At 36.4% G+C, this 281,266-nt stretch overlaps 11 protein-coding genes across 11 annotated transcripts; 7 read left to right on the plus strand and 4 right to left on the minus strand.

Moving 5' to 3' along the window:
* Window positions 1-18,907: 18,907 nt before the first annotated feature.
* On the minus strand, window positions 18,908-35,698 carry LOC137248813 (uncharacterized). The gene is made up of 13 exons (XM_067779711.1): window positions 35,567-35,698; window positions 35,407-35,492; window positions 35,263-35,336; window positions 34,473-35,197; window positions 31,854-32,053; window positions 30,242-30,545; window positions 29,798-29,879; window positions 26,650-27,337; window positions 26,208-26,589; window positions 25,754-26,032; window positions 21,657-22,153; window positions 19,337-19,495; window positions 18,908-19,244 (listed from the first exon to the last, which is right to left on the minus strand). The coding sequence occupies exons 1-13, from the start codon at window positions 35,585-35,587 to the stop codon at window positions 19,064-19,066; spliced, it is 3,678 nt and encodes a 1,225-aa protein (XP_067635812.1). The 5' UTR covers window positions 35,588-35,698; the 3' UTR covers window positions 18,908-19,063.
* Window positions 35,699-42,508: 6,810 nt separating this feature from the next.
* LOC137251151 (neuferricin homolog) lies at window positions 42,509-43,672 on the plus strand. The gene has a single exon (XM_067785276.1). It carries the CDS (start codon window positions 42,551-42,553, stop codon window positions 43,367-43,369), a length of 819 nt encoding a protein of 272 aa, XP_067641377.1. The 5' UTR covers window positions 42,509-42,550; the 3' UTR covers window positions 43,370-43,672.
* Window positions 43,673-44,290: 618 nt separating this feature from the next.
* On the minus strand, window positions 44,291-45,413 carry RpL30 (ribosomal protein L30). Its single transcript, XM_067785277.1, has 3 exons — window positions 45,261-45,413; window positions 45,011-45,156; window positions 44,291-44,515 (listed from the first exon to the last, which is right to left on the minus strand). The coding sequence occupies exons 1-3, from the start codon at window positions 45,279-45,281 to the stop codon at window positions 44,347-44,349; spliced, it is 336 nt and encodes a 111-aa protein (XP_067641378.1). The 5' UTR covers window positions 45,282-45,413; the 3' UTR covers window positions 44,291-44,346.
* A 4,068-nt stretch (window positions 45,414-49,481) lies between these two features.
* Window positions 49,482-50,317, plus strand: LOC137251159 (UPF0488 protein CG14286). Its single transcript, XM_067785288.1, has 4 exons — window positions 49,482-49,509; window positions 49,586-49,748; window positions 49,811-49,945; window positions 50,005-50,317. The coding sequence occupies exons 2-4, from the start codon at window positions 49,586-49,588 to the stop codon at window positions 50,304-50,306; spliced, it is 600 nt and encodes a 199-aa protein (XP_067641389.1). The 5' UTR covers window positions 49,482-49,509; the 3' UTR covers window positions 50,307-50,317.
* A 64-nt stretch (window positions 50,318-50,381) lies between these two features.
* LOC137251156 (transcription factor grauzone-like) lies at window positions 50,382-52,961 on the minus strand. Its single transcript, XM_067785281.1, has 5 exons — window positions 52,943-52,961; window positions 52,753-52,889; window positions 51,643-52,676; window positions 51,193-51,571; window positions 50,382-50,810 (listed from the first exon to the last, which is right to left on the minus strand). Exons 2-5 carry the CDS (start codon window positions 52,864-52,866, stop codon window positions 50,592-50,594), a joined length of 1,746 nt encoding a protein of 581 aa, XP_067641382.1. The 5' UTR covers window positions 52,867-52,889; window positions 52,943-52,961; the 3' UTR covers window positions 50,382-50,591.
* A 5,524-nt stretch (window positions 52,962-58,485) lies between these two features.
* On the plus strand, window positions 58,486-61,364 carry lic (dual specificity mitogen-activated protein kinase kinase lic). The gene is made up of 5 exons (XM_067785278.1): window positions 58,486-59,098; window positions 59,187-59,577; window positions 59,648-59,780; window positions 59,979-60,181; window positions 60,249-61,364. Exons 1-5 carry the CDS (start codon window positions 59,037-59,039, stop codon window positions 60,450-60,452), a joined length of 993 nt encoding a protein of 330 aa, XP_067641379.1. The 5' UTR covers window positions 58,486-59,036; the 3' UTR covers window positions 60,453-61,364.
* A 149-nt stretch (window positions 61,365-61,513) lies between these two features.
* On the plus strand, window positions 61,514-63,130 carry Fer3HCH (Ferritin 3 heavy chain homologue). The gene is made up of 3 exons (XM_067785279.1): window positions 61,514-62,277; window positions 62,348-62,569; window positions 62,635-63,130. Exons 1-3 carry the CDS (start codon window positions 62,140-62,142, stop codon window positions 62,830-62,832), a joined length of 558 nt encoding a protein of 185 aa, XP_067641380.1. The 5' UTR covers window positions 61,514-62,139; the 3' UTR covers window positions 62,833-63,130.
* A 5,074-nt stretch (window positions 63,131-68,204) lies between these two features.
* Window positions 68,205-72,490, plus strand: LOC137251158 (probable alpha-aspartyl dipeptidase). Its single transcript, XM_067785287.1, has 3 exons — window positions 68,205-68,561; window positions 68,621-69,181; window positions 72,311-72,490. Exons 1-3 carry the CDS (start codon window positions 68,464-68,466, stop codon window positions 72,372-72,374), a joined length of 723 nt encoding a protein of 240 aa, XP_067641388.1. The 5' UTR covers window positions 68,205-68,463; the 3' UTR covers window positions 72,375-72,490.
* A 4,248-nt stretch (window positions 72,491-76,738) lies between these two features.
* Window positions 76,739-163,952, minus strand: Chpf (Chondroitin polymerizing factor). The gene is made up of 7 exons (XM_067785280.1): window positions 162,620-163,952; window positions 109,149-109,817; window positions 94,121-94,276; window positions 93,393-93,992; window positions 91,121-91,432; window positions 90,853-91,033; window positions 76,739-82,980 (listed from the first exon to the last, which is right to left on the minus strand). Exons 1-7 carry the CDS (start codon window positions 162,833-162,835, stop codon window positions 82,547-82,549), a joined length of 2,568 nt encoding a protein of 855 aa, XP_067641381.1. The 5' UTR covers window positions 162,836-163,952; the 3' UTR covers window positions 76,739-82,546.
* Window positions 163,953-170,059: 6,107 nt separating this feature from the next.
* LOC137251169 (serine/threonine-protein phosphatase 2B catalytic subunit 3-like) lies at window positions 170,060-224,922 on the plus strand. Its single transcript, XM_067785301.1, is given in 3 exon segments — window positions 170,060-171,047; window positions 211,854-212,673; window positions 212,676-224,922. Coding segments are annotated over 2 exon segments (1,734 nt in total). The 5' UTR covers window positions 170,060-171,047; window positions 211,854-211,979; the 3' UTR covers window positions 213,716-224,922.
* Window positions 224,923-255,210: 30,288 nt separating this feature from the next.
* LOC137251161 (serine/threonine-protein phosphatase 2B catalytic subunit 2-like) lies at window positions 255,211-265,714 on the plus strand. The gene has a single exon (XM_067785289.1). The coding sequence runs from the start codon at window positions 255,777-255,779 to the stop codon at window positions 257,490-257,492; it is 1,716 nt and encodes a 571-aa protein (XP_067641390.1). The 5' UTR covers window positions 255,211-255,776; the 3' UTR covers window positions 257,493-265,714.
* Window positions 265,715-281,266: the final 15,552 nt, after the last annotated feature.

Here is a 281,266-nt window from a genome sequence, read left to right on the forward strand (position 1 = left end):
TAGCCTATTACAGTATTCAGATCGAAGTCGCGCATCGCCCTGGGGAGTTTGCGTTCCTTTACTGCGAGTTCCGGGTATTTGAATTTAAGAACGGAGTTCACCGAGCAATACCTCGCATAGAGTTCAGACGCCTGTTTTTGATAACATTGAGGACCTTATAATTCTTTTCTTCTATATACCGCTGAATTCTCAGGTGCTTTACTTCCTCATAACGCTTGCGGAGATGACTTCTTAGGTGCCTGAGAGGCAAGCCCTCTTCAATCAGATGTCTGTTGGGATGTCCAGATTTCTGAGTATTCAACAGAAATTGTTGTTGAAGGGCTTAATACTTGCGATTTGTTAAACTTAAATTAATTTTGATAGAAAATTGCATACTGAAAAAAAATTCCGAGAACTCCAAATAAAAAGTGCGAAATTTTCGAAAAAAATTTTCGAATTTTTCGAAAATGTTTTTGAGATTGGTTTGTAAAGTTTCAGTCAAAAAATTCGTAAAGTTTTTTCTTCAAAAAAATTTTTTTTTCAAAATTTGCTACTGCTATTTTTGTGTTCGCTGCTGTACATATAACTATACATAAAAATGCTATCAAAACAAAAGTGCTCCTCACTCAATAATATTACAACGCTAACACACGAATTCGCTGCACTTCATTGAACAAATACAAAAAAAGTAAACATAAAAAGTACGAGTAACTGTAAGTGCTATTCGAACAAAGTTGAATTGATGTCAAATCAGTTTGTGCCACATAATCGAAACAAATAACGAACCAACAACGAATAGTAATAGCCAACAATAAAAAATTGTTGAGAATAACAAAAAAAAAAAAAAAAAAAATACTGTAAAGCAAATAAAATAAAAAGTCAATGAAATTTGGAACGAATGAAAGCATCGAGTGGTACAAAAACAGAACAATCATAAAAAAGGATACAAAAAAATATCAACCTCAAGCAGTGCTTCCAAGAAAAAGAAGTTAGCAAGGGAATATTCAGTAAAGCACAATTGATAAACAAAAAACAGCTTGAAAAATTATATTCAAACTGAAGGGGAAACAGATTTCAGCACAAAGTGCTTTTTTTCTATTTTTCCATGGATTGCATATTTTGCTGATATTTCCACTTTTTATGATGTTAACAGCAAAGGGGCACAGAAGGAGTTGCCATTGAAAGAAAATGGCTGTTTATGAATTTTCATAGGAATTTTGTGTTGGCTTTAAGCAAATCGAAAAACCATATGTAAGTAATACCCACCCTAAACATTATTATCAACACGAGCATGGATTCAATCACTAGTTTGTTGACATTGTGTGTATGTGTGTGTGTGGTTGGTTGGTGTGCACACCACAGCACAAGCAAAAAAAAAGCTGACTGACACGAATATGAATTGGAAATGAATGCGTAAAAGCACTTCATCTCTTTTTTATGTCAGCTTTGCTATTTTACAACAAAATTATCACTTTTTCTTTGTTTTTTCTTTATTTATATGTAGATTTATGTATCACACATATGTATGTATGTATGTGTGTATGTCTGTTGTATGGATATATGAAACCAATTTAATTCTTCTTCATCTTCTCCTTCTTTTTGTCACATTCCGCTGCTGAACAGGATTTCCGCAAAAGCAGCAAATCATCAAAGATCATTCCAATTCAAAAATGACACATTGTGCCTAACAAATTCCAATTTATTCACACAAATATTGCATAAATTTTCTTAGATTTATGGCAGTATAAACAGGAAGTACTGGGCGTATGAGTGATACTTAATGAGAAAAGCAGACAATTGCGATAAAGTTGAAAGCGAACACTCATACGCACTGATCATTCATTGTATGCAAAAGAAAAAAGGAATCAAAAAGTATTTCAAGAAATCGGTAATTTAAGATTATATAAGCTAAGTTATTGAATTGTTGTTGTAGTGATAGTCCTTTGCCGGATATAGATCTGGTACTTTCCAGTAACAAGAACCATTAAGTTACAAGACCGATCATCTGGATAACGATTTAATATGACCACATTGAACATTCCCGGCCATTCCGCCTCCACCCCCTACTTTTATGAGGAGCTTGGGTTCGCCGTAGCCTCGGCTGCTAAGGAAAAAGGATTCGATTCCCCACGGGTAGGTTAACAATTGGGTTGGAGAAGCTCTAAATAGCGCTGTCAACCCTTGAATCATTTGGGTATTTTAGTTAGCTCTTACGTCAAACACACTTGCCCCGGGTATATTCTAAGACCCCTTACCCGCAGAGGTGAGTTATTAAATTCCATTTTAATTGTGTGATTTAGAATATTTGGAGTGCTGAATGGAATTTCATTTTATTTCTGCTGCCGATTGGAAAGCGTAACATTACTCCAGACATCTGGAAATCAGTGTTAAAGGGTCTTTGAAATGTCTACGAAGATATACTGGAAACCTATCCGTCTCCGATACGCATCATCCGCAATGCCGGTTGGCATCAAATGCGGGTAAAGCTAGAATGTTGTACCGATGAGCGTGCAGTTGCGTTGTATAGGGAAATCATCACATCGCGTGGGTAAGCTATAGTCTGCGGTAAGGATCACAGGGTAGTTCAGGTGGGAGAAGTCAGGTCTCTCCCTGACGACAAAGTCTGTGATGGAGGTTTAAGCGATTTCTACATTACTCCGAGACGGGAAAGCTGCAAACGATTTAAATGGTTTCTAGGCTGTGGTGATCCCGCAGGTGGCACATTCATTAGACTTGGGGAGAGGGTAACACTTTCCCGATGTCAGCTATGGTTAAATCAGCGATTGGCAAACAATTAGGCGTATTTAAGGGCTAAGTACTGGACCATGAAGTGGAGGACGCAGCGCGTGACATTACAAAGCTGCTGCCAAACTTGTAGGGACAGTAGACTAAGGAAGGGGAGGGACTTAGGCTTGGCTGCCATTCTTCTTCGACTCAGCGAAAAAGCTGTTGAGTGTATTTGAGATTTTATTTTACCACATAATCTAAGTGAAAGACATTCCTGAAGCAAATAAGCTAAACTACTCAGATAATAAAGGCTTCAGGACAATAAGCCTCTCCTCTTTTATCCTAAAAAGACTGGAATGGCCTCTTGATCTACACGAGCGCACACTCCTTTATTTTTGTCGCCTGCCTATCTCTGCCTCTTCTTTCTGCTTGAGGTCTATTCTTCCTCAAATCGATTTTAGCTACAGAAAATTTATTGCGTTCTTTTCCCCTTTCTGTTTTATACCCATCCGCCCTACATTTTGCGTTGGGCGTTGAAGTATAAAAGAAATCAATTGAAGGTTGAGGAGGACTGTTCAAAAGCTAGTGATTCTAGGAACATCTGGTAAAGTGAACAGCGTAAATCATGAAGAGATAATGTTGTTCCTAACTGGGTGCAAGATATACTATCTTACTGCAGGTATCGAACATGTTTCCTAGTAAATTTCCAGCGACTAATGTAACAATAATTAATTATAATCGGAAATTTTACGGAAATATCGAACTACGCTGTCATCTCAACTTCTAACTGTACTGGAGCCCGGAGTACATTAATATGAAAGGTGGCGAAATTGTTGATAAAATGACTAGGAAGGGGTGTGAAACAATCATAAATGACGAGGACGACGCTTTAGGGCAAACATTTCTCCGAGTGTAAGAATGAGAAGCTTCCAATCGCGAACAGCAAAGTCTACAATCCATACTAGGATGCATAGCAATATCCCGTCCGAAGAACATTAGAGGACTAAGAAGTTCCAAAATATGCAACGGACTGGTAAGCATGTTGATGAAGAATTGGTGAAATGGATGCGCACATTCTAAAGCAGATTATGGACTACTTTGAACTGATTTCGTAACATCGTAGCAAATAGAACCAAAGTATTGTAACGAATTTAGGGAAATTCCGCTTATTCCAAATCTTCTGCTAACATTCGTATCGCTAAACTGTTGAATAAATAATTCCAATATTCAATAATGCAAAATGGTCTTTATTAGAGTACTTCACAGTAACACTAATACTTATACTGATTGCTCATGCCGCAGCTGGTGCTGCTTTTATACTCTTCGGTTTCCTCGTTGGCATATTTCTAGGCGTTTCTTCTTCTAGAATTTACTACTTGTTTACCAGCTATAAACTCACCAGATTTAAACTACAGATGCACGTTTATAGCTTCTCATATGCGCGTATATATGTGAGTGATACTTCGACCGATGATTGCATACTTTTGTGAGCATCTCAGATATATGCATGTGTTTTTGCATATCTCTCCGCTTCTTGTATGTACATATGTGTAGACATAATGATTGATTTGTTTATTTAGATACAAGTGACTGCTTAGTATCGGCTTAGAGATGATAGTATGCCTTAGTAATAATAATAATACCCAACGGATTAAACCCTCCAAAGCCCGCCCGACCGGCGCGAGGGGCGCATCCGCATGACGCACGGATTTGTTATTGCCGAGTTGTTGATAGGCGGAGGTTTGTTAAGCGTCGAGATCTAAAACTGCTCAGCTACAGAATAAAAATCATCAGCTGAGTACTATACATAACAGTTAGAAATTACATAACAGTTAGAAATTATACATATACATACTACATTGTTAAATAAGTGAACATTTTTAATTTATTTGATTTGTTTTTTTTTTTTTTTCGTTAAGAGTTAAGATAGGATAAGACAGTTTTCTTTATGGTAAAAAGTGAATCCGTTATATCAAATGAATTAGAATTAGTGTTAAAATCATGACACAAACATCGAAAAGATTCATTTAATTCGAAATTAGTTCTACACTGCCTCAAAAGAAGAGGTTTGTAATGTCTTGACACCCGTGATGGGACGTTGAAATTTACTTCGTTCAAAAGAATTGGACTAGAAATCAGTCCATTCAGGAGTTTAGCCATAAATATAACGCCTAGCATTTCTCTACGACTTGCAAGAGTTGGAAGATTGATAAGCTTTAACCGACTAGTATAAGGTGGAAGATTATACGCAGAGTCCCACTGAAAATTCCTTAAAGAGAAAAGTAGAAATTGCTTTTGTATTGATTCAAGTCTATCTGCATGAACTCGATATTGTGGATTCCAGACTATTGATCCGTATTCTAGTATCGGTCTAACTAAGGTGATGAAAAGGGCTTTAGTTACATAAGGGTCACTAAATTCTTTGGACCACCGTTTCACGTATGACAGAACACCTCTAGCCTTATTGACAGTAGCATTAATATGAAGGTTGAAACTAAGTTTAGCATCTATCGTGACTCCCAAGTCCTCAAAATAGTTTACTGATAGAAGACAAAAATTATTAATTACATAAGAGGCTGCTGGCAAAGATCTTCGAGATAGGCACATGAATTTGCATTAATTGAGGTTCAGCGGCATTGAATTTACGTTGCACCAAGTAACTAGGCAGTTTAAATCCGCTTGAAGCAAGGGACGTTCTTCGATAGACGCATAAGACCTAAAAAGTTTTACATCATCAGCATACATTAAGATTTTGGAATATTTTATAGTGGTACAGATATCATTAATAAATAGCAAGAACAGAATTGGACCAAGGTGGCTGCCTTGTGGGACGCCAGAGGGAACATCGATGACATTTGAAAAAGTATTTTTAAAAATAACTTTTTGCGTTCGTCCGCAGAGATACGACGAGATCCACTGGGTGAGACCAGGTTGGAAGCCAAGCCGATCCAGCTTGTAGATAAGTAAGGAGTGGGATACTTTGTCAAATGCTTTACTGAAATCAGTATAAATAACATCTGTGTGAAGATTTTCTCTAAATCCCTTAGAAACATGCGTTGTGAATTCAAGTAGGTTAGTAATGGTAGATTTGCCTTTACAGAATCCGTGTTGCGGTTCTGCAATCAAAGTAGAAATGGAAATTGTTAGCTGATTGGTAATGATAGCTTCAAACAACTTTGGGATGGCCGACAACTTTGCTGTTCCTCGATAGTTCTCTACACACGACCTACTACCACTTTTGTGAAGGGGTATGAGAAAAGATTCCTTCCAAGCAGAAGGAAAGACTCCACTTTTTAGGGACATATTGAATAAATCAGTTAGAGGCTGATAAATGTGTTCAGTGCATTTTTTAAGAAAACAAGTGGGAATTAAATCAGGACCGTACTTGTAAGATTCTTTCAAAGACGTTAAATATGAAAAAACTTCATCCGGATATATTTCTGGAATATTAATGGTGTTAAGTGAGTTAAGCTGAAATGGATATTCATTTGAAAAAGTATTAAATTCATTGGAATAGTTGGACTTGAAAAATTGTGCAAAGAAGTTAGCAATATCTTGATCGTCGCTAGACAAATCACCCTGGTATTTTAAAGCAGAGGGAAACCCTTTAACCCTACGTTTGGAGTTCACGAAATTATAGAAAGCTTTCGGATTGCAAGTTATTTTCCTTTCCATCTTACAGATGTACGTATTATAGCACTTTTTGTTTAATTCAAAATATTATTAATATTCTGCCGATTAACAATTAAGCTCTATAAGTTTCTTATTATGGTCGCGCTCAATAGATGAAACGGCTCTTTGAAAGGATAATTCATAGGAATATTTATGAACCTTTGCTCGATGTTTAAGATGATTACCTAAAACAAGTTAAGTTACTCTAACTCTGGCTGCGCCATGTTATGCGAATGAATGAAAATTGTACGGGCTAGAAACTCTTTCTATTTCCTTAAGACCAACTGCTTTAGGAAAATCAAGTTAATTGGGAAAGGGCGCGCTTCTAATTTTTAGCTGGAATCAAACGCAACTGGCGCGTATTTTTAAACTGTGCCAAAACCTTAAGTAGTTAAACGCCAATTATGAAAATAAAAAATGAAGATCACCACGCACCATTTCCCTCCCGTTCTCTACCTTTTTATTCTTTCGCTCTCCCTTTCTTCCACCTCTCTCTCTCTCTCACGCAGTCCTTCTTACTCATACTCTACCTGTACCATTTTCTATCGTTTTACCTCTATCTCCTCTTTAAATCACTTTTCTTCATCTATCTCCCTCTACCTTTCACTTTGCTTTTGGTGCGTTAAATCTCTTTCTATAAACTCACTAAATGCCCTTGCAATTTTGCTACGTACAAAAGTGTCCACCTATACAGCTTCCATATGTATTAACATACACGCACTGCACACCTACATATGTATGTATAAATATGTATTTGCAAATATTTGCTCAGCACGAATATGACGACAATGAAAATTGCAATGACAGGGCTATTGCTAAAGGCCTTGCCGCTGACGTCGCTGCTGCCGTCATCATCACCCTCACATGACTGCATATTTGCGCATGACCTTCAACATTGATTGTGCATTTACGCGCAGAATTTTTAAGCGAAGATTTTAGCGAACAACAGACCAATCCTAAAATTCATGCTGCACATGCACCTTAATAAATAAAAGCTCAAACATATCTACATACATTATGACAATATACTGCATAGTTTTAATGAATACAAAATTGAAATTTAAATTAATTTAGTTTTAATATTTTTTGCTCTAACCTGCGGATGAGCTATTTATGTCGCTGAATAATGCTTGCAAATGCCTTTTGGTCACTCAACTGCATTTGTACGATGACACACGAACGCTAGCGAATATGCCTCAGGATGCGCTGGCTTCATCGAGTATGTTGTAATACATAACAACAACAACTATAAAATCTGCATTACACAACAAAATCTCAGCTGGTTACCCAACAGACATTTATATGAACTATGACATTTAAAAGTTGGGAGCTTTTCCCGGGACCGGCCACCACGCAAAACGGTGATGCTGCTATAACGGCACGTGCAGTATCTCAACCACGTTACCCCAAGCAATTTTTGTAGAATGAAATTGTTGTAAGATGGTTGTATAGATTTTGGTTTGTATTTTTCATTTTGGCTGTGAAATGTTTGCTTTCGGTTAGGGCTGGCATGTAGCAAGATGTCACGCTTGTATGTGGCAGGTCGAAGACGAATATACAGTAAGTGAATTGAATTCATATGCACATGAGTGGTGTATGTGTGTGTGTGCTCAATATGCCGACGGAAATTGGATAACCCATGCCATCAGAGGCTGGCTTGCAAACGCCAAAACGCCTACGCTCACAGCTAAATATGTGTGTATGCATTGTATAAAAGCTTTAAATTATGCAATACACGTGAAACACGTCATAAGGGAAAACAAGAAACACACAGAAGATAAAAACACAAAAAAAAAAAAGAAAATAGTATCAAAAATAAAAAGAGAAGAAAAATAAAAATAAAACGAATAAAAAAAAGAAAAAAAAAACAGAAGCGAAAAAGGAATTAAATATAAAAGAAAAATTAAAATAAAAATAAAACGGAATAGAAAAAAAAATTAAAAAGGAAAAAAGAAGAAAAAAAGGGAAGAAAGATAAAAAAGGAATCGAAGAAGAAGAAGAAGACAAGCAAAAAACAAAAAACAAAACCAAAATAAAAATAAAAATAAACAATAAGAAAAAAAAAACAAAAAGGAAGAGCAATTTTTATGGATATAAAGAAAAAAACAAGAAGAAAAGCCGTGAAAAATAGAATAAAAACAAAGAAATGATAAGAGAGACAAAGAGAAAAGCAAAAAGAAAAACAAAAAATGGAAAACAAACACAAAAAAATACAAAAAGGAGAAAATAAACAGAATTAAAAAAACAAGTAAGGAAGGCTAAGTTCGGGTGTAACCGAACATTACATACTCAGCTGAGAGCTTTGACAAAATAAGGGAAAATCACCATGTAGGAAAATGAACCTAGGGTAACCCTGGAATGTGTTTGTATGACTTGGGTATCAAATGGAAGGTACTAAAGAGTATTTTAAAAGGGAGTGTCCCTTAGTTCTATAGGTGGACGCCGTAAAGGTGGACCAGTGGTGACTCTATAATGTGTTTGTATGGATATGGGTATCAAATTAAAGGTATTAATGAGGGTTTTGCGTCCAAAAAAACAATCCAATCACAATGTTTCATCCCTTTCTTCGTATTTGGTAAAAACTATGGCATTTTTTTCATTTTTCGTAATTTTCGATATCGGAAAAGTGGGCGTGGTCATAGTCGGATTTCGGCCATATTTTTTACCAAGATAAAGTGACTTCAGATAAGTACGTGAACTAAGTTTAGTTAAGATATATCGTTTTTTGCTCAAGTTATCGGGTTAACAGCCGAGCGGAAGGACAGACGGTCGACTGTGTATAAAAACTGGGCGTGGCTTCAAACCAATTTCGCCCATTTTCACAGAAAACAGTTATCGTCATAGAATCTATGTCCCTACCAAATTCCACAAGGATTCCTAAATTTTTGTTCGACTTATGGCATTAAAAGTATTCTAGACGAATTAAATGAAAAAGGGCGGAGTTACGCCCATTTTGAAATTTTCTTTTATCTTTGTATTTTGTTGCACCATATAATTACTGGAGTCGAATGTTGACATAATTTACTTTTATAATGTAAAGATATTAAATTTTTTGTAAAAATTTGACTTAAATAAATTTTTTTTTAAAAGCACGCCCACTTTCATCCGATTTCGCTAATTTTTATTTAGCACACATAGAGTAATAGGAGTAACGTGCCTACCAAATTGCATCATGATATCTTCAACGACTGCCAAATTACAGCTTGCAAAAATTTTAAATTACCTTCTTTTAAAAGAGGGCGGTGCCACGCCCATTGTCCAAAAGTTTTCTAATTTTCTATTTTGCGTCATAAGGTCAATGCACCTACCAAGTTCCATCGCATTATCCGTCTTTAGTAATGAATTATCGCACTTTTTCTGTTTTTCTAAATTTTCGATATCGAAAAAGTGGGCGTGGTTGTAGTCCGATTTCGTTCATTTTAAATAGCGATCTGAGATGAGTGACCAGGAATCTACATGCCAAATGTCATCAAGATACCTCAAAATTTACTCAAGTTATCGTGTTTACAGACGGACGGACAGACGGACGTGGCTAAATGAATTTCTTTTTTCACCCAGATCATTTTGATATATAGAAGTCTATATCTATCTCGATTAGTTTATGCCGTTACGGATTACCGTTATGCAAACAAAGTTAATATACTCTGTGAGCTCTGCTCAGCTGAGTATAAAAACAAAAATGAAAGAATGTTTGAGCTCTAGGCCAATATATACATATGTTTATTAAAATACAGCAAATGTGTTTAAACAATGTATATTTATTTGTCGAATGGTTTGTCTTGCCAATATTTCGACTTCAATCTGAAGTCATCTTCAGGACTGATGACTTCAGATTGAAGTCGAAATATTGGCAAGACAAACCATTCGACAAATAAATATACATTGTTTAAACACATTTGCTGTATTTTAATAAACATATGTATATATTGGCCTAGAGCTCAAACATACTTTGAATATATTAACTAAAAGGCCGGAATACAAGAAATTAATTAAAAATGAAAGAAAATACAAAAATAAAACTGAAAATTACAAGAGAATGAAAAACAATAAAATAATTTTAAAAAAATTTTTGAGTTAAACGGTTTTATTGAAAACAATAATTACATTAAGTAATAATAATACTAAAAGCTATAAAATAATTGGGTAGGTCCTAGGTACTAGTCATCACAATCCTCATCAATCCATGGCGTTGATCACACAATTAAATAAAAGCGTTGGGCACGTGAAATTTCTAAAAGTGTGAAGCGTATCATAACCTTATTAAGGTTCAGTTGGTCTTATATATGACTACCAATTGACGCGTCCAACGCTTTTATTTAATTGTGTGATCAACGCCATAGATTGTTAAGGAGTGTGGTGACTAGTACCTAGGACCTACCTAATTATTTTCTAGCTTTTAGTATTATTATTACTTCATGTAAGTATTGTTTTCAATAAAGCCGTTTAACTTAAACATTTTTTTTTATTATTTTTTTTTTTCAAGTTTTTAGCCTTTATTTAATTGCCTATTATTTCTCATTCTGTTTAGTTTATTTAGTGACTCATTATTACAAGGACTCTTTCCTGATAATCTGTTGCAATCTAAGTCGTGAATACATAATCCTTCCAAAGACTTTACTCGACTCTGCGCCACGTATGCTTGTCCCTCGTCAAACTCCAAAATATTTTGATGTCACTTCTACCGGACTGTATGTAATATTTGTTCCAAATATGAGCCAAATACGATTTTTTTAATATCTCGATCCTTGCGCCACCTAGCGGCAATTTTTTTCGTAGGTCGCTTTCTATTCTTGCATGTATTATGTGTTCCAAACATGAGCCAAATCGGACCACAAATACGATTTTTATGAATATCTCGATCCTTGCACCAGCTAGCGGCGATTATTTTTCTTATCATTGTATTGTCATCGGGTCCTGAACTATATTCCAAGTTTCAAACTTGTAGCTTATCGGGAAGTTACTTAAATTTCAATTACAAAATTCGTCCACACTGTCAAGTCAAGCTAAATAAAACCGGTTAATTAAAAGGAGCATGACGCAAATTGAAAGAGAAGCTCGGCTCTTCTGATTTATATCGCGCCTTGTATTTTTTTATTTTAGAAATGGCAGAAATTGAAATTTAAATTCGAGTCAAGTTTAACTGTAGTTTAAACTTGCACTTAAATACCGGGCCTAAGATAATAATTATTTTAAATTTCAAAATGAAAAATTTCCAAGAAAAACTTAAAGGGTAAGTTAATAACACGCAATATAAGAGGAAGAAAATATAGAAAATCCCAAAATAAAATGGGAAGTGGGATACAGTGAAAAATTTACAAACCACTATTTTCAACCATAAGGTTGTTGGCGAAATGGGAGAAACTTTTTTCCAAAATATCTTATTTCAGAATTTAATTTAAAAATCCACTCTCTCTTAGCTAATTTATGGACAAATTCCCTCTCTAATAAACATTGCACATCACTGTGAGTTACCACTCATAATAAAATAAAATAAAATAAAATAAAATAAGGCCAAACAAAAGTTGGAACAGGGGGGATTGGAAACGCGTCCTTTCCAACCTCCCTAAAATGAGTGATTCCCAGACTCGTCCTTTTGTCATGCTAGTATATATGCTGATCAGAATCACATGACATTCCGACAGCATATTCAATAGAACTAAGTGATTTTAATAATGAATTGTATTTAGTAGTTTATGTTTTAGGCCTAAACAGCCGTAATAATAAATAAATTAGATTTATTTGCCGTTTATTTGACATACTGCTTAAAATAATTCTATCTCAGCTGTTTTAAATGAGTCATGAAATAGCAAAAAATTGTGCATCATTTTTGGGTTGAATATTAAAGTCTCCAAAACGACCATCATCCGTTTCACCAGAACACTAGGCTCAGGTAGCACAGCAATATGCTCATCATCGCACAACATGGATTACTTAATTGAGAGAATATTCAAAATTCTCAACTTCCGAGTGGTAAAATCCTCAAGCAGTTGATGGGAAGAGATAAAAAGTAGATTCGGCAGCCGATATAACCCGGAACACCGCCGAAATAGAGAGCCGACACCGCTCACACAGAACCGTATGGTACACAGATGGCTAGAAAACTTTACAGGAGATTGGAACTGATTCTTTCGAACCCTAACCGGGAGTACCAATAACTCTGGGAATATACCCAAGCATTTTTCAAGCGGAAGTATATGTTATAAGCCATTGTGCTGACAAGAATCAGCAAAACGGATGCTCTTATGAGACCACCACCATATTTAGCGACAATCAAGCCACACTCCAGGCAATCTCGCCATGCAAAATAAAATCAGCTCTAGTCCTAAAAGTCTAAACCAAAAAGGAACATGTAATATTGTATTGTACTTTTTCTGTATAGTTAATAAATAAATTTTTAAATTTTTTTTAAATGCGTTTTTTGTTTATGTGTGGGCTCTTTCATGTGCTGAAAATCTAAAGGGATTTAGGGTTATTCCGGTCAATTTTAATAAATTTTAATATTTTGTTTTTAGGCTATTTGACCTATTGTGGGTTCCAGTAAGAAATAAAAAGATGGTAATTATTCCACTGTTGCGGCCCTACGTTTCGCTAGCCGTCCTAGCTTCTTCAGGGGCGAAGTCTATTTATTTTCAACAATAAAACATAAGAAATAATTACATTAGTTTTTTGGTCACAATTTTTGAAATTATTTACATCAACAACAATAAAGTGTCACAAAACAACAATTTTAGCTAAGCTAATACTAATTAAGGTACAAATTCAATATTCATAATACTAACAAAGGCAAAAATTCTTATCTTAGTATCGAGGACTTATAATGATGAGCTGTAAGATATAAGTAAGAGCTTTACACATATTTTAAGATAGTGCAGCGAATAAAATCCCAAAAGCTGCACTGGCCAAGCCATGTTATGCGAGTGGGCGACGACGCTCCAGCCAAGAAAGCATTTTAATCGACAGCGCAGTTTGGTAGCAGAGGAAGTGAGAGACTTCCACTGGGTTGGGGGAGGCAGGTAGAGGAAGATTTAACCTCAATTGGAGCTCTCAAATGGCGTCAGTTATAGCGGGACTCTTAGTTGAAGTGGTCCTCACCAGAGTGGCACTATAATATAGGAAATGGAGCGCCGTGCCCCAAAATTTTGACGTTATGACCATTTCACCCCTCCATACAAATGAGTTATATACTTTTTTCTTAAGGCAGCCGTTTCAGACCTGGTAAATCTACCATCGACCAGATTTTCACAATGCGCCAAATCTTGGAAAAAACCCGTGAAAAGAGAATCGACACACATCCCCTCTTCGTCGACTTTAAAGCCGCCTTCGACAGCACGAAAAGGAGCTGCCTATATGCCGCTATGTCTGAATTTGGTTTCCCCGCAAAATTTATACGGCTGTGCAAAATGACGTTGAGCAACACCATCAGCTCAGTCAGAATTGGGAAGGACCTCTCCGAGCCGTTCGAAACTAAACGAGGTTGCAGACAGCGTAACCTCCTATCGTGCGATTTCTTTAATTTGATGCTGGAGAAAATTATACTAGCTGCAGAACTTAACCGCACTGGAACAATATTCTATAAAAGCGTGCAATTAGTGGCATATGCTGATGACATTGATATCATCGGCCTAAATACCCGCGCTGTTAGTTCTGCTGACTCCAAACTGGAAAAAGAAGCGCTAAATATGGGTTTGATGGTGTATGAGGACAAAACGAAGTATCTGCTGTCATTGAGCAAAGAGTCAGCGCATATGCGCCTTGGCAACCACGCTACTATTGGCAGCCATAATTTTGAAATAGTAAAAGACTTCGTTTATTTGGGAACCAGCATCAACACTAGCAACAACATCAGCACTGAAATCTAGCGAAGAATCAATCTTGCCAATAAATGCTACTTTGGACTAGGTTGGCAATTGAAAAGTAAAGTCCTCTCTGGGCGAACGAAAATCATACTCTACAAGTCACTTATCGTACCCGTCCTAATATATGGGGCAGAAGCATGGACCATGACAACAGCAGATGAAGCGGCTTTGGGAGTGTTCGAGATAAAAGTTCTTCGAAAGATTTATGGACCTCTACGCGTTGGCGATGGCGAGTACCGAAGAAGATTTATGATGAGCTGTACGAGCTATACGCAGACATCTACATAGTCCAGCGAATTAAAATGCTGCAGCTGCACTGGCTAGGCCATGTTATGCGAATGAAAGATGATGCTCCGGCCAAAAAAGTGTTTCTACCGGAACCCGCCTATGGAAGCAAAGGTAGAGGGTGGCCCCCACTCCGTTGGAAGGACCAGGTGGAAAATAATTTAAACTCCCTTGGTGTGAACAATTGGCGCCGGTTGGCGGAGCGAAGGAGCGACTGGCGCGCCTTGTTGAACCGCCATAACCGTTAAGACGGTTAAGCGCCAATTAAGTAAGTAAGTCGTTTCAGGAATAGCCAGCGATACCTTTCTGAAAAAACCTCCACTATAAAAACCGACTTATCGCAGAATTTGTTTTTAAATTCCTCACCTTGCCAAGGCAAAGGCGATTTCACTATTGGTCAGTTGATTTTAGGGAGCTTGAATACTTGGAAGGATAGTATTCATAAACTTAAATTGGTATCAAACTGCAGTTGGCGAAGATAATGATAATATTCGAAACTAATTCATCCCGCCAGATTAAGAATACTGTTATGCTTTTTTTTTGATTTTTTGAGTAAGTTCAACACAGTTTTAATTGCAGTTCCGGGTTCTTCAGTCGGTTACTGGGATAGACATTTTCGAATCCGCAGCCGAAATACGGCGATTTTCCACTATTCCATCGATATACACTTGACTTCATGTCTTATTTGCTATACAAAGAGGTTAAGCGTATCGCAATACACAACACGGTTGACAATAAAGTGGACCACTTTCTAAACCCCGGCTCAGCGAAAAGATAAAGCAAACTTTAATACACATCCCTTCGGGTAGGCGAGGCGGGAGGTTCACAATAACTTGTAACTGCTCTGAACTGTTTCATCGGAAACTCAGTGAATATTATTCTCAATTTGGATTACTTCAATGATATTTTATGTTCAAATCTTTCGCTTTGTTCCTTTTCCTTCTTCTTGTAGCAGTGATATTTGATATTGTTAATGTCATTCTCTGGTTGTATGCATATTTGCCATTCTGTATGAAACCGTCGAGTATCATATACAAATGTACAATAGATAAATTTTAATTATATTGTAATGAATTTTGTGAAATACCGCTTATTTGAAACCTTCTACTAACGTTCGAATCGCTAAACTGTTGAATAAATCACTCCAATATTCTCTATTGTAAAATGGTCTTTGTTGGACTACTTTAGGTGTAGTACAATTATACTTTACAATTATACTTCGCAACTGATAGGGTGTTTAAATCAAACTGTTTGATGGTTGTTCAGCTTGCGCTGCTTTTATACTCTCCGTTGCTTCGTTCGTATATTTCTCCAAAGGTCTAGATGTTTCACCTTCTAGAACTCTTGTATCTCCTGCTTGGTAATTAGTTGTATGAGTACATGCATATTTGTAGCATATAGCCATATGCGTGTGTATGTGTGAGTAACTACTTCGGCTGATGACCACATCTGTGTATGTGGGATAGCTCTTCGTCGCCTTCTACATAAGTGTTGCTAGCTTTAATGTGTACATGTAAATAAGAGTGGCTGCTTCATGTTTTTGTTGTTGTGTGATTATTTACTAACAGCTTAGTGATGCTATATAGTATTTGTCACAATATGTTCGTAGTAGCAGTCTTGAAAGACTATTTGTGGTTGCAACGAACAATCATTTGGTTTAAGAAATCATTCGAACATTAAGTACAAAACCTTTTAAAAGTTTCATTTAAAATGCATCGATTTTTCATTCCCCCAGCATTGCATGGCATAAACATACGTGCAAAGCGTTATATTTGTTGTTATACTTTTTTGATATATTTTGCTGTTAATTTCAAGTGACCTTGAGCATTTCTATGGCACGGCAAGCAAAATGGATTCACCAAATTTACATTGAAATAGCTCCATTTACAAAATTAGTATTTCACGAGAAACATAATTTCCGAAAGTTTTCGGCGATTTTAATTCGTTCGAGATTCTCCATCGAAGCCGCTGCTCTTGCCAATCTGTGTGACATTGGGACTTCTGTCATGATCGCAAGCAGTCTAAAATAGTATACATCCAATGGAGATGTAATCCCTCTTGGAAAGTGCAAGCTCAAGCGATTTGCCATAGGGGATCGGCCCTTGCTGTAGTTGTTGTAGAGATAAGGACACTCCCCGAAATCCTTGGGGAGTGTTATCGATGTTGATGGTCCTTTACCGGATGCAGATCCGGTACGTTCCTTTAACAAGCACCATTGAGGCACCAAGGCCATCGTGCCCTCCCCTAGATCCATGGGAGAATTGGGGTGGCCAGAGCCCCGGCTGTTAAAGTAACAGGATTCGCCACGGGTAGGTGAGTTCGACAATTGGGTTGGAGAAGCTATATTTTGTGCTGGCAACCCCTAGAAAGTGTTGCGGTACATACCTCTTTAATCTATTTGTTATTTTAGTCGCCTCTTACGACAGGCATACCTGCCGCGCGGGTATATTCTAAGCCCCCTACCCCGCTGGGGGTATCGGCCCTTGTTGTTCTGCTTCGATGGATCCGATCAGTTGAGCGACCGTGGGCAAAGCCAAATATCAATAGTCCAACTAGATATCCAAGGCGAGCGTAAATGGCGGGCCACTTACATCACCTTGACGCGATGGTAAGACTGTTATTAAGAAGACTAAATTCGCAAAAGCAGTAAGATTTGACTTTATCGTAATATTAATCCAGGGTGAGTTCTACCCAAGTAGAGTACTTTAGAAAATGTCCCAATATATGGTACCCACTCACCACGCCCGAGATGAGAAGCTGGCTCAGTGTGATTTCTATGGTTGCACTGGGAATGGCATTAGGCTAAGTAGTATCATTTTCTTCGATATTACTATTATTTTGTATAAAAAATACAACTGAAACTTATCTGGTAATGTATACGACACCTCGTCTGCACGGGTTTTTTGTAGGAGCAGTATTGTAAATTTTGGATCTACGTCGACGACCATTACCACCTTCCCAAATAAGCTTTTGTACATGCCTACAATCGTAGTCCTTAAAGAATTTGCCATGATCGGGATCAATAAAACATGGTATCAAACGGCCGCTTCCAGTCATACCTTTTGTTGCATAGACAAATTAAGCTCTTTAATTGAGTAAGCCGGAGTGTGTACAGTATACTGTATAGTTACGCATTACTGCATCTTGCACCCATGTTTCTTATGTTGCCGGAAGTGTATAAATGTGGACGCAATAGTTTCAGTTTAGCATGTCGCAGAGCGATATCAGATTAGATCATACAAGCATTCTCAGGGTCATTACCACGTTTTTCAGACAATTTACCCTGAAAATCCTGTAGCGCTCACCTTTCGTGGCAGGAATGCTTCATCAAAGGTCGCAATAGATGGTATACAGCCGCTAAACTCAACTGATGGCTGTGTACCTTGGAACTGTGTTGCCGATGAAGTAGTAAGTAAGGCTATAGAATAAACTATGTATAACAAGCTAAGTGGCGTTACTGCTCGTCTGGCTGCGGGCAAATATTAATTCGTGTCTGATTTTGCCAAAGAGGCTACCTGACATCCTCTTGCTTTAACCCACAATTCAGATATTCAGACATAATTGGCAACGCATAAATGAAAACTGGGCTAATTTCCTAATTAATCTTCCTAGTTTCTAATTAATCTTGATCGTCTATCGTCTTTCCATGAGTCCATTGATTGGAGAATTGACGGAACGCTTCTTGATAGGGGTACAAGGCGAACGCGTCTATGATTTCTGTCGAAGCTGAAGGCAGGAGGAGGTATAAAGTGTTGAGCACTTTTTTTGCAGTTGCCCTGCTCTGATCTGGACACGTATGGAATGTCTGAATGGGCACTTCATCGACTGTTTTTCTGGGCTGTACCAGGAGTAAGCTCTCCTTTTTAACGAAGTGACAGTCATTTGTCGGATATGGGTATGATCTATCCAATCACCATCGCTTTGCGGCCTGTACTAAACTCCAGTCAGCATGTTGTTATTGTAGCGATAAGGACACTCCCCGAAGGCCTTGGGAAGTGTTATCGATGGTGATGGTCCTTTACTGGATGTAGATCCGGTACGTTCCGGTAACAGGCACTTTAGAGGCACCAGCCCGACCATCTCGGGAACGGTTTGGTATGACCACATGCAACCTTCGAAGCCATACCGCCCTCCCACCATCTAGATCCATCAGGAGTTCGGGATCACCAGAACCTCGGCTGTTTATGAAACAGGATTCGCCATGGGTAAGTGAGGCTGACCCCTTGAACGGGTTGGCTACACTACCCCTTGAATCGCGTTGGTATTTTAGTCGCCTCTTACGACAGGCATACCTACCGCGGGTATATTCTAAGCCCCCCAACCCGCTGGAAGACTCCTGTCATCATCTTGTGACTGAGCTCATAGGTACTTCATCAAAATTTCTTTAATCAAAACTAAAACGTTCTCAATATATTTATATAAACATTTGATAATACAAATATAAATAATAATATTATGAAAAAGGTAAACTAAAAGTGCTTCTTCAATTGCCTCAGCCATTGAACACTTTTCTTCAGCTTCACGCACCCCAAACAGCGCACGTATCAATCTAAGCCAATCACGGCGCTTCCAGACAAAGGCCAAGGCAATTCAGGCATATCTCGAAAACTGCGTCGTGTTTTCATGCAAAATGATTCCACTTTGGTTAAGGTACATTTCTTTATTGTGGAAACACCACCAATAATTACGATGCGATCATTTAGAGTAGCAATATCGTGACCATGCCTAAGGTACATCGATCATGGGGAGAGACAGCAGCATAATGAAACTTGATTAGTAAAAAAAGCAAATAATTCTTTTTTTTAACAGTTACTTACCTGGCCCATTTAATATCACCGTAATGATGCCAAATGCCGTCACTAAAATTATAGTGATCCACTGATGACAATGAAGTCAAAACATTTTCGGAATTGAATCCAATGCCTCCTACAAGATACAATTCATTCTCAGATGGCCTGCAAAATTTGCCAAATAAACTGAAAGAGAGCAATTCAAAGGATGATTAGGATCGGTACAGATTGTGAGTGAATTAATCCGAAAACTAAAACGGGTCCGGGGATTCTGTGCCCAGGCTATTGCTATGTCCCATTACCCAGATCATATTAATTTTAAAATAGTTCCAAGTAAATGCAAGGTCAGGCACACCAAGACCACCCTCAAACACTCCACTGTTGAGTCCGCTTAGCTGGATTCTGTAATCGTTATAGCAGCAGAAAGTTTCCACCGCATCCTTAATCGCAGCAACTTTCGCTTGGACAACGCTACAGTGATCAGACAAATCAAACTAGCGGCTTACATCCGGCTCCTGTATCAGGAACCCCCCTTCTAATTTCAAACGTTAACCAGTTAACCAGTTACTATTCCAGTTGGGTTCTTGATAAAATTCCAATTCAGTGATGGTCTCCGCCTTTCTTTTGCTTTCAAACTGTGGTATCCATTGAAATACTTTCTTTGCCAAAGCGACTTCAAACATTCGTAAAAAGTGACCATGCATTTTTATTCGCTGCTCCAACTTCATATCTGCTTAAGGATCATCTAGCTCATCAGTATAGCTTCTTCAATACTCGCCGTCAAAATCACGTACAGGAACATACATAAATCTTCCGGAGATCTTTTATCTTGACCGCCCCCCCCCCCCCCCCCCCCCCAAGAGCTATCTCATCTTTTCTCGACACTGTCCCTGATTTCCATGAAGAACGTGATTTTTGTTCGTCGAGAGAGAAGTTTACATTTCAATTGCCTACTCAGTCAAAAGTAGCTTACTTATTGAGTTATTGTCCATTTGGCAATAGAGTCTTGTCCGCTTGATTTATAAGCTGACATTGTCTTCCCATATAGACGAAGTCCTTCCCAGTCTCTAATTTTATCCGTCAACAATGACGTGGCTGGCAAGGAAACCAACAGGTTGTTCTGGCCATTACAAAATCGAAGTTGGTAAGCATGCTGCGAACTATATGCCTGGCCCGCCATAACCGCAATAACCGCCGGATGTATGTTCAGCATTGCTTACAGGGCTAATATGGGTGGTGTTCCTATACCTCTCACCTGCTTCTTATTAATTTTCAATCCCTAGCAATTAGAAGGACGACGCTTTCTTTGTCTCTGATTTATGGAATTATTAATGGTGGCATTGACTGCCCATCCTTGCTGAGCTCTATTAACTTTCTTATATCAGCTAGGTCTCCACGTTTTTATTATCCATTTTATATTAAACTTATGTCTACCAACTATGCGCGAAATGCTCCTATATCGCGTGCTCTGCGCGAGTTCAATGAGATCTCTAATTCAATTATGCTTGATTTTTCTTTTTCGATATCTATTTTCCTTAACTTACTTAACTCTGTTTTGTAGTAATGTTGTTGAATTTGTTTTAGTCAGTAAGAATCACTGTTGTTTTTGACTTTTCGAAATAAATAAATAAATAATGAAGCCACTAATTCCAATCACTTTTCACTATATAGACATCAACATTTTGTTAATGCTCTCCGTGCCCAATACATTGCACTAGGCCAGTACCCCACAAAGAGAGGGTAGTACATAAGCTTTATAAGATTATAGTCCAGCTGATTCTGTCAATGGGATTCTGAAGGCGGAGATCTTGTATGTCTTCATTAAACAAACCAGCTCCGTTTTGCTAGGGTTTATAACTCTGCATAAAGTCGCGCATTGTAACCATTAATTTACCCCTCACCACGATTGGCAAGTTATCTGCGTAAGCATCCGTTTAACATTCAATGGCTTCTAGCTTCACCCTACTTTAGTTTGCTGTGGCTGCACCCAACTTATTTCCGACTGTGGTCTGTTATAACTACGCTTTGACAAAAAAACTATAATGCAAATGTTTGTTAAGGAAGTCAACAACGTGCTAAACGCCCCTTCGATGTTCAGAAATGGAACCCAGCGCAAATTCTTTGTGCTCTAGAAAGCCCTTTGACAATAGGTATGCTGCCTTGCCGACAGTAACCCCAAGCGAAACTCACCCATACGTAAAGGTTGGTGTCCAAGTTTGAAATAAAATAAATAAAAAAAACTTCCAAAAATATTAAAATTCAACAGCGCTTTTGATAAAATTTGAATTAAACTAAAATTTTGTGAATGACTGAATTTTCGTATACGAACCTTTAAAAAGCAACTTACCGTGGGATACGCAAATGCTGTTTTGATTTAATCCATCGTCCACTTCCACCATTCCCACCATAACGCCCAATAGTAGGCATAGGGCAACCAACAACACCAACGCCATCACCATTACTATTTGTAACAATGGAAGTTGCAGCAGCAGTGGCATCGACATCACAATTCACATCGTTGACTCTTGTCATTGGCATATCGGAAACGTATTCGTCACTCGTATGAGCAATACACCTCAAGCTATAATACTCCAACGAATCGGTAATTACATCCACGATTGCACTTTTTGTTGCCTCGGCAGCACCATCCCTACCACCATCAACAGCATCACAACTTAACCCACTGTTAGCTATAGCTGTTGATTTCATTGTTGTTATTGGACCGTCATTGACATCGGCATCGTGTGTTCTCGTTTTAGTTTCGATTATTCCACCAGCAATCCAAATCTCATTATTTACCATCGCAGCCATCATGCCATAGCGACCCACATGCAATGATGCTTTCTATAATTGCGATTAATATTAGAAAAATGTGTAGTCAATAGAATGAATGAGAGAGAGAGATTGGTTGTAGTTAGAGTAGTATCAATAATGTATGTATGTACAGTTATTCAACAGTATTGTGACGAATATTACCATCTCTAAGGTTATTAAATAAAGGTACAACAACAGAAACATTAAGCAAGCTACATAAACACATTAATCATCATTTACCCACATACATACAAGACAACGAAGAGATAACTCACATCCAGTTGTAGTCATCGGTGGAAGTAGTATTCACATATACGCGCGCATATGGCTATGCGAGAGGCTATAAACGTGTATCTGTAGTTTATAGCTGGTAGCGTATAGCTGGTAACCAAGTAGAAAATTCTAGCAGAACAAACGTCTAGACATTTGGGCACAGAGTATAAAAGCAGCGAAAGCTGAGTAATCTGTAATCAGTTTGATTTAAATACGCTATTGGTTGTGAAGTATAACTGTTATTGTGAAGTACTTTCAAAGTAGTCTAATGAAGACCATTTTGTAATACAGAATATTGGAGTTATTTATTCAACAGTTTAGCGATACCAACGTTAGTAGAAGGTGTAAAATAAGCGGAGTTTCACTAAATTCGTTACAGTATTTTTTAATGCATTGTTGCATTGTTGGCCCTGTTGTTAAATTCCAATTTATTTGCATGCAAATTGAAATTTTCCAATTTCGCTGCAAAGTTTTCTTAGATGATTTTTCAATGTATACCGCGTGCACACATTGACACAACCGATCTAAAATGAAAAACTTTAGACCAAGCAGCCTGTCCACGTTGCTTCTAAGTTGAGTGACTCATATTTACGTAAGTAGCATGATATCTCGAGCACGGTTTTCGGCGTTTCTTCACGCCTATTATAACGGCAGACAAGTATCGAAAGCCTCTTAGTCTGTGTGGGACTTTAACGGCACTAAACCTCCAACACAATAGAGCTGGATAGTGGGCGATAGGGTATCCAAATGGCGGACAAGGCGATACACGCGTACACCGATGGTTCCAAACTAGTGGAAGGAGTGGGGTCTACGGTATACTGTGCTCATCCTGAAATAAGATTCCACAAGCTGGAAGATCACTGTAGTGTTTATCAGGCAGAAGTAGTAGCACCAAAGCAATAGAAACACTGAAATAATATAGCTTAAACTGCAGTCGCATCAACTTTTATGTTCATAGCCAAGCAGCAATTAAGGAAATAATCTCACATAGCATAGCATAGTGTGTTAGAGTAGAAGCATACCCTGGAAAGAATCGGGACAGGGAGACGCATACATCTGTATTGGGTTCCAAGGCATATGGGAATAGATGGGAATGAAAAAGCGAATAGACTACCTAAAAAGGGGCATCCTTCGAAGCTTGTTTCATAGACGTCCCAATTATATTGGACGAGATTAAGAGAAGACTAGAGGTGCACATGATCGACGAAGCGGGAAAGGCGTGGACCCAAACATGGGGCTGCAAAGTATCGAAGATTATATATAGGTCTTTCAACCTTAGACTAACAAAGTTACTCCAATCATTAAAAAGAGAGGACTGTAGACGTATTACGGGTATTCTGACTGGGCACAGCCTTCCGGCATGACATACCTTTAAATTATGCTAAGTCAGTGATAGCAAATGTAGGAAGTGCGGGTTGGAGGGGGAAACGATCGAGCACGTTTTGCGCTCATGCTCCGCGATTGCCAGGCTAAGACTCTAGCTATTACAACTATCGGTTCTAGAAGCGTCTGATATTTGTCTAGAGAACGCATTAATAAACATAGGTCCTGGTTTTTGGTAGCGTTTTTCAGTTTGGACGTTAAAAAGATTTCTGGTAACATTACGAACGCATTCAGTCTATGTGAGGCTCTCATGGACCGGCCAGTTCAACCTAACTAAACCTCCTACCAGTAATTTTTTTTTTTATTTTATTTTATTCTACTACATTTTTGCCCCAATTTGTTATTAGTATATTAGTACTTTTTACAAAGCGAATCACTCAGCAGTTAGAATGGTTGAAGAGACTGTCTTCAATCCCTGTCAAAGCATGGACTAGCTATAGAAGTAAAAATCGCTGTTATTTTGACGGTTGGAGAGACTTTGTCTCCTATCTGAGCCTAAGATTTAACGGTTTGTTTATTTTTTTTACTTCTTTCGCGGCGGAAAGACCTGGGTTTCCCTCCACATTTCTTTTGGTTATTCTTAATCTTCCCCAAATATGTTGTACAGTCTTCATCTAAAGCTATAGGACCTATTCGAAAAAGACGTGGTACTTATCCTCCATTGCATATGTCATTTTCTTTATGTTTGAACTGTTGAAGTTATTCTTAAAGCTTCCGTGCCCCTTAAGAAATAAGTTAGGCAGAAATCTACTTCGAGTGTGGTAGAATTCATCAGCAGATTTCATGGCAGAGTGGGGAAATGCGAAGACTCAGAAAAAGATGAAAAAGGACACGCCCTAGTGGAGTTAGGCCTGCCAAGTAGTTGCGTATACTTATGCCCTAATACTACCTGTCGGATATAACTATTTGAACACACTAAGTGACGTTTTACATGGCTACCCGTGTATCGTGACCAAGTGGTCTGAATTATGAGGATTAACTGCTAACCATATCAAAAATAAAACTAGCGCGATTTACGTGGATATATAAAACTCCTGATCACCCTTAATTTACGGAGTAGAGCTGGTGTCATCTAGCAGGCTAAGTATCTTGGAATTACTCTTGAAAGCAAGCTGTGATGGAAGATAAATGTGAAGGACACAATTAGGAAAGCTTCCGTTGCCTTGTACTGCTGACGGCGGCAATTGGCAAAGTATGTGGGCTGTCACCATTGGCTCTATATTAAGGATGTCAATTCGGTTATCTTCTACGAAATTCTGGTCTCTTGGACAACAATTCACAGTTCTTACAGAAGCTTCATGACAGGGGGGAAATTGGTCTGCCCGATAGCTGCAACGTATTCCAACCAAAGCTCGCATATATTCAGGATGCATTGGATGGGATGCTATCACCTGATTTAACTTTTAGTGAATTTAATATGGACTCAGTTAATCAGGCTGCTATGAAAGCGCTGCGACCTGCCACCGAGAGCCCTAAATGATTGTTTGACCTCACTCGCAGTAGCATCGATTTATTCATTGATCTCTTCGAAAGGCAGGCACTTGGGATCTGAACGCAGCTGTTAAGACCTTGTGTTTTCGCTGGCTTCTCTCTGCTTCCGGACAGGTGACCCTCGAGTCAACAAAGAAAGTGCTGAGCTGATACCACCGTTTTTTGTTTACTAAATATTGTCTGTCCATCGTAATTGGAACGTTAATAGGGCATTTCTTATTACAAGTTCATGCGGTGCATGTAAATATCTTCGGCAGCCACAACTGTGTTAGCTGTATCAATCGCTTTATGCACAGCTTTCATAGCCGCCTGCTTTATGCACAACTTTCCTATTGAACTCGCCGAAGGCGTCAAATTCCGTCTTATTTGTAACTTTATCGTTGTCACGACCATTAGAGAATGTGGTAACACCACAAACTAAAAAATGTCCAGTTACTAACTGCCACCCAACCCACCCTAGCCGAACCTAACAAACTTACTTACCTTTTTCCAAGTTTTACGCGCAACATTATAATACCACACAGTACGCAATGCCGTTCCATTAATCCCTTCACCCCCAATAATATAAAATCCATTCGCATAGTTGACCTTGTGTTGCTTAGGCTGCTCTCTTATTCCTTTACAACGTTTACATGAAATTCCACCGCCACAATACTCGTCGCATACAATCGCTGCAAAATCTCGTCGTAATTCGGGTAAATTACTCTCAAAAGTCCATTTAAGAGCCTGAGGGTCAAAACTCCAGACTGATTTTTCAAAAACCTATGAAATGAAGAGGAGTTGTTTTTACAAAAACAAAGTTTTGTGATATCTCTTCAAATTGTGTTTAAGCTCTATTTTCAGAAAGATATCTGATTAAATGCGCATTACATGCTTCCAATGGACGAGTATGATGATGTTTTATAAATATAATTAAATTTAATCTTGCTAAACTCACCGACTTCTTGGTGCAGCCCAACGCTGTCTTCGTACCGCCAATAATATATATGAGACCATTGCATACGACAGCTGCATGATGATGACGGGATCCAAAAGGCAAATAACACAAATGTTTCCACTGTCTTGCGCCAGCATCGTAAAAGAGCACACGATCACCATAATTGTCCAGCTCATTGAATGGCGAATTAAAGCCACCGCAAGTATCACAGCCACCAATATTGTTGTGATAATGCATGGGCATCGCATTATCGGCATCACTACCACCACTAAACATTTGGGTTCGTTTACGTTGATGTTGCAATGACATTAATTTATCATACTGACAATGCTGACAGTATGGATCAATTCCACCAAATATCAAGATCTTACGACCTTTTAGGCTGCTCAGACAGAAAGAAGAGAACAGTAAAATGATGTTGTCTTCTTTATCTGATACTTACGCTTTGAAATCCATTTCTTCTGCTGTTAGCCCAGCATATTTGGGTAATGCTGACGTCATATGATATGTCACATGTTTATTCACTCCTTCTTGTGCATCATCTTTCATCTCGGTCAGCACACCTAACTTCTCTACACACTGCGCAATTGTTTCCGTTGATTCGTTCCCTATATTAAATGGCGTTTGCGAACCTTTAGAACATAATAAGGGCATTGATTGTACCATTGTGTTAGGCCCGTCATCACCATTGCCACCGCCAACAGTGGTGCTACACAAAACACCTCCGTCATGTAAACAACCGCTCGTGAGACAATGATGAGATTCATTGCTTTGAATGTGTTCATCACTCAATATTCTATGAGCTTCACATTTCATTGCAGGCAGTTCGAATGGAATTGTTATATCTTCAGGGAAATTATTGTGGTTGATGTTGTTCATATTGGTGGTATATTGGTAATTATAAATTGATTGTTGATCAGTTTGTTCCTGGAATTGGGCATATCGTTTTTGGTGACGATTGTCCTTGTGATGATGATGATGATGATGATATTCATGTTGGGTTTTGTATTGCAACTCATGACAGCTGGACGTAGTGGACGGCAGTCGTTGACTAGTTGAGATTCTGCTCATATTTTTTGGGCTTGTAGAATTTGCTGGCACCGTGCCTGGTTCCTCACAAAAGCATTGGTCTGAGGAAAGAACTAAAATGGAATAACTATAAAATGCGAGTGCCTATTTTAACGGCTAAATTTTTCGATAATCGAGCGACAAAATCACCCCTAATCCATTTGTTCTATGAGCTCACGGATTTAAAAAAAATGCCTTTTCAAAAGTTAGGTGCGAGAAAATGTCAACAAGCCACGCCCACGTGAGGGAAAGCTTTCAGGTTGCCCACTCTACAATCGGATCTCAGAATCGCCACGGGTTGTTGCTTTATGTCCCCAGAACACCTACTACAGAATGAGGCGAGAGTAGTCCGCATTAGGGAGAGAAATGAAATGCTGAACAAACATTGCATTGCAAAGCATTGAATACCCAGAAACCTGAGCATCTCAGCAAACATCGGATTGAAGAGGCCCCACCTCCCAGGGGTCGTCTTCGCAAGCAATATGAGGAAATACGGCATCCGAGAACACAGCCGTATGTAGAAAAAAAGCACAAAGAGGTCCTCATTGATATCCACAAAAAGGCGTCGGACCTGTATGCCAGGAATTGCTGACGGACCCGTTCTTAAAGATAAATACCCTGAACTCGCAGAAGAGGGAAGCATTCTCCCTAAAGAAACGCGCATCACTCAGTGAGCTGGCATGTAAGACGAGTGGAGGTTTCGTAACCAACTTAATCACATCAAACTTTCCTTACGTAACTTCGCGCACTTCCTTCGCTGGGCGAAGCCGTGTTCTTGATTTGGCTACCTTAAGGGAACGATCTGATTAGAGTTTTAGAGCACGTTGATTACGCACATCCAAGACCCTGATGCTAAGCCTGCAGTCGACAAAAACGTAAACGATTCAATTTCATGTTCTTCGATCAGAAGTCTTACAAGTGGCATCCCGTATCTATCTAAGCTGAAGTCTTATGCACGGTCGATCAACCTCAACCCGGAGTGAGATAATACAATGAGGATATTACACTTTCCGTCTGTATGACCAAGGACCTCTTACTTTTCCGTCAAACATAAGTTTGATGTCATGGCGGTGGCAGCCATCGTAGGCGAGGCGCTCCTTTAAGGCCGCGAACGCCGAAATCTAGGTGAGACCACTCACAAACTGTCATCAATATCCCCTAACTGGAGTCCAAGGAAGCTTGCAATTCCAACAGGGGTGGAACAGAGTGTGAGGTGTATCAGATGCGTTGGTGGTTGGTATCAGGTGAGTTACAAGCAGGACATACATTACGTATTTCGAGATTGCTGGATAGATAAGAATTTAACCTGTTACAGTATGCAGATCGAAGTTGAGCGACAGTGCCGCGCGTCTCCCTGGGGATGTCGCTTTCCGCTAAAGAGCAGACTGCGGGAAGCCCTTGATCGTGAACGGCAATGTGCTACAAAAGATTTGTAAAACTGACGGGTTCAATGAATGTTAAGATCTATCCCAGAACACACCGTGCAATGCAACCATCGTTTGCACATACCACACTGGTATGAGTGGCAGATCGAAGTTGAACTACAGTGCCGTGCGTCTCCCTGGGGAGGTGGCTTTCCGCTATAGGGCAAACTGCGGGAAGCCCTTCGGCGTGAACAGCAATGTGCCACAAAAGATTTGTAAAAGTGACGGGGTCGACGAATGTTAGGATCTAGCAGAACACCCTGTGCGATGCAAGCGTCCTTTACACATGACACACTGGCATGAGTGTGACCTCTTAAAAAGATGGGTTTCCGGCACACGCAATAAAACCATTTGTATGAACCTGGATACCTGGCCCTTGATCGGGTTCAATACCTTCCCGAAATATGGAGCAGTCAAGTTGTAAGGATGTGCTGAGAGGAAGACAATTTGTGAGAAGGACGACACATATTAAATGAGGTTACACTGATTTGACGGCGCTCGGTCGGGGAAAAACTCGAGCTGCTTCAGTACATAAAAGCGGCTGTCGTCGGAAGCGAGGGGCTTTTTATAACGTATTTTTATTGGAAAAGGTTTTTACGTGATGGGTCTTAAGTGAACCAGAAACAGATCTTTTTCAAATATCTTATTCATTGAGGGATTTGCTTGGAATTTTTTAAATAAATCGCTTTTTGACTTTTCAAGTATTTAAAAAACAAAAATTGGTTTCCGGGAAGTGGGCCAGGTACGGACTATTTTGGAACACCTTGCAAATCGACCGATTTGCTTCAAATTTAATACATTTCTATGTAGTCGTTTGCCTTAATAATGTTTTCAGACATTTTTTCCGAAGTCGACCAGGGACCTACATATTTCAAAAGTTCAAAATTATTAAGGATTTTTCTTGAACTTTGGTATATATAAGTCGTTTTTTTCCAGGGCTCATATTTATAAAAAAAATGTGTTTCCAGGAAGTGGACTAGAGGCCAACTTGTTCCAAAAATATAATAATGTGGACTACCCCGCAGGGATGGTATGCAAATACTAAACTAACACAAATAAACAAACAATTCTTCACTTTGTGCTACTAATCATATTTACCTTTACTAAGCGGCTTACGCTGCCTCAAACTGGACTCTACTTGAACACCCTGATTGCGACATTGCATCGTAAAAACGGAGGCCTGTAATGCAGACAAAAGAAAAATAAATAAAATCTCCACACAATTGCAAATTTTTTATTAATCTTTATTTATTTTTTTTATATATATGAACATATATATGTATTTAATTTTATGTTTATAAAAAAGAGGAATCACAATAATTTATGCAAAATGCCAAATCACAAATTACAACAAAAATTTTTATTAATTAAGTCATCAGACAATTTGTAGAGGGCACTTATCCTACATACTAAGTACATAAATAAATGTATGTATGCACATATATTTTGTTAGTAGAATCACTAATTTAAAGTGGTTTGGTGTGGTGAGTAGAAACTAGATTTGCCAAAATCAAAAAAAAAAAAGAAAATACGTTAACGTACTAAATTTTGGTCGTTAAATTTGCGACAATCGGCACGCACGCAACACTGCATCGACTTCTCCACACCCTTTGCCATTTCCAGTGTACGCCAATAATCCTTTCCAATGGTATGTATCATCTCTAGATACTCCAAAAATGATTTATACGTTACATATTGCATATTCGGGCATTCGAGCCGATGATGATAACTGCATTCTTTGTCGAATACCCATTGACGTTGCACCGGTGCGACGAGTTGGTAACGTTCAAGGAAATGCAAAAATTCTTCACGATTCTCACCATAGTAGAGTTGGGTTGTGGTGTAACTGAAAAAAAAATATGAAGGAGAAGTAATTTGAATTAGGGAAAAAATTAAATGCCGAGAGAAAAGAGGATAAATTAAAATAAGAGCCACCAGTTTGCTACGAGTGGCGAGTAACTCGCTGGAAATAAAAAAATGTATGCCGAATGTTTTCTGAGGGAGCTTTTTGAATTACCTTCCATTTATTCAAGCGGTGTAGTCACCTTGTGCAACACAAATATGCTACGAAAATGTATAAAAGAATTTTATGCACATCTCGAAGTGAACAATTTAGAAAAAAATATTCAGGGATGTCGTGGAATCCGATTGTTGTCCGAATTGGATTTGAAACCATTGAATATTGCTGCAATGAACTCAAAACACTTTGGTTTGGTGGTTTCTTTTTGACCTATAATGCCAATTTCACACAGAGGCTTAATGAAACAATTAGTCAAGTTTTCTACATTAAAGCCCTAATTGAACTCAATCTTCCAAACAAAATACAAATTCTTAATTATCTCATTATTGCTTTATTGAATGCCTAATCGAGTGAAAAATCCAGTCGGTTTTGCTTGGTACTTCGAATTTCATTGTCAATGTAACAAAGACAATCATAAATAAATTATTTTCAATAATTTACGAAAAATGGAAAAACACGAAAAAGTTCAAAATAGGCCAGTATTTGATTAGGTGCAACATTTATGGGTAGTTGCGCATGCATTTTATTTTGATTGTATTTATAGTTAAGAAGGAAATAGCTGATTTCCATTTTAACTATTTTTTGTAAAAACGAAATATTTTTTTAATGAAGCAAAAATTCCTGTATGAAAAGGGAAACTTAATTATTTCATTAATTAGAATTGTGATTCGATTAAGTTTCTATGTGAAAATGGTATAAATCTAATTTGAACATCAAATCAAAAATTGTATAATTCAAAGCAGAAATATTTATGGGTTTCAAATCCGATTCCGACAACAATCGGTTTACATGACTTCCCTGATTATGTTTAAAAACGCCCAAATGAAGCATTTAGATTTTATTATACGTTATTTACTTCTATTTTAGTTTTTATTGACAAAAAAGGGCGCCCTTCACTGTCGCTTCCAAAAATAGATTTAAGTTTAATATGGCTACAACGGCATTCGAGATTGGTTGTCGTGCTGCTCTGTCGCGCCGAAAATATCGACGCTCAAAGGAAAGTATGTAAAAATAATTTGACGGATGGCGGTTTGTAGCCGCTGTCGTGAATGTAATCAGGCCTATTGGCTACGAGTAGCAGACTGACGTCTCTTGTTTTAATTTATACTCTCTGCCGAGAGTGCTACTACTTACGATATGCCATCGTTGATCATGCGCTTCACTTCCGGATTACTGGCAATACGATCGATCTCAACGCAATCAACATTCTTGTTTAAAGTCACAAGAAACCATGGTGGCATCAAGCTGAAACGTACGCATTTCACCACTTGCAACATATCTGCTTCACGTTCCTCCCAGTTATAGTTCAGCCAGCGCACAACTGACATGAAAATCTGAAAGGAATAAAAGCGAATTAGAGATGCTATTGAAGGTTGTGAAATTTATAAAACAAAAAAAATCTAATACAATACCCCTGATTGAATGGCAACTATACTGATAGCCTAGCATATACATAATTCGTAAAAGGCGACTAAAATCCGTAACCGGGTTATGCACTGAGATTGCGACCCGCCACGTAAAAAAAACCTAACAAGCCTCGGATCAGATCTGCTTCTTTTGATGACGACTACGACGACCGTTATGATTTGAGGGCGTTCACCTTGAATGTCCGACATCACTGCCAGACAACGTGGAGTAGATGCAAGGTAGGACGACAGAAGGATCTTAAACGTCTACTATATTGGCCATAATAAGGGAAACGCAAGTTGGAGCCACGGTATTAATTTTATAGTGGGAAAAAGCATTTTCCACCAAACATGATATTGATACCATAGGCCTTAACAATAGCGCCGTCTCTGGACTGTGGGTGGACAGTAGAAGTACTGGCTGTCATCAGAGAAAGTATCACAGCATTTGCGTTTTGGCAGCCAGACATATATTTGAAGTTGTGGATTACTTCGCTGTGGATTAATTCTGGGAGCCACTATTTACAGGCAAAGCAATATGAGCACAGAATTCGAATAGCGAACCACATTTGCCTCAAGCTCTATTTGGACTGAGTAGGCAATTGAAAATTGTGAGCTTCTTTTGACCAACACAAATAATGGTCCGTAGGTCTCTCCTTGATTTATGACTTCAGATCATCGAAATTACTTGGGATGGCCTCGTGGTACTTGAAAGAAAAGTTCTTCGGAATATTTTTATGTTAAGATTTTAATATTAAGATGTCAACCGAATGCATTGAATGAGATTTGAGAAGGAAGGATTCGCTAACTCTAGAATATTTCAATGCTGTCGTGCCTTCGTTAAAGCTTCTACACCTTTTCCAGTTTAAGTTCAGAAATTTACAATTCAAGTTGAGAAAATTACGATTCAAGTTCAAAAAATTACAATTCAAGTTAAGAATTTCTAATTTAAATTCATAAATTTACAATTCAAGTTCAGATTTTCCAATTCAAGTTCAGAAAATTACAATTTAAATTCAGAAAATTACAATTCAAGTTCAGAATTTTCATTTCAAGTTCAGAAAATTACAATTCAAGTTCAGAAAATTGCATTTCAAGTTCCAAAAATTATAAGTCAAATTCAGAAAATTATAAGTATATATTATTTGCGGAAGTGTTGATGCTTCGTTGACAATGGTGGTTTGGATATACTGTACCCCAAGTTTTCTCCAAGGGGTGTACATCCGGAGCTAACAAATCAAGCGGAGAATAACGCTTTGCAACAACTGCAAGAGGACGCTCCGGCCATGAAAGTACTTCAGTCGACACCGCAGTTTGGAAGCAGTGGAAGGGGGAGACCTCCACAGAGTTACGAGAGGCAGGTGGAGGAAGACTTGAACTGTGCACACAGTACTTATACGTTACTTACGGGATTGTGCACGCTCCGTTGATTTCGTCACCACTGCTGTCATACTCACTGCAGATCAATATGCTTGTGGCCTTTATGTAGAATATAGCTCGATGTCCTTGTAACTGACCTCTTATGAGAGAAGGAGAGAGAAGTGAGGAAACGGTTTTCTTCACTATCTCCTTCATGTGAGCAAAATTGATTTAAGTGAGTTAAGAAGTCCAATGCTTTCCTAACAGATAGTAGGCATTCATATCCTTGAATCATATTACTAGCGCTAACATTTACCATGTTACACACTTTAAATGCAATTGCATGAAAGAAAAAAATCCTGACAAAGTTTCTGAACTTGAATTGAAATTTTCTGAACTTAAATTGTAATTTTCTGAACTTGAAATGTATTTTTCTGAACTTGAATAGTAATTTTCTGAACTTATATTGGAATTTCTGAACTTGAATTGAAACTTTCTGAATATGAATTGTAAATTTCTGAATTTAAAATGGAATTTCTGAACTTGAATTGTAATTTTCTGAACTTGAATTGGAAACTCTGGCCTTGAATTGTAATTTTCTGAACTTAAACTGGAAAAGGTGTAGATCAAAATAGCTCTGACCAGACTAGAGCTGGTCAGGTGGTTATTTTTTCCCTCGTTTGGTACAAAATGAAAAAATCCATTTATCATCCCTGCCTTGTATAGTTCAGCCTTGACCACTTCTCGAATTTTCGATTTTTTTCGAAATTTTTTTTAAATTTTTTTTCGGAAAATCTGATTAACATTGCTAAGAATTTATCTGCTATTTTCGTTTAACCCCGCCTCAAAGGCAAACTATAAAACTTGCCTCCCGGGCGTTTCAACAGTTGTAGATTTTCTCGCTCGACAGCTATTCCAGTAACATAGCTTACAAAGTCTAATATGGCGCTCATGGAGTTGTAGCTTCAAATTCTCTCATCACACTTACCTCAATTTCAGAATTCACTCCAATCGTATTCGAACTCAATAGCGTACAAATTTCTTTTGTAGTTAATTCCAAGTACTCCTTTGAAGCGACTAGAGTGAGGAAAAATTTGCAAATACGTGTCAACATTAATTGCTCCAAACTCTCAAGTCCATAATTGCGTGCCTCCATATAAAGTAAAAATGCGGTATCTTCACGGAAGCGTACATCATCGTCCAAACAAAGCCAACACTGGTTAATCAAATTTTTTATGCGTAGAAAATTTGCTGCATTAAATAATTCCAAGATGCCTTCACGTTGAACCAACGGTTCATCGGCCAACATCCAGTCGTAGACCATCATAAAAGCGCCCGGCGTTATCTTTTCTTCGGGTAATTGTATCAACACTTCATTGTTGCATTCCATAAAGAAGTCGGAATAGCATTGTAATACCATCATGTGACAATTGAAGGTAACGCCACCGATACGTATCTGTACATTAGGTTTGATGTGATTGTCAATCATGTTACGCAGGAGTTTATAGAGATTCTCTTTAGGCGGTTGCACGATATCTTCCCAACCCTGTATCTCGTTGGTCTTGAAACCCATCTCTTGTAGTGATTTTTCTTTCAGTGTACAAACAATTTTTGGTTTCTGTGGATCATTTTTGCCTGGCAGTGGAATGCTGGAAGGCAAAATTTTACTTGGCGGTGGTTTTGTGGCCTTAGTAGCCCCAGTTTCAAAGGATTCTGCAAAATTTTTCGAGTTATTTTATGTACATATAAACTGTGAGAAATGTATGAAGCATGCTTACGCGGTAGCTTTTGGAATTCTATGCCTGCTTCTTTGGCTTGGCTTGATGACTCTGAATTGTCTACGAAATTTAAGCTGAATGGGGAAAAAAGGCAATGTTAGGCACAAATCACTTTCTTGCGAATTATTTTTGCAAAAAACTCACTTCATATATTTCACATTGTTTTCCAGATTGTCAGAAAATTGTGGAGAGCCCGTGGTGCCAGTTGTAGAAATGCTCGACTCATTACTCTGAAATTCGAAATATTTTTATTTTTTTCAAAATTTGTCATTCGTCGAAAAATATGGGACTTTTCTTGGATTACCTTATTTAGCGGTTTATCCATTTGAAAGCGTTTCTCTTGATGTAAATTGTTTAAAAAATAGCTCTAACTGATAAAAATGTTGTTAAATTTGGACAGCAAAATCAAATAAAATATATTTTATTTGAATTAACGGGAAATGAAAAATCTACGAAATTTCTTGGCAGCAAAGTTTTCTAATAAAAAAATTTTCCCAATATGACGAAGTTAGTGTCACAATTGAGTCAAATTTTAATTGGGGATGGTTGAAGGACGGAAAATTTTTTGCTTTTTGAATACATAATTAGAAAACGATTTTTTTTAACTTTTTACGATTATAACCTAAATTCATTTATCGAGTAACTAAATGTAAAATAGTCGCTATGAAGTGCTGTTTAATCCTGAATTTTACGTCATATTTAAGATGTTATTAGCCTTAACCGCCTATGCCCGTTGCGCGATAACTGACGAAAATTGAGAGCAGCCAAGGGAGATCAAGTCTTCATGCACCTGTATTTCCCAACGGAATGGAAGTCTCCCTTTTCTTCTGCTTCCAAATATGGGAATCGAAATAAATACTCTGAGCCGGAGCGTCTTCATCCATAACCTAACTCGCTCACTAAAATATTCATTAAACCTCTTTCTATAAACGCTGTTTTCAACTTATCCCCATAAACCTTCGGAAGAACTTTTCTCTCTCACATTTCATGTGTAATTCCATATTTTCTCGGCACCGCAACATGATGACTGCCTTATGGAGCGAAATTTTTGTTCGTCAAGAGAGGGTCCTACTCTTAAATTGGTTACCCGGTCCAAAGTAACACTTGTTGTCAAGAGCTATTCTGCATTTCCAGACAGACGAAGTCCTTCACAATTTCGGATTTATGTTGTTGTTGTTATTGTTGTTGTTGTTGTTGTAGCGATAAAGACACTCCCCGAAGGCCTTGGGGAGTGTTATCGAATTGATGGTCCTTTGCCGGATACAGATCCGGTACCAAGCCCTACCATAGAGGCAGAGTCAAGTGTGAAAGACCAGACTGCGCAGTTGCGGCTTTTGATTGAAAGTGTCGCCCAGAAAGTAGTTGAGGTGGAGGAAAAGCTAACGAAGAGGATTGAGGACGAGGTTGCGTCGCTCAAAGTTGCGTTAACTGACTCAGTTGTGCATGTTTCGTTACTAGAAGAGAATTTTAAGACATCTGAGTCTGAGGTGGAGCGAGTGATGATGGATTTAGTACAAGGGCTGCAATAGAGGTCGTCTCCTGACATTGCTGCTGACGCTATCGTCTTCGGTGTCCCATATAAGGAAGGAGAAAATCCGAAAGCTATTTTTAATCTCCTCTGTATGTCCATTGGCTTTCAGTGGCCTCAAATTAGAGATAGTTTTCGCACGAAGCCATCTCGTGCAGGTGTCAACGGTGCGATTGTGGTCAGATTCCATTCTCCCTTGGATCGGAATAGAACTCTCCGAGCGTTTGCCAATTCTCGCAGGCGTACGAAATCCGTCGTATCCCTGGTATCACTGGGTATACATGGAAAATTTAGTATTTTTGAGAGCCTGTCTAAGCAAATCCGGATGGTTCTCCAAGTTGCAGTCGGTCTTTACTCTTCGAGGCTGCGTCCATGTAAGGAAGGATAGTGATAAAGCCAAGCAGCCAGCAAAGATCCTACGACATGAAGATTTGTAGAAGTTTCGCTAGCCTTAAGCCTGTATGTCTGTTTGTTGTTTTGTTTACTTAGTTATTGTCCCTATTGATCTTGTTAAGATGGTCTGCCTGATGTATTTTTGCTATATCTCCTGGTATGTGTACTTTTGTTTGTTTGCCCTTGTAAACGTATTCTTTTTAAGTCTATTAAAGATAATGGTTTGAATGTTGGCGAGAACAGCTTAGCGTTGCTAAATGTAATATGTAAACGGCGGAAAGGTTTCAATATTGTTCATTTTAATGCACGGAGTTTAAATCTGTTGAAAATTGATGATGTCCGATAGACATTTGAGTCTGCACTTGTTGATGTTATTTGTGTCTCTGAAACATGGTTTCTAAGTGATGTAAGTGATTTTCACTACAAAATTCCTAATTATAACCTCATTCGAAATGATAGGGTCGGGAAAAAAGGAGGAGGGGTAGCCATCTATTATAGGAGTAATCTTAGTGCGAAACTAATATTTCAGTCAGATGGTCAAGGAACTGAATACCTTATGGTTGAAATGCGTAGTGGCTCCTCCAAAACCCTTATCTCGTGCGTGTATAACCCCCACAAGCATATGTGTCTGAAACCTTTTTTTGACGTACTGACTTTGTATGTTGTGGAGTATACCAATATTGTAGTGTGTGGGGATTTCAATGTGAATCTGCTTTCTCGTGAATCGTTAAATTTCCTGGATTACGTTGCTTGTGCTGGCATTTCTGTTGTCAACAAGTATGTACCGACTAGATATGATAATAACTCTGTTCCCAGCTTACTTGACTATTTTTTATTATCTGACCTGTCTTTAGTTTTAAAGTTTGACCAGTTTTCTTTTATTTCTGACCATGACATAATTTTTTGCGCATTTGATATTTTTGTTGACTCTACCCGCTTGGGTACAAGTACGTTTAGAGTTAATAGAGCCCTTAACGTTGACTCGCTATTTGTACATCTTTCATGCATAAATTGGTCCCTATGTTGGTGTTTCTCGTCCTTTGATGACAAGCTGAACTTTCTCAGCACCAATTTACTAAATGTGTTTAATTTTCATGTTCCTATTCGTGTATGTAAACCCAAGTCTCCGTCCTGCCCGTGGTTCAACAGAAGAGTTCTGGTAGCACTTAAAACAAGTAATAAGTTGCGATCTCAATGGAAGAGGAATCCAACGCCGCAAACCTGGGAACTATTTCGATGCGCTAGAAATAATGCTACAGCAGTCATCAAAAGTGAGAAGCGCTCGTTCTATTCGGCTAGGCTGGATCCCTCTCTCCCCTCAAATATTCTTTGGTGAAACCTGAAGAGCTTGCGGGTATATTGCCGTGATGCCTCCGACTGTAAGCTGAGCGCAGATTTGCTAAGCAATGCCTTTATTAAAGGTTGTTCTCCTTCTGCCAGCCAAGCCCCGCCCATTTCATGTAATTCGTCTGTTTATGTTGGTTCACCGTTCCAATTTGTCTCTGTATCCGAGTAAGATGTGATTAGATCAATTCTTAAAATTAAATCTAACGCTACTTATTGTTGGTACCTTCCACATTATCAATCACGCCATCTCTTGCTTTCCATCCCAGTGATTTCCGTCCAACTAGCATCTTGTCTGCCCTGTCAAAAGTTTTTGAGCGTCTTCTATATGATCAAATTAACCTACATACCCATAGTAATGGTTTGGTTTCCGCTTACCAATCTGGTTTCAGGGCAGGGCGAAGTTGCTCCACTGCCATGTTAAAAATCTTGGATGATATTCGCGTGCCATTTGATAAAAATCAGCTGACCCTGCTTTGTCTACTTGATTTTTTGAAAGCCTTTGATTCTGTTGATCCTTTATTACTCTGTTCAAAGCTAGGTAGGTACTTTGGGTTTAGTGAAAATTCAGTCAAGCTTATGCGAAGTTATCTTACTGGTAGGTGCCAAAGAGTAATGAGTAATACTGATATCTGTGGACTAGAAGTACTTACTTCTGGTGTTCCACGAGGCTCACTACTTGGCCCTCTTCTCTTTAGCCTGTTTATTAACGAGATATTATCGCCTTGCAACTATGTAAGTCTTCATGTCAATGCTGATGATATTAAGCTGTATTTATCAGATTCCTTTGATAATATTGATACCCTTGCCCAAAAGTTTAACACTGATCTGGTGTCGATTGTGAACTGGGCTGGAAACAATAATCTGCGCCTGAATCCCAATAAATCTTTTGTCCTGCCTATTGCGAAAAAGCGGTTGCATGGTATTACCTTGCCCCTGCTGTACTTGAACATGCTGCCTTTGCAGGTTGTTAGTAAAATTACTAACCTTCGCTTCGTGATTAATTCTAAATTATCCTGTGCTGATCACACAAATTCAGTTGTATGTAAAGTGTATGCCTCCTTAAGAAGTCTGAGGCTGACTGGTGCTTTTACACCTTTAGTCATTAGGCGGAGACTCGCTATTCAACTACTGCTACCTATAATTTCATACTCCGAATTAGTCTATAATAAGTTGGATTCACAATCTGCCCACAAAATTGATGTGTTATTCAATCATATTACTCGGTATGTTTATGGTCTTAAGAGATATGATCACATCTCCAGTTGGAGAAATAAACTTTTGGGATGTGTTATTTTCCAGTACGGTAAAGCCAGAAGCTGTATTTTTCTGTTTCGTCTTATGTCTTGTAAGTCTCCCTCTTACCTGTTTGACACACTTGTTTTCACGAAGTCTGAGCGTACCAGTGATTTAATTGCCCCTACCTTTAATTTCATAGCATCTGCGAGGTTGTTCTTTGTCAACACTATAAGAACCTGGAATTCCATACCTGCCTCCATTAGGGGTAAGCTAAACAAAAGTAATTTCAAGCAAATCTTTTTTCTTATTTCGCAAATTCGGACTTAAATTCTGACCGACCACTTGATGTAGTTCATTACAATTTTGTTTTTTGTTGTACTATAAAAGATGTTAAGTCTCATTGTACTAATTTGTTATTTAAATAAATTAATGAATGAATGAATGAATCTCGGGAATGATTTGTTATGACCACGTGCGACCTTCTAGGCCATCCCGCCCTCCCACCTCCTAGATCCATGAGGAGTTCGGGGTCGCCAGAGCCTCGGTTGTTAATGAAACAGGATTCGCCACGGATCGGGGAGGTTGACAATTGGGTTTGGAGAAGCTATATATTGCGCTGGCAACCTGAAGGGTTGCGCTACACAGCCCCTTGAATCTGGTATTTTAGTCGGCTCTTGCGACAAGCATACCTACCGCGGGTATATTCTAACTCCCTAACCCGCTGGGGTATTTCGGATTTATAACTTTAAGCAGCAACGTGGATTACATAAGGTCCAGTTTTTCGGTTCCACATCTAAGCCAAAGAAGGCAGAACATACGGTACGTTTAGCAAGACCAATAACATCAACTTCTTAAAAACGCTATTGGCATACGCTTAATTTGGACTTTGTTGGTAATTGAAAAAAAAGTCCTCTTTCGGTTACCGGGAATCATAATCTACAAGTCACGTATCGTGCCATTCAGCTATTTGGTGCAGTAGCATGGACCCTAAAAACATCTGATGAAGATGAGTTCAAGAGAAGAGTTTTTCGAAAGCTTAACGCAGACATTAACGTAGTCCGGTGAGTTAAAATATAGGCATTATTTATTTCTATCAGCAAATAACTGATCCTCAACGGACTGACGCTATTCGGTTATATCCGCTAAATCGTCAGATCGAAAATTGCCTTTGAGGAGTGTCTTTATTACTAAAAGAAGGAGATAGGGCATGACAACTGGCCTTGGCCCTAGGCGCGACATCGTGTTTTCTGAATAGTGGCGATATTATTTTTATTTTTTCGAAAAGCCACCGTGGTGTGATGGTAGCGTGCTCCGCCTATCACACCGTATGCCCTGGGTTCAACTCCCGGGCAAAGCAACATCAAAATTTTAGAAATAAGATTTTTCAATTAGAAGAAAATTTTTCTAAGCGGGGTCGCCCCTCGGCAGTGTCTGGCAAGCGCTCCGATTGTATTTCTGCCATGAAAAGCTCTCAGTGAGTCGGCATAAAACATGTAGGTCCCGTCCGGCCAATTTGTAGGGAAAAATCAAGAGGAGCACGACGCAAATTGGAAGAGAAGCTCGGCCTTAGATCTCTTCGGAGGTTATCGCGCCTTACATTTATTTTTTTTTTTTTTTCGAAAAGTCAAAAACAACAATGGTTCGTACTGACTAAAACGAATCTCTAAGCCTGACTACAAAACAGAGTTAAGTAAATTAAGAAAAATAGACTTTGGAAAAGAAAACTCAAGCATAATAGAATTAAAGATCTCACTAAGTTCACGTTGTTGTTGTTGTTGTTGTTGTAGTAGCAGTTCACGTAGAGAGCGCCTTTGCCTTCATGAGAACGTCCACCAACAGAAAAACTGTACCTTCTCAATAAAGCCATATTATAAATACCGCAACAAATTAAATTGGGTTACAAGCCTCCAGCCTCATCCACAAAAAGCTGGCAAGTCGTATGCCCTATAAATGCCCGATGAGCCCCGTTCTCAGAGTCCAATATCAGAAACTCGCAGTAGAGGAAAGCCGACATGTCTGTCAAAGTCGAAGGATTGATATTAACGGCTGAATTCTGTAATTTAGTCTCATCTCAAGTCTCTAAATTTGAGATTTTCGTTTAGAGACAACTGTGTGACTTGAGATGATTTCGGTATTCAGTAAACGAGTCACAAAAACAGTTCACCATATCAACGAAATTCACCAAAATTACAATTTACTCATACATCATACATTGAACAAATAATACAAGTACTGCATTTTGTTAACACAAAGTCATGTGGTATTGCGACTGAGCTTGCTGAGAAAGTGTTCATAATTTTTATAGAAAATCCCAAAGTGTGTAGGTTCGAATATCAGCGGCGCCCACGCAGAGTTAGCTGTTTTTTTTTTAAGTATTTTCTGTTTTTTAATTTTTTCTATGCTTATTTTAATTTGAGGATTAAAAAATATATTTAAAGCGTTTTTCGCAAATAATTTTCATATTTTTTCTGAAATTTTTACGTTTATGATCTGCCCCGGCCCAGCTTACAAATTAGTGATTGCTTTTGTGAGGCTGGAGACGCGAGACAGCTTACAGAATGGCAAATTGTCTCAAAAGTGATTTTCACCCCAAATACTCTCTAATAGTGACTAGAGACGGCTTACTGAATTCAGCTGTAAATCCGCTTTAAATCTCTACGCTGTTTAGCTCTCATTTCACCACAGTTCACAGTTGAGCAATTCACCATAAAGTTCTTTATAAATACGAACACTGACCGCAACGTAAACAAATAAACAAATCAAGTGCCTCTTTCCCGGCTGGAAATGTTCGAGTTTGTTAAACATTTATTTAAATTGCAATTTCTGCTTATATTAGTCGCCGTTTTAGCTGGTGTTTACTACAATCAAATAGTTAATTGGATCATCAAAGAAACTGGAAACACCACAGATGCCAGCATATCTGCGAAATATGATAGTTCAGCGCTGAGAGAAAAGCTCTTCACACGCCATGAATTGGCTCAATTCAATGGTGAAAATGGGGCACCTCTATATTTGGCCATTCTGGGACGTGTATTTGATGTTACAAAAGGTAGCAAACATTATGGAACAGGTTGTGCGTATAATTTCTTTGTTGGGCGCGATGCATCCGTTTCATTTATAAATGGCGAATTCGAGGTATATGATAAAGAAACGGCCGATGACGTGGTCACGCTGAACCCGAATGACTTAATTAGTTTAGAAAATTGGGTGCAATTTTACCATAAAGAATACACACACAAAGGTATATTAATAGGACGTTTCTATAATGAAAAAGGTCAAAAGACCGCATATCATCATAAATACTTGGCGATTTTGGAGCAAGCCAAACTGGGCAAAGCAAAGTCAGAACAATTACTTGAAATTTATCCAGATTGTAATATTGAATGGTCAGGGGAACGGGGGACGCATGTTTGGTGCACGAAAGCAAGTGGAGGTAAACATCGTCAATGGGTGGGCTATCCACGGAAACTTTATGAAATTGGGGCAGAAAAGTTTCGTTGTGCTTGTGTAAATGAAAAGGATTTGAAAACCGAGGAAGTTATGCTAAAAATCTATGATAATTGTGCACCACTTGCGCATGACTGCTACTATAAAGTAGATTAGATTAGAGGGAAGAAGTGTTTATTGTTGTTACATTCCGGAAAAGTATTGTGGAACATAACATTCATCGTTTGGAACATTTATGTCCCTGACAAATATTTTAGCTCTAATTGTCGGTGTTCATTTAGCGGATTTCAGTACAACTTAACAATACTATGCAAATAACAGTCATTAATTAACAAAAATGTATACAATTATATACTCAAGTATTTTAGGAAACAACATATATCATATACAATAATGTAGATGCCTTAGTGGTAAAATTTGAGCAATTTACAAAATACATACCAATTTTTAAAATAACTGTTAACTTGTTATTGTTTTAGTATCGTCTCACGTATTTCTGCCTAGATAGGCAGCAGTCGTTTTGTTGTTCCATCGGCGTCAGCATATTCCGCCAGCTATAGATTCCCGCCAATACACAACCTTCTCCGTCAACAAAAATACCCTGCACAATTTTGTTGTACGTCTAGCAATGCTGCGATTGGATTACAGGCTATTTTATACATCCGTCGTGCTCATGGTTTGTTCGAGCCTCCAAATAATAACAGCAATATTGCTAACGTGCAACTTGACTGATAAAAAGTTGCTGATACTCAAGCTGATGTGCTACAATAGTGCAGTGAAAATTATTGTTGCTTTGATTTGCTAGTGATGATTGTCAACATTTCATTCAATGAAGGCGTGACATTGCCACGGCTGCTCAAACTTTGCTGAGAATCATGATACTGGCAGCAAAACTGCCGCAACCACTGCAGCTCGATCACAGATTGGTACGACACAGTATCATATCCGGCCAAGTACCGCCATTTGTTTAAGCAATGTTTCCTGTGACGTTACCAACCTAAAGTTCCTGTATATTAGACTCCAAAAATATAACATTCTCCGGAGGTTTACGACTCCAGCAACAAATAACTAGAAATGTTTTTTTGTTTTATTTCATTTTATTTTACATATAAAATTACACTACAGCACTCCATTTAGTTAGTTTCCAATGAGCGAATAATATCCGAATCACCGGGATCTGTAATGGACATTGTGCACACACGGAAGTATTTACCGCAAGCTGTACCCAATTCAATATTGGTGCCACTGTAATGCTGCACTTCGGTTTTTGCCAACATGGCGTAATACTCAATCTCAGATTTCCTGCAAAGATAAAATATAAAGATTTAGCATACTACTGCTTCTAAAAATAAGAAAACATATTGCTATAATCAAAGAGGATAAATATAATCCTCTTTGATATACCAATCAGAAAGAGTCTCTAGTAGTAAATAAATATCATCATGATATAAATATGTCATGTACATTCATCACTTGATATGTGTTGTATTAACTATGTACATTTATATGTGCATACCTCTTTTTTTAAATTATTGCTGGAACCATTTGGATGTCTTTTTTATTTGCAATATCGCTACAATTGCGTGTATACAAAACACTGTGCATTCTGAGGCGTTTACTATTCCATAGCTTCCATTGGCAAAATTAAACATTTACTTGTAAACACAATGTAGGAAACTTGTATGGAAGCATACTTCTCAGTCTGGCAAGACTCCATATAGCTCCATCATGCAAAAATTAATTCAATGGAAAACTACTTCTCGGTAGTTGCACACAAATGCAGGCATGCTTGCTCACCTCAAAGCTGGTGTGTTGCTAGCAATCAAAACCAATTTCGCTTTACCTTGACGTAAGGTTTTCAAAGCTTGTTTGTAACCCAAACAATATTTGCCGGATTTCATTACCAAAGCCAAACGGGCATTGGTGCTTTCCAAAGCCTTTTTCTGTATGGAGAATAAAAATAAAAAAAAAAAACAAGATTCGTTAGGTTATGTCCGAACACTACGGTGTAATCCACGTGAGATGCCACATTTTATGTGATATTTACCTGTTTTTTTACGACAACCATTATTGCAATTATCTAGATGTGAATACAAAGTACGATGGAATTCTGAAAGTTTATAAATAGATGTATTTTAAAGGATTAAAAGTAAATTCATGGAATAAGGAAAAGTACATCTACCTCCAAATACGATTTGCAAGAAAAGAAACTCCTTTCGTAGTTGTCAAAAGTTCATTTCATTTGTAGGGTTGCATGTGAATGAATATCGTAGTTCGACACGTCTCATGTAAGCTGCATTCACAAAAAAAGTTTTGTCTCGTTAATAAGCCAATTACACGGCTCAAGTATCCTTGTGCAATTACCAACTTCTACAAGGAATTGCGCGGTGTGTGCATTGGTTGCGCTATTTACGCAGAGAACTGCGCTAAAATCAAAACGCAATAACAGTATTAATAATAACCTATGGTGTATTGTGATTAAAACCATAAAAAACACGATTAAATGGAAAATAGGTGTAGTATACCACTCACCAAACACAAGCGATGCTGAATTTATAAACCATATGGGCGAGGTGTTAGAAGAATATTTTTGTGAAACTGAAAACAATATTATTATAGGCGATTTTAACATAAATGTGAATGTACAGTCAACGTACACAAACCAGATAAATCATATATTCGCGATAGCATCAATGCACCAACTAATTAAGTTTAATACAAGGGTAACAGAAGTGTCACAGACAAAAATAGACCTTCTTTATAGTAACAATGATAAAATTGAAATAAAAAATCTAGAAAACCATAGAATATCAGACCATGAAACGATCTGCTTCAAAATGCCTGTTCAAGAAAGACACAAAATGAGAATATATGAAAACCGCGTATGCTGGGGTAATTATACAAAGGAAAGTCTGGTCGCTCTCCTTAGGAATTACAATATATCGGAACTGAATAAATGTGATATAGGACTTAAAGTTGAAACTATTAACAATATATTAGGGGATATAATGGCAACGCTTACCTACGAGAAACGAGTGCAAATTAAATTAGTAAATAAATGGTATGACCGGGAGCTTACGGAGTTAAACAAATTAAAATAAGAGCTTTACAAAATAGCACAGAGTACAAATGAGTGGGATAGTTATAATTATACAAAACGTATATATAAAAGACTTGTAAAAATAAAAAAGAAGCAATACATGGAAAATAAAATAGCGCTTAATTGCAACAATCAGAAACTAATGTGGAAATGTCTTAAAGATGCCATAAACATGAGTCATGACACAGCCCAAGTAAAACGTATAGTAATAAATAGTACAGTTATTGAAGGAGACCCCGATATCGCGACCCATTTGAATCAGTTCTTTGTCGAGAGCATCACAACAATATGTAATACCATTGAACCAGCTACATCAGATGAGGCCACAGAGGATATTAGGGGGAGTGTTTTTGAACTGAAGCAAATAAATGTGGAACAGCTGTTGAGAACAGCAACTAATTTAAAAAATAAGTATGGAGGAAAAAAACTGGTAACAGAAGGTGTATATAAAGACAGTATGGAATATTTGGGATACGCTTATACATGTATTGTTAATGAGAGCTTTAGAGAAGGTGTAGTCCCAGCATGCTGGAAAACATCGACAGTGATACCAGTTGAAAAAGTTAAAGGGACTGAAAAACCAGAGGAAATACGGCCTATTAATACGTTGCCTAGTGATGAAAAGATTTTAGAGAAAATCGTAAAAGACCAGCTTCTCGATTACCTGAATAAAAATCAAATTATTATATGTGAACAATCAGGGTTCAGAACTAAACACTCTTGTGAAAGTGCTCTAAACCTGGTTATAGCGGAATGGAAACAAAGCCTATCAAACAAGTTAGTAACAGTGTCGGTCTTTCTGGACCTAAAAAGGGCATTTGAAACCATCGACAGGGTCATCCTACTAAGGAAACTGCATAATATTGGGGTACGTAATACAGCACTGCGGTGGTTTAAAAGCTACCTTACTAGCAGAAAACAGAAAACCATAATTAGAAGCACATCGTCGCCGGAAGTTGATGTTGACATAGGTCTTCCACAAGGATCTATTCTTGCTGCAATATTATTCATTGTATATATAAACGATATAAAGAGCTGTCTTAGCCACTGCAAGATACGACTCTTCGCAGATGATGCATTATTGACAATAAGTTGTTCGTCGGAGATTGAAGCTATAACTAAAATGCAAGCGGACTTGAATGCTGTTTATAATTGGTTGTGTCAAAATAAGCTTAAAATAAATATTGAAAAAACGAAATGGATGACCATGAGAAGAAAGAATGCAGAAGAAAATAATTTAGCCTTGAAAATAGCAAATAGTACCATACAAAAAGTTAAAGAAATTAAATACCTAGGAATTATAATTGATGAGAAACTTAAGTTCAATGAGCATCTTAAGTATACAGAGGCAAAGATATCAAAAAAAATTGGATTTATGTTCCGGACATGCAAGCACGTCAGCAAATATTATAAAATTATGGTTTATAGGTCCATTATAGAACCTCATTTCATATACTGCCCTACGATATTATTCATGTTAGCCGACTCGAACATCGCAAAACTACAGGTGAAACAAAATAAAGCAATGCGGTTTATTCTTAGAAAACGATATGATACCCCAATACATGAAATGTTAGAAAGTTTAAATTGGCTGAGTGTAAAGCAACTCATTGTATACTACACTCTAAAATTCATACACAACATGAAACTAGGCAACCTGCCGAAATATTTAAATGACCGAGTAACATACAACAACGAGGTTCATGACTACCACACAAGAAACAGGAATAACTTCCGTCTGCCAGCTGTTCGATCAGAATTCGACAAGAACAATATATACTACGAGGGATTGAGAGAGTACAATGATCTACCATTTGAAATAAAACAATGTCCAAATATCAATAAATTTAAGAAATTATTATATAACTATTGCAAAGCACTACCATTTAGATAATGATCTCATACATACATGTACCTAATTTAGGTCTACAAGACTGTAAATAAATAAATAAAAAAATGTCTGCAAATATTGCACATGCTTTTTTCTTCGTGTGTGGTGAATGTTACACAGTTTACCTGTGGTTTCTGATAATATAACATCAGTAAATATTGCTTAAAAATGTTAATATTGAAGGCGTAAGGACCATCTCTAGCTTGTAACAGGAATTAAAACAAATTCAATAATACATAATAATTTTTGATACAATTATAACAGATGTTTTATTTATTGCGCTAGTTGGAAAATGAATATTGCACAGTGCTGCAATGAGTTGAGCTGGTCTTGCAATTAAAAAATATATATTATAAATAAAATGGAAAATAAACGCTTCTGGTGCGAGTTTTTCCACTTATACCGTGAATTACCAGCACTGTGGAAAATAAAGTGTGGTTTTTTATACATTTAGTGCCTTTTTTATACAATTAAAACACATGTTTGTAGCGCTACTGTAAAAATGAATATTACGCAGTGTTTTTGAGCCGTGTATGTAAAAATTTTCATTTGCATACATTTCGTCGTTTTATATTTGCGCATGGTTTTTTTTTAGTGCTAGCCCGACGATATCGGGAACGATTTATAATTACCAAATTGAACTTTCTATCACGTATACACAATGTTACATCAGTTTTGTCATGTCTCTTCTAACAACCTGATAGAAACTTTGCTTTACGCTGTGATGTAAATTTCCATCAGCCATATCTGCCAATTGATGCCTCAAATGACTGACAGCTGTCTAGAAGGGTTGTTAAAATACAGATTTTTATTGTGAAAAATGTTAGAAAAATAATTAAAATAAAATAATTCCAATTGCACAGTCTGAAACCACATGTTCATTTTTCTAATACTTTGCTAGCAACAATATGGTTTTTTAATTTTTGATGTCAAATGGCGATGGTGATGCACTCTCTGTAGCTCTTTAAGCTGGAGACATTGGTGCTTTATCGGTAACCTTATAACAGCTGATTCGACCAACCTTATGAGAATCAATGCAATCGATTATTTTTGCCGCTAAGGTCGTAACCGTATCGTAGCCAACCAATTGGGTTTTGGTTTACCGTCGTAACGATAAACAGCTGATTACGTTAGGGTTACGGATACAGCGATACGACATACGGTACCAATGACTCCGGCTTTATGCAATCTACTTCTCTGTCAGCGCACAATGTTGCATCAAATGTCGTATGTGACGGGGCCTTCAGTTGTCGTTTAAAAATCGATAAATAGGTTTGCAGATGTCACTATCGAAAACTGCCATTGGTATAATTAAAAAAAATATTGTTTTTATTCTATCTTTAGAAAATTAACTACATTTTAATTTCCTGAACATCTAAAGATGAGTAAAATAAGAAGAATACAACCGCCACAAAAACCACCACCGTTGGTTGCGCCACGCCAAGAAACACCGGAAAATGTGGCACAAATCGAATTGGAACTTTGTTGGTGTGTACAACAATTGGAGACTGCGCTAGCTAGCGGAAAACTTTCAAAGAAAGTGGGTATGTATGTTCTCAGAGCCAACAACAGTTTGTACTATTAACACTTTTTAATGTATCAACAGCTGATGATACCGTCAAGAATTTGAGAACCCTTAAGAGCTCTACGGCTCCACTTGTTAAGAAACGCCAGATCATGAAGACGGCTTTGGGAGATTACCGTGCCAAGATGAAGGAGGAAGAAAAAAAGTTGGCATTAGGTATTACGATATGAGAAATTTACCATACTTGCATTTCATTTACTATTAATTGTATTTAGCCGCTGCACAGATCAAATTCACAAAAACCATTGAAGACAATAAAAAATCAAGTTTCTTGAAAAAATCTGCTATTATGCAAACAGGAAAGGATTTTCGATTTAACTTCGAAGCTCCCACAAGTAATGATGCAGATGGCACGACCCCCATGGATGTAAAGCAGACTCAGCCCTCAAGAAATGAAAATGGTGTCTTTATTAGCAAAGACTTGAATCTAACTTCAGGTGGGGATTTTAAATTTAATTTTGTAGTTGAGGAAAATAATGAAGAGTTAAATTTAAATAGTTTGGCAATAAATAGCTGAAGTTAAGATAATCCATTCATTTAAGGTTGAAAGCTATAAGCTTCGTTAAGCAACGAGAAACTTTACACGATATCGTTTCTAATCTCATAAGAAGTTTAATATTTATTGAAGAAATTTTCCAATCAGGGTTCTTTGACTTGCTTTCTTCTTTTCATACATGTTTTAAAGTATATACCCTAACAGCATAAATTATAGTTTTAGCAGCAAATCTTTTGGTTTGGCTTTCACTATTTTCTAACTAAGGTGATTTTTTAACGGTATTAAGCAATATATGTATCATGCTTCTTATAACACCACCTGTACTTGTTCCTGCGGCGAAATTTCATTAGGCATAGCATTAAGATCTACACGTCTAAAAGACATTTGCCGTTTTCTACGATTTTCCTCCCATTCTTTTGGATGTTTCCGTTTGCGATGATGATGCATATTGGCATTAACTTTAAATGTACGTGGACAATGTGGACATTGATACAAATCCTCACCAGTATGCGTTGTCATATGTTCCTAAAAAAGATATGTTAATGATTAAAATTTGGTTTTGCTTGCCACCATATCTATACATATGTATATTAGACTTGGTCGATCTACTAACCGATATCGCACCATCGATTTTTCGATGATTTGGGCTCCGGAAAAAGAGTTCCACTACGCATAAAACGGTGGCGATAACAGTTTTTTGAAAAAAAAAAAACATTTTTTGGGTTTTGGTGAGTGTTTTGGTCGAAAAATTTACCCTTTCGCCATTTTTTTTCGCAGGCTCGAAAATTATTTTTTTGGTTATGCGTAGTGGAAGTTTTTTTCCTGAGCCCAAATGCTATCGAAACATCGATGGCGCGATATCGGTTAACTTTCGTCCATACAAATCGACCCCGGTTAATGTATATACCTTAAGCACTTTCGCTGCCTTGAAAGCTTTTTCACAGATTGTACACTTGTGTGTGCGCTCTCTTCGGTGTACATAACGTTTATGTGATTTGAGGGCGTCTTCAGTTAAAGCAACTTTTCCACATTCGGAACATATATACACCTTAGAACCATCATGATGTGCTATACGCTTATGACGTTTCAAACTAAACTTGGAATGTAACTCTGCATCGCATTGGTCACAAGGATAGCGTTGTTTTCCTGCACCATCGTGTTCTAACATATGATACTTCAATGCATAGCGACCACGGAAAGACTTTCCACATTGGTCGCAAACGCTTAAATAACTGGTACTATGGACGTTGCGAATATGTATGTTGAGCCGACTTTCTAGTATGAAGCTATTAAGGAGTTGGATAAAATATATATATTCATTTGGTAATTAATATTATTATAGTTGTTTTGACTTTACCCTTTTCCGCACTCTTTACAAATATGTTCGGGATTACCCTCAAGATGTGTCTCCATATGAGATTTAAGAATAGGCTTCTTAGCAAATTTTTTATGACAAATTTCACATTCGAATAGTCGTTCTAGCGGTGTGGGCCCGTGCATCGATTTCATATGTGCTACTAAACTTCTACCATTCGCACTACACTTACCACACACGGTACATTGAAACTTCTGTGGATTCAAATGCACTTCCAAATGTTCAACGAAATGGAAACGCTGAGTATATTTGTGTTTACAACACAATACGTAGCCTTTATCGTTATTGTGCACATTACGGTAGTGAATACGAAGCTCAGTGAAGTCGGCAGATTCATGATCGCACAATGCACAAGGCAAAGTTGCTTTGAAATGCTGCCGTATAAAAGCATCGAATCGCTTTGTTTTCAAGCTTTTTTCCATATTTTTATCAGAGTTGTTCAAGTCATCTTTGTCTTCATCTAAATTGGACTCAACATTAGAATCTGGTTCTTCGCTTTTCAACCTTTTTTTGGTTTTCTTTTTGCGACCTCGGGTTGCTTTTTTTGTGCGGACACTTGGTGCCTTGGTTTTTGCTAATTTTTTTCTATCTGTCAATGGCATATCCTCGTAGGAACTATCATTAATGTCATTTTCTTCATATTTTTCATCTTCGTTTGCTGACAAATCTGGCGTAGTCTCAACTTTTTTCTCACTTATAGCTACGGGATCTTCGATTGTCTCATTGAAAAATTCATGATTATCATATACAGCATCGACAAAAGTATTTGCAAACATTTCAGAGCTGTTGAAGTCCATTTCAACTTCTAATTTAACATTCTCAACAAATTGTCGTTGATATGGTTGTCTTAACTTCTTTATGCGTTGTTCCTGTAATGAAATTACCTCATCTTGCCATTGAGAGAAATCATTTATGTGGCACCAGCAAGTGTCACAAATCACCTGCTTGTTCATATTTGGATATTCTATAGAATGTTCCAAGTCATTCTCAGTTTTAATTTCTGCTAAGTTGTTAATCTAAAAATATTAACAAATATCCATATTTATTTATTGTACCCTGAATCAAGTCCATATTTATTTTGCATTTGTTTACCTCTTTTTCGAAATACTTTGCCACGACTTTATGAGCTGATGTGATTTGACCGCTGGAGTCTATTAGTTCAACAAACGAATGGCCACAATCACTAATGCATAAACGGCATAACATTTTTAACACAGCTAGTCGTTAGACTGTAATAATTATAGAAAATTTAAAGCAAAATAAATTTTGTTAAATAAAGCACCTTAAAATTTTACAGCTGATACTATTTCGATAAACGTGGTTTTCAATAACAAATGCTCGATAAATATTTATTACCGATATCACTAACAAGATATTTGACAGGAGTAGATAAGATAACACCCTACAACCCAGCAAACCCATCCTACTCGAAGCACCAAAAGATTGGAACACTACAAGAGCAATTGCTATTAACGTGTGCTGATTTTCTTCGGTTTTATTGTTCCTCACCCGTTTACTAAATTTATTAGCGAATTGTATGTGTGCATATTCAGCCACAGGTGACTATGAATATAGCCGCGTTTTTTTTACACGTATATACGTCTACGTTTGCTGGTAAAAAAAAAACGATTATCCTCATCTAGATAACATTTAAGATACCCATCTAGTGGCAGCGGTTAAATAACTAGCTACAGAACATGTACCGAAAAGCGGAGACACAAATCTAGAGGTAGCGTAGAGGTGAAACATAGACATATTTCAGTTGCATTTGAGTATTGAAATTTAGGAGTACTAATTTTCTGCACAGCAATTTCAGAAGGGTAGAAAAAATTTAACGCTTAAGGCTTGGTTTCCTCGAAAGCGGTGCCGCTATTTAGCGGCCGTTACGTAGCGGTAGAGTATGTTGTCAAAATTGTTGCAGTGTAAAAGTAATTATGTGTAAACTAAGAAGACGGCGAAGTTCACCGTAACTTAATATAGCGGCAGGGCATAAAATATTACGGCCGCTATGACGGTAGAAACCCGTTCATCACCATTTTTTGCCGCCACGATTGCCAAAGCGGTGAACATTTTGTTAAATATTTATAAAAATAAACAATATTTTTGAATTTTAATTTTTTTGAACATGTTTTATTTTTGTATGTGCAGTTAAAAAAATAAGAGGAAAAACTAAAAAAAATGAAAAATTTTAAATAAAAATTTTTGGATCGTCTGCCGTGAATGTTCGTAGTTTCCAACAATGCGGTGCCGCTGAAAACGGTGAGTATACCGGGCGTTCTTTAGCGGTCGTAATAAAGCGGCACCGCTTTCCGAGGAAACCAAGCCTGTACCAGTCCATATATGTAATAAAACTAAGACCACGTGTACACATGTCTTTAGCTACAATAATTCGCTAATAGCTAGTCTAATGATCTACATATGTTTCATCCCTGGGAACTAGAGTATTTTCTGTCAAATTTTCACGTTTCTCTGTTATTTTGTGCTTCCAATTCCTAGCGGCCGCCGTGGTGTGATGGTAGCGTGCTCCGCCTACCACACCGAAGTTCCTGGGTTCACGCCCCAGACAAAGCAACATCAAGATTTTAGAAACAAGTTTTTACAATTAGAATAACATTTTTCTAAGCGGGGTCGCCCCTCGGCAGTGTTTGGCAAGCACTCCGAGTGTATTTTTGCCATGAAAAGCTCTAAGTGAAAACTCTTCTGTCTTGCAGATGCCTTTCGGAGTCGGCATTAGTGATCCTTACGTTACAAAAACCCTTTTTACACCATTGGTGAGGCCGATATTAGAATATGGATTGATAATTTGGAATCCGCGTTATCAAGTTCATGTGGATAGACTAGAATCAATTCAAAAACAGTTTTTACTTTTCGCCTTGAGAAATCTTCAATCGGACTCTTCGTATAATCTTCCTCCTTACATTAATCGGTTAAACAGTTATCGGTTAAAACTAATAAATCTTCCTACCCTTGCAAGTCGTAGAGAAATGCTAGGTGTACTCTTTTTGGCTAGACTTTTAAATGGATCGATTTCAAGCCCATTTCTTTTGAACGAAATAAACTTGAATGTTCCATGTCGAGTTTCAAGGCATTATAAACAAATAATTCTTAAACAATGCAGAAGCAATTTCCAACTTAACGAACTTTCTCTATGTTTGTGTGAAGATTATTACTCTCACTCGAGAAAAATTGATGTTTCGGACTCGTTCTTTGCCATAAAAAAAAAATAATTATTAAAAAATTATATTTATACTTTTTATCTATTTTATTTTGTGAATCTATATTTTTCAGCTGATGAGCTTAAGAAGCCACTACCTCTCAAAGACTGGGTAACAATAAAAATTATAAATAAAACATAAATACGAATTAGGATACAAAAAAAAAAAAAAAAAATACTATGTATGAATTAGAAAAAAAACAAAAAAATAACAGGATTAGCCTGGTTTCATCGGGCACTTGAGGGCAGTGCGCTGCCACAATGTCCGAGAAAAAAAAAAAGTAGGTCCCGCCCCGCCAATTTGTAGGAAAAATTAAAGGCAGCACGAAGCAAATTGGAAGAGAAGCTCGGCCTTAAATCTCTTCGGAGGTTATCGCGCCTTTCTTTTTTTATTTATTTAATTACAGATTACCCACGTACTAATCTAAAATAAATCTTCAAGATAATCTACTTCTTTACATACGTTCCATCCCCAGGAAACAGATTATTACACCTATCCCCCGATATACTCGGTACTTGTTTTACACGATTTCGCTTTTAAACGGTTCATAAATCAGCAAAATTTGAAAAACTCCGAAGATTCACAAATCATTAAAAACCTTTTTGAGTCTCCTTGGCAACACTGATTGCAATATTGAGGGATTCCCCTTATTGTGGATATGTATGTACATAACCAAACGCAGAGTATGTAGTTCATATGGAAGGAAAATCGTTTGATGAAAATTTGAACAAAAAGCCACAATTTTTACTATTATTGCGAGTTTTTTGGTTTGAACTGATAGTTATCGATTGAATTTTCTTTTCGTGAACCTTCATGAAGTACATATGTGATTTGTGTTAATTTTTCAAGTTTCTAAAATGCCTCAAACTTCGAAGAAAACTACGGAAGTTAGTTATTTTTTGGTCAAAGAATACTTAGTTTTAAGTTTTTTAAGACGTTTTAGTTTTGTTTTATTTAAATAAATGACTGAATTGGGTAGTTTTTTCGCTTTACACGGTTTTTGTATAGGAAAACGAAGATTTTACTTTACACGGTTTTGTCTGGAACCGATCTTCCGTGTAAATCGGGGGATAGGTGTATTTTTAAAAGTATCACCTTTCTCTTCTATTTCTTGCTTGCACTCACAAACCACACACACAAGATTTTTCATTGCGCATGGAAACAAAAGATCAGCTGTTTCTTATGGGCAATTTTTACGTAATTTTCCTTTAGCTCTTTTTTTTTCTTTCTTTCATTCGCTCAAGCAGTCAAGTGTGACGTAGATGCGCAGAACGAAGCAATTTTGAACTCGTGAATGCGCAATCTTCTGTGTGTGATTTTTTTATGAAAAAAATCGGAAGCTGTACAATTTCTTCCAACTACCGATTATCGAAGGGAAAAATTTATATGGTAAATCTAGTTGGTTGGCATAAATCCCCAACTGAACCCTCCACGAGGGTGCCGACTGGAAATGGACGCTACAGTATTGAGTCTGTGCGATGTCAGGACGGTGTCCAGCTAAGAAGAGACTGGAGGATCCTTAAGGGCCACTCATTCTCTGACCATCGTTACATCCAATTCGACTTAGACTTGGTGAAAAAGCAGAGCGCTGCCACCAGAAATATTAAAAATACAAACTGGCAAGTATACAATAGGGAATTAGTTAAGATATTGCCAGTTGAGAGCGTACCCGAAACGCCAGGTAGCTTACCAGAACTGGAAAGACTGGTAAATAACTTCACGGAGGCATGCCGCAAGGCACCAGATAAAGTCTATCCCAGGAGAATTCAAAGGGGTAAAAAGAAGCCACCATGGTGGAATTCACAAATCGAAAACCTTCGCAGGTTAAGTAGGACCACTTTCAATGCAGCTAAAGCCTCTATATATCAAAATCATCAGTGTCGAAAAAAATTTGATTGAGCCATGTCCGTCCGTCTGTCCGTTAACACGATAACTTGAGAAAATATTGAGATATCTTCACCAAATTTGGTATACGAGCTTATCTGCAATCAGAATAGATTGGTATTGAAAATGAGCGAAATCGGATGATAACCACGCCCACTTTTTATATATATAACATTTTGGAAAACACGAAAAACCTTATTATTTACTAAATAATACACCTAGAATGTTGGAATTTGACGTGTGGACTGATATGGAGACTCTTGATAAAAATTTGAAAAAAAATTTTAAAATGGTCGTGGCACCGCCCACGTGTGATAAAATCGATTTTAAAACTATTATTAATCATAAATCAAAAATCGTAAACCTATCGTAACAAAATTCGGCAGATAGGTTGCCTTTACTATATGGAATGCTTTGAAGAAAGATTTACGAAATCGATTAAGGATCACGCCCACTTTTATATAAATGATTTTTAAAAGGTTCGTGGACGAATAAGATAAGCTATATCTTTGCAAAAAAGAGCTTTATATCAATGGTATTACATTTCCCAAGTGGATGTATAACAGTAAATATGAAAAACTTCAAATTTTAAAAAATGGGCGTGGTACCGCCCCTTTTATCACTAAGCAATTTTCAATGTTTCGGGATCCATACCTCGAAAATTAACGGATCGTAATAAAATTAGGTTCACAGGGTTTCCCTATAGCAGGAAATATTTACAGAAAAAATGGACGAGATCGGGTAAGGACCACGCCCACTTTTATATAAAAGATTTTTAAAAGGGTCGTGGACGAATAAGATAAGATATATCTTTGCAAAAAAGGGCTTTATGTCAATGGTATTTCATTTCCCAAGTGGATGTATAACAATAAATATGAAAAACTTCAAATTAAAAAAAATGGGCGTGGTACCGCTCCTTTTATCACTAAGAAATTTTCAATGTTTGGGGATCCATAGCTCGAAGAAAAGTTAACGGATCGTAATTAAATTGGGTTCACAGGTTTTCCCTATAGCAGGAAATATTTATAGAAAAAATGGACGATATCGGGTAAAGACCACGCCCACTTTTATATAATAGATTTTTAAAAGGGTCGTAGACGAAAATAATAAGCTATATCTTAGCGAAAAAGAAATTTGTATCAATAGAATTTTACTTTCTAAATTGAATTATAACATTAAATTGGAAACACTAAAATTTTTGCGTGTGGCACAGTCTCTTTTATGACTTAACAATTTTCTATGTTTCGGGAGCCATAACTTGAAGAAAAATTAACGGATCGTAATAAAATTGGGTACACAAATTTCCCCTATAGTTGAAAATATTTCTGGTAAAAATGGACGAGATCGGTTAAAGACCACGGCAACTTAGATATAAAACGAGTTTAAAGGGTCGGAGACTAGAATAATAAGCTATAACTTAGCAAAAATAGTTTTGTATCAATGATATTTCACTTATCAAGTTTTATTGTAGGAGGAAATGGGGACATTTTTTTTAAACGGGCGGTGCCAAGTGTTATGTAGAAAAGTAATTTATATGAAATGAAATGTGCAATTGAAGCTTACGCTGAGTATATAATGTTCGGTTACACCCGAACTTAGACACCTTTAATTGTTTAACTTAAATTACCTGCAGAAATCGATTGAAGTCGAACTTGTATACTGCACGCAGAAACGCAGAACTACTACACATCCCTTTGACGTTATGTATGATATGGCAGCACTGTGATGCTTCAGTCAAAAATATATCGAACGAGACAACGAAACGAAAATTCGCAAGATTTTTATTTGATAGAGATCGAAGTCGGCAAAAAATAGGGAACATAATAAATTTACGAAAATCGACTAACTTAATAAAATTGCCGTAATATTTAAATAAAAACATTATGTGAAAGTGTATTACCTTTTAATCAACACACAATGTTTTAGAAACTATATCCAAATAAGGAAAAAAGTGACAATTTGGAGTTTTGAGCAGTCAGCAAGAGCCCACACGAAACGAGGTAGAAAGGCAAACCAACGAAAAAAATAAGAAAACGTGAACGAAAGCCGCGCAAATTCCAAATTTGGGTAAATCTCAAAAAAAGTTTACGGCAACAACAATTCAAAAATATAGGCAAGAGCACAAAAGTAAAGCTACAAGATTTATTTAATATTCAAGCGATAAAGAATTGCATAGAAACGAAAAAGACCGTAAGCAAATTGGCCTAGGTCAAAAGACCTCTAAACATTTTATACCTTCACCCCCATATAAACGGTATATAACAAATACACTTTATAATGGCCGGAAGGCCTAGACCAAACTTAAGATTTGACATACAAAAGGATCCAGAGCCGGAAATGTAAGTAACCACCCCCAACTTATTAAATAAATATTTTAGATTATTTACATATATATATATATATATATATATATATATTATTTCTTAGTGTCCCACCGCGCAATCTAGATTCTAGTACAACAATAAAAATAGGCGATCACACTTTCGAAATCAATGCAGATAGTTTAGAAAAGATTGCCGATTTGGGCCGTGGTGCATATGGTGTAGTAGAGAAAATGCGACATGAACAAACTGGCACCGTAATGGCTGTGAAGCGTATAACAGCAACAGTAAATCGTAAAGAACAAAAACGTTTACTTATGGATTTGGATATATCAATGCGTTCCAGCGATTGTCCATATACAGTGCATTTTTATGGTGCGCTCTTCCGGGAAGGTGATGTTTGGATATGTATGGAAGTAATGGATACGAGTTTAGATAAATTTTATCTGAAGGTGTTCAAAAATAACCTAACAATGGAAGAAACTGTATTGGGAAAGGTGTGGCTAGTATTTAATTGAACTAAGATATAAGTAGACAAAGGACTTAACTTAAATTTGCTCATTATAGATTGCCATGTCAGTGGTAAATGCATTGCACTATCTGCACGCTCAATTAAAAGTAATTCATCGTGATGTTAAACCGTCAAATATTTTGATTAATCGCAGTGGTGAAGTAAAGATGTGCGATTTTGGTATATCAGGTAAGTTGAATATGAGGCATATTGGCATAGTTGACATCTGCTGATAGATAGATAGATAGATAGATAGATAGCATTGATACTGTTAACACAACAACATATACAATGTTAAGATATTTATTATTTCTAGTGAATTATAACAAAATGGAAGGATTATAGTTTATATGGACGTGAATAAAATAATCAAAATGTATATTTTAGGTTACTTGGTTGATTCTGTTGCGAAAACGATTGATGCTGGATGTAAACCCTATATGGCACCTGAACGCATTGACCCATCAGGTAATCCTGCTCAATATGATATACGTTCTGATGTATGGTCGCTGGGCATTAGCATGATTGAAATGGCCACAGGAAGATTTCCATATAACTCATGGAAAACGCCATTTGAGCAGTTGAAACAGGTAAAAAAATTTCACAAAAAGGATTACATACATAAAAATTATCATCTCCCTTCCGCCATATTTAAAGGTTGTCAATGAAAGTCCACCACGTCTTGAACCTGGCAAATTTTCACCCGAATTCGAAGACTTTATAACAATGTGTTTGCAAAAGAATTACACAGCGCGTCCTAATTATGAACAATTACTAAAGCATGAATTCATTGTTGAGCACATTGGCCGCGATACTGATATTTCAGAATTTGTGTCGAGAGTATTGGATTTGCCAGAGTAATGTTATCGTATGCATTCTTACAATGAGATGTCTGAATTGTAAAAAATAATATAATCAAATGAGAAAATAAAATTAGTTATTAAGTAAACGATGTAAAAAACAAAAACAGCTGGTTCTCCTAAGAAAGATTAATAACTTTTTTTTGGTGCGATAAAGTTAAAAACATGAACTGTTGAAAAAGTTTTCAATTTCGAAATTGAAACTTATTCTCTTATTATGCCTTAACCCAAGTGTAACAAATGTTTACTACACATAAGTATAAATTTGCATCATATTTGAAAACTGTAGTCCCATTTTTAAGGAACCAAATTTATGTATGTTAAAAAAAAACAAAAAACCGCCAACTCTCAGTGATAGAAATACAAAAACTTTTTTAGCTCCAAAATAGCAACAAAAAATATATATATTTATCAATTATAAATAGTTATGAATGATATGCAATTTAGTGTGCCTATAGAAGATTTTAAAAATTAATGAATATACATCTTACAAAATTAAAAAAAAATTATGCTGAAAAGACAAAAACAAAAAAATTAAAATTGGAAGTACAGTTTGATATGCATCATACTCATTTACTTCAATAGTGTCATAACTCAAAAAACATAATTTCCTGGAGAACCATTCAAAGATTTTAACTGCCATAGGTTGCGCATATAAAGGCACATTTTCATTTTTATAGCACGTGGTAAATTTTTAACTGGTCACAAAGATTTTTGTATACAACATAGATCATGATATTGGGTACGTTTATATGTTATTAACTCAAAAGTCATATTTTTTTAGTTATGACACTATTGAAGTAAATGAGCGATATATACATGTACGATTTACGTAGCGCAGTTAATACTAGAAGCAGAGCTAAAGAGAAAATAAAATTCTAAAATATTAAGTGCTAATTGCTTTGCAACTATAGATTTTGTTGTTCTTACTTACTTTTTTAAATGGCTCTTAACTCCCTAAACGCTTTTGTGCCATCCAACAGACTTGCTTCTTTGATGTGCTTTCTGGTCTAATCTAATTGGAAACGCGAAGTAAAGTCAAATCGCTTTCTCCAGGTCTTTCCAACTGGGTGGATGTTTCGCAATGCGCAATGTAGAAAAACAAAAATACTTTCCGAGCTTAACGCCGAGGATATTTAGGTAAGCTTTCCTTCCCTCAAGTTTTTCAAACAAATGTTGATATATGGCGTTTATCAAAAGTTTGCTGAGGTGGGGCGTTTTCTAAACGGCAATGTGATAGTTCACTTAGCAGAAGATACATAGATTTGTTAGAAACTTGTAGCTTCAAATATGTCAGTTTTTGAAATTTTTTTAAATCGAAAAAGTTTAATGCCAAATCGTTTTTTTTTTTTTTTTTTTTTTTTGAAAAATGCGACTACATACAAATTTGTTTTTTAGAATCATCCTTATGTGACATACCTATTTACATATTTATAAAAAAAAGTTTGCATCGGCGCACTGCACTTTTCCATGTCCTTTATATTATTGTCCTGCCAACACAGCTGACAATTGCCAGGTTAAATAAGAACTGCATTACATTTTTACAAGCACGAAGAAACACTCTTCTAAAAACTTAGATTTCAAAAATATCTTAAGCATTTTACAACGTACAAAAAATCAACCGTAAACTTCAAAACAATTGTTTTCGAAATAAACTTCACTCCTTCAACTGAAATCCAATTAGAATTATGAATTTCGCTGGACGTTTGCAGATCCAGCGTTTGATGTGTTTAATCGTGCGTCAAAATTTTAATAGCGAATGTGAAAAGGCAATAAACAAGCAAATACATTTGGAGCTCAAATCCAGCTATGATTACTTGGCCATGGTAATTGCAATAATATTAAATTTTTAGCAAACTTATTATCTACATATATCTGAAATCCATTCAATTGTAGGCTCACCATTTCGATCGCTCTGATGTGGCGCTACCTGGTTTGTATGGATTTTTCAAAAGAGCGTGCGCTGAGGAGCACGAACATGCTGCGAAATTAATGGAATATATGAACAAAAGAGGTGGAGAGATTTGTTTCGAAGCGCTACCAGCACCCAACTTTAAATTCAGTACACCGAAAGCAGCGCTCATAGAAGCGTTGGATATGGAGAAATACATTAATGAGGTGAATACCAAAATGGCATTAGTAGTTTTTCATTCTGCGTTACTAATCATTCTTCTTATTTTTAGTCCTTGCTCGAACTACACGCTTTAGCAAATGATCATAACGATCCCCAACTATGTGATTTTTTGGAAGCAAACTTTCTGGCCGAACAAGTGGATGCACAAAAGCAATTAGCCGATTATATAAGGCAAATCGAACGCTGTGAACAAGAATTGGGCGTACATATATTTGATAATGATATTAAGGGGAAGGATTTGCATTAGAATGTGCGACAAATGGATTGAGAGAGAATGAAGTAAAAACAGGCATCCTATTATATGCATTTCAAATTTGCAAAATCCTAAAAGTATACATGTGCTTTTCTACATTCTTGTGATAATCATGTCTATGCGCGTAATTTTCAAATTCAATGTCAATGCTTTGCCTGTCCAAAAATCGGGAAACGAGTTGTATTTAAAAGAATTAGATTAAAATTGTATTGTTGTTAGAACGTATTATATTATGTTAACTATGAAGTTTCTAAAGAAATACAAATAATACAAAATAAGTAAATAAATAAAATATATCCTCTCCCAGTGGGTTAAGGTGGTTGGGTTGAGCGCTGGGGTTGGGACCCGCTCATTAAAACTCCTTCCAATAAAAGAACTAGGAAATAAGCCTCGGATATGATTTCTTTTCTTATGACGATTACGGTGAACGCTTTAAGGACCACGATTTGAGGGCATTTACCTAGAATATCCGGTTGTTGTTGTATCTATGTCTTTATCGGTTTTGGGGAGTGTTATCGATGTTGATGGTCTTTGGACCTTCTAGGCCATACCGCCCCCACCCCCTAGTTCCATAGAAGTTGGGGTCGCCAGAGCCTCTGCTGCTAAGGAAACAGGATTCGCCACGAGTGGGAGAGGATGACAATTGGGTTGGAGAAGCTACATATACATTGTGCTGGCCACACTTTGAAAGGGTTGCGCTACTGAATCATTTGTGTATTTTAGTCGCCTCTTACGACAGGCATACCTGCCGCGGGTATATTGTAAGCCCCCCTAAGCCGCTGCGGTAAGAATGTCTCTTGCAGATGCCCGACTGATGTCTTCGAGAAAGGATGCAAGGCAGAGCGACAATTGATCGCAGTGGCCATGAGGTGCGAAGCTCCACTCGGAGCACGGTGTTGGTTTTGTGAGTGTAAAGTCTTTAACGCCAAGTACTTTGCATCGCGAACGTGAATTGGCGTCTGTTGTTGTTGTTGTTGTTGTTGTTGTTGTAGCGATAAGGTTGCTCCCCGAAGGCTTTGGGGAGTGTTATCGATGTGATGGTCCTTTGCCGGATACAGATCCGGTACGCTCCGGTGCCACAGCACCATTAAGGTGCTAGCCCGACCATCTCGGGAATGATTTATGTGGTCACATTAAACCCTCAGGCCATCCCCTCCCTCCCCAACCCTAAGTTCCATGAGGAGCTTAGGGTCGCCAGAACCTCGTCTGTTAGTGAAACAGGATTCGCCGCGGGTAGGGGAGGTTGACAATTGGGTTTGGAGAAGCTATATATTGCGCTGGCAACCTGAAGGGTTGCGCTACACAACCCCTTGAATCTGGTATTTTAGTCGCCTCTTACGACAGGCATACCTACCGCGGGTATATTCTGACCTCCTAACCCGCTGGGCGTCGCGCCCCCATGCATGAAAGCTGGTATTAATAGATGAATAATGTCGCCGGCGTGGACAAGGACTACTTTTATGAGAAACTATAAAATACATGCTATTACTGCCACCGCCGTCGAAGAAAACAAAACCAAATCGATGACGTTATGCTGGACGTCAGTCGTAGCATTGTCACTGCCAAAATACGCCACTGCCTCTGTGCTGGAGGCGGAGGCCATATTCATTGGTGGTGGAAATACGTTTGCTCTATTGAAATTGCTTTACGATGAAAATCTCATACCAGTTATATGTGAACGTGTTTTGAGGAAAGGTGTACCTTATATTTATTTATTTATTTATTATCTACCGGACATAGTCCTCACAGATATGTAACAACTTAAACAAAAATTATCGAAATAGAAAAATATATGGTAACAATTTATAAATACAATGACATTATAACAAAAATTTTTGTAAAAAATTCGCTACGGCTTAAATAAATACACATGTACAAACATTTATATATTAATAAGAATACTGGAACATATTAATTGAAAAGAAAGTAATCAATAACATCAGCTTTAAAATGTTCTTTACATGGGTTTAAATCGGCATGATTGCAAACAGAGTTACATAAGGAGATCCTTCTGTGAATAGGTTCATTATTTCCAAAATTCGTTCTACGCCTTTGAACGTAGAAAATCTATTTGTCCCTTATACACCTTTCAGGTGCATAGAAGGGGAGAAGAATAAGTAGTTCCGGAGAATCGATTTTGTTGTCGTAAATGTCTTTGATAAAGAAAATACCACAAATTTTCCTTCGAATATTAAGGCACTGAATATTTAAAATTCTACATCTTAGTTCATAAGATGACATCGATTCAAAAGTGAACATTCGTCGAAGGGCGAATTTAGTGAATCTCCTTTGAACTCTTTCTAACCGGCTGGAATGTGTGACAAAGTCTGAGTCACAAATGATGCAGGCATATTCCAAAATGGATCTTACAAGGCTAATGTAAAGACTTTTCAGCGTTAGCGGATCAAAAAGGTCTTTGGAATTACGTTTGAGAAAGCCGAGTTTTGAATTGGCAGCACTGATTATGTACTCCCTATGAAAGTCGAATCTAAGCTTGGAGTCTAAGTATACTCCTAAATCCTTAACAGTAGTTGTACGATTGAATGAGTTGCTATCGTTAAAGTAATAGCTGTTCATTATGCATGCGTTTCTCCGAGTGAATGTGATAATATTACACTTGGAGAAGTTCAAGAAAAGACCGTTACTATTACACCATTTTATCAATTCCAAGATGTCTTGCTGTAGCTCTATGCAGTAGCTAATGTGTTTAACTCTGTAATAAAGTTTTAGATCATCAACGTACATCAAGCAATTACAAAATTTAAAACATTGGCAGATGTCATTTATAAATAAAGAGAAAAGTAAAGGGCCCAGATGACTACCTTGTGGTACTCCTGATGTAACGATTATAGGCTTGGAGAGATTGCTGCCAATCTTTACTATTAATTTCCTGTTTTGGAGATACGACTTAAGCCAACTTAGAGCGTTGGAGTGGATTCCGAGTTTCTCGAGTTTATTAAGTAAAAGATTATGATTGAGACCGTCGAATTTCCTGTTTTGGAGATACGACTTAAGCCAACTTAGAGCGTTGGAGTGGATTCCGAGTTTCTCGAGTTTATTAAGTAAAAGATTATGATTGAGACCGTCGAAAGCTTTTACGAAATTAGTGTACAGAGTGTCCACTTGATCGCCGTCCTCAATCGCATTAAGCACAAAATTAACAAATATTGTGAGATTTGTGCTGATGGATCTCCCTGGATAAAAACCATGCTGTTGAGGGACAATATAGTTTTTAAAAACTGCAAATAGCTGGTCATTTACAATTTTGGTCCTAGTGCTGGTACAAATGTGGCAACACTTTCTATACATACAACAAACGATATTCCAATCACATATCCACCATCATATGAAGCATTACGTTTAGTGCCATTCAATATTAATCCTCATTACTTGGATCCAGATGCATTGACACAGCACAAGGGTGAAATGCGTGACCAGCGTATAAACGAATTTTAGATTGTTGCGTTAAGAATGTTTCTTGCAGATGCCCGATGCGACAATCGATCGCAGTGGCAATGAGGTGCGAAGCTCAACTCGGAGCACGGTGTTGGCTTTGTGAGTGTAAAGAGCCTTTAACGCCAAGTACTTTGCATCGCGAATGTGAATTGGCGTCTCGCCACCATCCATGAAAGCTCGTGTTAAGAGATGAATAATGTCGCCGGCGTGGACAAGGACTACTTTTATGAGAAACTATAAAATACATGCTATGACTGCCACCGCCGTCAAAGAAAACAAAACCAAATCGATCACGTTATGCTGGACGACAGGCAAAGCATTGTAACTGCCAAAATACGCCACTGCCTCTGTGGAGCGACACCAGGAAACCGGGCCATCTAGAAGCGACGAAACAGACAGATAAATCTTCGACGTAGCAATTAGCCTAGCAGTGGGAGCACATTTCTCTGCCACTACATAACGCCGGCAGGAATACTATGCTAGCGAGCACGCCAAAACAACTATAACGTACGACCGTGGTTATGTTATAGATGAAGTAGCTCTTCTCATTGGTGTATGCCGCAGGAGATAATTTATATGACAAAATGAGAGTGGCAAAATAACATGTTCAAACATGAACGCGAAGAGTTGATAAATATAATGCACCAACTCCTATACAAAACATTGTCGGACATGCATATCTTAAAATTGGAATCCATGTGTGCTTGGCCCAATCGGGATCCGGGGATATCTATCGATGCACCATTAAAGTATTAGCCCTACCATCTCTCACCAACATTCTAGGTGATCCAGGTTTGGAACCTCGTGGCAATTACGCAACCCATTTGTCATCAATTATAGCGGCGCGACATCTTATCCAACGAGAAAAATCACCTAGGCGGCTGAGCGGCATTTGATGACAAACGACCTATGATGATTGTAAAATCGCCCGCTCGCGTAGAATTTTACCCTTTTCAAAATATCCAGAGTTTACTTCAGTAGTTTGCGAAAGACAGCGTAATTGTTTCCGACAGAGGTCGCTGCGGAAACTAGTCGTAAAATGTTGGGAGTGGTAGCAGTTGTTGTAGCAATAAGGACACTCCTCGAAGGCCTTGGGGAGTGTTAACGATGTTGATGGTCCTTTGCCGATTGTAGATCCGGTACGTTCGGGTTCCAAGCCGGACCATCTTGGGAACGATTTCTTATGACCACATGCGACCTTCTTGGCCATCGTTCCCGAGATGGTCGGGCCAGCACCTTAATGGTGCTGTGTTACCGGAGCGTATCGGATCTGTATCCGACAAAGGACCATCACATCGATAACACTCCCCAAAGCCTTCGGGGAGTAACTAATCGCTACAACAACAACAACAACAACCTTCTTGGCCATGCCGCCCACCCACCCCCTAGATCCATGAGGAGTTCGGGGTCGCCAGAGCCTCGGCTGTTAATGAAACAGGATTCGCCACGGATAGGTGAGGCTGACAATTGGGTTTGGAGAAGCTATATATGGCGCTGGCAACTTGAAAGAGTTGAGCTACACAACCCCTTGAATCTGGTATTTTAGTCGCCTCTTACGACAGGCATACACTCCGCGGGTATATTCTGACCCCCTAACCCGCTGGGGGTGAGCGGTAGCAGTCGAAGCGTTTGGTAAATTAATACAGAGGACCTTAAGAACGGACTCGTTTTATAATTAATTTATTAATACTTCTCATTTAAGCACCATCGTTGATAACGGAGCATGGCCATATACCGGCAAGCCTGCCAAGTTAGCAACACTTGGCGCTTCCAGCAAACACAACTGTTGAGCGGTCGTTGCAAGGTAACCTGATCGTAGCTTTGAGTGTTTCTTACTTTCGGCATACTGACATCTCTTATATACATATACGTATGTTATTCTCTATGGTTGGCCCAACACGTTTGCAATGTATCAAGTTGTGTTCGTTGAGAGTGCCCCTTGCGCTTTTTTCTTATCAGTACACACCCAGCAGATTCAGCATTTGTTTTTAGTTGGGTCGGTGATAAATTTAATCTTTATGCTAACGCCATGATAACGTCACGATAACGTCAAGATAATCTTTAATTTTGTGATTCCGTTAAACGAAAACCCCACACTTGCTAACAAAAGTTACAACTGGAGCTAACATCACCAACCTCATTGAACGCTTGCAAAATTCGTCAGGAATTATGTCGAAGCGCTCAATTTTTTTACTTTCCTCGTCTCGTTTCCATGGCTTTGACTTTTTGGAACACGCCAAAGAATATTTAAAAGATTTCCTATCAAGGTAAGTTACTATCGCTAATTAAAGTAAAGCAATCTTATAAATAACTTACTTTTATTTAGACATAATATAAAAACTGTGCTCTTCATACCCTACGCTCAAAAGGATCACAATGAATATACTGAGCTTATATCCAAAACACTATCACCTTGGGGTTATAAAGTTGAAGGTATACACGCTAAGCCCAATGCCATTCAAGCTGTGCTGGAGGCGGAGGCCATATTCATTGGTGGTGGAAATACGTTTGCTCTATTGAAATTGCTTTACGATGAAAATCTCATACCAGTTATACGTGAACGTGTTTTGAGGAAAGGTGTACCTTATATTGGTTCTAGTGCTGGTACAAATGTGGCAACACTTTCTATACATACAACAAACGATATGCCAATCACATATCCACCATCATTTGAAGCATTACGTTTAGTGCCATTCAATATTAATCCTCATTACTTGGATCCTAATGCATTGACACAGCACAAGGGTGAAACGCGTGACCAACGTATAAACGAATTTATAGATTATCACAAGTTACCGGTGTTGGGTTTACGCGAAGGTACAGCATTGTTGGTGGAAGGCAGTAAGGCCACTTTGGTGGGAGATCGTAATGCGAAATTGTTTACATCGTAAGTTTAATTTTGTTACTATCACATAAGTAGTGTAATAGCTTATGATGAAAAACGTTGAGGCATTGTGAATTTCGACTCAAATTGAAAAGTAAAATGTTGATTTCGAGATGTTGTTGGTGCTGTTGTTGTAGCGATAAGGTTACTCCCCGAAGAATTTGGGGAGTGTTATCGATGTCATGGTCCTTTGCCGGATACAGATTCGGCACGCTCCGGTAACACAGCACCATTAAGGTGCTAGCCCGACCATCTCGGGAAAGATTTATATGGCCACATTAAACCTTCAGGCCATACCTCCCTCCCCACCCACAAGTTCCATGAGGAGCTTGGGGTCGCCAGACCCTCGTCTGTTAGTAAAACGGGATTCGCCGCTCGAAGGTGAGGTTGACAATTGGATTGCAGAAGCTATATACTGCGCTAAAAAACCCCTGGAATCCGTCTATTTCGAGATATTTACTTACCCTGGTGCAAGGGGGATCTGGTACTTAACCAGATTATAATTGGGAAATTCTAAGATTTGTGTATTATGGCCGTTCGCAGCATACTTCCATGGACCTGGGGGGTGGGGGAGGGATGACCTAGAAGGTTTAATGTGTCCATATGAGTCGTTCCCGAGATGGTCGGGCTAGTACCTTAATGGTGCTTGTTACAGGGTCGTACCGGATCTATATCCGGCAAAGGAGCAACATCGATTACACTCCCCAAAACCTTCGGGGAGTGTCTTTGTCGTTAATACATCAACAACCTCGATACTTTCACGAGCATCCGGGTGACTTATTCATAGTCGAGAGCAGCTTTCTTCATGTAGCAGGGAGAAGCACTCCCTGAAGGAATTGGGGAGGATTACCTATGTCTTTACAAATATTGATCCAGTCCATTTCGGGAATTCACACCATTAAAGTACTAATCCGACCCGCTCAGGAACAATTTGTGCTGATCACTTTTAAGCCGCTTAATCAGCCTTTCCGGAACTAAAGCACAGCGTCATTACTTACGTAACTGGGAATAATGATGACAAGATAATGTAGTGTTGTGAATTATGCATCTTAAGCTCCAATTTCGGACCGCTATGAGGCTGTGGTGTGATGAGTACTACGCTTTGTGCTTGTAGCATACCGTTGGTCTAGGTCCAAGCTAGGCGCAGGTAACATCAGAACAAATTTTTCGAATAGGGCAGCAGAAATGTATCTGCCTTAGCAGGTGCTGGTTGGATTATATCGTCGGACCCTATGGTGTTATTATTATGTAGTACATATTATGCCCTTTCTAACTCGACTTGGTGTGAAAGGTTCAAGGCTCGGGAGAAGCAAGAAGTGTTTTCAATTAGAAAATAGTTATCTAAGCGGGGTCGCGTCTCGGCAATAGTTTGGCAAATACTCCGAGTGTATTTCAGCGATGAAAAGCTTTTTAGAGAAAATTCATCTGCTTGCAGATGCCGTTCGGATTTGGCATATAACATGGCTGTTTCGATGGTGAAGTTTTGGGTCCTTTGTTCGGACATTACAAAATCCCTTTAGGATCACTTTTGCATCATTTCCATTTGGACTACTTCAGGAACCTCTTTGGAATCTTTTCGGGACGGTTTCTTTGGGTTTATTTCGGGATTAATTTACGATCGTTCCGGGTTGATTTTTGAGACTATTACGAGATTATTTTGGTGTCAACCCCTGGTAGTTTTAGGGACTTTTTGGGTCTCCTTCATATGATTTTATGGACTAATTTGGCATCATTTCGGAGTGGATTTCGATACTATTCGCGTTTATTTCATGGCCGTTTTGGCTTTACTAAGATATTATTTCCGGATCATTTTAAAAATATTTGGGAATGGTTTTAAGGACTGTTTCGAGATCAGTTCGGACTACTTCCGGGTTTTTCGAAATCTGCTTATATATTACAAAGCTCTTTACAAATATCGTTCGTAAAATTTTTTCCGTAGCCGAACTAAATATGTGGAGGTCCACATAAAAAACGCAACATTTACATATTTTGAAAAAATTTACGTTTTAATGCAGAGCTCTTTCAATTGCAGATTTCGAATGGCGAATTGAAAATAATGCAACCTAGCCTAGATTACCTTGCCTTGAAACCAACATATAGGATTATTTTCTACTAATTTCCACTTTAAGAATAGATTTAAACTAATTTTTGCTAACGTATTGTAACGAATTTAGTAAAATTCCGCTTATTCCAAACCTTCTGCTAACGTTCGAATCGCTAAACTGTTAAATAAATAACTCCAATATTCAATAATGCAAAATGGCATTTATTAGACTACTTTGAGAGTACTTCACAATAACTCTTACTTCACAACTATTTGCGTGTTTAAACCAAACTGCTTAGTCATGCCTCAGCTTTGCTGCTTTTATATTCTCGGTTTCCTCGTTCACCCATTTCTCCTAAGGTCTAGTAATTTCGTGAACTTCGTGCTTGTTTACCAGCTATATACATGTATATTTGTAGTTTGTATCCATATGCATGTGAATATGTGAGTACTACTTCGGCTGATGATGACATGCGTTTGTATCTCTCTGCTGCCTTGTATGGATGTGTGTACACGATGATTGATTTGTTTACGTACATACTGCTTAGTATCGGCTTAGTGATGGTAGTATGGCTTAGTGATCATAATATTCGTCACAGTGTTTATGACCCAACTACCAAAGACGCTAATCTGGAAACTTTGGAACAATTTTATTTGTTCCTATTTGTATGGAAAATCATATCAAAACGACACATTTACGCACTGGTCGCAGTTACGTTTTTTAATTGCGTATATTGGGTAAAAGGACATCGTATTCATTTAAAATACAAGTAACACATATAAAGAAAACCAACTTTCGTTTAGTATCAATGGTAAAATCAATTTAGCCAATTTTCTAAACTACTTATGATGTAAATATATAATTTTGGTTTGGACCTCCCATATGTACATATTTCGTTCAATGTAGCAAAAAGTTTGCGTTGATATTGTAAAAGGATTTAGGTTTTCAATATGCTAGTTATGTCTACATTTTTCAGGACGAGTTGTATTCATTCTCTCTTCGGACGATGGACACTCAAATAGTAGCAGATTAATTATATAATATAAATTTCTTTCAAATGTGTAATGTTTCTTCTTTATTTTTCTAGTGATAAACAGCAGGTGGAATTTACGCCCAACTCTGATCTGAGTTTTCTACTCAATAAAGATTAATGCATTTTCAATTTTATGTTTACTACAAATAACAAATTTTATTTCTTTGATTTACAAAAAAGTATGTTATTTCAAAATTAAAATAAATTAAGAACTTAAAGTTGTATGCTTAGGAATTTGTTTATTCACTATATAATAAATTTTTTATTTTGTGAGTTGCAATATATCGATGATCAAACCGTAAAATTTTACAGCAGATGGAAATTTTGAGTTTACGTATTATGTTGAAAACTACATGATTCAATTACTACAGGTTTGTTCTCCAATGATGACAGAGCTTTGACACTCCCAAGTTTAAACATCTGGGCGGGTTGCTTTTACGAAGTAAGGAAAAAGGGGAATAATTCAATCCCCCCAATTAGTAGTGATAAAAAATTTGTAAATGCCAACAGGTTTTTGAGGAAATAATTAATTTTCCACTAAATATTTCGTTAGTTGATTTAGAGATATGTTGGTTTGGTCATTCTTTCAGAATTTGTTTGAAGAATTGCGTACATTAGAATTTTATTCAAAAATACTCTGTTGTTGTTGTTGTAGCAGTGAAATGGGGTTACACTCTCCAAATTTGTTTCAAAAACTCCCTATCTGAGCATAAGTTCAATGCATTTTGACATAAGAGGGAGTTAAGGAAAGTCATTCAGAGATCGGCGTACTTCAATCTAATTCTGATATAGGGCTTTTTGTTTTTTTGAGAAAATTTTGAAAAGTATTTTGAGATAGGACGATTTGAAACTGGCAGCGGGGGACTCTATTCAGCAGTCGCAATGAACTGACAAATAAAATAAAATGGCTTATTGTCTTAGAACTTTATATTCCGGCCTAGATTTTGACAGGAGAGTTAAGCTTTTGTGCGGTCCTGCTACACAGGGAGTAGTTCCCGTTTTATTCTGAAATTTCGAAAAGCTCTTTTCCGTTTAAGTATTCATTGAAGTGTTCCGGATAAACCGTTAATTTAGAGTATTCGGAACGCGTTAGTTTGATACTACCTAATGAGGTCCGAATATTTCAAATAAGTATATACATAATATTCCAAATATAAAACGATTCCACAAATTCTTTAATGGAGATGAATGTTCCGAAAATACGGAATTAATAAGAAAACATGCTTAATGAGTGCATTTCGTTATGGCATCTCCATTATTTACTAATTATATTTTTACGTTAATCGATTTGCTAGTCGAGTTTTCGACGTTGAACGATGAATTTTAAATTGGTTTAGGTTTCGTATGTTCATAGGTTTACGAAAGTGCATGATTTCTTGGTATCCTCACTACTCATAAAATTACCTGTGTTCAGTCACACTAATAGATATGGCATGGTTAATAAATTCATCATGAAATTCAAAAAAAAATCTAAGGAATTATGCAGTTCAGTACTTATCGGGTATTTGTAAACTAATAGCTTCATATTCCTACTACTAATATTTTTCGAAAAATCGCAAAGAATCAACACAGTTAACAGACGTCAATTCGATTTGGGAGCAAAATGGCTGCAATTGTCAAAAAATTTGTCAGCCGAGCAAACCTCTTGTGATTGCATCATGGCAAAACTAAAAATTAATATTTGGGGTATTAACGTCAACTCGGTATCTGGTTAAAAATATACCTGTGTGTCTTTTTGCTTTTTTTGATTAGAAAGAACTTTCGAGCTCTAGGCCACACAGATATATGAGTAATAAAAATGTCAATCAATTATACCAATACATATTGTAGTATTTATTTATTTGGTCGATATTTCGATTTCAATTAGAAATCATCTTCAGGGACTTGTGAATGCACCTTGTTGTCGACAGTTGAAATTTTTATTACTCATATAAATGGCTCAATTATATGGTTGGCTCATCTCATCAGCTGATTTTATTTATTTCATTGTCAAAAGGAGATGGAAAACTCAAAATGAAACTAAAACATTGGCAACATTTTCTTACACATACAAAAACTGCTAAGCTTTATGTTTCCATTCCATACCATTCGCACCAACACCAATACACAGATTTTGACAATTTGAACAGATATATTTTGTTATTGTACAGATGAGCCAAAGATATAGTTGAACCATGCTCATATCTGTGTGGCCTAGAGCTCGAAAATTACTTTTAATATATCTTTTGAAAGGTCGAAAATAAAAACAACATTTTTTTTTTGTAAGTGAGTAACAAATTTAACCACATGACTAGTTATTATTGAAAAATTGATTTTGTTGTTTCCATGTTTGAACATAACCAATTTCCAAAAACTGAGTGCCTTTTCTCGACCAAATCTGATAGGTTCAATAAGGCCAAATGGATTCCGTTTTTTCATTTGCTTTAAAATTTCTATTTCTTGTAAGTTATTGTAGTAATATGAGTAACGTGGTTGATTAATATATTTTCATATTTATTTAAAATTGTTTCTATCGAATCCAAATTTTATATCATGAAAATTTTACATAATTGAAAAATCAATATTGAAAATTAAAATATTGATAAAACATATTAAAATTACAAAGTTCAAAGTAACTTAAACACAAAGTTAAATAAAAATAATAAGAACCCTACAGTTATCAATGTTTGATCATCGCTATGATAGTAAAATTTTATAAATAATAATAATGGTAGTGCAAAATTACTTTAAAAGTACAGCTATATCGCTTTAATTAAAAAATATAAATAATATGTTTAGTAGCTAATTAAAATTAATATATAGTATACATGATAATAATAATAATAAAATTAATATATATCAACCTAAAATTGTGACACATGCATATATAAATTTATTTTTCGTAATATAAACTTCAAGCTGCGCTAATTTTTTATATAACAATTGCCTTTCAGCTAAGCATAATACTTTGATTACATCGTTGCTCTTTTTTGCTCTAATTTTACTTTTTTTTAAGCTTTGGCACTTTTATTAGTCAAGCTACATATTTACTTATGTACAAACATACACACGCGGGTAAAAAAATTCTGCAGCAAAAATTTGTTGCAAATATTTTCATTATTTTTATTTTTGTTTATTAAGAAAACAAAAAAGTTAATTAATTGTATAACGAAATGGAAACCATTTTTAAATGGGTTTTCGAAAAAGTTCACAAATTCCAGAAGTTTTGAAAAATGTTTATACAGGAAAAAGAGGCGTTACTTGAAATGTACAAAGTGACAGGCGGGCTACCCCTACTTCCTATGTTCACTTATGGCTTTTTTCTTTTCTGGAAAAAATGTTATAGTCATGCTGCCCTCTTTTGAAGAAAATCATCTGGAGCTATAAAAAATGGATCTTTTTGTAGGTAATTTTTTTTAACTTTTATTGAAACTTCAACCTTTTTCCCCTTTTTTTAAAACTCACGCGAAGACATCTCATATATTTTGCATTTTGCTGCTTTGGCATCCTCGGAACTAGAAAAGAAATTTCATGCCCAGCTACGTTTTAGGAAACTCATTTTGCAACAAAAAAAATAAAATTTTTGAAATTTTTTTATTTAATTTTTTAATAATCGAATATTGATTGAACAATTGAAGGGCTCAGAACCAAAAGGATCTAAGTGACATTTTTTTTTTTTTAAATTGAGTTATACCCATATTTGTATATTTAATATAGTGTCTATTTGTTGACAATACGATCCAAGCCATTTTGGAAATTTTAGTGCCATATATTTGCCAAAAACGTACTAAATTTTATTGCATTAATGATTGGAGCCAAAAGGATCTAAGTGCGGTCCTCCAAGCAATAAAATTTAATTGCTCGGCCAAAAGAACATGCAGAATTTTTTCAAGTATGCAGTTTTGTAGCCAGTAAGTGAGTTAATCTTAGTTTTGTAAAAAATTTCCCTAATTTTTGGCAATTTTTTTCTTGAGTTAAACCCCACAAGAATTTTTTAACGTAATTTTTTTTATATGGAAAAAAGTACTTATCCTAGTAAAAAAAAAAAAATTGCGATACATTCTACGAACTTGAGTTTAGCACTTTATTATAATAAAATTAAACGGGCTACAAAACTGCATACTCGAAAAATTTTTAAATGTTATTTTGGCCGAGCAATCAACGTTCGAAATTTTATTGCAACAATTTTTGGAGCCAAAAGGGTCTAAGTGCGCTTGGATCCAGAAAATCCAGAAAAATTGCCAAAAATCAGTGAGACTTCCTACGAACTTAAGTTTAGCACTTTATTATACTAAAATTAAACGGGCTACAAGACTGCATACTCGAAAAAATTCTACATGTTCTTTTGGCCGAGCAATCAACGTTCGAAATTTTATTGCAATAATTTTTGGAAATTTACAGTTATTTTCCATTTGCAGTAAACATCCTTTGAATTAGTTGACTAACCTGCATTCACTTAGACAGGAATCATTTCAAACGCATTTACCCAGAATTTACAATAAGTAATTTACATTAACCTTAATTATCTCAATTCAACGTCGATGTTACTTAGATCCTTTTGGTTCTAAGCCCTTCAATTATAGTCGATACATGCTATATTGAAGTCGAATACCAGCTAACCAAATAATCGATTGTAAACAAGAACCCTAGTAATCGAAGCAAGTTTGAGAAGCTCCGAACTTTACTTTATTGTGTTATGAACTATCTATGGTACAAAACTGTATACTCAAAAGTTTTCATAAAATTGTATATGAAAATATGAGAATTTTCAAGAATTTTTTTAAAAACTTGTAATTTTAAACCATTTCTCGCAAACGTTTTCGAAATAAGCAAGGCAAATTCAGTACCAGGTGTTGTTATGCCAACAGATTACTAAACTTAATGGGCCAATTAATGGTGACTTATAACCGTATAACCATAACCAGATAAAACAGCTGATCGAACCTACCTTATGGCAATCAATGTAATCGATTAATACCATAACGCTAACGCCATAACCATACCAATTGGTTTTGGGTTTCTCGCCATATCCATATCCTAAAAATATTTGAGTTGGTGAATTTAATAATTTTTTGTAGATTTTTTTCATTGTTTTGGATATGATATGGCTAAGAGACTTATTTTTTGTGGATTATGTTTGTAATTTTTTGCGTTTTCTTCATTTTTATGAAATTTTTACGACTTTTAGGTGAAGGCACCATTAATCGATCACATTGGAAATGGTTATGGATATGGGTATGGTTGCGACTATGGTGTTAGGGTCAAGAAAGTTTAATTTACGCTTAAGCAACTGCATCAAAAAGACTTATTGCGACCCTGTTTTCACAAAAGGAATGAAGAAATTGTTTACCGTAAGCTTATATAATTTTAATATATGTACATTAGGGCGGGGTGAATATATATTTTTTTCTCTTAGCTTAGAAGTGGAATTTTTACAGTCAGTTTCACGAAGCATTTTAAGAGAAAAAAATATTAATTTTATTTGCTGGCAAGTTTTATATAAAATCGAAGTAAAAAAGTCATATATCATTTAATTTACCTAATGAGTAAATCAAATTTTTAAAGGAACAAGGTTTTGTAGGCTTAACATCTTGTGGCTTCGACAATTAGTAAAACACAATTTATATGATTGCCAAATTTGCCAAAAGCTGTGAATTACACCACCACGCTTATGGCCGAGCCAAAATGAAGTTTTTCATATAGATGCGTTCAACGCAGTCTCATGTACATGGCCACAACCAACCAAGATGTTGCGTTTGTAAATATAAAGGAACTTCGGACTTGTCAATTGATGTTTATTTCGCCTTGCCTATTAACATACAAAATTTCGCGTAGCACTGTTATAAACATTCTCACTACACAAGAAAAATACTTGTTAACATATTTTGTGTTATATTCATTTGTTAAAATGCAGTTTTTAACTGAAATTTTTTTAGAAAATTACCAACTAGTGGGAAAAAGAACTTCCCTTGAAAAGTGTGAAAGCACCCTTAGCCAAATCAAATGTCAAATTCTTCTTCTTATGCTTTGCTAGCAACAAAAGTTGGAAGATGGCTGTTTTCATGTCAGATGGCGCTAGTGTCGCTCGATCTGTCGTTCTCCATAAAAATACGAGTAATCTACTCATAATGCATAATACTGTTTACACACAGACGGCTTATTGAATAATAAAGGCAGTTTTCTACATTAAGACGCTTATTGAGCTCAATCTTATCTACAAAATTCGAATCTATTATTATTTCATTAGTAGCTAATCGAATGCCTAATGAAGGCAAAAGCACAATGCAACTCTGTTGGCAGCGTTCCGCTTCCGTTTCCGCTTCTTAGTTTTCAAAGCAAATGTCATTGTCTGCATGGCGGAACGATACAAGGTGGCCGCATTGAACAGCTGATTATAACCTTTTTTATTTGATTTGATACATCAACTGCCGGCGCAGTACGATTTTGACATTTGTCCATCGAATTTACAAGTACATGGAATTTTTTTTGTTTGTAGGTATGTCACCATGCTCCCACCTTGTATCGTTCCGCCATGATTGTCTGTCTCATCCTTCACACTAATCGAGCAGTTACTTCTGTGTGAAAGCAAAAAATTTACGATTTCATTAGCAGGTGAAATGAGATCATTAAGTTTCTGTGTGAAAACAGTATAAGACTGTATTAAACGTATCATATGAAAAACTGCATATGTGAGGGGGCTTTTAGCAGCTAATTCGTCCCACCCTTAAACATATATATTCACACGTTTAAATAATCGTATTATTATTTTTAATTATACGCTTTCTTACAAACTTGGCATTCATGGAGAGGTTAATTTTTATTCACATAACATACAAACATACAATACCTAGTAAATTACTAATGATAGTATATTCTGCATTGTGATAAACTGTGTGTCAAATGTATGTACAGCTGCGAGTAAAAAATTAGCAGCAAAATTGATTTGAAAATTTTGTAAGTAATTTTTGGGAAGTGGCTAATCGTCCGGAAAAAGTTTTGTTTTTACTGTCCAGAATGAAATACAATGAAGTAAAACAGCAAAAAAATTAAAATAAAAAAACACAAATTTTTGTACTGAATTTTTTGGACAAACATTTAATTTTTTTTTTTGTTAATTAAGAAAAACCTTAACTAGTTTTTATAACAAAAGCTATGTAAACGAGAAAAATTTCAAACTTAGCTAAATTTTTAAGTCTGAAAATTTTGTTTTATTAGAATTTCGGTAAATATTTTCAATATGGAATTTTGCAGTCTGATTAATTTAAGTCTAATTAATAGAGAACAAGTTTGAAGTGTTTTAAAATTCACATTACGGCAAGACTATTAATTGCAAATGAGGTGGAAAAGCTATGAAATGACAATGCACCAGATCGTGAGCGACCTTAGTAAATCACCATAGCAACCATCAAACAAAAACAACCCTACAAGAGACCAATTAAATGAAGACCCCTTAAAGCACAGCAACAACCAACTTTTTTACATAGCTGCGTTCAACACAATCTTATGCATGCCAGTAACATCGTCACATTCTCACTATACAAGAAAAATACTTGGTAACATATTTTGTGTCCTATTCATTTGTTAAATTGCAGTTTTTAATTGTGAAAAATGAGAGAAGAGTACCAAAGAGTCGGAAAATAATTTCACTTGCAAAGCACCCTTAGCCAAAAAAAAATGTCGAATTCTTCTTCTTATGCTTTGTACTTGCAATAAAAGTTGGAAGTTGGCTACTTTTACATGATGGCGCTAGCGTCGCTCTATCTGCCGTTCTCCATAAAAACACGTACAATATACTCATCATGCATAAGATTGCGGTAAACGCATCTATATGAAAAACTGCTTCCATTGAGATCGTTGTTAATCTAACCGCTGTTCGAAATGGTACTTTGTGGAATGCATTTTAAAAGCAATGGGTGGCAATGGGTATTTATTAAAGATGTTTTAGATTTTCTTACCTATAAATATAAAATTTTGCACACTGTGTGGAAGACTCAGATGAGTTATATTAAGAGCTGTAGACTTAAAAATTTCCTAAAAAAAATATTTAAATTGTGTTCAAAACTTTAAAGCATTTTTGCTGCTATTTCTCCCTCGTAGCTGTATATTTGTATGGGAATATAAAAGATATGCACCTAAATATGTTAATAGTAACTAAACACCAAATTTCTTAAAAGCTGCCTACCTTTATTTACCTACAATATGTGCTGGGTCATTCCATGTCAAATTGTGTTACGATTTAAAGAATTTTTTTTTGATTACAATGCAGACTGGTTGAAGTTTTTGATCTAATAAAACAGATGACACTGTGAAAACATACTATTTAAATTTATTTATCTCATATAAAAATTTAAGTTTTCACATTTTGTATGGAAGATAATGTAAAACAACGTTGGGAAAAATTTGTCAAAAGACAATGCAAACACTAAGTATGACTAGAATAAATTGGACTACAAAACTGCAAACATAAAAGGTTTTTCAAAATTCTAAATAAAGTAATGAATGGAAATTTTCACAGGTTCTTTCGAAAACTAAAATTTTTTCATAGTCTTCGTATTAAAATTCTTTAAATTAACGAAAATGATGTAATTTGAAAATAATTTTGGTTGGTATTTTTTTTTCTCGCAGGTGTATATTAAATACCAATTATTTACAGAACTTTATTGAAGCAATAAGTTATTTAACGAAATAATTAATTTTCCCTTTCACATACATAATCAAAAAAAATAAAATAAAATAATAAATATTTGCCGTGGTTTACTTCCGAGGAGAATTAGGCCAAGCATTCCAATTTGCGTAGCGGCCCTTTTGAATTTGTTCTACAAATTGGCATCTACATGTTTTTTACCGACTACAGCTGCAAGGCAGATGAATTTTCACTGCGAAGCTTTTCATGGCAAAAATACATTGAGAGCGCTTACCAAACCAATGCCGAATTCCTTGGACTTGAACCCAGGAGCTTCGGTGGGGTAGGCGATCACGCAACCACCACACCATGCTGGCCGCCAATAACTTGCGCAATTTAGGAATGCCTGTAAGCTGTCTTAAAAAAATATTTTGTTTTTATAAAAAAAAAAGTTACTGAAATAATTTAAATATATTTAATTTATAACAATAAAATCAAAAACACCAAGCAAAATTGACTAGACTTTTGATTCAAATGGGCCTACAGTTAGAACATGGCTCAATTATATGGTTGGCTCATCTCATCAGCTGATTTTATTTATTTCATTGCATGGTCGATGGGATTGTCAAAAAGAGATGGCTAACTCAAAATGAAACCAACACATTGGCAAAATTTTCTTACAACATACAAAAACTGCTAAGTTTTATGTTTCCATTCCATAATACCATTCGCACCAACACCAACACGCAGATTTTCACAATCTGAACTAACATATTTTGTTTTTGTACAGATGAGCCAACCATATAATTGAACCATGAGTTAGAACTAATTCGTTGTATCTTGTTCGTTCTACTTGTAAGAATTTATTGAGTTCGAGCATTTTTTATAGATAAAAAAAATTAACAAATAAAAAAAAAAAAAAGATTTCGACAACAAAAGCAAAAATTCAGAATCTTATTTTCCTAATTTAAAAATTGAAAATGAAACCTAAAATATATGCAAAAAAATTAACTGAAAATGCTGGATATTAAACCAAAAAAATAACTGTTTTCTTAAAGAATTACCTAATCCAAAGGTTTTTTTCCAACCGCTAATCATTATGCCGTGGAATGACCGTATTAATGGTGTAATCATAAATTTTTAAAACTACTTATTACTTATTCATATGATATGTACATACCAAACAGACATACGTTTTTGGAAAGGACAAGTTTGGGCATATCTAAAGCTTTGACACAGATAAAATATTTAACAGCCATTTTACGTAAAAATATTACAACTTTCAAATTATCATCTCAACCTACGTCATTTATAACTACATAAAAAAATATGCTAGGACTATTGTTCATATACATAGAAAAGTCATTTCGTTACATTCAGCTGATAGGAATCAACTGCAGCTCAGCCGTCTTAATAATAAAACAAAATGAATAATAATAAATTAATGCAGTTGAAAACACACAACTAACACGCACACATTCACAACCGGATACATACATTTTGTTAAAATAAAAAACTAATTTTTAGGCATACTAGATATACTAAAGCTATCGTAATTAAACTAATATTTACAATATCGTGCAAAATTTGAGCATTTTTTTTTAAATATGTAAAGGCACTTAAAATGTGGCCTTGATTTCCTTCTTATGAAAAACTTTTCTATTGTGTGCCTTTTTACACATCATTCATCATTTATGTAAAATACTTCGATCTTCGTAACGTATTATTGCATCACCAATTTGTTTTCTCGACGCTAAATGTATGCATTTTCGTTTGCTCCAGTTTCTGCTATTTTTATTGTTGCTCAGCGTCGTTCGTTCGTTTTCAGGCCGTAACGCATCATAACGTTGTGGTATCTCATTGTATATCGCATGATAGCTTTTGTTGTCATCAGCGCGTGCTGCTGGACATTTTAACAAATTTCCGCCATTATTAATGTAATTTCTTATTGCATTACCATAACGCAAATTTGGTTCTGTACCGCGTAAAATATGTATCGGCAGCTGTGATGCAACAAACATATCTAATATGGTGGTGAAGGTGTGATCTGAGCGTGTGATCAACTGCTCGATATCGTTGTCAGTACGTGTTATTGGTAAAGCTGTTTCAATCATTTTACGCGCTGAAATGATAGATGGAAACGTTATGGCTGGATGATATATGATGGAAGATGAAATAAGTTTTAAAATAAGTTTTAAATTAAGACACATCACTTGATACAGCAACATATTAGATTTTCACATCAGGTGATACAAAGCAGAAGCTAATTATATGAAATGGTGTCCAACTACGATACTTGATGTCAAGCAAAGTTAAATTATCACGGTTGTAGTTTTTGTAGTAAATCCAAATCATATCAAATGATGTTGAACTTACGTCGTGATATATATAGATATCAAATGATATTTAAGCATATCATGTCAACGTGGGTTTACAAGTCCTATGATGTGAAATGGTTGCTAATTAAGTGAACTGCTGTCCAACTTATGTGATAATATGATAATATGTAATAAAAATATGTCAAATAATTTTTAACTAAGTCACCAGGTGGTAAATTAAGTTTGATTATCGAATCATATGATTGATTCAAGCACATTATGTCTAAACGTTCTGAATTTGTGCTCAGATACCGTAAGAGCGAAACATTTCATCAAATAAAACGAACACTAATAGCTGACATCATATCATGTAATGTTATCATTTCATACATACATAATTTTGCGAAATAATTGCTAGGTACGTTATGATATCACATCGTCATCATATGAAATATGTGCATGTGATATTAGGTTAGGTTAGGTTGAACTGGCCGGTCCATGAGGACCTCACATAGACTGATTGAGTCCGTAGTGTTATCAGAAGTTTGTTTTAACGACCAAACTGAAAAACCCTATCAAAAACCAGGACCTATGTTATAAAATAACTCCGTCCTCTTGGCAAATACTAGAAGCTTCCTAGGACTTAAGCCACTTGCTGCTTCTAGATCTGACAGCTGTATCACTCCTAATAGCTGGAGTCTACATCTGCTATCACTGACCAAGCCTAGTTTAAAGGCATGTGACGCCAGAAGGCAGTGTCCAGTCAGAATACCCGTCATGAGTCTACAGTCCTCTCTTTTTAATGATAGGAGCAACTGTGTTAGTCTAAGGTTGTAAGACCTACACATAATCTTCGACACTTTACAGCCCCGCGCTTGAACCCACGCCTTTCCCGCTTGGTCGATCATGTGCACCTCTCGCCTTCGCTCAATCTCGCCCAATCTAATTGGGACATCTACGGAGCAAGCTTCAAGGGATGTGCCCTTTTTAGCTAAATCGTCCGCTTTTTCATTCCCATCTATTCGCATATGCCCTGGGACCCAATATAGATGTATGCTTCTCCCTGTCCCGATTCTCTCCAGAGACTGCTTACACTCTAACACGCATTTAGATGCTGTGCTATGCGAGATTATTGCCTTAATTGCTGCTTGACTGTCAATATAAAAGTTAGCACGGTTGCAGCTTAAGCTATTCTCTTCCAGGGTTTCTACTGCTTTGGTTACGGCTAATATTTCCGCTTGGAAAACGCTACAGTAATCCAGCAGCCTGTAGGATCTGCTTATTTCCGGATCAGCGCAGTATACCGCAGACCCTACTCCTTCCACTACTTTGGAACCATCGGTGTACACATGTATCGCCTCGTCCGCCATTTGCGCACCCTTGCGCCAACCGTCCACCTCTATTGTGGCCTTAAGATCTCCCTCGAAGTGCAGATAGGGAATAATGTAGTCTGTTCGTCTTGTGATTGATGACGCTATACTACTATGGCCATATGGTCGGCGCTCAAGCTGCCCCGAAGCACCGAGCCTGGTTGCGGTCGTTAACGCTTTTTTCTTTGCTACCAGGTCTACAGGTGGGATGTGTAAAATGGCATACAGTGCAGCCGTCGGGGTTGTTTTCAGGGCTCCCGTAATGCTAAGCATCGAGTCTGCATACCCCCTCTAATTTTTTGAGGTATGTTGTTTTTTGTGTGGCTTTCCACCAAACAAGAACTCCATAGTATAGAATAGGGCTTACAATCGCTGTAAAAACCCAATGAGAAAGAGAGGGCGATAGGCCCCACGTACACCCCAGCATTCTTTTACATGCGTAGAGTGCCGTTGAGGCCTTCTTGACCCTCTCCACCACGTTGAGCTTCCATGACAGCTTACTGTCTAGGATGATTCCTAAATATTTTGTGCAAGGTTTCTCCTGTAAGGTCACCCCTCCTAACTTAGGCCTGGTCCAATTTGGGACCTTGTACCTCTTTGTAAACAAGACCATATCCGTCTTCTCCGCATTGGCTTTCAACCCGACATTAGATGCCCAGGTATGAATATCGCGAAGCGCCCGATCCATCAAAGAACTAATCGTTGGAAGGCACTTTCCACTTATGACAATTGCAACGTCATCTGCGTAAGCCGTAAGTTTTACGGGTCCCTCATCGAATTGCCTGAGCAGTTGGTTGATGACCAGCGTCCACAGCAAAGGTGATAGCACCCCTCCCTGCGGCGTGCCCCTGTCCACTGATTTCGTGGCCTCGTACAATCCCCATTGTGATGTAATCTTTCTGCAATTTAACATGCAGCCGATCCATCTGATTAAGGCAGGATGTACTTTAATGTAATTAAGACCATCCATAATCGCCCATTTTGCAACATTATTGAAAGCCCCGGCAATGTCCAAGAAGACTCCTAGAGCATAGTCCTTATATTCCAGGGATTTCTCTATGCTTATTACCACCCTATGCAATGCGGTGTCTACCGACTTGCCTTTGGTGTACGCATGCTGTGTTGTGGAGAGCAGCTTTTCATCCACGTTGGACTTTATGTACACATCTATCAGCCTCTCAAAGGTTTTGAGCAGAAATGATGTTAAGCTAATGGGTCTATAGTCTTTGGAATACATGTGACCGATCTTCCCCGCCTTTGGCAGAAAAGCTACACGAGCAGTTCTGTTGTTGTTGTTGTTGTAGCGATTAGGTTACTCCCCGAAGGCTTTGGGGAGTGTTATCGATGTGATGGTCCTTTGTCGGATACAGATCCGATACGCTCCGGTAACACAGCACCATTAAGGTGTTGGCCCGACCATCTCGGGAACGATTTATATGGCCACATTAAACCTTCAGGCCATCCCTCCCTCCCCACCCCCAAGTTCCATGAGGAGCTTGGGGTCGCCAGAGCCTCGTCTGTTAGTGAAACGGGATTCGCCGCTCGAAGGTGAGGTTGACAATTGGGTTGGAGAAGCTATATATTGCGCTACACAACCCCTTGAATCTCCACGAGCAGTTCTCCAAGAGTGCGGTACATGATTTAGTCGTATGCACCCATCGAATATTATTTTAAGCCATTCCACGACCGCCCTACTTGAGACTTGTAGCATGGCCGGGAATATACCATCTGGGCCCGGCGATTTAAACTTAGAAAACGTCTTCACTGCCCACTCAATCTTGGTATCGGTCACCAAGCCCGGCACTACTAGCTCCGTGATCGAAGTGGGAGTGATGTCTGCTGGCTCCTCTAAACCGTCTCCCGATGGGAAATGTGTATCGAGAAGCACCTCAAGGGATTCCTCACTATTACGTGACCATTCCCCGTTCTCTTTCTTTATTAGTCCCTGGACTATGTTTCCCTTTGCTAGGACTTTTTTCAACCGTGCTGTTTCGCTGGAGCACTCTATGTCCGTACAGAAACTTTTCCATGAGTTTCTCTTCGCCCTGGTAATTTCACGCTTGTAGATCCTCAGTAGATCCCTGTACTCGTCCCGACACGCTTCGCTTTCCGCGGTCTTTGCGAGCTTAAACATTTCTTTAACCTGTCTTCTTCGAAGACTCAGCTCATTGCTCCACCATGGCGGCTTTGCTTTTCCAATGAAACTTCTTAGAGGGCAAGCTTTGTTATACGCAGTCATAAACGTCCTTGTTAGGAATTCATTCGACTCCTCCAGTTCCTCTACATTAGCAACCTCTTTGGGTTGTCCCAGTTTTGTTTCTACATGTTTCCGGAATTTAGTCCAGTTCGTTGACCTAGGGTTTCTAAAGGTTCCTCCCTTCTCTACCCTCTTTAGGGGGATGTTGAAGCTGATATACGCATGGTCGGAGAAGGATGGTCTATCAAGAACCATCCAATCATACCTTGATATATCACGCTCGGAGCTCAATGTAATATCCAGAACATTGCTGGATGTTGGACCAATGTATGTAGGGACATTTCCCCTGTTGGCTATCTGCAAATTGGTTTGCAGGATGTAACAAAACAGAGATTCGCCTCTCTCGTTCGTATCTGCTCTTCCCCACGCATTGTGGTGCGCATTTGCATCTGCGCCTATGACCAACCGCCCTTTGCGCCCTTCCTCCTGTACTAGCCTTTTGCACTCCATCGGTGGGACCTCCGCAGCATGGGCCGTGTAGCAGGACGCCAGGATAAATGCCTGCTTATTCTTTTGCTCAACGGCCACCGCTACGAGATCCTCAGTGGTGTAATTAGGCAGCATATATGAATGCAGCTGTTTCCTTACCATTACTACAGCTCGCACCCGTTCTTCCGTTTGGAGTAGTAAACGCCAAACCCGCGCGCGCTAATTCCAGAAACCTTTCCTCCCGATGAGAGCCACGGCTCCTGGATCAGCGCCACGTCAAACGAACCCTCCTCAAGGGTTAGGAGAAGTTCGCACGACGCCACTTTACTGTGTTGGAGGTTTATCTGTAGGACTCGCAGCACCATTGGGCTGTTTGTCCCCCTCCAGCACCTTCGTCTTGACGTCGTCGTCCTCACCTTGCCCTTTTGGTTTAGAGTATTCGAGGCCCCCTTCAGCCTCTCGTGACTGTTGTGCAGGGTGTTCCTCTGTGCGAGTCACAGCACCATTTAGCGGTTGGTCCTCTTCTAGCACGTTCGTGGTGACGTCGGGGACCTCCACCTGTCTTTTTTCCCTTAGGCTTTTGAGGTCCTTTTCGACTTCGCCCACCTCTAGCGTGTTAGGGTTTTTATCCTCGGGACTTCTTTTCCTGAGTCGCATGTAAATTTTGCCAGTGCCAAAGGACATTTTACCAAGCTGCGTGTACAAAATATCCTCCGCCTGCTTGTTTATTTGGAAGATGTAGAACTGACCATCCTCGGTAGGCCGAGATACAGTAAGTACCTTCCAATCCTGTGTCGGTATGTTCGGATTCTGATTCTGCAGAAGCCGCAGTGTATCCTCCGACTTCATCACGCATGGTATCCATACCTTAACTTTTGGTACCGTGGGGATTTGCGCTTTATCCACCACCTCAAACCGCGCGTTCGTGCCTTGCCTTTGGAGGTTTGGAACCACTTCCTCCAGCCACTGCAAGCTCGCGATGTTGTCGCACGCTATCATCTTCACACCGTTATACCATCCCCCCGAATCAAAGGTTGGAAGGGACTTACTTGGTTGTTCCCGCATCATCTTAAGCATTAAGCTAATAAGTTCCCTTTCCACAGATCTCCACCTTTCAGTAGTCATTTGTCCGAAAGGACTGCTACGATCAACCAGCGCCACAGTCAGTGACTGCTTTGCCACATCACTCATCTTCTCGGGAAAAGCAGGAGTCTTAATGTTATCTCCCTTTGACACCTCCGAGAAAGCCAGAGTCTTAGCGTTAACTCCCTTTAGCGCCTCCGAGAAAGTCGGAGTCTTAGCGTTATCTCCCTTTGGCTTATCTCCTACTTCCTTAATTGGAACTTCCCTCTGACTCGCAGCTTTCGAGGTAGTTGCTACCTCGCTATTGGAGCCCATCTGTCTTACAGCTTTGGGCCTACTTGTCTTGTCTATGCGACTGCCCTGCCTCGCGGCTCTAGGACTGGGTCCTTTCTGCCTCTTGAAAGCAGGCTTGTCGCCTTCCGCCGAACGTTGCCTCTTCATTCTGCCATTCGACGCTTCTTCCTCCTCGTACCGGTTGCAGAACCGAGGGTTTCTCGCAGCAAACCTTTTGAACTGCCTTCGACCTACTTCTACCGCTTCATGGGCCCATTCCAAGCGCTCGATCTCCACTTCTGTTGGGTCGACTACTGCTCCCAAGCGTTGAACAATTCTTAGTGCTGCACGGTACTGCGAGAGAGCTCTTTTACTTCCTCTGCTCCGTACCCTTCTCCACTCTTCTACTCCGTTTTCATTTGTGTGCTTCTCCAACACGGAGTTCATTGAATCAGCACTACTCTCGCTCCCCGAGTCCGACGCATCGCTTAATTCGTATTTGTCGTCCTTGGATTGCGACTCAGTCCTCCTCTTTACATCGTCCTTATTACAGTCAGTTAATGAGTCGTTCATCTTGGTCGTACGACCACCTGCCCGACAAGGCGGGCTCAGCCGTCCGGGGAAAGAACCGTCCGCCACACCAGCGCCCCTTGCTGTGGTAAGGCCATTAATACTTCCCGAGGTGGCCCGGTATCGGGAAGGCTCCGTTCGAATACAGCCGAATTTATCCCCTGGCTGCAAATCGTCCCATAGGCACGGTCCGCATAACACCCTGGATTAGGGGGTTGGCAGTTCTTGGTCACCGACATCCCGCCGCCCTCGTATGAGGCGAAACGGCGTAGATGTCAGTCCTAACCAGCTCCGCCTCATAGTCGGGCGCTATGGAGTTCGGCTAAGCCCTCACACCAACGACAAGGTGCCTACCCTAGTGAGGGGCATGTGATATTAAAAAACAAATAAAATAAAGTATTGTATCAAATGATATGTATGCTTGCTGATTTCAGATCACGTAAGATTGTGTCATCATATGAATTGAAAGGGAAATCACACCAACAAACCCAAAATTTAACTAAGTTAAGGGATGGCAAATTAGCCATCAAATGATATAAAGCGTAAGCTATTTATATCAAATGATGTAAAACAATGACACTTGATATAAGATGTCATCACTAAGTCATATGCCTTAAACTAAGTCACTCGACGGCAAATTAAGTTGGATTATGGAATCACATGATGAGAGCAAACAATTCGAGGAATTCTAATATGTCATGATATTACATCGCGAATATCATATCATATACATTGCGTGCAAACTATTATACTCATGTGGATAAACTATTACACCCATGTTGAAATAGTCACATCACATTTACTACATTTAAATCGAATCCAAATCAATTACCGTATTAATCATATGTCACTTGTCCCTGATCTCAGACCACGTAAATTGTTCCGTGATATTAATTGAAAGTAAACCATATAAAAATACATCAAACCAACAAAATCAAGTAAAATCGTATTAAACTTTGTCACTAGATGGCAAGTCAAGCTGGAGTATCAAATCATTTGATGCTTAATGAAGCTCAATTCTGACTAATGATGTTCAATTTGTTTTGCTAAGCTGTTAATAGTGAAATAGTTCCAACCACAATTACTAATTTTATATCATAAACAATTATCACGTCACATGATGTGTTAAAAAAAAAGCTTACAATACGATACAAGGAAAACGTAACAAATCGTGAATATAAAGCATTCGCAAATATCCTTAAATACACACACAAATTCATCAAAATCGGCTTAGTATACTAATTTATATTATAATTTAGGAGTTAAGTCGTAAACACATGTACAGAGGAAATAGTTATATTAAGATAACATCGTGTATTCACATTATATTAACTGTGTGAAATTTATAGCAAATTCATGCTGACAGAATTCTACAGTTGAACGTTTTATAATAGATCTTATGATAAACTATCACATCATATGTTGCGATAGTCACATCACTTCTAGTTCATTTGAAATGAGTAAGAATACGTTGTAATACGAATTTAAAGCAAATCATATAAAGAAATCATACGAAAAAAATCGACTACTATCGCATACGTCGTCCTTAATTAGTAATCTTACACTAGATACGTGATATAAAAAGCATAGCACGAATATCAAAACGCACAACCGAAATGAAGTCACTCCGTCCGTGATCATAGTAACCATTATGATCAACATATACATACATATAAACACGCATCTATACATACCTTGCACATAATCACGACTATAAAATGATGTTAAATCATAATTCCATTTATCAAAGTAGCCACTGCTCTGGCTCACATCACATGTTTCACAATCTTTGCAAAAGTATGCCAATCTACATGGATACATCATAAAACCGATTGGTGAATAAATTTGAAAACCCTGAATGGTATTCATGCGCACCTAAATATGTTTTAATGAAAGAAGAGGAAATATATTTTCCAATAATACCACATGAAACTTATGACAACTGTTTAAATGTTAACTTACCCTATTTAAAAAATCTGTTTTAAAACTGATATCAGTGGACGCCATAAGCACAAGACTATCCAATCCAATTTTTGGCAACGCTAAATCTGCTACAGCTATGCTTAAAATTTCTTTATGACCATATAAGGAATTGAGCATAATATCTTCTGTGGCAGGGATATCACTCAGTATTGTTGGTAGACGTATGGATACCCAGGCTATACGAGAGCCATCGTTTTTGTACTTGGTTGATAAATCTAAAGCGAGGGTTTTGAGACTTTTAAATGGATCATTTTCACCTTTGCTCATCGAATCGTAACGATATAGGAAGATCTAAAATTTAGAAAATTTTAAAATTCATGTTTTAGAATCGAAACTAGCTCGATAGGCAATGATAATTTGTTACTCCTTTCAGTTACCTACATACGATGGGCATATAAATCGCGGTCTACCTTCCGGCATCAGCCAGGGAACAGGTTTTTAAATCGGTATTAGTCACGTATATTTAGTAACCTTGGAAGCGTACCCACATCTCCCACTGCAAGAAGTGGCAGTCGCGACTACTTCAGGATAGTTTTGGTAAAGTTTCGAGACTTTTTCAAAACCATATCGGATCGTTTTCGGGAGTGCTTGGGACAATTTCGGGACTATTTTTCGATCTGATCATTTTAGGATTATACTCGGAACTATTTAGGATAATTTCGGAATTACTTCAGGACTATTTAGTAACCATTTAGAGATCATTGAGAAATGTTTTTGGGATCATTTCTGGACTGCTTCGGGACACTTTCGGGATTATTTGGGACCGCCTCAGAAATGTGTTCTCACTTAAGGAACGGGAATATTTTCGAAACTAGCGTCAGAATATTTTATGAACATTTGCGGAACATTTTGAGTTTGCTTTTGTTATCAATTTGTGTCTGTTCTGGGCTAATTTCGATATTATTTCGAAATAGTTTTCGGGACCGTTTCGTGAATGTTTGTAGAACTATTTAGTAGTGAATGGCAAGCAATTTCGGATTTTTAGTTTGAAAATTTCTATGGGCTGAAACTATACAAAACAATCTCTAGAAACTTTCGAACTATTTATTTGTAGTTCTCCGATTTTTTTTGGTAAGCAGTTTTTTAGTCCAATCAATTTTAGTGTAACTAAGTATAAATTATGGGTTTCACAAAAATCTCGTTGACAATATTTTTTGAAGGGTGTTTCAGATTTTCTTCCATATAAAAAAATTGTTCACACTTTGTATGAAGGAAAATCTTAAACACCCTTCGGAAAAGTATTTTCAAAACCCAATAGGAATTTTGTGAGATCTGAAATTTGCACTTTGTTAGACTGAAATTTATTGGGCTACAAAACTAAATACTCGACAAAATTCAGAGAGCTCCAAGTAAAAAAGGTCGAAACTTTCATAAAATTTCTAGATTTTTCGAAAACGTTTTCGGAATTCGTTTGCTCCGGCTACGAAATTCATAGACGTTTGTTTCCAAAATATAAAAAATAAAACAGATACAGTTAATTAACAAATTTGATCAAAATTTTGCACTGCTATTTTTCTGTTCGCTGCTGTACGTTATACTATGTACAAACACTCACCAAATTGGCAATTTATACCATTTGGGCAATTTATTACGCAATTTATCATATAATACATTATAATAATAAAAATGCCAATTAAAAAAAAAAATGCGTAATAAATTGTTTCAAACTGCAAATGCAACCTTGTAAAGTGTGTTTATTGAGTAGATTTAAACGTCAATTACGCATGGCTCAACTATATGGTTGGCTCAACTCATTAGCTTATTTGATTTTTTTCATTTCACTGGAGTAGAGATTGTCAAAAGAAGAAGGCCAACTCAAATGAAACCAAAACACAATTTCTCACAACACATAAAAATTTCAAAGTTTACTGTTTTCATTCCATTCCATTCGCCTAATACCAACACGCACATTTTGACAATCTGAACAAATGTATGTTGTTGCTGTAGAGATGAGCCAATCAGCTATCAAACTACTATTGTGTAAGCTAAATCGAGTTGTATGAACACCACTCAATTTAAATCGAAATTACCTCAATTTATTTTTGTTTGAACATAGTATTGGGGTGGGTAAATTTTTTTGCGACATCTGTCTTCGGAACTTAGAATTTTTGCAACAAACATATTCCTCAATGTAATGGACTTCTTTTCTCAAAATTTAATATGGAATCTGAATCTGCCAAGAGCAGCGTCAATGGAATATCTCCCTACACATTGACCTATCCTAGCATACCGGGTAATTAATTTAACATACCATTAACAAAAATGTATTATCCTGATTTTGCATACAAACACGCTCATAATCTGTTATAAAGCTTATGCCATTATCGAGTTGATGTTCAAAAGTTGGCACCATAATAGCAATCCGTGTACTCTCTGTGACATATGGTGATGGTATGACTTCAACACGTCCCAATGGCTTAACAACTTGAAAACTCTTCATCACCAAATCACCATTCAATGAACGTTGTATATTACGCATATTCATATGAAATTGATAGTCCATACCACGCGTCGCATCAAATTTCCTATAAGCTGTATGTAAATGCATAAATTGCAAATGTGGATGCTTCCGTTTGGCATAGGCTATAGCGATGCCAAATACTTTATCAAAATCCATTTTATCGATGTGACTCAGTGGTTCGATGATATTTTCAGCATTTGGTAGAAAAATGTGTGTATTATTAATGAGATGCCATGTTATGATGTCGTGGCGCGTTTCGGGTGCTGAACCAAGTGGCACACCCAGTGGCCAACGTATTTCGAGTATGTTATTCGATATTGTACCGTTAGCTATACGATATGATTTACGTTCCAAATCGAAGCTACGTTTTTGTACCAGTTCTAAATGGTACTTAATAGAATAATAGAAAATGAAATTAGTTTGAGTGAAAGATATATTTGTTTATTGAATTTTAGAAAGAAATATGTAAAACGCATATATATATCTATTTAATATTTATTACGGATATACATAATTACCTTTGAGAAATATGCATGTAAACGATAAAAGTCATCCATTGATGTTACCGGATATACTAAAGTCGCATTCCGAAAGGCCTCTTCTCTGGCAAGCATATTTAAATCCTTGAATAATTTTATATGTGGTTGTAGTGTGTAAATGTCTTCGTGTACGCCCTGGAAAGTGAAGATGGAATTCGCTAATTGAACACATCTTTATTTTAAGATATAGAGAGAAAATATTGATACTAAGAAGGGTTTATCAAAAAAGAGAACTTTGTGAACTAAAAATTGTTCGTGATTTTTTCGGATAAGTTCCGGTAAAGTACTTTACTGGATATTGAACTCCAGCGGGCTAGGGGGTTAGAATATACCCGCGGTAGGTATGCCTGTCGTAAGAGGCGACTAAAATACCAAATGGATTCAAGGGGTTGTGTAGCGCAACCCTCTGAAGAGTTGCCAGCGCAATATATAGCTTCTCCAACTCAATTGTCAACCTCACCTATCCGTGGCGAATCCATTAACTACCGAGGCTCTGGCGAACCCGAGCTCCTCATGGATCTAGGAGGTGGGACGGCGGGATGATCTAGAAGGTCGCATGTGGTCATAAAGTACCCGAAATGGTCGTGCTTGGTACCGGAACATACCGGACCTGCATCCGGCGAAGGACCATCAACATCGATAACATTCCCCAAGACATTCGGGGAGGGTGCTTATCGCTACAACAACAACTGGATATGGAGAAACCGGTTGTTAGCTGGTTTAAAACTTTACTACGACTTGCATCGTTTTTTAAAAGATATTTTTAATCCTTTACACTACCAAGTGTTTCTCAAGATCTATTTCAATTTTTGATAGCATACAATAGAATGTTAAATCAAAAGAAAATTTTACTGACATGCTACGTTATTAGATTTTTCCAGCATTATCGTAAAAACAAACAATCAGTCCGCGAATAGTTTTGAAATTATTTTGAAATAGTCCTAATATGAATTCAAAAACTATTCGAATAATGTCCATAGGTGATTCATAAAACAGTTTCGGACTTGTCCCGAAATAGTTTCGAAACAGTCCATGAAACAATCCCGAAATATATCTAATATGAACGCGAGCACAATCCTTAAATAGTTCTGAAATAATCATGATAACAATCTCGAAATAATACGAAAACTATTTTGAAAATAGTCCCTAAGCTGCTCCTAAAAATACAGCAAATAGTCTCGAAATGATCCTCAAACTTACGGGATAGTTATATAGCAGCTTTGAAACAAAAAATAAAAATAAATGTAAGGCGCTATGACTTTGGAAGAGATTTTAGGCCGAGTTTCTTTTCGAATTTGCGTCGTGCTCTTCTTATTTTTTTCGAAACGGCATTTGCAAGGCAGATGAGTTTTCACTGAGAAATACACTCGGAGTTCTTGCCAAATCACTACCGAGACGCGACGCCGCCTAGAAAAATTTTCTCGTAATTGAAAAAATCTTTTTTCTAATGTTTTGATGTTGCTTAGCCCGTGGCATGAATCCAGGATCTTTGGTGTGGGAGGCTTTGAAATAGGCCCAAAATTATCGCTAAAGCAATACGAAAATCACCTTGTACTAAATTAGCCCTGGCATGTTCCTGTGACTTTCGGAGAATGCCAGTAAAATTATTTCAACGTTAATTTTCTACTGATTTGGCATTCTGAGGCACAGCAAATTGGTGTTAAGTGCGTTTTGCTATCACCTCGTATATATTCGCCTTGATTTGCTCCAAAGTTTCCGATATCCTTCTCTGATGTATATGAGGCTGCTGATTGATATGTCTATCTTCCAACGTTCATGTTAGAGCTGCTAGCTAGAAATAAAACTTCAAAAATTCTAAGAGCAATACACACATGGTGTTCATGTTGAAGCTATGATGCTACTCCTCAGGTGTGGTGAGAAACACCTATCTAGCCTCTCACCAAAGGTCGCTTACTGGCGTTATGAGACGAAAGTTAAGCCGATAGGGCGCAGGCCCTAAATTGAAGAAAAAAACCAAGATGTTCTCGGTGACCATGCCGTAAGCAAGAGTTTGAATCCTCGCCAAGGGTCGCTTACTGGCTTTATGAGACGGTAGTTAAGACGCTAAGGCGAATGCGTTAATGAGATTTCGTTGTACGGATCACATAAGGCCAGTTGTGATATCACCAGCGGTCTAAAGAATTTATTAACAAATTTTCTTACTATGCACATGATTACTCAGAATTCCTGGTAAATCATTATTCTAATTTATATTCACTTCTTGACAACCTCAACGACGGACGATATTTAATAACTCAAGTCTTGTGGCTGAAAAAAAAATTTTAGTTTTTATTATTATTGCCGCGACATAAAAGTAAAACGTTTTCTTTTCGAAAACTAAAAACTTGAACTTTTCTTGCAAAAAAAATTCAATTTTTTTTTTTGATGAACAAGTTTTACCAACAAAAGTCGCACACGTGTTTGCATAAAATATGCCCGTATACTCACTTCGTCATCTTTTGCAGAATAAACAATTGTAAACAAATATGATCGTGTGTTGAATTTGATCTTTTGCGGATTTACTTACTTTATGGCAAACATAAAATATTAAATGCACAATGGAGGTGTTATGTTGGTATGAAAGGCGAAGTTGAAGGCAAAATGGATTTAATTACTTGTCCAATGTGCGTGAAGATTTTTTAATTTACAGTACATTACAAAATTTGCTAATAAAAGTGTTACTAAATAAAGTTACCGTTGTGGTGCTGAATAGATTGGGATTCTCCGCACCTTGCCAGGTCAGACGCAGAGAATTACAATTCCATTTCAGAATTTTCAACCAAATTCAAAAAACAAAAATTCAAGTTCAGAACTTTTATTTCAAGTTCAGAAAATTATAAACCAAATGCAAAATATTAAAACTCAAATTTAGAATTTTTATTCCAAATTAAGAAAATTATAAACATAATTCAAAATATCAAAACTCAAGTTCAGAATTTTTATTCCCAATTAAGTAAATTATAAAACAAATTTAAAAAACTAAAATTAAAGTTCAGAACTTTTATACCAAATTCAGGAAATTATATACCAAATTCAAAAAACAAAAATTCAAGTTCGGAACTTTTATTTCAAGTTCAGAAAATTGTAAGCCAAATTTAAGAAAACTAAAATTGAAGTTCAGAATTTTTATTTCAAATTCAGAAAATAATAAACCTAGTTCAAAAAACTAAAATTCAAATTCAGAACTTTTATTTCAAATTCAGAAAATTTTAAAACAAATTCAAAAAACTATAATTCAAGTTCAGAACTTTTATTTCAAATTCAGAAAATTATAAACAAAATTCAAGAAATTAAAATTCAAGTTCTGAACTTTTATTTCACATTCAAAAAATCATAAATCAAATTAAAAAAAAACAAAATTCAAGTTGAGAATTTGTTTGAAATTCAGAAAATTGTAAACCAAATTCAAAAGCAAAAATTCAAGCTCAGAACTTTTATTTCAAATTCAGAAAATTATAAACAAAATTCAAAATATTAAAACTCAAGTTTAGAATTTTTATTCCAAATTAAGAAAATTATAAACATAATTCAAAATATCAAAACTCAAGTTCAGAATTTTTATTCCAAATTAAGTAAATTTTAAACCAAATTTAAAAAAACTAAAATTAAAGTTCTGAACATTTATTTCAAATTCAGGAAATTATATACCAAATTCAAAAAACAAAAATTTAAGTTCGGAACTTTTATTTCAAGTTCAGAAAATTATAAACCACATTTAAAAAAAACTAAAATTGAAGTTCAGAATTTTTATTTCAAATTCAGAAAATTTTAAAACAAATTCAAAAAACTAAAATTCAAATTCAGAAAATTGTAAACGAAATTCAAATTCTGGACTTTTATTTGAAATTCAGAAAATTATAAACCAAATTCAAAAAACTAAAATTAAATTTTCCAAATTCAGAAATTCTAGTGAATGATCAACTCAAGTTCAGAAAATTACATGTCATGTTCGGAAAGTTACAACTCGAGTTCAGAAAATTGCTACTGAAGTACAGAATTTCTATTTTCAGTTTAGTTAATCACAATTCAAAATTTCAAAACTAAAATTCAAATTCAGAACTTTTATTTCAAATTCAGAAAATTACAAACAAAATTCAAGAAATTAAAATTCAAGTTCTGAACTTTTATTTCAAATTCAAAAAATCATAAATCAAATTAAAAAAAAAACAAAATTCAAGTTGAGAATTTTTTTGAAATTCAGAAAATTGTAAACCAAATTCAAAAGCAAAAATTCAAGCTCAGAACTTTTATTTAAAATTCAGAAAATTATAAACAAAATTCAAAATATTAAAACTCAAGTTTAGAATTTTTATTCCAAATTAAGAAAATTATAAACATAATTCAAAATATCAAAACTCAAGTTCAGAATTTTTATTCCCAATTTTTAAACCAAATTTAAAAAAACTAAAATTAAAGTTCTGAACATTTATTTCAAATTCAGGAAATTATATACCAAATTCAAAAAACAAAAATTTAAGTTCGGAACTTTTATTTCAAGTTCAGATAATTATAAACCACATTTAAAAAAACTAATTTTGAAGTTCAGAATTTTTATTTCAAATTCAGAAAATTTTAAAACAAATTCAAAAAACTATAATTCAAGTTCAGAACTTTTACTTCAAATTCAGAAAATTATAAACAAAATTCAAGAAATTAAAATTCAAGTTCTGAACTTTTATTTCAAATTCAAAAAATTATAAACCAAATTAAAAAAAACAAAATTCAAGTTCAGAATTTTTTCAAATTCAGAAAATTGTAAACCAAATTTAAAAAACTAAAATTAAAGTTCTGAACTTTTATTTCAAATTCATGAAATTATATACCAAATTCAAAAAACAAAAATTTAAGTTCGGAACTTTTATTTCAAGTTCAGAAAATTATAAACCACATTTAAAAAAAACTAAAATTGAAGTTCAGAATTTTTATTTCAAATTCAGAAAATTTTAAAACAAATTCAAAAAACTAAAATTCAAATTCAGAAAATTGTAAACGAAATTCAAATTCTGGACTTTTATTTGAAATTCAGAAAATTATAAACGAAATTCATAAAACTAAAATTAAATTTTCCAAATTCAGAAATTCTAGTGAATGATCAACTCAAGTTCAGAAAATTACATGTCATGTTCGGAAAGTTACAACTCGAGTTCAGAAAATTGCTACTGAAGTACAGAATTTCTATTTTCAGTTTAGTTAATTACAATTCAAAATTTCTAGTTTAAATTCATGTTCAGAAGATTTATTTTCAAATTTAGAAAATACCATCTCAAGTTCAGAAAATTAAAATTCATTCAGAAATTCAATTTGGAGTTCAGAAAGCTACAACCAAAATTCAGAACTTTCATTTCTTATTCAGAAAATTTCAGTATTTCTATTTTCAATTCAAAAAATTTCAACTGAAGTTGAGAAAATCACAATTAAATGACAGAAATTTATTTTAAGCTTTCTTTTTTAATAAAAAATCACAATTCAATTCCAGAATTTCCATTTCATATACAGAAAGTTGCAATTAATTTTCAGAAATATACAACGCAAATTCAGAACTGTCATTTCAGGTTCAGAAATTCAATTTTAAATTCAGAAAATTCGAATTAATGTACCACAGTTTTAGCAAGCAACAGAGAAAATATACTAAGCACTTAATTTTGAAAGGCACTGTACCTACCCGAGTGTACAAAATGTGCATGTAGGAATATTGTTGTCAAGAGCTAAATACTAAAGTAAAAAGGGAAGAAAAAACGTGTATTAGAAAAGGAGGATTCTTGGAATTCGTTTGAGGCATGAGGTTTAATCAAAAAGCTTTTACCACAACATTTAATTGAAGATTAAACAAAAAGGAAAAAAAAAAGAACAGTCATAAAACAAATATAATAATATAATTTGCAATTCGTAATTTACATACATATAAGAAAGAATTTGGTGGAGAACATGCGAACAAGAAAAAAGTAGTACTATGTACTCTACAGCAGAAGGTACTAGCACTTAACTACTAAGTTCACCAGGTTTTTAGGATGGGCACTGGTACGCATTTATTTTCTGAGCAAGATAAAAAAACTCCAAATAATAATAACAAAAAACCGGGGTTTATTACATTTACTCTTACTTTCACTATTCCCTTTCTTTTTCGTATTTTTTTTTTCTTCATTGTTGATTTATCTATCTCTTTAAGAGAGCCCTTAATTTTGTACTTCTCTTCTGCACCTTATTCCTTCTACTTTTCAATACTCCTTTCCGTTTTGCTCACTGTTGTGCCCCATTTAAATTAATTTTTCGCTTTTTCCGTCTCTTATCAAATTTCCTCTTTTTATCCTTCTAATCTTTCATTCCTTTTCTTCTCACCCTTCTTTTCCACTCCTTTTCCACTTAATTTTCCTTTCCCTTCCTCTTTAAAGGAAGAAGAGGTTTGTTAGCGGCGTGTTGCCGACGAGATATAGATGAGTTGTCGAAAAAATGTCGATTTTTCTTCGAAAAAGTATCAATTCGTTTCGATAGCATTAAGGACAACACGTCTATTATTCGCTGATAACACATCGATAACTTTTTGATAACAATTGTTATCGATAACAAGCCGATTACACGTCCGTGGAAACAAGGTGATAATAACAGACAGACAATTTTTCGTTTTCGTAAATTTATTTTTCCCGAAATTATCTCGAAATGGCTCCGGATGATGACAAGATGATTTCAAAATAGTCTTGAAACTATCCCGAAATAGTCATGCAAGTAATTCCGATATGTGTCCAACATATTCACAAAATGATCTCGAAATAGTATGACCATTTTGTTTTGTTAATTTTCCGACAGGGTGGATAATTTTCTTTCGCAAATTGACACTGATGGTGGCAAGGGATGATGGAAAATTGTTCCAATATACATCTCGAAATAGTACATAAAAAAAACAACAGAAAAAAATTCAAAACAGTCCCGGAATAATCTCAAAATAGTCCCGGAAGGATGATCGCCAATGGTCCCGGAAATAAATCTCTGCATGACCTCAAAAATATACAATCGGAAAGCACTCTGATTTTTTTTTGGGTCAAATTATGAGGAATAACAATTATTTGCAGGCCCTGATATTCACATAATGTTAAGTTTACATTATGTTAATTCTAACAGAGCAGACGAGGGATTTGCCATTCCTGAAACTTATTTCAGTGGCAATAAATCACCCTAAACTTTCAGTGGTATTTATAAAACATTTGAAATTAATAATTAGTCACTATGAAAGACCGAAAAAACTCAAAAATAGCCATATCGCACTGAGAAATCTCTTTTTTGTTCTTGGAAATCGGTTGTTAGGCATGATAAACGGCATTGCTTTTTCTGATTAACACCTAAATGCAATCTATGCTACCAACCCTTCAACGCTCTTCTCTTTCTTTCTCTCTGCCTTTTGATTTTCCTCTCCATTTCTAATTCTGGCCTCAATTTCATCAACTTCTCTCCCTTAACTCATTTTCCTTTCTTTTCTCCAATTCCCTGTTTCCTTCCTCACTTCTCTCACGGAATCCTAATACTAAGTATTAGATATCTACTTTCAATATTTTCGTAGGTATATAAGTTCCCAATTCTGCCCAAATACTCGCTCTATATTTTGAAATGTTTTCTCTTTCCGTAAAAAAAAACATATTTAAAGGTTTAGTTGGAGGGCGTCACAACTTAAAATTGGTTTCAAACACTCTCTATATCAGCTTAAATTTAAAACAATTTCAACTGAGTTACGGCGTTCTTCAACCGAATTTTTAGAAAGGACTTCTTCGAAGCAAATTCTCAGATGGAGGGTTTTCTTCAAACAAATCCTGGGATAGAGCGATTTCGAAACCGCAGTCGATATGAAATTTGTTTAATTCAAGGGGTTGCCAGCGCAATATATAGCTTCTACAACCCAATTGTCAACCTTACCTAAACGTGGCTCTGGCGACTGCCAAGTTCTTCATGCATCTCGGGAGTTGGAGGGCCGGATGGCCTATAAGGCTTGAAGTGGTCAAACCAAATCGTTCTCGTGATGGTCGGGCTAGTACCCTAATGGTGCTTGTTACCGGAACGTACCGAATCTGCATAAGGCAAGGACCATCAACATCGTTAACACTACCCAATACCATCGGGGAGTCTCCTTATCGCTACAACAACAACAACAACAATTGAGAACGCTACAAAAACAAAACGACCTTAACGATAAATATCACTGATGACTAAAACAAGGGCTGAGTTCGTGATGAATTTTTACTTGTTTCAAAAACATACAAAAAATGTTAAATTGCAAAAGATTTGTATGAACTGTGAACTCTTTTTATGTTCACAACCACATTAATTATTAAAACACTAAAAGTCTATTTAATATAAAATTTAACGACTTAAGAATAATCAAGTTAAACAAATTAAAATTGATTATTCCACTTTCCGCTAACTCTATGATCTTAAATTGTTTGCAATAAAATACCAATTAAATTAATTTGAAGTTTAAATAAATTGTTCTGCAATAAATATTTACATTCGCAACGAGTGAATTGCATTTCATTGACCTTTGCCAATAATCAGAGTGCGCAAATTGGCACATTGGCGCAGTGATGAGGCGCAGCTCAGAAGATCATTGTCGTTTTTTTAATAATGAATTTCGCCAGCTTTTTAATTAATGATGAACCGGGAGAGAGCCATAAAGTGCAATTGGCAACTGCAAGTTGAATGCAAACTCAAATGTTTATAGCGGTTTCCTAGTATAATTTTTTAAGTGCATATAGAAATGTATGTTCATATGCAAACATATAGACGTTAAACTATAATTGCATTAGGCATATCAGATGCCAAAGTAAACACCATTAGCTATTATGAAAATGTAATGAATGAAATAGTACAGATGGACACGGATTACGTCACGTAGTGTTTCACATTTCGTACCGTTTTTGAGTTAGTCACGTATCTAAAGGCACGAGCACAAAATTTCCTCGATCGTTTCCTCCTTTAACACGCACACTTCCTACCACTGCTATCACTGACAAGGCCTAATATAAAAGCATGTGACGCCAGAAGGCAGTGTCCAGCCAGGTTACACATCATACGCCTACAGTCCTCTCTTTTCAAAATACGAACAATTTTCTTAGTTTAAGGTTGCATGACCTGCACATGATCTTAGACACTTGCCGCCCGAGCGTGGTTCCACGCCTTTATTGCTTGATTGATCATGTGCAACTATCGTCTTCTTTTATTCTCGCCCAATCTGATTGGGACATCTACGGTACAAGCTTCGAGTGATGCATCATGTTTAGCTAGCTCGTCCACTTTTTTCATTTCCGTCTATTGTCATATGCCCAGGAACCCAGTATAGATTTATTTTTTCCCAATCCCGATTCTTTCCAGAGATTATTGCCTCAATTGCTGTTTGTAAAAGTTTACGCGGCTGCAGTTTATGCTATTGTCCTCCAGGGTTTCTACTGCTTTAGTCACGGCCACTACTTTCGCCTGAAAAACACTACAGTGATCCGGCAGCTTGTGGCATGTGTTTTTTTTCGATCAGCTCAGTATACCGCAGACACTACTCCTTCCATTGCTTTGGAACCATTAGTGTACACGCATATCTCCTTGTCTGCCATACGAGCGCCCTTGCGCCAACCTTCCACCTCTATTGTCGCTCTAAGAGGCCCATCGAAGGTAGGGAACGAGGTAGTCTGTTCATCCAATATATGATGAGGCTACACCATTATGGCCGTGCAACCTGCATTCAAAATGATGCGCGGCATTGAGTCTTGTTGCAGTTGTTAACGATATACCACCAGGTCTACATGTGCAGAATGGCATGGAGTTATTTTTAGGGGTCCCATTATGCTAAGCATTAATAGCCTGCACACCCCTTTTCATGTTTTGAGGAAGTTACTTTTTTGTATGCCCGTCCACCAAACAACGACTCCATTGCATAGCATAGCTTTTACAATCGCTGCAAATATACAATGAGAGAGGGCGATATATCCCACGTACACCCCAGCATGCTCTTACATGGATAAGGTGCCGTCGAGGCCCTCTTCACTCTCTCCTCGACGTTAAGATTTTACGAAAAACTTACTGTCTAGCATGATTCCTAGATATTTTGTACAAGGTTTCTTTTACTGGGTCACCCCTCCTAGTTTAGGCCTAGTCCGATTCGGGAGATCATATCCCCTAGTAAACAAGATATCTGTTTTCACCGCGTTTGCGCTCAACCCAACATTAGATGTGTAGGTATGTACATATCTCCCGAAGCAACCGATACATCAAAGAGCTAATTGCTGGAAGACACTTTCAACCTATGACAACTGCAACGTCATCTGCGCATGCTGTATATTTTACGGTTCCCTCATCGAAACGCCTGAGCAGATGGTTGATGGCCAGCGTTCAAAGCAAATATGATAATACCCCGCCCTGCGGCGTGCCCCTGTCCTCCGATTTTGTGACCTCATACTGCCTCACTGCGAAGTAATCTTCCTGCAATTAAGCATTCATCCGATCCATTTCGTTACGGTTGGATGTACTTCAATGTACTTAAGACTCGTCTGCTGAGAGACATTATTGAAAGCCTCGTAAGGTGTACTCCTTATATTCGAAGGCGAACCATCCTATGCAGTGTCGTGTCTTGTCCTCTAATTGCTTGCTTTAACAATAGTTGAATGAAAAATCACTTAAGTAGACTTCGTTTCCCGAAAGTACTATTCATTTGAAGTCAGAGTTGTCATCAAATACCTCTTCATGAAAAAAAAAAAAAAAATTAAATACAGCAAATACATACATAGCGACTTAAGGAACACATTAGGTGAAAAGAGGCCACCTCGTATTCTTGTTTTTCAAGCTGCGCTAGAGAGTTTGAAATGTGAGCAACATTCCTCACTGAAGATAACGTAATAACGGCACAGGGATCTCACTAGGAAGTATTCAAAAAACGTTGGTGAACGAAATGCATATGAGTAAGGTCTCCGCGCGTTTGGCGCGTAGATCCCGTAAAGTTCCATGAAGACCAGGATTTTGATGGAGGATTTGATGACCGCTGTTGGGAGCTTTTTGAGGGTCAAAATCAAGATTTATTTATAGGGGAAGCCTTAGTTTAGAAAATAAATTATTTCTTCATATCCATTTTGTTTATTATTGATAATTAATTTGTGGATTACCCTCGTAGGAACATATACTTATGTTTTCAAAAATACCACCATATATAGGTGTGTCTTTTCAACGTCCTGCATTCGACCTATTGAAATGTGTGTGGGAGGGTTTAATACGAAAATAATGCCACTCTAGAAGTCACTCGTGGGAAATTTGTATTTAGTGTAACTGAGTTGTAAAGTTCTCGAATCCTAGTTGATGTCAAACGAAGATGTATGGTTCTGGGGCTGTATTCAGTAAGTGTTAGTTTACTGATACAAACTGTAAGAAGAAAAGAAGAAAAAGTGTACAACTCAGTTTCTGAATCTACCCCCTGGTAGGCTTATCAAAAATGTTACTTGAAGAGTGCTGCAAAGAATTAGTTACGGAATGATAACGGAAGATACCTTTCGGATTTGCTGACATATTCGTGAATTCTTCTATTATCTACCGACCTTTCGAGGTCCTCAGGATGAATGGCGTGGTTAAATATTTTAAAGTTTTTCGACAATTAAAGTAGCCCAGGGAAAGCGAATATTTGAAAAACATAAAGTCGATTATTCACTCTCGCAGCAAATATTTATTAAGCGCTAACCGAATTGCTTATCAAAGGCACACTTGTTTCATCAACAGCACCAAACACTCAGTCATCAACAACACCTCCTCAGCCCGCAACCAACTCGAGTAATCAAAATTAATTGACAGTGCAAAACAAATAAAAGAAATGTAGTAACAACAAAAATCGCATGCAAATTATTTAGTTAAGTACTCCAACATTTAATTGAGCCCCAGAAAGATCAGTGTATCCGACTTCGGCTTAGCTGAGCTGCCAACAATCGCCACATTGCAGTTAATGCTTCACTTGTTTGTGGCATTCGTCTGCCTTTGCGTCTGGTCGACAATTGACTCGTAATCTGAGACATCATTTTTATAGAGTCGAGCTAGAGCTGGAAAATTGTCGATATTTGAACTATCGGATTTTTCGATACTCTAGATGAAGCTATCGACAGTTTTATTTTTCTACGCATTTTATTTCTGCTAAGCCAAGCAAAGTTTAGGATAATTATTTATTATCAAAAAGCAAATCTAATTATTTACACTGTGTGACAAAACATCTTGTCAAGGAGAAAAATCTACATTCTTTCGATAGTGCTTATTATTTGAAACTATCGATAAAATCGAGATTCAATCGCTATTTTTTCCAGCTCTAAGTTAAGCATGGTTTGGGATACGTTGCAGCGTGAGAGTCTTAGAATTGGTTGGAAGAGCTCTCAGTAGGGGTACAATTACAGCAAAATACTTGACTATTGCTGTTATTTAAATGAATATTTATTTTTGTAACATAAACCATCTAAAAAATGTCTTCGTTATATATATGTACATGCTACATATATGTACATTCAGGGCCAGGAATAAATCATTGAACTCATATGCAAAGTATTCAAGAAAATAAATTTAGATAGAATTCGTATCGAATTGTACCAGTGGCGTATTCTTTTGGAGGCGAATATGCCGGTAGCCACACGAGCTAAGCAAATTGCTAGGCTTCGAACTTGCTTCAAATACCACACCCCTTCAAATAACGTGCGTAAAGCTGGCAGACCCATTTAGGGTGCTATTTAGGGCCACAAAAGATAATTTAGGTTCTCATTTGGTTTTCGAGATATTCGCGAAAAAGTGTGGGTCTGCTAGCTTAACGTCAAGCTAGCAGACCCACAACTTAAATTTCATTTTTTTTAATAAAAAAATATATCAAATTTAGGAGCTATTTAGGTGCTTTTTAGGGCCACAAAAGATAATTTAGTTTTCGAGATATTCCCAAAGAAGTATGGGTCTGCTAGCTTAACGTCAAGCTAGCAGACCCACAACTTAAATTTCATTTTTTTTAATAAAAAATACATCCAAATTAGGAGCTATTTAGGTGCTTTTTAGGGCCACAAAAGATAATTTAGGCTTTCATTAAGTTTTCGAGATATTCGCAAAAAAGTGTGGGTCTGCTAGCTTAACGTCAAGCTATCGAATATCTCGAAAACGAAATGAAAACCTAAATTATCTTTTCTGGCCCTAAAAAGCACCTAAATAGCTCCTAATTTTGATATCTTTTTTATTTAAAATAAAATGAAATTTAATTTGTGGATCTGCTAGCTTGGCGTTAAGCTAGCTAGCTTGGCGTTAAGCTAGCAGACCCACACTTTTTTGCGAATATCTCGAAAACCAAATGAGCACCTAAATTATCTTTTGTGGCCCTAAATAGCACCTAAAATACACTTAATTCTCAAGCAACTTAAAACTTATTTTTGAGCACTTGGGCCTGCCAGCTTTACGCACGTCTTAAAATAACGCGATAATAAATTAGAGTATTCGAGTACAACTACCTGCCCGATAAATACCAATTTTGAATACACAGTTAGCGTCGTAAGTTCTGCTTACTCCAAACTGGAAAAAGAAGCATTAAAGATGGATTTGATGGGGAATGAGGACAAAAAGAAGTACCTGCTGTCATCGAGCAAAGAGTTAGCGCATAGGCGCCTTGGCAACCACGCTACTGTTGGCAGCCCTAATTTCGAAATAGTAAAAGACTTCGTTTATTTGGGAACCAGCATCAACATAGGCAACAACATCAGCTCTGAAATCCAGCGAAGAATCACTCTTGCCAATATATGCTACTTTGGACTAGGTTGGCAATTGAAAAGTAAAGTCCTGTCTCGGCGAACGAAAATCATACTCTACAAGTCACTTATCGTACCCGTCCTGCTATATGGTGCAGAAGCATGGATCATGACATAAGCAGATGAAGCGGCTCTGGCAGTGTTCGAGAGAAAAGTTCTTCGAAAGATTTATAGACCTCTACGCGTTGGCGATGGCGAGTACCGAAGAAGATTTAACGATGGGCTGTACGAGCTTTACGCAGACATCAACATAGTCCAGCGAATTAAAACGCAGCGGCTGCGCTGGCTAGGCCATGTTATGCGAATGAAAGATGACGCTCCGGTCCGGAAAGTATTTCTATCGGGACCCGCCTATGGAAGCATAAGTAGGACCGTTGGAAGGACCAAGTGGAAAATGATTTAAGCTCCCTTGGTGTGACCAATTGGTGCCGGTTGGCAAAGAGAAGGAGCGACTGGCGCGCCTTGTTGGAAGGCCATAACCGTTTAAACGGTTAAGCGCCAATTAAGTAAGTAATGTCATAGTTGGGGGAAGTGCAATAAATTTTGATTGCATTACACTATATTGGAAAATTTTTGAGTGCGCAGCGAAGTGATAGTGTGGCCTTTCTCCACAACGGCAAAAAAAATTAATTGCACTAATTTTATATTTTTACTGAGTGGAAAATTATTAGAAGTTTTCCAATGAAGAAAAATTGTTTTGCAATAAGTTGAAGCTAAAAATATTTTCACTACCAGTTTCAAAGTTTTAGTGAAACATTTTTCACCTTCACTACCACTATAGCTGAGTTTAGGCTTATATATTTTGCATTACCATTAAACTGTGAATGATTTGGTGCATGAATGCATTACCCCCAACTCTGGTATGTACATAAAATAAAGAACATGCGCCCAAAATTTTGATGTCATCATTATCACAGGTTATTCATATGGTAAATTCGCTTGAATTTCGGTCGTTTTTATAGATTAGCGCTTTTCTCTGAATTATATGGATTATCACGAACAAAACACAAATGGGTATGTACCTATGTACATTTGCAAATAATAATAATATTTTGATGTGATATATTTCCGCGGAGACTAAGGCGTCTCTTTCTATTTCCGACTCCAAAAGACACTTGCTAAGACACTACCCTAATGCAACAATATTTATATTTATTACATTAATCGGCTTATAATATTGCATAAATATTCATTTGAATTCTTAACAAAAAACGTAAATATTTATATTCGCACGCACTCACCTGAAAACTCGCCTGACACCCCGACAAATTACTGGAATATTTTACACATCGCCCAATATTCACGCTATGCACATTTGTTACGCCATTACGTACACACCAATCCAAATTATTACGCATTTTACGTATTACGCTGCTGCTCATCAAAATGCCACCATTTAAATCACAATAATTACGATCACTTTGACTGCCAAGATCATCCATCATACTATTCGAATTTGCGGCACGTCCAGACGCTGCATAAGCATCATTACTACTTCCAAATTTATCGAGATTTTGTTCTAAACACGCACCCATATATAAATCGAATGTAATGCTAATATGATAGAGCATCATTTTTAATTTACGTGCGTCGACATAAACCGTATCGGCCATGATTAAAAAATAATCATAATCATCAATATAATTATCTGCAATATATTTGATTATATGGAATGGACGTAAACTTTCACGTGTATCTGTGAAACCGACAATATTTTTTAATTTATAGTTCGTTTTCACATTATCTGCATTAATGAAAAACTTAATTTTATTAACTAAATGCGCTGTTGTGCGATTTATCGCTGTTGCTAATGTATTTATGTTGTCTTGTGATGTCATGACGCCAATAAAGATCTTCTCGCGTATACCCAATTCAGACGAGTAATAACGTGGACGATTGACATTTTTTGCCTAAAGAGAAAAAGTGAAAAATCGATATAAAATATTGTATTATATAAATCATTTCAATTTATTGAAATATTACTAGTTCTTCATTGATCCCTAAATTCTAAATCTGAAACTAGTTTCCACTATACATATGACTAACCTAGAACTTGGTTCCAATTTAAAACCAGAGAAGTATACACTTGTATATAAAAAAAGCTATATCATACGTTCTCGTCGGCAGGTTTCGGGTCGAAGTGCTCTGGATCAGAGTCGTGTGCTCTACCCACTGAGCTCATCAGTTTGACAAAACATATAGCACCAGAGCTGGGATAAATGCATTCGTTTTCCAAAAATTATGTCATTAGTTAGTAAGTATGCCGTATTTCATAATATATTTAGTTATATAAAAGTTATTGCAAAACAAGTAAGGAAGTCTAAGTTCAGGTGAAACCGAACATTACATACCCAGCTGCACACTTGAAATGCTGTTTTTGTTTGTTTTGTGTGCTTAATAGTGTTATACTTATTATTATACGGCTTATTGAATAATAAAGGCAGTTTTCTACATTAAGACGCTTATTGAGCTCAATCTTCCCTACAAAATTCGAATCTATAATTATTTCATTAGTGACTAATCGAATGCCTGATGAAGTCAAAAGCACAATGCAACTCTGTTGGGAGCGTTCAGTTTCTTAGTTTTTGGTGTGCTCAGTGCTTAAAAAAGTCATTTGTCAAAGTAAGCGTTGTAATTTTATTCGCTTGACATTTCATCCTTCATACTAATCGAGCAGTTACTTCTGTGTGAAAGCAAAAAATTTACGATTTCATTAGAAGGTGAAATGAGATCATTAAGTTTCTGTGTGAAAACAGTATTACAAGGCTGCGCAATAATACATATACATGCATATGGTTCTATTCTGAACTAATTGTTCTTCGAGTTATGGCTCCCGAAACATAGAAAATTGCTTAGTCATAAAAGGGCGGTGCCACGCCCATTGTTTTATATTTGAAGTTTTTCCTATTTATTGTTATAAATCCACTTGGGAAATGAAATACCATTGATATAAAGCTCTTTTTTGCGAAGATATAGCTTATTTAACACGATAACTTGAGTAAATATTGAGATATCTTCACCAAATTTGGTGCACGAGCTTATCTGGACCCAGAATATATTGGTATTGAAAATGAGCGAAATGGGATAATAACCACGCCCACTTTTCATATATATATAACATTTTGGAAAACACAAAAAACCTGATTATTTATGTTGAAATTTGACGTGTGGACTGATATTGAGACTCTTCATAAAAATAAAAAAAAAAATTTTAAATAGGCGTGGCAGCGCCCACTTGTGATAAAATCAATTTTACAAATATTTTTAACCAAAAATCTTTAACCCAACGTAACAAAATTCGGCAGAGAGGTTGCCTTTACTATAAGGAATTATTTGAAGAAAAATTTACGAAATCGGTTAAGGGCCACGCCCACTTTTATATAAAAGATTTTTAAAAGGGTCGTGGACGAATAAAATAAGTTATATCTTTGCAGGAAAGAGTATGTATCAATGGTATTTCATTTCCCAAGTGGATTTATAACAAAAAAAGGAAAAACTTCAAATTTAAAAAAATGGGCGTGGCACCGCCCCTTTTATGACTAAGCAATTTTCTATGTTTCGGGAGCCATAACTCGAAGAACAATCAGTTCAGAATAGACCCATATGTATATATATTATTGCGCAGCCTTGTAACACTATTAAGCACACAAAACAAACAAAAACAGCATTTCAAGTGTGCAGCTGGGTATGTAATGTTCGGTTTCACCCGAACTTAGACTTCCTTACTTGTTTTTCTCTTTCATCTTTATTGCATTAACTTTTCTTTTCCCTTCATCTTCGCCTTTATTTTTATTTACTGTCCTTCTTTTTCATCTTTACGCGATACGGATTAACCCCAAAAGTTTTGGGAATTTTATCGACATTTGTAATCCTTTGCCAGATATTGATACAGCACGTTCCGGAAAATAGCACAATTAAAGTACTAGCCCAACCATTCAGCAACAGTTGATCCTTCTAGGTCATTCAAACCCTCCCTCTATGAGGAACTTGGGTCGCCAGAGCTTCACCTGCTTAATAAACAGGTTTCGCCATAGGTAGATGAGATTAAAAATTGGATTGGAAAAGCTATAAATTGCGCTGGCAACCCCTGTGCAAGGGTTGTGATATACAATTTGAATTCGTTTACAAGAGGGTTTAAAGTTATGACAAAGGGGTTTAAATAAAACAAAATGGAATTTCTTTATTCTCCTTTTTCTTTCCTTTTTTTTCTTCATTTATATTATCTAATTTAAGTCTGAAATCGGGATACGGTTGAGTCTCCTATCTCGGGATACGGTTGAGGGACGCCTTATCCTATATATAATACATTTTGGGATAAGGTAGGGCGTTCTTCAACCTAATTCTGGGATAGGGCATTTTAAAACAAAACCTGAGATAGAAAAATATTCCGAGATAGGGGTCTCCTCGAACTAATTCTGAGATATAGCGTTTTCGAAATGCCTGCCGAAATAGGGTGAGTTCCACTCACGCGTTTTGTTGCAAGAGTAAATAAAGCTTGTTAGAAGTAATAGAGTCTCTAATTTAAGGAAATTTATGATAGATTTACCCTTTAATTAATATATGTAAGTGTTAATTTAATATTACGAATTTTTCTACATCGCTTTGGGTATTTATGCCTAGTACGCATAAATTTTGGTTTTGTTGGAAAATTACCTTTCACCTTCTTAATGCACAGAAATAATTTAACTTCCAGCAACATAGATCAAACTTAACAAATGGTGACAATCCGTTAAGAATTGATAATTTATGGTTCTTGATAGGTAGGTAGGTTGAACTGGCCGGTCCATGAGGACGTCACATATACTGATTGAGTCCGTAGTGTTACCAGAAGTTTGTTTTAACGACCAAACTGAAAAACCCTATCAAAACCCAGGACCTATGTTATAAAATAACTCCGTCCTCTTGGCAAATACTAGAAGCTTCCTAGGACTTAAGCCACTTGCTGCTTCTAGATCTAACAGCTGTATCACTCCTAATAGCTGGAGCCTTAGCCTGGCAAGTGCAGGGCACGAGCACAGAACGTGCTCGATCGTTTCCTCCTCCAACCCGCACTTCCTACATCTGCTATCACTGACCCAGCCTAATTTAAAGGCATGTGACGCCAGAAGGCAGTGTCCAGTCAGAATACCCGTCATGAGTCTACAGTCATCTCTTTTTAATGATAGAAGCAACTGTGTTAGTCTAAGATTGTAAGACCTACACATAATCTTCGACACTTTACAGCCCCGCGCTTGAACCCACGCCTTTCCCGCTTGGTCGATCATGTGCACCTCTCGCCTTCGCTTAATCTCGCCCAATCTAATTGGGACATCTACGGAGCAAGCTTCAAGGGATGCGCCCTTTCCAAATGCCCTGGGACCCAATATAGATGTATGCTTCTCCCTATCGCTTCTCGGGCTATGGTTCTTGATAAGTTTATAAACTTTCGCAAAAGTTTTAGGGCGGTCATTTAAAAATAAACTGTTATCTGTAAACATTACATTTCTTGCTTCTTGAAACATTCTACTGAAAAATTTATTTATTACCTTTCCTCGCGTTCCAATGAACAGTGATCCTGATCCCGAAAGAAATTTAATATGGATCAGATTGCTGTTGCATATGCATGTTTAATTTCTATCGGGATCTGGATCACTGTACATTGGAACTCTGTATTATCATCGACTGGTTGCATCAGGGTTGCCACATCTAATTTTTTTTCGAACCGAAATTCTCTTTAAAATGGGTCAAAACTGTAAAAAGAGACTAAAACATATTTCCTCTTCTTTATTTATAAAAAAAAAGTCGTTGCACTGTCTGTCTATATATATTTTGGAATCGATAACACGAAAGAACGAGAATAAGTTTGCCACGTATTTGTTCCCACTGAAGGTTATAAAGCATTCCTTTATTACGCGATTTCGGGAAGTGGACTAGGGACCAGTCGAATCAAAAAAATCTCATTTCTTCAGTCATTTCACCTAAATTTGGTACATCGGTTGATTTTGTTTAAATTAGTATTTGGGAATCTTTTTTTTTTCCGAAAGTGGACGATGGAATATCCCATTACAAAAGTCGTATTAAAGATGCGCAAATACCCTCCCCAACGCGGAATATATGGTTCCACATTTCTTCGGCATAGCATCTGCCGACTTTGCCAGTATTGACTAATCTCTGCATCCATATTCATAAGTTCGGCTAATGTTCCAGTTTACCTTTCAATTACAAATGCAAGCTCTTGAAAAAATTTCACAAAATCAGTGTGAGTAATTTTATTTACATATAAACAAAGATACGATAAAGAAATTTGCACAACACTAACTAAATCAAAAAAAGTAAAATATGTGCTTCTGATCACAAACTTCTTCAAGGCTGAACCAGTTTCCACAAGAATTTTATGTGAATAAGAAATTGTGTGCGTGTGTATTGGGGAGGTGCTTATTAATCAAATAAACGATTTTCCAGTCTTACTTCTTCAAATGCTAATACAAAAGTCAAAATAATCACACTTAAACTTTGGATCCGATTAGATCCGGTTTGAGCGTGCTGCATAGGAGTTCAAGTAATCCGAGCTATGAAGACTCAAAATATTAAAATATGAAATTCCAATCAGGTTCCAATTAGGACCAAAATTTATATAAGATATCGCCTAATAGGTGTAATATTTTTGATTTTATTCCGAGAACAAAAAAAAAATATTTTTAATTGTTTGTATCCATAGAGAAATCTTAACTTTGGCCCATGTGCGACACCCCTAAAAATCTCAATTTGGGATCAAAATTTATGTGTGATATATTTGTTCTTAGCATTACCATTTAAAGGGCTAAGACTGGAAAAACCCGTAATTCGATTTATAAGGATCACCCTAGTGTATATGCATGTATGCATAACCAGTATTTAGTTATAAAAGATGTATTCAAGATTTTGGTTATACCTATAGACTTACATACAAATATTGAATATGTTTGCATATCACAATTCAAGGTCGAGTTAGGTAGGTGTAGTAAATAAGACATAAACTGCTAATGGGTTAATAACAGCAGCACCAGCTAAATAATAGTTTTATCGCGTTTTCTTTTCTGGAAAAAGTGTTACGCTTTTTGTACGCCGTGCAAGGGTTGTAAATATAGTTTGTTCTATTCTAAAAAGCAGGTAACGCCTTTTCGGTGTATTTCGTTCTTTTGTGAAAATTGTTGCCTGCTCGCAACGCAAAAGCGTTACACTTTTACCCTGCATAAAATGGCGGTGTGGCAGTGCAAATCTGCTAAACCAGCTAATCGTGACAATTTATTTTCGTAACTTCACAAATTTTTAGCGAAGAAAATTGAAATGAAGGAAATAATTGCTAATGAATTTTTATTATCATTGACAGCGCGTTTGTGAAAATTAGCTGATAGCCAGAGGTAGCCATTTATGTTCTTTGCATGCACTATAAATGTTGACAATTTTCTTGGGTAGGAGTAACTCTATTAAGGCTTTATTTTAGTAGGTCAAGAAAAAAACCTTAAAAATCAAAGTCGAAAAAAAAGTAAAAAAAAAATTGAATTTCGCAGGCTCGACATTTATTATTTTGGGTATGCATAGTGAAACTTTTTTTCCTGAGCCCATATCCTATCTAAAAATTGATGGCGCGATATCGTTTAATAAGTCGACCCAGTCTAATGTACATACATATATTAATGTCTATATGAAGAGGCCAATAACGTTTGAGGTACAACTCACCCAAACTATTTTAGTTTGAATTATTTATATTGGATTTCAGAAGTGTATAATCAAGTATTGAAATGATTTCAGACATGTATATAATAAGTACATAAAAACATAGATAAGTATGCACTTCCAATATTTTTTTTTCACAAAAACTACTTGTTGAGTTTTAGCAAATTTCCTCTGAGTTCAAACAATTTCAAGTGTTGTCTTTCAATCCTGATTTAAGTGAGTTTTAATAGCTTGGGGGCTTCTGCTGAAATACTTCACTTCAGTAACCAATTATGAATATTGAAGAAAACATATGCGGTCAACGAAAATGTTCCCATCTAGCATACACGTATGTATGTATGCGAGAATGTGTGTATGGCAGTATCGATAAAAGCGGCTTATGTCACTTATCAATCAATATTGAAATCTATGACACTAAAAGGTGCGCCATTTGTTTTACATATGTAAGTACCAAACTTAAATTCTAATCCATCCAAGTGAGTACAAGGGAAGTAACTATTAACATAAGATAATATATAAACAAAAGTACCTAAAAGGGCACTTAAGTACTTAAACATCCAGTTGTTAAGTACCAAACCAAATGACACCATATTTGTTTTCTTAAAATACCTCAGTTTGACACACATGAGACGTAAAGGGTCAGTTAAACTTCCTTAACCCTAACGCCATAGTCGTAACCATACCCATATCCATAATCATCTTCATTGTGATCGATTAATGGTGCCATAACCTTAAACAGCTGACATTTTCATAAATATGAGGAAAACGCAAAAACTTACAAACATATTCCACAAACAATAAGTCTCTTAGTCAAAACGTATAAAAACAATAAATAAAATATACAAAAAGTTAATAAATTCACCAACTCAAATATTTTTAGGTTATGGAAAAGGCGAAAAACCAAAAATCAATTGGTTGGCTATGGTATGGTTATGGCTTTAGCGTTATGGTATGGTACTATTGATTTCCTTAAGGTTGGTTCGATCAGCTGTTTTGGATAAGTCACCATTAAATGGCCCTTAACAAAAGCGTCGTGACATAAGAGTTACTAATACCACGCTGGGGGTCTACTACTTTTAAAAGATTACCAAACGCTATCTTGAAAAGCATTTATAAATAAAAATTTCATCAAATCATCGAGATAACCGACTTTTATGTACAAAAAATAGGGAATCTTCATTGATATTTTGTAGACATGTATATGAGAGGGTTATAATAATTTCACACAGAGGGTTAATGAAATAATTAATCGAGTTTTCTACATTAAAGCTCTTATTGAACTCAATCTTTTATACAAAATACAAATTCTTAATTATGTCATTATTGCTTTATTGAATGCCTAATGGAGTGAAAAATCAAGTACGTTCTACTTGATGGGTTGGAAATTATTATCAATGTAACAAATGGCAATCAAAAATAAATTGATTGAAACAATAACGAAAAATTAAAAAACGCCAAAAAATGCAAAATGTTATTTTCGCTGCATTTGCAGCAAAAGATAACATGGCTTGTTTTTAAACCTTTGAGTAGTTGCGCATGAATTTAATTTTGACTGTCTTTATAGTTAAGGGGAAAACGGATGATATCCGTTTTAACTATTTTTTGTAAAATGCATTATATTTTTTTGGTGCTGCTGACAGATGTTCGCTTAATGAAGCAAGTGGCCTTGTGTGAAAAGGAAAACTTAATTATTTTATTCAGACAGCTGCTCAACCCCTATACACTTGTAGCATTTTTGTTTTACCCTGAATCATAGGCACAGATTCAAATTCACACTTTGAATATAAAAAAAAATTTCATAGCACTCCCATATGCCCTCACATATAATTTCGAATCATATGAAAATACTTGAATTTCTTATGAAAGTGCCAAGAAAAAGCACTCCCGTATGAAGCTCAGGCACTTGTGTACATTGTGGATAAAACAAGTGTGATAACTTCTGCATAGACGTCAAAATTACAAATAGAATAGATCACCTGACTATCGCTTTCTCATTCTGTATCTCTTTCTATCAACCGCTGAAGATAGCTGACCCTATGCGCCGCCATATTGAACACCCTGCCAGGCAGTTGACGGATAGATATCACACTTGTTTTATCCACAATATGATACAAAATTTACACTAACAATTTGACAACTAAAAATTATTCAAAAACATTATAGCACTGAAAAAAAGTGTGATCAAAATTGATTCATAAATAAAATTAAAATAGATAATTGACCGCGGAGCTGAAATATATGGGGCATATGACCAAAGAATGTAAGCAAAACTGTACCAAAACAAGAGGAGCCTATTCTAACATCATACGATTATAAGTTTAAGCTAGCCCAACCCTCGATATTAAAAAAAAAAAAACAAGTGTAATAAATTTAATTAACCCGTATTAAATTAACATTAAATATGCTGCAATTAAATACGTTTTCAGTTTTTGATTGGTCATATGGGTTGGGCTAACTTAGCTTAAACCCTCGATATTTGTAAAAAAAACAAGTGTAATAAATTTAATTAACCCGTATTAAATTAGCATTAAATATTGTGCAATTTAGTACGGTCTCGTTTTTTGATTGGGTTGGAAAGGTTGGGCTAGCTTAAGGGACCTTAGGAATTCGCCATTTGAAAACATGTAAAAGAGATACATGGCGAACCATTTGTGGTTCAGAATGCAGTAGAAATGCACTCATTTTTGAACTAGAGATTCTCCTTACGGGGTAGTTTCTGTGACTTTATATTTCAATTCGTTATATTATTTTTCTTGGTTATGAGACATTTCTTGACTGGAAGTGGGAGGAACCGTAAAGTAACCATGCCTATCTTTTACTTGTTTAACATTTTATTAAATTCAAATGGTATTTCAGCACCTCAGTAATCTCTGTTGCTAATATATGTATGTAAATTTGAACACAAATTTAAAACAAACCACGTGGAGCCCTCTAATTAAGCATTTCAAAAGTTTTAAAATTCAATTTCCTATGCAATATTCGAGGAAATCTCTACATTCACTTTTAGTATGATGATTGAAACCCAAATTCCGACGATATATGTATATAGAATATGTTCCCACAAAACTTGAGGCTAGAGGTTGATGTAATTTTTCGCTTTTCAGAATTAAATTTATTGGCTATTTTAAGCAAATATTTTGTAACTTGAAACCAAATATTCAAATTTTTCCGACCTCAAACAATACAAATTTTTTAAATACAAAAAAAGTTTCAGTGCACATACAATTTTGTACATATATTGTGATTCGCACTTCCATATAAAAAATTTTGAGCAGCACTGTTTTAAAAATTTTATTAAACAAAATTGTGATTCATTTAGTTTCTATGTGAAATTGGTACATATTAGAAAAGATTATAAAAATTGGTTTTCAATATTTTTATTTACTATTTTTTTCTTTTTATTATTATTTTTTTTAGGTTTTATATTTCCCTAGGAAAATAATAATAATTTTTTGAATTTGTAATTTCGTTCGGAATAAATTTTTTCTTTATAACTTTTTAAATATAAACGAGCTCTAGGCCAAATATTTGTATATTCTTAATAAAACACAATACGTGAATTTTTGATATACAATTATATTATTTAATTTGTCGATATTTCGACTTCAGTCTGAAGTCATCATCAGGACTAGGTACGAAAAGAACAAACATACATATTAAAATCATAAAAATACACATTTGCACAAGTACAGAACTTACATTGTTGATTGCAATATGTCGACTAGTGTAACAAAAATATAAGTTTACGAATAGTGCAAAGCAAATAACAATAAAATGTAAATAACACAAAGCCGTTATCATAAACAAAAAATGAACATAAGCAGAAAATTATCTAATGAGTAGTGAGCGCCGCTCAAGTGATATCAGCTGCAGCCTGCAGGTGAACTCTTTGGTAAACAGTGGGAGATGCTCTTATCTATTATTGTTGTTGTTGTTGATCAGCTGCCTAAAGGCAGAGGCAATACCAATTGTATCAGATTTGAAGTTCATGCCATAGCGGAATGATACAAGGTGGCAGCATGGTGACATACCTACAAACATAAATAATAATTGCATGAACTTTGTTTTTGTAAATTCGATGGACAAATGTCAAAATCGTACTGCGCCGGAAGTTGATATATCAAATCAAATAAAAAAAGTTTATAATCAGCTGTCCCATGCTGCCACCTTGTATCATTGCGCCATGGTTCATGCGTTTGTCGCTGGGTGTATTTATGATGTGCAGCATCTCTAATATGTAGCGTTTGTTGTAATTCCTCTCTTGCTGTAGAATTTCTACATTTTCTAAATTGGGAGAGTGTCCAGTTTCTCTGCAATGCTGTGTTAGAGCCGTTTTGCCATCATTAGGGTTGTTGCGATTTTTAATATTCTTTTTATGCCCGGAAATCCTCGTTTTTAGTTTCGATTTAGTAGTCCCCACATATACTTTGTCGCATACGTGGGACCCGTCACCATTACATAGAATTTTATATATCAAGTCCGATTTCTCATATTTATCTATGCTACTCTTATTAAACTATTAAAACTACCGTTTCTCGATACTCTTGTTATAAAAAAGAATAACATACAAGGATATTTGAGTACAAAAATAAAAGCCAGCCAAAATAAAAAAAAATGCAAATAAAACACTAAAAAAATAACTTTTATTCTCTGATCGAAATCTCAAATAAAATAAAAATAAAATTAAAAAAAAGTTAAGCACTTACTTTATATAAACGGACAACAATCAGCGAAAAATGTATCCTTATATGAAGACATATGTGACCCGGCCTATGAAAAGATGGCTTATGACTCAAAAAAAAAGGAAAAACTACTAAGAAACTGAAGAAATGCATTGTTTATCTTTAACAGCTGTGTCTCGCAATTTCTTTTTTGATTCATAAGCCACCTTTTCACAGGCCGGGTCACATATTCTAGCTAAACTTTGATTTTTAAATTTTGACATAGAAATTGAAAAAATATTTATGAGAAGTAAAAATTTTAAAGTGGAGCGCACATTAGTTGTATTGGAAAGTTGGTAGGAAAGGGGATATATTAGCCAATCAATTGCGCTCCACCTTTATATTTTTACTTCTCATAAATATTTTTGCAATTTCTATGTCAAAATTTAAAAATCGAAGTTTAGCAAGAATATGTCCTTATATAAGGAGACATTTTTCGCTGATTTTTGTCCATTTATATAAAGGAAGTGCTTAAAATGTTTTTATTTTATTTTTATTTTCTCCTTTTCTTACATTTTCTCGGCGTCTTATCCTATCTATGAAGTTTTACAGTTGTAGCTCAATGAGAACTTACATAAAAATCAATCCCAAAATTCCCTCCGTTCCGTTTGATTTTTCCAAATATCTCAGTCCGTGCGCCTCCTAGCGAAATTTTTTGTATTGTGTCTTCGGCTGTCATCGACCTCTGAATTAAGCTCTACATTTTTAGCCTCTAGCTCATCGTGAAGTTACTTAAAACCAGGTTACAAATTTCCAAATTATTATCTAATTATTTCGATCCGTGCGCCACCTAACAGAATTTTTTTCTCCTTTTGTTTCTTTGTCACGGTATCTTAACCTGTCTCTGAGGTTTCATGTTTGTAGCTCAATGAGAAGTTACTTTAAAATCGATCTCAAAGCACCAAATTTCCAAATTCTTATCTAAATATTTCGATCCGTGCGACACCTAACGGAATTTTTTTTATTTTTTTTTCAATTCTCTCGGCGTCTTATCCTATCTGTGAAGTTTTACAGTTGTAGCTCAATGAGAACTTACATAAAAATCAATCCCAAAATTCCCTCCGCTTCGTGCGATTTTTCTAAATATCTCATCCCGTGCGCCCCCTAGTGAAAATTTTTGTATAGTGTCATCGGCTGTCTTCGACCTCTCAATTAAGTTTGAAATTTCAACTCTCTCGAGAAGTTACTTAAAAGCTGGTTTGAAAATTTTCAAGTTCTTATCTAATTATTTCGACCCGTGCGGCACCTAACGCATTTTTTTCCTTTTGTTGCATCGTCACGGTGTTGTAAACTATGTGTAAAGTTCTAGGTTTGTAGCTCAATGAGAAGTTACTTAAAAATCGATTGCAATATTTGTATGAAAAGCGGACAAACATTCAACCGACCTAATATAAAGGAAGTAAAAATAGTTTATCAAAAAGATGCTATGTTACCAAAAAATTTAAAAAAAGTTATCGATGTTATCGAAAAATGTTCGATAAAATTTCAAAGTGTGTTAGCAGTTTGTTATAGGCGGATTATTGACTTGTTATCGAAAACTTTGCGAAAAATTATCGATTTGTTATCAAAAATTTATAGATTTTTTATCGGATTATTGTCAATTTGTTCTCGGCGCGTGATCGATTTCTTATCGATCGGCTTTCTATAAAACCGATGCCTATAAACTTCATTATAAAATCGATGACACATCCTAACCCTTACAGCCGGGTTAAGCCCATTAGCCGTTAAAAAACTGTTAATTTGACGATAATAATTGGCTATCGATAATTAGCCGATAAAAGCTTGTCGGTATCAGTTTTTACAGATAAGTAGCCGACGAAAATCTTCTCAAAAAGCTCGAAACTGATTGTTTCTGGTAAAGTTCTTCTGTTGTAGTTTAACTTCAACTTCTGTGCGAGCTCTATTGAACTTAAAAATATAATAGTTTTCTAGACGTAAACCTGTACACACAATACAATTTTGATGCCAAAACCGCACTTTGTGGAATTCTATATAAAAACTAAAATTGTGTGAATTTCATCCACAAAAAGTGCTGAAAAAACTAAATGTTGGTGTTTAATTGATTAATTAATTAAAAAAATAAAATTTTTAATTTTAATTATTAATTGTAGTTTTTATTATAATTAAGTATTAATTTTCTATAATTTAAAATTAAATAATTTTATTTTATTAAAAAAATAATTTTTATATTTTTTAATTATTGATCATTTTCATTGAATATTTTATAATAAAATTGATTTTTATTAAAATTTTAGAATTATTGATCATTAATAGATTATTTTTATATTAGTTTGTTTTTATTAAGTATTTATTAATAATTAATTAGGGGTTAATTATTAAATTTTTACTAAATTAAAAACAAATTAATATAAAAATAATCAATTATTGATTTTTAATTATTAATTTTTTACTAAATTAAAAACAAATTAATATAAAAATAATCAATTATTGATCATTTTCGTAAAATTTTATGTTTTATTGAAAATTAATTAAACCCAGCACGTTCGGTGTGAATGCCGAATAACGCTACCACCACACCACTCCTTTGATATTACTCCGAAAAGTGTTAACCCGTACTTATATTTTTTGTGTGTATGCTTACATATCGAAAGTCGGAGCGGAATAAAAAACTCAAAAAATAATTATTAAAAGCGGGTTTAATAAGAAAACGTGTAACTGTGTCGAGTCTTGAACCCCAATCAATTTTATCGATAATCTTCGTAATAAGGAAAGTATTGGTGAACTTCTTATATACATAGGTGGTATTATCCCTTGAAAAGTGTTTTTGTTTTTAATTTTGATCAATAAGAGTTATTAGCAATACCTGCTATGGAGTAAGGCAGTCTATTATACACACATGCATATATACAGACTTGCAGCGGTGGCCACCTAAATAGCACACTTTTATTTTTTAGAGAGTATCCATAACTTCTTTTATCTTTAACTGTTTTGTTGATTTTCAATTAATTTCTCTTTCCGCTTTCCTATGAATTTAAAACCTTGATTTAGTAAGTGCGAGTTTTGAAATGTACAATTTTTCTTTATATACCTTGTACTAAGAAAAAGTGTACATTTCAAAACTTAGTTTTTGAACCTAACCTCAATACTTTAAATAGGCCTGCATAACGTAAACAACAAAAGTTTTTGAATATTATTGATATCAAACAAATTTTGAAATGAAAACGAAATTTTTTTACATTGTTTTTTAATATCAGCCAAGGCGAATCAATACAAGACGATGGCAAAGCGAGTTCAATCCAATTCGTCGAGCAAAAGAATGTCAACTCCAAAGAACAAAGAAGTCGAATAACTGTAACTGGTTATACACTTACCTATACAAAATGTATGCCCTGCTTACAATGTGTCCTCACATGACACCAACCATCTCTTTAATTGCAATGTGAAACCAACGCCTCTAACACCCCTCTCATTATGGTCCACTCCTGTTGAAACAGCAAGTTTCCTTGGACTCCCGTTATAGGATATTGATGGCAATTAGTGATCGGTCGCACCTATTGGATGGGGCGAAGCACTGCTACAACAACAACATAACTGCCATATTGTTGTAAGGTGCAAGGCGTTGTTAGGAAAATATCAAGAATAAGCAATCAGCTAATGGGATGAAAACACCTGCAGCGCGATTCACTAACTTTTTTAACAATATTCGACAGCAGTAGCTTAGCTTAACAATAATTTTCACAATTCTGTTATTCACTTACGTTGACTAACAGTAAAGCTCGATAAAAAAAAGACAAATGCTATCGTTGTCGATTTTGACAGTTGGCAATTGGTCTTTGTTGATGTGGTTAAGCTCTCGAGAAAGTTGGTAAAATTCTAACACAAATTGTTATTATTATAAAGTTTAATTTGTTAAATTTTTATAAGAAAATGTCATTTGAGTTTGTCACGGAACGCAAATACAAACAATGAAAGAGTGGTGGGCCTGCGTGCTGCATATAATAAATATTTATAATCGGGCAGTAATTGTTCTAACAACATAAACAACATCAAAAACACTTCACTTTCCTGAATGCTGTACAAAATTTGTGGCGCGAGCAATAGACTACTTGTTTTCCTTTCAACTCCTCTATGACCTTTTCGTAAATTTTAGCATTTTACTACCAGAGATACCACCTTCTCTCAAATTGAATAAATACTTAACAAGTGTTGTTAAAACCAAGTGAGTGAACCACTCAATAGACAATGCAACCAATAATGAACTACGGTAAAAATCTCGATTTCAAAAAGTGAATCCCGCTACTGGTACTGAATTCGCCTTGATATCAGCGAAACGAAATTTTTTCGTTTGAAAAAATTAAGTTAAAATTATTGAAAAACAATTAAAAGTTAAAATATTTGTATGTGTTTTGATGAAAATAATGTTATTATAACCTAGGATGCATAATTAAAACAACAGGTAGAAAATAGCGTTTTGAACAAGGCTGTTCAAAAGTGTTTATATTGAAGTGCAATTTACAATACATATACAAAATTTTATGTACACTGCAACCTAATGAATAAATTTTGAATAAAATTTAACTCACCTAATGAATAAATTTTGAATAAAATTTAACTCAGTGCTAGAATATTTTTGAAAAATTGTTTGCTGTCAATTTGTTAGTGTAAATTTGAATATCTTACCGAAGTGCCTTGGCTTCATATGGAAGTGCCTTTTCCTTGCACTTTCATATGAATCGAATTTATATGTGAGAGCATATGGGAGTGGTATTATTTTTTTTTTTATATTCAACAAAAAAAAAAAAGAAATGTTCTATAAAAGTACATCGTTGAAGTCAAGTTGAATGAGCCACTAAATCTCGAAAATTTTATATCCAGTTTTGAAATTCGTTTAACTGTCGTGTTTTAATTATGAACTTGAAATCTTAGGAAGTCGCAAAGAGAAAGCTTTTTCTTTTTTAATTGAAAATTAAGAAGTTATGGATACTGTCTAAAATTAAAAGTGTGCTAGTTAGTTGACCACCACTGTACACACTAATTTGTCTATACCCGCCAATTATTACTTATGCGGTAAAATTTTAATTAACTAATTATATACCGACTACTTTATTAGTCCAAAGTGTAAATATTTAGCAAGCGATATCAGCTTTTGTTGTTGATAAAACGATTTAGGCCAATTTTATGATTTGCACATTACCTCATCTGGTTGGACTGATTAGCGGATGTATGTGAAGCTTATCGAACTTTAATGTCAACGTGCGATATAAAAAAAAAAAAAATGTTTCCATGATCTTATGCACTTTAAACAAGCAAGCATTTGTATATGAATAAAGTAATAGTAGGTAAATTGTCCCACAATCGGCATCCATGGCGCGCTTACGCGCTTATACGTTTACAGAGGCAGCGGAATAAATCAGGCAGCGAAAATTGTAGCGATATGTGAAATATGAGAAATATTTATGGCATGTAAATTTGGATAGAACATGGTATTCTTATCACCACGGATTCAGTTCTTGTTGTTGTGGCTTTGGTGGATTCCGTTGAAGTAACAATTAAGTGTAAACAGAACGATCATTGCAGGAGTGCGGTTCGAACCCCACTTCCAAGAGAAAAGGTTTTGAAAATAATTTTTGCTGCTAATGTTTTACTCGTAGGTGTATACATATATATAACTTAAATATATATAAGTTTAGTCCAGGTAAAACTTTGATTCCGATCCGCATACATACGCATATTTGCAAGCAAAACAAATTCGAGTACTTACATATATGAAAAAGGAAAAAGTAAGCACAATTTACAGCAACGCCTTCGGTTGTGTTTCAAACACGCGCCACAAGTGATCTGTAATCTACAATACAAATCTTATGCAAATATCAATTATCCGCCACATAGCAATTGCACGTTGCTACCTCGAACCAGAACAAACAAAAGGAAACTAAATAAGGAGAGATCTGTCTTCGGCTATGTCGTATGCTTTGCAGCATTCATGAATCTGACTGGGCTATTCTAAACTTATTTGAACTGCTGATAATTTAAAACTTACATATATAACGCACATCTTTATACCACAAAAATCATTTGGAGTAATCACGTGAAGCTGGTTATCAGCTTATCTGGTTATATAAGTTCAAAACGAGCTGGCGTGAATACCATAAACTGACTTTAAAAGCTACTAGTTTTCAACTGGGCATTTTAACACCTTTAACCGAAATAGGGCATAAGATAAGGTTAGGTTGAGAGGGCATGTATGGGAGCTTCTCATCAAAACACCGCGAAACAATTTTGTCCATGGCATTCAGCACAGGTGAAGACACATTCGTACAAACAGATACTTTTTAATAAGTTTTCACCATATAAACTTTAATAGCAATAGGATCGCAAGGTTCACCTTCCCTACCTCTGACAGACTGTCGAAAAACCGTGCGCTTAGACGTCTGAGCGCCTTGTCAGCAGTTCTGGACAGCAAAGAAAGTTATGAATCGGCGCCTCTTCTTACTCATCCTGTCAGCTTTTGCAGATGGAGCTTGTGGGTATGCACCATCGTCGAGGAATCTGTGCTATAGCACAGCGACCTGTGATGGTGCCCGTAAGTACTGTTACTGAAGTTTTTTTTAGTTCGAGAAGGTATCTCGTTTCTTTCTATCCCCACATGGTCATAAGGACTCTTGTACCTCCCAATCATCGCGTTCGGTTCATAGAAAGTTCATTGCTTATATAGGATATTTCGCGTATTTCCCAATAGATAACCCGGTGGTGGGCCTACGAAGCTATTTGTCACGTATTTTAATTTCAGAACCTTTCCTCTATATCTGATTTCTCTACGACGCAGGCGTGGAGGACACTGCAAGAGTCAGGAAGTTGGTTGAACTTGTTGTCCTGCAGGTGATCCACAATAGTTCATCCCTGCTTCCCTTAATTGGCATTGGAAAAGAAAACAACACATATCTCCGAATCGGTTAATGTAGATGAGTTAAACGCAACCTTTGCTAATTCCCCACCTTCTCTGCATAATATTAACTATAATCGTTATAGTTCTGGTCCAAGTGTTACCTTACCCGTTTTTGCCTTTCAATGCGTCGATGAATGCGATGTGGTCGAGTCCATTCTCTCAATCAAGTCAAGCGCCGTTGGCCTTGATGGTGTTCATCCTGCCAAAAATTTTTTCATATATCGTTTACGCTTTCAACTCCATTTTAACTACATCAGTTTATCCTAAATGCTGAAAAAAAGCTAAAATTATTCCTGTTCAGAAACCAAATGGTGACTTTCGACCCATTGCTATTCTGCCTTTTCTTTCTAAGGTTTTCGAACGCATGATGCATCGACAGATAAATAGTTTTGTCCATAACAACTCCCTGATAAGCCCGCATCAGTCGGAATTCAGAACAAGCAGGAGCTGTATCACAGCGCTATTAAGCGTTTCAGATGATATTAGAAGAAATATGGATAAGGACCATGTAACGTTCCTCACACTCTTGGACCACTCGAATGCATTTGACTCAGTTGACCATAATTTACTATGCTTAAAACTTAAAACGCTTTTCAAATTCTCAGCTCCAGCCTTGGAGCTAGTAAATACGTATCTTCTTGAGAGATATCAAGCAGTAAGCGTCGGTAGCTCCATGTCAAACTTTCTAAGTGTAGCCAAGGGAGTCCCCCAAGGATCTATACTTGGACCCTTATTATTCGTTCTATATATAAATGCTCTGCCTGAAATTGTTAAATATAGTAAACTGCACGTTTATGCAGATGACGTTCAAGTATATTTAGGCGGGCCCTCAGCCTCCATTAATAACTGCGTACGAAATTTAAATTCCGATCTATGTCTCATAAATAAATGGGCTAGTGATAACGGGCTAGTCTTATACTCAAGTAAGTCTAAATACATCGATATTTATAAAAAAACCATTAACATAGATCAGTGCACCAAAATAGCACTGAACAATGCTCCGATAAACTTTGTCGACACGGCAAAAAATCTTGGTGTCATTTTTAACAGAACATTAGCTTGGAATAATCATATCCTTCCTACAATAGGCAAAGTATATAGCAGGTTACGAACACTATGGACCACACAACACTTGACACCAGTAAAATTGTAGATTGCTTCTGGCAAAGTCTTACTTGTTACCATCATTGCTGTATGGCTGCGAAGTTTTTGCCTATTGTGACAGTGAGTGTAGTAAAAAAACTTAATGTAATTTACAATAACATAGCCCGCTATATTTATGTATACGTCCTTATGAACATATTTCCGAATATGCTCACAAGATATACAATATAACATTCGAAAATCTGCTTAAATTTAGATGCATTTCACTCCTTCATAGAATAGTGTTGTTTAAGGAGCCTGCCTATCTATACGAAAGACTTCAGCTAGCACGGTCCGTGCGATCATCTCAACTACTGCATACAAGATATGGCTCACGAATTTCTGAGCGTAAATTTTTTGTTATAACAGTACGTCTCTGGAATGTTTTGCCTTTGGAGATTAGAAGCATTTCTAACATAATGCACTTCAAAAGGAAACTATTGAGTCATCTAGCTTAATATGTTGAAATACTTTTGAAAATCCTTCACTCTTTTTTCTTTTCTCTTCTCCCTTCAAATCTTATATCTTCCTCCTACAATTAACACATTTAATATTATGTTATTTTAACACCAAACACTGTAAATAAAACTTATGGTCGTTGTGTTTGGAATTTATAAATAAATGGCTTATAAATAAATAAATAATAGTCTGTAATGGGGTCTAAGCCCTTCTTTAGGATTCCTATCGAACGTTAGGTCAGTTTTTGACCTGTCATGTAATACTATTGCACGCGCGTAGTCACCTGATTTCCACATATTGGATTATCTCAGCAAGAGGGCCCATTTTGCTGTCATCGTATTGCTCAGGCTTTGTGCTTCTTCGTCAAGGCAGCAAAATAGTGTTGAAGCGTTAGATTTTCAGATGATCGCATAACACCGGTATCTGTTATACGCCCCACCATTATCATGGAGATCATCCAAGGGGCATTAAGGAAGCTAGCTGATTAGATAGGAGATGTCGGAATTATGTGCAAATATCTCAAGGATAAAGCTAGATATATGCTTTCATTACTGGAAAAAAAACATAGAGTAAAGAATCGCTTTGGAGAATTGTATGCTTGTAAAACAATGCTGGCCATCCATTGGAGCCAGAACTCCCGGCGTGTATATATAAACCGACAGCTGATCTACCGGGCAGACTTTCCTAATTCAAGTCTTGACAAATGTCCTCCCTAGGTTTTCATAGGGGTATGTTTTTATACTCAGCGTGCTTTGCACACAGAGTATATTAACTTTGATTGGATAACAGTTGGTTGTACAGGTATAAAGGAATCGAGATAGATATAGACTTCCTTATATCAAAATCATCAGTATCGAACAAAAATTTTATTGAGTCATGTCCGTCCGTCCGTCTGTCCGTTAACACGATAACTTGAGTAAATATTGAGATAACTTCACCAAATTTGGTACACGAGCTTATCTGGACCCAGAATAGATTGGTATTGAAAATGAGCGGAATCGGATGATTCAGTAAATAACCTGATAGTAAATAATACACCTAGAATGTTGAAATTTGGCGTGTGGACTGATATTGAGACTCTTGATAAAAATTTGAAAAATTTGTTTAAATGGGCGTGGCACAGCTCACTTGTGATAAGATCAATTTTACAAATATTATTAATCATGAATCAAAATTCGTTAAACATATTATAACAAAATTCGGCAGAGAGATTGCCTTTATTATAAGGAATGCTTTGAAGAAAAATTAACGAAATCGGTTAAGGACCACTCCCACTTTTATATAAAAATTTTTAAAAGGGTCGTGGACGAATAAAACAAAAATATCTTTATATCAATGGTATTTCATTTCCCAAGTGGATTTATAACAGTAAATAGGAAAAACTTCGAATTTAAAAAGTTGGGCATGGCACCGCCCCTTTTATGACTAAGCAATTTTCTATGTTTTGGCAGCCATATCTCGAAGAAAAATTAACGGATAGTAATAAAATTGGGTACACAGATTTTCCCTATAGCAGGAAATATTTCTAGAAAAAATGGACGAGATCAGTTAAAGAATAATAATAAGCTTAGCGAAAAAGAGCTTTGTATCAATGATATTTCACTTATCAAGTTTTATTGTAAGAGGAAATGGGGAGACATTTTTTTTAAACGCGCGGTGCCACGTGTTATGTAGAAAAGTAATTTATCTGAAATGAAATGTGCAATTGAAGCTCACGCTGAGTATATAATGTGCGGTTACACCCGAACTTAGACACCTTTACTTGTTAATAGTAATTTTAGATTGAAAGAGGCGGGAAGGCGAAAGGAACGCTGAGAAGGAAAAGAGGTGGCAGAACCAGATGGGGGTGATAAAGAAGAGTTAGAGGGAAGAGACGAGGGAGTGGGAGAAAGCCATGCAGAGGAAAAGAAGCAGTTAAAGGAGAAGAGAGAAATATAAAAATAGATTTAGAAGAATGGGAGGAAGTGACAGAAAAAATTGCGAGAAAGGAAGTGGGAAAAAGGAGAGGAAAAAATGAGAGTAGGAGTGAGAAATGTAAGTATTGACCATAGATAAACTCTAAGCAAAAAAGCCTTTCTGAAAAACACCAGTTTCTGGAATAAGGTTGGCTTTTAATATTTTTCTTCTATTTCCCTTCCTCTCGCCACTCATTTTAACTATCCGTTTCTTTTTTCACTTTTCAGTCTCTCTCGTGCTCCCTCCTGTCTTTCCTCTCTCATTTCCAGCCTGAGCAACTACGCGCTCTCTCCAAAATATACGGAGATATGCATAGAGATAAGCAGACATACAAAATATTCAACATGGCGGAACGATACAAGGTGGCAGCATGGTGACATACCTACAAACATAAATAAAAATCCCACGTGCTTTGTTTTTGTAAATTTGATGGACAAATGTCAAAATCGTACGCGCCGGAAGTTGATGTATCAAATCAAATAAAACAAGGTTATAATCAGCTGTCCCATGCTGCCACCTTGTATCGTTCCGTCATGATATTCAATTAGCATGGGCGACGGCACGCCCCCTTGAACATGGAAATAGAGACTAGTTTGTTTTCAACCAGACAAAGGGCCAGAGAGACGGACAAAATTACATCGACTCAGCTCGTTAATATCCCATTTCATGCTCATGAAAGGTATAATAAAAACAAAGACGTACGAAATCAAAAAATCCGTGCAACCTGCAATCAAATCCAATCTGCGAGAATTGTTTCCAATTGAAAAATTCGAATACTTATTCACAGAAGCAGTGCCGTCGTTGACGAATAATTCGCAAAGGTTACAAACATACGTTCATACATCTAAAAATGTGCATTTATGTATATATTTATTAGTGTACTTCCTTCTTTGTGGAATCATGGCAAAAGCTACGAGATGAGTTTCAGCAACTGTATGTGTGGGTTTGTATGAGCAACGGAATGCTGCAGTTTTTGTTTGAATTGACACAAACTTAGTAAAACCAATAAAGCTTAACAAACACTTAGAAAGCAGCTCAAAGATATCAAAATTGCATGTTTGATATTAGCAGACTGGGGTTAATAATAGCGGTATACATATGTATATGCACAAACTGATCTTATGCAACCCGGAAGAGATTAGAAGAAGCAAACGATAGGAAGGAATTTGTTAAAGATCAAAAACATGAAGACTTTGCGCTAGTTTGTGGCAGGGATACATTTTTAGGTATCTCGCAGTCTATCTTTTAAGCAGGAAACCCGCTGCAATTGCTGTTTTCGTTCGTCTTCTTCTTCTTGTAGCAGTGCTTTATCCCATCCAGTTAATGCGATCACTCACAAATCTCGCGAAAGTACAAGGAAACTTGCAGTTTCAACAGGGTCGGACCAAAGAGACATAGGCGTTAGAGGTTTTGGTTATACATTGCACTTAGGAAAGACGGTATCATGTGGAGACACAGTACATGCAAGTAGTACATTGCGTATGTATCGCTTGATTATGGATAAGTAAGAGTTTAACTTATTACAGTATCCAGATCGAAATTGTGCCAGAGTGACGCGCGTCTCCCTGGGAAGTTTGCTCTTATCACGATTATTCACGATGGCCCTGAGGAACATTTTATGCTCTTTCCGTTCGAACGGCTGATATTTTGTGTACCAGATTGCTTCGTTGTGCCTGTGGAGATGACACCTTATGTTCCTGGGAGATGGGTTTTCAATCAGATGTCTGATAGGATTCCTATGTTTCTGAGTATTCAAGAGAATCTTTTTGTTCAGCATTTCTTCAATTTCCTTTATGTGGAGTATTCCCTCCCCACTGCCGACAAGAACACATTCTGTGACAGTTGTGGGTGTTGGGTTTAACAGGCTTTCAGTTTCCTCCAGTGTATTTTTTTAAGCTCAGCGACCATATCAGAGACGCATAGCACACAAGCGGCTGACCAATGCTAAGTGCGAGCACTTATTTGTCCTTGCCCCGAGTTCTGCCAGCGAGGGACTTGGGAATTTTGTTACGACTCTGGATTTAAGGTACCTTTGCGGCTACATTCTCGCCAAATGCAGGTCAGTAGCGAAATGCCATCGACGTGGATGTTCAATATTGGCGACATAACGTGGCAAATGTCTTCTTCTTCTTAAATTAGGCCACGGAAAACGTGGTCGGTGAAAGTGCGAAATTTTGCGATGCGAATAAATTGGAAAGGGTAGTCAAATAGTAGTTAATTATAGAGCAAGGAAGGGCCAAGACTTGTTGCCATTATTGTGCCGTCATCGGCCTAGGAAGCAATGGTAATTCCTTCTGGTGGGTTTCTTAGTTTAGATGTTATGTTCCCGAACTTGACCAATATCAGCCGAGCACTCTCATAGTTTGCGGGCCACCTTTTGAGACTAGGCGGAAGCTAGACCTTCTAAGTCTTGCAGTATCGTGTTGGGATTGATTATGTCAAAGGCTTTTAATACGTCTAGCGCTGCGAGTATTGTTCTAAGGTGTGGGTTCGTGCTTCAGTCCGAAATTTATTTGTGTTGATGGCATTTAGCGTGGTAACCTGTATTTTTTTAAAGCCAGGTTGGCAAGTCGCAGGTTTTCAATACTGGCGATAGGACAGATAACGGACGATATCAGTCTACTAGAAGCGATACCACCCTCGCCATTTTCCATTTTCCAGAGATGACGAAAGTGGATAGAAACAGGTTGAAGACTCGTGCAAAGGTTGCTTAAGCATGGCAATCCCGTCCAGGTTTACTGATTTTACGGCTTCTTCAATCTCTTCTTACCACACCGAAGATCCGGGGTCACGCCCCGACCAAAGCAACATCAAAAATTGGCGTGGTAAATTTGTTTGTAACACCTCAACCATCGTAGGATTGCGGGTTCAAATCCCACTCCCGGGAGAAAAGGCTTTGAAGAGATTTACAAGGTATAATCTAAACAGCTGTCGCCTACTTCGTCCTGATGTCACGTTGTTTAAATTTTTCGCAAATTATTAAGTTTACAAACATGCTTTTCCAATTAGAAAGAAGTTTTTCTAAACGGAGGCGCCCCTCGCCAGTAATTTCGCAAGCACTCCGAGTGTATTTCTGGCACGAAAAACTTGTCAGATGCCGTTCGGAGTCGGCGTTAAACATATAGGTCACGTCCCACCAATTTGTAAGAAAAATTAAAAGGAGCACGACGCAAATTAGAAGAGAAGCTCGGCATAAAATCTCTTCTTATTTTACTTTCTTAACGCCTATGAGCGCGTTTTTGACTTGCCGTCCGGATTTCTCAACCGAGGAATGCATAAATATGTTGTCGGCAGAAAGCTCTTGCGATTTTTCTTGCATCCGATAGCACTTTGTCGCCAAAGGCGATGAATATTTAGTCATTGTGCTTAGTCGGATTTGATATATAACCTTCTTTAAAATCACTGTGGCAGATGACTTCCCCTGAAAGGGTGCAGAAAATCCAGGTGTATGCCCTAAAATCGTAGTCCGGTTCCGATGATAGCAAGTCGCCTTCCCTTAGGTGAGGCATGCGAAAACAGAGAAATGGACGGTGTTTAGGCCAGTGGCCTAATTAATTTCGTATACCACGATCTGTTAAGTTCTCTCCATCCTACAAAATGGAACTCCATCTACGCGGCAGCCATTTATATGCGCGTAGAAGAAGGCGAGGAGGTCCACATAAATCTGCTAACAGCCAAGACTCGAGTAGCTGCAGTGAAAACGATATCTCTGCCGCGCTTGGAATTGTGTGGAGCAGTACTTTTGGCCGAAATGATGGAATCAGTTGTCACTAACCTCGATCATCGATCCCTGCAGGTTTATCCCTGGACATTGCCCTCTACCAGCAACAACATTTTTCAGCGGAGGTTTCGAATTTAAAATCTGGAATTGCGATAAGCGCTAAAAGCGAAATTCTAACCTTAAACCCATTTATCGACTCAAGCGGAGTTTTAAGAATCGGAGGTCGTCTCGGAGCATCGCAAGACCTCAGTTACAAAGAACGGCACCCAATCCTTCTGCCGTATAACTGCCATTACTCACGCTTGTTAGTGAAGTCTATCCACGAAATATCACTTCATGGAGAACATCAGTTAAGTTGCGACTTATTCGAGCACAATATTGGACCCCTCGGATCAAAGTTATGATCAAGTCAGTCATCCACAATTGCAAGGTATGCACTATATACTAAAAGCAAACGCAATCTCAAATCATGGCTTCCCTATCTTCAGAACGCACGACTTTCTCTAGGGCCTTCACAAACACCGGCGTTGATTTCGCAGGACCTTTCGGGATAAAAAACTATAGAGGTAGAGCTTGTGTTGTTACAAAGGGGTACGTATGTCTTTTCGTCTGTTTCGCTACGAAGGCCATTCATTAGAACATTTAGAACAAATGACCTTAGCACTGCCACCTTTCTAGCAGCCTTTTCCAGATTTATTTCACATAGGGGACGTCCTAAATATATATATTCAGACAACGGAACTAATTTCGTTGGAGCCTCAAGATCTTTTAAGGCTTTTCTATCTGATTATCGTACTGCACTTCTTTCGAAGTACTTCTATCAAGAGCTTTCTTGGCATTTCATACCCGCATCAGCTCCTCACATGGGGGGCTTATGGGAGGCTGGCGTGAAGAGCTTTAAAACCCATTTTCGAAAAGTAGCATCTGGACTCAAATACACGTTTGAGGAGTTTTCGACACTTTTATGTAGAATTGAGGCTTGTCTTAACTCAAGACCCCTTAGTCTCGCTTCAAATGACCCATCGACCTTAGAACCATTGACTCCAGGACACTTTCTTATATGCGCTCCTCTGTTATCTTCCCCGGATCAGTGATCAACCGATGGCAAAAGATGAAAGCATTGCATCATTCATTCTGTCAACGATGGAAGAACGAATACCTTACGGAGCTACAGAAGAGGACTAAGTGGAAGCGACAGCAGCCTGACATGAAAGCGGATGATCTCGTCGTGATCCGTGAAGATAACGTGCCTCCAGACGAATGGCGACTTGGCCGAGTCGTCGATATACATCGCGGTTAGGACAATCGCGTCCGAGTAGTGAAAGTTCGGACCGAGAAAGGACTAGTCATCAGGCCAATAGTGAAACTGGTCCAACTACCATCGAACGAAACCGGAAATAAGTTTACAAAATACTTCGCCTCCATGCTCATCACACACCCGTCGCCTTTACTTTCAAATTCATTTTGTACTCGACTAAAACGACTTCTTTTCATTACAGAATGTCTCGCTTTGTCGCAGCACGCAAGAGGTCCGAAATTGGTTCGGACGCTTTTCCAATACCATGCCACATCTGCAGCAACAATCACGGCATCCGGCTTTGCCCCCGATACCTAGCCAAGGGACCAGAAGAAAGATTGCGTGTGGTACTGATCCATAAGTACTGCCCGAATTGTCTGTCGCCCTTCCACCGTATGGAGATCTGTCCGAGCTCCGCTCGCTGCCGTTATTGTGAGAAACACCACACCACGCTACTACATATAGAGGGTGAAACGGGTACTATATCGGCACCAACGGAGCAGTCAAACCGCCACGACGACAACGACGACGAGTCCGATGACGCACTGTCGATACATTTCATTGAGGAGACTAAATCGTGGGCTCAACAGGTTGAGGAAGAGGAATTGGTGCAAAATGATGGAGTTAACGTTCTTCCAATTGAAGACAGGGGCGCGGCATTAAATACTTTACGTCCGCTGCTCCAACACGAAAGGAGGTCGCGCGACTTGACATTAAATACTTGCCAATCACCGATTCCACGACGAAGCCTTACAGGTAGAGACTTTCGCACACCAGTCCATCAACATTTGGAAAGCTCAGTATCTCGTACTGCTCCGCAGAAAAATTGGCGACAGGGCGGCTCGGCATAAACAATTTTCCGACCGTCCAAACGTCGCAATCATCACATAGCCCCTAACACCAGCACACCGTATACGCGGAAAGAGCCTAATCAAGCTGAGGAGAGCAACCTGCTTCTGCAACCGACCATATTCGGTTTGGTCATTTCCGGGTCCACGACCGGCTGGCAGCAACAATATTCCTTTTTTACGAATTGTCATTTTAAATTTCAAAAACTTAAAGATGTACAAATTTTCATTCAATTAGTTTCGTAAGTCAAGTTTGTTGTGTTCAAATTTGCAAATTGTTAAATTTTAATTTATGCAAATGTTCATTTCATAAATTCTTATGGTAGATTTTTCCTTTTTTTCAATTTAATGTTTATTGCATCATTTCAAGTCAAACGTTGAACAAACTGGTATTGGCATTTCTAATATTGCACATGGAAAGGGGGCCGGCATGTTTAGGCCAGTGGCCTAATTAATTTCCTACCGTGTAGCCACCCTCGACTTAACTATTTTTTCGCTTGTCAGCAAGCAACGGCTAACTTCCAATCGTTCTCTTGATCCAGCATTTTCTTTCGTTAAGAGAGAAAATTCGGGGTTCGGTGGCGATTTGGAAGTTGCCGTCGGCACTGATTTAGTTTGCCTGCCAACGAAACACCATCTGATCCAGCGTTCGATTTTGGAGTATTTCACACAAACAAAAACGTAAGTTCCTAAATTCCTTTTATTGTGATATTAAATTAATACGTATTGACGAAATAAAGACATTTTATAATTTTTATACATATTTCTATGTACAAGTACTATTTATTGTGTTATTTCTTTCCGCAAAACACAATTGGCTTCATTCCCGCCAATTGTGTCCAGACGGTATGTCGTCTGAGTGCAGTTTTCTGCGCGTTTTGTTTATGTAGTGTAGTTTCGACAAAAAAATAAAAAATATATATGTATATGTATCTACCATAAACGCAATTTATTTATTCTACTTAAATTATAATAAAATTTCACTTTTATTAAAAGCAGCAGTAGTTAGCAGCAGAGATGATGTACGATCGTCGGTTTTAGGATTATTATATTTTTAGCGCTACAGCCATTAAGCCATAGAGTTCATACTTTTTGATATATGTATGGAAGTACTTATGTACTTAGATCTGTATAAATTACGCTGAGTATTAAATAACTTTATGTCGCTTTATTTAAATTTACTCGCTAATAACGTAGTTAGTAGATACGGACACTACTTCGAATAAATTACAATGGACTTTGACAGCCAACTTGAAGACCGTGAAATAAAGAGATCAGTGGGCACAGCTGACAGCAGCTGATTGCTTGTACGAACATGTGAGCATGTATGTATGTATGTAAGTATCTATGTTTGTATGTTTCCAAGCTCCTATGTACATTTTATGTAGTTCGTTAAATGAAGCAATCAGACACAAAATACTTAATACGATGAAAAATTAATGATTTACTCGGCGTGAGTGCGTTTCGGTTGAGAAGGAAAACAAAATTAAGGTGGTATTTAAGTAACACATGTTGGGTTAGAGCACTTGAACTGGTATGAGGAAAATGTCATAGTAATTTCATATAGTTTTGTGCAGCCAACTTACATGCTCATGTTACAAGTATTTGTATAAATCAATGTTTTTTTGTATGCCAAAAGGTATTTACAATTTAGCTTCACTTAAATTGGAGATAGGAAAGAAACAGGTCAAGTGATCATATTTTCAATTGTGCTGCATCAATTTTAGCAGAAACGCTAGAGTTTTGAGTCAGCATGTGCAAGATTGATGCACAGAACCAGAGAGGCGAACCAGATGGCAAGCGCTTTTTTTATAATAAGAAAGGGTTTTTTTTTTAGAGATTTGGCAGCTTCTGTGTGGATTATCGGGTCTTGCGTTTACTGTGTCTACCCAGAAATAAGAAGATCCCTACATGCTGCCAGATCACTGTAGTGTTTTTCAGACGAAAATTGTGGCCGTGAAGAAAGCAGCAGAAATTCTGAAGGAAGCGTGCTTAAACTGCAGTCGCATCAATATGTATACTGATAGTCCAGTGGCCATTAAGGCAATAATATCGTAAAGTACTACATGAAGAGGTTTCCTGGAGTGCAAAAAAGCGTTGGAGAGACTTGGTTCAGGCCAGACCACACACCTAGACTGGGCTTCATAAAAGCATAGAACGTAACGAAAAGAAAAATGAGTTAGCAAAGGAGTGTGCTGCACTCGATTAAACGACGGTAAATGATCCATTAAGCAGCAGAGGCGTGGATGGAAGCGCGAGACTACAATCCCAGCGGGTTACGGGGCCAGAATATACCCGCGGTAGGTATGCCTGTCGTAAGAGGAGACTAAAATACCAGATTCAAGGGGCTGGGTAGCGCAACCCTATAGCTTCTCCAAACCCAATTGTGAACCTCACCTATCCGTGGCGAATCCTGTTTCATTAACAGCCGAGGCTCTGGCGACCCCGAACTCCCATGGATCTAGGGGGGTGGGAGGCCCGACGGCCAAGAAGGTCGCATGTGGTCATAACAAATCGTTCCCGAGATGGTCGGGCTTGGTACCGGAATGTACCGGATCTGCATCCGGCAAAGGACCATCAACAAGGCCTTCGGGTAGTGTCCTTATCGCTACAACAACAACAACTGCAAAATTTCTAAGATCATGTGCAAATCCGACGAAGTTAGACTTATAAAGTGGGACATATCTCTGAAGGGAAAAGATTTAAGGCTTATGATGGATATACTAACTGGACATTACCTTCTAGCGTCACATATGTATATATAAATTAGTCCTTGTCAGTAACAGCAGATGTAGAATGTGCGAGCTGCAGGAAGGAATGATTGAGCACATTCTGCGTTCTATGTGCGCGCGAGGTCAAGGCTCCAGCTACTAGGGGCGACAGAGTTGCCATATCTTGAGGCAGAAATTAAGTTTGATCTTAGAAATTTCTAGTATTTGTCAAGAGGACGAAGTTATGTTTATAACATAAGTCCTGGTACCTATTTGGCGGTTTTCCGTTCAGTCCGCAAACAAATTCTGGTAACACTATGAACACAATCAGTCTAATCTGAGGTTTTTATTTGCCGGGAGTCAATATGTGGACCTCGCGCAAATCAAGGATATTGATGCTATTACTGCCATCGATAACAACGTGACCAATTTGGTTTCCTGTTCTTCGACCAGAACACATCAAAAGGGCTTGGTGTATTCTTTAATGCTCGAACCCTGTTCTGCAGATGATCGTATTCCGAATCAACCTCCATCTCGGTTACAAAGCACTACAGCTGTAATGTTGCAGGTAATGAATAAAACTTACCCTGCAGCAAAACTGGGAGATAGTCACGAAAATCACCTACAGGTTTAATGATGAAGCGCGGGACAGCTGGTACCCACACTTTTCCCTAAACCGATTAGTTTTGAGCTTTATGAGTTTTAATCAATTGCTCAAAGACAGTGACTATTGCAGAACCACCTACGATTGAACCAGTTAAGAACGCGTTCAAAAGGTCTGTAAAGGTGGGCAATTGTCATTTTGTAGGACATCACCGTCTCTTTATGACAGTGACTATTTCAGAACCACCTACGATTGAACCAGTTAAGAACGCGTTCAAAAGGTCTGTAAAGGGAGGCAATTGTCATTTTGTAGGACATCACCGTCTCTTTATGAGATAGCCTTGTGCTAGTTCGAAACTAGTGTAATTCTGCAGGGTAGATCCAGGGACATTTTCTCAATGTTCGGTTAACGTCAAACGACAGTTCACCAATAAATATCTGTCAATTAAACTACCGATCATCGTTAACCGAAGATGTTGAAAACCGTCTCCAAAGGAGATTTATTCCCTTAAAATAATTACAGTTGACGGGGCAGTGGGTCAAGTACTATTAACCGCACGTGTTTTACACATCAACGAAAAACTACTTAGTGATAGTCTTTGTTAAATAATCTATATTATGTAAATATGAATGTTAGTACACAATTAAAGGTTTTTTTATTTATGTCATATTTCCTGATTATGTCATATTAAATAATGCATTAGCTGGTATTATTATTGATTAGATTATTTTGTACGTCAGAAATCAGCTAAAAAGAGTAATATATAATACTAGTAGACCCGGCAGACGTTGTCCTGCCCTAAATTTGGCCTATCTGCATACATTTTAATAAGCTTTTTCCGTCTGACTCTGCCCTCCCCCCCTCTTCACTTTTTCCTAATCCTTTTATTCACTCCTCCCTCCGTCTTTTTCGCTTCATCTATCTCCATCTTCGTCTCTTTCTCTTTCTCAATCTCCTTCTCTCTTTTCTATTCTCTCAATTCCTTCTCATTCTTCTGCATCCCTTACTGCCTGTCCCAGAGGGTGGTATGTATTTTATTCCAGTCCCAGTCCCACTCCGAGTCTCAGTCCCAGTCCTAGTCCTAATCCCAGTCCCAGTCCGTCTCTGGAAAATATATTACTCTGTACCAAAGCACTCATCAACAGCTTTCATTTGATATCCATATTGTATAGACTGTCTAGGCATTCACTGGCCCACGTTTTGGTCTATATCTCGGGACCCTTTACCTGTAGTAACCACCGCGTGAGGTTTACGCAACTTGTGTGAAAGTTTGAACAAAATCGACCGACGCATCTCTTCAAACATCGGCGACCAACTAACACACATTTTAGTCTTTCTTTAATATTAAAACGAAATGCAGATTTTCGTTGCTTTTGAAATTCGGCTTAAAAATTGCACATGGAACAACTAGACTCTCCTGAATTAAAAAAAAATGTCATAGTACCACTAAATCGCGGGCCCACTCAGAAACACCAAGCAATTACACGGAAGTATATCCGCACCACCTGAAAATATTAGTGCCACTGCGTATACGTAACATTTTAATATTACGTATAAACAAATAAAAAAATTGCAATAAAATAATATTGCGACTATAAACTGAGATATAACCTATCCTATATTTCAAGTTAGATCAAACTACATACGGAGTGCAAAACAAATTCAAAATCGGTTCAGTAGTTTAGGAGTCCATTGGCCTCAAACCTGTGACACGTGTTTTTTATATATTAAGATATTTAATATATTAAACTTATATAAATATTTATATTAGCAATTTGTTAATAATAACGAGTAATCATAAATTTAGCTAAAGAGGTAAATGAAATAAGAACGAAAGATGGATATTCAACAATGTTGTTAAAGATAATTGCTAGTACCGTTATTTCGGTATGTTGAAAATTTGTGTATGGTACTGCCCAGCAGAACGGCAGCACAACTAACTCAAAGGGTTTGGTTCATCAAACCAGTAGGCAGTCAACACGCTCTTCCAGCGTTGGCACGTTAAAAGTATCCGAAATGGCTACACGCGGCGATCCTCATTGACCTCAGCTAACACAAATTATAACTGAAATATTAGCAGTTTCGATATGTCACAATGCCGCTAGTAATGAATTCTGGACAACAACAATAACAAGGCAAGCAGATGAAAGATAAACAGCCACACATACATGTACACAGCAATAAACAGCGCAATTATATAATATACGTTGAGCATATTATACATATACTGAGTATACTCAGCCATATACACATTTATGCATAGAAGTGAATATGAGATGCAGAGATGTACACACCAATTAATAGTTCATAAGCGCTCACACCTTATTACACATATGTACATGTAAACACCAGCTAAAAACGCAGAAGTTATTACTCACACATATACACGCATATAAATAGAAGATAGAACGTTAAATATATAAGCAACTATTCGAGACGGCTGTTAGCGAAAGGTCTACACCATGGGCAAAATAGGTGGACAAGGTGAACTGAGAGTATAAGAGCAGTGCAGCTCAAGTAATGATCAATAAGTTGAATTTTAGCACGCAATAAGTGAAGTACGCGAGTAATTTAATTGTGAAGTACGATTACCATAGTGGTGTTGTAAATAAAGAACATTTTGCAATACTGAATATTTGAGTCACTTATTCAACATTTCAGCGATTCGAATTATATGGCTGGCGGCAGATTGCTCGCTATAAGCTATGCTAGGCGAGGAGCAATTTTTCTTTTCATATATTTTACAAGCTAGAAACGTTTCTGGCACTGACAACTTTTTTTCCATAAGAAATCATTTTCATAGTTTTCTAACGCTTCTCGCTTCCACTCTTTCGTCAGCCTAACAGACCGTGCAGAATAATCAAGAATTTCCTAAAATTCGCTACAATCAAGGCAAAAGTCAAAAGAAAATTTTCATTGATTTCGATTAACTGATATATTGTTGTACAAAGCGTTATATGGAATATAATCAAGAAGAAGCAACCAGCTATTGGGGTAACAACACTTGGTGTTGAATTTGCCTTGGCTACAATATACTTGAAATTACACGGCATGAAGGCTTGCGGACGACTTCAAAATTCCTCTTTTTCAAGACGAGCTTATGACCCACTCATTTGACTTAACACGGAACAATTCAGGACCCTAACACAAAATTATTCCATTTTCTTTGACAGCATACCCAAGGAAATCTATACAAGGTGGTGGCAAAGCGAATTCAAATAACTCGCAGAGTAGTAGAATGTCAAGTCCAAGGCGAATTCAGTACCAGTTGTTGTTATCCCAACAGCTGATTGCTTCTTCTTGATTATTTTCCATACAACGCCTGGTACTACAATATGCCAGTTAATCGAAATCAATGAAACTTTTCTTTTGACTTGACATTCTTCTGCACGGCGAATTGGTCAAGTCAAAATAAAGTTTGCATGGATTTTCATTTACTGGCATATTGATACAAGGCGAATCCATACCAGGTGGTGGCAAAGCGAATTCAACCAATTCGCCGTGCAGAATAATGTCAAGTCAAAAGAAAACTTTAATTTATTTCGATTAATTGACATAATAAAATAAAGTACAATGCGCTGTATGGAAAATAACCAAGAAGAAGCTATCAGCTGTTGGGATAACTACACCTGGTACTGAATTCGCCTTGATATCTATTCACATATTTCTGGTCGATCGCTTTTAAAGCCAATGACAAAGTAAAAGAACAAAAGGAAGGTGGGCCACCCTTGCAATAAACAAATAAATATTGAGATATCTAAATTCAATTCCTACACAGAAAAAGACAAGCAAACATATTTATTGATGGCGCACGTAAAGCATAACAAAAAGGCATGCACGTTTGATATATGTAAATACAAAAAAATTATTAAAACAAAAACAAAAGAAACTCATAAAAAACAAAAATACAAACGCTAGCAAAAAAATTTAATAAAAGTGTTAACGTGTTCAACAGGCGTATTGATCTGTTAAAGAAAATTGGCTGAATACGTACATAAATATATATAAAATAAATAAATTGATGTATACGTTTACATATATGTTATACAATCCTATCAGGCACATGCCTGATTCCACAGCAAATCAATACCGAATACAATTTTTAATTTTAGGGTATTATGGTATGTGGAAACTATACACCCACCCTAGTAAAGAAGGAATAAAACAATAAAAGATACTCCAAAAGGCCAGATACTTCGGCTGGTTCTGTGGTCCTAACCCCATCTAAAGTTAAGTTAGGTAGAGCAGTATATACGTCCGCAAGAGCTCTCCTAGCAAAATGATGATCTGTTCAGATAATCCTAATATCAAAATAATTCAAGGTCAAGCCCACTCGCAATCGCACCACACTCAAGCTCAGAGCGTTCCCTGCCGCTTAGATATCCGATCAGATATCAAGTTATCCAACCGTAGTAACACTGAATACCCATAGAGGAAATTTACTAGAAAATAAATACAAGGCGTGATATATCAAAGGGGAGATTTGGCCGAGCTTCTATTCCAATTTGTATCTTACTTACTTAATTGGCGCTTAACCGTCTAAACGGTCTTTTTTAATTTTGCCTACAAATTGTCGGAATGTGACATACATGTGTTATGCCGACTCCGAACAGCATTTGCACAGAAGAGATTTGTTTGCGCTGGCCAGAAACTTATGATGCGTTTCTACGCGGACACTATTTTACTCAGATATATAATCAATTCACAAGATAGCCATAGTTTCCAATATAAAATTTGATTGACGACGAATAGGTGACCTTGCGTATTGCCTAATAAAGTTTAACTTACTACATCCTTCATAAAGTGCCGTCACATCAGTCAAAACCTAATTTTAAGCATGTAAGCTATAATAACAAATTAACGTAGGTACACTGTTAAAATTGTGAGTCTTAATTATAAGCTTTTTTGGGCTACAGATATGACCAAACTAAAGAGTATAGCGTGATTCATATGGTAAGTCTGCCTCTAGAGACATTGATCGGAGCTTATGTTCCACACTACTCGACGTACAAACTCTATGCATGTACTTTTCGGAACCGGCTTGGCCTTTAGCCTAAAGATATTGGCAAAAGAAAGCAATTAAAAAAAAAAACACAAATAAGGAAGGATAAGTTCGGGTGTAACCGAACATTACACACTCAGCTGAGAGCTTTGGAGACAAAATAAGGGAAAATCACCAGGTAGGAAAATGAACCTAGGGTAACCCTGGAATGTGTTTGTATGACATGGGTATCAAATGGAAGGTATTAAAGATTATTTTAAAAGGGAGTGGGCCATAGTTCTATAGGTGGACGCCTTTCGAGAAATCGCCATAAAGGTGGACCAGGGGTGACTCTGGAATGTGTTTGTACGATAAGGGTATCAAATTAAAGGTATTAATCAGGGTTTTAAAAGGGAGTGGCCTTAGTTGTATATGTGAAGGCGTTTTCGAGATATCGACCAAAATGTGGACCAGGGTGACCCAGCACATCATCTGTCGGGTGCCGCTAATTTATTTATATATGTAATACCATACATATATACCAGTATTCCTGCCATGATTCCAAGGGCTTTTGATTTCGCCCTGCAAACCTTTTTAATTTTTTTCTACTTAATATGGTAGGTGTCACATCCATGTTACAAAGTTTTTTCCAGTTATATTTTGCGTCAAAAAACTAATCCAATCACCATGTTTCATCCCTTTTTTCGTATTTGGTATAGAAATATGGAATTTTTTCATTTTTCGATATCGAAAAAGTGGGCGTGGTCATAGTCCGATTTCGCCCATTTTTAATATCAAGATAAAGTGAATTTAGATAAGAACGTGAACTAAGTTTAGTAAAGATATATCGATTTTTGTTCAAGTTATCGTATTAACGGCCAAGAGGAAGGACAAACGGTCGACTGCGTATAAAAACTGGGCGTGGCTTCAACCGATTTCGGTCATTTTCTTAGGAAACAGTTACCGGCATAGAAGCTATGCCCTTGCCAAATTTCACAAGGATTGGTAAATTTTTGTTCGACTTATGGCATTAAAAGTATTCTAGACGAATTAAATGAAAAAGGGCGTAGCCACGCCCATTTTGAAATTTTCTTTTATTTTTGTATTCTGTTGCACCATATCATTACTGGAGTTGAATGTTGACATAATTTACTTATGTATATACTGTAAAGATATTTAATATTTTTTTAAAATTTCACTTAATTTTTTTTTTTTAAGTGGGCGCATTCGTCACCCGATTTTGCTAATTATACCTTTCATGAAAATGAAATGGTATATTAATTTCGTCACGAACCCGAAAATTGTAAGTCCTTAAAGGAAAATAGATAGACCCACCATTAAGTATACCGAAATAATCAGGTTGAAGAGCTGAGTTGATTTAGCCATGTCCGTCTGTCCGTCTGTCTGTTTGTATGCAAACTAGTCCCTCAATTTTTGAGATATCTTGATAAAATTTGGTGAGCGGGTGTATTTGGGTGTCCGATTAGACATTTGTCGGAACCGACCGGATCGGACCACTATAGCATATATCCTCCATACAACCGATTTTTCAGAAAAAGAGGATTTTTGTAATATCTTACCCAATTTAACAGATTGAAGCTTCAAACTTCACCATATGCTTTCGTATATTGCACATATTGTTGCCTGAAAAAATTTATGAGATCGGTCGTATATATAGTATATATCCCCCACAACCGATTGTTCAGATAAGGAACTTTTCGTAATTACTGCCCCATTTTAAGAGCTAGAGGCTTCAAATTTCAACGAATGCTTAGGTATATAGCATATATTGTTGTCTGAAAAAATCATAAAGATCGGTGGTATATATAGTATATATATGGTGGTATATATAGTATAAATATATAGTATATATATATATATATTTTTGGCAAATTTTAGCCCCATTTTAACAGCTAGAAGCTTCAAATTTCACCGAATACTTACGTATATAGCATATAATGTTGTTTGAAAAAATCATAGATATCGGTTGTATATATAGTATATATCTCATACAACCGATTGTTCAGATAAGAAACTTTTCGCAATTTCTACCCCATTTTAACAGCTATAAGCTTCAAATTTCACCGATTGCTTACGTATATAGCATATATTGTTTTCTGAAAAAATCATAGAGATCGGTTGTATATATAGTATATATCTCATACAACCGATTGTTCAGATAAGAAACTTTTCGCAATTTCTACCCCATTTTAACAGCTATAAGCTTCAAATTTCACCGATTGCTTACGTATATAGCATATATTGTTGTCTGAAAAAATCATAGAGATCGGTTGTATATATAGTATATATCTCATACAACCGATTGTTCAGATAAGAAACTTTTCGCAATTTCTACCCCATTTTAACAGCTAGAAGCTTCAAATTTCACCAGATGCTTACGTATATAGCATATATTGTTGTCTAAAAAAATCATAGAGATCGGTGGTATATATAGTATATATCTCATACAACCGATTGTTCAGATAAGAAACTTTGCGCAGTTTCTGCCCCGTTTTAACAGCTAGAAGCTTCAAATTTCACAAAATGCTTACGTATATAGCATATATTGTTGTCTGAAAAAATCATAGAGATCGGTGGTATATATATTATATACTTCATATAAACTATCATTTTTGCCCCTTTTTACGGCTAGAAGCTTCAAAATTCATCAAAATTCATCAAATAGTTACGTTTACGTCATATATTTTTGAAATACGTGATTCGTAGTCATAGTTTTTACATGCAGACCACAAAAAACGTGAAGCTTTGCATCCTCACACAGATTACCTACCTATTTTTTATTTTATATTTATCTTAAAAATCGTTTAGATATGTTCAAATTTCACTAAATGCTTGCGTGTATAGCATATATTGTTGTCTGAGAAAATCATAGATACCGGTGGTATATATATTATATACCCCATATAAACTCTAATTTTTGCCCCCTTTTTACGGCTAGAAGCTTCAAAATTCATCAAATTTCATCAAATAGTTACGTTTACGTCATATATTGTTGAAATACGTGATTCGTAGTCATAGTTTTTACACGCAGACCACAAAAAACCAGAAACTTTGCATCCTCACACAAAGTACCGACCTGTTTTTTATTTTATATTTATCTTAAAAATCGTTAAGGTATGCAGATCTGTTCACTATATATTTCTTATCTTATACATCCGATTATTCGGAGATTACGAACGGGATAAGATTATTGTGCAGCCCCATTCATGAAAGGTATGAAGTCTTCGGCACAGCCGAAGATAGACCCGTTCTTACTTGTTTTTATTTAGCACACATATAGTAATAGGAGTAACGTTCCTGCCAAATTTCATCAGATATCTTCAGCGACTGCGAAATTACAGCTTGCAAACCTTTTAAATTACCTTATTTTACTAATTTTATATTCTGCGTCATAAGGTAAACCCACCTACCAAGTTTCATCGCTTTATCCGTCTTTGGTAATGAATTATCGCACTTTTTCGGTTTTTCGAAATTTTCGATATCGAAAAAGTGGGCGTGGTTATAGTCCGATTTCGTTCATTTTAAATAGCGATCTGAGATGAGTGCCCAGGAACTTACATACCATATTTCATTAAGATACGTCAAAATTTACTCAAGTTATCGTGTTTACGGACGGACGGACGGACATGGCTAAATGAATTTCTTTTTTCGCCCAGATCATTTTGATATATATAGGTCTATATCTATCTCGATTAGTTTATACCGTTACGGATTACCGTTATGCGAACAAAATTAATATAGCTCTGCTCAGCTGAGTGGAGTGGCCCATATGTAACCGCTTGTACCCATACGAAATTGCAATAAAACGAAAAAAAGGAAGACATGGTGTGACGTGTTCAATAAGACAGATAAGCGTAAGGTTAAAAAAACTGTGATACCAATACTGACGATAATTGTAAATTTAGCCGACGCTATTTGGCACTTCAGTTTGTTAGATGACCGTTTGGCGGAATAGCTGGGTATCAATGAACTTACCACGTGCTTTTTTTCGATTAAATCGGAATGTTAAAAACATTTAACGTCCATAATACGTAAATCGGATATTCGTATATTAACATGTTTATAAAAGCCAAAATATTGAAAATTGACCACCAACCAACCAACCAAATCGTGCATGCATTAAGATCTTATAATGAAAACAAATTTATGTTAGTAGTAGGTAACGAGGTGAAGAACAAGTCGTACTGCGCTACAATATGTATATTAGGGTGGGTCAAATTTATTGGTGAAATGGCACATCCAGCTTCTGAATCTATGGGTCATACTGAGTAATATTGTCCATGGGACCATAGGTCTGAAATGAATTTCGAGCCTCTCTAATTTTGTTAGAGAATTTTATATCCAAATTCGAATAGCGGCTCTCACAAATAAAATATAAGAAAAAAATGTCAAATTCTGATTCGGATTTGGATATCAAATTTTCTAACAAAATTAGGGAGGCTCGAAATTCATTTCAGACCTATGGTCCCATGCACAATATTACTCAGTATGACCCATAGATTCAGAAGCTGGATGTGCACCTGAAGTTTTTTCCCATTTTTCCCCTTACAATTTCACCCACCCTAATGTATATAAATTTTCTACTTACTTGTATAGATCCGACTTTTGTTTGACCTAAAGCACATGGCGACGGTGAATCGAATCATAATCGAAACAATTAGAAAAGTGCATAAATGGGGAATTCAATAGTGTGCTTGTGAATATTGTGTTGAATCTTTATATTCTTACTAATTACTCTTTTTTCATATATATATAAACTAATAAAGATTTGTTTACATAAATACTGCAATTTTAATTGTCAACCTCACCAAGTCGTGTCGAATCATGTTTATTTAGCAGCCGATGATCTGGCAACCGCAACTTCCTCATCAATGGGGGATGGCCTAGAAGGTTCCATTGGGTCATATTAAATTGGTTCCGAGATGGTCGGGCTTATACTTTAATGATGTAAAGGACCATCAACCTCGATAACAATCCCTAAAACATTCGGAGAGTGTCTTTATCGCTACAAGAACACCAATAGCCTAAGTCTTGCAAATGATCTTAGAGATTTTACAGCCCCACACAAGAATTCACGCTTTCCTTTTCTTTACTTAAATTGACCCATCCGCAGCTTTAGCACCATTTCCTGCAGTATTTCTGAGACGAGCTTGAGAATTGCAGTAATTAGGACCTGCTTGCATTTCATGGAGTTTCAATTACACTTTACTTAATTTAGTTTATTTATTTAAACAATTATTTATTTTTCCGGCTTTAGGTCAATGTTAAATAAAACACATATGGTTTTGTTTATCTCCAATATTATTATTTATTATTACGGCTGTTTAGGCCTAAAACTTAAACTACTAAATACAATTCATTATTACAATTAATTACTTAATTCCATTGATGATGTTGTCATAACGCCAAGTGATTTCAATCAGCATATTTACTAGCATGACAAATGCGCGACTCTGGGAGCCACTCTTTTAAGGGAGGTTGGAAAGGACGTGTTTTCAATCCACCAGTGCTCCCAGCACAAGGTAACGAAATTTGAAACATATATTCACCTATATTCACCCGCCACTTTGTTTAGTAATGACGCTGTCGGAATACATGAAGATTCCGATCAGCACATCTCATGAAAATAACATGTTTCCTATCCCCCCTATTCAAACTTTTGTTTGGCCTTATTTTCGATATACATCATATTATTTTATTGTTATATTAAATGTCGGAATGCACGTGATTCCGAGCAGTCACAGCAAATATCGGCTGAAAGTACCGAATTCCAGTATTTTCTTAATGCCTATAATATTCTCAGGTATTTTGTGCCTCTCTTGCTCGGTTCTCCCAGCATAGGCTTAGATACCTAATTGTTGGCTGGTAATTAGAGTTCGATGTAACACAAAGTACGAACAAGTTCACTCCTCATTTAAGAGGTCGGAGAACAACCACGCCGACTTTTAAAAAAAAAATTTTTTAAATTAAATTATAACAAAAAATTTAATATCTTTACAGTATATGAGTAAATTATGTCAACATTCGACTCCAGTAATGATATGGTACAACAAAATACAAAAATAAAAGAAAATTTCAAAATGGGCGTGGCTCCGCCCTTTTTCATTTAATTTGTCTAGGATACCTTTAATGCCATAAGTCGAACAAACATTTACCAATCTTTGTGAAATTTGGTAGGGGCTTAGATTCTAGGACAATAATTTTTTGTGAAAAAGGGCGAAATCGGTTGAAGCCATGCACAGTTTTTATACACAGTCGACCGTCTGTCCTTCCGCTCGGCCGTTAACACGATAACTTGAGCAAAAATCGATATATCTTTACTAAACTCAGTTCACGTATTTATCTGAACTCACTTTGTATTGGTGTAAAAAATGGCCGAAATCCGACTATGACCACGCCCACTTTTTCGATATCGAGTTACGAAAAATAAAAAAAATGCCATAATTCTATACCAAATAAGAAAAAAGGGATGAAACATGGTAATTGGATTAGTTTATGACGCAAAATATAACTTTAGAAAAAACTTTGCAAAATGGGTGACACCTACGTAAGTAGAAGAAAATGAAAAAGTTCTGCAGGGCGAAATCAAAAGCCCTTGGAATCTTGGCAGGAATACTGTTCGTGGTATTACATATATAAATAAATTAGCGGTACCCGACAGATGATGTTCTGGGTCACCCTAGTCCACATTTTGGTCAATATCTCGAAAACGCCTTCACATATCCAACTACCACCACTCCCTTTTAAAATACTCATTAACACCTTTCATTTGATACCCATATTGATACCCAAATCTAGAGTCGCCCCTGGTCCACCTTTATGGCGATATCTCGAAAAGGCGTCCACCTATAGAACTAAGGCCCACGCCCTTTTAAAATACTCATTGACACCTTTTACTTGATACACATGTCATACAAACACATTTCAGGGTTACCCTAGGTTCATTTTCCAATGGTGATTTTCCCTTATTTTGTCTCCATAGCTCTCAGCTGAGTATGTAATGTTCGGTTACACCCGAACTTAGCTTTCCTTACCTGTTACTACCTATTTCTGCTCAGTTCAGTGTTAAAAACATTCATACACACTTTTTCTGCAGTCATCTCCTCTAAAGTGTATTCTGAATCAATCAGATATGTCATACCATCAACACTAAACGAGCTCGAGTAAAATTTTCTGTATCGTAACACTCCACGGGATCTGATTTTCCCATTCTTATAAAAGGTTTATTCTTAGACAGCTATGTTCTGCAGACATTTTTTCTGCGGAAGACTTGCGCTATCATTTTTTAGATGCTTGATCTTAAGTTGAAATTGCGAAACCATTTCTATCTAAATTTATGTTTTCGAAAATATTACTCTCCTAGTGATCATTTGGATGGCTCTGTTACAATAGGCAACAAGATTTTTTTTCAACCACGGTGTTGTATCCCAGCCTCCTTTTCATTTTCTGTCCTTTCATACATTTCAGCAACCTTTATTTCAAGTATGTCCCACTATTTAGGTTAAATATGCTGGAGAGTTAAATTTAAATAATATTACTTTTAATTCAATCTTTCTACTGTTTAAAACATTTCTTCCCTAAATGGTTAATTCCTTCCTAGAAGTAAACCAACCATCTGGGGTTAATTTCTTCCTGGAAGTAAACCAAACATCTGGACCATCTTCTCTAACTTCGTCTATGGTTTCGAGCAACACATCATGACAACGAGACTTTATTCATCGAGATAGGCCTTTACTTTTCAATTGCGCACTTGGTTCAAAGTAGCTCTTGTTGACAAAAACTCATTCTCTTTTCCATATCTCAAGTTTACACTTTTTTCGCTGTTTATGTTGGTTCCCAAATAGTCTTGACTCTGATGATATAACCACATTCCCGAACATCAGGATAAAGAAATTAATCGATAAGCAGTCGCCTTGAAACCTTAAATTGAGATTAAAGCTGCATAAAGGCAGAACATTTTCGTCCTGCCAATATTTATCAAAATCTTCCGGACCATCGATATTGAAATTCTCTTCATCAGTGAATATCACCAATTTCGAATCAGGCTTTCAAAACCTATGGCAAGTTTATGCTTATTAGACAGTGAGACTTTTTTCCATACACAGGTTAGGATAGGTTGAGCTGACCGGTTCATGAGCGGACCTCACATAGACTGAATGAGCTCGTAGTGTTACTAGAAATTTGTTTAACGACTATAAAACGGCTATAAAATAACTCCGTCCTCTTGGCAAATGCTACAAACTTTCTGGAACCTATGCCACTAGCTGCTTCTAGATCTGACAGCTGTATCACTCCTTATAGCTGGAGTCTTAGCTTGGCAAGCGCAGATCACGAATACAAAACGTTTTCGATGTTTTCGTCTTCCTAGCCGCACTTCCTACATCTGCTACACTGACCACGCCTAATTTAAAGTCATGTGACACAAGAAGACTTAAAGCTAGTTTAGCTCATAATTAAATCTCCTTCGGTACTCGCCGTAGGCAACGCGTAGAAATCCGCAAGTCTTTCGAAGAACTTATCTCTCGAACACTTGCAGAGCCGCTTCAACTGATATTGTCATGATCCATGCTTCTGCGCCTTAGCAGTATAGGTACGATAAGTTACTTGTAGAGCATGATTTTCGTTTGTCGAGAGGGGACTTTACTTTTAAATTGCCTACCTAGTACAAAGTAGATTTTATTGGCAAGACTGATTCTTTGCCGTATCTCAGAGCTGATGTTGTATTAATGCTGATGGCTTAATTAAGCGAAGTCGTTTACTATTTCGCAGGACGCAAATGTGATCACTCTTTGCTCGATGACAGCAGATACATCGTTTTGTTCTCATTCACCATCGAACCCATTTTTCCGCTTCTTTTTTCAGTTTGGAGTAAACAGAACATACGGCACGGGTGCTCAGGCCGATGATATCTATGTCATCATGCACGCTTTTATTGAATATTTTTCCGGGGCGGTTAAGTTCTACAACTAGTATAATTTTCTCGAGCATCAAATTAAAGAACTCGCACGATGAGGGGTCACACTGTCTGAAACCTCGTTTCGTTTCGAACGGCGCGGAGAGGTCCTTTCCAATGCTCACTGAGCTGATGTTGTTGCTCAGCGTCATTTTGCACAGCCGTATAAGTTTTGTGGGGAAACCAAATCCAGACATAGCGGCAGCTCCTTTTCGTGCTGTCGAAGACGACTTTAAAATCGACGAAGAGGTGATGTGTGTCAATTCTTTTTCGCGGATTTTTTCCAAGATTTGGCGCATTGTGAAAATCTGGTCCATGATAGGTCTGAAGCCGCACTGATAGGGTCCAATCAGCCGAATTACGGCAGGCTTCAATATTTCGCACAATACACTTGACAGGACCTTATATGCAATATTAAGAATTGGTTCCGCGATAATTGGCGCAGTTTGCAAGATCCCATTTCTTCTGGAGTGGGCAAGGAACACTTAAATACCAATCGTCGGGCATGCACTCGTCCGACCATATCTTGCAAAAAAGCTGATACATGCCCCTTACGAACTTCTCGCCGCCGTATTTGAAAAGCTTCGTAGGCAGTCCTTCCGCGCCCACAGCCTTGTTTTTTTGTAAATCTGGTTATAGCTGTTCTTACTTCGCCGCAATCGAGTATGGGGAGACTTTAATTCCATCATCATCGATTTGGAATCGGCTTCATCATCCCTGTGCGGCACATCGCTTTCTCCATTTAGGAGACCAGAGAAGTTTTCCCTCCATAATGTTGTTGTTGTTGTTGTTGTAGCGATTAGGTTACTCCCCGAAGGCTTTGGGGAGTGTTATCGATGTGATGGTCCTTTGTCGGATACAGATCCGATACGCTCCGGTAACACAGCGACCATCTCGGGAACGATTTATATGGCCAAATTGAACCTTCAGGCCATCCCTCCCTCCCCACCCCCAAGTTCCATGACGAGCTTGGGGTCGCCAGAGCCTCGTCTGTTAGTGAAACGGGATTCGCCGCTCGAAGGTGAGGTTGACAATTGGGTTGGAGAAGCTATATATTGCGCTACACAACCCCTTGAATTTCCCTCCATAATCTAAATAATCTGTGGACATCGGGTACAAGGTCGCCGTTTTCGTTTTTACGGAAGTTTGCCCCGGACTTTGAACCTTTCAACTGTCGCTGAATTTTTTGAAAAGGCGGTCGCGTGTTTTGGCTGCGCCGATATAATGGTCCAGTCGATGTTAGGTCCTCGGATCATGCGTACATTTAAAATACTGGAGGAATGCCATTCGTCTATCACAGCGTGGTCGATCTGATTGCGTATATTTCAATCGGGGGACTTGATGTATATTTTTATGCATGAACCTCGTGCCGGATATGACCATGTTTCGAGCACCGGTGAAGTCGTTATGCTCAGTTCATTAGGAAGGTTTCATTGTGTAGGCTGAACTATCCGACAGTGGGGCCAAAAACACCTTTGCCCACCCTGGCGTTAAATTCACCAAGCACGACTTTTATATGATGGCGGGGGGTAGCGCTCGTATGTGCGTCCTAAATGTTCATATAAAGCGTCTTTGACCTCATCGTCTTTCCCCTCTGCCGGTGCATAGGCGCAGATGAAAAATATATTACAAAGTTTGCTTTTATTCGGATATCGGCGAGACATTCTTTCACAGGTGCGGACGTTGGTACTTGTTGACGAAGACTCTCCCCCACACCGAAACTGCGCTTATTTGCAGGGCCACTCCAATAGATATCACAATTTTTAATCTTCTTACTTCTTTGCTTTAATTAATTTAAATATTTATTTAACCAAGCCATTATTATTAAGAAATTTTCTATTTTTGATTGATTCAAAAATTTTTATTTTAAAAAGGTAACAAAATTATTTCTAAATATTGAAATATTACAAGTAGAAAACGAGTTAAAGTATAGACATAAATAAAGTAAATACTAAATATAGACCCTACATGTACTCCCCCTCCAGTGAAACAATCAATAAAATTAAATGTTAATTAATGTTAAATGAATTTTTTTGTTGAGTCTAGTGTATTTTTGTTTTGTGTATTAGTCATTATTGTATATGTGGGTTTAAGTAAATCTATTGAAACAGTTTTTGTAGTATTACCATGTTGAATTTTGAATGCTTTATTTTGTCTGGAAATAACTTTAAATGGTCCCTTTAGTAAAAGTTTATTTTGTGTTATCAATTTCATTATTATTATTAGGAACAACTAATTCACCGGGTAGTATAATTTTTGTCCATATACAAGTTCAGCGGAAGACCATTTCAAATCTTCTTTAATAGAAGTTCGTAAACCTAAATGTGTAGAGTCGTCCGAAGCTGTAATTGCCGTTTTTAAAGTTCTATGAAATCTTTCGATCATTCCATTTGTCTGTGGATAATATGGAGAAGTGTGAATTTTATTAGCCCCTAAAAAAACAGTTAATTCAATGAATAATTTAGATGTAAATTGTGAACCTTGACCTACTATAATCTTGAGTGGAATACCGAAACGAGGAGCATAATTTGGAACAAATGTAGTTGATACTGTTTTTGCTGAAATATCTTTTAGTGGATATGCTTCTGGCCAACGTGTATGTCTATCGATAATAGTCAATATATACCGATTTTCTTTGTATATAGTCAGTGGACCAACTAGATCCATATGTATATGTCCAAATCGTCCTGCCGGTATATCAATTATTTGAAGAGGACTTTTCGTATATTAAAAAATGTTCATTTTAAAAAGGTAACAAAATTATTTTTAAATATTGAATTATTACAAGTAGAAAACAAGTTAAAGTATTAACATAAATAAAGTAAACAACTAAATATAGACCATACATTTTTTGCTTTGACGAGGACGTCAATCAGCCGAGCATCTGCGCCAATCCCATTTAGAGAACGGACATTCCAGGTGCATGTCCTCAAATCACTGTCCTTTAAACATTTGGGGGGGCCGTAATCAATTGAGGGTTATTTTCTTATCCGAGGCTCTTTTGTTTTCATTGGAGTGTGGTTTGAGGTGGTGGATCGCAAGCCCAGCTCAGCGGGGATGAAAACATTACTTGCACGTTCATATAGCGAGCCGCTAGCTCCAAAACAGATGTTCGCTTGCAGTCATTTCCCTTGCGGTATTGTAAAACCAAGTCAACAATTTGTTTAAAAATTACTCAAAATTATCAGTAAAATTCTTACTACGAAAAGTGTCCTACGAAATTGCACCATGGAAATGCTTTTTGACTTTGTTTTTCTATTTTTTCACCAAATTGCTAAGAAAAGGTTTTTTCACTGGCGCGCTGAAGATAATAGAGGAAAAACCACGAAAAATGACTTCATGCGAAACAAGTAAGGAAGGCTAAGTTCGGGTGTAACCGAACATTACATACTCAGTTGAGAGCTATGGAGACAAAATAAGGGAAAATCACCATGTAGGAAAATGAACCTAGGGTAACTCTGGAATGTGTTTGTATGACATTGGTATCAAATGGAAGGTATTAAAGAGTATTTTAAGAAGGAGTGGGCCATAGTTCTATAGATGGACGCCATTTAGGGATATCGCCATAATGGTGGACCAGGGCTGACTCTAGAATTTGTTTGTACGACATGGGTATCAAATGAAAGTGTTAATGAGTATTTTAAAAGGGAGTGGGCCTAAGTTCTATAGGTGGACGCCTTTTCGAGATATCGCCATAAAGGTGGACCAGGGGTGACTCTGGAATTTGTTTGTACGATATGGGTATCAAATGAAAGGTGTTAATGAGTGTTTTAAAAGGGAGTGGGCCTTAGTTCTATGGGTGGACGCCTTTTCGAGATATCGCCATAAACGTGGACCAGGGGTGACTCTAGAATGCGTTTGTACAATATGGGAATCAAACGAAAGGTGTTAATGAGTATTTTAAAAGGGAGTGGGCCTTAGTTCTATAGGTGGACGCCTTTTCGAGATATCGCCATAAAGGTGGACCAGGGGTGACTATAATGTGTTTGCACGATATGGGTATCAAATTAAAGGTATTAATGAGGGTTTTAAAAGGGAGTGGTGGTAGTTGTATATGTGAAGGCGTTTTCGAGATATCGACCAAAATGTGGACCAGGGTGACTCAGAACCGCTAATTTATTTATATATGTAATACCACGAACATTTATCCTTCCAAGATTCCAAGGGCTTTTGATTTCGCCCTGCAAAACTTTTTCATTTTCTTCTACTTAATATGGTAGGTGTCACACCCATTTTACAAAGTTTTTTTCTAAAGTTATATTTTGCGTCAATAGACCAATCCAATTACCATGTTTCATCCCTTTTTTCGTATTTGGTATATTATTATGGCTTTTTTTTCATTTTTAGTAATTTTCGATATCGAAAAAGTGGGCGTGGTCATAGTCGGATTTCGGCCATTTTTTACACCAATATAAAGTGAGTTCAGATAAGTACGTGAACTGACTTTGGTAAAGATATATCGATTTTTGCTCAAGTTATCGTGTTAACGCCGAGCAGAAGGACAGACGGTCGACTGTGTATAAAAACTGGGCGTGGCTTCAACCGATTTCGCCCTTTTTCACAGAAAACAGTTATCGTCCTAGAATCTAAGCCTCTACAAAATTTCACGGTCAACCATGGCTCGTTACTGGAAGACCTGGAAGGGTCTACCCTTCCCCCATGTCTTAAAAGGTGGACCGCAAATTATCTGGGTGGTCGGCAGGCATCGGTGCAATTCAGAAACGAAACATCAAAACAAAGGAGAATTAAACAAGGGGTGCCACAGGGTGGTGTCCTATCCCCGCTTTTGTTTAATTTCTACATATCTAAGCTACCTTCACCACCGGAAGGAGTCACAATCGTTTCCTACGCCGATGACTGCACAATAATGGCCACAGGCCCAGGCCCAAAGATCGATGAGCTATGCAATAAAATAAACGGCTATCTCCCTGATCTCTCCAGTTTTTTCGCCTCGCGAAACCTGTCATTGTCACCGACTAAATCTTCCGCGACCTTATTTACAACATGGACGCCCCAAATGTCGTGCAAAAACGCAAATTCTGATCACGAAATCGCTGATTTATTTGCTGAATTCTTTAAATCAACCTATTCATCCCAATGTGTCCAGTCTAATCTTTACCCATATTGCTTGGAAAGTTCTAATAATATTTTAAACCCATTTATTGATAAAGATACTGTTCTTAATAAACTTCTTGCATTGAAACCGATATCTTCGCCGGGTCCGGATGGTGTTCCTAGTTGTGTACTTAAGTACTGTGCTGTCAGCTTATCAGAGCCTATCTTTAAATTATTTAAACTGTCTCTGGAATCCGCATCATTCCCATTTATTTGGAAACAATCGTTTATTATACCTTTGCATAAAAAAGGTAGTAGGTCTAATATTGAGAACTACAGAGGCATAGCTAAGCTCTCAGCTATCCCTAAAACTTTTGAGCAGATAATTACATACCAGCTTCAATACTTGTGTAGCTCTTTAATATCACCTTGTCAACATGGTTTTGTTCATCGGAGATCAACTACTACCAACTTGCTTGAATTTACGTCTTTTGTTATGAATGGTTTTTTAGTTTGCAAACAAACAGATGTAATTTACACCGACTTTAGTAAAGCATTTGACTCTGTTAATCACGAGCTCTTAGTTACCAAACTTGATCTTCTGGGTTTTCCAGCGCCTTTATTAAGTTGGATTTCAAGTTATCTTGAAAATAGGACTCAGCGAGTTTTCTTTAACAACAATCTTTCAAAGTCGTTTGATGTAACTTCTGGCGTGCCCCAGGGTAGCCATTTGGGTCCATTACTCTTTAACCTGTTCATTAACGACTTACCAAAGGTTATATTACATTCTAGAGTTTTTATGTATGCAGATGATGTAAAACTTTGTTACACATATCTGCCTTCGAACTTGTTCTGTTTTAATCAGCTTCAGGCCGATCTGGACTCATTTCAAAGCTGGTGTACTGCAAATTTACTTTTTTTGAATTACTCTAAATGTAAGCAAATGACTTTTCACCGTGTGAAGCCGGTCCTATCATCTTATACACTTAACGGCGACCCCTTGGAGCGGATATCTATTGTTACTGATCTAGGAGTTATTTTTGATCCGAAATTAAGTTTTACCACACATATTTCAACCGCTATAAACAAAGCAGCTGGTGTATTAGGTTTTATCAAACGTTGGGCTAAAGAGTTTGATGACCCTTATTTCACAAAGATCCTTTATACCTCGCTGGTACGTCCTATTCTCGAGTACTGTTCATGTGTCTGGTCTCCGATCTATCAAATCCATGTTGATCGGATTGAGTCGGTCCAGAGACGGTTTTTAATTTTTGCATTACGAGGTCTCAACTGGGAATCAAGTACTCATCTTCCACCATACAGGAATAGACTTCTTCTAATTAATTTGCCATCTCTAGAGAATCGTAAAGTATTACTTGGCGTTATGTTCATTCACAAGCTCATCATTGGTGTGATTGACTCCCCTGACCTAATCAGTCAACTAAATTTTGCGGCTCCTACTAGGGCGTCCAGGCATTTTGTGCCTTTTCATTTACCTCTATGCCGGCAAAATTTTGCTAGAAACAGTCCCCTGCGCCATTGGTGCTCGCGGTACAATGATTTGTATAACTGCATTGGCTTTGAATGTTCGTTTGCTGCTTTACATACTGCTATACTCTTATGTTTAGCCTGATATTTTAATTTTATTTTTTCTTATACAATGCGATGTCAAATGTTTATAACATACAAATTTTCTATGTACCTTTTTTGAATTTTTTAATTTTAAGAATGGCTCTGTATTTTACATATATATCTGTCTATTACAATAATTAGTCGACCGCTTTGTGTTTGCGTCGACTTTAAATAAATAAATAAATAAAATAAAATAAAAATAAAAATATTGAACATCCACGTCGATGGCACTACGCTACCGACTGTCCTCCACCCCAAAATCTTGGGTGTGACGTTTGATCAGGATCTACATTTTGGTGCGCACGCAACCGCAATTGTTCCAAGAATTCAGAGCCGTAATAAAATCCTCAAATCCCTTGCTGGCAGTACCTGGGGAAAAGATAAAGAAACGCTCTTGACCACATACAAAGCAATTAGCCAGCCGATTACGTGCTACGCGTCACCCATATGGTCGCCAAGCCTAAAAACTACCCACTGGAAGAAACTACAGGCCTGCCAAAATACTGCTCTCAGAATCGCCACGGGCTGTCTTCTTATGTCCCCAGAACAACATCTGCATAATGAGGCGAGAATACTCCCCATCAGGGAGAGAAAGAGATGCTGACCAAACAGTTTCTGTTGAATACCCAGAAACCTGGGCATCCCAACAGACATCTGATTGACGAACCAGCACCGCCTAGGGGCCTAAGGAGTCATCTCCGTAAGCATTTTGAGGAAATACGGCACCTGAGAACCCAGCCGTATGAAGCGAAAAAACACAAGCAGGTCCTTGGTGAACTCCATAGACAGGCGTCGGACCTTTATGTCGGGAATTGCCCGGTGAATCCAGTACTTGAAGAAAAATATCCAGAACTCGCAGAAGAGGAACGCATACTCCCCAGGGAAACGCGTGTCACTCTTGCTCAACTTCGTTCTGGATACTGTAACAGGTTAAACTCTTACCTATCCAGAATCAACCCCGACATACAAAATGTATGCCCTGCTTGCAATGTGTCCCCACATGACACCAACCATCTCTTTAATTGTAATGTGGAACCAACGCCTCTAACACCCCTTTCCTTATGGTCCACCCCTGTTGAAACGGCAAGTTTCCTTGGACTCCCGTTAGAGGATATTGATGACAATTTGTGATCGGTCGCGGCTATTAGGTGGGGCGAGCATTGCTACAACAACAACAACAACAACAACAAAATTTCACAAGGATTGGTAATGTTTTGTTCGACATATGGCATTAAAAGTATCCTAGACAAATTAAATGAAAAAGGGCGGAGCCATATCACCATATCATTACTGGAGTTGAATGTTGAAATAATTTACTTATATACTCTAAAGATATTAACTTTTCTTTTAAATTTTGACTTTAAAAAAATTTTTTTTGCTAATTTTTATTAAGCATATAGTAATAAGAGTAACGTTCCTGCCAAATTTCATCATGATATCTTCAACGACTGCCAAATTACAGCTTGCAAAACTTCTAAATTACCTTCTTTTAAAAGTGGGCGGTGCCACGCCCATTGGCCAACATTTTACTAGTTTTCTATTCTGCATCATAAGTTCAACTCACCTACCAAGTTTCATCGTTTATCCGTATTTGGTAATGAATTATCGCACTTTTTCGATTTTTCGAAATTTTCGATATCGAAAGTGGGCGTGGTTATAGTCCGATATCGTTCATTTTAAATAGCGATCTTCGATGAGTGCCCAGGAACCTACATACCGAATTTCATCAAGATATCTCAAAATTTACTCAAGTTTTCGTGTTAACGGACGGACGGACATGGCTCAATCGAATTTTTTTTCGATACTGATGATTTTGATATGTGGAAGTCTATATCTATCTCGATTCCTTTATACCTGTACAACCAACCGTGATCCAATCAAAGTTAATATACTCTGTGAGCTCTGCTCAACTGAGTATAAAAATATTGGTACAATGTACCGATATAAAGTGAAAATATTGCTTAAAGGAGAGGAATGAATAATCGTTTTTGAATTTATTTCGACTTACCGGTTTCTTAGCGGCCAAAGGTTTGCTAATCAAGTTTAAATGTGGCTCAAAATCTTGTCCAAATTTTTCAATCAAACTATTTTCGGCAGCCTCTTGTGGGCATTCCTCCTGTTGTACGAGATCCCAAACATCTTCTGGCAAATATAAACTCAATGCCAGACCCACGAGGATCCCAAACACAAAATAATGATTTCTACTTAGCGCAGACCTTCGCATGATCAATTTTGTAGTACTTCGAAAATTCAATTAGAAGTAGACAATGCTATCTAAGTTGATGTTATCCCATAAGAAAAGAACACGAACTGGTTAATAAACGCCAAAACTGTGATAACTAACCCAAGAACACCATTTGAAGCAGCCAATAAGTAATAGCTAGTTGGTAATTGCAAATATCAATAGCAATGTGGTGTCTGGCACGTCTGACGTTTTCAGCTGACATTAAACTTGCAGAAAGACCATCTCAGCAGACAGGTAAAAATTATAGGCAAGCATTTGTGAAGTAGTTAAATAAATATATATTAGTTTTGTTGATTGTCGTATGATGCTGTGTTGTTGCCGTAGCCAGCAATACATTTGCTTCTGCTGCAGATGTGTCTTCGTCACCTCTGGCTATGGAGCTTGCCACTTGCTCTGCAAGCCGACACAGCACACATACACATATGGAAATATGCAAACAGCACAACACAAACACATGTGCGAAGCAAAAAACGCGCGTGCATCAACGCAACAGGCGCATGGATGGATGGCAGATCTTGAACCGGCAGACGATAAGCAAATGGTTCTTTGGCAAAAATGCAGATATTCTATTTAAAAAAAGGGACGATTGGACGAGGCACTCAAATCATATTTTTTTCTTAATATGTATTTTTTTTTTGTTATTTTTTATTCGAATACTTAATTCCTTTGCTTCTTCTTAGACACTTCCACTCTTTTTGATTTGAATTTCTTGCATTATTTTCTTTTTATTTGTATTGCCACTTGCGGGAAGAGCAGCCCATTTATTTCTTATGTTATTTAATTTGCTTTCTTCTTTGTATTTGGCATTATCACATTTTTTTATTTAGCACATTGTGCTTGGCAAATCACGTTTTATTAGTGGTTAAGCGCACTCATTTCTTTCATTTTTGATATCACTTCATTTAATTTCCATGGCAAGCACAAAGCCTTTGATTAACTTTAATTTAGGAATGAAAAAACAAAAATTAGCATTAATTAAAAAGCCGCATATACGACTAACAAACGCAATGATAGGGTCAGCAGCAGAAGCACAATCAAAAAATTGTTTTTTTTAGCGACAACACCGACAAACCGACGCTTGCAAAACACAACAGCATTCGACAACGGAATCAACAAATCTACTCACCAGTGAGTTGAATAACATTCAACTCTGTTGGTTTTGCTAATGGCGGAACCATGGCGCAACGATACAAGGTGGCAGCATGGGACAACTGATTATAAACTTTTTTTATTTGAATTGATACATCAACTTCCGACGCAGTACGATTTTGACATTTGTCCATCGAATTTACAAAAACAAAGTACATCAAACTTTTATTTATGTTTGTAGGTATGTCACCATGCTGCCACCTTGTATCGTTCCGCCCATGGCAGGTGGCAGCATGGTGACATACCTACAAACATAGATAAAAGTTGCATGTACTTTGTTTTTGTAAATTCGATGGATATATGTCAAAATCGTACTGCGACGGAAATTGATGTATCAAATCGATTAAAAAAAGTACAAATCAGCTGTCCTATGCTGCCACCTTCTGTAGTTCCGCCATTGCTGGTTTTTTCTCAGCGTATTTCAATCAGCTGGTAGAGAAGCGTGCCATCTGACGGTGGGACGTTTGAATTATAATTGTTAAATTGATCGGATTATATTATTTTCTTTTCAAATAAAGGAAATTGGTGTTATGTTGGAATTGGTATTTCTTAATGTGTAAAATATTGAATTGATTACTTGTGGAATTAAAAACCAGAGATTTTTTTATTTACATTTACTTGGCGATTAAGGGTTTTTGACTGTCGAACAAATCGCCCTAGTCGCAATTGAAAACATTAAGGCAACTCTATAACTGTCCGCTTGATTTTGGCGTTGTATAACAAATAACGCCAGCTTTCCCTGCTCCAAAATAACTGACACCAATAGAGATCAAATCTTCTTGGTGAGAAGTTCTCCATTCGTTTAATTCCAAATACGGGTGCCGAAAAGACTCATGGACTTTTTCTCTTACACTGGACCATCTAATTGTCTCTCGACAGGGTTCATGATTTTAACACATAGATCAGAGCAGGTATGATGAGAGATATATAGAGCGTTATTGACAAGAGTTATTATCTGTTTGGTTTCTAAGGTAACTTTACAGAGAAGGCACAATTTACTGAAGAAATTTGAAATACCTTAAATAAATATTATTAATGCTCCTTGGTACGCGAGGTCGATTTCTCTAATACTGCTATAAATAAATTTGAAGAAAAAACACAAAAATTATGATATTTCAGTATTGAAGGCACTAATAATCCCACTTTGATGCGACGATCAAGTGAAAACCCTTGTGATAAACTTTGATTTTCGAATTAGCGCCAGTTAACGAAACGACGAAAAAACAAGCGTGATTTTTTAAACGCTCAAAATCGATTTAATCGATAAAATGGGTTTCTTTAGATGCGAATCGAAAAAAAAACGAGTCGAATCCAGCTCTACACAACACAGTCGTTGTTTGAATTCGCTGGACTATGCTGATGCCTGCAAAAAACTCATACAGCTTGTCATCAATTCTGCGGGATGTATGTCGCCAATCGTAAAGGTGTACAATTCTTCGGAAGAGCTTATCTCACGAACACTTCTTTAGCCGTTTAATCTAATGTTGTCAGCTTCTAAGTCTTTGCGTTATATAGCAGCACGAGTACGATAAGCTCCTTATAGAGAGCTTCATTTTGGTTTGCCTACTTAGTCCAAGAGTAACATTCCATTGGACTCCGAGCAGTTCGGTTCCGCAAATGGCATAATTTGCACCAGCATCAATTTGAAGAGTTCGCAAGATAGGGATCACACTGTCTGAAACCTCCTTTAGTTTTCAACCTTTCGAAGAGGGCCTTCACAATTCTGACTGGAATGGTTGCACAGCCGTCTAAGTGTTGTGAGAAACTCATTTAGCGGCATTAAAGCAGCGGCCGTGGGTTTTGGTTTTAGTCTGGATATTGATATTCCTAGCTCGTCGATCTTGGAGAATGGGACTAATTCCACACCCTTCATCTTTCCTTGGTGCCTTATTGTTGCCAGCATCGACCAGCAGGGCAGCAGCATCTTCATCAAATCGTAGGCTTTTACACGTGCAGTGTTCGTCATCAAAAAAGGATTGTCCCATTACCCGAACATAATTGTTTATTTATTTTTAGTAACCACGCTACTGTTGGAAGCCATAATTTCGAATTAGTAAAAGACTTCGTTTATTTGGGAACTAGCATCAACACTAGCAACAACATCAGCACTGAAAACCAGCGAAGAATCAATCTTGCCAATAAATGCTACTTTGGACTAGGTAGGCAATTGAAAAGTAAAGTCCTCTCTCGGCGAACGAAAATCATACTCTACAAGTCACTTATCGTACCCGTTCTGCTATATAGGGCAGAAGTATGGACCATGACAACAGCAGATGAAGCGGCATTGGGATTTATGGACCTCTATGCGTTGGCGATGGCGAGTACCGAAGAAGATTTAATGATGAGCTGTACGAGCTATACGCAGACATCAACATAGTCTAGCGAATTAAAACGCAGCGGCTGCGCTGGCTAGGCCATGTTATGCGAATGAAAGATGATGCTCCGGCCAAGAAAGTGTTTCTATCGGAACCCGCCTATGGAAGCAGAGGTAGAGGGCGGCCCCCACTCCGTTGGAAGGACAAGGTGGAATACGATTATACTCCCTTGGTGTGACCAATTGGCGCCGGTTGGCGGAGCGAAGGAGCGACTGGCGCGCCTTGTTGGACGGCCATAACCGTTTAGACGGTTAAGCGCCAATTAAGTAAGTAAGTAAGTAAGAACTAATACCATTGGAGGTTAGTTTTAAAACTCGTATTAATGTCTTATATGAAAGGAGAGTCAGAAATCATGGAGATACACTGAAGGATATTTCCACTACTAAAGCATGGTAAACAAGCTTACGAAGGTGAGTCTCGCAAGTGGCGAAGCCACTGGAAACCCCAAATCTTCGCTTAGCCACTCATCAGCATACCTACTTGACTTGGCAAAAGCTTTTGACACAGTCATCTACGGCACGCGACTTTAGAAGGTGCACCTCTTTCCCCTTGTCTAAAAAGATGGATCACAAATTATCTAAAAATCGTTGGCAAGCGTTAGTTAAATTTAGAGAGAGTAAAGCGGGAGTCATTGGTGCCGTATGTCGTATCGCTGTAGTCGTATCCCTAACGTAATCAGCTGTTTATCGTTACGATGGTAAACCAAAAACCAATTGGTTGGCTACGATACGATTACGACCTTAGCGGCACCAATAATCGATTGCATTGATTACCATAAGGTTGGTCGAATCAGCTGTTAAAAGGTTACCGATACGGTTACTGATAAAGCAACAATGTCTTCAGCTTTAAACAGGGATTACACAGGGTTTATGGAACATATAACGCAAATATTGGAGGTTCACGTCAATGGCATTACGCTACCCACTGTCAGTCATCCAAAGATCTTAGGGGTAACGTTCGATAACACTCTTAACTTCAAGGCACATGCCTTCTAATCCTTAAGTCGCTTCAGGCAGCTCTTAGGAAAAAGATAAAGGAACGCTGCTAACCACTTACAAAACAATTGGCCGACCGCTCATGTGCTACGCGTCACCAATATGGTCGCCTGGTCTATAAACCACACACTGGAAAAGTCTGCAGGCCTGCCAAAATGCTGCATTCAGAACTGCCACAGGATGTCATGTTATGAACCTTCAACATTATGTACAAAGTGAGGCCAAAGAGCTCAACATTAAAGAGCATAAAGAAATGCTGAACAGACAGTTTTTGTCAAAAACCGGGACACCCTAGCAAACATCTACTTAATCTAGCCCCGCCTCCCAGAGCGATAAGAAAACATCTCCGTAAGCACTTGGATGAGATGCGGCACCTGCCTACGCAGGCGTTTGATCCAGACAATTAAACAATCAGCCCAATCCACACAGAATCGGTTAACAACTTTGCTAAGTCGCGCCGGGTGAACCTCGTTATCAATAAACTCTAGACTACTGAAACTAGAACAGGTTGAGGTTTCACTTGTCCAGAATTAACCCCGACATTCGTAATGCATGTTCTGCATGCGATGGGTTCCCACACGACACCAACCATCTTTTCTATTTTAATGTGGAACCTACGCCTCTAACAGCAACTTCACTATGGTCCACCCCTGTTGAAACTGAAAGTTTTCTTGGAGAATCGTCACACACATTGAATGGGGCGAAGCACTGTTCACACAATAACAGTCAGAGATCCTTTTACCATTTAAAACTATTTTTAGAAAAAATTGCTGATGGAGGGTATTGAGTATAAGCCGACGATATACATACATACACATTAGAGCGGGTCAAATTGTATGGATGGATTTTTCCCCAACAGAGGCCCTATTCAGTAACTATAAGTTTTGAAATGTACATTTTTCTTTCATAAAAATTATATGAAGAAAAAGTGTACATTTTAAAACTCACAGTCACTGAATAGGGTCCCAGGAGTGTAGCAAAAACGTAATATACAGATGATTCTAAGAAAAATTGCTGAAGACACCATAGCTCTAAGTCCGATTTCGAGGTCCCCACTTTTGCAAAATAAATATTTTTTCATAAAAAATAAAATAAATGTAAGGCGCGATAACCTCCGAAGAGATCTAAGGCCGAGCTTCTCTTCCAATTTGCGTCGTGCTCCTCTTGATTTTTCCCTACAAATTGGCCGGACGGGACCTACATGTTTTATGCCGACTCCGAACGGCATCTGCAAGGCAGATGAGTTTTCACTGAGAGCTTATCATGGCAGATATACAATCGGAGCGCTTGCCAGACACTGCCGAGGGGCGACCCCGCTTAGAAAAATTTTCTTCTAATTGAAAAATCTTATTTCTAAAATTTTGATGTTGCTTTGCTTATTTTTTCATAGCTTCTGATAGAATTATAGGAAAAATGTCATATTGCACTTTCTTTAAATGTATTTTACGAACAATTCAGAATCTGTATTAATATCTATAGTGTTTTTGAATTTTAGTAGAGATATCAGACTTAAATTATGAGAAATTAGCCTAAAATGAACTTTTAACTACTATATTATCATTTTTAACAAATTTCTTTTGGACAATTTTTTTTCTTTACATTATCTTCTGATTATTTTCGGCCTTAGATTTATAAATTTTAAATATTTTAATTTATTATAATGGCCTCGAGCTCGTTAAATATTTAAATTCTTTACACCTAAACTCAGTTCAGAACATTAACAACATCTTCAATTCAGACAGTTTTTCTTCTTTCGAATTCGTTTTAGTAGAAAAAAAATTTTCAAAAAAAAACCCTATATTTTCCAGTAATAAACAAAATTTTTTTTCTACTAAAACGAATTCGAAAAATGAAAAACTGTCTGAATGAAAGTTGTTGGAAGTGTTCTGAACTTATTTTAGCTGTAAAAAACAAATATTCCATAAGAAATTTGTTAAAAATGATAATATAGTAGTTAAAAGTTCATTTTAGGCTAATTTCTCATAATTTAAGCCTGATATCTCTACTAAACTTCAAAAACACTATGATATTAATACAGATTCTGAATTGTTCGTAAAATACATTTAAAGAAAGCGCAATATGACATTTTTCCTATAATTCTATCAGAAGCTATGGAAATTTTTTGCTACATTCATATGGCAAAATATCTATTTTGCAAAAGTGGGGACCTCGAAATCGGACTTAGAGCTACTGCGCCTTCAGCAATTTTTGTAGATTACGTTTTGCTATACTCCTGATGAGCAAAAAATTTGACCCGCTCTAATACACATACTTTTGAAATGTAATGGGTATTTCAAAAATTTCAATTTATGCAAAAAAACTATATTTTGGCCAATATGCCCTCTGCGAAACGCTTCTAAAATCATCACTAAACAGTTGGACATCAGTTGGGTTCTTACAACGCTCTCATTATTTGCCTGCCTTTATTGGTCTCTGCTTCTCTTTACTTACACGTTTCAAATAATTTCACTTGTTTCTCGTTACACTTTAACATTTGCTCGTTATTTCTCAATGAGATTTTAGTTTTTCTTTCACATCATTTTGTAGCGGACGGAAATTTTTTCGTGCGCTGTGTTTAATAGATGATTATTTTGTTTTGTAAAATTCTAATTGGAATCTAATAAGAACTAAATAAAACTTCTAAAACAGTGTGAATGTGAGTACAAAAGTTTATTAGAGTGCATTAAATAATGAATGCATACAGTTTTTGAAGAAAATGCAATAAAAGGAAAATTTTTGACCAGGCTCCAGTAAAAATTGGCTGAGAGCTGAAGTTCGAAAAAAAGCAACGGTGAACGAGAAATATACATTTATGGGGTAGCAGAAAAGTTTTTTCCTTTGCTTTTGACACAGTGGTGCAAAGTAATAACTTCGAAAATTACATACAGCGCCCCCTAAGGACGGTTGGTGGGCGTGCGGAGGAGGGTGGTTAACATACTGACTGACTGGACTCACACGATTGACTGGCTGACTGGCGGCTGTTGGACTGGACGACTTATGGCTCGCTGGTTCAATGCTAGCCAATGGTATTTATTGATGTATGCATAACTTTGCTCCTCTTCTCCTCCATCGTTAAAGTATGTACAAAAAAAAAACATTTGCGAAAAAAAGTCACCCGATAAATTGCGTTGGGTTGGTCGCGTGTTAAAAGCGCAGAGTTTATTATTCAGTCAGGAATATTTTTCAATGCTTTCCCAATTTTGTGTGCGCATACCCAGTGAGCGCAAGGATTAAAATTGCACTCGCGCAATGCAGTGACCTGGATGTGGATGTTGTGTGTGCAAATAAGAAGTAAAATAGGAAAAGAGTATGAGAGTCCATTATGGTTTGCGGGTGGTGTGATGTGAGGGTGGAGGATGAGTTCGTTGATGATGTGTGCATAAAAATTACCGTTGCTTTTGCTATTAATTTTACTTGTTACTTAAATATCAACATACATACATACATACCAATTTGCAGTGCCTTGTTATTGTTTACGAGTACAAGCACGCACGACATTTTTGCACAAAAAAAGAGAAAAAAAACAAAATAAAAAGTATTAAACGGAAATTCGAAAAAAAAAACAAAAACCCTTGGCTGTCCAGATACATACGTGCATGCATATATACAGTATGAAAACTTTTATATTGAAAAGAAAAACGAAGTGAAGCAACACCAACCAGCAGGTAACAGGTAATACCGTTTAAGCTCTGTGTTGAATCAGTCGAGTGGGGCAAAAAGGACACGAGTTACATTTTTTTATTCCACGTGAGCGTGTTTTTTGTTTTTTTTTTATGTGTCGGTTGATGGCTAGCAACGAGTTTTTTTTTTTTTTGTGTTTTAACCATAGCACCTGCACATTACACACATTTACCTAATACAAGAGTTTTAATTACGAATTTTTTCTGTTGCGAAAAAGTGTTTGTGCCTAGACGAAAATTTTATAATTTGTTGGTAAAGTATGTAATACTTTTATGGTCCTTTACACTTGCGTTCATGTGTGAGTGCGTGAGAGTGAATGAAGACCCAGCAAAAAATCTTGTACGATATCAAAAGAAGCAAGGAAGTAAAAGCGGAGTCATTGGTGCCGTTTGTCGTATCGCTGTAGTCGTATCCCTAACGTACGATACATTGTGATCGATTAATGGTGCCTTAACCTAAAAATCGTGAAAATTTCATAAATATGAAGAAAACGCAAACAATTACAAACATATTCCACAAAAAAATAAGTCTCTTAGTCATAACGTATACAAAATAATGAATAAAATCTACAAAAAGTTATTAAATTCACCAACTCAAATATTTTAAGGTTATGGCTATGGCGAAAAACCAAAAACCAATTGGTTGGCTACGATACGGTTACGACCTTAGCGTTACGATATGGCACCAATAATCGATTACATTGATTCCCATAAGCCATAACCATATCATAGCCAACCAATTGGTTTTTGGGTTTTGGCCATATCCATAACCAGTGGCGGATCCAGGCGTTTTTGAGGAGGGGGGGGGGGGGGGGACGACTTCAGTCAGTAATTGTTTCTCCCAATAGCTGATGTGTTTTGAAAAAAGTTCACATCAAGATACTTTATACGTGAAAATGCAAGACAAAACAACAAGGGAAACGTATAGCAGAACGTTATTTTTTATGGGTAAATTTATTAGTATTTTTATACTCAGTTGAGCAGAGCTCACAGAGTATATTAAGTTTGATTGGATAACGGTTGGTTGTACATATATAAAGGAATCGAGATAGATATAGACTTCCATATATCAAAATAATCAGGATCGAAAAAAAATTTGATTGAGCCATGTCCGTCCGTCCGTCCGTCCGTCCGTCCGTCCGTCCGTCCGTCCGTCCGTCCGTCCGTCCGTCCGTCCGTCCGTCCGTTAACACGATAACTTGAGTAAATTTTGAGGTATCTTGATGAAATTTGGTATGTAGGTTCCTGAGCACTCATCTCAGATCGCTATTTAAAATGAACGATATCGGACTATAACCACGCCCACTTTTTCGATATCGAAAATTTCGAAAAACCGAAAAAGTGCGATAACTCATTACAAAAGGCAGATAAAGCGACGAAACTTGGTAGATGTGTTGAACTTATGACGCAGAATAGAAAATTAGTAAGATTTTGGGCAATGGGCGTGGCACCGCCCACTTGTACAAGAAGGTAATTTAAAAGTTTTGCAAGCTGTAATTTGGCAGTCGTTGAAGATATCATGATGAAATTTGGCAGGAACGTTACTACTATTACTCTATATGTGCTAAATAAAAATTAGCAAAATTGGGTGAAGAACACGCCCACTTTTTAAAAAAAATTTTTTTTAAATTCAAATTTTAACAAAAAATTTAATATCTTTACTGTATATAAGTAAATTAAGTCAAAATTCAACTCCAGTAATGATATGATGCAACAAAATACAAAAATAAAAGAAAATTTCAAAATGGGCGTGGCTCCGCCCATTTTCATTTAGTTTGTCTAGAATACTTTTATTGCCATAAGTCGAACAAAAATTTACCAATCCTTCTCAAATTTGGTAGGAGCATAGATTCTATGACGGTAACTGTTCTCTGTGAAAATGGGCGAAATCGGTGGAAGCCACGCCCAGTTTTTGTACACAGTCCACCGTCTGTCCTTCCGCTCGGCCATTAACACAATAACTTGAGCAAAATCCGATATATCTTTACTAAACTTAGCCCACGTACTTACCTGAGCTCACTTTTTCTTGGCATAAAAAATGGGCGAAATCTGACCATAACCACGCCCACTTTATCGATATCGAAAATTACGAAAAATGAAAAAAATGCCATAATTCTATACCAAACATGAAAAAAGGGATGAAACATGGTAACTGGATTGGTTTATTGACGCAAAATATAACTTTGGAAAAACCTTTGTAAAATGGGTGTGACACCTACCATATTAAGTAGAGGAAAATGAAAAAGTTCTACAAGGCGAAATCAACAGCCCTTGGAATCTTGGCAGGAATACTGTTAGTGGTATTGCATATATAAATAAATTAGCAGTACCCGACAGATGATTTTCTGGATCACCTGGTCCACATTTTGGTCGATATCGCGAGAACGCCTTCACATATACATCTAAGGGCCACTCGCTTTTAAAACCCTCATTAATACCTTTAATTTGATATCCATATCGTACAAAAACATACCAGAGTCACCCCTGTCCCACCCTAATGGCGATATCTCGAAAAGGCGTCCACCTATAGACCTATTGCCCCCTCCCTCTTAAAATGCTCAGTAACACCTTTCGTTTGATACCCATATCGTACAAACATTCTAGAGTCACCCCTGGCCCACCCTAATGGCGATATCTCGAAAAGGCGTCCACCTATAGACCTAATGCCCACTCCCTCTTAAAATGCTCAGTAACAGCTTTCGTTTGATACCCATATCGTACAAACATTGTAGAGTCACACCTGGCCCACCCTAATGGCGATATTTCGAAAAGGCGTCCACCTATAGAACTAAGGATTACTCCCTTTTAAAATACTCATTACCACCTTTCATTTGATACCCATATCTTACAAACACATTCTAGAGTCACCCTGGCCCACCCTAATGGCGATATCTCGAAAAGGCGTCCACCTATAGACCTAATGTCCACTCCCTCTTAAAATGCTCATTAACACCTTTCGTTTGATACCCATATCGTACAAACATTCTAGAGTCACCCCTGGCCCACCCTAATGGCGATATCTCGAAAATGCGTCCACCTATAGACCTAATGTCCACTCCCTCTTAAAATGCTCAGTAACACCTTTCGTTTGATACCCATATCGTACAAACATTCTAGAGTCACCCCTGTACCACCCTAATGGCGATATCTCGAAAAGGCGTCCACCTATAGACCTAATGCCCACTCCCTCTTAAAATGCTCAGTAACACCTTTCGTTTGATACCCATATCGTACAAACATTCTAGAGTCACACCTGGCCCACCCTAATGGCGATATCTCGAAAAGGCGTCCACCTATAGAACTAAGGATTACTCCCTTTTAAAATACTCATTACCACCTTTCATTTGATACCCATATCGTACAAACACATTCTAGAGTCACCCTGGCCCACCCTAATGGCGATATCTCGAAAAGGCGTCCACCTATAGACCTAATGCCCACTCCCTCTTAAAATGCTCAGTAACACCTTTCGTTTGATACCCATACCGTACAAACATTCTAGAGTCACCCTTGGTCCAGCTTTATGGCGATATCTCGAAAAGGCGTCCACCTATAGAACTAAGGATTACTCCCTTTTAAAATACTCATTACCACCTTTCATTTGATACCCATATCGTACAAACACATTCTAGAGTCACCCTGGCCCACCCTAATGGCGATATCTCGAAAAGGCGTCCACCTATAGACCTAATGCCCACTCCCTCTTAAAATGCTCAGTAACACCTTTCGTTTGATACCCATATCGTACAAACATTCTAGAGTCACCCTTGGTCCACCTTTATGGCGATATCTCGAAAAGGCGTCCACCTATAGAACTAAGGATTACTCCCTTTTAAAATACTCCTTACCACCTTTCATTTGATACCCATATCGTACAAACACATTCTAGAGTCACCCCTGGCCCACCCTAATGGCGATATCTCGAAAAGGCGTCCACCTATAGACCTAATGCCCACTCCCTCTTAAAATGCTCAGTAACACCTTTCGTTTGATACCCATATCGTACAAACATTCTAGAGTCACCCCTGGCCCACCCTAATGGCGATATCTCGAAAGGGCGTCCACCTATAGACCTAATGCCCACTCCCTCTTAAAATGCTCAGTAACACCTTTCGTTTGATGCACATATCGTACAGACACCCCTGGTCCACCTTAATGGGGACATCTCGAAAAGGCGTCCACCGATAGACCTAAGGCCCACTCCCTCTTAAAATGCTCAGTAACACCTTTCATTTGATACCCATATCGTACAAACAAATTCTAGAGTCAGCCCTGGTCTACCTTTATGGCGATATCCCTAAATGGCGTTCATCCATAGAACTATGGCCTACTTAAAATACTCTTTAATACCTTTCATTTGATACACATGTTATACAACCACATTCCAGGGTTACCCCAGATTGATTTTCCTTATTTTGTCTCCATAGCTCTCAACTGAGTATGTTATGTTCGGTTACACCCGAACTTAGCCTTCCTTACTTGTTTTACATCGTTTAATAATTTCATACACATATTTCGCTTCATTTAGTTATTCAAATTAACAATAGTACATACAATTTTTTGACATCATTTTTATCTTCTGCATAGTTCATATTTACACAGTAAATTTAATTCTATGCTTCCCTTTTTTTACATATCTTTCAATTATATGATCAATATCAATCTCAATATCGAAATGGGTATTTAAAAGTGCAAGACCAGTGAGTCTGTTCTCGGACATTGTGGACCGTAACCACGTTTTCATTGCTAGCTGGAAGCGTGGCCAGAATTTTGATAAGAGCATTTATTGATGGAAACGCATATTCATTGCAATCATTTAAAACTTTTTCAGCTGATAGTGGAATTGATTTTTTGTGTTGCTTATCAGACCAGCGTTCTGATCACACTTCGTACTCTCCATCTAGATTAATTTTATTTCCTCCAATAAGAGATGCGTATCCTTTACCAAGATCTTGGGCAAGCTCTTTACACAAATCCTTTTTTTTTTTGCAGTGTATTATCTTTGATGATTCGCGATGGGAGTAGCAAATTAAGATTAAAAACTTGCAATGTACCCTCAGGTAATCTACCTTGTAAATCAAGAATGATATGATCAAGAAGAGGTAATAAATTGCTTTTCGATAATACTCTTCAGCGTCAGATGAAGTGTGTTTCGCTCGATGTATTTGCTTTTTAGCAATTCGTGGGAGGACAATATCAAACTTCAACTCAAATGATTTTCTGCTTCAAGTCTATTTTAATGTTCGCAAAGTCAATCACTCAATGCTTCCGAAGCTTGATTCAAATCTATTGACGATGTTTGCAAAAGTAAGCTTAGTGGTCGTGTAACAGAAAGTACATTGCTCAAACAAATCATTGAAATCACGAACTCTGTCTGGCAAATAGATTTCAACATAGAACGGGCCTCAGAACTTGTTGTTGATCTTGCCAAGTAGAAATTTCTTGAAACGAAGCAACAATTTTTGTGATGTTTTCTTCAAACTGCATTATACCATCAAATTTTTCAAACCAGCGCGTTTCACATAGTCCACTTAATGATTCCTGCAGATGTTTTTTGAAAACTATGGTACGTTTCGGAGACTGTTTGGAAAACTGATAATTTTTTTCATCAACGCAATACAATCTTTTGTTTGAAGAACTTTCGACGTTTTCGCAAGCGAGTTATTAAGACACTGGTTGAAACACGGACAATGATTAGCGTTGTTATATATTTTAATAAGTTCCTGCACAGCTCCCTTAACTTCTGATGTCATTACAGAACATCCATCCGTTCCAATTCCAACGCAATCTTCGAAGGGTAGTCCTAAATTATTAAATCACTATGTGTGCCAAGGCAACACCTGTAAATTTTTTTCTCCATTTATAACATCTTCTTTGAGTTACAAAATCTTCTCTTATATTGCCATCATATAAGATTCTGAATAAACTTTATTCAATAAAGTAAGGTTTGATTCAGTATGTTATCAACAGCGCAAATATTTCTGAGCATTGGACTGATTTGCATGAGCATTCTTACTGTTGAGCGCTAATATTATTTTATAAAATTTGAAAATTAAAGCATGCATACAAAAACTGCATTATGAAAAGTAACGATCAAATATCCATCATTATATTTATACAAATACTGCATATAAATAGTGGGTGTCTGGGACTTCGTGAAAAAAATTTTGTTCCGAATAAATTTTGGAAAAAAAATCTAGTCTGGGGGGAGGGCGATCGCCCCTTCGCCCCCCTCAAACCCGCTACTGTCAATAACCTAAAAATATTTGAGTTGGTGAATTTATTAACGTTTGTATATTTTATTTGTTGTTTTGGATACGTTTTGACTAAAAAGAGACTCATTGTTTGTGGAATATGTTTGTAATGTTTTGCGTTTTCCTCATTTTTATGAAAATGTCAGCTGTTTAAGGTTATGGCACCATTTAATCAATCACAATGGAGATGGTTATGGATATGGGTATGGTTACGACTATGGCGTTAGGGGTAAGGATGTTTAACTGGCCCTATATACTGTGCCGATTTTTCAGATTCATATGCCCTACACATACGATTTTTGATGCAGCATCCTGTAATGACAGATGAGTAGATTGCATGTGTTTGCGTGAAATAGCGCCATCTGACATGCAAAAGTAGCCAACTTTCAACTTTTGTGGAAAGCAAAGCAAAAGAAGAATTTGAAATTTTTTTACATACATACACACATTGCCAGTAATTTTTTAATTCAGGCAACTAAGGGCCAATTTCAGAGCAAGTTTAAACTACAGTTAAAGCTGACTAGTGTTTAATCCTGCAACTTTGGCCGCTTAAACTGAGATGAGCAGTAAAATTTTATTTTTTCGAATCTAGACCTTGGCAAAGTTGATATACTCATAATGACATGTTTTTACTTAACCATATCTATTGCGGTTATTGGTGCATTAACCTAAAAGTGTTATAATTTCGTAAAAAAAAGAATTGCCAGAATTCGTTTTGTTAAGTTGATTCTCCGACAGGTATATGTATTAAGCTGGGGCGATTTATTAACCGAAATCGCGGCATCGATTTTTCGATAGGATTTGGGCTCAGGAAAAAAAAGTTCCACTACGCATACCCAAAAAAATAATTTTCGAACCTGCGAAAAAAAAAAATGGCGAAAGGGTAAATTTTTCGACCAAAACACTCCCCAAAGCCCAAAAAATATTTTATTCAAAAAACTGTTATAAAAACGTTGGCGATAACAGTTTTTTGAAAAAAAAAAAATATTTTTGGGCTTTGGGGAGGGCGTGTTTTGGTCGAAAAATTTACCCTTTCGCCATTTTTTTTTCGCAGCCTCGAAAATTATTTTTTTTTGGGTATGCGTTGTGGAACTTTTTTTGCCTGAGCACAAATCCTATCGAAAAAACTATGGCGCGATATCGGTTACCTTTCATCCTTACAAATCGACGTACATATATCAGTTTGATTTTGGAGTTCAACAGGGAAGGACCAGCTACCCACAGCTTGACCAAAAATATTATTAGGGTTAATTTGGTCAAGCTGTATACAAAAAACAGGCTTGAGGGATGGCGTTGCACTCATTGTTTGTGAACTTGCGAAGTTGGGAAGGGCAAAACATCCCTAAGCTTTTCTTAAGGATTGCTTTTGTCCTACCTACTTGAAGTGGTAAAAAGTTGTGTGCGAAATAAAAGTTTTTGTAATCAATTAAAACGGAGTTTGATAAGAAGACTAAGTGGTGGAACTGGAGCTACTGTGAATAACGGAAGAACATATTACTGATTTTGTGCCTGGCGTGGTGCCATTTAAAAACCAAGTTTTACGACAAATATATTTGAATACATATAAATGGAAAAAAAAACTTATGAACCTGTGCCTGACATACTGCAATTAAAATACTTAATTGAACAAAAAGCTTATTTCGATTTTGTATCTGACACTATAGACTATAGTCATGGAGCCACTGCCATTAATCCCAAATCCCAAAAAAAAAAGATATCCCAAATTTAGTTTGGAGACAAAAAAGTACAAAACATGTCTAACACACAAAAAAAAAATATCCAAAAAGTTAATAAATTCACCAACTCAAATAATTACAGGTTGTTGTTGTAGCGATAAGGATACTCCCCGAAAGCCTTGGGGAGTGTTATCGATGTTGATGCTCCTTCCGACCATCTCGGAAACGATTTGGTATGACCACTTGAAACCTTCTAGACCATCCCGCCCTCGCACCCCTAGATCCATAAGGAACTTGGGGTCGCCAGAGCCTCGGCTGTTAAGGAAACAGGAATCGCTACGGGTAGGTGGTGGGTTGGAGAAGCTATATTTTGCGCTGTCAACCCATTGAAAGGGTTGCGCTACACAACCCCTTGAATCAATTTACTATTTTAGTCGCCTTTTACGACAGGCATACCTGCCGTGGGTATATTCTAATCCGCTGGGGGGTAAAAAGAAATATCGATATTGGCACAAATGTTAGTCATTATGTTGCAAGCTTTTGATCAAACGATATTAGATATGTATGAGTTGCATATTTGTTGGCGGGCATGCACACATTCATAAATACTTATGCATGCATGAGTGTAATAAAAAATAATAAAAAATAAATAAAAATTAAAATTACCTAGAAAGGTGGTATGTACACAGCAGGTTGGGTACTTAGGCAATTAGCTAAAACACATAAACATGTATTTACTTACGACACTTCCCAACAAAAAATTATGTCAATGTTTTTAATGAAGTATTTTCAATGGCAAAATTAAATCTCTATAGCAGTGAACGTTGTATTAGGCTCCAAGGGGTACTTGTGAGTAAGTCAAGGGAATCTACTTTTGTATTGTTGGAATTTCTTGGCCAATCGAGGAAATATTTTTATTTGTTTCTCTCTCTTCACTAATTGGTATATATATTGCGACGTTGATTGAAAAAAAAAACAATCTATTTACTCTAAATTTTAATTAACAAGCACGCCAGTTGAAATATCATTAAGAGTAAACAATAGTTACTTTATTTTTTTTTTCATTTATGCCGATTCGGAGATAGTGCCAAAATGAATTCGAAATAGCCCCGAAAACTTTCCCGAAATGATAGATAGTCCCCAGATATGATTATCCGAAATTTTCCAGAAATATTCACACGATGATCCGAAATAGTCTCTGTATGATACTTAAGGCATTTTCGAAATGGTTTGGGAACATGGAACGCCCTCGAAATACTCCACAAAAACAATACTGCTTATTGTTTGATAGGCACACATGTGTGACAAAATCACCATCTCATGGTTAATCACATAACCCGTACAGTGCGCAGATATGAATGCGGTGTCCATTAAAGGAACAGCTTACTTGGACACTTTTATGTTGGCCCGTTGTGTTAACACACCTAACGGCGAAACTGGCTTCAATTCAGCCGTGCCTGCCCGGGCCAAAGAATCAGCCTGACAGTTGCAAGAAATATCATTTGCCCTGGCATAATTCTTATCAAAAAGTAGTACGATGTCACCGCAAGTGAGGGGAAGTAATTCCTCACAGACCTGGCAGAGCTTATTAGAGTAGATATTAAAGTCTCTAACAATTCCATTCTTTATAGCGGGCTCCTCCGCGTGGAAGACGCTGCAGTTCAACTTGAATCATTCCGTAAACAGGTTGACCAAATACACATCCCATATTCATTCCGCCACTCCATTCATCGCTTGAGTCAATGTGAGTGGTGAATGTAGCAACACGAGCGGAAGCCGGCACATAGCTACTATGTGTCCTGAGAGGGATGAAGTCAAAGTTGGTCAGAATGCACGATGTCAACTGGGTGCTTTCCACCAGACTATAACGCTGTAGAAGAGCACGGGCTTGACCGTCGTATAGTGCAGTCATGTACCGCCCTTGTATAGAGCCCCCAGAGTTTGCCGGTTGGACTCGATGGCAGTAGAAGGCAGTCGAAGCGTTTCTAGCTCTATCCTCCACATTTCATAACAGACTGCCGTCAAGAATTATCCCATGGTACTTAATCCTGTCAGACGGCCTCAGAAGTACTCTCATGATTCAGACCAGATCCTGAAGCAAGTATTTCATTATCACGATTAGAAATTGGGAGAAAGGACCCCTCCCCTCATGTGGCCAACAACTTATCATCTCTACAAAATCCGCTGATGAACTTGTCGATTGGACTCCCATTATTGAGAGAGTAGGACAATGTTCTTTTAAGGCTCCTTCTATGTTAAGAAAGGCACCCAGCAGAAACTCCAGGTGCTGGAGAGACTCCTCTTTAAGTTTGACAACCGAATGAAGAGCTGTTTCTGTAGAGCTGCGCTTTTAATAGACGTGTTGAGATGCCACAAATCGCCCCCAAGAAATATTGCTCCTTACGTAAAGGTCAATCAGGCGTTCCAAAGTTTTTAAAAGAAACGGGATTAGCCTGGTTTTTGGGAGTGACGTTAGATATTTTATCCGCTTTTAGAATCAATTTGACTTTCTTTTTACTTGCGACTAATGTTGGGCTCAAACCATTGTAAACTTTACTCAATGGCTCAAACGTTTGAAATTTGCATGCAACCAAAAGGCTCGCTTCTCTAATGTACTACATACTCATAAAAACACACATTCGCATATAAATGTGCTAAAAAAAATTTGGCAAGAAAACAATTGTGCCGCTGTACATAGGCATTGGCCAACGGAAAGCAAGCAAAGCGTATCGTAAAATAATTGAACACAACACCAAAAAAGAAAGCAAGAACAACAACATGTTACACATTTTCGAAAACTAAACTAAAATACTTGTGAAATTTTTAAAACAAAGCAATACACAAGTGATTTTCTTTTTATTTACCTATTATTATTATTATTTTTTTCAAACTTTTACTGCGCCGCTGCCGACACAATGTTGCTGCTACATTCGGCTACTAAAAATAGTGTTGAAACATTAGCACATTTAGGATCGTTTACATAAATTAAATTACTCAAAAGTGTTAAGTTTCGAAGTAGCGAAAACTTACTTTTTACTGAGAAAAAATTTACAGAAGGTTCAAATTGAAAAGTTTTAAATTCCCCCGAAGTATCACCAATTTTTAGACGAAGCGGACTAACAAAAGTTCGCACAGCGTAATGGTCGTGTCTGATAAGAGATAAGGGAGGGAGGGCTTTGCTTATTACATTGTCTACTCAGTTGAAAGTACGCCTTGTTCACAGTCAAAATAAAGTTTTACTATGACTTATGCCCCATAGTTTTAATCCAACGTCTTGGACCTATATCGGCTTTGAATTCCAATAGCAAAATCTGCCTCACTGCAACTTTCATTTTAATAAAATGTCACAGCTCCACCCAAGAAGGGAAATATTTTTGGTGTTAAATACATAACCCTCTCTGTATATGGAACTAATAACACTGCTACAGCTATGCAAAAAATGAAATTATTTGGAAAAGCATGACGCGAATATTAAAAATGTTTTACCAGCGTATGTTGATTAGACCGTTGAAGAAAAAAAAGCAGGTGGGCAAATTTGTTCAATTTTTAATGTCAAAGATTCTTTATGTTTCTTTTGAGTATTATCAGAGCTTTAAAGCATTTTTTCTCGTGGTTTACACATGTTATAGGGGCTCACCAATAATAGGAGCACTTCATACCCATAACTTCGAATAGACTCCTTAAAACTGGATTGAAAGGCCAAACAAACCGCCTTTTTCATAAGTTGACACATTCTCATATCGACCCATTAGTTTATTTCGGACGCACTTCGAATAAATAGTTTAAAAACAGCAGGTTTTAAAACAATTAAAATTAAAAAAAAATTAAAAATGTTAATATATATTGTGACGAATATTAGTGACACTAAGTGATACTCACATCACTAGTCTGATGCTAAGTAAATGAAGCCACAACAACAATAAAGCAGGCAGTCACTTGTATCTACATAAACGAATCAATCATTATGTCTACACATATGTCCATACAAGTAGCGGAGAGCAACGCACAAACACATGCATATATCTGAGATACTCCGAAAAGTATGCAATCATTTGTGCAAGTATCACCCACATATACACGCGCATGGGCTATGAGAGAAGCTATAAAATCGTTCATCTGTAGTTATAGCTGAGAAATTTATAGCTTGTAAACGAGAAGTAAATTCTAGAAATAGAAACGCCTAGAAGTATGCGAACGAGAAATCACAGAGTATAAAAGGAGGTAAAGCTGAGAATCAGATTGAGTTTAATTTAATCACGCTATCTGTCGAGAAGTAGTAGTATTGTGAAGTACTTGAATAAAGGCCATTTTGCATTATTTAATAGTGCATTATTTAACAGTTTAGTGGTTCGAACGTTAGTAGAAGGTTGCAAATAAGCGGAATTTCAGTAAATTCGTAACAATATTATATCCAACAAGAGTCCTTTTTTCAAGCCAGGGGTGCACCTCATAATCGCAAATTTCAGGATCCCGAAAATTCATAGTAGCGACCATTTTTAGAAATCCCGAAAAGACACAATCCACACAAATTTACGAAAATTTCGTTATTACACAGTACGCCTACGCAGAAAGACGTTCTGCGCAAAAATACTGTGAATCGGGTGTTTGGTGTTGGATGTGGTAAATGTTGTTGTGCAGTGAGTGTTGTTGAGAGAGATGCAATTTACAATTTGTCAGGATTTAAGCCCGGGATTTGGTCGTGTAGGAATTTAGACGTGTCGGGATTCGGTCATATCGGGATTTTTGAAAAATTGTCTGATATTCCACTAACTTTGAAATACATTTTCCAGAACTCCAACTAACTAACTGTAAAAGAACCATTAAAGTTGTTCTAAACCATTTCGAACTGCATTTGGGGAAAGGGCAAATGTATTTGACAAAAGGGTAAATGTATTTGAGAAATAGGCAAATGAAATTGAGAAAATACCAAAAATATTTCAAAAAAGGGCAAATGTAGTTGAGAAAAGTATTTTAATATTTTTGATTTGTTCTGAAATACATTTGCCCATTTCTCAAAAACCTTTGCCCATTTTTCAAACAACCCTTTTCTCAAATACATTTACCTTTTCATCTTTCTCCTTTGCTCATTTCTCAAATTACATTTGTCCTTTTTTCAAATACAATTGGAAAAGGTCTAGTTCTCAATAATCCAGTGTAATCCAAAACTTTCAATTTTATTTCGAATCTTGAGTTTTACAGATACCTCTTATATGCATTTTAAATATTTGAATAGTCTTCGTATTTAAGCGTAGAATTTAAAAACAACAAAACATTTGAGGCGGTTTAAAATGAAAAAGGAAAAATAACAGGAACGGGCTAATGTTCGTTTCATATCATGTATGCATATCGTAAGTATTTGTAGTATTGATAGTAAATATGTATGCATGGGGCATACTATTGGCGTGGAGAAAAATAAAAAAAAACATCTTTGATTTCTGTGTAATACCGGCTCGAAAAGCTGAGATTTAAATTTTTTTTCTGTAGAAACCATTATCTCAGAAAATTTTACTCAAACAAAATTTTTAACAAAATAGAAAGTAGTGGCATATAGCCAGCCCCTTTTCATGCTGTCTAAACCTGCTTAAGATCTACAAAAAATATGGTTTTAGTTCCTTGCAGCGAATTATGGAGACAGTCACGCAAATCACCAATTTCGCCCAAGAGGTTTAATGACTATCTCCGAACTGGGGCTAATCGGATGCAGATCGGGACAGTTTGTAGGCATACTTGTACCAACAGCGATTAAGCCTGAGCTACATAAATTTAAATTAATTACTAAAAGGCAGCTACTATTTCAAAAACCCCTAGAACTGAATCAGTCTACAAAACGGGCAATTGCAATTTCGTAGGACATCACAATATTAAAAGTGTCACTTGAAAGCACTGCGATGGGACAGAACTAGACCTACTACTTTCTATTAATGAGATAGTTCTGCGCTAGTTGGAAGTGCGTTTCGCTGCAGGGTTTGTTCTCTTTTCATAGGTCACTTTCAAGTTTTGATGAATGTTTTGCAAAAATTTGGCTAAAGCAGAAAACAGACACTAGATAAGGACTGTTCCGAAAAGACACAAAAGACACACAGTGCACACATTTAATAATTTATTTCTTGAAGTGTGTATGTCGGATCATAATGGGTAAAGCAATCTTAGCGAGAGTAGTCTACTCTGCTTTTTTACTTTTACATTATCCACCGATAAAGTTTTCATAGTTTGCGTTGCACGGCGAATTGGGGAGCATGCCACTACCTTAGTAAAAAAAGATTTTTGAATTTAAAAGCAGCTAAGACTTCACAAATTGATTGTAGGCATGGTAAGATGTAAGGTTTTATTGTACTACGTCAAAATTTGAGGAAGGGTGGCATAATGTCAATATATCTTTTGGCCACAAAGTCAATTGAAGTTAAGAAAATATGAAATAGTCAACATCGTATTTCAAATGGTTACAATGTTAAAAATATTCAAATTATGATTACCCTGCATTTCCAAAATGGTCATAAAGTCAACCCTCTATTTCTCAAGTAGCCACAAGGTCAACTGTCTTGTTTCGCTTCTCCACGTATAATATAAATATAAAGAATGTGTTATTGTTTTCGCTATATCTTTGTTCAGTCGACTTTTCGGATATGGCGCTCCTTCTTCTATATTTTGGTCATATTCTAGTGAAATATCGGAGAAAAAACTGCTGAAGGCTTACACTGAGATAAGAAAAAGTTATTCAATCGAAGGTTTGGAGAAACGCTCTTATTTATACTCCGGTCTCATATAAGTAAAAAAATCGGATTTAGAACTGGTACAGCGTGGATTTCTTTAAATAAATTTTATATAAAATTTTTATGAAAGTTAGTGAAAATGTGGAATAAAAAATCCCACGATTTTGTATTCTAAATTTTTGCCTGCGGCGCTACTTTTCACCAACGCCTCGGCTGCTAAAGAAATAGTATTCGCCACGGGTAGGTGAGGTTGACAGTTGGTTTGTAGAAGATATAAATTGCGAAGGCAACACCTTGAAAGGGTTGCGCTACACAACCCATGGATCATTTGGGTATTTTAGTCGCCTCTTACGACAAGCATACCTGTCGCGGCTGTGTTCTAAGCCCCCTGACCCGCTGGGGGTGTCCCAAAATAGTAATAAGGTCAAACAGAAATTTCATAATTGACCATAAGGCCAAATTAAGAAAGGTCATCAAAGTCAATTGATCTAATCTATTTGAAGTGGTAATTTAAAGTGGTCATGAGGTCGATTGTTCTTATGGCCATCTGAAGTAGTCATAAAGCCAATTGACCTTTTGGCTATTTACCTTATGTCACCCCACCAAATTAAGGCACCATTATAAAATTAGCTCATCAATAATATATTTGAGAAGGAAAGAATTGTTATATGTAATTACTTCCTAAATTTTATGAAAATCTGTAGATTTGGGCATTTATGATCCACACTTGTACTCACTTGTTTGCATATTTTTTTTTCATAAAATATTCAAAAAAATAAGCTTTTTTGGAACAGAAATTCAGCTACACACATACATACGTGCATAAGTACATATTAATGCTTTCCACAGAAACCAGTTTATCAAATTTAAAAACTATCTGAACAAACCTTGACTTGGGCAGATTTCGGGCTTTTGTTTTTTTCATAAAATATGATTATTTTAAGCTACTTTGACCCAAGCAATAATATACGTTTGTCACCTAAAAAATAACAATAGTTTTTGTTCAAGCAAATATTGAAACAAGTTTTTTCCCTATCATATTTAGATATTTAGGTATTTACATATCCAAATGTAAAGTTTCATAGGTACATGTCTCGACATTGCTGTAAGTTTCAAAGTGTCTTTGCCTACATTGTTATTTCCTTAATTAAATGCCTAAAGAGTCATTTTGAAATATTGACTTCAGCTCAGCAATAGTGAGTGCCCCATGTACTTTTGTCAATCTATTGCAAAATATTAGCAACAATATTGCTTTTTTTTAAATACATACGTACATATATATGTAAATATATATGTCGTTTGCTGTTTAACAACGTGCCAACGGCTTTTGTTATTCTTTTTAAAAATAAATGTGTGCCTCAGTGACAAAGTACGTGCACATAATAACAACCACCGACACAATACCTACCATAACCGAAATACTGTCATACGCCACAGCCTAACACGCCCTCACCCAACAGAGTTGTTTCGTCTCCTCTTGACTCTGCATTAAGGCGCCAGTGGCAAACAGGCGAGATGTTTGCATATATAAATAGGTGCTAGAAATATAGAATGCATATTTGAAGATGTCCACTCAAAATAAGTTCACCTTATATAATGCTTATATCAATTGGCCAATTGTATTCATGTAAAATTTTAAGATTTTAGTTGTTTCCATGGTTTCCAATATAAAACTTGATTGAAACATAGCACATACGTCGAATAGGAGACCTTGTAAGTTGCCCAAATATATTTATAACAAGCCATAAAATGTGTAAGGTATGCTAAATGCATGCAATATACCCCTTTATACCTCTTTATTCTCAATTGATGACGTTGGAAGATAAACAAAGTGGAAAAAGGGTTAGGTCGTTCCGATTTAAATCCGACCCTGACATACGAAATTGTTGATGTGGTGAATTGCTCTCGCTAAAAGTCAAATTTTAACAGTTATTTTTTGACTTCTATTATAAAAATCAAGAATAATAATTAAAATTTGACTTTTACTGGTGTGGTTTTTTAAAAATTATCTTAGATCTGAACTAATCTTTTTTAAGTTTTGGATAACTTATAACGTAATATGGTTGTTAAAATTGAGAATCGTCAATGGCTATTAACAATGCAATTTACCGGTAGATTTATTACCGAGTTGTAATTTATCACATTAAATGAGCATTTCAACTCGTTGAGACATCCGTATCAAAAGACATAACCCATTAAGTTTGGAGCAACTGTGCCTACTTATATTAAAACGAACCCAAAAGCGATCAGTATGTACGTATGTATGTCTTCTAGAAAAATTTCAGAGTGCTCTGACATGTAATATAGAAGATATAAATTCACAAAATTATATCACATTATGTGGTATATTTATTTTTTATATTCCTGAAAAGAAGTCCGAGTGATCTCGAAACAGTTCCGAAGAGAATTGAAGTGATACTACAGTGATCCCGAAGCAGCCGAAATGATCGCCAAAATAGTCCCGAAAGAGTCCCCAAAAGGTTCGGAAGTGGCCAAACAACAGTTCTGAAAGTATTCTGAAATGGTTCCTAAAACTCCCTTAATGCCATAAATTGGCACCGAAATAGCCAAGAATTTATACCGACGAACTACTGAAATGATCAAACAAAAAAAAAAAAATTCGAGACAGTCCTGGCATGATCCCGAAATAGTTTCGGGTACAATCCCGAAATAATCCCAAAGTAATATCGAAACTTATCTAGAAATAATCCCGAAACTATTTCAATAAGATACCAAAAACAATATGAAAATTAACCCGAAATAACCCTGGAGTGATACGGAAATATTTTCTAAAATTACCAATAAAAATATTCACGAAAACAATCACAAATGGGTAGCAACCCGATTTTTATTTTTTTAAATACATGGCAAATAACCTTTTGCTTGATATTCACATAGGCACTAAATGGTCTTTTATTTTATGTGAGAAAGTATTACTGCGTAAATGTTTTGTGTGTGCTGAACTTTCTCGTCTTTCGTTTCCGAGTTATCTCTAATTATAAAAATTCAAACAAAAAAAGTTGTGCCCTTTGTCTTAAAAGTCAAATTTTAACTATTATTTTTGACTTTTATAAAAAACGTCAATTATGCATTATTATTTGTGAATTTTATAATAAAAATAGACTTTTAACTATTATTATTTGACTGTTATAATAAAATAAAATTTTTATCTATTAGTTGTGACGTTTATAAAAAAGGTCAACTTTTAAAGTTTTTTTTTTTTTCAGCTTGTGCAACCTGCAACTGATCACAGTTCTCTATATTATGTGTCTTGGCAACTTTGAATGCTTCGTATGTCTTATTCCTTATCGTCGCCCACTAACAAGAAGCATGAATGTGCAATTTTTCCGAGTTTGTGTTATAGGCCTCCTTGTATTACTCTTTAGATTACCCAGGTTTTACTTAAATCTAGAGCTTCCTACGCACAGGGAGCCCAACCCATTTTCACGAATAGCACGAATAGCATAGTTTTTTTTTGTTTGTTTATTACGGTCTTTAAGACCTTATTTAGAATAAAAAAATTTCTGGCTGGCAACAAGGTAATGATTTTCCTGTTTGTATGACACATTCGTTGATATGGCTCAACAATTTTTGGAAAAAAGTAAGAACAGCACACATTCGTATGTTCGAATGTTCCGGTATACGTGCCTGAAGGTTGGGCACAAATTATTAGAGGAGCTCGCAACTCACCAAAACTTTTCGAGGTTCACATACAATTGTATGACGATTTTTTTATTTATAATTATTTTACCCAGGGAGCTATAAAACTACTCATGCGATAGATAAGCTAGTTGAGATACACAAAAGATGAGCTGTATAATGTATTTTTCAAAAAAAAAAAGTATACCGATGAAGAATTTTTAATAGCTGAATATCCGAGAAAAGGCCGTTGTTTAATTGAAGGCAAACCGGTTTATTGGAAACCGTTGCCTCTTGCCGAATCAGAACTAAAAGACAAAATGTATGAAAAACTGGTTATACCAAGAATATCGTTCTTATTATAAAAATCCAAAGGGTCAACGGTTTATTCGAACCCAACATTTCAGAAAATTCTGACTCTGATGAAAATAAGAACTAGTTCTAAGTTCGCAATAATTAAAATTGAATTGAGAGTGTTAAATTTTTTTTTCATTTATATACATTCTTTCGATAAGTCACAGCCGCGAATGTTTTCCCAAGTACTGTGATGCTCCGAATCCCAATCCGCCAACAGAATTGGCCTAGTAGGTCTTGGCTGGCCCTAACATTATTTACAAATCAATCTGCAGTGATTTTTTTTTACGTGTTTTGAGGTTAAGGCCATACCATGACCACTTGGGCCAATTCTTATAGCGTATTTGGATTCACCGCATCAAAATGCATAGAAAGTATGAGCCAATTTACCTGATCCCGCTAATTTTAATTTTTTTTGTATAGATGTGTTAACAAAAAATTAGATCAGCCTTATAAATTTTTTTTGTGCCAGAAAAATGAATATAACAAATCTAGTAGAATAGCAGGGATGCGAGCAGAACAATTATCTCAGTTGAAAGAGCATAGTGCGAGTATAATATAAAAGTACATTTTTACACTAGAAACTAATTCTTCTAATTTTGAGGGAGCAATAAACTTAAAACTCGATTTCCCAACATTTACATTTTTGCACATTCATGCTTCTGGGAAGCGGGCGACGTTATTGCCAACAACCACTTCTACCATTTTTTGCTGGGTATTACTTAGTACAAACTTTTTTTATATACATAACTAAACATGCTTGTATATAACTCAATATCCGACAAGTGGCTGCAGAATTTTCACAAATTTACAAACGTACCCACATCCATGCATCGGAAATCCAACGTTGACAGCAGCGATGGGCATCGCATCGTGCAACAGTGGAACAGCAACAACACCTTTACTTCACAAACGATAAAATTAGACAAAATGTCTGGTTGCTTGATTTTGCCTACCTGCTTTCGGTCAATTGCTTTGCCTTTCATGCATACGCATAGTTTTTTGTATTTCTGGCACAATGTTCAGCCACCTTTTGATGCACCTCTTAAGCACCAAATGTTGGCAAGTTGTTGTTTCTAACTTTTTTCTTATTTTCATTTGCATTGCAGCAACAGCAACAAATACAGCATACATACATTTAAGTTGTCGCAGCACTTTTTTGTTTTTATACCTTTCATGAACATGAAATGGTATATTAACTTTGGCCCGATGTTTGTAACGTTGAGAAATATAGAAGATAGACTCACCATTAAGTAAACCGAATTGATCAGGGCGACGAACTGAGTTAGCCATGTCCGTCTGTCTGTCCGTCCGTCTGTCTGTTTGAACGCAAACTAGTCTCTCAAATTTTGAGATATCTCAATGAAATTTGGCACAAGGATGTATTTTTGTATTATATTAGACATTTGTCGGAACCGTTAGGATCGGACCACTATAACATATATCTCCCATATAACCGATCGTTCAGATAAGACGATTGTGGTCATTCCTGCCGCAATTTAGAAAGTATAAACGTGAAACTCGGTGATATATATTCTACTATATCATAGAAGATATCCTGAAAAAATCACTTTGATCGGAGCTATATATAGTTATATCCCATACAACCGATCGTTCAAATAGAAAGATTTTTGGCCATTTCTCCCTTAATTTAGAAAGTATAAACGTGAAACCCGGTGATATATATTTTTCATATCGTAGAAAATTTCTTGAAAAAATCACTTTGATCGGAGATATATGTAAGATAAGGGGGTTTTTTGCCATTTTTTTATATTTATCTTAAAATCGTTTAGGTATGTACATCTGTTCACTATATATTTCTTATCTTATACATCCGATTATTTGGAGATTACGAATGGGATAAGATTATTGTTCAGCCCCATTCATGAAAGGTATGAAGTCTTCGGCACAGCCGAAGACAGTCCCGTCCTTACTTGTGTTTTTTTTTTTTTGTTACCAAATCGGATAGCGAGAAGTAATTGGAAATAAGTGCTGTTTGCGGTCACCTAGATATTCAGTTAAATTTGTATTTTGATTTTACAAAAATAAATTTGTTTTTTAGGTTACATTTACTTTGGTTTAAAGAAAGTTAGTATATGGATTGCACAATATGTTTAATGTTTTGGACGTTATGTCAGCGTACTGCCATCAAGTGGCTCAATCAAACCAAGCTAATTGCGATCATGCGTCCACACCGCGGATAGATGCAACTAGGCTTATGGAAAGCTGTTTTTAAAACTCATCTGAACTCGAGTTGTTTATAAACTGTATAATATTTGGAATCCCTATTTCCGATAATGGCGGCCGAAGTGGTAGCGTGCTCCTCCTACCACACCGACTATCCTGGGTTCACATCCCGGGCAAAGGAACATCAAAATTTTAGAAACAAGGTTTTCAATTAGAACATAATTTTTCTAAGCGTGGTCGCCCCCCAAGGTCTTCCAAGGTTTAGACGGGATGGAAACGAATGTGACGTTGACCGGAAAGTCATTATGACGGCGTCTCCATCTCTATCTCTACTTCCAACTCTATCAGTATTGATCTCTATGTCTTTGACTATCTCTATCTTTATCCAACTCCACCTCTATGTCTATATCCATCTCCCCCTATCTCTACCTAAACCTCTGTATCTATCTTCACCTCTGAGTTTACCTGCATCTTTACCTCGCCCGCCTCTCCCCTTCCTCTCGTCCGTTTCTACAATTCCTCTTCCTTTTTCTCCCCCTTTTTTTCCCCCCATCCTTATCATTCCTCACCTACACCTCCTACTTCTCCCTTTACCTCCGCCTCTTGCTCTTCACCTCGTTCTACCTCTCCTTCTTCTTTGTCTTTCCCCATTAAGCAAATTCTCAACATGTTTTTCGCACTAAAATTAAATCTTTTTTTTTTTTAGTATAATGACCTCTTTTAGCTAATTTGGCTATTTTAATATTATGGGGTACACATGTGTTCATCACTTTCAGACGAACTAGAAAACTTAGGAAATGCCAAACCGGTGACCAATTCTGTGCAAAACATAAAAGAAAAATAAAACGAAAAGTACTTAAAATTTAAAAACAAATCTCAGAATGCAGGTGTTGATGCTAACGCTAAACAATAAGGTGTTAGTACGCATACATACAATGTACATAAACTCAAACACCCACACACACACAATATACATACATACATACTTTCTAGTCTGACTACACATTTATAGTATCTATTAAACCGTGCATTAGTTTCACAGATTCACAGATAACTTTGTGCTTCTTCTTACTTACATGTGTACAAAAATAATTATAGTTCAAACGTGTACATGTGCAAACATATTTTCCTACATATCAATAATATACGTACATATATGTACGTAAGAAAATACATAGAATTTTGTATATCATCAATCGAATGCCATTTTTATACGACATTTAACTCTGTTGTAATGCTGCTTCGCGAAAAGAAGTATGTAATAGAATATTGTTTGTGTTGTTGTACGAACGATGTGAATAGATTACATTTTAAAACAAAATAATTCAAAGTTTTTTATTTGCAATAACGTTACGTTGGAGATTACCTAAAACTTGCATTCATTGGCGTAGAATGTCACTCATACCACACGTACCACGAAATATCTGTTTATTTGGCAAGGATTGCAAATAATTGTTATTGGTCAAAATTTAAGCCAACAAAGTCATACGGAAGGGATAACGCCATGTACATAAGAAATACACCAATATGTTTCTTATTATACAGATTTTTGAACTTTACAATCGGGAAAAACTAATTCGTTCGAGAAGTAAAAAAACAAGTAAGGACGGGAGTGTCTTCGGCTGTGCCGCAGACTTCATACCTTTCATGAATGGGGCTGAACAATAATATCCACATAATCGGCTGTATAAGATATGATATATATAGTGAACAGATGTACATACCTAAGCAACTTTTAAGGTAACTATAACATAAAACAAGTAAGGGAGTCCAAGTTCGGGTGAAATCGAACATTACATACCCAGCTGTACACTTGAAATGCTGTTGTTGTTTGTTTTGTGTGCTTAATAGTGTTACAAGGCTGCGGACCCATACATACGTATATATGCATGGTTCCATCCTGAACTAATTTTCGTTTAAAAGAAGCAAAAAGGATACAGACGCTAACATCAATGACCTTGAGTGGGTGATAATGCAGTTTTCCTTTAGATATGGAGATTTTCCTACTGTTTATTTTAAAGCAAAGATATAACAGAACAATAAACATAAACACACAAGTGCCATTGTACTAAAAAGAGTTATTACACAAAAGGAAAACTGCTTATTACCTGCATCTACGCACTTTTACAAAATCTTTTATATAAAAGAAGGCGGTTTAACCGATTTAGTCCATTTTTACTGAAAATATTTCCTGTTAAACACAAAATTTTTCGTCGAGTTATGGCTCCAGAAACATTGAAAATTGCTTAGACAAAAAAAGGGCGGTGCCACACCCATTTTCAAAAATTTTAGTATTTTCCAATTTAATGTTTTAATTCAATTTAGAACATTTATAACATTTGTAAAATTGATTTTATCACAAGTGGGCGGCGCCAGGCCCATTTTAAAAATTTTTTTGCAAATTTTTATCAAAAGTCCAATATCAGTCCACACATCAAATTTCATCATTCTAGGTGTATTATTTACTAAATAATCAAGTTTTCTGTGTTTTCCAAAATGTTATATCTATAAAAAGTGGGTGTGGTTATCATCCGATTTCGCTCATTTTCAGTACCAATCTATTCTGGGTTCGGATAAGCTCGTGTACCAAATTTGGTGAAGATATCTCTATATTTTCTCAAGTTATCGTATTAACGGAGAGACGGACGGACGGACATGGCTCAATCAATTTTTTTTCGATACTGATGATTTTGATATATGGAAGTCTATATCTATCTCGATTCCTTTATACCTGTACAAGCAACCGTTATCCAATCAAAGTTAATATAATCTGTGTGCAAAGCACGCTGAGTACAAAAATGTTAATATAAATTGAAAAATTTTAAATTTTGCGCCCATTTTACGGCCAACCGATAATTCAAAGATATAAACATGCATCGATATGTCTTCTCAAGAAGCAGTGCAGGTTATTAAAAAAGATTTAAAAAAATTTAATATAGCGCAAAAATATTAATTTAAAAATGACACCAATACAAATGCTATGTGTGATGTTGTTGTGTTAAATAAAATAATTAAAAAAAAAAAATTTAAGTTAAACGGTTTTATTGAAAACAATACTTACATTAAGTAGTAACAATACTAAAAGCTACAAAATAATTAGGTAGGTCCTAGGTAATAATCATCACATTCCCCGTCAATCTAGGGCGTTGATCAGACAATTAAATAAAAGCGTGTCATTATTACTTCATGTAAGTATTGTTTTCAATAAACCCGTTTAACTTAAATTTTTTTTTTAAATTTTTAGTCTTAATTGCCTATTATTTCTCATTGTGGTTAGTTCATTTAGTGACTTATTATTACAAGGACTCTTTCCTGACAATTTGTTACAATCTAAGTTCTCGAACGCCAAAGTATTTTGATGTCACTTCTACCGGACTGTATGTAATATTCGTTACAATTATGAGCCAAATTGGACCACAAATACGAGTATTTTTTTAATATCTCGATCCTTGCGCCACCTAGCGGCAATTTTTTATAGGTCGCTTTCTATTTATGTATTATTATGTGTTCCAAATATGAGCCAAATCAGACCACAAATACGATTTTTTGAAATATTTCGATCCGTGCGCCACCTATCGGAGTTTATTTCTTATTATTGGATTGTCATCGGGTTCTGAACTATATTCCAAGTTTGAAGCTTGTAGCTTATCGGGAAGTTACTTAAATTTTAATTACAAAATTCGTGCCGGCTGGCCTGTCAATCCAAGCTAAATAAAACCGTTTAAAAACAGCAGGTCCAATGCAAACGAACTCAAATTTGATCTCGTGAGCAAATGAACGAAGACTGATTACAGAGTTGTTGGAAGTATAGCGCGAGAGTCAGCAAACATGAGTACTTAAATGTGTAATTTTCTTTGCTGACATTCAAAGTGTTTAAAAAAACAAAGGAGAATAATCAAATTGAAGTATTTATTCGTTTCGTTGGTTGCAACAATTTTGTATCTTTGAAGTGAAGGAAAGGAAAGGAGAAGCAAGGAAAGAAAAGGATAGAAAATTAAAAGAAAGTAAACGAAACAAAAGTAAATGAAAGGAAAGGAAAGAAATGAAAGAAAGTTGAAAGGAAGGGAAAGAAAGTTAAAGGGTAGGAAAGAAAAGAAAAGAAAAGAAACGGAAAGCAATGTAAAGAAAAGGAAATAAAAGGAGATGAAAGGAGAAACCAGCAAATGAATAAAGTGACATCTGTAGTGGTTAATTTTCAACCACTGGGGCAACGAGGGTACTATCAAAAAGCGATTTTATAATTAAACTTAAAACTGTTACGATGCCTGGTTTATTTTATGGAAAATCTCTTTTAATTCGACACAAAACAGTTTTGAGCAAATCCAGTTAATTTGTAATATACATATTCTTTTTCTTTTGGGTACTACAAACACAAATACTATTTTTCCGTGGCCTTAGGATGCCATAATGAAAATAGGGCGGATTTGTCTACTTTAGTGAATAATACTGAAATGAAGGAAATAATTGCTAATGAATTTTTATTATCATTGACAGCACGTTTGTGAAATTCTGCTAATACACGGCGTAGCCATTTATGTTCTTTGCATGCACTATAAATGTTGAAAATTTTCTGGGGTAGGAGTAACTCTTTTAAGGTTTTACCATTTACTTAGGCAATAATTTATTTCAGAAAAGAAAATGCTATAAGTTTACTATTGATTACTTTAATACTTCTCCGCGAGTGTCGTCCGGCGGTAGATACTTCCATAGGCTGTACATATTTCTCTATCGCTGTAAGCAACAGCGTCTACATTCGTATGTCACCCGGTACATGTCACTGATTCCAAAATAATCCAGAAAAAACCCCGAAATGGTTCTGGTATCCCGAAAATATTTTGAATTCGTTTCGAAATTATCTTGACAGTAATCTCCAAATGTTTGCAAAGTAGCACCGAAACTATCTCAAAATAATCCAACAAACATTCCCGAAAGAAGGCGGAAATGGCTAGAAAACATTCCGAAAATGTCACGCAACCATTCACGAGAGGATCTGTAGATAGTCACGACATGCTTCCGAAATTTACCCTTAACAGTTCTGCAATTATCCTAAACACAATGCCGCAATGATCCCAACGTGATCTTAAAAAAGATACTTGATGCTTTCGGAGCAGTCACGAAGTAATACGAAAAATATTCCCGAAACGGGTCTAAAACTATGCGATGTAACCCGAAATAACACCAGATGATCTGTTAATGCGAGGCGATTGCCAATGCCCACATTGCTTACACCTCATATATCAAATGTAATTGGTTATGGTCAAATATGCTCTAGAGTTATGACTATTTAAAACAAAAGCTATAAAAAGGGGTGGGGAGGGGGGGGGGGCTGTATCAGCCCACTTTTCTAAACCTCGCTAGACATCGATCATCCACCATACAATCGATATCACCGGTCTTAGTCTAACGATTAAAAAATAATTTAAAGGTAACTGTTCCCAGGGGCGCGCGATCCTTCTTGGAAAGAACTAGCCTTTTGGTCCATCCGCCGCTTTGATGTGATTTGAGTCACAGAGACATAATTCTTGGTATTCAATCTCATATATAAATCTAAAAATACTCATACGCTGATAGTCTCCCTAATAACGGCTTGGACTGATTTAGAAATTTTGTTTGGTTCCTTCGTTATGGTTGACGGATAGTTTAGAAAAAAAATTGGAAAAGTTTGCGGGGTTTAGGCCCAAATTGTTTGGATATTAGTATCGAATTTTGGAAAAGTAGGCAGTGTCACTCTACTATTAGGAAATATTTAAATTAACTTTATCTCCGATATTATTTGAAGCAGATATTCAATATTTGGTATAGATATTTAATACATGAGGAAATTCAGGACGTGTGTGTGTGGTTTTATGTTCGAATGGAAGTGGTTGCGGACGTGGAAGTGAGAGGGTAATAAATGGAATAAGGTATGGGTAAGAATAAGAAGAAAAACTGTAGATAAAGTAGAAGGTTATGCATAGAAAGTGATAAGCGGAAATGGCGCTTACTTTTTAAATGTAGGGAAACCAAATTTCGGACAGGATTAAGTCTGCCGAGTACGTCAGCTGTTGATGATAATAAAACGTAAAATTACTTAGATATGTATCCGGGTTTGGTTCCGGTAAACTCACTTTCAACCCCAAAAAAAGAATATATGACAAATCCTTCCATCACAGTAGGACTTATGCGAGAAAGTGCTGCTCTCTTAAACTTTTTCTGATAGTCCTTGCCCTTACAACAATAAAAACAACATGATAGTATTAAATATAAAATAAATGATAAAAATTGCACGTATAAAAATTTTAACAATTAAAATGATGAAATGCTTCTACATATTTTTAATTAATTCAATTTCAAACTGTGGTTCGATAAATGCTGCTGATTTCTATTTTTTTGCAATGCATTTCAATTTTTGCTGGAGGTAGAAAATTGATTAAATTTTCTACATTATTTGTTTCGCATGCTAGACAATTTTAATTGCGCATTTTCCACATAGCAAATGCTTTTCCATTCAGAGCAGGAAACAATTTTTTGTCTACAGTATGGACGTATTATTATTTTATATTGGTATTGTTTCTATTGAAACAAAAGCATTCGTATCATACAAAATTTCTCGACTTGCATTTATTTATACGCGTGATTGTTGTTGTTTTTAATATGTTTGTACGTTTGATTTTTTTTCACCGTATTATACACCAACCGACCAAAAATAAATTAGGGGCAAATATTTATTTTGCACCTTTTATGTCTCCGCAATAATTGTATACAGACGCATATACATATTTACACATGTGTCGGGGGTTTGACAACAGCGCGAGAAGTTGAAAGAAATTCAAGGTACATAAATTGTATTTTCATAAAAATGACTTTGCGTGATACAGCTAAGAGAAGATTTAGGCCGAGCATTTATTCCAAATGGTTAAAAAGCAGTATTTTTCCTACAAATAAAAATAAATGTAAGGTGCGATAACCTCCGAAGAGATCTAAGGCCGAGTTTCTCTTCCAATTTGTGTCGTGCTCCTCTTGATTTTCCCTACAAATTGGCCGGACGGGACCTACATTTTTTATGCCGACTCCGAACGGCATCTGCAAGGCAGATGAGTTTTCACTGAGAGCTTTTCATTGCAGAAATACACCCGGAGCGCTTGCCAAACACTGCCGAGGGGCGACCCCGCTTAGAAAAATTTTCTTCTAATTGAAAAACCTTATTTCTAAAATTTTGATGTTGCCTTGCCCGGGGTGTGAACCCAGGGCAGACGGTGTGGTAGGCGGAGCACGCTACCATCACACCACGGTGGCCGCCTACAAATGGGATCAACTTTTCTTTTCTTGCCTTTCATATCAATAATGCCGAAAGACGACTCCGTTCATATACATTTTTTCTAAAGAATTTTGATGTTCATATTTTCCTGGACTTCAACCTAGAATCGTAGGTATAGTAAGCGAGCACTACTACTATTGCCAGAAGCCCGAAGTAGATTTAAGTTTATTTTTGTTCTTATTCCTTTAGCGCATCTTTGCAAACTAGCCCTCCTACAGATGTGATGATATGCGATATTATCGCCTTAATGGCCCTCTGGCTGTCAATGTAAAAGTTGACGCGGCTGCATTTCACGAAAGCCACTTCAGTTATCTGCCAGCTTATATTGTATACTTATTTCCGGTTTAGTGCTGTATATGGCAGACCCTTACCCTTAAAATAGTTTGGAATGTTCCCTATCTATTTCGGCTCTAGGATCCCATCGAATTGCAGGATATAATTATCATAAATAATCTACATGCACGCTCTAATTTCTAACTACACACCCTTTTTTGTGTGTCTACCTAAGAAAGACAAATTCCGTAATATTGAATAGGCTCTAGGCTTGCAATGAGCGAGAAATGGCGATAAGCCCGACGTACACAATCGGCACAATATCGTTGGGAACAGGACCAAGTATATCTTAAATCAGTCATTCGCCGCTTACGATTAATGAAACCTCATCTAGGTACCCCATAAGCTCGATGGGTGTCTCTCTAAAACGCCCTAGTATTTCATTGATAACCACAATGACAATGCAACATTCAGCCGATCTGCATCTAGCTAATCCTCGTCGAAAACTCGTCAAAGTGCATTGTACTTCAATGGAACCAAGAACATCAATGATCCCCCCTTTGAGAAATTGTAGAAAGTCCGGGAAAAATCTAAGAAGCCCTCTTAGGAGTTCTCCTTGTCGTCCAAAGATTTGCCTATATTTATAACTTCCCTACAACATATTTTCCCTTTGGGTACCAAAAAGGTTTTAGCATTTTGGGCAGTAGTCACAAAGCTTGGCACGATCCGTTATTCGATTGCGAGCTATGTGTATCGGCTCTTCTGTAAGCGCCTTAGGGACTCTTAACTAATTATTGTCCATTCCCCATTATCCTTCTTTCTCAGATAGGACTTCGTTTAATCCTTCTGTTTCACTAGAGCAATACATGCCTGCAAATAAGGTTTTCCATAAGGCCATCTTTGCTATGCTATCTTACTACTTGTATATTCTTAGCAGACCCCTACATTTGTCTCAGTACTACAACCTTTGTTATTTTAAAAGTATTCACTTGCTTCCGAAGAATAAATAGATCTTTGCACCCTCATGATGACTTTTCTTTGCACCTCACCCTTCTTACGTAGTTACGTAGTTGTTGTATTCCTTCAAATCTTCTACAGTGGTAACCTCGTTTGGTTGCCCAAATTTCGAATTTAAAAAGTGTATAGTGGAATCTATATGACGAGTTTAGTCCCAGATAGAAACTTAGATTAGAACTTTTTTTAGTTTCCGAGATGCATTTTTTTGAAAGAAAGTTGCCAATACACATAGTTTGCTCAATATCTCTAGGGCAAAGAGCAAACCGATTCTGAAAATTTCATGAATTGCGTTTGTTCATTGAGTAGGCGCATATGTTTCTATACTAGCGCATAGTCGTCATATAAATTCCGCTATACACCTTCGGGAATTCCACTCAAGTTGTTGTTCAAACGTTTCTAAAGGTTTTGTCTTTCTCACCCTCTTTAGGGATTTACTGAAGCTGATAGACCCATGGTCTGAGAAAGAATGTATATCAAGGACCATCGTGCTAAGAGCTAAAATAACATCAAGCCCATTTATTGATGCTGGTTCAACATATGATGACTGGTTGGTTGCTGCGCCGACTGGTTACCTAAGAGCAGAGCCGAAGTAGCTCATGGGACGCCATTTTGAGGCACATTCTTCTTGAACCAAAAGCTGGTGTTTTAGTATGGTAATTGGTGCGGACAATGAACTCATTGATATCTTTTACAGAAGATTTAACAACATTCTGAAGTGCCGGGAGTATATAACTGCCCCCAGTTATAAACCTAGTGTAAGCAAAAGCTGGACATTCAGACAGGTAGTACGCAAATATTTCTCTGCTACCTTCCGCGCCCCAGCTCCTACAAATGCTGTTAAAATGAATCCCCATTCTCTTAGCATGCAGGTCAAGCGACCAGAGTCCCTTGACTGTTGCAGTGATCCTAAAGATTTCTTTCCTTGACCTATTTGGTGGGTCCTCTGTTCTCCTATTATCGTGATTCGGTCAGGTTTGCTTGGTTATTTTGCAGGTGTTCGAGGATTGCTAGTTGGAGGCCGCAAATTTTTTCCCATCTAGATTTCCTTTTTGATGTAAGTGGAAAAAGCATCTCGACCGCCTCCACAGCATCCACCAGGGCCCCTACCTTTAGATGCTGTATGTCATATGTTGGCTTTTTGTAAATCAATTCAAAATAAAAAGAACTTGCCGCTATTGTTTGTATCTCTGCTTGCCCAACCATTGCGCTTTGTGGTGAAGTAAATAGAAAAAGGCAGAAGATGTACGCTGTCTGAATCGGGTGTACTTTCAACGATAAGAAGTGGGTAAAAGTTTTATCCGCATTAAAAACAGAGGAGTAGCAAAATAAATGGCCATCAAAAAAAACTGTATTAACTTTACAGTGCTACCCAATGCCAGTGTAAAAGTAGATACTGATGCCCAGTTCGAGTTTAAATTACTGGTATAAAAAATAAAATACAAGACGTGATAACCCGCCGAAGAGATTTAGGCCGAGCTTGCTTTTCTTCCAATTTGCGTCGTACATCTCTTAATTCTACCTACAAATTGACAGAATGAGACCTACATGTTTTATGCCGACTCCGAGCAAAGTTTCATTGAAAGGCCCAGGCTTTTGATTTGGCTTCCACAGTACATTATTATTAGCGCTCATTTTAAGGAATTATTTATTTTAGTGTTGATGTTAACAAATTGATCCTCCTCTAGATAAAATGCTAGTACCATCACTGACAACCACAGAAATGTTGCATGATCTATAAATTGAAATTTGTTCATATATAACTTATCGAAATGTTGTCAGTCCCCCCTTAGGTACATATGTACATAGTACATACATTGCCGAACATTCATAACGATTTTAATTATTTCGCATTAAGAACACCCAAGAACATACATACATATACAGCATATATGCATTTAAGAAAGGTGTTTCAGAGTAGCTAAGATTAAAATATGTATGTAAATAGCGGAACAAATTTAAAAGTAATGAGATAAGAAAGACCACGTAGTGGGTGATAGCACACATTTAGTTAATTATTTGTTTGTATTGCTGTTTGTTCATTAGCGCGACACATGTCGTATGAGTAATATTTTTGTGGTACATTTGGCGCATATACATATACATATTTACATATCGGGTGGTGCAAATACAATCGTTGCCAAAAACATCATTTGCTAAAACATACTAACGTACATATATAATAGCCGTTTGCGCGTGAAAAAAACGCCTATCCTCGCTTAGATAATGCTTAGGAGACCCATCTAGCGGCAGTGGTTAAATAACTACAGCTACAGCACAGGGTGTACCGAAAAGCGGAGACACAACCCTCTGATGGCCATAGGGTTTAACATATTGCTGAATCAGTTGCGATGAATTGTGGACACACATAGAATACATAGAATTAGTGTAGAGGGTGAAACAAAGACACATATTTCAGTTACATCTGAGTATAATGCGTATTGAAATTTAGTAGGACAAAATTTATGCGCAGCAATTTCAGAGGTGTATTTAAAGTTTGTCGCTTAGCAGTCCATATCAAGTTTAAGCGTAAACGGATATACGCGTGTTAAAAAACACGGCTAATATATATGTATATGTAGATGTGTACGTGTATATATTTGCATGTGTTGCACATTCTTATATTGTGTGTGCCTACAAATGTTTATTACTACCTTGTGAAGGTTTGCTTGTTCGGCGTGCGTGTGTTTGTTTGTATGTATGTATGTATGTATGTAAGAGCGTGTTATAATAGTATGCGCAAGCAAATCGTTCACTCATTACATTGTAAATTAATTGAAATCGTTTACTTTGGCTTTTGCAAAATGTGGTTCAACACGCCGCGCAACGCTTTACCCTCATCGTGATCACTCATCACCATAACACTACGTACAAATGCGATTACGAATTTTAAAGAGGATTTGAGGGATTAAAATGCAATCGCCTATGACACCATGGACATTGAAAGTAAATAGTTTTCGTTGAATGTCGCTTTCGCAATGCAAAAAGACAAACATTTTATGAAATATGTAATTGCAAATATGTATGTTTGTATGTATGTATGAGTGCATTAATGATTTGTTTTGCAAGTGGTCTCAACTAACTAATTGCCTGGGGATTTAATAAACAATGCCATATACCAAATATGCGCACTTAAATTTATACATACATATACACTGTATACATACTATTTTAAAATTTTAGTTAAATTAATTTTTAAAATAAACTGTACTCTTGAACATATCTTCAGGCACGTGATATTGCAATTTCGCAAGTCTATATAATAATCATACCTACATACATACATATGTACATACTTATGTACATATATCTTATAAATAACAAGTAAGGAAGTCTAAGTTCGGGTGAAACCGAACATTACATACCCGGCTGTACACTTGAAATGCTGTTGGTATTTGTTTTGTGTGCTCAATAGTGTTACAAGGCTGCGCAAAAATACATATACGTATAATAAAATAGTAAAATTATAAAACTAATTGGTTTTAATTTAAAAATTCGTTCATCAAGTTTTACAATTAATTCGAAACTGAAAAAATTATATCAAATATTTCAAAGCTTGCTTATTTTTCTTTGCCAAGAGCTCTAGATAAATTTACAGTAGATCAGTTTACAGTTGATTTGTTTACAGTCGGCCTTTCCTGATTAATTGATACGACCTCGTATCAGTTTACATCTTCTCCTTCGGATTCATCTTCTGCACAACATATGTCATCGATTTCTGTTGGTTCACAGTAACGCTTTAATTTATCTGAAGCATAAACATTTTTATATGGTCGCTGATTACGTCTACTTCCCGGCAAATCTTGGATTACATATCGGTCCCGATCGAGCACTTTACCAATTTCAAAGGGGCCTTTATAACGTGATTCAAGCTTTCGTGAAAAACCTGTACATGGCGGTGCGTTCTCTGCTAGAACTAAATCACCTTCTTTATATACATGTGGTATTCGATGATGGCTGTCAAATCGTTGTTTTGCTTTTAAACGTTTTTCATTGATTCGCATAGCAGCCTCTTTTCGAATTTGTTCTATATCACAATTTATTTGATTATCATCATTGAGAGCAAGAATAAGCTTATTTTTCAAAATATCTCGGGGTGTAAAATTGAAAAGTAATTCGTGTGGCGTTTTATTAGTAGTTCCGTTTCGCATGGTATTGATAGACCATTGAATTTTGCTTAATTCATTATCCCATTTATCGTCTGCAGTCGTAGATGGTAAAAGCATTGACAGAACCGTTCGATTTGTACGCTCTGCATGAGCATTCGCACGAGGAGTTTGCACTGCATTTAAAATATGCTTAATAGCATTTTCCTGTCAATACTGTTGGAATTATTTGGATGTGAACGCTGGTCCGCGATCAGTTACAATTCGCTCTGGTATTCCAAAATAACTGCTGATTTCTTTCAACAGCTGAACAACATGCTTCGTTACGGTACCCTTTACTGCTCTGAGAATCGTGAATTTGGTAAACGAATCAACTACAACGAGAACATAATCATTACACTTAGATGACTTCGGAAATGGACCTAAATGATCTAAATGAATCGTTTTAAATGGTATTGGTTCCATATCACTGAAATGATATTGACCTTCTTTCATACCACCCATTTTTTTGTTGTACGCGCATTCAATGCAGGTTGCTATATACTTTTTAATGTAATTTCGCATTCTTGAAAACCAAAAGTTCCTTCGAAGCTTCTCGTAAATTTTTTTCAACGCCCAGATGACCAGATTTCACATGACAGTCATGAACTATCTGCTATTTTAACGATTTTGGCACAACCCAAAGACGTTGATTATTTACCATGCGATACAACCGTCCATTTGCGAGACAATAATCAACTTTAATTTGCTTATCGTTTTCGTGAACTTTTTTAACAATTTCTTTAATGTTGTCATCTTGAAGTTGCATACTAAAAACCCAGTCGTCTTCTTCAATCTCCACCTTATCTATTTTTAGTGAAGCAGTTTCGATGTCATTAGGCGGTTCATCTGGGTTTCGACTGATTGCATCAACATGTAACATACGCTGTCCTGATCGATGTTCTACTTCTATTTCAAAATCTTGTATACGTAACCACCATCGAGCGATTCGAGGAATTAATTCCTTTTTTTGCATGGCAGTTTTTATTGCACTACAATCAGTAACAACTTTGACGTTTTTGCCAGACACATAATAACGAAATCTTTCAAGACTTTCAACCACAGCTAACGTTTCCAACTCATAACTATGGTATTTACGTTCTTCTGTTGTTGCAGATCGAGAATAATAAGCAACAGCGTTCCAATCGTCTACTTCTCTCTGCAAAAGTACACCCGCCAAACCTATTGAACTTGCATCGGTGTGAATTAGATGTTCTGCATTTGTTCGATATGCAGCTACTACTGGTTTATTGACCAAAGCAGATTTCAATTTATTGAATGAATCTATTTGCGCTTCTTTCCACTCGAAAATTTGATCTTTACGTAATAGCATTCGTAAAGGGTCCGGAAATAACAGCGTAACATGGTACAAATTTTCGAAAATAGCCTGATAACCCTAAAAACTGTCGAACTTCAGTTAAATTTCGTGGCTCAGGAAAGTTTTGAACAGCAGCTGTCTTTACGCTTCCTGGACAGATTCCATTTGGTGTCAACTCATGACCAAGGAACTGTATCGATTCTTTTAAAAATTAAAATTTTTTTGGATTAAGTGTTACATTCAAATTACGAAGTATTTGAAAAATTCGCTCAAGTTTCTCAAACATTTCAACAACTGAATTACTTCCGATGAGTATGTCATCCATATAATGCAACATATCACCCTTTTGCGTTTGTTCTTGAATTCGTGCCATTAAACGTTGAAAGACGGTTGGCGCATTCTTTAACCCAAATGGCATTCGCTTGAATTCATACAGATCTTCTGTCGTAATAAAAGCTGTATATTTCCGACTATTGGATTCGATTGGAATTTGATAGTATCCGCTATTTAAATCGAGTACGGAGAAATATTTATACTGCATGGCTTCATGCAGTCGTTCCTCTATATTTGGCATTGGATATACTTCTTTTTTTGTATGTTGATTTAATCGCCTGTAATCCACGCACATACGATCAGTTCCATCTTTTTTCTTTACCATTATTACAGGGCTAGCAAATTCAGACTGAGATTCACAAATAATATCATTATCTAACAAATCTTTTATCATATTCGAAACAAAAATTTTTTTTGGTTCGGGAACTCTATATGGACGTTGACAGATGGGCTCGCCACAATCGACCTCAATTTTCATTTCAATGAGACTAGTTTTACCAATGTCACTTAAATTTTTAGCAAAAACATCTCGATACTCTGCTAAAATCTTCTTTAGTTGCAATTTTCTGTTGTACGTTGTGTTATTTTCCGATTTTATTTTATAAATTTTAGAATTGTGATTAAAATTCAACTTTCCGTTATTAATAATTACAATAAAGTCATTTATAAAAATTTCGCGCCCTAAAAGCACATCAGTTGACAAAAAATCATCTTGAACGACATACATGTCAAGTTGCAAATATACTGTATCAACTTGCATACTAACGTTAATTTTATTTTTAGAAATTTTCGTACCACCACATATACCTTTCATTCTCATTATACAGGGCATAATTTTACAACTTATTTTTTTGGCTATCGACTCACGTACCATGTGACAATCACTGCCACTATCAATAAATGCAATTAATCGTTCACCATTAATGTATATTTCTTTTTCAAACATTTTACTAGTTTCGCATGCTCTCATATTCACGTTTTTACCACAATTTACAGGATCATTATGCGGATGCACTCTTTGACAGTCTTTGCATCGTGGACGATTTTGAGGTTTGGGGCAATTACTAGACAAATCTCCCTTTTCGGAACAATTATAACAAGTTAACTTTTCACTGGATTTTTCAAATTTTCCATTAGGAGCTGTTTTTGTTTCTGTTTTTTTCGATGTATTGTCATATGTATTCCGCGACGTTGTAGGCAAATTTTTTAAATATTCGTCAAGAGTTTCACGCATCTCTTTCATTGTATTAAATTTCAAAACAGCAATTGCAGATTGTAAATCACGATATTTTAAACCTTCACGAGTATATTTTATAATTGCTGACTCACTTAATCCGTACCGTTTACCCGTTGCGCTCATACGAAAACAATATTCAATAACTTTTTCACCTTGTTTTCGTGTCGTACTACTCATAATATAGTTTATATCAGCCTCGTCCATCTTCGTACCGAATTCTTCAATTAATGCATTTGAAAAATCACGCCACGTTGCAAACAAACTTTGTTGACCGTCTAACCATAAACGTGCTACACCCTTCATTCGACTATACACAGCCAACAGTACGCACTTTTCTTCCCAATTTTCTTCAATAAATTGTTCGACAGTTAACGCAAGATAATTAATAGGATCAAAATCAGGAATAGTTTCTGCGATTTCTTTCACTGAATACCTAATATGAACACTTGTCATACTAGACATCTCATTCACATTTCCAACCACTGGAATGCTAATCACCGACCTTGGCTGAGACACAGATGTCGCATTCATTTGCGTCAGAGCATTTACCACACCCGATAACATTTCTTTTAATTCATTAATTTGTTCTTGAAGAGAACCATTTTGACTCTGTGTCGTTTCGAGCTCTTCGTCTACTATATTTTGACTACACATTTCAATCACATCCGATCTTAACACTTCCAACAATCGCAATATTAATTCGGCTTTCGTACCGGTAGTATTCAAGTTCTTTTCACTAAGAAAATCTTTCAACTGTTGCACCGTTAATGATGCAATTTTAACCAACATTTTCTCTTTTATTATCATATATTTAACATTGATTAATTTTCGTTAACAACTATACAACCAACGTATGATCATATAAATTGCCCGTTCTCACTCTTTACGTTCGAATGATACCATTTTTGAGTTTCACAAAATCGCAATATTTATAGCTGATGTCCCAGAGACACGAGGTTCGGATGCAAATTAGGTATGCATATTGCACAGAGGCAAATTTCACAAAATTAAATTGCAAATCGATTAAAAACGCATTTATTTTCGTTTATGTTTATTTCACGACGCGAATTTGTCTCACTTCTGAACTAATAAAATAGTAAAATTATAAAACTAATTGGTTTTAATTTAAAAATTCGTTCATCAAGTTTTACAATTAATTCGAAACTGAAAAAATTATATCAAATATTTCAAAGCTTGCTTATTTTTCTTTGCCAAGAGCTCTAGATAAATTTACAGTAGATCAGTTTACAGTTGATTTGTTTACACGTATGGTTCTATTCTGAACTAATTTTCGTTTAAAAAGCATACAGAGGCTAACACCAATGATCTTGAGCGAGTAATAATGCAGTTTTCCTTCAGATATGGGGATTTCCCTACTGTTTATTTTAAAATAAAGAAACAATTTTTTTTGTTTTTAGCGGCCTATTGATAAATGATTCAAGGTTCGATTCGAGATCAAGGCCAGAACAATAATTTTTTTCTAATGATAATTATTGTTAGTTCTGTTATATCCGATTCAAGGTTCGATTCGAGCTCAAGGCCAGAACAATAATTTTTTTCTAATGATAATTATTGTAATTTTTTAATTTTTCTAAATTTGAAAAATTGTATTTTGTTATCAGTGATTTGCAACAGATGGCGCAATACTGAATAAATATAGCTGGTAAGAAGGAAGAAAAGTGGCAATTTGTTAGTCAAACAAACCACCGCTGTATAGCTAAACGCCTAAAGCGTACTGATGATGAAGGCTTAGCACCCTTAGAAATGGATCTATCTACGCAGCTATGGCAGGTTGTCTGAAAAATTTTCTGCTTACTATTCCAAAAACAAAATACAATTTTTCAAATTTAGAAAAATTAAAAAATTACAATAATTATCATTAGAAAAAAATTATTGTTCTGGCCTTGAGCTCGAATCGAACCTTGAATCGGATATAACAGAACAATAAACATAAACACACAAGTGCTATTGTACTAAAAAGCGTTATTACAAAAAATGGGCAGGGTTATTAACGAAATTTTCCAACTTTTACTAGAAATAGCTTATTACCCGCATCTACGCACTTTTACAAAATCTTTTATATAAAAGAAGGCGATTTAACCGATTTAGTCCATTTTAACTGAAAATATTTCCTGTTAAAAGGCATTCATGTGCACCAAATTTTTCTTTGAGTTATGGCACTAGAAACGTTGGGAAATACATTGAAAGGGGCAGTGCCACGCCCATTTTTAAAGATTTGAATTTTTTCCCATTTCTTGTTATAATGACACAAAATACGATTGGTACAAAACTATTTTTCGCTAATATATAACTTATTATTTTCGTCCACGACCCTTTTAAAAATCTTTTATATAAAAGAGGGCGTGGTCCTTAACGGATTTCGTAAATTTTTCTTCGAAGCATTCCTTATAGTAAAGGCAACCTCTCTGCGGAATTTTGTTACAATAGGTTTAACGATTTTTGATTTAAGACTAATAATATTTGTAGAATTGATTTTATCACAATTGAGCGGTCCACACCCATTTAAAAACTTTTTTTTTCAAATTTTTATCAAAAGTCTCAATATCAGGCCACACGTCAAATTTCAACATTTTAGGTGTATTATTTACTTCTATATATATAAAAAGTGGGCGTGGTTATTATCCGATTTCGCTTATTTTCAATACCAATCTATTCTGGGCCCCAGTAAGCTCGTGCATTTGGTGAAGATATCTCAATATTTACTCAAGTTATCGTGTTAACGGGTCAAATTTTTTTTCGACACTGACGATTTTGATATATGGGAGTCTATATCTATTTCGATTCTTTATACCTTTACAACCAACCGTTATCCAATCAAAGTTAATATACTCTGTGTGCAAAGCACGCTGAGTATAAAAAAGAAATTCAAGGCGCGATAACCCCCGAGAAGATTTTAGGCCTTCTCTTTCAATTTGCATCGCGCTCCCTTAAATTTTGCCTACAAACTTTCGGGACGGAAACTACATGTTTTACGCCGACACCGAACGGCATGTGCAAGGAAGATGAGTTTTCACTGTATGTGTAACTCATAAGGCCCGGTTTTTCAGTGCGAGTTTAAAATACAGTTAAACTTGACTAGAACTTAACCACTCCATTTAAGTTTACTACATCTAAATTTGCTGCTATGTTCGTTTTCATAAAATTTTACTGCTATTAGCGGTTTAAAAAGCCAAAAGAGCAGGTTTAAACTCTAGTCAACTTAAACTCGCACTCGGGGCTAAGTGTCCTAAGGTCTCAATCGATCTTGACGGAATTGTCACAGAAGGTTCTTGAGATTACGCAGTATTATTTAAAATTTTGGCAAAACTTAAATCTCTTCGCAGATTATCGCGCCTTGTATCTATTTTTTTTAACCTAAGTATGCTTACCTTTACTGCCCGAATCCAGATTCTGCGTGTTGTTCTTTGAACACGTTCATAATTCGCAAATAGCTTATATAACAAACTCGCCCCTCGGCAGTGGTTTGGCAAACACTACAAGTGTATTTATGCCATGAAAAGTTTCTCATTGAAAATTCAGCTGCTATGCAGTTACCGCCAATTTGTAAGAATAATTTTATAGTGTCACGACTTAAATTGGAATAGAACCTCGGTCGACATTTTCTCAGAGGTGTTCGCGCTAAGTATTTTTCTTATTTTTAGCTATTTCAAAAAAAAAAAAAAGGTTTTTGCAGTATTACCATGTCGCTCAACCCGCAGCCAATACCTTAAAGCCAAAGCTCTCGCCCCCAATGAACACATATGTTATATTTTAATCCAGTCAATAATGTTATTATCGTAACATCTTCGTACTTCCGTGTAGAACATCACACTGCTGCCTAAATAAGATTTGAAAATTTCTTTACTTTACCCACGGGACAAGTAAACTCTATTTTCAAGTATCTCATAAAACCTGAAAAACAACAGAAAATTGTGTATATAATTAGCGATAACCTCCGAAGAGATTTGAGGCCGAGCTTCTCTTCCAATTTCGTCGTGCTCCTTTTTATTTTTCCTACAAATTGGCGGGACGGGACCTACTCATTTTATGCCGACTCCGAACGGCATCTGCAAGGCAGATGAGTTTTCACTGAGAGATTTTCATGGCAGAAATACACTGGGAGTGCTTGCCAAACACTGCCGAGTGGCGCCCGCTTAGACAAATTTTCTTCTAATTGAAAAAACGTGTTTCTAAAATTTTGATGTTACTTTGCCCAGGGCGTGAATCCAGGATCTTCGGTGTGGTAGGCGGAGCACGCTACCATCACATCACGGCGGCCGCGAAAATTGAAAATTGTATATAGCGAGTAATAATAATATGTAGCAAATTTATTTAATTTATATTTTTGTTCTAAATTTCAGGCATACTTTGCATTACCAATGCTAGCAACGGCTAAAAGTAGCCGCAACGCAGATAATTTCTGGTGCAAATAATTAATATAAATCCACAGAATCACAAAAAAATAATTAAAATTAAATTCAAACAGCATGTCTTCGGCTACACAACATACAACTGCAGGCAATCAACCGGTGGCACAACAAAATGGTAAACAACAAACCACAAGTGCTGGTGCTATCGCCACCAACAACAATGCACATGACAAAACTAGTGGCAATGGCAATGGCACGGCGGGCAATGGTACCGGCGCTACAACAAACTCAAATACACAATCTCAACAAAGTCCCACTAAAAAGACCGGTCTATCGACTAAGGAACGTGTTGTTGATACCGTACCATTTCCGCCGAGTCGCAAACTAACAATAGCCGATGTATTTGATGCACGCACCGGTAAGCCACAGCATGACGTACTCAAGCAACATTTCATACTTGAGGGACGTATTGAAGAAGCGGCCGCTTTACGTATCATACAAGAGGGTGCCACATTATTGCGACAAGAGAAGACCATGATTGATATTGAGGCACCAGTGACCGTGTGTGGTGATATACATGGACAATTTTATGATTTAATGAAATTGTTCGAAATTGGCGGTTCACCCGCATCCACCAAATATCTCTTCCTCGGCGATTATGTGGATCGAGGTTATTTTAGTATTGAATGTGTTTTATATTTGTGGTCATTGAAAATCACCTATCCAAACACATTATTTTTACTGCGTGGCAATCATGAATGCCGTCACTTAACAGAGTACTTCACCTTTAAACAAGAATGTAAAATCAAATATTCGAACGGGTGTATGATGCTTGCATGGATGCTTTCGATTGTTTACCGCTGGCGGCATTAATGAATCAACAATTCTTATGTGTCCATGGTGGTTTATCCCCCGAAATACACGAACTGGAAGATATTCGACGTTTAGATAGATTTAAAGAACCACCAGCATTCGGACCAATGTGTGACTTGTTATGGTCAGATCCTTTAGAAGATTTTGGAAATGAGAAAAATTCCGATTTTTATTCGCACAATTCAGTACGTGGCTGTTCATATTTCTATAGTTATGCAGCATGTTGTGATTTCTTGCAAAATAACAATCTCTTATCGATTATACGTGCGCACGAGGCGCAGGACGCTGGTTATCGCATGTACCGGAAAAGTCAAACCACAGGATTTCCCTCGCTAATTACCATCTTCTCGGCACCAAATTATTTGGATGTCTACAATAACAAAGCGGCTGTGCTGAAGTATGAAAATAATGTAATGAATATTAGACAATTCAATTGTTCGCCACATCCGTATTGGCTTCCCAATTTTATGGACGTATTTACTTGGTCATTGCCATTTGTGGGCGAAAAGGTGACTGAAATGTTGGTGAACGTATTGAATATTTGCTCGGATGATGAACTTATGACCGAAGATAGTGAGGAGCCACTGTCCGATGATGAGGCGGCGTTACGTAAAGAAGTCATACGAAACAAGATACGTGCTATCGGAAAAATGGCGCGTGTATTTTCTGTGTTACGTGAAGAATCTGAATCTGTATTGCAATTAAAGGGTCTGACACCTACTGGTGCATTGCCTTTGGGTGCACTCTCTGGTGGTAAACAATCATTGAAGAATGCAATGCAAGGCTTCTCACCAAATCATAAGATCACTTCATTTGCTGAGGCCAAAGGTTTGGATGCTGTGAATGAACGTATGCCACCGCGACGTGATTCGACGCCATCACCAGCTGAGGAGGGACAAAAATCTTTATCTGCTGCTGCTGCTGCAGCGGCGAATGCCAATGCCAGTGCTAATGCCAATGCGAATTCAATCAATGGATAATTCTAAGTGCACACAATTAGGTTTTTTTTAGTAGATATGTATGTATGGGAGTGTGGGCCATGTGGTTGCACTTGATGCGTTACGTTTCATCATCAAGAGAACATTGTATTTGTATTACGGGTATAAAAAAACCAGCAAGCGAAAAAGCCAGTTTGAAAAGATTGCAAATGAGAAAAAATTTAAGAAAGTAGAAAGTATGAAACGTAACGTTTAGAATAAGCAAAAAATATATTGGTTAGTAAAGCTATAAAAGAAATTGTATGTAAATTTTGAAGGAAACATAAACATAGAAAACCAGAAAGCTGTGATCTGTGCTTGTTTTAGAGTTTTAGGCGTGAAAGTTTATCTTAAAAAGTAGTTTCTTTTCTAATCATCAAAACACAAAGGAACTATCAAAAGGACCCTATAGCAGAATTCGTTTGGAGAATGACCTACCTCAAAATTATTATCTCAAAACTCTTATTTTTTTTTTTTTTTTTTTATAATAACGAAAAACGCGAAATATCTCAGCATAAAATCAATATATTTTCAGCGGAGATAGGACACTTAAAAAAAATGCTGAGATAAGGAGTTTCTGAAAAAATTTTGATTTAGGGCGTTCATAAAACAAGTTCTAATATAGGGCGTTTTTGAAACAAATACTGAGATAAGGCGTTCTTTAAACAAATTGGATAAGACGATTTCGAACTGCAAACTACGATAGAGTAAATGAAAGGCGTGGATATGTATTACGTGCTAGCCATCTCTCCAAACTAGCGTCTATTCTGTTATGTATGTAGATCTCGAAGAAGGGCCTACCTCAAAATTTGTTTCAAAAACGCCCTCTCATTCAATATATTTTGAGCGGAGATAGGACGCTTATGGAAAAATTAGATAATGAGTTTCTGAAAAAAAAAAAAGAATTGAGGTAGGTCGTTCTTCAAACAAGTTTTAATAAAGGGCGTTTTTGAACAAATACCCAGATAGAGCGTTCTTCAATGAAACTAGATAATATGATTTCGAACTGCCGGCCGAGATAGAGTGAATGGAAGGAAATGAAGTGTCAACCATCGCTATTGAGTTCTTTTTGACTCGGGTTTTACCTAGAATCGTCGCGAATCAGAATAACTTTGAAAAATGGAGCAGAAGTAATAGAGCAAGAGGGTAAAGCTGCAGACATTGGTGCGTTATCGGTAACCGTATCGGTAACCTTATAACAGCTGATTCGACCAACCTTATGGGAATCAATGTAATCGATTATTGGTGCCATATCGTAACGCTAAGGTCGTAACCGTATCGTAGCCAACCAATTGGTTTTTGGTTTTTCACCATATCTATAACCTAAAAATATTTGAGTTGGTGAATTAAATAATTTTTTGTAGATTTTATTCATTGTTTTGGATACGTTATGACTAGGAGATTTATTTTTTATATTCCATGTTTGTAATTTTTTGCGTTTTCTTCATTTTTATGAAATTTTCACGATTTTTAGGTTAAGGCACCATTAATCGATAACAATGTATCGTACAGGGATACGACTACAGCGATACGACAAACGACACCAATGAATTTGTTTCTGAAGTGTTTCACCATTCAACGCTAACGTTAAAGGTTTGTGAGTGGGTGTTTAGTTTTCTTATCTTTCCCTTATCAATATCTAACTTTGATGTTTGTTTTGTGAACACGTGGCTGCAGAAATTATACCCTTTCCAATAGGTTATACCTAAATTTTTGGTTTTCACTAGGTCAAATTTTACCACAAATTTGGTCACATCAATAAAAAACGGCTTATCATACAACGCCAAATACGTTCGAAGTCCGTTTTGACTACAAAATTGGCCGATGAGTGAAAACGGCTATTATTTTCCAACGGTATGACAAATTTGACATCCAAATTTCATTTGCTAACATGTTGGCACCCATTGTGAACCTTAGTAAACAATGTTGGCAATTTATTTTCGTTTACCAAATAGCGTCCCATCAACAAATAATGCCGCAGCTTGTGAAACAACGGGAATTATTAAATATGGTTTGTGAAATAAATGAACACAAAAATTTAGCTTTGGTTTTGACCATTGTGAATTCATACAAGTGGAGAATGTTTGAGAAAAACGTTTAAAATAGTAAACAGTCTCGATCACCTGTTCAATCGCTGTTCGATTACTTAAATCATTTGCCAATAGTGTTTTTCAAACATTTTTGTAAACGACTGGTATATTGCATTATTTACGTATTTTAAAATGTTTGCTTAACTGGCTGGTCATATATTTTATCTAATAACTAGATTTTTAAAATTAAAATTAATATGTAGTCTGTTTTTCTGTATACGTAATAATAAGAAAAGCTGTTTTGAAACACAAATGGGCGATTCATGGCACTTCAATTTAATAACGGCAAAAAACGAACCTTTTTTCCATTCTCTGGACATTCGCGACAGCCGTTCTCCCTGTCAGATATTCTTTGACAGGTAGATATGGCAATTGGGGAATAGAAAGATTTTACACTTGTACGAATTCATAATAGGAGCATTCCATTGAGTTATCGAGCTCTGGCTCACGATCAAATCTCATTGGAACTATCTGTATCAACTTAATGTGAGCTGGTAGCACTAATATGAAACATCTGTTTGGTTGAAAATAAGAAGAAGAAACGTACACAAAAATTGAAGATTATGATAGAATTATTAACATTTAAATAGTTTCGCACGTAAACAAACTATTTATTTTCCTTACATTTGCTTCAAGTTGTTTACTCTTTTCCTGTTTTTGCTTTTAAATATGGTGAAATCTTTTATGTATACACATATGTACACATATTTATTTCAGTGCTACCATGACTCAACTATATGGTTGGCTCATCCCATTTATTTCTATGCGTATCTGGTTCAATCGTCATTGGAACGTTACTAATGGTTATGACCAACCACTGCGTTACCGACATCGACACAGTTATGTTACATTATGAAAACCCTTCAAAAAACGCGAGTACTCCATAAATAATGTAAGGAATACTCCTTTGGGAGTATAGGAGTGTTCCAAAACTAATCTGTATTCATACAAAAAATGTGCTCCAATTAACATTGCGATGTCTTAGGAGAGGAGTAGGTGATCCCACTCTCGCTTTGTTTGTGAGTATTCCATAGAGTACATACGTGAAAGTACTTTCCAAAGTAATTTCACTGTTGTACTCCATAGAGCACCCACAGAGGATCATATGCCAAAGTACTAAAGAGGAATTGTGTCGGAAAGAATTATCGGAGTGAATTTAATTTAAAATGAAATTAAATGAAGAGGGGCAATACAACTTTCATATTTTTTACTACGAATATTCTAATAATTTCCCTATACTATAGTATGTATACATAAAACCAGTGCGTATTTTATCAGAGTTGCCATAGTAAAATGTTATTATCAGTTATTTGTATGCAATATTTTACTTTCTTTTCTGTTCGTTCGTCATCGTGTCGTGATCACGGTCGTTAAAAACGAGCAATGATCGGCTGATGGTGGTCCGCAAACGCATTGCAAAGGAGTATTGTTAGAGTATTCCAACATGAAGAAAATGGAACACGTAATCCAACAATTTTTGCAGGGAACTCATTAAACCATTGTGAATCAAACTAAGTGTCTTATCTTATTTGTCAACTGCCTGACAGGTAGTTCAATATGGCTACTTTTTAGCGTTTTGACAGAGTGTTCAATATGGCGGCGCATAGGGCCGGCTATCTTCAGCGGGTGATAGAAAGAAATACAGAATGAGACTGCGATAGTCAATTACAAATCATGTGATCTAATCACTTTGGAATTTTGACGTCTATGCAGAAGATATCACACTTAGTTTGATTCACAATGTCATTAGCATAGATGAATGGATTTGAAACTCTTTGTTTCGAGAGAGTGTTGTCAAAATGCACATTTTTGTCAATGATGCAACTCCAAACAAAAAAAGAATAGATCTAAATATGGGGATTTTTGACATACATTTCGGCGATTATAGTTTCAATCATTTAATAAAATGATAGTCGTAAAATATTAATTTCTTTAAACTTATTTTACAATAATACGACTAGTTAGAGTTAAATATAAACAAATCTAAGTAAAATTTACATTTTGATTAAATTAATTAGTCAAATATTGTAACGCATTTAACTCGTTTAACTTAAACCATATATTATTTTGAAATTTCAGTAAATCGGGCCTATGATGTAATAGTTAACATCATTTAATGGATAGGGCTTATCCTACATGTCTGACGTTCCAGGCTCTGTGATCAAAATTGACTGTTTGCTTCGGGACTTCATGTTTAAAAAACCTGTTTTTAGTCATAACTTATGAATGGGAAATAATATTTACCCTCCGCCTTCGAACGAATAATATTTACACTAAAGCAAGTATTTTTATCTTTTTTTCCATCATTTTCGAACGCTATTCTACAGTTGTAGGTCAAACTAAAGTTTACCGAAATTTTTGGCCCGTTTTTCGTTTTAGCTGGCACATTTTTTGTTCTGGCACCCGCCTCAGCTGGCGCGAGGGATTTATCTGTGATTGTTGCCAGCACAAATTTGAAATAAATCCCTCGTGAGAGCGCAAAAAATTAGAGAGTTTCGTATCAGTCATCTTTGGTCATTAGACACCAAATAACCAGCGGGACACATAAAGGCATTTTTTGATGCCAGCCAATTTAAGCAAATGAAAACCAAGCATAAGCGATTTAGTTCTGCTGTCGGGCTTGCATACATTCAAATCTTTTCTAGCATCAAGTTAAAAAAAAACATAAAGAAATAGTGTAGAAGAATTTTCTCAATTTGAGAGTTGTGTGCAATTTTGTTTGAGAACGCCAAGTTAAGGGACTAGTTAAACTTGCACTAATCTATATTTTACTTCGTCGTTAGCTAGATTTCTAACTACGCTACTATAAAATCAGATTTTACGCTAACGCGCAACTTAGTAAGTACGTTTACGATTCGTAAATACAAGAGACTACGCCTTTTTGGTTTTCTATGTTTGTTAAGAAAGTGAAAGCGAATAAAGCAAACCGAAGGAGTAAGAAAAGGAACACAAAACCCAAATTAAAAATTAATTGAAATGCATTGTAATGAAATTAAATTAATATCTCGTCGTTGTTTTTTCATCTCGTCCTACTTTCGATGCACGGTTGTAAGCGTTTTTTGTTGGTTTCTGTTTTAAACAAAACTTTTAACTGTAAATGCTATTGTGATGCGACACGAACACTGTTTAAAGGTGTAAATTGAAAAAAATAAAAAAAAAAAATACAACATAAGAGATTAAATTCACACAATGTTGGCGTAAACGCTATGCACAACACTCATCTGGTGATCGTTTTGTGGTCTTATACGTGCCATCTTTTCATTATAGTCATATAACTTAAATAATATTGTATGTAATTGCTGCCTTTATTTCTATTCGCTCAATCGTTGTTTTTTTTTTTCTAAGTTATAGGTGCATATACGCATTATACAACAATGATGCTAAGCTGTTTAAATAACTCTAAGTAAAAGCGATTATTTGTAAAAAAATTAAACAAACAAAAAAAAAAAAACAAAACAAAATGACCAACAACATTACTTATATAAGATTACAATATATTTTACATCCTCAAAAGCTTTCAGGGATGCAAAAAAAATATGTAGTATCTATAAGATGCTTACATATCTACATAAACTGTTTTTCTTGTGTAAGAGGCGTAAACAATGTATAATTTTGATATAACAAATTTTTCGTACATCTCTAACTCTCGCTTTAGCTCTCTATTTTCCTATCTCTATGTCTCCTACTCTAGCTCTCCTCTCTCTCTCTAACTTTAAACCTAACTACTTCAATTAGTACTTAGTTATACCGCGAACAGCAGCATAAAGAGACGAATCTCGTAGTAATCATACAACAAAAGGAAAACAAAAGCTTAGAATTTTTATTTTGGTATTTTTATATAATGGTTACATACATATGTATAAGCTATTGATCTACAAATATTTACATATGCATACATATATTTAAAATTAATGATTGTTAATCAGTTTGTGTGAAGATCGCATTCAAATTATTTAGTTAATTGTTAATCAATTATTCGTCTTTATTTTATTTTCTATTCATTTAATTTTCTATTAAAAGCATATATGTAATACTCCTATATTGCTAATAGAAAATGCTTGCTGGATTCGAAATCAAAATAAGACAGCCTATAAAATTTTTGTGATTGTAGCAACATAAGTGTGACAAGAAAAAATTTTAATTTAGGTACATTCGATTATTGAATACAAACACCAAAAACGTTTAAAGAGGAATATAACGCCACTCTGATGTTTAGGAATATACCTAGGCTTTTGTAGCAATATCGGAGTATTACATATATGATTAAAAGCGATATAATATCTAAAAAAAAGTTTTACACATTTTTTCTTAAAAAATATATACATAAAACTGAAATGTGAATTTACAATTAAGATTAAAGCTAATTAAATAAATAAGTTAAGCATATATTTGCTAAATAAAAAACAATAAAAAGCAAAAAAAAAAATATATATATATATATGTTGAAACTATCAACGCAATCAGCAAAGCAAAAGCAAATTTAATATAATAAAAAAATGCATACATACTTTTTCATTAATTCATAACTCTTAAATAGAAAATAAAAAACTTATAGCAATTTGAAGTACTTTAAATTATAGAAATACGTACATACATGCATACACACAAATAACTTTAAAAAAATTTCGCCCAAATTACAACAAAAATTAAAAGCAGTTACAAACATTGCACGATTACACAAAACTATAAACATAGTACATACAGCAAATTAAAAGAAAAAAACATTACGCAACTCAACCCAGAGGTTTTGAATAGCTCATCAGCTTAGCGTAATACTTGAAAAACTGATTTTTTTTAAGTTTAATTCCTTGTTTTTATTTCATACTTTCTTCTCTTTTATCTAGCCTTACCAGGACACAAATTTTCAGGCCAAAAACCGTATATAAGAGGACATAAAAAGAAAAAATTAACTGGAAAATGTATTGTTTGCCAACAAAATCCTTCTTAATATACCTCACTAATAGTTAAAAACTGAGGTAAACACTATTGTCGGAGGGAACAACATACAGTTATGTATCCACACATGATTCAATTATAATAGAGGTTTGTTCATCAATGACGGCAGAGTTTTGACACCCCCAAATTGAAAAATCTGGACGGGTTGCTTTTACGAAGTAAGGAAAACGGGTAATAATTCAATCCCTTTAGCGAAAATTGTATTAGAAAAGTACCTTTAGTAGTATATTAGTAGTGATAATAAATTTGTAGATGCCAACAGGTTTTGAAGGATATAGTTCATGTTCTACTAGGTTAGGATGGGTGGTTAGGTTGGGTGGTTAGGTTGGGTGGTAGCTTCCCTGATAGAGGAAGCTCACTTGGACAACATGACGGTCCGTTGTGATACCACATATAATAAACGGTGACGTAGATATAACTACTTAGAGAATCGTTGGGTAGCAACGATAAAGTTCCGAATGATCCCGATCTCAACCTTGGATAGCTCCTCGGGAGATCCAAGTGAGTCACGACCGAAATACTTTCGCCTAGTTCTGGCAAAAGCTGGGCAGTTAAGCATAAAGTGATTTGGTGATTCCACCTCATCATCCTCCATACAGCTGCAGCAGGATGGAGTTTCCAATATATTGAGACGTACCGCATGGATACCCATGGGACAGTGCCCTGTCAAAACCCCAATGACCATTGATAGGTGAGCCTTAGTGAACCCAATTATTTCAGCAGACCTCCTGCCATCCACTTTCGGCCAGAAAGATCTTGATATCCTACAAGACGTAGTGTCCGCCCAACGTTTGCTGAGCTGACTCGAGGCCCAGCTATGGAAGAGCAATCCACAGGTGGCTAGCGGAATCCCGAAATCCCTACATCCATCTTCATCCGGTTCAGTTGTACCGATTCGGGCTAAGAGATCCGCTTGACAGTTACCCGGAATATCACTATGGCCCGGGACCCAGATAATCTTAATTGTAAAATAATTCGATGCAATCGCAAGTGAGGTCAGGCACTCCCAGACCACCCTCGATCGCACTGTAGTTGAGCTCAAGGCCTTTATAGCCGCTTGGCTATCAGAGTAGATGTTAAATTCCCTAACCGTAGTAGCGCTGGATAGCATTTCATCCACCGCATCCTTAATCGCAGCAACTTCCGCTTGGAATACACTGCAGTGATCAGCCAACTTAAACTTGCGGCTTACATTTAGCTCTTGACAAAAGACCCCCCCGCCAACCTTTCCGTCCAACTTCGACCCATCCGTGAACAAGTTAACCGGTCCCATGCCCCAGATAATTCCTCTTCTCCACTCCTCCCTCGGGGGAATGCATGTTCTACTAAATATTTCGTGAATTGATAAAAATACAAAAATTCACTATATCAAAATTTGTTTCAAAAACTCCTTATATGAGCATAAGTTCAATGCATTTTGACATAAGAGGGAGTTAATGAAAAGCATTCTGAGGCGTTCTTCAATCTAATTCTAATATTGGGGTTTTTTGTGACAAATCACGAAATGGGAATTTTTTGAAAAATATTTTGAGATATTGGACGATATTGAAAAGGCAGCCGACATAGTCTGCAAAAAAAAAATAAAAGAAAATGGCCTATTGTCTTAGAACTTTATATTCCGGTCTTGACTTTGACAGAAGAGTTCAGCTTTTATGTGGTCCTGCTACACCTTTTTATTCTGAAATTTCGGAAAGCTCCTTTACTTTATGTATTCATGGAAGTGTTCCGGATAAACTGTTAATTTAGAATATTCGGAACACGTTCGTTTGATACTACCTCACGAGGTCCGAATATACATAATATTCAAAATATAAACCGATTCCCCAAATTCTTAAATGGAGATGAATGTTCCGAACAAACGGAATTAATAAGAAAACATGCTTAATGAGTACATTTCGTTATGGCATCTTCATTATTTACTAACATAATTTTTACGTGAATCGATTTACGAGTCGAGTTTTGGACGTTGAACGATGAATTTTGAAGTGGTTTAGGTTTCGTATGTCCATAGGTTTACGAAAGTGCACGATTCCTTGGTGTCCGTACTTTTCATAAAACCTATGTTCAGCCACACTAATAGATCATGGCATAGTTAATAAATTCATCATAAAATTAAAATAAATGTTTCAAGGAATTATGCAGTTAGGTACTTATCGGATATTTGTAAACTGACTGCTTCCTATTTCTACTACTAATATTTTTCGAAAAATCGCAAAGAAACAACACAGTTAACGGATATCATTTCGATTTGGAAGCAAAATGGCTGCAATTGTCAAAAAAATTGTCTGTCGAGCTCATGATGCAATTACAAGATGACGGACTTTGGCAGCTTCTCTTTCTAATCCGCCATCTTGAACTTCCACTCTGAAACTCAATTTGCCTCTTTACAAAACTACTTTTTTATTCAGAGGAAAAAGTTTAGTAAAAACCATACAAAGCAGTTTTCCTCCAAAAGTATGCAAAGGCATCACTTTTTTTTCAATTCTATTTTGTGATGATTTTCTATCATTCAAATTCGTGATAAAATTATTTTGTTTACTAAACAAAATTTTAGAAATTTGAATATTTTCGTTAAAACATGAAGGTAAAATGTTTAAAATAATTATGATAGTTCACTTTCTAAACATTTTTTTACAAGTTGGTCTTCTCATTTCCTTTTCCAGGAAATCTGCCTTTTGCTGTCGCGAGTTTTATGCCAATTTGGGTTGCGCACATCCAAATATCCAATCATGTCTTCCACCTATAGCAATCTTTTTTTATTTTTTTCGGCTGAAAGGCAGGACAGGAGTATAAAACATTTCTTGGTCGCAGGCAAAGTCAGTTAGTCTCAATTCATTGCAAGAGGTAGGCTGAACCTTCCGGATTTGCGGCCAAATATACGTTTTGTCTCTGGCGTTGAAGTTGCCAGACACGACTTTTTTAACATGTGCGTTACACGCGCTCCTCTTTCTATTACCACAAATCCGAAACCAAGCCTGCGTTCGTTTGCTTGACCACTTTCATTGGTCATATTTACTTTATCGGTATGTCGCATCTCCTGGATCTTGTTATGTTTTCAATGAAATGTGGTTTTACGTTGCAGATGCTCATTATAGTGCATTATAACGCAGTTTGACATGTAAAGTGTATCATCACACCTTTGTACAGCAAGCTGCTAGCTGCCAAAGCACTCAATATGAAGTTCTCAAAGATATTTTTATTTTATTACACCACCAAGCATCCCAAACGAATATCTCTGGCATTCCCACATGAACGGCCATTATAAGGTTTTCTCCGTGAGTGAACTTCTACATACGACCCCAACCTCCTAGGATCTGTGGGTCGACAGAATATCACCCCTCCACTGGTTCGCTACTTAGTAGTTATTATAGGATGGAGTTATAAGACTAGCGACTTATAATGTATCCGCCGATTTGATGCTGATAAACCGACACGGCAAAAAGTATTGTAGGCTTATGATTAATTATAGCAGCCCTGCAAAATCTCCACTGACGGACATATTCAGTTCGCCCAGGCCAAGAGATCAACCTAACAGGGACGACGCTGCTGTGATCGGGCATTTCAATTTTCGGCTAAGATCGAGCTAATGGCAGAATACTCCACCCCCAACCCTGCCCTTCAGACTGGACCCATCCGTGATCAGGTTCACCAACATCTCGTTCATATTAATTCCCAACTTCATTCATCCCTTAATGAATTATGAGTCGTGAATGTAGACGGATATTGATCCAGCATGCTCCGGAAACTAGCTACATTAAGGTAATAAACCGATCCTTTCGAGAACGATTTGATATGACCGCGTTGAACCCTAGGTTTGGTGATTTTAGTCGCTCCGTACGACAGGTATCCCTACCCCGTGAGTATCCTAAGCCCCTAAATCCGTTTGTAGCATTTCCTGAAGCTATAGGCTGCACCTTTTTACTTCAATTTTAAGACCTTTCGAATTGAGAAAGAGCTCTCGTGTCTCCTAACAAACATCCGAGATGTCGAAAGTGATCTTGTCAAAGTAGCTGCTTCTTAGCTATACTACTACGTTGAATAGCAGGCAGCATAAGGAGAGGAATGTGGTCTTTATTAAGTTAACCCATACCGTGCGCTGACTTAATCTTCTTGTAATTCATTTTGCCTTCGGAACACAAACTAAGCAAAATATTTCAAGTTTGCCATATACACTCGAATTCAAAAACATTAGGTCCAAGAAGCCTATGAAGAAAGAATAGTGATCTATCTTTGAGTGGCCGGCCTGCATGTTTTATGCAAACTTTAAACGGAATCTGCTTGGGCTGCTGAATTCTCTAAGAAACTTTTTATAGCAGAACTAGAAGTTTATTCGGAGAGCCTGCCATTAATATATATTAATTTAAGAAAATTTTCATGAAACATGTACAAAATGTACTTATTTCTTTGGTACAAAATAGTACTAAATTTAATACTTCTTCACAAAAGGGCCTCTTCTTTTCTTTCCCTTTCTCATATCCTTCGATTTGTATGGGAGTTTTCAAAATTAGCTGTCACTACATAGACCACCTTGTCGTTGTTACATCATGTGTCGAGCAAACCTCTTGTGATTGAATCATGGTATCCACATTATAAGAAAACGCTGAAGAAGAATTTCCCATATGCTTGTTGTGTGGAAAAACGTAATAGCCAATAATTTTGACATTTTATTCTTCCTTGCAAGACACAAACATATGTCAGATTCAGCAATGCATCAGAAGAAAATTTGTTGAAATTAACATACTCGAATTGAAAATGCACTAAGGTAAAAGATAATACACTAAATCATACCATTCAAAAAAATTCTTCAGTACATGGTATTTAACCGACTGTGCTATTTATTATAGGGTCGTTGTTCAAGACATAATGAGACGCTTACATATTTCTAGGCGAAATCAAGGCTCCCTGTACATGTTTGCTAAAATCTTGGGAAAAATGTAGCAGAAAGCGAATGAGTTTCTTTAAAAAATGGATACTACTTGAAAAACAGAGCTTTTCTTGAGGGTGTTTTATATAGACTTTTCATTTTTCTTTTGATACTAAGCTTAAACGCCTCCAAAATGGTTGTATATACATCTGAGGTTTGGAAAGTAACCGCATAGGTTTGAATTTATGCTTTGAATTGAATTTTTATATTTTTGCCGTCACAGCTGTGTGCCCATGGATTAAAAATCATCTCCCTTTTGGAACTGTCGTCGAACCCGGTTTCGCTTTGCTTCCAAGCGTAGTCCTATGTTTCTAATTTTTCTAGAAGCTTCTGTTACCCTGTCCTCAGGACGCGCTTATGTGCTCTGAGTCTGATTTCTACGAAGTTGTTAATTTGTTTCGATTGACAGTGATTTCGCTGACTCTGCTGGATCATTTATCGTTTTGGGTTCCATTGGGATCATTTGTAGAAGATCTGTATAGTTTTCCAGCACGAATAGGTGAATGGAGATTGTTCCGCCGATCAGTTGTACGGCTGATTGTTGCCTTGGGGAGCGTTATCGATGTTGATGGTCCTTTGCCGGATGCAGATCCGGTATGTTCCGGTAACAAGCACCATTAAGGCACTAGCCCGACCACATGAAACCTTCATGGTCATACCGCCCTTCCACCCCCTAGATCCATGAGGAACTTGGGCTCGCCAGAGCCTTGGCTGGTAAAGAAACAGTATAAGTCACGGGTTGACAATTGGGTTGGAGAAGCTACATATATATTGTGCAACCCTTCAAGAGGTTGAGGGTTGCGCTATACAACGCCTTGAATCAATTTGATATTTTAGTCGGCTCTTACGACAGGCATACCTGCCACGGGTATATTCTAAGCCCCCTAACCCGCTGGGGAGTAGTCGTGATACAATGCGTTAAGCAATGGCTTTTCTCAGAACTGGTGGCTGCTGTGCGCTGTATAAAGCATATTTGCCCACAGTTGAGAGCAGGACAGTACCGTGGATAGTGCGCGGCCGCAGTGGTGTGGTGGTAGCATGCTCCGCCTACCACACCGAGGGTCCTGGGTTCAACTCCCGGGCAAAGTAACATCAAAAATTTATAAAAAGTTTTTTTTCAATTAGAAAAAGTTTTTCGCAAACACTCCGAGTGCATTTCTGCCATGAGAAACTCCTCAGTGAGCAGCTTTGCCCATGTCGCACTGTTGGAAGTGTTGGTTACGTCTATGGTTGCAAGGAGAACAACTTTCCCGGAATTGGTGTTAGCTTGCTGTGCTATTTCAAGCTTGATAACGACTTCTTCGATTGTGGTTTGAGTGCGTTTCCAGGTCTGAAGCCATATTACTTGGGTGATAGTCCTCCTCCAGCTTGCTTTGTGCCTGCTGCAATACGTGCTTCCTAGAGCCTCTGAAAGAGTTTTCTAGCTGTATGCTGATAGCGATTTTCAGTCCTTTTTCCTTGCCAAGCAACAGTTTAGCGTTCTCCATGTGTTAGGGAGTCATCAGTTTCTTATGCAAGTCTTATACATATCCAGAAGGACATATGGTAGCTTTTTTGCAATTTCTTTAATGGCTTCTGCTGGGTTGCCCTGACCTGACTGGTGCTTGGGTTGAAAGAACATTAGCACTTCAGGTTTGTTTTTATAAATAGCAAATTTTTGTTTAAAAAGTGCTGCAGAAGATAGGCTTGAATCTTCATGTTTTTCTTCACATCTGGAATAGGTCTCCCTCTTTTAGTGTACTGCTGATCTTGCTGATTGATCTGAAAAATTTTAAGTAAAACTAATTGATAACTGTAATATTTTAATTAGATTTTGCTATTGCTATGTTTCAACAAAGTGGATTACATAAGGAAAGAGAGCAAGAAACCTCTGCTTTAAGAACGCAAGGATGGCGTACAGTGTTTCTATATAAAAGAAATTCAACCACAAATTCAAATATCAAAATAAAAGCTATTATTATTATATATACATATTAGGAAATTATTATGAAAAAGTGTGTGTTTGCCAAACAATGATGCGATAACGACTCGACTATTAACAAAATGTGAAAATATAAACTCAAAATACAACATACAAAAAAAAAAAGAAAAGAAAGAAAGGATTAGTTGCGAAAATAGTTCATATTGTGACAACAAATACATATAGCAGAGAATGCCATACATTAAAAATTGCAATGAGTAGCAAAAGAGCACATCTTCATTTCTAGATAAATCTTTAAAAATTTTAAATTTTATTATAAAAGTTACATATTAATTACGTACATATATCATATATAAGAAAAGGAAATGAAAATCCAAAGCAAATTGCAAATCATCAAAAAATCATGCAAAAAAAGATAATATGATTACTTATGAAAAATACAGAAAAATAGGAAAAAATAACTAAAAAAAATATGATGCGAACATGTAATTTACCTTTCAAATGGTATATTAAAAACTTAATGCAATCCTTTAATAAATTTTTAAAAATTTAAGTAACAAAACCAAATTATCAATGTTATTTAAATATACAAAATAAAAAAAGCAACCAAACGTTTACAGACTACAAAATATAATATTAAAAAAAAAAAAAACAAGAAACAAAAACAAAATATAAGTACCTATCCTCAAAATAAAATGCGCACATTTATTTATTTCCTTTCAAAATATTTGTTTCATCTCAAAGCGAAGAATGATTGGTTAAGTACATACTAGACAGTGGCGTAGTGAGGTAAGCAAGGCGGCATCTTGCCCCGAGCGCTACTCACAGAGGTGCGCCAAATGGTCCGCAAAGCAGAACTTCCTGGATAATTTTTATATTTGTTATAACTTATTTCTAGAAAATATTGCTTTCTGGAAAACATTTTCCATACTAAACAAGTAAGGAAGTCCAAGTTCGGGCGAAACCGAACATTACATACCCAGCTGTACACTTGAAATGCTGTTGTTGTTTGTTTTGTGTGCTTAATAGTGTTACAAGGCTTCGCAATAATACATATACATGTGGTTGTATTCTGGACTAATTTTTCTTCGAGTTATGGCTTCCGAAACATAGAAAATATCTTAGTCATAAAAAGGGCGATGCCACGCCCATTTTTTAAAATTTGAAGTTTTTTCTATTTATTGTTATAATTCCACTTTGGAAATGAAATACCATTGATATAAAGCTCTTTTTGGCAAATATATAGCTTATTTTTATTCATTCACAACAACGGCAACCTCTGCCGAATTTTGTTACGGTAGGTTTAACGATTTTTGATTTAGGATTAATAATATTTGTAAAATTGTTTCTATCACAAGTGGGCGGTGCCACGCCCATTTAAAATTTTTTTTTCAAATTTTTATCAAGAGTCTCAATATCAGTCCACACGTCAAATTTCAACATTCTAGGTGTATTATTTACTAAATAATCAGGTTTTTTGTGTTTTCCAAAATGTTATATATATATAAAGTGGGCGTGGTTATCATACGATTTCGCCCATTGTCGCTACCAATATATTCTGGGTCCAGATAAGCTCGTGTACCAAATTTGGTGAAGATATCTCAATATTTACTCAAGTTATCGTGTTAACGGACAGACGGACAGACGGACGGACATGGCTCAATCAAATTTTTTTCGATACTAATGATTTTGATATATGGAAGTCTATATCCATCTGGATTCCTTTATACCTGTACAACCAACCGTTATCCAATCAAAGTTATAATACCCTGTGTACAAGTACAGCTGGGTATAAAAATGCCTGCATATATCCGGAACACTTGCGATAGTTTGTGCGCCAAAAAAAATATTTCGGCCCGGACGCAAGAAAACCTCACTACCCCACTGATACTAGATATCGAACATGTGGTGAATGTTTATATGACTGCTGCCGTGATATGGAGCTAGAGTCCTCGCCGAGCCTCGGGAAAAATAGCATCACAATAGTTTACCAAAAGTTTTTCTGCACGGATTCGCCTCTCGTTAGTGGTATCGAAAACACTTGAGTGTATCACTGCACATTAATTTGCCCTGCAGATGACGTTTGGGAGTCGGATTAGATGTGTATGTAGGTCACATATTGCTGTGAAGTAATCCCAGTTTAAGTAATTTGTGTCATAACATTATGACTCGCTATAATTAAAAACAAGTAAGGAAGGCTAAGTTCGGGTGTAACCGAACATTACATACTCAGCTGAGAGCTTTGGAGACAAAATAAAGGAAAATCAGCATGTAGGAAAAGGAACCTAGGGTAACCCTGTAATGTGTTTGTATGACATGGGTATCAAATGGAAGGCGTTAATGAGGGTTTTAAAAGGGAGTGGCCCTTAGTTGTATATGTGAAGGCGTTTTCGAGATATCGACCAAAATGTGGCCAGGGTGACCCAGAACATCATCTCTCGAATACCGCTAATTTATTTATATACATATGTAATACCACGAACAGTTTTCCTGCCAAGATTCCAAGGGCTTTTGATTTCGCCCCGCAGAACTTTTTCATTTTATTCTTCTTAATATGGAAGGTGTCACACCCATTTTACAAAGTTTTTTATAAAGTTATATTTTGCGTCAATAAACCAATCCAATTGCAATGTTTCATCCCTTTTTTCATATTTGGTATGGAATAATGGCATTTTTTTTTTTCATATTTCGTAATTTTCGATATCGAAAAAGTAGGTGTGGTCATAGTCGGATTTCGGCCATTTTTTATACCAAGATAAAGTGAGTTCTTTTTATACCAAGATAAAGTGAACTAAGTTTAGTAAAGATATATCAATTTTTGCTCAAGTTATCGTGTTAAGGGCCGAGCGGAAGGACAGACGGTGGACTGTATATAAAACCAGGCGTGGCTTCAACCGATTTCGCCCATTTTCACAAAAAACAGTTATCGTCATAGAGTCTATGCCCCTACCAAATTTCAATCAGAATTGGTTAATTTTGTTCGACTTATGGCATTAAAAGTATTCTAGACAAATTAAATGAAAAAGGGCGGAGCCACGCCCATTTAAAAAATTTTTTTTTTATTTTGTTGCACCATATCATTACTGGAGTTGAATGTTGACATAATTTACTTATATACTGTAAAGATATTCAATTTTTTGTTATAATTTGACTTAACAATTTTTTTTTTGAAGTGGGCGTGTTCGTCATCCGATTTTGCTATTTTTAATTAGCACACATATAGGAATAGGAGTAACGCCCTTGCCAAATTTCATCATGATATCTTCAACGACTGACAAATTACAGCTTGCAAAACTTTCAAATTACCTTCTTTCAAAAGTGGGCGGTGCCACGCCCATTGTCCAAAATTTTACTAAATTTCCATTCTACGTCATAAGGTCAACCCACCTACCAAGTTGCATCGCTTTATCCGTCTTTGGTAATGAATTATCGCACTTTTTCGGTTTATCGGAAATAGCGATCTGAGATGAGTGCCCAGAAACCTACATACCAAATTTCATCAAGATACCTCAAAATTTACTCAAGTTATCGTGTTTACGGACGGACGGACAGACGGACGGGCGGACGGACATGGCTAAATAAATTTCTTTTTTTCGCCCAGATCATTTTGATATATAGAAGTCTATATCTATCTCGATTACTTTATGCCGTTACGGATTACTGTTATGCGAATAAAGTTAATATACTCTGTGAGCTCTGCTCAGCTGAGTATAATAATAATAATATATTAGGGATCTAGCAAGTACGCGTTGTCTCTAGTTCACATATTTCATTAATCCCATAAACCATTTCGGAGCTATTGTGATTTGAAAAACAGCATTCGGCCACGGATCGTATGTAACGATTCGGCCCAGCAGCTTTTTCAGTGCTAGTTTAAGCTTCAATTAAACTCCAGTAATTTTTAAAGTTTAAACTCGCACTGAGTACTCGGGTAATAATCGAAACAAATTCTATGTTCGGATTAATTAAAGTATTATTGCCACTTACAACAGAACACTGACGCTGTAGCTTCGGAGGTTAAACTAGGTAGAACAGGTCATCAATTAGTAAAGACCTCACAAATTGAATTTGTCCAGAGTTTTATCAGTTTTTTTAGTGTTACTTGGAATGCACCTCACTTTGAATGCATTTAACAATACCAAATATACACACACTTATAGACCACACAAGTATTTATATTTTACTGACCCAGATAATCACTTGAACTCAGCATGAGTTTGTTTACATTTGTCAACCCGTCACATTGACCGACACATGTCGATTAGTCACACTGACCGACATATGCGCCCATTAGTCATATTCACTGTATTCTTTACATTAAAATTTGTTTGCAGGGCAAGCTGTACACTTGGCAAACTCTAAACGATCTTGGTAGGTAACCCGCCGTCTGATGCTCAGGATGTACATCCTAAAGTTTCAGATTGATCAAAGAGCTGATTTTTCGCAGGTTTTTGGCTTTGCACTTATGACTGTCTAATGCTTCAATGTTTCGGTGTCGAATGGCATAGGAGTTGGTTGAAATTTGAATCGGAAGTAGAAAAGGTGTTAATAGCACATGGGGCTGAAGTCTTTAAGATGCCGATAAATGATTTGTACCGGTTTGGTATTAGGACGACCCGATCTGTTCTCCATGAGTTGGGATCTTGGTTCAGTTCAATACAGACCCAAATATTTTTGAGATATTCTATAATCGTTCTGCTGTATAGCAGGGGATATCCTCTACCTGGTAAAAGTTTTACCGCTCATTCAGTTTTGGTATTTTTAACCAGCCCGGTACTGTTAGTTCCCTATTTGAAATTTCGATGATGTCTTCCCCTTCACCCGCATCATCTCTTAATTTCAAATATGTGTCAATAAACACCCCGAGGGGCAATTCCTTAATTAATACCTATATCTCCGGTATAGTTGTGAGTTTTATCAACATGAGAAATTTTTCAGATTCTTCACGATCAGTACATCAGTTGAACACAACCTTTGTGATCTCGTCACCACTACGATATGTCCGGTGCCAGCGAATACTATGAACATATTCAACATGTGTGGAGTACGGCTAACGTGGTGTGATGGTAACATGCTCGCCTACCCCACCGAAGGTCCTGGGATAACGTACCCGAAAATGCAACATCAAAATACTTTAGACAAGTTTTTTATAAACGGGGTCGGCGTTATAAGAAGTCTTGTCATACAATCAACCCAGTCGTCCATTCTCGATGCTATGAAGCACAAAACTCAATTATCAAAGTCAACATACAGTTAATTGCCATTTTAAGATAAGGTTTATAAAGTGCTCATTTGACCGCGTAATTAAAAAGCAATTTAACTAATAAATTAAGCTTCATTAACATTTATTTATAACTGAAGTAAATATAATGGTTTTATTTAAACTGGACTTATTGCTAATGTCGTATGAAATTAACACAAACTCAATAGAAGAAAGATAACAAATCGAACTGGTAAACAGACACGAGTACGAGCTTTATCACTTGTGCAAATATTTGTTAAACTGAGTACCATTTATTTTGCATTTCTCGCTTGGAATTGAAAATATTTCACATAAAGAAACAAATGTATCATTTCTGAAGCACCTACTTATGTATGTACAACCCAGAGGTAAACCTCAGCTGTTTTGTGGCTCAAAGATTGTTTCTAGAACGGCATTCAACAATTATAACAATACGAGTGGAAATAAAGGAAGCCATTTCAAAATAAGGTGTCTGAAGGCTGATGGAATGCTACCGAGGGAAATCTTTTTTGACAGCTCTTTCAGTTTACATACATAAAATATCAGTTTGATTTATTACTGTACCGACACACCAGGAATTTTCCACTGTCAGGACTTACGACGGATATACACAAAAATATAAAATATTGACTATTTGCAGCTATGAATGTACTAAACTCTCTGAAGAAGGTGCAACATAACATCGAATTGCGTAGGGGTAAATGAAAACTCTGTTTTGTCTTCAATAAGAAACCTGCCTAAAGCTCTATCACAGAACGCCGGAATTTTTAACTTCACAAGAAATAGTGAGGCGATGAAAAAATCACTCGCATTTTGCCCACATTTAGCACACTAAAGTATAACCTCAGTTTTCCATTACCTCCGGTATACTCAACATAGAGAGGTTGTGGGCAACCTACTAGTCAGTCGGTCAGCAAAGAGTCTCACCCGTAGGTGTAATACAGATTAATACAAATACAAATATTTGTAACTATCTGTGAGGGTTCGAACGAAGTTGCCCACATCTCCAAATAGAAAACACTTAAAGCTGATAATAGCCGTATAAATAAGGTATAGTCAATGACAGCTGAAATAGAAAATTCGGGCTGCAGGTTGAGCTCGTTCTGTGTTCGTGTCCTACACTCGCAATGTCAATGCTCCGGTTGGAGGGGCATAAACACCGCAATCCTTGGTAAGGAAACGCGCTATAAGCTGAGCACAAAAACATACAAATTACGTAACACTCATTTACATCACGACCACGGAGATGCACGAAGTCATCCAAATTGGTAGACACAAACGGCATAGCCTCGAAAACGATGAAGCAACTCGGAAATGTGGAAGCGAAATATATGAAACATGCATTCAGCTCGTCACTGTTCTCATTTTTCATTCTTGAAAAATAGAAACAGGCAGGGGTGGTTACGCTAATAAAAAATGGGAAACCAGCTAACCAGGGGGGAGTCGCATCAACCGATATCTCTCATTTCGCCAATAATGAAGACATTTGGGGAAATTCTTCCCACCAGTTTATTATTATATAAATTTTTACCTTCGACAATCGGTAATTATAATAAGATTTTACAGATGCGGATTTCTTTTCTTTTTATAGAAAAAGTTCCACCTCTAGATAGTAATCTCTATTTGGAAGCACAAAATAAAAGTGAAATGTGAAAGTTTGATAGAAAATAAATAGTTCCTAGATATGGAACATATATAAGCGCGTAGCTTATCTATTGGCGATTTATTATAGATTAGGGCATGTGTAAACGTGGTCTTAAGTTCTAAAATGAAGATAATCTCATTATCCTTGTGTTCCAATGAAACGTGATCCAGATACGGATAGAGATTTAACATGCAAATGCAAATGGATAAATTTGTTGTTGCATTTGCATGTTAAATCAGAGAGGATAGATAGAATAAGGGACGTCATTTCAATTTTTTTATTGTAATGTACCTGATTGGCGGGTATTATAAAATTGCCTTCTACACATTTTTAAGAAGTTTATATTAATATATATTGTGATTGTTGGAAAGAGGATGAATTGCTAAATTAATACGATCCTTTAAAACAATCAAAAATACCTCATGAAAATATGAAGAAGCAATATAAAATTACCCCTCAAATGGGACATTACAAATAAATTTCGCAAAAAGTATGAACTGATGTCTCTTATTCTATCTATCCTCTCTGGTTAAATTTCTATCCGTATCTCGATCACACTTCATTGGAACGTAACATATATATAAACTAGCCTCGCGTTCCAATGAAGCCTGATCCAGATAGGGATAGACAGGGCCGTAGAGAGAAAATCCGGGCCCGGGACTAAACAATTTACGGACCCCCTATAAAAAATCCACTAATACATTTGATTAATTTGAATTAATGACGTCTCATTCATGAATCATTATTGATAGATTAAATCAAAAACAATTTTTGCCACATCAACTAAAGGATTTTTGGACTAAAACATGTAGGTCCCGTCCGGCCAATTTGTAGGGAAAATCAAGAGGAGCACGACGCAATTTGGAGAGAAGCTCGGCCTAAGATTTCTTCGGAGGTCATCGCGCCTTACATTTATTTTTATTTATTTAGATGACATTTAGCAATTCCAATGGTGACAAACCTTTATCAGAATTTGCTTCGTAAATGTGTTTCAAGTGAATTATTGCGCATTTAAGCTTTGAGAAATGTCCGACTTGTATTTTTCGACAAATTTTGCTGCGCTCGCCCGAACCGTAGTTTCATCCATGTCTTCAAATTGCCACAAAAAGGAAAACGTCTCGCTCAAATTTCTCATAGCTGCAAATCGTTCAGTAATGCCAGTGATTACCGAATCAAGGATCACCAGGAATTATTCTTTTTAAAATCAGACTCTGAATCATCCGTAATCATCTCATTTAAATTATCTTCAGAACGTCTTTTGGGTTTTCCCTTTCGAATGTCCGGAAACTTTGGCGAGATGTTCAATTGAATAACAACTGTTTTGCATTCGTTTAAAATTATTTCCCACTGGTTCGTGATCAAATTCAAATCAGCTAATAAGGCATCTAGATGTCGGTCCTCAACATCTGTGGTGGCGTCTCTAGCTTGAAGGACCACGTTTCTTTCATTAATGATAGTCAGTATTTTCAACCAAGTTGAGATCAGCGATTTTCTGACCAGTTTTTTGATTACAATTCACGAAAGCCAAAAACCGTTCTTGGATTGTAAAATTTGTTGCTTTCGAATTGAAATGGAGTTAGCTCAAAATGAGCGTAGTCAACGTGACTAGCATCAGGCATAGCATCAACGATAATAGCAAAATACTTTGCTTTCTTGCCGTGATCTAACATAGTTTCCTTCACGTGTTTTGCACAAATTTCTATAAACTCGTTCTGAATGTCTGGGGAAAGATAGCGAACTTTTAAACGTTTGTGCTGCTGTTGTGAAATCCTAACTTTCTACAAATGACTCTATCGGATCATAATGGCTTATAAGATCTTAGATGCCCAAAAAAAATTCCATCGTTTCGTTCACCAAGATATATACCTTCGCCTTTGAAAGCTAGACCTCTTTCACCCAAAAATAATATAGTGTCCAAAATTCTATTAAAATTTCTTTCCACTTTTGAGTTTCAGTGATTAGCTGTTCATTGGTAAGTGTATCAATTGTAGCCTCCTTTAGAATTAGATTTTGTAAAAATCGCCATTGAATATAACATTTAATGTGATCTTGAGTATTTTCGTGTGATGACAGTTTATCATATAGCTTCTTCCATACCTGGAATTTCGATTATCCGCACAACAAATTTTAGGTCGATTTAAAGTATTTGTGCTTAACAGACGACTTGGTAGGCAATAAAAAGCACTGCTACTGGCACTCCACACTAACCAGTCACGCTCCACTTTCTCTCCATTTGGCAAGATTCTGTTTAACAACGAGGTAGGAAATGCCTCGTCATGACAATCACGTGGAAAAATAAGAGGACACTTTTGATGACCTCGAGGAATTATTTTGTTGAATTTTGTTTGATTGAAAAAACTCATTATTCACGGTACCGATATCGAAGTCGTTTAAATAATCTGGACTTTGATACAGAGTTGGTGGTATTGTTGGAAGACTTTTTGAAGATGAAACTTCATCAGTGTCACCACGAAAACATCAATATTCGTTGCTTTTGAAATCCGGCTTAAAATTTGCACATGAAACAACTAAAGACTCTCCTGAATTAAAAAAAAATATCATAGTACCTCTATATCGCGGGCCCGCTGAGAAACCCCGGGCCGGGGGGAATCCCCCATTCCCCCCCCCCCCCTCGTCGGGCTAAGGGATAGAGCCATGACTAAATTATAGATAGAGCTTTAACATGTAAATGCAACAACAATGTGATCCATATGGACACGATTGCTACTCTGGTCCATTTGTACCAAAAATGGTCCTTTCCAGTCCCGTTTGGTCCCCTGGTCCCTTTTTGTCAATTTTCGTCTTTTTTTAGGCAAGTAGCCACGATTTTGATTTTATTTTTCTTCCTCACAGAGGTATAAAAGCAGAATGCGTCCCAAAACTTGCCTGATTGAGCAGCTTCTTAATTGCAATCGGTTTCCATCAAACCACATAATTACTTAACCCTAGAACACTAAACCCGGCCTGTGAGGAGACTCGACTATATGCTTTCACGATATTTTAAAAGAGTCATATCGGATTTTACGTTTCGTTAATCTTATATATGGGGTATTTCATCCCATTTCGACCAATTTTGAACCCGACCCCTTTAGAATTGGCTGAAAGTTTTTCTTCTTTTTCTAGCTTACGAAAGACGTTTTTCAGAAGTTTTTCAAATTTTTTCATCCAACTCAATAAAAGTTATGAATTTAAAAAAAAAACACCGTTTTTGTTTTCAAAATGCTATAACTTTTTCGAAAATTGACCGTTTGGGATCTTTTGTTTTTTAAATTTGTTTTTAAATGTACTTTTCGGAAAAAATTCAAAAAAATTTTTAAAGTTTTTTTTTGTAATTTTTCAGTTTTTCGAGATTTTTCGAATTTCGCCCTTTTTTTTCTCATAAAAAACTTCAATTCTGCAATCATTCCCACTAATCCCGGAGTGGGCCGAGAATTTTTTTTTATTTAATTGAAAAAAAACTTCAAAATTTTTTTTGTATTTTTTCCGAAAAGTACATTTAAAAACATATTAAAAAAAAAAAAATGATCCCAAACGGTTAATTTTTGTAAAAGGTATAGCATTTTGAAAAAAAAAAACACCGGTTTTTTTTCAAAATATTTAAAACTTATTTGGAGTTGGAAAACGGTGTTTTTTTTTTCAAAATGCTATAACTTTTGAGTTGGAAAACGGTATTTTTTTCAAAATGCTATAACCTTTTCAAATATTGACCGTTTGGGATCATTTTTTTTTTTTTTTTAATATGTTTTTAAATGTACTTTTCGGCAAAAATACAAAAAAAATTTTAAAGTTTTTTCTCGGCTCACTCCGGGATTAGTGGAGATGATTGCAGAATTGATTGAAGTTTTTTTAGGAGAAAAAAAAAGGGGGAAATTCGAAAAATCTCGAAAAACTGAGAAATTACAAAAAAAAAACTTTAAAAATGTTTTTGAATTTTTTCCGAAAAGTACATTTAAAAACAAATTTAAAAAAAAAAGATCCCAAACGGTCAATTTTTGAAAAAGTTATAGCATTTTGAAAACAAAAACGGTGTTTTTTTAAAAATTCATAACTTTCTTTGAGTTGGATGAAAAAATTTGAAAAACTACTGAAAAGAAGAAAAACTTTCAACCAATTCTAAAGGGGTCGGGTTCAAAATTGGTCGAAATGGGATAGAATACCCCATATATAAAAGAAAGTGGTGTTAATTACACTACGCATAACTCAAGAACGGATGAGCCGATTTGGCTGAAAATTGGTGTAGAGGTAGCTTAGAGCCAGGGAACGGACGTAGGATACTTTTTATCCCGTTTGGCTAGGGTTTTGAGATCAAAACGTGGACCTGTGTAATCCTGGGATGTGTTTGTACAATATGGATATCAAATGGAAGCTGTTTATGAGTACTTTGATACTGGGTATTTTTCGTATCCCTGGCTGACTAGAGTCTCGAGATATAGGCCAAAACGTGGACCCGGGCACCCCTAGAATGTGTTTATAGAATATGGATATCAAATGAAAGGTGTTGATGAGTGCTTTAGCACAGGGTACTTTTCATACTTATTGGTGACTAGGGTCTCGAGATATAGGCAAAAACGTTGATCAGGGTAACACTAGGGTCTGTTTTTACATTGTAGTATAAAATTGAAGCTGTTGATGTGTGCTTTACTATAGATTCTTTTTTATACCGCTGAGTGACTTGGGTCTCGAGATAAGGGCCAAAACGTGTACCCGGATACCCCGAGACAATGTTTATAAAATATGGATATCATCTGAAAGCTGTTGATGAGTGCTTTACTACAGGGTAGTTTTCATACCTATTGGTGACTAGGGTCTCGAGATATAGGCCAAAACGTGGACCCGGAAACCCCTAGAATGTGTGTGTAATATGGATATCAAATGAAAGTTGCTGAGTGCTTTAGTAGAGGGTAATTTTCATATCCCAGGGGAACTAGGGTCTCGAGATATAGGCCAAAACGTGGACCCGGGTACCCCTAGAATATGTTTATAGAATATGGATAACAAATGAAAGCTGTTGATGAGTACTTTAGTAGGGGGTAATTTTCATACCTCTGGGAGACTAGGGTCTCGAGATATAAGCCAAAACGTGGGCCCGTGATCACCTAGATAGTGTTTTTACATTATGGGTATCAAATTGAAGCTGTTGATGAGTGCTTTAGTACAGGGTAGTTTTCATACCTATTGGTGACTAGGGTCTCCAGATATAGGCCAAAACGTGGATCAGAGTAACACCAGGATGCGTTTTTAAATTATGGATATCAAATTGAAGCTGTTGATGTGTGCTTGAGTACAGAGTAAGTCTTACACCGCTGGGTGACTAGGGTCTCGAGATATTGGCCAAACCATGGACCCGGATACCCCTAGAATGTGTGTGTATTATGGATATCAAATGAAAGCTGTTGATGAGTGCTTTAGTAGAGGGTAATTTTCATATCTCTGGGTGACTAGGGTCTAGAGATATAGGCCAAAACGTGACGCGGGTACCCCTAGAATATGTTTATAGAATATGATTGATTAGCTACTCTGTAGCTATACTTTTTGTTCTTTTTTTCTTCATTTATTTTTCTTCGATGTTTGTTGACGTTCTGATTGATGATAACGTAATCATCGCTAGCAAAATTTTTTTTCAAAAAACGCCCTCAGTAGGTTCTAACGATATAAAAGTTGTTCATCAGAATATACGTAGCCTTGGGCAGAATTTTGATTTATTCTCAAGTCATATCGATGCATTAGGTTGCCTACCAGATATTTTATTTTTAACGGAAATTTGGATCTATTCTTATGAAGTAAATGGCTACAGCATACCTCATTACAATTTGTATGTCAATGCGAATGATAGATACAGTGCGGGAGGTGTTGGAGCCTTTGTGTGCAATATTTATGAGTGTACCTCAGTAAATAAAAATCTTTATAGTGCTGATATGCTACAACTTTCTCTTAATATAAAAGGCGAACAATTTGTTTTCCTAGGGGTATACAGACTACAATCTGTTCCTATTTCTGTATTTATTCAAGAATACTCCAGTTTCGTGTTGTGTGAAGAAACTACAAACTTTTGCATACTGGGTGATTTTAATTTAGACCTTTTGCATCACTGTAATACAACTGACGATTATTTGGCCTTAATGGCTGGAAATGGTTACACTTCCTATATTAATGAGCCGACGCGCTTAAGTTCGGGTACGTGTATTGATCATATTTTTTGCCGCTTTAATGCCGTACCATATAGATATTGTAATAGTTTTAACATTGACTTGCAAGTAACTGATCACACGATGACGGGTTTGCAAATAAATGGAATTGTTTTCGACAAACCAAACGCAAATCGTGTTCAGAAATCATATACCAAAGTTAATTTCCCTATGCTAAACCATAAGCTATGTTTCGAAAATTGGTCGAATGTCCTCGCTGAAAATGACATATCAGTAGCTTTTTCCGTATTTTTAGATACCTTAAACGTGCACATTCTCAACTCTTCGTATACTGTGAATAATCGTAAAAAAAAATGTGAGACTTAAGCCTTGGATTACTTTGGATCTCCTACAGAAAATAAAGCTCAAAAACCAGTTAAGAAAAAAGTGTGCTAAGCATCCTAGTAATAGAAGGCTCCACACTAGATACAACAAAATAAGTAATAGCACCAATAAGGCCATACGACTGACGCCGGAAAACTTCTTTCGAAACAAGTTTAATTCAGCACTTGGTAATATTAAAAAAGAATGGGAAGTTGTCAATAATCTTCTTAATCGAAACGGTGAAAAAGATAATGGGCGAATAGTATTGAAAGCTGGAAGTCAGTCGATTACGGATGCTGTGGAAGTAGCTAATAAATTTAACACGCACTATACAACGGGAACACACCCATTGCGACCCATTTACCATCGGGCCAAGATGCTCGAAATAGCTTCTTTTTTAACCCTATCACAGGTTTCGAAATTATAAGCATTATAAAAACCTTAAAAAACCCTAGTTCATGCGGTGAGGATGGTATTTCCAATTTAATTTTAAAAAATATATATTTTAATGTGGTTGATATACTGATATACTTATTCATCACCAGCATTACTCAGGGTATTTTTCCCGATGGTTTGAAATGTGTGATTGTAATTTCGATCTTGAAAAAAGGGGATAATAAAGATGTTAATAATTACAGACCTATTTCACTGCTCTCGGCCATATCTAAAGTTTTTGAAAAGGCTGTTAAAACCAGAATTGTTAATTTTCTAAATAAAGCGAGCTTTTTAGCTCCATGCAGTTTGGTTTCGTTCTGACCTATCAACAGAAGACGCTCTGCTAGATTTTTGCACCAACGTCTGCAAAGCTCTGGATGAGAAAAGAGGTTGCGCTGGTCTCTTTGTGGACATAACAAAAGCTTTTGATATGGTCGATAGGGGTGTACTACTTACTTACTTACTTAATTGGCGCTTAACCGTCTAAACGGTTATGGCCGTCCAACAAGGCGCGCCAGTCGCTCCTTCGCTCCGCCAACCGGCGCCAATTGGTCACACCAAGGGAGTTTAAATCGTTTTCCACCTGGTCCTTCCAACGGAGTGGGGGCCGCCCTCTACCTCTGCTTCCATAGGCGGGTTCCGATAGAAACACTTTCTTGGCCGGAGCATCATCTTTCATTCGCATAACATGGCCTAGCCAGCGCAGCCGCTGCGTTTTAATTCGCTGGACTATGTTGATGTCTGCGTACAGCTCGTACAGCTCATCATTAAATCTTCTTCGGTACTCGCCATCGCCAACGCGTAGAGGTCCATAAATCTTTCGAAGAACTTTTCTCTCGAACACTCCCAAAGCCGCTTCATCTGCTGTTGTCATGGTCCATGCTTCTGCCCCATATTGCAGGACGGGTACGATAAGTGACTTGTAGAGTATGATTTTCGTTCGCCGAGAGAGGACTTTACTTTTCAATTGCCTACCTAGTCCAAAGTAGCATTTATTGGCAAGATTGATTCTTCGCTGGATTTCAGTGCTGATGTTGTTGCTAATGTTGATGCTGGTTCCCAAATAAACGAAGTCTTTTACTATTTCGAAATTATGGCTGCCAACAGTAGCGTGGTTGCCAATGCGCATATGCGCTGACTCTTTGCTCGATGACAGCAGGTACTTCGTTTTGTCCTCATTCACCATCAAACCCATCTTTACCGCTTCTTTTTCCAGCTTGGAGTAAGCAGAACTAACAGCGGGGTGTACTACTGGATAAACTATATAGTGCAGGATTCCGCGGTGTTATGCATAAGTGGCTTAAATCGTATCTATCGGGCAGAACACATAAAGTTAAAGTAGAATGTAGCTACAGTAGCTTACAGCTTGTTAATCTGGGCGTTCCCCAAGGCTCAGTTCTTGGTCTAATATTGTTCTTGGTCTATATTAATTCAATATTTAAGCTTCCATTGAGAGGCAAGGCCACTGCCTTTGCAGACGATCTTGCAATTGCGTACAGTACACCGAATTACTTTGAATTAATATGTGACATTAACCATGATATACATTTGTTACGAACCTGGTTCGCTTAACACAAACTGATTGTAAGTAGTAAGACTAGACTTATGTATTTCAGTCATGTTCTCAAAGAACAACCAAGTTATGATGTCATATTTCACTCCGCAGTATGCTCTCGTTTTAACATGCACCATATAGCGTGCACTCAAAGTGACGCGATGAGATCTTTTGATTGTAATAGAAACTGTAGTGAGAGCTGCTTCAGGGTTGAAGTTGCTGAGAATTTCAAATAGCTAGGAATTGTAATAGACAAACGCTTGAGTTGGTCTGAGCACATTAATACTATAAAAAAATACTTTCTTTATACCACTCGTCACTTTTATCGTCTGAAAAAGTTATGTTCTATATCCACTTTAAAAACAGTTTACTACGGAATATTTCAATCTAAACTGCAATATGGTATCACATGTTGGGGCGGCGCTTCGGCTAATAAGCTGTCAGCAGTGGTAACAATTCAAAAGGGGGTTATAAGGCGCATCTGTAGTGCAAACTATAGGTCTCACTCTATGCTATATTTTAGGAAACTAGATATAGTTCCGTGTCGACATCTCTATGGCTACCTGGAAAGCTTTCCTTCGGAAGTCTACAACTTTCGAAGAAATCTACTTCCGATGGTACAAATTCCGCATACTAGGACGTCGCACTTTAGAAGTTTTTACACATACACGTCGTGCAAATTTTTCAATTCCCTTCCTGCCACTGTACAGGTAATAAGAAATGTCAACTTATTTAAAAAGAAGTTAAGCTGCATCTTTTTGGTTATAATCACTTTGAATTAGAAACGATGATGAGGACGACCCTTAGGAAGCTGCAATTATTTAGTATTGATTCTCTTTCATATCTTTAATGATTTAATTTAATGTATAACTTAAACTCTTCATGATATTTTTATTTTTGTACACCCCACACAAATCAGTATACCAAAGTAGGGCTGGCATTTAGAACTATGTTAAACTTTAATATAAAAAATGCCATATACTTTTTCTATGCTGCATAGTAATTTTGAAATTATTTAATGTAATATTGTAATCTTAGGTTAATAAGTATGCATCTAGAAAATGTTTAATAAAATACAATACAATACAATACACATGAAAGCTGTTGATGAGTACTTTAGTAGAGGGAAATTTTCATACCTCTGGGTGACTAGGGTCCCGAGATATAGGCCAAAACGTGGGCCCGTGAACGCCTAGATAGTGTTTTTACATTATGGGTATCAAATTGTTGATGAGTGATTTAGTACAGGGTAGTTTTCAAACCTATTGGTGACTAAGGTCTCGAGATACAGGCCAAAACGTGGATCAGGGTAACACTAGGATGTGTTTTTAAATTATGGATATCAAATTGAAGCTGTTGATGTGTTCTTTAGTACAGAGTAAGTTTTACACCGCTGGGTGACTAGGATCTCGAGAAATAGGCCAAAACATTGACCCGGATACCCCTAGAATGTGTGTGTATTATGGATATCAAATGAAAGCTGTTGACGAGTGCTTTAGTAGAGGGTAATTTTCATATCCCTGGGTGAATAGGGTCTCGAGATATAGGCCAAAACGTGAACCCGGGTACCCCTAGAATATGTTTATAGAATATGGATAACAAATGAAAGCTGTTGATGAGTACTTTAGTAGAGGGAAATTTTCATACCTATTGGTGACTAGGGTCTCGAGATATAGGCCAAAACGTGGACCCGGGCACCCCTATAAGTGTTTATACCATATGGACATCAAATGAAAGCTGTTGATGAGTGCTTTAGTACAGGGTAGTTTTCATACCTATTGGTACCTAGGGTCTCGAGATATAGGCCAAAACATGGACCCGGATACCCCTAGAATGTGTGTGTATTATGGATATCAAACGAAAGCTGTTGCTGAGAGCTTTAAAGTAATCTTCATTGTGATATTCGATTTATTCGCATCAACCTGGCAATACTGATAAATATGCATGCAAAGCCGAAATAAAGACATGAATTAATAATACCAATATACCTATTTACATACGTCCTATTCGATTTGCCTGAAATTTGGTATATAAATTTGCCTATATTAGTATTTACGATGCTTTTTTCCGGGAAGTAGACCAGAGATGGACTGGGACTGTGATTAGGACTAGGACTGGGACTGAGACTGAGACTGAGACTCGGAGTGGGTCTGGGACTGTGACTCGGAATGGGACTGGAAAAAAATACATACCCCCCTTGGGACTGGCAATAAGATATGAAGAAGAATGAGGAAAACTTGAAAGAAGAGGAAAGAGAGAAGGAGACTGAGAAAGAGATAGAATGAGACGAAGATGGAGATAGATGAAGCGAAAAATACGGAGGGAGGAGTGAATATAAAGATTAGGAAAAAGTGTAGAGGGGCGAGGGCAGAGTTAGACGGAAGAAGCTTATTAAAATGTATGCAAATAGACCAAATTTAGGGAGAACAACGTCTGCCGGGTCTGCTAGTAGCTAATGAAACAACGGACGTCAGAACGAAAGATTTTGTTTTGGTGATGAGATATTTCGATAGGTTATAAAACAATTTTCGTCATAGATTTTTGTCACTAGTTGAGCTAAATAAAAGTGATGCAACACTGAATTTTAAATTTATTTAAAGAAACAGTGTGCCTCTTTATAATTTTATAAAGCTTGCCATTGATGTACACAGTACGATGGCCACCGAAAAAATTAATTAGTGTCACTAATATTCATCACATTATATTAGCACCTCTGTTACTCTTGGCTCACGTATTGAGAAGCAGTGGGATGCGATTCGGCTATATTTTCTAGGCTCTTTCCTGTAAGTTCGTGGCGATATTCATACCATGAATAAAGAGTTCCAGCTAGGAAAAATTCGTCTGCCGTATGCCATCTAATTAAGAAACATTTCAAGCCCATTTTGAGTTATATATGCTAGTAACTACATATAAAAAAAAATTTTAATCAATATTCTATTGCTACAATGGGGAAAATTTTAAGACCATTGAACTTGGACCTCAGGCATGATAAAGAGCATTCCTACTACTAATTATTTCATTTATGGTTAACTAGCTTTTATAGTTCGGTGGTAGCATATCCCAAATTGTTTCAACTGCACCTTGTTAAAACAAAACTGCTCTGCACATTGGATATTAAGTCTTTAAATCGCAATACATTCAACAATGTAAAACTGGTTTTATAATAATTGTATGTGGATGTAGTCCTTTATTTTTTATATACATATTACTGTTAGGTTAGGTTAGGTTGAACTGACCGGCCCATGAGGACCTCGCATAGACTGAATAAGTCCGTAGTGTTACCAGAAGTTTGTTTTAACGACCAAACTGAAAAACCCTATCAAAAACCAGGACCTATGTTATAAAATAACTCCGTCCTCTTGGCAAATACTAAAAGCGTAGCCTGACTAGCGCAGGGCACGAACACAGAACGTGCTCGATCGTTTCCTCCTCCAGCCCGCACTTCTTACATCTGCTATCACTAACCAAGCCTAATTTAAAGGCATGTGACGCCAGAAGGCAGTGTCCAGTCAGAATACCCGTCATGAGTTTACAGTCCTCTCTTTTTAATGATAGAAACAACTTTGTTAGTCTAAGGTTGTAAGACCTACACATAATTTTCGACACTTTACAGCTCCGCGCTTGAACCCACGCCTTTCCTGCTAGGTCGTTCATGCGCACCTCTGGCCTTTGCTTAATCTCGCCCAATCTAATTGGGACATCTACGGAGCAAGCTTCAAGGAATGGGCCCTTTTTAGCTAGTTCAATCGCTTTTTCATTCCCATCTATTGCCATATGCCCTGGGACTCAATAAAGATGTATGCTTCTCTCTGTCCCGATTCTCTCCAGAGACTGCTTACACTCTAACACGCATTTAAATGCTGTGCTATGCGAGATCATTGCCTTAATTGCTGCTTGACTGTCAATATAAAAGTTAACACGATTGCAGCTTGGACTATTTTCTTCCAGGGTTTCTACTGCTTTGGTTACGGCTACTATTTCCGCTTGAAAAACGCTACAGTAATCCGGCAGCCTGTAGGATGCAGCTGTCGGGGTTGTTTTCAGGGCTCCCGTAATGCTAAGCATTGATATTCTGCATACCCCCTCTAATTTTTTGAGGTAGGATGCTTTTTGTGTGGCTTTCCACCAAACAAGAACTCCATAGTATAGAAAAAAGGGCTTATAATCGCTGTAAATACCCAATGAGAAGGAGAGGGCGATAAGCCCCACGTACCTACACCCCAGCATTCCTTTACATGCAGTGTGCGTTGAAGCCTTCTTTACCCTCTGCTCCACGTTGACCTTCCATGACAGCTTACTGTCAGGATGATTCCTGGATATTTTGTGCAAGGTTTCTCCTTTAGGGTCACTACTCCTAACTTAGGCCTGATCCAATTTGGGACCTTGTACCTCTTTGTAAACAAGACCATATCCGTCTAATCCGCGTTGACTTCAACCCGACATTTGATGCCCAAGTATGAATATCCCGAAGCGCCCGATCCATCAAGGAGCTATTCGTTAGAAGGCACTTTCCACTTATGACAATTGCAACGTCATCTGCGTAACGGGAAGCGGACCTCCCATAGCACAACGCGTTCGTGTGTGCAAAACATTTTCACCGTGAAGTTTTGAATGAAAAATTTTTAAGAACGAATGCCATCCCCACCCTCTACTTGGGTGAGTATTTTTACAAGTTTGTTGTGGGTGTGGGGTTGTGGGTAATTCTATACGACAGCATGACACTGCTAATACGCGTCCAAAAATATGGAGATGGTCAAAATACTTCTGCAGGCGGCCTTCGGCCGCGCTTATAAATAATTACCCTGGGTGGGTCCAACACCGGTTTGGAGACCAAAACTATATCCGCGCAAAACACTTTTACCCACAGTTTTTCTTGAGGGTACTACAAAATCATCAAAACAACACAACCACACAACCACCATGAAAATGTGGAATTTTTTTTATTTCCGCTTTCGGATTCGTGATTGCAAACTCGTTTTTTGAAATTTTTGGTCGGGTTTTACCAATTTAAGGTAATTCTATACGACAGCAGTGTCTGCTAATACACGTCCAAAAATTTCGAAAGAGGTGTCAAACGGAAAATAAAAATTTTAACTCGTTCAAAAGATATTAACGAAAAACCGCAAAAACACCCGCGGGTCCCTCCGAAACCGGGGGTGAAATCCATAGTATTTTTGCGCAGAACACCTTTTTCCGTTGGCGGCCTTCGGCCGCGCTTATAAAAAATAACCCTGGGCTACGCCATGCCAACTCCGGGTGTGTGGTATAACCGTGGCTACCGCCACGGTGATGTCCTCCGTTCACAATTTTTTTGTGGGTACAATTACAACAACCACATGAAAATCGCCAACTTCAACTGCAAATATCTCTGGACAAAGAGACAGAGATACAATTTTTATTTTTTTTTCCGGTTTCGGATTATTGTTGTCGAGTTAATACGCGTCTTTTGACACCTCTTTCGATATTTTTGGACGCGTATTAGCAGTGTCATGCTGTCGTATAGAATTACGCAATTTAATTAATAAAAAAATTATGCTTATTTGTTTACACATACATATAAGCATGTTGGGTAAATTTTATAAACCATTTTTAAACATAAGTGTGTGCATAGTTTTTTTGTTGTGGGCTTGTGTGTGCTAATTAGTGGAGTACTCAGCAAAAAAATATGTAAGTAATAGATATTCAAATTAATTTTAATTTTTTGGAGTAAAATTGTCTGTCTGTGGTTTGGGTCTTTTTAGTTAATAATCAGGGCCGGATTAACCCTAAACGACGCCTTAATAAAATTACTATCACATTAAACATGTCGTTTTCTACATTTGTTTTCGGCAAATTCATCAATTATATCATCAATATCGATTTTGTTCAATAAAGCTGACATCAGTGAAAGTGTACCTAAACATTCGAGTCACTCTTGCGTTGTAGCACTTTCTGCGTCTTGATTCTTTTTAATTGCGAGAAGGATCGTTCGGCAGAACAATTTGTGATCATTAATGTTAAAAAGAGCTATTTCTGTGTTAGAAAATACATCGGCTGATTGATCTTCCATTAGAATCTTATACAAATGACTAAGACTTTTTTGTGCTCCCCCAGCGGGTTAGGGGGTCAGAATATACCCGCGGTAGGTATGCGTGGTGTCAGAGGGAGGGTGGGGTGGGGAGGGAGGGAATGGCCTGAAGGTTTAATGTGGTTACATAAATCGTTCCCGAGATGGTCGGGCTAGCACGTTATTGGTGCTGTGTTACTGGAGCGTACCGGATCTGTATCCGGCAAAGGACCTTCACATCGATAACACTCCCCGAAACCTTCGGGGAGCAACCTTATCGCTACAACAACAACAACAACAACTTTTTTGTGCATCAGTGTATACGGAGTTCACGTAACTTTGGAATTGTTTCATTTCAATGAAAAATTCTTCCAAATCTCTAGAATAAAAAATAACTAAGTTATTTATAGCTTCGTGGAGGTCTCCATCACTTAGAGAAAAGTTGATGAGAAATGCAAGTCTCTCTGAAACTTTCATATACTTTCACTGTAAAGATTGTGATTGATTTCGAAGAAACCTTTTGTCCTAAAATCATTCTACTTCTGGAGCATTTCCGTCATTAGGTTGTTTTTTCTACGACGAGATTACGTTTTACGATTTCTGTTAACCTACACCAGGTAATAGTTGTTTTATTTTTTTCCTCGAAATCATTGAACTTTTCACGGAATGAAACTGAACTCTTCTAAGCACGTCAAAAGCTTTTGCACTTTGCAATGACTTACTCACTGAACACATAGGAATCAAAATAGAGTTGAAGGCTCTACACTCGATGTTCCAAAGTAACTGAAATTTTTCAAAATAAAAACAACCAGTGTACATTTTGAGATAATTGGTTTTTATTATTCAATATCCTCGTCTCTCACTTCACTAATACAATTTGTCAAATGAGTAAGAAATGTCCTTTTTAGGAACCTTGTCTAGTTCGTCGGTTTTTGAATGCGGTCAATGGAGTTTTATTTATTTGAGTAAAAATTATTTTCAGTTCTGATTATATATTCCTTTCACTCTCTAGAATTTTATTTTATTTAGGCAACTGCCTATTCTGCCTACTTGTTAATCCGGTCCGGTTAATAATGATCAATAATCATCCCTTCCATTTAAGTCTTCAACCTATCTAAAGTCATGCTACTTTATCCGTAGGTTATGAAGACGTTCCACATCAATGGAAGCTGGGCAAGCCAAGTAAGTCCTGTTGTGTACAGTGCTGTGTTTGGGATGGCAAACACACACTTTTTAAATTCCCGTGGGAAAGAAAAGCTCGCGAAGCTTGGGCTCTAGCCTGCAAAGTCGATGCTTCTGAAAACAAGCTATATGTTTGTAGCAAACATTTTCAACCTAAACATTTAGGTAAAAACCGAGTCCTCGCAGGGTACATCCCTAGCTTGTTTTTAGAGGAGGTTAGAAAATTTGGAGAGGTAGACGTCAATTTAGAAAGTATAAAACCTCACGATAGTGAGGTGTCGTCAAAATATGTATGTTTTAAGGACTTGGGGGCTCATCCCACACTAGAGCTAAAAACTAAGCCATCTGAAAACACTTCAGTGAGCTTGAATACGAAAAGACGTCGCGTTAGATTAAATTCAACGCGGCATCATTTTCGATATTCCGCTTTTCAGGAGAAGAAAAATTGTTTGTTAAAAAGGAAATTGAAGAACTTAAATTACACAATCGGGACTTACGTCGTCGGTCTATAATTGCTGCCAAAGATGCGAGTGCAAATGCGGTCACATTTGCGAATATGATTGTACAAACTGACAAACGAGCATTTTATACCGACGACGAAAAGATAATTTTGCAAAATATAAATTTTATATCAACTAAAGCGTTTAATTTCATGCGCGAAGAGTTGGGTTTCGCTTTGCCATCTAAAACTTCCTTTGCGATGGCGGCCCATTCGAGTTGTTGTACCCGGTATCAACGTGTGTAAGAATTTAAGACATTGTAAAAAATATGTCTAGCATCGAACGTCATTGCATGGTACTTTTTGACGAGATGCATATAAAATCTGATTTATGTTATAATAAGGCAAGACACTTAATTGATGGCTTCGAAGATATCGGTGGAGGCCATCGTACTTTGCAACTTGGAAGCAAATTCCTTTTTTTTATGATTAAAGGTATCACATCAAATTGGAAATACGTTTTTTCATATTATATTACGGATGGCTCTATGGATGCCAAGACCTTAAATTTCGTACTTCGAGACAATCTTTCCAATTTGACAGATATCGGTTTAAATGGTAAATCTATCGTTTGCGACCAAGCAGGTATTAACCACTCGTCGTATGACAGTTATTTGGGTATCCAGATATCCAAACCATACTTCATGCATAACAATACAAAGGTGTATGCCTTCTACGACTATTGCCATCTAATTAAGTCTATACGTAACACCATGCTTTTCTACCAAATTGAGACTGTTGATGGTATTGCGAGCTTCGATGTCATACGTGCAAAATCTCAACTTCAAAATTTGTCCGAAACTTACAGAGGTTCACGTTTACCCGTCAAAATTTGATCGTTCAAATGTTTTAAAGGCGGTACAAATACTAAGTAATTCGGTCGCGGCCGGCATTGATCTGGCATATAACCAAAATTTATTTGGTAAAAATGAGTATGTGAAAAGCCTCGCGAAGTCGACACAAAAGTTCGTAAAAAAGTGTAACGACATATTTGACGATCTTGATGCTAAAACGTTGACCTCTACAAATCCATTAAAATGTGCAATCCCCCGGGATAGCACGAAGAAGATCCAAAGGCTTAAAGGTTACGTTGAACATTTGCTTTCCTGGAAGGTCTTGCAAATAGACTCTGAAAGTGAGAAAAAGTACAAGTTAGTTCACTGCATTGATGGTCTGCGACAGACAATTACTGCAATGTTGATGCTAACTGAAGACCTATTCGAAACACAAAAAGAAATAAAATTTATTTTACCGGGAAAGTTAAACCAAGATGCTTTGGAAAATATCTTTTTCAGTATACGTGAAAGCCAAGGGATTAACACCACCCCTTCGGCGAATGAAATGCAATATATTGTAGCTCGGTTGATTTCTATGAAAATTCTGAGGCATCCATGCAAAACGAAAGACGGTAATTGTGAAGACGACCAGTACAACTGTCTAGATTGGACTCAAGAAGACAGTCGTCTTGAGACCGAAGAAGACGATAGACTTAAATTAACAAATGTGTCTGAAGATGATTTTAATGTACCGAACGAAAGTTTCGTCAAGGCTCAGAACAAAGTAGAGGTACAGGTGCAGCGGTATTACACAGGTTACTGTTATAATAAGTTACTGTGTAAACTGAAATGCGAACAATGCACCAAGTCATTGACAAAGACTCAAAGCGAGCTCCCCCATAACTCGGAAGCGATGATCAAAGCCAAAAATTACAAGGATTCGAGTGATTTGAGGCTTGTTAATTCTACCGACAGGGTGTTCGAGGTGTGTCATTTGCAAATTAAATGGTTTACTCAGCTTTTTCCTCTTCATGTACATAGGGTTAGTTTAAAAAGTTTGTTGGTACCAATAATTCAAAATAAAACCGAAACCGCCTTTCCTGGATGGTTTTCCGATAAAGATGGATGTTTAAATCACCGACTGCAATTATTGGATTTCCTTATTACAGATCTACTCTTTAAATTGAAAATGAATTTGTGATATTTAAAATTTATTGTGAAATCAAAAAATATGTAAACATATTAATAATAAATATCAATCTATCTATCTATCTAAATATGCAAAGTGGATTTGTCATGAAATATTGGATCTCTCATGAAACATTGGCTTGTAAGAGGAAGCTCTAGGTCTAGGTCAGGGTACGGGTATACGCGAGGTTTTTTATTTCAATTTTTATTAATTTTTGCTTTACAGCTTTCGTAATTTAATATGTGTACGTATATACTAATTCTTCTTTTTAGTTTACAGGAATTCTGGACTTGAGCCTAGATCTCATTTCAGACATTGTAAGTTTACTTAATCAAATTAGATTAAGCCATGTTTAAGATGAGAACGGGTGAATGGACTTAATTTAAACAAATTAAATCTTGTGAGAAATGAAAAACAATTTCGCAATTCTTGTTCCAGTTATATTATATTTCATATGGGTTGCACAATTTATAATATTTTTTCTATTCCAGATTGATCCTTTTCTTCTATTTTCAGTTTTTATTTCATTCCTCTCAGAAATATATTTATAATAGAATTATTTTTCTTCTATTTCAGATTTTATATTCATTTAATTGTGCTATATTTCATATGTTTTCTTATGCTATGTTTATTTTAATGTAATTAATATTTTTCTTCTATTTCAGATTTTATTAAATTATTATATACATATTTCATGTTTTTATATTATGTTTATTTTAATAATATTAATATTTTTTTAAATAAATGACTATTTACTAAATAAGTTTATGATTTGTCATTTTTTATGTTTAATTCTTGGTAAACCTGAAGTAAGAATCATGGAAATATTTAAATCCGAGTAATCTAGACATGGTAGTGCAGTTGTTGTTGTTGTTGTAGCGAAAAGGACACTCCCCGAAGGTCTTGGGGAGTGCAGTCATATTCTTGGTAGTGCAGTCAGTTCATATTTTCCATAAGAAATAGGTGCATAAATCTTTCATTTCGCATCGTACCATAGTTCAACGATTCGATGTGAAGTTCAAATGATCAGAACCTTACCTCACGACTGATTATCTGGCGAACTGTGACAGCTTCCTACCATAGTGGGGGCGTCTCCATTTATTGTGCAGAACGTCGTTTCTTCTATTTGATCCGGCAACATCTCACCTCTGCTGTCCGCCTGCAAGTTTGACTGCCATAAAAAAGCATTGAACAAGATAATGCGATTGTCGCCAGTAATTAACGCACTAATATTAGGGCGGTATCCACTGGGGCAGCAGGTGGGAGGAGGAATGTAGATGTTGATGATTTCTAGGTTTAAATCGCCTGACCGGATAGATAATCTATGACGTTCCAGGACATTGTCCCTGCGGCCGATGTCGGGATCAAATATATTGCACCGCCATTGGGCGGATGGTGCAAACATATATATTCTGTGATGGCAAACGGTGCAAAAGGTGGTAGGGAGTCCCTACTAGGGACTAAGAGTCTGTGTCCCTGACCTACACTATTGCTGCCGGAAAAGAGGGGGAAAGAAGACGTGGGCGGGGGCTGATGCTCGGCATTGCTCCAAGCTGTGCTACGGATATTGTAGCTGTGAGTGGGTGCGGCCGTGGAAGCTGGTGGCGCCGTGGGGCGTGAGCAGCAGCAGTAACCCGATTTAACCCCATTTAGAATGCATATAAATGGCGGATGCACGTCCTTCCGTTCCAGCCTCAACCAATCGATTGTGGCAAAGAAACAATGCGCTTTTATATCAAGTATGCGATTAGGACCAGCACCCAGAGATTTTGTGGATTTCGTTCGAAGAGAGCGCGGAGGAGTGATTGTGCTTCAGGTGATAGATTTTCTGGCATATCTAATGCGGCAGTTACCCACCGACGTGTGCCGTACGTAAGGACGTTTGTCGTACGACGCACGTTTGACCGAACTCTCAAGCCCGTAGGAATCAATGTGTGTGTCTGTGTACATGGTCATAACATATTTGTGTGTGTATTGTTTACAGATAAGCACTGTTGCCATTGACCATTTTGCATGTATGCTTATGGAAACATCAACTTTTTCCAATTTAATTTTTGGTATTGTAAAAGGCCGGAATAAATATTAAATAAGTATAAATAGATTACATTATTATAATCTGCACTTTTACATAATTATTTCGAATTATTTCACAATTTTTCAAACTTTAATTAGGTGTTTTTGCATAAAAGTGCAAACGGTCAAAAAATTAGCGCACAAAGGTTTACTAGGCAACTCTGTCTAGTGAGAGAGCGATCAGCTGACACGTTCTTACGGAAAAAATCAAAATTGTTTTGATTTCTACGTTCCGGGCTACGTACGTACGGGCGTTGCACGTCGGTGAGTTTTCGTTTACATTTCACACTCATAAGATAGGTCGTGTCAGCTGACACGTTTTTGGCACGTACGTTCGTGAGTAACTGCCGCATAATGGAACGCAATATTAGTAAATACAAGACTTCTTCATACTACGAGTGATGACATCAATCACGCAAACGCATCATTCATACAACCCTGCAGTGGATTGTCAAATCGAAGAGAAACGAAAAATTTTCACCTAGTAAAAGTTGAGCAAATTATACAAAAGTTAAAAACATATTTGGAAATTATATAAAATTGTGAGAAATTAAAAAATAGACATTGCAATGATGAATAAATCTTAATCAATTGAAGTTTTTGCAAAGCCAGTGAGAATAGTGACATTTTGGGTGAAAAACTGGCTGTGGGCATAGTGCAATAAAAATATAGGTAAAAAAAGTCATAGACCATCAGTCAGTAGTGCAGTGGAAAAGGCAATACAATATACAAGACCAGTGGAATGGGAGTATAAAAAAAGGAAAGTGATTGAAAAGAGAAACTTGTAAAAGAAAAAAACGAAACATCAATAAACCTGTGCAGAATAAACGAGATATCACGACAAAACAACTAAATTACGCAGGCAGAGTAAATCTAAAGACTAAACAAATTCATTCATATAACTACCAGAGTAAACAAAATCACATTTTATAGGTATTCCTTGTTCCAAGTTACTTGCTCAAATACTGAGCAACCTGTGTTTTTAGTAGCATTGTAGGTTGTGTAGTGGTATCCACCAAAAAATGTCTTCGAATAATCAATCAAACGCTACTCAGGCTGGTGGTGGGAACAGCAGTTCGAATACTGCAAATGCCAATGCATCTGCTAGTGGGGCAACAAGTGCAGTTGCTGGTCAACAACGTAATGATCCAACAGATGCTCAAACGCCCACAGGCGGCAGTAGCAGTGGTACAATAAACGCTGGCGGTGGTCTAACAGATAGTCCAATACGTGTACCAAAAGCACCTGTTATGAATACAAAGGAACGTGTTATTGACAATGTTCCTTTTCCACCAAGTCACAAGTTAACTATGGCTGAAGTGTTTGATGTGCGTACGGGCAAACCCAATCATGACATATTAAAACAGCATTTCATACTTGAAGGTCGCATAGAGGAGGCCCCAGCATTACGAATCATACAAGAAGGTGCAGCTTTGCTGCGTCAAGAAAAAACAATGATAGATATTGAAGCCCCCGTAACAGTATGCGGTGATATTCATGGACAATTTTATGATCTAATGAAATTATTTGAAGTCGGCGGCTCACCAGCAACTACAAAATATCTCTTCCTTGGCGATTATGTGGATCGAGGTTATTTTAGTATTGAATGTGTTTTATATTTGTGGTCATTGAAAATCACCTATCCAAACACATTATTTTTACTGCGTGGCAATCATGAATGCCGCCACTTAACAGAGTACTTCACCTTTAAACAAGAATGTAAAATCAAATATTCCGAACGGGTGTATGATGCTTGCATGGATGCTTTCGATTGTTTACCGCTGGCGGCATTAATGAATCAACAATTCTTATGTGTCCATGGTGGTTTATCCCCCGAAATACACGAACTGGAAGATATTCGACGTTTAGATAGATTTAAAGAGCCGCCAGCATTTGGACCAATGTGTGATTTGTTATGGTCAGATCCATTAGAAGATTTTGGTAATGAGAAAAACCAAGACTTTTATTCGCACAATTCGGTACGTGGCTGTTCATATTTCTATAGTTATGCAGCTTGTTGTGACTTTCTGCAAAATAACAATCTCTTATCGATTATACGTGCACACGAGGCGCAGGACGCTGGTTATCGCATGTACCGTAAAAGTCAGACCACAGGATTTCCCTCGCTAATTACCATATTTTCTGCACCTAACTATTTGGATGTGTATAATAATAAGGCCGCTGTACTGAAGTATGAGAATAATGTAATGAATATCAGGCAATTCAATTGTTCCCCACATCCATATTGGCTACCGAATTTTATGGACGTTTTCACATGGTCATTGCCTTTTGTGGGCGAGAAGGTGACTGAAATGTTGGTGAATGTATTGAATATTTGCTCGGATGATGAACTTATGACCGAGGAGAGTGAAGAACCATTGTCCGATGATGAGGCGGCGTTACGTAAAGAAGTCATACGAAATAAGATACGTGCTATCGGAAAAATGGCGCGTGTATTTTCTGTGTTACGTGAAGAATCTGAATCTGTACTGCAATTAAAGGGTCTGACACCTACTGGTGCATTGCCTTTGGGTGCACTCTCTGGTGGTAAACAATCATTGAAGAATGCAATGCAAGGCTTCTCACCCAATCACAAGATCACTTCATTTGCTGAGGCCAAAGGTCTGGATGCTGTAAATGAACGTATGCCACCGCGACGAGATCAACCGCCAACACCCAGTGATGAACAACAGCAGCATATTAATAGTGAAGGAGCCACAACTGCGCATAACGGGTAATTTAGCTTAAGGCGTGTGTAAGTACTTGAATAATTATATAAACAAATAATCATATGCAATAGTTAAAATGAGATTTGATAGAGAGAAATAGTGCTATAGGGAGCCAAAAGTCAAGCACGGGGACAGCCAGGGGTGGACTAATTTCAAATGTTCAAAACAGAATTTATTTTAAATTCTAATTTTTTCTTAAAACAATGTAATTTCACTCGATTTAAACAATTTTAGTGATGAAACACGTTTTCAACTATGATGCGAAAAGATATATAGAAAAGGAGTTTAAAATAAATTTGAATATCGGCTGATTTTTTACTTATTATTACAGTTTTTTTTTATTAAAAAGAAATACCACGAGCCACTTGGAGACCGTGCCGGAGCTCATGCGGATTTACCTTGTGTGTTATTTTTGTAAATAGAAAAAATGTTCGGTTTTATTTTTGGAATGATCTTTTTACTATTTCGAGATTGCATGACAATAATTTTTCGAGCATTTTGGTTGTGTTTCAAAAATGCAGGACTTAATTAAATTTTTTTTAATATTTAGAGATTGCAATAATTTGTCGAACATTTTCGGTATGGTCTTTTGTTTGGTTTCAATAGCTGAAATTTGACAACAGACTTGGCCATATCATTAAAACAGCTTATCATGCAACGTCAAATACGTTTTCCGTCAGTTTTGACTACCAAGGACAAGTAAATTAGGCCATAAGTGAAAACAACATCGACTATAGATTTTCTTGATTAATAAATTACACTCACTCGTGTTTCAAATTTACAGATGCAATAAAATGAAGTATTGCCAGGGACCAAGTCAAATCAAACATAAAACTGCTACCGAAAACTGATTTTTAAAACCCGGTCGCCCTTTGGCAATGTTTTTGCTAACACTCCTTGTGTATTTCTGAAGCGTTCCTCTGCAAAAATGCATCTGCTTTCATCACTTAAGTTTTTTAAATACGGAATAAATATTAATTAATCACTAATTTATTTTTGTTTTATTATGAATCGAAATTAATTTTTTTACTTTCTTTACGCCATTATTATTAGTATTTTTTTTTAGACTGCTTATCCCTGGAAAAGCATTAAAATTACACTTGTAGGCAATTTTATGTTCAAATAATGCAATGCAATTAAATTTTGAAATTTGTTAAATACCATTTTTTTTAAATTATAACTGAAGATTAAAATTGATTCAGAAGCAAATGCAGAGAAACAAGAGAAAATATTTATTAAGTATCTAATAATAACAGTAAAATAATAACAATACATAATAATAATATCTAATAGAAAAATCAACAAAACATTTACTTATTGCATAAAAAAAATTTCATTTTTAGTTGTAAGACTTTCTGATTATTTTGCCGCGTTAGTTAAAAAAGTTACATAAATTTAAGATTTAAACACAAAAGCCAGTCAATAATATTTTCTATAACTGTTATACTCTATTTAGTAAAGAATTAAAGTTTTGATTATAAAAACATCTTTTATAATTTAAAATATGTGCATATATTTTAAAAAATATTTTCAAATATTCTTGACGCTCATGACGGAGTTTGCCAAGTTTTTGCTGATAACCAATTTTTTATGGCATTCCTTTGTTCGATTTTCATGACTGTTTGAATATTATTTGATACTTTTGAACCGAAGGAGTTTAAATGCGAAATCAAGTTTCGTAACAAATCTATGTTAGTGAAATTTTTGTCGAGATTTTCTAACTTGCGTGACGGCCCGGTGAAATAATAAGCAAATTTTAATTAGAAAAATTTCTATCTTTGGAACAAATGCAATAAAATGTACGTGTCAAGTTGAACTTAGTAATGTAATCTATACTGATTTCAAGGACTTTATATTAAAGTTCAAAAGGTTAGGTTGAAGTTTGGTTCCGCTTGGCTGGGCTGGAGGCGTCCGCTCAAACGCTGGTTTGCTTTTAATCCATGCCCGAACCTTAGTGGGGATCGAACCGCCTTTCCCCTGTCCTTTTTTAGGTATGAATGGCATTAGTTGTGGCTTTCAAAGCTTTTCGTTCAGCACGCAGGCATTCGCATACATATTTACGTAGAAAGCAAATTTTACAGAATTTACCAATTTCTTCAATATATTTAAGTCCCAGCGCGGCGGCCACCGTGATGTGATGGTAGCGTGCTCCGCCTTGCACACCGAGGATCCTGCATTCACGTACCGGGCAAAGCAATATCAAAATTTTAGAAACAAGTTTTTTCAATTAGAAGACAATTTTTCTAAGCGGGATCGCCCCTCGGCAGTGTTTGGCAAGCACTCGGAGTGTATTTCTGCCATGAAAAGGTCTCAGTGAAAACTCATCTGCCTTGCACATGCCGTTCGGAGTCGGCATAAAACACGTAGGTCCCGTTCCGGCAATTTGTAGAATAAATTAAAAAGGAACACGACAACAATTGGAAGAGATTAAGTCCCAGCAGATCTAAGTTTTTACTTTTGGAAATATCAATTTAAACACAAAACACCCCTTGTGTTTTTTTTTTGTATATACCTCAATATATGTATGTATATACATACCTCAATTTTTATATTCATTTTACTCTGCACTAGACCTGGCGTTAATTTTTTTTTCGGAATTTCAAATTCGGGTAGCGATCAAAATATGCGATTTGATGCCAAAAATGATGTAACAAATTTTCTGGCTGTGCCAGTGCCATAATGAGGTGAAAGGTCAATATTTTTGAAAAACACTCAAATACATTTTTTCAATAAATTTTTTTATTTAATTAGATATACTATACGTAGTGCTGCTACTTTTTGCATGAATCTCATTTCTTCTCTATAATTTTTCTTAACATTAGCAGTGATCCTTTACTTTTCTCACCATTTCTAGTAAAACTTTCAAAATATAAAAATTCGCTCTTAATGAGAGAGCAACACCAAAAGGTACGGGATTGCTTTCCAGTAAAAAATGTGAAGTCTGTCAATTTCCCCACACACACATTCACATCCCTACAAGAAATTAGTGAATGCTTTTATCATTTTTTTCACAATGCTCTTAGCGTTAGGTTAGGTCAGAGAGGATAGATATAATAAGAGACGTCATTCCAATTTTTATTTGTAATGTACCTGATTGGCGGGTATTAGAAAATTGCCTTCTACACATTTTTAAGAAGTTTATATTAATATATATTGTAATTGTTGGAAAGAGTATGAATTGCTTAATTAGCACGAGCCTTTAAACCAATCAAAAATACCACATGAAAATGTGCAGAAACAATTTAAAATTACCCGTCAAATTGGACATTACAAATAAATTTCGCAAAAATTATGAAATGACGTCTCTTATTCTATCTATCCTCTCTGGCAGTAGTCAACAAAAAATCTTCTGACTAAAACTTGTAACTCTCTGACTGGAGAGATTAATTTCAAATTTGAATAATGGCTCAGAAGACAAATTTATCGTTGAAACGGCTACGGTCTGCTGACACAAATGTATACTTAATTGGTAAATGTGAACCCAAAATATTTGTATTTGTATTGTATGTGTAAAATTACCATCTTCAGGTAATTATTATATAGTGTTTGCACAGAGGCTAATTTTTTTGTGCAAATAATTTTGTGTAGACTTAACTATGGAACATGTTGAATTTGAGAGTGATGTATCGGGAAATGATGTGCAGGCGATGGATTTGGAAGAAACTGATAACATCTCAAGTTGCTCCAATAGGCCGACTCAAAAACGTGGAAAAAAGCATTTTATAGACGACAAAATGCTAGCTTGTATGGATGCTGGCAATATGTCATCTCCATTCGCTATACATTTTATCAGTACAACTGTTAAGGCGTTGGGTCACAATATAGAGGATCTTGTTCTCAATTGTACAAGTTTGCGTGAACAGCGTAAAAAATATCGTCGTCTTCATGGCAAAGAAATTATTGAAATACAAAATCTTCATTGATTTAAAATAATAATAATAATAATAGTACGTATAGTATATCTAATTAAATAAAAAAAAAATTAAGATCGCGGGTTCGAAACAAAAATTGTTAAAAAAAATTTATTGAAAAAATGTATTTGGGTGTTTTTCAAAAATGTTGACCTTTGACCTCATTATGGCACTGGTTGGCACCATCCAATCAGCCTGAAAATATGCTACATCATTTTTGGCATCAAATCGCATATTTTGATCGCTACCCGAATTTGAAATTCCAAAAAAGAAATAAAAACCATATGACCAACGCCAGGTCTATTGTGCACATTGCATCCGATCTTCTTGCGCATTTATCGCACTACTTCCTTTTCCCCTGCCTGAATTTTACTTTGTATCCCGGTAAAAAAAAAAATTTAATACTATTCGTTTCAATATTGTTTTTGTTCCATTGCTAATATTATTATTTTGGCAGCTTAAGAATATAAGGCCGGTATTTTTCTGCAGTTTAATTTTTTTGAGCTTTTTGATAAACAACCATTATAAATCTAAATTTTAGGCATGCCGCACACTTTCTGAACCACTTTTACACTATCTATTTTACGAATAGACCAATTATATTTTCTAACTAGCAATGCCTACCCCCACCTTTGTCTCTGAGATAGGAGTGTGAAGAAAACGCATTCAAAGTAACTGCGCTTAGCAATAATTTCTCATATTTGACGCAAGGGCTGCCAACGCAAAAGAAATCTATAACAAAATTAAAACTATAAGACGCTGTTAGGCAGATGAGCATTTCACTTTCAGCTTCTTATTTAAAAGTATTTTCATAAAAATAAAAATTTTTGATTTTAAATATATGTAATAATTTAAATTTTTTTATTTCGTGCAATTTTATTTACAAAAAAACTGTGTGCAATATTTAAACTATGATAAAGCATAAATCTAAATACAGAAAACCTAACTGATCCATTATTATAATTATTAAAAAAACAAACTCTTTTTCTACATTAATTTGAATTCAACATTAGAATACGTGGGACATCGTTTCTGTTTTCTGTAAACCCACCTTACAATCTTTTTGAAATATTCTAAGCTTTAAAGTATCTATGATCTGTGTCAACTATACTTAGATTTTTTATAAGTAAAAAAAAAATTATTATTATGTGTAAAAATAGAATATGCCGTGTGAAAGAAAAAAAAAACAATTTTCTTGTGTATGTAAACTTTGGTATAATAACAGTAATTATATAATCCATAATCTCAAGCAAAATTTTTTATTAATTCTGTTTTTAAAACCAGTTTTTTATAAGTATTCGTTTTAAAAAGACAAAATACTACATAATTGAAAAATTGTATTTGTTAAGTTAGATAAATAAAAAAAATGTATTAATATTAGAGAAAAACACTACACCATAATGTAATAAAACTTATTAATTAATAAAAAAATACAAAAAAAGCCCAGTTTTATGGTAAACAAATCGTGAAAATTTTGAATTATTACTTTTAGAAACCATTTGAAATGAGAAACCAACGTTTTTATTTTAATTAACTGTCTGGCATAATTATTCACGACGCATATGTGAAGCATTAAGGCCCACACACAGAACGGCAAGTTACCTTTTTAACTCTGAGTTACTTTCAAAATTCGTCAAAAATGAACGAAAAGTTACACTGAAGATGACAACGTCGAAACCGGTTTGGCACTTAAAACAAAGGATGACGGAAAATCGTTCCAATATACATACATACATCAATTATCCACCCTGTCGGAAAATCAACAAAACAAAAGCCTATACATTTCTCAACGGTTAGAGAATATTATTTCGTGTTTGTTGGGTCCCGTTTGTTTAAAATTTTATTCGTATTCGATGTTTTGTGCCGATATCGACCTTTTTATTATCAAGTGTGCTATCACCATAATTTTATCGTCGAACAATGCATATTGACAAAAATTACTTAAAACTTAGCGCTAGAGCCGGAAAAACATAGAACGCTTTGCCCAGTGCTTCGGCTTGGCAAATGAGTTCAATGTATGGTCGCATCCAAATCTTGTTTCACAAAGTTTGTGGAATGTAAAGAACGCTGTTGTTGCTCTAGTTCGCCTCGCAGCGGAATTCAATGTACAACCGCAGATATATCTTGCAACACAAAGCTTGTGGAATATAAAGCGGAGCAAAAAGTTAACAAATTATTAACTTACGGTGCTTCCAAAACATCAAAGAGCGGCAAGAGTTATATGTATGTATATCCGACCTTGTGGCGCTGGCAACGTCAAAGTTCTTGAGAAAGAAGTTTTTCAATTAGAAAAAAGTTGTTTTCCTCGGCAGGGGTTCGGCAAATACTCTGAGTATATACATGCCACGAAGCCCTCCTCGGCGAATATTCATCTGCCCGGCAGGTGCCCTTGCGGAGTCGGTAAAAAACGTCTCACCAATTTATAGGAAAAAAAGTAATAGCACGACTCAAATTGAAACAGATGTTCGGTCTAAATTTTCCCGTAGGTATATCCCGCCAAAAATTTATTTTTATTACTTTTTATATGAAAAAAACTTGTTGCGAACGGTGTTTAATTCTTAAACTCAGAAGGTCTAATGCAGTCAGACAGAGCTGTGTGATTATTTTCGAGCTTGTTCACCGCCACATTTCGATAAAATTCGGGATATAATAGGGTTTTTATTTAACATCTCAAATAGATGAACACTTTATTAATTAAAAAAAAAAAACTAAAGTTCAAAATCTTACGGAAAATTCGAGTTCGAAAGACGAATCTTCAGTAAAATTTTTAAATTTTCACTAAGAACTCTTCTGAGTATGTGGTTTTGTACATCATTCAATTTTAGTGAAATAAAAACTTTATTCTTATCTTTAAAAAAAATTCAGTTTTTTGCCATTTTTTTTGTCAGCTGAGTTGAGCATTTTCTTGCTCATTACGTCCAAACGTGTATATGTTTATATTCATGTTTGACTTTGGATTGATAAACCTGGTAAATTTGTACTGGTTATACGGTTAACCAACCATTTATAAGGTTAAATGAGTACCCTAGAATAGATATTAACGTATTGGGATGGTTCGCACTCAAAAATTTCGAAGGTGTATAACTTAGCTTGATAAAAACACTTGCAAGGTATAACGGTTCTCCCTTCTGGTCGGCCATGACTTCGAATTTTTCTTGTGCAATGTAATATTTGAAAATCTATCTCCGAACAATCAAAAGATATATGTACATAATAAATTAATCAAATTGATTTTTGTTTGAGAAAAAAAATTAAATAAGTATGTATGTGTGCCAATGAGAAATTTTAAACTTCATTCTTTGCGGAAAAACTTCAATGTTAGAAACGGTTATATATTGCAGGTGTTTTTACTTCCTTTATATTAGGTCGGTTGAATGTTTGTCCGCTTTTCATACAAATCTTGCAATCGATTTTTAAGAACCTTCTCATTGAGCTACAAACGTGAAACTTTACACATAGGTTAGAACACCGAGACAATGTAACAAAAGGGAAAAAAATCCGTTAGGTGGCGCACGGATCGAAATAACTATATAAGAATTTGAAAATTTTCAAACCAGCTTTTAAGTAACTTCTCGATGAGCTAGAGAGTTGAAATTTCAAACTTAATTGAGAGGCCGATGACAGCCGATGACATGATACAAAAAGATTCGCTAGGGGGCGCACGGGATGAGATATTTGGAAAAATCGTATGAAACGAAGGGAATTTTGGAATTGATTTTTATGTAAGTTCTCATTGAGCTACAAGCGTAAAACTTCACAGATAGGATAAGACGCCGAGAAAATTTAAGAAAAGGAGAAAAACTTCCCTTAGGTGGCGCACGGATCGAAATATTTAGATAAGAATTTGGAAAGTTGGTTTTTTAGATCGTTTTTAAAGTAACTTCTCATTGAGCTACAAAAATGAAACCTCAGAGACAGGTTAAGACACCATGACAAAGGAACAAAAGGAGAAAAAAATGTCCGTTAGTTAGCGCACGCATCGAAAAAATTAGATAATAAGTTGGAAATTTGAAACCGGGCTTTAAGTAACTTCTCGATGGGCTAGAGGCTAAAATTTTAGAGCTTAATTCAGAGGTCCATAGCAGCCGATGACACAATACAAAAAGTTTCGCAAGGGGCGCACGGACTAAGATATTTAGAAAAATCAAACGGAACGGAGGGAATTTTGGGGATGATTTTTATGTAAGTTCTCATTGAGCTACAAGCGTAAAACTTAACAGATAGGTTAAGACACCGAGAACATGTAAGAAAAGGAGAAAAAAAATGTTGAGCACTTCCTTTATATAAATGGGCAAAAATCAGCGAAGAATGTCTCCTTATATAAAGACATATTCTTGCTAAACTTTGTTTTTTAAATTTTGACATAGAAACTGCAAAAATATTTATGAGAAGTAAAAATATAAAGGTGGAGCGCAATTGATTGACTAATAATATCTCTTTTCCTACCAGCTTTCCAATCCAAGTAATGTGCGCTCCACTTTTATATTTTTACTTCTCACAAATATTTAAAAATTAAAGTTTAGCAAGAATATGTCTTTATATAAGGAGACATTTTTCGCTGATTTTTGTCCATTTATATAAAGGAAGTGCTTAAAATTTTTTTATTTTATTTTTATTATGATGTAAAGTACGGTGCCAGATCCCAAAAAAACGCAAACAATTTTTTTTATTTTCCTCTTGTAAACCAAATTTGAGATTTTTTAGTTGAAACCATGTATTTTTCTTTTTGATGTAGTCGTATGCAGAGCATAATCGTAATCTAACTGACTAATAATTATCTAAGTGTTTTTACAAGGGCGCACATTTATTCGAGTTTAAAGGCAGTCAATATTTAGTACTGAAAATTTGCAAAGCTCGATGCTACGCGGGTATTTTCTTGTTTGCCTAAAAATGAAAGTTCCATTGATAACTTTGATACTGATTTTGAGAAAACGGCTGGTAATGTTTTTCAGTCCAGTATAAACCAAAGTTGGAACTATTTGAGCTGCACTTTATCTCAAATTGTTACAGCAGAAATGCGTAAGTTGTGTGTATATTATTTTGCTTTGGAATAAAATATTAACCATAAGTTTGGGTGTATTTTTATTGTTTGTTGAGTAACTTATGTAAGGGTAAAACAAGAAAAATGCCTTCACTTCAAATGGAAAATTAGAGAAATATTATTATTAAAAATTATCAAAATCAAATTAGGTAAATTTATATAAATGTAAATGTATAGTTAATAATAATTAGGCTATTAGCATTTGAGAGCATTTACTTTTCAAACAAACAATGTAATAAAAAACACGCAATGTATGTAAATGATATAAAAATAAATTTAAAAGTAAAAGATTAAAAATTTAAATAAGTAATAAGGTAAACAAACCGAAACTATTTTAGCAAAAGCTAAAAACTCAATAATATAAAATATTTAAAAAAAAAACTAAAAAAACTCATTCTTGTATGCCATATGAAAAGATATTATTACTTTAATTTAAGTATTTCATTTACATAAATAATTTGGTCGCGTTTTTTCGTTTTGATAGCTCATTGAGATAAAAATTAAACGTTTTGTCACTTTCCTCGCTTTGAAGAGGGCAAAGCGTTTATGAAAATCCTTGATTTTCGATATCTTAATGGATAGGTCGTTAGCCGATTCGGCCACGTTGTGATCGTAATAGGGCCGTCAATATTCTCTGTGCACCCTTAACTTAAAGCAATGGTACTCATTTCTCAGCAGCACGATATATCGCATCAAGTACTCAAAAAATGCAATAAAAGTTACTTCAACAACGAGATATTTGACATCCAATTGGAAACTCTACCGGAAACTGACTTGTACTTTTGATCTCGTTTCTGTTTTTCATCGCACTGTAATTTAATCAATTATGCCAAAGCATTATCCGGTGTTGGTTTGGTAACCTGGCAGTCGATTCTTTTAGAGAAGGTTAACCGAAATGCGGATGCAGCCAGGGAAAACACTTTGAAATTACAAATTTGAAATTACGTATTTGAAGCCAATGTAAGTGTAGTATAAGATAAAACTCTAGTTCGTTTTCTTCTATATGACAGCAGCATGGTTGCTTATTTGTATTGGAAAAGGGCGTTGGACCAACCGAATTACGAGTAAATTCAACCGATATTTCTGCAAATTTTTATCCATCGCAAATAGCTGTTGAATGAACTTCGCACAAGTTGTTGATTTTGAATTAACCTTTTTAAAATCAAATCAACAAAAAATAGTTCATCAAAAATAACCTACAACTCTGGTAAAAAAATACAAGTAAAAACTTATTTGTAAAGATTTTGATGTAGAAATTTCCAGGCCTTGATCCTAGGATTTTCGGCATGGTAGGCGCCGGGGTCGCCCCTCGGCAGTGTTTGGCAAGCACACCGAGTGCATTTCTGCCATGATAAAGCTTTTCAGTTAAAACTTATCTGCCTTGCAGATGCCGTTCGGAGTCGGCATTAAACAAGTAGGTCCCGTCCCGCCAATTCGTAGGAAAAACTAAAAAAGGAGCATGACGCAAATTGCAAGAGAAGCTAGGCCTAAAATCTTTTTGGAGGTTATCGCGCCTTACATTTATTTATCATTTTTTAAGCCGCAGTACCCTACCATCGCACCACGGCGGCCACCTAGCTGTGGTGTGTTAACTAACATTTATTGTCACCCTAAAAATACCAAAACAATAAACTGCTAAAATATAACGGAAGCTGTTGATATTACAGAGATTTAATTTTTAACAAAAATATCTGTTAGATTGATTGGCAATCCGTCATTATTACTGAATATAGTTTGCTGAGACCAATAGTTTTTCTTCTGTACAAGTTTGACCTTACATGTTGTCTAGCTTCATTTATTTCGGTATGTATGTATTTTTAAAAAATGCCTTTTTCTAGGCGAATTGGACTGGAATTTTAGTGAGGTATAAGCATTTTTGGTGAAGTTCAAAAAATGTTTAAAAACCAGATATTTATTGTTGTTATTTTTCCCATGCCTTTTTTATCAATCCTAGTTTAAATGTAATCTATATTATGTTGATAAAACTTATTTAGCCAGTTATAAAATTCATTTTAGCTCATTTTAATTGTATGAATAATACCAATGATATGGCTTAAACAACTTGATTAAATAATAAAAAAAAAACACTACTCAACTGATATGGTATGTAAAAGGGAATCTGGAAAGATTTAAAAATATTGCCGTAGAAAATGAATTGCACTTAGCATTTTTGCAACTTTGAAAGAAATATAAAAAAACGTTCAGAACACAATGTTGAAGGATAAATTGCTTAAAGTCGCCTATGAAATAGAAAATACCAATGTTAAAACGTAAGATCCCATTTATAGAATATAATGATAACAATAATCATTGTAAACGTTTAGCAAGCACATTTAATTCTAAAAATAAAAATTATCACAATCACAATAATGTTATATACTTACATACATACATATATGCATACATAAATAGTTATTATAAATTTGGGTGTATATACACGAAAAAAAAATAGTTTGTATATACTAATTATATATTACTAACACCTTCAATCTTAAAATCTGACGAAAAATTACATAAAAAAGTAATGTATGATGCTGATTTTTCAATAAGTTTTTACAGACTCTTTATTTTGCCAAGATATATATAATTGTCGCATTATTCCTTGGACTGAATTTACACACGGAAGTTTTGTTGCTGAAACTCGTTACTTCGGGGATAGGGGCGCGACAAGGATACCGGACGGGCACCGAGTTGTAGAGAAACGATATCGAATGCAAAGTATCGATATGGTACTCATTACAGGAATCGATCTTCAAGTGTCGGGTACCCGATAGTGTCGGATCAAAAATACTCGATACTCAGTTTATCGGTTATAATTTATAATAAAAAAGAGCTGTTCAATAACGCAGTACAATAGTTGCACCTTAATATACATAAGTGATTGTGAAGTTCTAATTAAAGGTTAGATTTTACTCCCAAAGCCCAAAGTAAAGATACTTTCTGAAGCTTTCATGGAGGTCGGGGGTCTGCCAGCCACTGTTATTGGGCCACTTTTTTATTTCCAAAACTAAAATATGGTGTCTTGCTATTCATACTTTAATTAATTTTATGTTTTGTAATCTACCCAGAAACAATTAGTAAATAATTTAGACTTGGAACAATTTATGTACTGAATAGCAAATCGTCTCAAAATTTTTTAGTGACTAGACACTGCTTACTGTTTAAGAGAAATAAACAAGGACACATCTATTTGTTAGATTAGTTCTATCCTTGTTTATTCCCATCTTTTATCGAATACGATACTGGGATCAAATTACACCTATCCCCCGATTTACACGGAAGATTGGTTCCACACAAAACCGTGTAAAGTGAAATCTTCGTTTTCCTATACAAAAACCGTGTAAAGCGGAAAAACTAAAACCAAACTAAAAACTAAACCAATTCAGTCATTTATTTAAGTAAAACAAAACTAAAACATCTTAATGAAGGTTCACGAAAAGATAATTCAATCGATAACTTACCAGCTCAAACCACAAAAACTCGCAATAATAGTAAAATTTATGGTTTTTTGTTCAAATTTTCATCAAACGATTTTCCTTCCACATGAACTACATATGTACTCAGCGTTTGGTTATGTACATACATATTCACAATAAGGGGAATCCCTCAATATTGCAATCAGTGTTGCCAAGGGGCTCAAAAAGGTTTTTAATGATTTGTGAATCTTCGGAGTTTTTCAAATTTTGCTGATTTCTGAACCGTGTAAAAGCGAAATCGTGTAAAACAAGTACCGTGTAAATCGGGGGATAGTTGTATTCGATGCCAAAAGGTATCGATTACGAAATATCGGTATCAGTAGGCGAATTTACTTACTTTCAACAATGCGGCTTTTCAAAATTTTAACTAACGACTTTTCCTTTCGGATAACAACTAAGCCATTCACTTACTCAGTTTCGATATCGCTAACATGGTGACAATTTTGTTAAGTTTAAATAGTAGTAAAGCGGCTTTACATCTGATGCCGTTGAACAAATTTAAAAATTCTTCTATTATAGAAATGACGAATGTTGTTAAAAAAAGTTTCAGATTTCCAGCACAGGTGGCAAAAGTATAGATATGGTAAAGTATCGTATCGAAATTCGTGTCCCTACCGAGTCGCTTATGCTCCGGAACTCGCTTTTTTTCCTTTCACAAATTCTTTTTACTTCAATATTTCTTTTAAATATGCTACTTTTCTTACATTTAAATTGCTCTTATTTAAAAAATTGTTTGTCTATAATGAGTAATATAACTTTTTGTTTGTAAACGCAGTCTTTTAAAAAAGCAAAAGTCGTATTTTTTCTGTTTTATTGCACAATCGCATCTGTATTACGTTAAGTTCATTTTCTTTCTTTGACATCCTGCAGGGTATTTCGAGCCGACATGAGGCTAAAAACTAAAAATCGATTGATTGACCATGACATGGTTATGGCTTTAGCGTTGTGGTATGGCACCATGGCAAAATTGATTAAATTGATTTCCATAAGGTTGGTTCGATCAGCTGTTCTATCTGGTTAAGGTAAAGTCACCACTAACTGGCCGTTTACAGTCGTGTCCTTCAGGGCATTTTGGCACTTAATAACCTTCTCGAAGAAATTACAAAGCGTGCAGCGCGGCATGCAAATGGTTGTGTGGACAGATGCATCTGCCTCAACATCAGTATGAATACAGGCGATAAATTAAAATTCAGAAACATGTCCTTGTAACCATCGCCGTGTGCAATTTGTTATTTTTAAATTCCGATGGAAAATAATAGTTTGTTGGTGCATCCGTTTTTTTGATATTATAATGATTATTTCGGTGTTTAATTTGTTTCGGATATTTCTCAGGTTTTTTGTAAATAGAGTTCCATTTTTGTATTATATCGATGTTTTGGGTATGTGAGTTTAAAATAGCTTTATATAGAATAATATTGCTCGGTGTAAACGAAATCTTCATTTATCATTCGCACACTACATCTACATATTTACATCTATTTTTTTAGTATTTCTTCCATAAGCTTTTTTTTGTACCTCAGCTTAGCAAAACTTCTCATCTTATGTATTGTCTCCCAAACTCGTATTTCTTAAAGATATTAATCTTAAGTTTACAATAGCATTCGCCTACTAAAGCAATTCTAAAAGTAAAACAAATAAATAAATAAAAACAATAAAAGTAATAAATTGTATTTTATAATAAACCTAACATATATGTAAGTGTCTGTTATTTAAGGAAATAAATAATAATTATAAAAAGCTACCGTTACTATTAAATGCGTGTTTTGACACATGGTGAAAAATATATAGCAACAACTGCAAAAATACCACAAATTACAAGTTCATAACCAACCATTTGCCTCTAAAAGTATTTAACAAAAAATAATAATAATTGTTATTGTAGGGCATGAATATTAAATTGGTGTTGGTAGTCGAATTCATTAACTTTTAACGATGCAATTTGTCAAGATTTTACCTAACGAATATCAACCATCATCGAAAACAGTGTTTACAGTTGGTTAGATCAGTATTAAAATTTTGTAACTTTGTTAACGACATTCACCATCGCTAGATAACAAATCAATAAATATATTGATTTCGTCTCTCAATAACTATTTTTTTTTCTTAAAATTTTTTTAACGACATTGGCTGTTAATCTCAATAAAATTATCACCTCGCTAACGATGTCAAAACTAATTTAGTGAATAGTACAGGCGTTATTAGAAGTAAAAACTGGGTAGTTAAAATTTCGACAAGTCGTATCGTTAAAAAGTAGTGGGTTGACCTACAGCTGTTTAACGGTTTTTCATTCGTCACCACTAACTTAAACTTAATTCAGACGGCCTAACAAAAACATACAAGTAGGCGAATTTCAACTAACGATTTTCACTTGCGAGCGATTTTCTCAGCTTCGACATCGCTAACATGGTGCCGATATTATTGAGTTTAAACGGGAGAAGAGTGGCTTCACAGCTAATGTCTTCAATAAAATGTTAATATTACACTTTTATTTAGCGACAATAGCTGATCATATATTAACGCATATCGATAAAAAATTGTTGTTGAAATCCAAGTCATTATGTGATTATAATTTTTATTAAATTACTGACTAAACAAAAATAGTTTTTAAACAGATAAATTGACAATTATGTTTATCGATTCGTTATATAGAGATGACGAATGTCGTCAAAAAAGTTACTCGGTACCACAACAGTAGTGGAATTCACAAATTTTTACCGACGCGATGTGTCGAGATTTTAATTAACCATTTTTCGGTTGCGATAATGACGGTGCTATTAACTACCCTACAAGAAACGCTGATAGTTTTACTAATACACTCACACTTGTAATTGACAATGCTGATCCTGCGATGATGTCAACATTGATACTCAAATTTATGTATGTTCTTTTGTTCGCTCACGCATGTCCGCATGTTCCCAACGACAGCCTATAAACATGAAAAAGGACTCAAACTGGGAAAGCTTCGGACACCTGGTACAGAACAAAAGAACATACAGCAGATACCATTATGCATGTGAGACAGATACATAATTCTCAACGGAATTTTATGTATGCGAGAACAGTTTATCCGATTTAATCATGGTGTCACTACTGACTGTCATATGACAATCAAATTATTAACACGGTGGTTTTGTTATTTTTTAGATTCCGCCATTTTCAACCGACGAAAACCATATAAAAAATAAGTTTAAAAAATGAAAAAGGGAGCATTTCAAAGCTCCATGCTAAAAGAAAAAAAATCGAAAATAATATTAAAAAATACCAAAAGCTGTCAGAATGTATGGGGCGCACTCAAAAAATTGATACGCGAAAAATAATAGTGGTTAGTGGTGATTCATTTTTAAATGTGTTTTCGCATGAATTTCTGAATTTAAATTGAACATTCTGAACTCGAATTCTTATAAAACTATTTATTTTCAACAAATAAAAAACACGTATGCTTTTATCACGTACAAAATTAAAAACGTAATGAAATAAAGTAAATAAAAAGCAAAAAGCATTGTTTCATTTTTGGCGGAATATAACAATGGTCATTTATGATAGTATAACAGTCAAACCTGATATCTACAGTAAACTATCATTTATGACACTTTTTGATAGTTAGAGTGTCAGCACTGATCCAGGAAAAGGAATGAGAGTGAGCAGTACGGCTATATACTTAATCAGTAGGCCATGTTGGTGTATAAGAAGGAGACAAAAACTCACACGTACACAGTTGTTTACATCACATTTGCGCAAGTCCCCTTAAGTTTGTGATAGAAAGTTTGTATGAGGCGCTGATCGTTAGGTTGACATTGCTGATAATCAGATGATAGTCATATGATAGTCAGTGTTCTTGTAGGGTAGCTCATTTTTACCATGGATAACGAGGCGTCTGTTATAATTATTTCAAAAGAAGAGGAATGAATCAGCGAATGCCGTTAAAAATCTAACGCGCACTTGCAGAACGGCAAATTATCTTCTTAACGCAGAGTTAATTTAAAAAATGTGTCAAAAATGTATGAGTTTTACTCCTCGTGTAACATTAACTCTGAAGAAAAAAAGGAAATTTGCCATTGTGCAAGTGAGCCTTAATATAATAAAAGATTATTTCTTAATACCGAAATCGTTATAGTTATCGATTCGTTAATAAAGCGATATTCACCGTTAAAAAAAGTTTGTGAATTCCACTACAGAAAGTTAATGGATTGTAATTAAGTAATTGTTGACACATTATGAAGTATATAATAATTACTCACTTATCCTGAATATAAATAAAAAAAAATTATATTCACGAAAAAAATCTAAAAAATGCAATTTTATCAAACTCTCCAATATAGTCATAGAAAATGTTAAGGCAATGTTGCGTCACTCTCAAAAGCTAGTACATACAAAAAGGTATAACAAAACGTCAGTTAATAATTACATAGATGAATTGCATTAAATATTTATTCCGCATTGGGGCTTTAATTAAACTTAATTATGTACGTATTAAAAAGGAAAACTGAAAATAAAGTCACTTTATCATAAAATAAAAATACACTGCATAGATTATGTTATACAAATAATACATAAATTTATTTATGTATGTATAAATATATATATATATATATTAAATCATACTTATCATTAAAGAGCAAAACATTAACAAAATGAAAAGGCATTGCTAAGAGGAATATTAATTAAATGATAATGAACCTAGTTACATTTCTACTAAACTAACTTAACTAAACTTTATTGTACGTTAACTTACTAAACTAAAACTATGGATACAAAAACAAAGATAACACAAAGGAATGTTGAAAATATACCAACTATAAAAACGCTATGTGGAACACATTTTTTACTTATACATCTACTTATATTTTAAACTTATTATTCAATTTTATGAATTTAAATTATATACAAAACAAAAATAACCAACAACAAATCAAAATATTAATATGAAAATCCGAAATAAAGATGATACAAATGAATATTTTACTTAATTTAACAAGGATAGTTCCAAAATATATGATGATTTTACAATCATAACTGGTCATTATCATAACTAGATTGCGTACTGGCCAAAAAATATATCTTAAAATATTTCGCGAATGTCTCTAGAGTCTTCTGTTGGTTTCAATCACTGAGTTAAAGAAGAAATTCTAAAAGTTTGACCAAAGAGGATAAATATAATAAGAGTGTCACTCATTATTTTTTACGCATTTACTCGATGTAAACTGTGAGATAGTCGCTACTTTTGTTTTATGAGGGACATTTTTGAATTGCCTTCCATTTATCCATGCGGTGTTGTCACTTTTTGCAAACGTGTTTTTTGGAAAGAGAACTAAATAATTAATTAAATACATTTGGAAAAATAAACACAAATACCCCATATTTATAAACATCTCGCCCAAAAAAAAAAGTAGCGACTACCTCACACTTTACATCGAGTAAATGCCTAAAAAATAAGGAGTGACGGCTCTTATTATATTTATCCTCTTTGGTTTGACGGTTAATAATGAGCCGAAGACACTGGCGCATAGTCATAGTCAAAATAAAATAGGTTATAAATTTAGTTGCAGCTTTTTTGACAGATAGCTCCTAGAAAATTATGTCAAGAAGTTGCAACTAAATTTAAAATCTATTTTGTTTTGACTATGACTATGCGCCACTGTGTTTCGTGTCCAAACTCGCAATTTCAGAAACAACCTAATTTTGACATCCTCTTTTACCCTAGCGCTCTCTGGTGGCCAAGTATAAACAGATGTTTTTGCTATTCGAATGGAGATTAATATTTATAAAAAATAATGTTTATACAGTTATTGCAGAGCAAAGAAAATATTCGTTTTTTTTGATATAGTGTTTATGTTGTTGTTGTTGTTGTAGCAATGTTTCGCCCCACCTAATAGCCGTGACCGATCACAAATTGTCATCAATATCCTCTAACGGGAGTCTAAGGAATCTTGCTGTTTCGACAGGGGTGGACCATAATGAAAGGGGTGTTAGAGGCGGTGGTTCCACATTACAATTATGGAGATGGTTGGTGTCATGTTTGGACACATTGCAGGCGCGGCATACATTTTGTATGTCGGGGTTGATTCTGGATATGTAAGAGTTTAACCTGTTACAGTATCCAGAACGAAGTTGAGCCAGAGTGACTCGCGTTTCCCTGGGGAGTATGCGTTCCTCTTCCGCAAGTTTTGGGTACTGTTCCCCGAGTACTGGATTCACCGGGCAATTTCCGGCATAAAGATCCGACGCCTGTTTTTGGAGTTCACCAAGGACCTGCTTGTGTTTTTTTGCTTCATGCGGCTGAGTTCTCAGGTGCCGTATTTCCTCAAAATGCTTACGGAGATGACTCCTCAAGTCCCTAGGCGGTGCTGGCTCATCAATCAGATGTCTGTTTCTGGGTATTCAACAGGAACTGTTTGGTTAGCATCTCATATCTCTTCCTGATGGGGAGTATTCTCGCCTCATTATGTAGATAGTGCTCTGGGGACATAAGAAGACAGCCCGTGGCGGTTCTGAGCGCAGTATTTTGGCAGGCCTGTATCTTCTTTGAGTGGATAGTTTTTAGGCTTGGCGACCATATAGGGGACGCATAGCACGCAAACGGCTGGCCAATTGCTTTGTATGTGGTAATAAGCGTTTCTTTGTCTTTTCCCCAAGTACTGCCAGCAAGGGATTTGACGATTTTATTACGGCTCTGGATTTTCGGAACAATTGCGGCTGCGTTCTCACCAAAATGTAGATCCTGATCAAACGTCAGGACAGTCGGTAGCGTAGTGCCATCGACGTGGATGTTCAAAATGGTCGACATTTGGGACGTCCAAGTTGTAAATAGGATCGCGGATGATTTAGTCGGTGATAATGCCAGGTTTCGCGAGGCGAAAAAACTGGAGAGATCAGGGAGGTAGCCGTTTATTCTGTTTCAAAGCTCATCGATCATTGCCCGGGCCTGTGGCGATTATTGTGCAGTTATCGGCGTAAGAAACGATAGTAACTCCTTCTGGTGGCGAAGGTAGTTTTGATATGTAAAAATTAAACAAAAGTGGGGATAGGACACCACCCTGAGGCACCCCTTGTTTAATTCTTCTTGGCTTTGACATTTCGTTTCTGAATTGCACCGATGCCTGCCGACCACCCATATAATTTGCAGTCCACCTTTTAAGACATGGGGAAGGGTAGACCCTTCCAAGTCTTGCAGTAACGTGCCATGGTTGACCGTATCAAAAGCTTTTGATATGTCTAGCGGTATGAGTACTGTTCTATGGTGGGGCTTCTGATTTAAAAAACAATTTATCTGGGTGCTAATGGCATTTAGCGCGGTGGTGGTGCTATGGAGTTTTCTAAAGCAATGCTGATGACAGGCTAGCTGCAAATTTGCTTTGAAGTGGGGGAGCAAAATGGCTGCGTGCGTTTATGTTGTAGTTTTTGTTTATGTCGAACCATGTTTTGAGAAAGATGCCTTGTAATAGAGTGTAAAGTGTTATAGTTTCATATCGAAGGCCATTTATTTATTTATATACATATATCCATAGGACATAGTCCCCACAGATAGGCACAATACATCCAAAATAAAATAAAATAATAATAATTACACAACACAAGGAGTTGTTAAAAAAACCATGTCATGATGTTGGTTCTCAAGATATTAACAAAAAGGTTTACCGCGGACGGACGAACAGACGGCCATGGCGCAATCAAAATATTTTTTGATACTGATAATGTTGATATACGGACGTTTATGTCTATCGCGATCCTTTTACAGCATTTCATCCCAAAGGTCTGCGGTTAAAGCTACAATTTTCTATGCTATAGCTGGGTATGAAAATGTATGATGATAGCTGGTTTTGCTTTTGAAAAATATTTTTTTGCTGACAGAGAAGTGTCATAAGTGAAGGGAGAGTTAGAGATCACTTTACTATGTAAAACTCATTTTCCTTAAAATTGCCTATTGAATACAAGCGGACGATATATATCGGCGCCTAAGTGGAGTATCATCTTACCTCGACAGTTAATTGTTTTAAGAGCGCAGAAATTAGTTCAGAAATGCTCCAGTTCAGAATATTTCTCATATCTTAGCTCAAAAACCTATTGCATTGTTACTTAGATAGAACTTTGTTAAACCAATTCTGAGATGTAACCGAATTCTTAAATAGCTGTTATTCAATATTGTTTTGAGATAGGGCGTTTTCGAAAACAATCTTACATAGGGCGTTGTTCAAACAAACTCTGGTAAAAGGGCTTTAAAAGGTTTGCTGAGATTTGGAGTCGCAGTCGAGATAGGGTCTTAACAGTCCATATGTAGGCATATTGGTCTGGGCATAGTACAGACCACTTTAAATTGTTGTTTTTTCGATTAGAAAAAAACTAAGGTCTTATGCTTGTTTTGAAACAATTGGGCAATTCACAAGAATATCGTATTCGACTGTTTCTAAATATTTCTTTAACTGTGGGGGAATCCTAAATACTGGTGAAGATGTTAAACCCGAATTACAACTGTAGGTGTAGGAATAGAAGTTTCGTTGAGAGATGACGAACTTCTACTTTAACAACGGTAGGTAATTGATGCAGGGAATGCATCAACTCTCATGCTTAAGATTCTGTAGTGGATATATGCGTAAAGATTTGGAGTTTTACCTGATGTTTGAATCTGGTAACATACCGTTTAATATACATTTGCACGAGAAAAATTTACTCGTGTTAAAGATGTTCAACGTCTAGCTTCCATAGTATAGACTTCACTGACATTTCGGGCTGTTATTGGAAGTATTTACACAAATTCTATGCATTGAAGGAGTGAACACGCCATTCGGAGTTGGCGAAAAATTAGAAAGCAGCACACCGCAAATTAGAAGGGCGAGCTTCTCTTAGGTACACTGACCCAACAAATTATTATTCAATTCATAAATTATGAAATATATTTTGCATTTCCGTGTGACAATTTGTTTGCTAAGGAAATCATACGTTGCCCATGCAATGGACGAAATCCATACTCTACGGAATCTTGCGAACAAAATCGCATTTAAGCGACATCAAATTTCGCCCGTTTGGGTTAGTTTCCATACGCATCTGACAACACGCTTAAGCCCACGATATACTTCGTTATTTCCTTTAATATCTGGCAGCACTAGAGATCAGCTGTTCCAAATTTGAAAACGAAATCACAAATCAGGTAGCACCATGGGTAGATGTAGATAACACGTATGTAGTGCTGCCAGCCTTGAATATTTTGAAAGAAGATTTTTAGAGGGTTGTTTTTTTAACCAATTTCATTGATGGCTGCGATAGACCTTGTATACTCGTACTCAGGGAAGCCAAATCATGGGGCAATGTTCATGCTCACGCTTCGACTGAACTGTATAGCGAACTTAATTTGGAAGTAGTAACATCACTTAAGTCGATTGAGTTTTGCATAAAAACTTATATGAAGACGGTAGAAATTAAATTGGCATAATAGAGTAAATAGGAAATGTGTAAACAAGATAAAAAGGTCACAGTTTGGCAAAATTTTGAAATCTCAATGAAGCCTAGAAGGGTTAATTTAAAAGTAAGAGACAGAACTTCAATCAAACTTCAAGAGTCATGACTTCAAAATAACGTCTTATTTATTGCAATGTTAGAAGGCTAAAGCTCTGTTTTTCAGTGCGACTTTAAAATTATGTTGAACATAGTATATTTCCACCAATTCTTCCACTTAAACTGGAAAATAATCTAGTTTTCTGTAGCATGGCCAAGCTGACTTCTATACGATCTTTTAAATAAAAGTGAAAGCTTAAAAATACATGTAATAATAATTTGTTTAATGTTATCAACCAAACTTTTACCTATAAAATGTCAAAAGTTTCGAATTTTCTATGTGGCAAATATGTTCAACTAAGTTCAAAGTCCTGAAGGAGGTATAATATTGAGTTTTACGCAAATTTAAAGACACAGAAGCGAATAAAACCCCAAAGGTTTCGCTGTCTAAGCCATAAAAGTATTTCAGTGGACACGTATTTTGATGGCGGAGGAAGGGACAGACCTCCACTGAGTTTGAAGGGCAAGTGGAGGAAGACTTTACCTCCCTTGGTGCTCTCACGAAACACCCAAATGTTTGTGAACATAAAGATGTTGCATGCGCGAACTTTAGTGGAAAGCAGCAGAGCTTCACAAAATTCTAGTAGGTCACTTGCACCACACCACAAACTTTAACACAATTTTTAACATAATTTAAGCACACAAAATACACTGGTTGGAGTTTTAGAGAGTAAAAGTTAAAATTCTGAACAGATTAGGTGAATAAAAAGTATACAAATAATTGTTAAATAATAAATAAACACATTTAGCTGTGGTGAGTGGTTAATGTGACCCACTAGAGGTTTTTTTGTGGTTTGAAGGTTGCTGCACATTATTTTTCGCGCATGCAACATCTGTACTTTAAAATTGTCTCTGAAACAACTACGTATCGATGTCCGAGTGGAACATCATTCTAGGTTTAAATGAGTCTAAAAACTATAGGAGAAAATGCCCGTAGTTTAAACTTGTTTGAAAAAAAAAGGTTCATAAATTGTTCAAACAGTTCAAAATACGTTGTAATTGAAACGTAATTGTGCAGAGATCGGGCGTTTTGAAAAAGATTCTCAAATAGGCCTTCCCACAAAAAAAATTCGTATATAAAAGTGCTTAAAATGTTTGCTGAGGTGGGTCGTTCTAGTCCCTATGCCAATATCATATCTTTAACTCACACACATTAACAAGATCTTCAGTTGCAATATACACGAAGAAAGCGTCAATATTAAGTACAGCATTTAAAACACCTCCGAAAAAGCTCAATGTGTGTGCTGGTTTGGTCTCAGTCGCAATCGCTTTTTCTTTTTATTTAAAAAAATATAAGTACTTCCGTTATTATACCAAATGATATGCTTTACCCCCGCCACAAAATTTAATAATCCAAAAATGGCCTATTGTCTTTATTTATTTATTTACAGTTTATGGTGTTTCAAGCCTTACAGACTATATAACATATTTTAACTTTACTTAATGATAAAATAAAATATTTACAGACCACTTGCATTGTTATAAATGGCAATAAATTTCCAGATTACACAGAACAATTATCACTGAGTATTGATTTAAAAGTGTGCTTTGGCAAAGAAAAATCGATGGCTAAATAATTTCAAATCGGTCATGGCTCTAAACAAGGGTGCATTAGAGGCATAGGGGGTCCTGGAATTGTCCGTATAAAAAGTAACTCTGTTACGAAGCGGCCTGCTCGGGATTCGAAAACGAATACTGGCGGGGAGGCAAGGTGCATCAACTTCTCCGCGAATAATGTCATAGACAAAAGTGGAAGAGATAATGGTTCTTCTACATTGAAGAGACTGTTGGCTTATAAGTGCACATCTG

The sequence above is a fragment of the Eurosta solidaginis genome, chromosome 4 (assembly GCF_040869045.1).
Source record: "Eurosta solidaginis isolate ZX-2024a chromosome 4, ASM4086904v1, whole genome shotgun sequence".
Taxonomy (NCBI): Eukaryota; Metazoa; Arthropoda; class Insecta; order Diptera; family Tephritidae; genus Eurosta; species Eurosta solidaginis.

Excerpts from the sequence above, each read along its gene's own strand:
- LOC137248813 (XM_067779711.1), bottom strand. The coding sequence starts at position 35,587 with ATGGATAAACCGCTAAATAAG. Across the intron at positions 27,338-29,797 it reads GCGTAAGCCGCTTAGTAAAG|ACCAATGCTTTTGTGAGGAA; the intron begins GTAAATATGATT and ends TTCTTTCCTCAG. Across the intron at positions 19,496-21,656 it reads CAGCATTTGCGTATCCCACG|TTTATTTGGCAAATTTTGCA; the intron begins GTAAGTTGCTTT and ends GCTCTCTTTCAG.
- LOC137251151 (XM_067785276.1), top strand. The coding sequence starts at position 42,551 with ATGTTCGAGTTTGTTAAACATTTATTTAAATTGCAATTTCTGCTTATA.
- RpL30 (XM_067785277.1), bottom strand. The coding sequence starts at position 45,281 with ATGGTTGTCGTAAAAAAACAG. Across the intron at positions 45,157-45,260 it reads TGGTTGTCGTAAAAAAACAG|AAAAAGGCTTTGGAAAGCAC; the intron begins GTAAATATCACA and ends TTCTCCATACAG. Across the intron at positions 44,516-45,010 it reads AGCAACACACCAGCTTTGAG|GAAATCTGAGATTGAGTATT; the intron begins GTGAGCAAGCAT and ends TTATCTTTGCAG.
- LOC137251159 (XM_067785288.1), top strand. The coding sequence starts at position 49,586 with ATGAGTAAAATAAGAAGAATACAACCGCCACAAAAACCACCACCGTTG. Across the intron at positions 49,749-49,810 it reads AAAACTTTCAAAGAAAGTGG|CTGATGATACCGTCAAGAAT; the intron begins GTATGTATGTTC and ends ATGTATCAACAG. Across the intron at positions 49,946-50,004 it reads AGAAAAAAAGTTGGCATTAG|CCGCTGCACAGATCAAATTC; the intron begins GTATTACGATAT and ends AATTGTATTTAG.
- LOC137251156 (XM_067785281.1), bottom strand. The coding sequence starts at position 52,866 with ATGTTATGCCGTTTATGCATTAGTGATTGTGGCCATTCGTTTGTTGAA. Across the intron at positions 52,677-52,752 it reads CAAAGTATTTCGAAAAAGAG|ATTAACAACTTAGCAGAAAT; the intron begins GTAAACAAATGC and ends TAATATTTTTAG. Across the intron at positions 50,811-51,192 it reads AGGCAGCGAAAGTGCTTAAG|GAACATATGACAACGCATAC; the intron begins GTATATACATTA and ends TATCTTTTTTAG.
- lic (XM_067785278.1), top strand. The coding sequence starts at position 59,037 with ATGGCCGGAAGGCCTAGACCAAACTTAAGATTTGACATACAAAAGGAT. Across the intron at positions 59,099-59,186 it reads AAGGATCCAGAGCCGGAAAT|TGTCCCACCGCGCAATCTAG; the intron begins GTAAGTAACCAC and ends ATTATTTCTTAG. Across the intron at positions 59,578-59,647 it reads AAGAAACTGTATTGGGAAAG|ATTGCCATGTCAGTGGTAAA; the intron begins GTGTGGCTAGTA and ends TGCTCATTATAG.
- Fer3HCH (XM_067785279.1), top strand. The coding sequence starts at position 62,140 with ATGAATTTCGCTGGACGTTTGCAGATCCAGCGTTTGATGTGTTTAATC. Across the intron at positions 62,278-62,347 it reads GCTATGATTACTTGGCCATG|GCTCACCATTTCGATCGCTC; the intron begins GTAATTGCAATA and ends ATTCAATTGTAG. Across the intron at positions 62,570-62,634 it reads TGGAGAAATACATTAATGAG|TCCTTGCTCGAACTACACGC; the intron begins GTGAATACCAAA and ends TCTTATTTTTAG.
- LOC137251158 (XM_067785287.1), top strand. The coding sequence starts at position 68,464 with ATGTCGAAGCGCTCAATTTTTTTACTTTCCTCGTCTCGTTTCCATGGC. Across the intron at positions 68,562-68,620 it reads TTAAAAGATTTCCTATCAAG|ACATAATATAAAAACTGTGC; the intron begins GTAAGTTACTAT and ends ACTTTTATTTAG. Across the intron at positions 69,182-72,310 it reads AATGCGAAATTGTTTACATC|TGATAAACAGCAGGTGGAAT; the intron begins GTAAGTTTAATT and ends TTATTTTTCTAG.
- Chpf (XM_067785280.1), bottom strand. The coding sequence starts at position 162,835 with ATGCGAAGGTCTGCGCTAAGTAGAAATCATTATTTTGTGTTTGGGATC. Across the intron at positions 91,433-93,392 it reads ATAATACATTTTTGTTAATG|ATCTTCCTATATCGTTACGA; the intron begins GTATGTTAAATT and ends TCTAAATTTTAG. Across the intron at positions 91,034-91,120 it reads AAACAGATTTTTTAAATAGG|GTGCGCATGAATACCATTCA; the intron begins GTAAGTTAACAT and ends AAACATATTTAG.
- LOC137251161 (XM_067785289.1), top strand. The coding sequence starts at position 255,777 with ATGTCTTCGAATAATCAATCAAACGCTACTCAGGCTGGTGGTGGGAAC.